This window comes from Antechinus flavipes, chromosome 2 (assembly GCF_016432865.1).
Source record: "Antechinus flavipes isolate AdamAnt ecotype Samford, QLD, Australia chromosome 2, AdamAnt_v2, whole genome shotgun sequence".
NCBI classification, from domain to species: Eukaryota; Metazoa; Chordata; class Mammalia; order Dasyuromorphia; family Dasyuridae; genus Antechinus; species Antechinus flavipes.
This window is the reverse complement of record NC_067399.1, coordinates 348,600,662-348,807,249: the sequence shown is the minus strand read 5'-3', so window position 1 is coordinate 348,807,249 and position 206,588 is coordinate 348,600,662. Positions and strand designations below refer to the sequence as shown.

The 206,588-nt window shown below is 35.7% G+C and overlaps 3 protein-coding genes across 5 annotated transcripts; 1 reads left to right on the top strand and 2 right to left on the bottom strand.

Annotated features, from left to right (window-relative positions):
- Positions 1-10,350: 10,350 nt before the first annotated feature.
- LOC127546687 (serine palmitoyltransferase small subunit A-like) lies at positions 10,351-74,154 on the top strand. Its single transcript, XM_051973674.1, has 3 exons — positions 10,351-10,462; positions 41,544-41,655; positions 74,145-74,154. The coding sequence occupies exons 1-3, from the start codon at positions 10,351-10,353 to the stop codon at positions 74,152-74,154; spliced, it is 234 nt and encodes a 77-aa protein (XP_051829634.1).
- Positions 74,155-93,557: 19,403 nt separating this feature from the next.
- On the bottom strand, positions 93,558-116,233 carry EAPP (E2F associated phosphoprotein). Of its 3 annotated transcripts, XM_051978021.1 has the most exons (6): positions 115,956-116,159; positions 111,845-112,026; positions 111,072-111,164; positions 106,971-107,088; positions 103,139-103,249; positions 93,558-94,082 (listed from the first exon to the last, which is right to left on the bottom strand). In XM_051978021.1, exons 1-6 carry the CDS (start codon positions 116,027-116,029, stop codon positions 93,809-93,811), a joined length of 852 nt encoding a protein of 283 aa, XP_051833981.1. In that variant the 5' UTR covers positions 116,030-116,159; the 3' UTR covers positions 93,558-93,808. The 3 variants fall into 3 exon arrangements, with proteins under 3 accessions (XP_051833981.1, XP_051833982.1, XP_051833983.1); XM_051978022.1 differs by lacking the exon at positions 103,139-103,249 and having other exon boundaries at positions 115,956-116,164; XM_051978023.1 differs by lacking the exons at positions 93,558-94,082; positions 106,971-107,088 and having other exon boundaries at positions 103,182-103,249; positions 111,066-111,164; positions 115,956-116,233.
- A 54,590-nt stretch (positions 116,234-170,823) lies between these two features.
- SPTSSA (serine palmitoyltransferase small subunit A) lies at positions 170,824-193,965 on the bottom strand. The gene is made up of 2 exons (XM_051978028.1): positions 193,572-193,965; positions 170,824-171,574 (listed from the first exon to the last, which is right to left on the bottom strand). The coding sequence occupies exons 1-2, from the start codon at positions 193,681-193,683 to the stop codon at positions 171,471-171,473; spliced, it is 216 nt and encodes a 71-aa protein (XP_051833988.1). The 5' UTR covers positions 193,684-193,965; the 3' UTR covers positions 170,824-171,470.
- Between the last annotated feature and the right edge of the window lie 12,623 nt (positions 193,966-206,588).

Sequence of the window (206,588 nt, the reverse complement as noted above, 5' to 3'; positions counted from 1 at the left end):
AATTCAAAATGGAAGGTACTTTTTTAATTGATGATTTTTTTTTTGTAAATAATTTCACCTCTTGACAGAGAAAGAATAAACTAAAATGCAGAAGACTACAAGCCTAATTAGACTGGCTCAATACATTAAGCATGAAGAAATGGAGTTCAAGGAGTTCAAAAACAATGTAATGAAAGATGAGGGAATCTCATCTTTGATTGAGAACAAGTGGAACAAGTATGGAACAAGTAAAAAGTGTTCTGCTGATAGGGGAAAATGACAGCCCATAGCTGGGAATGCGGTAGCTAGAGGGTACTAACTCTATTATCTTATAGTCTGGAATACAAATCTTTCTGAATACAAATATTTTCTCAAACACTATTAGCACTTAATGTTTGTCTCGTTCCTCATCTGTAAAATTAGTTGGAAAAGGAAGTGGCAAACCACTCCAGTATCTTTGCCAAGAAAACCCCAAATGACATCTTGAAGTCAGACACAACTGAAAGCAATTGAACAAAAATTAATTATATATTGCTTTGGTATTGATATTGATATCTAGTATACATTTAACATTGTTGGTGGAATTGTGAATGTATCCAGCCATTCTGCAGAGCAATTTGGAACTATGCTCAAAAAGTTATTAAATTGTGCATGCCCTTTGATCTAGCAGTATTTCTACTGGGCTTATATCCCAAAGAGATCTTAAAGAAGGGAAAGAGACCTGTATGTGCACGAATGTCTGTGGCAGGTCTCTTTGTAGTGTCCAGAAACTGGAAACTGAGTGGATGCCCATCAATTGGAGAATGGCTAAATAAATTGTGGTATGTGAATGTTATGGAATATTATTGTTCGGTAAGAAATGACCAGCAGGATGATTTCAAAAAGGCCTGGAAAGACTTACATGAACTGATACTGAGTGAAATGAGCAGGACCAGGAGATCATTATATACTTGAACAACAATACTATATGATGATCAGCTCTGATGGACCTGGCCATCTCCAGCAATGAAATGAACCAAATCATTCCAATAGAGCAGTAATGAATTGAACCAGCTATACCCAGTGAAAGAACTCTGGGAGTTGACTATGAACCACTACATAGAATTCCCAATCCCTTTTTCCTTCACAGGTTAATGGTACACTATTTCAAAGTCTGATTCTTTTTGTACAGCAAAATAATTGTTAGGACATGTATACTTATATTGTATTTAGTTTATATTTTAACATATTTAACATGTGTTGGTCAACCTGCCATTGTGGTGAGGGGATGGGGGGAAGGAGGGGAAAAATTGAAACAAAAAGTTTGGCAATTGTCAATGCTGTAAAATTGCCCATGCATATAATTTGTAAATAAAAAAGCTATAATAAAAAAAGTAACATATGTAGTATACATTTAAGCATAATATAATTTTCTTTTTTTATCTTGTTAAACTCTGAAAATAAATGACTTAAGAGCTCACAAAGATTATAGGCAAAAAGCTGTTTTTATTCTGTTGGAGAAAGGAAACTAGATCTGAGTGTTGGAATCTGCTCTAAAACTGAGGAAACCCAAAATAGTGACATGAACTTTTATACACATAGTAAATGGCTAGACAAAGAAACAGATAGTAAGCCATGGCAATGAGGGGTTCAAAGCAATGTGTAGAAAAGTGATTCATAGCAAAGTTTCATATCTGGAATGTGATTCCTTCAGTGCTTGTCTGAACTTAGGGATTACTTTGAACTTCTGTGCAGCAAGTTTGGGATTTTACTGCAGTCGAGTTCATCCAGAAGTTGAGTGCAAAGGATTGTTGATATGACAAATTCAAGGCATAGCTTGTTTGCTGTGTCTTAGCTCTGGAAACACAGTATTTCTAACAGTAAAAAGAGAGAAGTGAAAAGAGAAGGGTGGTCTTCACATAAGGAGTCTGACAGTATTTATATTTTCTATAGCCTTGTTGAAATAATGACTGCTACCTCTACTTTTTAAAAATTCAGTTGAAAGGAAGGGTGGAGCCAAGATAGTGGAAAAGGCACATGTGACTTTTTAAGTTCCTCTCATAATTTCATACCAATTATTAAATTCAGCCTCAAAAATAGCGCTTGATTGGTAAAAACCCACAAGAATTAGAAGTACAACAACTCACCAGGCGAAGACAATCTGGAAGATCTCTAGGAAAGGTTTGTCCTGAGGGCCGGGAACAGACCCGTGCAAACAGGGAAAGAGGAGAGGCTAGCAAACAGAGCTGACAGGAAAGGAGGTGGCCTCTGTGGTTAGAAAACTACAGAGGCAACTCTAGCATAGGCTGATTGCTCTGCCTTGGTTGCAAAACAGCAGATAAGCAGAGAAATTAAAGCCAAAGGCAGAAAGTACCCTAAAAAATACCAGAACCTAACAGGATCTGGCTACACCCACCCAAAACTGGAAGTAAGGGACTCAACACAGACTGTAACACAATTCTGCAGCCACATTCCACAGTATGGGGCTTGCTCGGGGCAGTAACAAATCTGCACTGCAGGTGGGCACAGTCTGGGGCAGCCTCTAATCTGCACAGTGCGGGGCTTGGCCTGGAGCAATAGAACTTCCGCAGCATGACTGTGACTGTGCTTCCCTGGTCAGAGACACTTCTGTTCTCTGGGGAACTACTTGCTGGTCAGCTGCTAATACCCACAGCTCCCTGGTAGGCTTTGGCCTGGGGTACTGACATTTTCACTGCTCAGCATCTAACCTCAGGACAGCTGCTATCCGCACAGCAGGGGTACTTCATTGGGCACTTCTACAGCTGGGCCCATGCAAACTAGGTCTGAATCACTTCTGGTGAGGGGGAAGGGGAACTTTTTTCCCAGAGCACTCCTGTACCTCGCTGCTCTTTGCAACCCATTTATACCTATCCCTACTTTGCAGAGGAAGCTGGTAACCTCCTTGCCCTGAAGGCAGAACCTAAAGGCTTTTAAAAAATGAGTAAAAAAATCAAAAGGATAATCAATAGCTTCTATATAGAAAGAGAGGAGGTTTGCAACCCTAAGGAGACTAATAGCAAACAGTTTCCAGACAATACTCCAAAGGGGAATGTTACCTAGCCCCCATCACATAATGCTCTCCTAGAAGAGACCATTAAAAGTCTTAAAAGAGAGTTAGAAGAAAAATGGGGAAAGGAAAGAGAAGCTTTGCAAGAAAGTAACAACTCCCTGAAATGTGAATTGAAAAAGGTAAAGAATTCCCAGATAGAGTAGGAAAACAGAATTTGTGAATTGGAAAAGGTAAAAAAAAAATCCCAGAAAAGTGGGATTTGTGAATTGGAAAAAAAAAAAAAATAACTCACTTAAAAAAAAAAATAGTGAAATGTAAAACTCATTTAAAAACTCAATTGAACATATACACAAAGAAGTAAAAAAAGCTAATGAAGAAAATAACTCATTAAAAATCAGAACTGAACAAATAGAAACCAATGATTATTGGTTTCTATTTGTTCAGTTCTGATTTTTAATGAGTTATTTAATGATGTCATTGAGACATCAAGAATTAGTCAAGCAAAACCAAAAAAAATAAAAATGATAAATTAGAAAAAAGCATTAAATATTTACTTGGGAAAATGATAGACCTGGAAACTAAATCTAGGAGAGATAATCTGAGGATTATTGGACTTCCCAAAAATTATGATGAAAAAAAGAGCCTAGATACTATTTTACAGGAAATCATCAAAGAGAACTGTCCAGATATAATAGAATCAGAAGGTAAAATAGGCATTGAAAGAATTCATCAAACACCTTCTGAAAAAGACCCTAAAATAAAACCTCCAAGTAATATTGTGGCCAAATTTCAGAACTATCAGATTAGGAAAAAATATTACAAGCAGTCAGAAAAAAACAATTCAAATACCGAGATGCCACAATAAGGATTATCCAAGATCTGACTGCCTCCACATTAAAGGATTGAAGGGCCTGGAATCTGATATTCCAAAAGACAAAAGAACTTGGAATGCAGCCAAGAATAAATTACCCAGCCAAGCTGAGCATTTTCTTTCAGGGAAGGAGATGGACGTTTAATGAAACAAATGAATTCCATTTGTTTCTAAGGAAAAAACCAGAACTAAACAAAAAATTTGATCTCCAACCATAGGACTCAAGAGAAACAGAAAAGGTAAAAGGAACTCTTGAGAACTGTATTTCTGCTGTGGATATACATAAAGACTATCTGTATAATTTGATTTTACTGATATAATATAAAAAATGGAAGTAGACATGGAAAGGGGATAGTATCAGAAAAAGGGGAAAGGGGGGATAAAAAGAAGGAAACTACATCACACGAAGAGGCAAAGAAAACCTATCATATCTGAGGGAATTTAGTGAGGAGGAGGAACATTGTGTGAATCTTAGTCTCATAAGAGTTGGCTCAAAGAGAAAATAATTGACATATTTTTTTTACAGAGAATCTTCTCTCACCTCATTAAAAAGGGTGAGAGGAAAAAGGAAAAGGAAAAGAGTAATAAGGGAAGGATACAAGAAAGGGGAAGAGATTCAAAGGGGGGAGGGAGGGATTTTAAAGAGGGTGAGTGGCATGATACAAGTGGAGCTCATAAATTTAAAATTGGGAAAGAGGGTTGGGGGAGGGGGAGGCAAGAAAAAAAATTCAGTTGAAGCAAAGATTTTACCTTAGTCCCTCATTTTCATTCCAAGTGATTTTTTTCAAATGTTTATTGTAAACATATACACATGTGTATACACACACACACACACACACACACACACACACATATTTGGATTGTGCTTTCTAATCCACTGTTATGTTCTTTTTCTTTTAATAAGTGAAGGTATCAGGTATATGTAGTGTTCAAGAAGAACTAGCACTTCTGGAAGGAGAGCTTCTCAGGCTTTTTCAGGACTTTTCATTCACCTTTGGTGTTCACCTGGCACTCAGCTATTACCGTAGCTACAAGAATCTATACCATACACAGGAGATAAAGCCTTAGCAATCATATATAGGTTCCCTTACTGAATGTTCCATCTTATAAAAATGTCTTTTGGCATGAGAACAGAGGAAGAGCTTTCTGTTAAATAGGCACTCCCTTAGAGCAGAGCCAAAATGTAAGGACAGAGACTTACCCAATCTCTCCTAAATTATCCTCTAAACAACTTTTTTCAAATGTCTCAAAATGATGGGATGAAACAGTACTTCATTCCAAACATTCCAAAAAAAAACTCAGTAAATCTATAGGAAAGGTCAATCTCATCAGAGTGAGAGTAGAGAGCAGTGGAGTACAATACAAGCCACTCTTGTCAAGGCAGCAAGAGAACTTGCAAGCAAATGAATTAGTGGTGGTAGGGTGGCTTCTAGATCTTCCAGGTCACAGAGAGTAAGGAAGTGGACACTATTGTTAGGGGAATTCCTCTCTCCAAGATATGCCATGTAGCCTATATGCCACATCAGCTTGGGCAGGGTGGGACTCAGGGAAATAAAAGGGGCATGGTCCTGAGGTGGGAGATTGTACTTTGAAGGAGTTATAGGAACTTTATAAGTTTCTTGAGGTGGTGAGGGGCATGTCCTCTTGCTAGATCTCCTCCTTGGGTGCAATGTCAACTTCACACATCTCCTTCCTCTGGCTCCACCTATGACAGTGTTGAATGGGCTGGGCACAGATAATTTGGGAGGAGAGAAAACATAAATAGACAGCTCTGAGAGGAACTCACTCTGTTGCTTCCTGCTTGCTACCCCTACTGATATGATGACTGAATAAAGACAGACTGCATCTCCCAATTGGCTCCTTTCTATGTTTATCTGGATAGGCTCTGAAGACTGGGATGTGTGGCCCTGGCAAAGCATGCTCCATTAGGGAGAAATGTGCTCAGATAGTCCGGCACACATCATGTCCGAAAAAGATTGCAAGGGTCCCTTTACCGTCACTAGATGCAAGACTCTGTTGCATTGTTCATAAGTGTTTTCAGGTTGCAATAGTAGTACAAGAAGAAGCTTTTATAGTAGCAAGGACTGTGATCACAGTTTCAGGGTAGAAAAGAATGCTTGTGATTGTTATAAACCAGAACAGAGACCAGAAGAGTAATGACCACACTTCTCCATAGACCATACCTCCTTAGAAGAACCAAAAATATACAGACCCCCAAAGCTACCTCTGAAAACAGTAGGACAAAAAACCCTGAAGCTTGGGACACTGTTCTGCTCTACCTTGAAAGCAGAACCTAGTCATGAAAAAGACTGGGAAAATTGAGCAAACAACAAAAAAAAGAATCTGATTATGGATTATTAAGCTAAACAAAAACTCATAAGGAGACCACAATTTCAAAACATATATCCAAAGTCTTAAAGAGAAATGTGAATTGGTCTCAGGGACAAAAAAGAACTCCTAGAAGAGCTCAGAAAAGATTTTATGAATCAAATAAGAGAGATAGGGGGAGAAGTTGGGGAAAGAATGAAAGGGGTGCAAGAAAATCATGAAAAAGAGTAAAAAAACTTGATAAATGAGGTACCCCAAAATACTGAAGAAAACATCCTAAAAATCAGAATTCTCCAAATGGAAAAAGAGGCACAAACGCTTACTGAAGAAAATAATTCCTTTAAATTTTTAAAAATTTTTCTTGTTCATTGAAACAATTTTTTTACATTTGTTTTTAAAACTTCAAGATCTAAATTCTTGTCCCCAGTTCCAGCCACCTTTAAGAAAGCACATGTGAAATTATGCAAGACATTTCCATAAAAGTCAAGTTGTGAAAGAAAACTTCTGGTATGCTGGTTTCCCAGTGCCCTCTCTTCCTGCTGACAAATTTTCCTGCTGAACTTCCAAGACAACTTTGATTTCTCTGGGCTGAAAAGTCTAGAAATCTCCAGTGCTGCTGCTGATTCATAGGTCCATAGGCCATTCCTGCTTTGCTAGCAATGAGGTCAGGACTACACTGGTACTACTTGTATTGGAACTGAGTGCTGGACTCCCACCTTGATTCCACAGATTTTTTATGCTGATCTTCCAAGTCATCCCTGGTGTCTGGGCTCAGAGGTGTGGAAGCCACTAATTAGTATTGCCACTAATTCAGGGGTCTTTAGACCTTGTTCCTTCTTTGCTGGTGCTGGGGCTAGGGCAGGACTGTGCTGTGCTGGTGTAGCCTGCACTAAAATTGCACTATGGAGTCTGACCTTGATGCCACAGACCTTTCATGTTGATTTTCTAAGTTGTCTTTGGCTGAAAAATGTTCTATTTTGTATTTTTTGATGTCCTGATGCTCTAAAACTTGTTTAGATTCATTATTTGAAGCAATTTGGAGCAGTCTGGGAGAGGTTGGTATATGCCTGCTTTTACTCTGCCATCTTAGCTCTATCTCCAAAACAAAAATTTCATAAAAATTATAATTGGGCAAATGGAAGCTAATGACTTCATGAGACATGAAGAACAACATAAGCAAATCAAAAGAATTGGAGAAAAAATTATCTGGAAAATAGATCAAAAAAGGATTAACTTAAGAATTATTGTTTTGGGGATGTGGAAAAACTGGGACACTAATGCATTGTTGGTGGACAGATTCAGCCATTCTGGAGAGCATTTTGGAACTATGTTCAAAAAGTTATAAAATTGTGCATACCCTTTGACCCAGTAGTGTTTCTATTGGGCCTATATCCCAAAAAAATCTTAAAGGAAGGAAAAGGACCAACATGTGCAAAAATTTTTGTGGCAGCTCTTTTCATAGTGGTAAGAAACTGGAAACTGAGTGAATGCCCATCAATTGGAGAATGGCTGAATAAGTTATGATATATGAATGTTATGGAATATTATTGTTCTATAAGAAATGCAGGAGGATGATTTTAGAGAGGCCTGGAGAGACTTACATGAACTGATGCTAAGTGAAATGAGCTGAACCAGGAGATCATTGTACATGGCAATATCAATATTATACGATGATCAATTCTGATGAATGTGACTCTTTTCAACAATGAGATGATTAATGACAGTTCCATCTTGTGATGAAGAGAACTATCTATACCCAGAGAGAGGATTGTGGGAACTGAATGTGGATCACAACATAACATTCTCACTCTTTTTGTTGTTCACTTGCATTTTGTTTTCTTACTCATTTACTTTATTTTTTTTGATCTGACTTTTCTTGTATAGAAAGAAAATTGTATAAATATGTTTATACATATTAGATTTAACATATATTTTAACATATTTAACATATATTGGATTGCTTGTCATCCAGGGAAGGGGATAGAGGGAAGGAGAAAATCTGAAACAAAAGGCTTTGCAAGGGTCAATGTTGTCGAATTATCCTTGCATATGTTTTGAAAATAAAAAGCTTTATAAAAAATAAATAGAATTATTGTTTTACTTGATGTCCATGATTCAAAAAGAACTTAGCACATTTCAAGAATAGTGAAGGAAAACTCTTCTTATATACTAGAATCAAAGGTTAAAATAAAAAGAAAAAACTGATCACCTCCTAAAAGAGATTCCAAAATAAAAACTCCTAAAAGTATTATAGTCAAATTCCAGAGCCTCTACTTCAAGGAGAAAATAGTACAAGCATCCAGAAAATAATTGAAATACTGCAGAACTATAGTCAGGATAATACAAAATTCAGCAGCTTCTACATTAAAGGATCTGAAAGCTTGCAATGTGATATTTAGGAAGAAAAAGAGTTAGGATTATAATCAAGCATTACCTACCCAGAAAAACAGTATAATTCTTCAAGGAAAAAAATAGATATTTGATAAAATTAAGGATTTTCAAGTGTTCTTGATGAAAAGACCTGAGATGAATAGAAAATTTGATTTTTTTAAGAAAAATAATTTTCCCCAATTTATATGTAAAAACATTTTAGCATACATTTACATTTTTTAAGTTTCAAATTTGAAGCAAGGTACAAGGTACAATGGATAGAATGCTGGGGTGTAAGATGTTACTCAATATGCTATATGATCCTGGGCAAATTTCTTGACCTTGTTTGCTTCAGTTTCCTTCTGTAGAAGGAACTGGTAAACCACTCCAGGATCTTGTTGAGAAAATCCTAAATGGCCTCAGGAAGGATCAGAAAATACTAAACTGACTTAACAGATAAGAGGGTTATAGGCCTATACTGCAAGTCATAGTGCTTCTGTACCTGTGTCAGGAGCAGAAATAAGATTTACAGCAGAGTTCAAAGAAAGCCTATTATTTTTTTTTTTGTCATTATAACTTTTTATTTACAAGTTATATGCCTGGGTAATTTTACAGCATTGACAATTGCCAAACATTTTGTTCCAATTTTTCCCTTCCTTCCCCCCATCCCCTTGCCACAATGGCAGGTTGACCAATACATGTTAAATATGTCAAAGTATAAATTAAATACAATACATACCCAAACAGTTATTTTGCTGTATAAAAAGACTCGGACTCTGAAATAGTGTATAATTAGCTTGTGAAGGAAATCAAAAATGCAGGCGGACAAAAATAGAGGGATTGGGAATTCTATGTAGTGCTTCGTAGTCATCTCCCAGAGTTTTTTCGCTGAGTGTAGCTGGTTCAATTCATTACTGCTCTATTGGAACTGATTTGGTTCATCTCATTGCTGAAGATGGCCCCGTCCATAAGAGCTGATCCTCATATACTATTGTTGTTGAGGTATATAATGATCTCCTGGTTCTGCTCATTTCACTCAGCATCAGTTCATGTAAGTCTCTCCAGGCCTTTCTGAAATCATTCTTTTGGTCATTTTTTACAGAACAATAATGTTCCATAACATTCATATACCATAATTTATTCAGCCATTCTCCAATTGATGGGCATCCACTCAGTTTCCAGTTTCTGGCCACTACAAAGAGGGCTGCACAAACGTTCTTGCACATACAATCCCTTTCCCTTCTATATGATCTCTTTGGGGTATAAGCCCAGTAGAAACACTGCTGGATCAAAGGGTATGCAGAGTTTGGTAACTTTTTGAGCATAGTTCCAAATTGCTCTCCAAAATGGAAAGCCTACTATTTTAACAGGGAAATCTCAGGAGCGAATTCCCACATTTTCTCCCTTGGTTATCCTTGACCATGACTTTAGTCACCTCCTAAGTTTTTCCACCACAAGATTTTCTGCCATTATGTTCCTCTCTAGCTACAATGCCCTTCGAGCTGTTGCTTAATCAGGTCAAATGCTGCAAGAAAAAAGCTCAGACGCAGCTAGTTCAGTGGTTGAAGCTTTAGCTACACGCGGAGGAACAAGTGGTGTTAACCCAACCGCAATTTGGCCAATCCAGAACCACAAGGAACGCAAGGCTGGCGGCAGCTCCCCTGCGAAGTTTAGCGTGCCGGGTGACGTACACGTTTTGTCCCGCTGAATAGGATGAACGCTGCCTTAACTGGAAGTGGATGTAGACCGCGAAGGAGGCTCCCGGAAGACTCCTTTCTTGGTAGAAGTTCTAATGGCTGGCATGACGCTGGGAAGGGCGTGGCAACAGATGTCTTGGTTCTATTACCAGTATCTGCTCGTTGCCGCTCTCTACATGCTGGAACCCTGGGAGAGAACTGTCTTCAGTATCCTGCTCAATTGGCTGCGGGAGAGGGCAGTGAGGGGCTTGGAGATAGGTAGGTGGGCGCGGGGCTAAGAGCGAGATTTGCGGAGGGAAGGAGGTAAGAGAAATTGTGACGAGGTCAGGTTCTCGGTGCCGGATGGCGAGAGTTCCTGATAGTCTGAGGGAGAAGCCTAGACTAGAAAGCGAGTGTGGACCTGTAAGTGCCTGGAAAATTCTTAGGGGTACCTGTGAAAGAGAGCCTGGAGAACGAGTGGTAGGAAAGGGGGAGTTGAGAGATATGTCAGCGCTGGTGTGCATCCTAGTGGTACAAGGGAGGCGAGGAGATGAACAAAGTGAGGATGACCTCTGAGAAAAATGTCTAAGCAAATAAAGATGCTAAGATTTGTATGATGGGGTTGAAGGTATCTTGCGTTCTGGCTGTTGCGTGAGAGAAAGGCAGAGATTTGTGTGCAACACCGTATAAATCCACTGTATCAGTCTTTTCCTCAAGTTTCTAAATAATTGGTCCAAGAAAAACAATTTAGATGTCTCTTTGTGCTGGATCCGTTTTAAGACCCAGATTTTATTAACATTTAACTATTTATGCAGTAGACAATTTATAAATGGTAAAGAAAGGAATCCTTAGTTATATTTAGATTAGAATTAGCAACTAATAATACAGCTTGTACAGCCCTTACTGAAGGGACTATTTTTGTTGATTTTCCAAAGGAAAGAATATGACAGATTTATTGCTTTGACCACTTTACATAGTTATTTTGTGTTTTGTCTTAAAGTGGCAAATACACATTCATTTCTACATACCATTGTTTCCAATATCTTTTTTTCTGGAGGTGGCTTAGTTTTTAAAAGGAATATGTAACTTTAATATATTTAACATGTATAAGACTGCTTGCCATTTAGAGGAGGGGAGTGGAGGGAAAGAAGGGAAAAGTTAGATCAGAAGTGTTTGCAAGGGTCAATGTTGAAAAATTACCAATGCATATGTTCTGTAATAAAAAGCTATAATAAAAAAAGAGATACCAAAAAGAAAAAAGATAAAAGGAATATGGAAAAAGTAAAATAAGTGAAATAATTTTATTATTTATCTAATTCACTTAAAAGTAGATGCTGAAGTGTTACTACTGGGCTTATATCCCAAAGAGTCTTAAAAAAGGGAAAGGAACCTGTATGTGCAAGAATGTTTGTGGCAGCCTTCTTTGTAGTGGCCAGAAACTGGACACTGAGTAGATGCCCATCAATTGGAGAATGGCTGAATAAATTGTGGTATACGAATATTATGGAATATTATTGTTCAGTAAGAAATGACCAACAGGACGATTTCAGAAAGGCCCAGAGAGACTTACACAAACTGATGCTGAGTGAAATGAGCAGAGCCAGGAGATCATTATATACTTCAACAACAATACTATATGATAATCAATTCTGATGGACCTGGCCATCCTCAGCAATGAGATGAACCAAATCAGTTCCAATGGAGCAGTAATGAACTGAACCAGCTACATCCAGCAAAAGAACTCTGGGAGATGACTAAGAACCATTACATTGAATTCCCAATCCCTATATTTTTGCCTGCCTGCATTTTTATTTCCTTCACAGGTTAATTGTACAATATTTCAGAGTCCGATTCTTTTTGTACACAAAATAATGATTTGGTCATGTATACTTATTTTGTATTTAATTTATACTTTAATATATTTAACATGTATTGATCATCCTGCCATCTAGGGGAGGGGATGGGGGGAAGGAAGGTAAAAAAAAATGGAACAAAAGGTTTGACAATTGTCAATGCTGTAAAATTACCCATACATATAATTTGTAAATAAAAAGCTATTAAAAATTAAAACAAAAAAAAGTAGATGCTGATGGGATTAATAGAGTAGTTTTAAAAAGAAAAACATTGATATCAAATCAGTCTTAAAGAAAGAATGTAACTAACGCTATTTTTTGACCTTTCTATGTACCCTCACCTTACTCTGAACTCCTCCTTTTAGGCATCCTATAAAAAATTTTAGAGGATAGATCAAATTAGTCTAGTGCTTTGGAAGGTGAGAATGCTATTCAAATGTCCTAATTGGATTGCTAGTTCTTTGTGACTTAGGTAATATTATTATAGCTTGATGTTATAAAGAAAAAAAACTAAGAAAGTACTTTGAGATTTAATCTTACTTTGAAGTACAAGTAACCTTTTAGTTATACATGCTTGAGCACCATTCTGTTAGCATGACGAATTTGAAAAATACTTTGGTTTAGTTATTTTAATTGGCTACATAAAAGTTATTCTCTTAATTGATTAATTAATATCCCTTTTTTATAAAACTTTCAAAGTAACCATAAGTCACAGATCAAAACTTGTCACTGCTCTGATCACAGACCTTAAAAAATTTCTTTTTTTTTTATTATAGCTTTTTTTTTTTACAAGATATATGCATGAGTAATTTTTCAGCATTGACAATTGCAAAACCTTTTGTTCCAATTTTTCCCCTCCTTTCCTCTACCCTCTCCCCCAGATGGCAGGTAGACCAATACATGTTAAATATGTTAAAGTATATGTTAAATACAATATATGTATACATATCCATACAGTTATTTTGCTGCATAAGAAGAATCAGACTCTGAAATAATGTACACTTAATCTGTGAAGGAAAGCAAAAATGCAGGCGGACAAAAATAGAGGGATTAGAAATGCTATGTAGTGGTTCACACTCATTTCCCAGAGTTTTTTTTGCTGGGTGTAGCTGGTTCTATTCATTATCAAATAAATGGAACTGATTTGGTTCATTTCATTGTTGAAGAGAGCCATGTCCATCAGAATTGATCATCATATAGTATTGTTGTTGCAGTATATAATGATCTCCTGGTCTTACTCATTTCACTCGCCAGTCTCTCCAGGCCTTGATGATTTCAGAATCATCCTGCTGGTCATTTCTTACAGAACAATAATATTCCATAACATTCATATACCACAATTTACCCAACCATTCTCCAGTAGATGGGCATCCACTCAGTTTCCAGTTTCTGGCCACTACAAAGAGGGTTGCCACAAACATTCTTGCACATACAATCCCTTTCCCTTCTTTAAGATCTCTTTAGGATATAAACCCAGGAGTAACATTGCTGGATCAAAGGGTATGCACAGTTTGATAACTTTTTGAGCATAGTTCCAAATTGCTCTCCAGAATGGCTGGATATATTCACAATCTCACCAACAATGTATCAGTGTCCCAGTTTTCCCACATCCCCTCCAACATTCAGCATTATCTTTTCCTGTCATCCTAGCCAATCTGACAGCTATTTCAGAGTGGTATCTCAGAGTTGTTTTAATTTGCATTTCTCTGATTAATAATGTCTTGGGGCATCTTTTCATAAGGCTAGAAATAGTTTCAATTTCTTCATCTAAAAATTGTCTATTCATATCCTTTGACCATTTATCAATTGGAGAATGGTTTGAATTCTTATAAATTAGAGTCAATTCTCTATACTGGAAATGAGGCCTTTATCAAAACCTTTGACTATAAAAAAAATATTTCCCAGTTTATTGTTGTTGTTGCATTAGTTTTGTTTGTACAAAAGCTTTTCAATTTGATATAATCAAAATTTTCTATTTTGTGGTCAATAGTGATCTCTAGTTCTTCTTTGGTCACAGATTTCTTACTCCTCCACAGGTCTGAGAGATAAACTATCCTATGTTCTAATATATTTATAATCTCATTCTTTATACTTAGATCATGAACCCATTTTGACTTTATCTTGGTGTACAGTGTTAAGTGTGGATCAATGTCTAGTTTCTACCATATTAATTTCCAATTTTCCCAGCAGTTTTTGTCAAACAGTGAATTCTTATCCCAAAAGCTGGGGTCTTTGGGTTTGTCAAATACTAGATTATTAAAGTTATTGACTATTTTGTCCTTTGAACCTAACCTATTGCACTGATCAGCTAGTCTATTTCTTAGCCAATACCAAGTGGTTTTGGTAACTGCTACTCTATAATATAGTTTTAGATCTGGTACAGCTAGGCCACCTTCATTTGATTTTTTTTTTCTTTCATTAGTTCCCTTGAAAGTCTTGACCTTTTGTTTTTTCAGATGAATTTTGTTGTTATTTTTCCCACATCATTAAAAGAGTTTTTTGGGAGCCTGATTGGTATAGCACTAAATAAATAGATTAGGTAGTATTCTCATCTTTATTATATTTGCTCCCCCTATCTAAGAGCACTTAATATTTTTTCCAATTGGTTAGATCTGACTTTATTTGTGTAGAAAATGTTTTGTAGTTTTGCTCATATAGTTCCTGACTTTCCCTTGGCAGATAGATTCCCAAATATTTTATATTATCAGCAGTTACTTTAAATGGAATTTCTCTTTGTAACTCTATCTGTTCGATTTTGTTAGTGATATATAAGAATGCTGATGACGTGTGGGTTTATTTTGTATCTTGCAACTTTGCTAAAGGTGTGGATTATTTCTAATACCTTTTTAGTAGAATATCTGGGGTTCTCTATGTATATCATCATATCATCTGCAGAGAGGGTTAATTTGGTTTCCTTATTACCTACTTTAATTCCTTTAATCTCTTTCTCAACTCTTATTGCCGAAAATAGCATTTCTAATACAATATTGAATAGTAATGGTGATGGTGGGCAACCTTGTTTCACTCATGATCTTATTGGGAATGATTCCAGTTTATCCCCATTACATATGATGCTTACTGATAGTTTTAAATAGATGCTACTGATTGTTTTAAGGAAAAGTCCATTTATTCCTATATTCTCAAATATTTTTAATAATAATGATGTTGGATTTTATCAAATGCTTTTTCTGCATCTAATGAGATGATCATATGGTTTTTGTTAATTTGATTATTAATATGGCCAATTATACTAATAGTTTTCCTAATATTGAACTAAGCCTGCATTCCTGTATAAATCCTACTTGGTCATGGTGTATTATCCTGGGGATGATTTTCTGTAATCTTTTTGCTAATATTTTATTTAATATATTAACATCAATATTCATTAGGGATATTGGTCTATAATTTTCTTTCTCTGTTTTCAGCCTACCTGGTTTAGGTATCAGTACCATGTCTATGTCATAAAAGGAGTTTGGTAGGACTCCTTCAATCCCTATTTTTTCAAATAGTTTATTTAGCATTGGAGTTAATTGTTCTTTAAATGTTTGGTAGAATTCACATGTAAATCCATCTGGTCCTGGGGATTTTTTCTTAGGGAGTTGATTAATAGCTTGTTCTATTTCTTTTTCTAAATAGGACTATTTAAGCAATTTGCTTAATCTAATTTTTGTTAATCTAGGAAGGCTATATTTTTGAAGGTAGTCATCCATTTCATTTAGGTTTTCAAATTTATTGGCATAAAGATGAGCAAAGTAATCCTAATTATTGCTCTATTGATGGAAAGTTCTCCCTTTTCATTTTTAAGACTAACAATTTGAATTTCCTCTTTCCTTTTTCTAATCAGATTTACCAAAGGTTTATCTTTTTTTTTTTTAATAAAACCAACTCTTAGTTTTATTTATTAATTCAATATTTTTTTACTTTCAATTTTATTAATTTCTCCTTTTAATTTTAGAATTTCAAGTTTAGTATTTGATTGGGGGTTTTTAATTCGGTCTTTTTCTAGCTTTTTAAGTTGCAAGCCCAATTCATTGATCTTCTCTTTCTTTATCTTTTTCAAGTAAGTGTCTGCTGCATCCCACAAATTTTGGTATGTTGTCTCATTATTATCATTCTCTTGGGTGAAATAAGTATGTCTATCATTTGCTGTTTCACCCAATCATTCTTTAGGATGAGATTATTTAGTTTCCAATTACTTTTTGGTCTATTTACCCTAGCTTTTTGTTGAATGTAGTTTTTATATCATCATGATCTGAAAAGAATGCATTTCTGCCTTTCCGCATTTAATTTTGAGGTCTTTATGGTCAATTTTTGTATAGGTTCCATGAACTGCTGAGAAGAAAGTGTACTCCTTTCTGTCTCCATTTAGTTTTCTCCAAAGATCTATCATACTTAACTTTTCTAATATTCTATTTATCTCTTTAACTTCTTTCTTATTTATTTTGTGGTTTGATTTATCTCATTCTGAGAGTGCGAGGTTGAGGTCTCCCACTATTATAGTTTTGCTGTCTCTTTTTTCTTGCAACTCTCTTAACTTCTCCTTTAGGAAATTAGATGCTATACCACTTGGTGATATTGCTGCATTGTCTATGCTACCCTTTAGCAAGATATAGTTTCCTTCCTTATCTCTTTTAATTAAATCAATTTTTGCTTTTGCTTGATCTGAGATAAGGATGGTTATCCCTGCTTATTTGATTTCACCTGAAGCATAGTAGATTCTGCTCCAGCCTTTTACCTTTACTCTCTGTTTTATGTACATATCTCCCTGTTTTAAATGTGTTTCCTGTAAACAGCCAAGGTTCTGGCTTTTGATCCAGTCTGCTATCCACCTCCACTTTATGGGAGAGTTCATCCCATTCACATTTTTTTTGACTGAAGCAATTGGGATTAAGTGACTTGCCCAGGGTCACACAGCTAGGAACCTTTAAGTGTCTGAGACCAGATTTGAACTTGGGTCATCCTGACTTCAGGGCTGGTGCTCTATTTACTGCACCACCTAGCTGTCCCCATCCCATTCACATTTATGGTTAAAATTATTAATTCTGTATTTCATGCCATCTTGTTATTTTCAGATTACGCATTTCTTTTTCTTACCCCTCTTACCCCCCTCCCCTCTATTAAACTCATGGGCACCACTTGCCTCACACAGCTCTCCCTCTTTAGAATTCTTCGCATCCCTTTTGAATCCTTTCCCTTCTCTTATATCTTTCCCTTATTACTCTTTTCCTTTTCCCTTTTCCTCTCCCACTTTTTAATGAGGTGAGAGAAGTTTCTCTGTAAACCAAATATGTCAGTTATTTTTAGTTTGATCCAGATCTGATGAGAGTAAGATTCACACGATGTTCCTCCCCCTCCCCAAATTCCCTCACATGCAATAGATTTCCTTTACCTCTTTATGGGATGTAGTTTCCCTCTTTTTATCTCCCCTTTTCCCTTTTTCTGACACTATCCCCTTTCCATTTCTACTTCCCTTTTTAATATTATATCAGTAAAATCAAATTATACATGCACTCTTCGTGTATGTCCATAACAGAAATACAGTTCTCAAGAGTTCTTTTTACCTTTTTTCTGCTTCTCTTGAGTCCTATAGTTGGAGGTCAGATTTTTTGTTTAGCTCTGGGTTTTTTATTAGAAACAAATGGAATTCACATGTTTCATTAAATGTTCATCTTCTTCCCTGGAAAAAAATGCTCAGCTTAACTGGGTAGTTTATTCTTAGCTTCATTCCAAATTCTTTTGCCTTTCGAAATATCAGCTTCCAGGCCCTTTGATCTTTTAATGTGGAAGCAGTTAGATCCCAAGTGATCCTTATTGTGGCTCCTTGGTATTTGAATTGATTTTTTCTGGCTGCTTGTAAAATTTTTTCCTTAGTTTGGTAATTCTTACATTTAGCCACAATATTCCTTGGAGTTTTTATTTTAGTGTCTTTTTCATAAGGTGTTCGATGAATTCTTTCAATACCTATTTTACCTTCTGATTCTATTATATCTGAGCAGTTCTCTCTGATGATTTCCTGTAAAATAGTGTCTAGGCGTTTTTTTTTTCCATCATAATTTTTAGGAAATCCAATAATCCTCAGATTATCTCTCCTAGATCTATTATCCAGGTCTGTTGTTTTTCCAAGTAGATATTTGACATTTTTTTCTGTTTTTTTTTCACATTTTTGATATTGTTTGACTGATTCTTGATGTCTCAACGAATCATTCATTTCTCTTTGTTCAGTTATGATTTTTAATGAGTTATTTTCTTCATTAGCTTTTTTACTTCTTTCTCTATATGTCCAATTGAGTTTTTAAATGAGTTGTTTTGCTCTATGGAATTTTTTCCCATTGCACAATTTTTTTTTTTTAACTGAGTTTTCTTTTTCCAATTCAGAAATCCTACTTTCCTGGAAGTTCTTTATCTTTTCCAATTAACAAATTCTGTTTCCCTGTACTCCCTGAGAGTTCTTTATCTTTTCCAGTTCACATTTCAGGAAGTTGTTACTCTCTTGCATAGCTTCTCTTTTCCCCTTTTTCTTCTAGCTCTCTTTGAAGATCTTTTATAGTTTCTTTTAGGAGAGCCTTGTGTGATGGGGACCAGATTACACCCCCTTTGGGGGTTTTGTCTGGAGACTGTCTGCTATTAGTCTCCTCAGGGTTGAAAACCTGCTCTCTTTCTGTATAGAAGCTATCGATGGTTAGTGTATGCTTGGCTTTTTTACTCTTTTTTTTTTTTTTTTTAAAGCTCTTAGGGTCTGCCTTCAGGACAAGGAAGTTAACCAGCTTCCTCTGTAGAGCAGGGATAGATATATGGACATTAACTGTCTTGCAAAAGGGCTGGTAAGAGTGGCTGAGCTGCAGAAATGCCTTGGGAAGAGCCCTGCATGGAAGTGTTTCTGCCTTGGGAAGTGCAGCTGGCTGAGGAAGTTCTGTTGCCCCAGGCAGAGCCCTCCTGCTGTGCAAATTTGTGACTGCCCCTGGCAAAAGCCCCACTCTGCAGAATGCATTTCACAGCTCTGTTGTGGTCTGTGCTGAGTCACTTCTGGTGCTAGATAGGTGTAGCCAGATCCTGTTAGATTCTGACGTTTTTTGGAGTACACTCTACCTTTGGCCTTTTTGTAACTTCTCTGCTGACCTACTGCTTTGCAACCAAAGCAGAGTAGCCAACCTGTAGTAGAGAATTCCCTGCAAAATTTCTACCTGTAGAGACCGCCCCCGCCCTCATCTGCTCAGTGTATTAGCCTCTGCATTCTACTTCCCTGCCTGTGCTGGCCTGCTCCCACCAATCAAGACAAACTTTTTCTGGTGATTTTCCAGATTATTTTTGGTTGATAATTTGTTGTATCCCCAATATTCATGGATTTTACCAGTCAAGCACTATTTCTTCTTCTTTTTTTTTTCCCTTATATAAATTCCAAATTTATTAAATAAAATATGTAGTCTTCAGAATATAAATTATCAATAATTGTCTAAAAGAATGCTCCAAATAACTAACCAAAAAAAAAAAAAAAAAAAAAAAAAAAAAGGCAAGTTGTGGGAGCAGCTAGGTGGCACAGTGGATAGAGCACAAGCCCTGAAGTCAGGAGGACCTGAGTTCAAATATGACCTCAGACATGTAACACTTCCCAGCTGTGTGACCTTAGGCAAGTCACTTAATCCCAATTTAAGCACTATTTCTGAGGCTGAATTTAGTACTGAGGGTAGAAGAGGAGCTTAGAATGATGGGTGTGTGGTGTGTCTTCTCTGCCATCTTGGCTCTGCCCTCCCTCAAAAAATTTCTTACAGGAAAATGTTTAAACTCTGCTTTAACATTTATAGCTCTTTACAATCAAGTTATTTTTACTTTTTCAATATTTTTAAAAATTACTTTTTTTCACAATTTTACATATAAACTGGGCTCTATTTTTTTTTCTAAATTTGACACTCCCATCATACCTATAGAATTGGATAATATCTAAATTTGGCAAGAAGTAAGGATGAGTTGTGCTTCCTTGGTATAGAGATCCTGGAAGGGTTGCTCTAATTGATATTTTCTACCTTTATCAGACCCATTCCTGTGGGCTCAACACTATCTTTAACTGATTTTCCCAAAATAATGCAGACAGGGTTTTTTGTGAAGACTTTGAACTAGAGTCTCTTTTCTACCTCTTCTATTTCTTGCTGTGTTATATTACATAATTATAATCAGCACTGCACATCTCGTCTCCCATCTTCAAAATCTCCTCCATGTTTCATACTCTTCCACAACCACTTCTTTTCTTTATAGGCTTTAACCTTTTCTATTATAAAGATTCTCTCTCCCACACTGCCACAGATTCTAAAATATATGCCTACAACTGTAATAATCAGGGGTCTTGGGACATGAGACAAGAGAATGAGCAGCAATGAGAGTGTTTGCTTTGCCAGTACTTCTTCCCACTCTTGGATCAAAAACCCTTTTGATAACTGCTAAGGGTTTGTCTCTGAAAATCAGTGACTAAAATGCCAGTAGGCAGAGGTATTGTTTGGCATAACCTCTTATTTCAGTACCTCCAATATTTGTCATTTTCCTTTTTATTCAAATAGCTTTTTGTTTTAATTTGCAGTTCTCTAGTGTTTTGATGCATTTTTTATATAGTTATATCAAAAGCTATATATAATATTTTTTCCTTAGAAAACTACCTTCTTTTAATCTTAGATATTATTTTTTCAATTGGGGAGTGGCTCTTTAAATTAAATTATTAAAATTTAGTCATTAAAATTAGTCAACAAGTATAAATATGTATACATATATTGGATTTAACATATTTTAACATATTTAACATATATTAAATTACTAGGGAAAGAAGTGGGGGGAAAGAGAGGAAAATTTGGAACACAAGGTTTTGCAAGGGTCAATGTTGAAAATTTACCCATGCATATGTTTTGTAAATAAAAAGCTTTAATAAAAACAATTAATTAATTTATTTTTTGAAAACAAACAAAAAATAAATTAGTCTACAAGCATCTGTGCTAAGGATTGAGGTCCTGAGAAAGGAAAAACAGTCCTTGCTCCCAAGGATCTCATAGTCTAATGTCCCCCATTAGTATCTAATGGAGGACACAACATAGAAATAACTATGAATAAATAATGTATACCAGGTAATCTGAATGTAATCTTAGAGGGAATATAATTTTTTCTTAAATATTTCCTAACTACATGTTTAAAAAAGCTAACATTCTTTTTTTTTTAAAAGCTTTTTATTTTTCAAAACATTATGCATAGACAATACCCTCCCCGAGATGGCAAGTAGTCTAATATATGTTAAATATGGTAGAAATATATGTTTAATCCAATATATGCATACATATTTATATAATTATCGTACTTCACAAGAAAAATCAAATCAAACCACTAAAAGAAAAAAAAGAGAGAAGTAAAATAAAATGCAAGCAAACAATAATAAAAAGAAATTTGAGTTCCAAATTCTCTCCCTTTTTCCTGTTCTTCTCCCACCCATTGGGAAGGCAAGCAATATGATAATCATACATGTGAAGTCATGCAAAACATTTTCTTATTAGCCATGCTGCAAAATACATAAGTAAAAGAAAGTAAAACAATGTATACTATAGTACTCACTTTACACAAATATTATTTGAGGTATACAAGCAATAAGACCTCAACTGGACTGTGGCTCTGATTACTAGCAGGGTGCTAGGGTGGCAGCAGTGACAGCAATATTGATACAGCACTACACCAGGGGTCCTCTACTTCAGGTGCTGAAACTGCTCTATTTGAGAGGGTGGAATTGTGGTCATTTTTGTACTCAGAATATATCAGTTCTCTCTGGAATTGGGATAGCATTTCTCATGAGTCCCTTGGAATTTTTGTGATCAGAGTACTTAAGTCATTCACAATTGATCATCCTTATAGTATTGCTATTACTGTGTACAGTAGTCTACTGGTTCTTTTCACTTCACTTTGTGTCAATTCATTTATATCTTCACAGGTTTTTCTGAAACCATCCTGCTTGTTATTTTTTATAGCCCAATACTATTCCATCACAATCATGTACAACAATTTGTTCAACCATTCCCCAGTCAATAAACATCTCCTTAATTTCTAGTTCTCTGACACCACGAAAAGAACTGTTACAAATATTTTTGTACTAATTGTTTCTTTTTCCTAGAAAAGTCCTGTCAATATAGCTCTGTGACCCTAGCATTAAGTATTTGAAGGAAGGCAAGGAAGATAGAAATGAGTGCAAGCAATCTAGGAGTGCAAATTAAAATAAATAAATAAAGCATAGAGAATAAGAATATCTTGTCCAGGGAATATTCAATGCCAGTGTCACTAGGTGGCAGAGAATATGAGAGAAAGTAAAGTATAAGAAGACTGGAAAACTAGAATGGGAGCAGGTTATGAAGGGTTTTAAAAGTCAAATAGGCTTATACACTTGATCTTGTAGTTAACAGTAAGTCATTGGAATTCACTGGGGGAAAGTTGATGATATTGTTAGATCTTTAGTACTTAGTACTTTAGGAAAATCACTTGGCAGCAGAGTAGAGGATGGACTGGAGTTGTGAAAGACTTGAAGCATGGTTATCAATTAGAAGATTAGATTAGTTAAAATGTGAAATGATTGGAACCTATAATCATAGTGGTGGTAGTATTTAAGAATTTAGGAAGATGATAGGAAAGAGGATTCAAAGATAAAATTGACAGGATTTGACAACTGATTAATTGGAAATGGTGATGTTAGAAGTTAGAAGTCAAGGATTTCATCCAGTTTTTCTGTTTTCTTTCTAATTTTAGCTGAATTGGTTTTACTTGCATAAAATCTTTTTAATTTTATTTGATCAAATTGATCAAATTGTGGTCTCTTTATCTTTGTTTGGTCATGAAGTGTTCACTTTTCCATAGGTTTGAAAGGTGATTTCTTTCTTGTTCCTCTAATTTGTTTAAGATATCACTGGTTATATCTAGATTATGTGTCCACTTGGAGCTTATCTAGTGTGAGATGTTAATATAATCTTTTAAAAACTATTTTCCAGTTCCCCAAGCAATTTTTGTCCAGTAATAGTCAGTTCATCATATATTAAACTACTATTCATTAGCTTCTATATATTCCTAATCTGTTATATTAGTCAACCTCTTTGTTTTTTAAATTAGTAGCAAATTGTTTCAAAGCTGCTGGTTTGTAATACAGTTTGAAATGGTACTGCTAGGCTTCCTTCCACCTCATTCTTTTCCATTATTTCTTGACCTTTTGCTCTTGTAGATGAATTTTTCTAACTCTACATAACACCACCTTGGTAGTTTGATTGCTGTGGCACTAAATAAATTGATGTAAGTATTATTCTCATTAGTATTATAGTGGCTCAGAGTATTAATTTTTTTTAAATAACTTTTTATTGATAGAACCCATACCAGGGTAATTTTTTACAGCATTATCCCTTGCATTCACTTCTGTTCTGATTTTTCCCCTTCTTCCCTCCACCCCCTCCCCTAGATGGCAAGCAGTCATTTACATGTTGAATAGGTTACAGTATATCCTAGATACAACATATGTGTGCAGAACTGAACAGTTTTCTTGTTGCACAGGGAGAATTGAATTCAGAAGGTATAAATAACCTGGGAAGAAAAACAAAATGCAAGCAGTTTATATTCATTTCCCAGTGTTCTTTCTTTGGGTGTAGCTGCTTCTGTCCATCTTTGATCAATTAAAGCTCTCTTTATCGAAGAGATCCACTTCCATCAGAATACATCCTCAAACAGTATCATTGTTGAGGTATATAATGATCTCCTGGTTCTGCTCGTTTCGCTTAGCATCAGTTCATGTAAGTCTCGCCAGTCCTCTCTGTATTCATCCTGCTAGTCATTCCTTACAGAACAATAATATTCCATAACGTTCATATACCACAATTTACTCAACCATTCTCCAATTGATGGGCATCCTTTCATTTTCCAGCTTCTAGCCACTATAAACAGGGCTGCCACAAACATTTTGGCACATACAGGTCCCTTTCCTTTCTTTAGTATCTCTTTGGGGTATAAGCCCTGTAGAAACACTGCTGGGTCAAAGGGTATGCACAGTTTGATAACTTTTTGAGCATAGTTCCAAATTGCTCTCCAGAATGACTGGATGTGTTCACAATTCCACCAACAATGTATCAATGTCCCTGTTTTCCCACATCCCCTCCAACATTCCCCATTATCTTTCCCTGTCATTCTAGCCAATCTGACAGGTGTGTAGTGGTATCTCAGAGTTGTCTTAATTTGCATTTCCCTGATTGATAATGATTTGGAGAATATTTTCATATGTCTATAAATGGTTTCAATTTCTTCGTCTGAGAATTGTCTGTTCATATCCTTTGACCATTTATCAATTGGAGAATGGTTTGATTTCTTATAAATTAGAGTCAATTCTCTATATATTTTGGAAATGCGTCCTTTATCAGAACCTTTGATTGTAAAAATGTTTTCCCAGTTTATTGTTTCCCTTCTAATCTTGTCTGCATTTGTTTTGTTTGTACAAAAACTTTTCAATTTGATATAATCAAAATTTTCTATTTTGTGGTCAATAGTGATCTCTAGTTCTTCTTTGGTCATAAATTCCTCCCTCTTCCACAGGTCTTCAAAGTAAACTATCCTATGCTCTTCCAATTTATTTATAATCTCATTCTTTATGCCTAGGTCATGAACCCATTTTGACCTTATCTTGGTGTACGGTGTTAAGTGTGGGTCAATGCCTAGTTTCTGCCATACTAATTTCCAATTTTCCCAGCAATTTTTGTCAAATAATGCATTCTTATCCCAGAAACTGGTGTCTTTGGGTTTGTCAAACACTATATTATTAAAGTTATTGGCTGTTTTGTCCTATTCCATTGATCAACTAGTCTATTTCTTAGCCAATACCAGTTAATTTTTCTATTATGCCAGTCTATTTTCATAATGAATGGCTAAGTTTTACTAATTTAGTTCCTTTGAGTGTTTTATATATTCTGTGGCTATCTTAAATGAGATTTCTACTGCATTTTGTTGATAATATATAGAAATGGTGACTTTTTTTATATCTAACAATTTTGCTGAAATTACTAATTTTTTAGTTGATTCTAAGGTTCTTTCAGTAAACTATCATCTGCAGAAAATAATCACTTTATTTCCTCTTTGCCTGTGATTATTTTATCTATTTCTTTGTTTTATTGCTACAGCTAGCATTTTTATGATGGTAATCATAGACATTCTTGCTTTATTCATACTTTTATTGGAAAGACTTGTACTTTATTCTTATTACATACAGTGAAGGTTCTTAGTTTTAGATATTATTTATCATTTAAGGAAAGAAATTTATTTCTACCTTTTTAGTTTTTTTGTGTGTTTTAACAAGAATGGCTATTATGTCTTGTTGGGAGCTTTTTTCTATTATAGTGATATATTATTTTTGTTCCAGTTATTAATGCAATCTCTTCAATTTATAGTTTTCCTAATATTGAAACAACCTTGCATTACCAGTATAATTGCAAGCTGGTCATAGTATATGTTGTATATGTTGCTATAGAGCTGCTAAAACAGTTTTATAAGTGTTTCAATAGATAGAATGTAGGGTATGGAGTCAAGACCTCAGTGTAGAAGATTCCAAAAACTGAATCTAGCTTTGTGACCCAGGGCAAGTCACTTAACCTCTGTCAGCTTCAGTTTCCTCATCTACAAAATGAAAAGAATAAAACCTACCTCACAGGGATCAAAGGAGATAATATAAATGTAAAATGCTATGTAAGTGATAGCTATTAAAAGAACAATTATTGTCAATGTTCTTCTGATTCTGCTTATTTCATTTTCTATCTTTTCATATACATCTTCACAGGTTTTTCTGAAACCATCTTCTTCATCAATTCTTAAAGGCACAATAGTATTCCATCACAATTATATACCATAACTGGTTTAACTATTCCCAGTTGATGAGCATTCCCTTATTTTCCACTTCTTTGCTACTACAAGAAGAACTGTTGTAAATATTTATACATATAGGTCCTTTTTCTTTTTATTTGATCTTTGGAGAATGGAACTGTTAGAAGTATTGCTGAATCAAAAGGTATGCACCATTTTATAGCACTTTAGGCAGTTTCAAGTTGTTCTCCAGAATGGTTGGACCAATTCACAACTCCAACAGTACTTTAGTGTCCCAATTTTTCTATATTCCCTTTAGCCTTTGTTATTTTCCCTTTTTTTTTTTCCCCCTTGGGGGGGAGGTTAGTTAGCTAATCTGATAGATACTTCAGAATTGTTTTAATTTGCATTTTCTCATCATTAGTGATATAGTGATTTTTTTTCTTGTGACTATTAAAGGCTTTTATGTTTTTTAGAAATCTGCATGTTTATATCCTTTGGCCATTTATCCATTGTTAAATGTCTTTTTTTTTTTAATTTGATTCAATCAATGAATTTGAGAAATGAGAGCTTTATCAGAAAATATTCTTGAGTCCATTAGCTTTCTATTAGAAGATGGATGGCATTTTTCATGATAAAGTCCTTTGAAATTATCTTAGAACATTGTCTTAGAGTGATTAAGTCTATCACAGTTGGTCATCATTTCAGTAATGCTGTTCATTGTATATATTTGAATTGGTTCCCTTGTTAGTCTTTTATTCTTCCAGATGAAATTTGTTTTTGTTTTTTCTAGTTCTACAAAGTAATTTTTTGATAGTTTGATTAATATGGTGCAGAATAAGCAAATCAGTATAGAGAGAATTTTATGATATTGGCTCAGCCTAGCCATGAACAGTTAATATTTCTCCTTTTGTTAAGTCTGTCATTTGTTTATTTGAACATGAAATTGTGTTCATGTAGATCCCATGTATGCCTTGGCAAGTAGACTCCCAAGTACTTTATGCTGTTTGCATTTATTTTTAAAGAGCAGTTAGGTGGTGCATTAGATAGGGCACTGGACTTGAAAATCAGAAAGCCTCATCTTCATGAGTTCAAATACAATCTCAAACATTTATCTTTGCTGCGGAGCAAGCCATTTACCCTTTTTGCTTCAATTTTCTATCTGTAAAATGAGCTGAAGAAGGTAATGGCAAACCCTTCCAGTCTCTTTGCCAAGAAAATCCCAAATGTAATCACAGAGTCAGACATGGCTGAAATCGAGAGCAATTAGGTAGTTCAGTGGATAGAGTGCAGGCTCTGGAGACAGGAAGACTCAACTGAGTTCAAGTCTGGTCTCAGACACCTAATTGTGTAACAGTAGAAAAGTAACAATCCTGTTTGCCTCAGTTTCCTCATTTGTACAATGAGCTGGAAAAGGAAGTGGCAAGCCACTACAGTATCTTTGCCAAGAAAACCTTAAATGGGGTCACAAAGAATTGGATAAATATAAAAAATGACTGGACAAGTTATTTTTAATGGAATTCTCTATTATATGATACTTACTTGTACTTTTAGATAAATTGTTATTTTAAGAAATGTTCCATTCCCATATGTTGTAGTGTTTTGTTTATTTTTTTAAAAATCCTTCAAGAATTTGTATGCTATGCCATTTTGTGCATATTATTATATCAATTCATTGTCTATGGTATCTTTTAGCAAAATGAATCTCTCTTTTAGTTGTGTCTAATTTTCTTTTTGCTTTGTTTGATATCAGGATTTCTACCCTTTTCTTTCTTACTTCAGTTGAAGCATAATAGATATTTCTCTAGCCCTTTATTTTAACTCTGTGTATCTTTCTGTTTCAAATGTGTCTCTTATAAACATATTGTTGGATTCTGGTTTCTGATCTATCCTGCTTATCTTTTCCATTTTATGGGTGAGTTAACCATTCACATTCACTAGCTATTTTCCCCTCCATTGTTTTCTGATCTTTTTTTTTTTTTTTAAGTTTTTTGTCTCCACCTAAGAAGTCTGTTTTGCTTTTGACCACTGCTTCCCTGATTTACCTCACCTCTTAGGACCTTCCCCTCTTACTTCCTTGTTGGTTAAGATGAATTTTTCTACTCACTTGCATGTTTATATATACTTCTGTCTCCCTGAACCAATTTAAAAACTCTTTTATACCTCTTAATTATGTTAGATAATCTTTTCTCATTCATATTTTTCTTCATTTCCTCTAAATCCTTCCCCCAATGCATCTTTCTTTGTCACCCTTCCATTTTTCATTTGAAATATTTCAATGTAATTAACTCATATCCATGCCCTATATAGCTAAGCAGACTTCTTATAACTGATATAATGAAAAAAAAATTCTTAGGGATTACAGATATCATCTTCCCATATGAGAATGTAGAGCATAATCATTTGACAGAGTAAAGGAAAAATTACAGCTGAGTTCTCACAGTATTCTCCTCAAACTTTAAAATGTTATTTTATATTTTGGAGCATTCTGGAACAGCACAGCCAGCTAACAATTAGAGTGAGACATATTTTCCAGATCAAGACGTTTTAGGAGGTTGGAAGGAAAGTTCAGTGATACTGGCATGGGAGATGGCTGGGAGTACTGTATGGTGATAACATCCATATTGGATGCAGTGGTAAGTGATGTTGGATAACTCCCTTGCCCATTATGCAGTTCTGAGTTCCAGTTCCAGGGTAGAGAGGAATGTTTGGGGTCATATGGGAGTAGGGACTCTAGTTTCAGTTCAAGGTAGAAGAGAAGTATTAGAACTTGCAACTGCAAGGTCCACAATACAAACTAGATCAGTGACCACATTTCTTCCAGGTCAGACCTCCTTGAAAACATCAAAAACACTGTAGAACTGCTGTCAGAGTGGCAGATTAGAAAAACCTGAAGCTTTCAACAGCTTCATACTGCCTCCTACTCCAGGTAATTGTGTGGCTCAAATTGATGAATAGTCACCATTTAATAAAAAAAAGCTGGCAAGCTCTCTAGGAGCAAAGCAAAAGTTTATTGTACATTCTCACGAGAATTGGGTGTCTCTCCCATAGAGCATGCAATCAAAAGGAGGAGGCACCTTTTAGGACAGGTTTGACACTTTAGGACAGGTTTTAAATAGTCCGGAACGCAGATACCCCTCCCATCACTTATCATCATCCTCATTGGTTGAGGGGCTTACATTCTAAACACAGGAACTACCCAAGAAATTGAACTTGACCAATAAGTACATAGTTGCCCATATTTGATCAAAATAGAGAGAAAATGATGTCATGGGAATATAGCAGGAAGGGGACTTGAGTATGCCCTTGAGTCAGTGCTCAAAGACTTTCAGGCCTACTCAACTCTGAAGTAGATGAAGCTTTACTGAATTTTCACAACTGTGTTGAGAGATCTCACCTCATCTCATTCATAAGGAAAGTCCTTTTTAACTTAACTTTAACTTTAACACAGTCAAGAAATGGGTTAGGAAAGTGAACAAACTGTAACCTCCCACCGAGACTACTGATTGCCAGGGCGATACATACCAATCTTCCCTGGATACACATGAAGATGAGCTGATGTTAAGATGCTAAATAGCCTTTCTTTATTGGTAATCTCAGCAGGGGTTAGCAGGAAGCAAGAGCAAGTGTATGTATGTTTCTGTGGCTCTCTTTCTGCATCTCTGAATCTCTCTACATCTCTACCTCTACTTTTCTCTGCATCCTAAACCTGTAGACTCAAATCTGGTTATTTATATTTACTCTCCTCTGCAATTACCCTGTGCCTAGCCCACTTAGCACTGCCGAGGTGAACCTGCATAAGGGAAAAACCTGGAGTTGGTGCTGTGTCCTAAGATCTAGCAAGAGGACACACCCCTCACCATCTCAAGGAACCTTTAACATCAGTAAGACACAACCTCCTGCCTCAGAGGCCAAGCCCCTTTTTACCTTTTGGGTCTACTCTACCAGCTTACATAGCATACATGGCAATTCTCAAAAGGAAAGTCCCTAACAACAAACAAAAAGAACTCAATCATGACAAAGCTATTATGGTGACAGGAAAAGCAGTGATGTGAAAGTAGCTTCAAAGCTACTTCTAAAACATCAAAGAAAACTGCAGATTGCACACAAGCCCAAAGAGAATTCCTAGAACACCTAAGCAGGGCAAAAAAAAAAATGATTTTAAAAATAAAAAATTGGGAAAAGAAGGGGCAGGTAGATGGCTCAATGGATAAAGCACTGGCCCTGGAGACTTGAATCCAAATCTGCTCTCAAACACTTAATACTTCTTAAGTATGACTCTGGGCAATTCACTTAATTCTGATTGTCTCATAAGAAAACAAAAAAATTTTAAAGTGGGAAAAGAAATAAGAATGATTTAAGAAAATTATGAGGAGACAGTTGACAGTTTGACATAATAAAGGCAAACAAAAAATCAGGTCTTAAAAAACAAAACTGGTATAAAACATCACTGACAAAAAGGATTCCTTAAAAAACAGAATTGGTCAAGTGGGAATAGAAGTAAAAAAATTCATTGAAGAAAATCATTCCTTAAAAATTAGAACTGGACAAGTAGAATGACTTTATGAAATATTAAGAAACAATAAGAAAAGAAAATGCTTCTCTTGAGTCTTAATGTTTGACAGTTTCTATTCAGTTCTGATTTTTTCATCAGAAATCCTTGATAATACTCTGTTTCAATAAATAGTCATTTCTTCCCTGGGAGATTATATTCAGCTCTCCTTAATAAAGTTATGCTTGGTTATAATACTACTTCCTTTGCCTTCTACAATATCATATTCTAAATCCTCTCGTCCTCTTGAATGTGTTCACTTTTAACTTTAATGTGTTTAACTTTTGTTAATTGAATTATTTATGAATGCTTGTATTTTCTTTTTAGTTTGGGAGCTCTGGATTTGGGCTTTAATCTTTCAATTACTTTTTGTATCTTTTGGCATGGAGGGGCTTTTGCTCACTCTAGAAGAGTGTAGGACATAGAAAAGTAACCTTGAAAGTTAGAGACTGGGCATGGCTTCCATGAATACTTATTCAAATACAGATTCAAGATGAAATTTTTGATTTTATTTTCTCCAATTATTTTTGGTCCTCTTTTTACAAGTTTTTAATTTTCTTTTCATAATTTTGTATAGTTCTCATTTTTTCTTCTATCTTATTTTATTTTAAAAATCATTTTTTTCTCTTTTATTTAGTTAGCTCTTCTAGGAATTCTTTTGAGGGTTATGTCCAATCTGCGTTTTTTCTTGGGTAGATATATGTACTTATTTTTCCAGGCTATTTTTTGATTTTGGACTTTATGTTAAAGTTGGGCTCTGCCTACCTTGAGATGGGGGCACCGTTCACCTCTTAGTGATGAGTTGGATGGCTGGTCTGAATTTCTCTTGCTTAATCTAGGGGGCCTATCAGTTTTTGATGCTTCCAAACTAGTGTGATCTGGGTCTGGTTACTGTCCACCTGATCTGCCTCTTGTCCTGATCTGCCTCTTGTCTTTCTTTCTGATAATGTTTTCCATGCCTTTACCATTTTTGTGCATCTACAGCTGCTGTCACTTTTGTTGTGCCCACTATGTTGGCTGCGTGCTGAGCCAACCCCATCCCTATTGTCCACAGGCCTCACTTTCTATTTTAAGCTGCTTTGAGAAGAAAAAATTAAACACTTCAGTTTTTGTTGGCTTTTCTGTTCAGAAGACATTTTGGCATTTCCTATAGTCATTTTGCAGGAAAGGTTTTAGGGGAAGTTTGGCCGTTGTAATCTTTTATTCTTCCATCTTGATTTTACCCTGAACTATCCAGATGTATTAAAACTCTGAACTCAAATTTCCTGACTTCTCACTAGTTGCTGTACTGATACCTTCTACCTTTCCCTAGAGATTCAAAGTCTAAGGCTTTCTTATGGTAGTTCTCTTGTTTTCCTCTATAAATATATCCTTGTAGAGTGTACATGTTCACTTTCTAGCCACTCTAGCACATGCTTTTCTGTGGGACCCCTTTTCCTATTGCCTCTAGGCTTCTGGATAATTTTTTGTGCAATTCTTGGAGAGAAGTCACTTGCCTAGTTTCTTCTTGGATTTCTTGATCATTATTCAAGACTTTGCTGTAGTTGCTATTTGCTATAGCACTAAATATGTAAATTGACTTAATTAATAGTGATTCAGTCTTCATAGTTTTCTTTATTCTTATAAAGAATATATTAGAGGAGTATCTAGATGGCCCAGTTGATAGGGTATTGTCCCTGAAGTCAGTAGGACCCAAATTCAAATGCAGTCTCAGACATCAAACACTTATTAGCTGTTTGACCTTAGGCAAGTTACATAATCCTAGTTGCCTTCCCACCCTCCTCTCCAAAAAAGATGTAATATTATAAATCTTGGGTGTATCTTTTAGGCTGATTCCCAGATATTTTGTACATTTTGTGTTTATTTCTGAGAAATTCTTTTAAATATTGCTTTCTTATTGCAATAATATATTGAAATGCTAATGATTTTGTAGCTTTATCCTATTTTAGGTACCCTGTTGATAGCATCCGTTTTGAAGATGAATGTTCTATTAAAGCTGCACTTTGGATATGATGTAATATAACTCACCTTAAACATTAACTGTTAATATTTTGTAAGAAGAGGCAAAAATTACAAGCCAACCTTCTAGTTAGGAAAGCCTGACTGTGTTCAAACCTTGTCTCTCACACATACTTGTTATATGATTCTAGGCAAGTTACTTAATTTCTCAGTGCTCCAGAGTAGCCTCAAAGTTGCACAGCTGGTATACCTACCAGATTAACATTGGTAGATTAGTTTCCTCAAGGAGGTCTACATACCCATGAATATGAATCTACCCAAAGCAAAAAACAATGTGAGACACAAAAAGATAATGGAACAGGGTATATATAGCAGTGTCAAGATTATATTTGTTTTGCTGCCAACCACCCTGAATTGATGCAAATCCAGTATGAGGTGTTCCTTGTCAGTATATCTATTGAAAAAAAATTAAAAATAACTTTTAAATTTGAATTTGGAGCATGATAAAACAACATGCTTATAATTGAGTTGTCGAATAAATATGAATCAGATGTGAATTTGGTGAACTAGTTTTGAGGTCATTAAAAAAAATCTTAATAGTTTATATAGATTCCTATCTATAGGATATAACTTGATCCTATTCAACTAAATATATTAACCAAATTCTCTTAGAGACTTATCTTGTTTAATTTGCTTGTTTGACATGACTGTCCAGAAACTGTAGTTTACTCAGTTCTACAGATGATGCAAAACCAGAATTCAAATCCAACATTCCTGATTCTCCACTTTAGTATTCTTTTTTCTATCTCTCCAAGTTTTCAGAATTTTTTCAATACTACATAGTATTTAATTTGTGTTACATTGAATATCTGAAGGATACAGATTTTTCTTTAAGGCAACTAAGACATAAAAATATATTTTGCCATTTCTCTTTTGATAGTGTGTTATTCATGAAAGGTGTAGCCTAATATAATGGAAAGAATATAATGAACTAGCAACTAGAAGTCCAGACTTTGTAATATTGGGACCTTGTCCAAGTCAGTCACTTCATATCAGTCTTACTTTTTTCATTTATAAAATGCAGAATTAGACAAACATCACATTAGAGCAAACCCTCCCGTACCTTATACTCTGTGAATCTTTTACTATCAAAAGTTATCCTGGCTAGGTTTTGCTAATTTCTTTGGCAAATGTTGTTTATAATTAAAAGACCCTGTGCTAGTGGCAGTTATGGTACAAAGAAAGAATGAAAAATAATCTCTTATCTTTTATGAGTTAGTTTACTGAGGGATACAACATGTAAACAGATAAATAAGTACAATGTACTTGAAAAAAGAGAGAACATTAACTAGGGATATCAAGACTTCCAGTAGAACTGAGCCTTGGAGGAAACCAAAGAAATAGAGATAAAGAGAGACTGTGCCTTCCAGGAATGGGTCCAACAACTTATTTAAAGATATAGAGGCAGAAGATGGAATGCTGAGTTTCAGGAATGGCAAGTAGTATATGTCTGGGATTTGAAGTATATAAAGTGAGTATTGTGCAATGTTCGAAATGGTAGGTTGGTAACATATTGTATGTGAATAGCTTTAAATGCCAGCTGAAGAGTTTGTGTTTTATCTTTGAATCAGTAAAACGTCAATACAATTTCTTCATTGACATGATCAGAACTCAAGAAAACTATTCTGACAGCTGTTTGGAAGATGTATTCAAAGCAGAGAGACCAATTAACAGTTTAGGAAGCTGTCATATTAGTGAGATGAGAAGTGATGAGAACCAGACATACAGTAACAAGGTCAAAGTAGAGTTGAGTTGGCAGCTGATTGGACCAGGAAGATAAGGGTCAAGGAGTCAAAACTCTGAAGTTATTTATCTGCGTGCCTAGAAGCAAGTTGGTGTACTCTCAAATAGAAACTAGAAATTTTCCCAAAGCAGATTTTGAGAGATGATATGGAATCCTCTTTTATATAAATTTCTTCTGAGTGAAATGAGCAGAACGAAGAGAACATTGTATACAATAACTATATGATGAGCAACTTGGGATGGAAAATGCCAATCATATCCAGGGAAAGAGCTGTGGAGACTTAATATGAATAGTATTTTCATCTTTTTGTTTGCTTGTTTTTTTAGTTTTCTCATGTTTTTTCCCCATTTTGGTCTGATTTTTCTTGCACTATATGACACACATGGAAATATATTTAAAAGAATTGCACATATTTAACCCAAATCAGATTGCTTGCTGTAATTGCAGAGGGAGAAAGTAAGGGAGGGAGGAAGAAAAATGTAAAACATTAAGTTTTACAAAAAATGAATGACAGGCTTATGAAATAGCAGGTGGGCATACACAGCAAACATTTGACATGTGACTGGAGGATAAGAAAAAGATAAGTAAAGATTCAGGAGTCATCTGGACAATAATTTGCTTATTTGAATTAATTGAAACTCAAGAAAACAGAAGGTTTTTAGAGCAAGATTCAAAAAGTCTGTGGGTAGATTTCAGAAGGTCTATGAACTTTCCTGGGGATGCTTTCATATGTCTGAAATCCATCTGAAAAATCTTAACAATTTGCTATCTTCCTCTGATAATATAATATCTGCCATCTTTCGTGGTGTCTTACTTTTGTCCTTCTGTTCTCCACAGGTATTTAATCCAACATCCTAGGGTCCTTCTTCTGCAAGTCTTGATATGACCAGTTCACTTTCCTTTCATTTGCATCACTCTACAGTCTGCCTCCTCACAATTTTCATGTATGTCTCCATTTTTCCTATTAGATAGTTTGATTTAGGGCAGTGCTAGCAAACTCAAAAAGAAATCAAGGCCACTAAAATGAACATAAGGATCCCTGGCCAACATTTTAATTTCGATAAGCACAAGTTACTATTGTATTTTTTATTTGGTATGTTTTATTGTATTTTTATTTTAGTAAATACTTCTCAATGCCACTTTAATCTGGTTTGGGCCACACTCAGTGGGCTTGTGGAACAAATGCATGTTTAACACCTAACTTAGTGGACAGAGCAGTGGATTTGGTATCAGAAAGATCTCATTTTGAATATGTCCTTAGACATATTCACTTGAATAAGTGAATAAATCACTTGACCTCTTTCAACTTAAGTTTCTCTTCTATGAAATGGAGAAAATAAGGATCAAATGAGATGTAAAGCATTTTGCCACACTTGGATCGTGTTATATAAATGTCATCTGTTGGGTGAACCTCAAATTAAATTTAGTAGATTATGTATTATTACATGACATACAGCTATATAGCACTGGAGTCATTCATAAGTACTTTTTAGTTTCCTATAAACAATTCTCTTCACCTTACTTTAGCTGATTGTCCATGTTAGCGTTACTAGTGCACTATTGTTGTGTGTTGTCTATTCACTGTAAATCATATTCTAGATGAAAGGCATTCTTCATCTAGTTGTTTTTCTTGTAGTTAAACTAAAAATATTTTTCATGTCATTTGCTGATGGCAGCTTTTTCCATGATTGAGTTAACAGATGTGTTATTGTCAAAGACTCCATGATCTGGAATTACTTATTACTTATAGTTCCTTCAGCAGTTTATGTTTAAAGCTGAAATTCTCAAATATTTTAGTCACTTTATTTTAGCCACTGTGTCACGTAGCTGCCCCACCTTTGTCTTTATAAATCTAATTTATACTTCTTTATTTAGTGCACTGGGGACTGTGATGTTGAGTCCAAATATCTACTATCATTGATAGTGAAAAGAGTGTGTTATAAACATCTGAATCTATCTTTCATCTATTTATTACCCTCCAGTTTTATTCTTAAATACCCTAACAGTGATTTTGCTTATTTGGGTCTCTTAATCCAATTTAGTTAGCTTATTTCTCCTTTTATTGCTGGTACTTGTTTTATTATATGATACTGTTCATAATATCCTCTTGTCTTTTTTTATTTTGTCTTATAAATTTTTTTGTCTTGTCTTATAAATAAGTTTATATTTTAAGATCAGCATCAGTGTTGGATGCCGTAACTCAGGCAAGGAAACTTTTTGATGGCTTAGGTAGTTCCTAGGACTTTAATTTCATTATGAAAATTCATTAAATATACTTAGAAAACAGAGATAGTTTGTGTTGACATCTATTTCCCATTTTGAGGCCCAGTAATAGAATGTAATTCCTTTAATTGTATTTTATATCTTCTCATTTTTATTTTCATTTTTATCTTTGATTTAAGAAAATGATGCTTTACCTTGGCTAATTTGAAAATTAACCCTACGTGAAAAATCCTTTTCCTATCAGGGCAGAAGGCTAGCATATATAAGAGGAAATAGTTCTATTTTGTGATCTTGGGGGGAAAGTTGAATAGATGATTTCATGACCTTTATAGAGTAGGTCTTTTATTTAGCTCCACCCATTTCCTTAGGCCATTTTTGTTAGATTATTTTAGTAATAGGACTAATCAGTCAGCAGTTTTTAGGCACTAAATGAATGAGAGATTTGACCTATATTGAAAGATTAATTCATTCAGCAAAGTTACTATTCAGTAGTGTTGGGGGAAATGGTATAGATAATATTGGATTTTAGTTTAGGATTATAACACTAAGTGTTATATAAAGTATGACTATTATTATCATTGGGGTTAGCTAGTATGGGTATAAATTTTGCAGAAAAATATGGATAAGATAAGAATGACACAAAAGGAAAAGGAATGATTGGATTTCAGTTTTCCCTGAAAAAGTGAATGCTCACATTAGTGAGTGAGAAAGAGTTTTAAACTATCATAGAACTATTAAAATTCAAGAAATGGATAAGTGTTCTAGAGGTGAAGTTGGGAAAGCATTGCATTAAAAACAGAAAGTAGTCTAAGAAAATGCAGATAGTGGTAAGTGGTAGTCAAACTCAATGACTTGGATAAAGTCCAAGTGGTGTTTTTTATCAAATTTATGGACAGTCTGATGCTTGGAAGAACAGTTAACACACTGAATGACAGAGTAAAATTCTTAACTTGTTTGTACTTTCTTTTCAAAGAGTACTGATACTATCATGGGGTGATGTCTTGATTTGTGAATGAATTGGATTTAAGTGAAACAGAATTACCCAGAACTATTAGCCCCATTCTGTCTTCCAGAGTCATAGAAAAAAACTAGTGGCAGGACAAAACTCAAGACTATGGATGATGGCCTCGGATAACCAAGGATGACTGTGGCATCTTCTATGTCTGACCAAGCACTTCACAAAGCATGCCTCAACTGCTTTCATAACCATTGGAACAAATTGTCCTTATCTGCTCATTTTGCCATAGGATGTCTACATGATTGGGATAGGTATCTTCCTACCTCAGTGACAGGTTGGAGTCCCACCAATTACCCTCAACCTAGTTTAACCTATCTGCTAAGACAGTTTACTTGAGTGAAGCTACTGTGAATGGAGAGAGTTGAGGGCCAAGTAGACACCAAAGGTGAGTGAGCAGTCCAGAAAAGGGTTTGACAAGTCTTCACACCAGAGGTGCTGGTTTTCTTTGGACACCTTATGTACACCCCAAATGATGTTAACAGACTACTAGAACATATGGCCAAATCTAGTAAGATGTAATTGAATAGGGATACCTGTGAAGCCTTGCATTTAGATTCAAAATAACAACTTTACAGATAAAAAGTTAAGCTCAGTATGTCAAGAACATATGAAAGCTAAGAAAGCAAATATAAGTACTCTTAGGCTGCATTAAGAGAAAACTAGAGCCTCCCTAATTCCATTGTATTCTCTACTCTTTTAAGATCATATCTGAAGTATTATGTTTTAATTCAGGGCACTATTAAGTAAAGACCTTGTTAAGGCAGAAAGCACTTAGGAGAAGACCAGGATAGCAAAAGGCTTTGAGGTCATGCTGCTCAATTGGAGGAACTGAAATACCTGGGCAAGAGAAAGTACAGGACAACCAAAATAATGTAAATTTAAGAGCGTTTATTGCTAGCTAGCCAGAGACTGAGTCCTACAGAATAGGGGAGTCCTCACTGAGTAGTTTCAGGGACACATATTTATAGGAAAAAAACCACAAAAATGTTCCGAAACATTTATCACACTAAAAATTCCATTCCTAGATAGGTGGTAAAAGTTAACAAAGAGAAATTTTTCTTTAAATTTTATGCTTATCAAGTTATCATGGTCTTTGGTGATAGATAAGATTTAAGACAGCACATCTGGGGGTTAAGTGTGCCCAAAATTGGAAAAAGAAAATACCACTTGCATTAGGGAGGGAAAAGCTGGTGACATAGTTCTGACTACAGACTGACAAAGATAATATTCTCTTGGTCTCAGGAATAAGGGACACGGATTGGTGTCCCTCCATTTCAGAATTAGGAATCTCTATCCTGGATGAGAAAAGACTCAAGGAGTATGGAAGGATATTGAAATTATATTTATATGTAATATTTGAAGAATTTGTCATGTTAAAGAGAGAATAAATAGATTCTGCTTGGGCCTAGAGGGCAAAATTAAGAACAGTGAGTGCAAAGAAATAGAGCTATCTGCAAATTGTGATGGTGGGATAAAGAATAAGCTGTTTTAACAAGAAGTAGATTCTCTCATTGGAGGTGTCCAAGTAAATACTAAATAAATATCTGCTTACTCATTTTGTGATCATTGTTTAAATGTTTTCTTCCATTTATATTTTCATCCTGTGAGCTCTTGTCTATAGTATGTCTTCTCTCTACCCCATCTCCATGGGGTACCTTGGTAAGAGGACCTATGGTCCTCAGGGTCAGTGAAATTTTATTTTTACTCACCTCCAACTGAAATTCGGCATTTCCTTTCATGATGAATATAGACAATAACATTTTTAAAAGGGAGCCATAAGTTTCACCAGACTGACAAACCAAAGGGGTTTGATATAAAAATGGTTAAGAACCTCAGCTCTAACACTAGATTCTCAGGAACACTTTTTTCCCTTTCCCTTGCCCCACTGATTCCTTCTTCCTCATTTTTTCTCATGAACACCCCCTTTTTTGTATCTTTTCATTATTTTTATAGAATTTTTTATTTTCAAATAAAGAGTTAATACTAAAAAAAAAAAAAAAAACAAACCAAAAAACAAAAACCCACTATACAAGAGGAAGGACCACAGTATTTAGGTTAAGGCCTCTGGGAGGACTTTTCATCTAAAGTCTTTTACTTTGATACGGGATAGAAGCTCCTCTCTTTAACTTCAAATGTAGAGACAGCTCCTTGCAGGTTCCCCATTGTGAGCTTCTTTTAGTTCCAAGGCTTCATCAGTTCCCCAAATAGCTTACAGCACAGTGGCAATCTCAGATCTAGAGGGTGAATATTCTCTGTCCATTAGCTGTTTCTTAACTTTGGAGGTCTTGGCAGGAGTTGTGGGCAATGTACACTTATTGCTCTCAGAATGGCTATGGGTTGTAACCTCCTTTCTCACGGAAATTTTCCTCCTCAGTATGCTGGTCTCTTCCAAGGAAGACACATACATGTATTTCAAAGCTCCAACTTCTTAATAACTGACCACTGGAGTCTTCCAGGGAAGGATCAGGTACAGGTTCATGCCCCCCATGCAGGAACTGTAGCACATATAGTTGATTATAATAGTCCATTACTATATTACAATCATAGCTGACTTCTGGGGACTCATAAGGAACAGACATACTCTGTTGCATTGTGTGCCATCACTGAGGTATTCAGCCCATAGGTATCCTTCTACCTGGATCAGGTGCCAGGGCATTTCTGTACTTGGTACATCTTTCATGATGGGGATAACACCCCGGTCATGAGTTCTAAGTCTTATAAATAGCCATGATATGCACTTGGGCACCAGGAGGTAATGGTGAGGTGACTCAGAGTTGTGACAGACTTGGCCATTCTGGATTGTAGACAGCCAAAACTGCTCAGGATAGTCTTTTTGGATGCAACAGTAGATGGTATGGGCAGGTTAACTAGGGGTACAGATACCTGAAACCCAGGGCTTTTTCCCAGTCAGCTCATATTGTTTGATGAGGCAAACTGTGTATCATAAGTCCTTCAAGAGTAGTCATGGATAATTGTACTGCTGAGAATAGCAAAGTCATTCATAACTGATCATCCCAGAAACATTGCCATTATTTTATGTATAGTACATTGCATTTTGTTTGAATTTATGGAGAACTTTCCAATTTTGTTTTTTTTTTCTGAGAATATATTATTCATTATAGAAAAGCAGTTTTGATATGTATAATTTTAGAAACTAATTAGAGATATTAAAAAGCTGCAAAATTACTGTCCACTTGACAAGTTTTTCTAGAGCCCAGCCATTCAGTTTGTCTGCAGGTTTAATAATTAGAGGTAAAAATCATACTTTTTGCAATCTATGAGCCATTGATCTATTCTTAAAATGTGGTTTTGAATTTCAAGTTTTCCCCTAATAGTAATAGAACATCAGTTATCTAATATATATTAGTCTCATGCCCCATTGCTACTTTCTTTGCCAAGATTTGGCTAAAACAAGGTGAAAGTTTCAAGTAGTTGGAAGATAATGATTGATAGCTAAATACCTAGATTTATGGAGAGCACTGTTTGGCAATGTGATACAAAGATAAAAATTAAAGAGATTCTAACCTGGAGGATTGTAATATATACCAAGTACAGTATGCAGAAAATTGAGGTAGGAGGGAATAGGATAGGTTTTCTTTCTGTCCTCTAATTTATTGAAAACATACTTTACTCTTATTCTAGTTAGTTATATTTTGCAGTTTGCTCACATTTGCTTTACAGCTCTCCAGGCCCTTAGTGTGATATATCATTTTTACTTCTTTATAGGCAGTGGTATTACAAATTTTGCTGCCATATAGCAATACTTGTGAAATGTATTAAAAAATATTGAGAATTGAAGTAACTTAGCATAAATTGAAGGTGTGTTTATGGTTTAAATTCTTATAATTTTAATTTTAATTACATCCTGTATTGGTTTATGATGCTTTCCCACTTGTGATTATTTCAGTATGAAATGCTAGGTTACAAAAGAAAACATTCCTCATTTTAAAATTTTGAGTTTCCATTTTTAGACTGTATATTTTTATATAATATATTTTAAATTGCCTTTGTTAAAATTCTTGATTGTATTACGAGAAATAATCTGATAGTTTTCCTTAATTACAACTCAGATTCCATGTTGATTTCCATTGTTGGAATGGCATTATACACTGGATATATCTTCATGCCTCAACATATCTTGGCAATATTACATTACTTTGAAATAATACAGTGGGACTTCCGGTTAAGATGGCGGAGAGGAGGCACACAGTTGTGTAAGCTCCACGCTTTCTCTCACTATCCATGTCATTACAAGCCTCTGAATTAATGCTTGACTGAAAAAAAAACCCACAAATAGTTACCAAGAGAAGCCATCCTTGAGATTCGCCAAGAAAGTCTGTCTTTACTGGAGGGCTGGGACGGTTTTAGATCGGGCGCAGGCGGCGGGCAGCGGCAGTGAGAGCACGGGAGCAGACTGGAGAGGGGGTGGGGAGTGATCGCAGCCGTCTCTGCGGGGAGAGCTTCGCTACAGGTTTGGATACTTTGCCCTGGCAGCAAGTCAGCAGCCCAGCAGAGAAGCTAAAAACACCGGGGTTGAAGAATACAACCCCAAACAGCTGGAGTCTCTCGGGACCTGGCCACCCCCCCTCTCCCCCGCCACAGTGACTCAGCACGCTCTGGGATCTCAGAGCGCAGGCACAGCACAGTCCTGCTAGTGCCTCACTGCTGCCCCCTGCAGTCTGTAGAGGAAGCTCGATAACACACCCAGCCCCTCCCCCAAAGAAAGAATCCATTTTTTTCTTTTTTTCTTTGCTAGTCTGTCTTTGATTATTAGACAGAATGAGCAAGAAACTGAAGAGGACTTTAACCCTTGACAGCTTCTACACAGATAGAGAGCAGACTCTAAATCCTGAGGAGACTAAAAAGAGACAGTCTCCAGGTGAATCCCCAAAGGAGGAGATCATCTGTTCCTCAGCACAGATGAACCTCATAGAAGTAATTAAAAAGGCTCTCACAAGGGAGCTAGAAGAAAAATGGGAGGCTTGGCAAAAGAGCCTGGAGAAGTCAGTTAAAGAGAGAGTGGATAAAGAAATAAAATCCTTGAAAAATAGGATTGGTGAACTGGAAACAGAAAATAGCTCTCTAAAAAGCAAAATTGGCGAAATGGAAAAAAAATTCCACAGAACAAAAGAACTCAATGGGACAATTAGAAAAAGAGTTTTAAAAAGTGAGTGAAGAAAATACTTCACTGAAAATCAGAATTGAACAATTGGAATTGAATGACTCGAGGAGACAAGAAGAATCAGTCAAGCAAATCCAAAAAAATCAAACAATTGAGAAAAATGTGAAATACCTTCTGGGGAAGACAACAGACCTGGAAAATAGATCCAGGAGAGACAATCTGAGAATCATTGGACTCCCAGAAAAACATGATGAAAAAAAGAGCCTGGACACTATTTTCCAGGAAATTATCAAAGAGAACTGCCCAGAAGTCATAGGAACAGAGGAAAAAATAAACATTGAAAGGATTCATCGATCACCCACTGAAAGGGATCCTAAAATCAAAACACAAAGGAATATAGTGGCCAAATGCCAGAACCCTCAGACGAAGGAAAAAATATTGCAAGCGGCTAGAAAAATCCAATTCAAGTATCAAGAAGCCACAATAAGGATCACCGAGGATCTGGCAGCATCCACATTAAAGGATCGAAGGGCCTGGAATATGATATTCCGAAAGGCTAAGGAACTTGGTATGCAACCAAAAATAACTTACCCAGCGAGAATGAGCATCTTTTTCCAGGGAAGAAGATGGACATTCAACGAAGTAAGCGAATTTCACCTATTTTTGGTGAAAAAGCCAGAACTTAACAAAAAGTTTGATCTACAAATATAGAACTCAAGAGAAATCTAAAAAGGTAAAGATTAATCTTGGGAACTATATTTCTGATATAAAGATGTATAAAGAATACATGTATACCTTGTTCTAGAAACTGATGTGGAAAGGACATTGTACCAGAAAAAGGGTAAAGTGGGGGTAGTACATCTCATGAAGAGGCAAAGGAAACCTATTATATCTGAGAGAAAGAATGGAGGGGGAAGAATATAGTGGGTATCTTACTGCCTTCAGAATTGGCTTTAAGTGAAAAATCTTAAGACATATTCAATCTATGGTGAAACTTCTCCCACCTCATTGAAAAGTGAGAAGGGAAAAGTGAAAAGGGAAGGAATAAGCTAAGCGGAAGGGAATACGGAAACTGGGAGGGAAAGGGGTAAGATAGGGGGAGGAACTCTAAGGCGGGGGGAGGGATACTAAAAAGGGAGAGCTGTGAGAAGCAAGTGGTGCTCACAAGCTTAATACTGGGAAGGGGGGAAAGGGGAAAGAAGGGAGAAAAGCATAAACCAGGGTTAACAAGATGGCAAGTAATACAGAATTGGTCATTCTAACCATAAATGTGAACGGGGTAAACTCCCCCATAAAGAGGAAGCGGTTAGCAGAATGGATTAAAAGCCAGAATCCTACAATATGTTGTTTACAGGAAACCCACCTGAAGTGGGGAGATACATGCAGGTTAAAGGTAAAAGGTTGGAGGAAAATCTACTATGCTTCAGGTGAAGTAAAAAAAGCAGGGGTAGCCATCCTGATCTCAGATCAAGCTAAAGCAAAAATTGATCTAATTAAAAGAGATAAGGAAGGGCACTATATCTTGCTAAAGGGTAGCATGGATAATGAAGCACTATCTATATTAAACATATATGCACCAAGTGGGGTAGCATCTAAATTCTTAAAAGAGAAATTAAGAGAGCTGCAAGAAGAAATAGTAAAACTATAATAGTGGGAGATCTTAACCTTGCACTCTCAGAATTAGATAAATCAAACCACAAAATAAATAAGAAAGAAGTCAAAGAGGTAAATAGAATACTAGAAAAGTTAGATATGATAGATCTCTGGAGAAAATGTAATGGGGACAGAAAGGAGTACACTTTCTTTTCAGCAGTTCATGGAACCTATACAAAAATTGATCATATATTAGGACATAAAAACCTCAAACTCAAATGCAGTAAGGCAGAAATAGTAAACGCATCCTTTTCAGACCATGATGCAATGAAAATTACATTCAACAAAAAGCCATGGGGGAGTAGACCAAAAAATAATTGGAAACTAAATAATCTCATACTAAAGAATGATTGGGTGAAACAGCAAATCATAGACATAATTAATAACTTCACTCAAGAAAACGATAATAATGAGACATCATACCAAAATGTATGGGATGCAGCCAAAGCGGTAATAAGGGGAAATTTCATATCTCTAGAGGCCTATTTGTATAAAATAAAGAGAAGGTCAATGAATTGGGCTTGCAACTAAAAATGCTAGAAAAGGAACAAATTAAAAAACCCCAGTCAAACACTAAACTTGAAATTCTAAAAATAAAAGGAGAGATCAATAAAATTGAAAGTAAAAAAACTATTGAATTAATTAATAAAACTAAGAGTTGTTTCTATGAAAAAACCAACAAAATAGACAAACCCTTAGTAAATCTGATTAAAAAAAGGAAAGAGGAAAATCAAATTGTTAGTCTTAAAAATGAAAAGGGAGAACTCGCCACTAACGAAGAGGAAATTAGAGCAATAATTAGGAGTTACTTTGCCCAACTTTATGCCAATAAATTCGACAACTTAAATGAGATAGAAAAATACCTCCAAAAATATAGCTTGCCCAAACTAACAGAGGAAGAAGTAAATATCCTAAACAGTCCCATCTCAGAAAAAGAAATAGAACAAACTATCAATCAACTCCCTAAGAAAAAATCCCCAGGACCAGATGGATTTACATGTGAATTCTACCAAACATTTAAAGAACAATTAACTCCAATGCTAAATAAACTATTTGAAAAAATAGGGATTGAAGGAGTCCTACCAAACTCCTTTTATGACACAGACATGGTACTGATACCTAAACCAGGTAGGCTGAAAACAGAGAAAGAAAATTATAGACCAATCTCCCTAATGAATATTGATGCTAAAATCTTAAATAAAATATTAGCAAAAAGATTACAGAAAATCACCCCCAGGATAATACATTATGATCAAGTAGGATTTATACCAGGAATGCAGGGCTGGTTCAATATTAGGAAAACTATTAGCATAATTGACTATATCAATAACCAAACAAACAAAAACCATATGATCATCTCAATAGATGCAGAAAAAGCATTTGATAAAATCCAACATCCATTCCTAATAAAAACACTTGAGAGCATAGGAATAAATGGACTTTTCCTTAAAATAGTCAGAAGCATATATTTAAAACCATCAGTAAGCATCATATGCAATGGGGAAAAACTGGAACCTTTCCCAGTAAGATCTGGAGTGAAGCAAGTTTGCCCACTATCACCATTATTATTTAATATCATATTAGAAACACTAGCCTCGGCAATAAGAGTCGAGAAAGATATTAAAGGAATTAGAGTAGGCAATGAGGAAACCAAACTATCACTCTTTGCAGATGATATGATGGTATACCTAGAGAACCCCAGAGATTCTACTAAAAAGCTATTAGAAATAATTCATAATTTTAGCAAAGTAGCTGACTACAAAATAAATCCCCATAAATCCTCAGCATTTTTATACATCACCAACAAAACCCAACAGGAAGAGATACAAAGAGAAATTCCATTCAGAATAACTGTTGATAGCATAAAATATTTGGGAATCTATCTACCAAAGGAAAGTCAGGAATTATATGAGTAAAATTATAAAAAAGTCTCCACACAAATAAAGTCAGACTTAAATAATTGGAAAAATATTAAGTGCTCTTGGATCGGCCGAGCGAACATAATAAAGATGACAATACTCCCTAAACTAATCTATTTATTTAGTGCTATATCAATCAGACTTCCAAGAAAATATTTTAATGATCTAGAAAAATAACAACAAAATTCATATGGAACAATAAAAAGTCAAGAATCTCAAGGGAATTAATGAAAAAAAAATCAAATGAAGGTGGCCTAGCTGTACCTGATCTAAAATTATATTATAAAGCAACAGTCACCAAAACCATTTGGTATTGGCTAAGAAATAGATTAGTGGATCAATGGAAAAGGTTAGGTTCACAAGACAGAATAGTCAACTATAGCAATCTAGTGTTTGACAAACCCAAAGACCCTAACTTCTGGGATAAGAATTCATTATTTGATAAAAACTGCTGGGATAATTGGAAATTAGTATGGCAGAAATTAGGCATGGACCCACACTTAACACCATATACCAAGATAAGATCAAAATGGGTCCATGACCTAGGCATAAAGAACGAGATTATAAATAAATTAGAGGAACATAGAATAGTTTATCTCTCAGACTTGTGGAGGAGAAAGAAATTTGTGACCAAAGATGAACTAGAGACCATTACTGATCACAAAATAGAAAATTTTGATTACTTCAAATTAAAAAGCCTTTGTACAAACAAAACTAATGCAAACAAGATTAGAAAGGAAGCAACAAACTGGGAAAACATCTTCACAGTTAAAGGTTCTGATAAAGGCCTCATTTCCAAAATATATAGAGAACTGACTCAAATTTATAAGAAATCTAGCCATTCTCCAATTGATAAATGGTCAAAGGATATGAACAGACAATTTTAAGAGGACGAAATTGAAACTATTACCACTCATATGAAAGAGTGTTCCAAATCATTATTGATCAGAGAAATGCAAATTAAGACAACTCTGAGATACCACTACATACCTGTCAGATTGGCTAAGATGACAGGAAAAAATAATGATGAATGTTGGAGGGGATGCGGGAAAACTGGGACACTAATGCATTGTTGGTGGAGTTGTGAACGAATCCAACCATTCTGGAGAGCAATCTGGAATTATGCCCAAAAAGTTACCAAATTGTGCATACCCTTTGACCCAGCAGTGTTTCTATTGGGCTTATATCCCAAAGAAATACTAAAGAAGGGAAAGGGACCTGCATGTGCCAAAATGTTTGTAGCAGCCCTATTTGTAGTGGCTAGAAACTGGAAAATGAATGGATGCCCATCAATTGGAGAATGGCTGGGTAAATTGTGGTATATGAATGTTATGGAATATTATTGTTCTGTAAGAAATGACCAGCAGGATGAATACAGAGAGGACTGGCGAGACTTACATGAACTGATGCTAAGTGAAATGAGCAGAACCAGGAGATCATTATACACTTCGACAACGATATTGTATGAGGACATATTTTGATGGAAGTGGATTTCTTTGACAAAGAGACCTGAGTTTCAATTGATAAATGACGGACAGAAGCAGCTACACCCAAAGAAAGAACACTGGGAAACGAATGTGAACTATCTGCATTTTTGTTTTTCTTCCCGGGTTATTTATATTTTCTGAATCCAATTCTCTCTGTGCAACAAGAGAACTGTTCGGTTCTGCAAACATATATTGTATCTAGGATATACTGCAACATATCCAACATATATAGGACTGCTTGCCATCTAGGGGAGGGGGTGGAGGGAGGGAGGGGAAAAATCGGAACAGAAATGAGTGCAAGGGATAATGTTGTAAAAAAAATTACCCTGACATGGATTCTGTCAATATAAAGTAATTATTAAATAAAAATTAAAAAAAAAAAAAAGAAATAATACAGTGAATACAATGTGCTCAAGAAGCAACAAACCAGAGATCCATTGATAGGAAGAAGCAATCTCTCTTGGTTAAAATGAGACTTCAGCAGATTCCAGACATATGTTATTAATATAAAGACTAAATTGCATATTAGTAAGACAAAGAAGCGATTTTGACTCATGTGTTGTATTCATTATTCAAATATTCCCTTCTATGGGAATTCTATGATGGTTTTGTCTTTTTTGACATTGTGTTGTTTGTATTCTAAATATCAGTATTTTCTTAACCTTTGAAACTTGTTTCACTCTTGTTCTGTGAAAGTGTTTCTTAATGTAACATTGAATAATTTTGATTGCCTTCTATTTTTTTAATCTGAGTTCATTAGTTAGGCTTCTTGCTTCAGCAATTGTCTGGTACAAAAATCTACCTGCCTATATTTATAGTATCGAATAAAATTTTGTAGAAATAATAACAAGATGAAGTAGGAATATTTTAATTGAGCATAAGAGACTTCTTTGTAAGTTTACACTCAAGAGTAGTTTCATCTATGTAAACTGTGCTCATTGTAGAATATTTATTTTGCCTTAGTGTTATTAAAAAAATATTTCTTATTAGTGAAAGAGCAAAGAAGATCCTACTAGAGTTAAAGTAAAGGAATATCTATCCTTTTAATAGTTTAATCCTATTTTGTAGATTTTTCATTGACAAAATATTTTATGATAAAGTGCTTGGAGAAGTAATTAACCTATTTAGCATTATTTATGAAATTTAGACTTCATATGGTAATTTTATTAAGTACACAGTAAAGAGATCCCTATAAAACTGAATTTCAGGATTATAGCTGGTGCTTTAAAATAGAGTATATGACTCACAGTGAATAATTAATAAAACTATAATCCAAGGAACTTTACAATCTTGTTTTAAAAAAATAGCATTTCACATTTTATGATGTGTATATGTTATGTGTTTTGTAAAAAATTATATTTCCAGGGGCAGCTAGGTGGCTTAGTGGATAGAGCACCAGCCCTGAAGTCAGAAGGACCTGAGTTCAAATCTAGTCTCAGACACTTAACACATCCTAGCTGTGTGACCCTGGGCAAGTCACTTAACCCCAAATGCCTCAGGAAAAAAATATATATATATTTTTCAAAACATAATTTTTCTGTGGTGAAGACTGGTGATCAGAATTAAAAATCAGTTGATGGGAAAACTTCTTTATTTAAAATTAATCTTCTTAATTTTAATCTCATGCTATATATTTTTTCTATATTATATTCTATATATATTATTGCTACTAACTGATTAATTTTCAGTCTCCCCACATTATATTATTGATAAATTTTAGGAAGTAATTCATCAGCAGACATTTATTAAAGCCAATTTTTTAAAGTCAAAGTACTGGGCTACATGCAAAGACAAAAAGGCCAATTTCATAGAATTTGAAATATAATCTAAATTTTATTTTGCAAATGAAGAAAGGGCTAAGATACAGAATATTGGGATTCTAATTCTCAGGCTAGCATTTGGGGAGTAACACTTAGAATTGTGTAGCAATAATAACAAGATGAAGAGGGAATATTAAACTTTTGTATATGTTTAGTCTTTGCTCATTATGAAATATTTATTTTGGATCATAGAATTTAAAACTCTAAGGAATCTTAGAGATAGACTATTATAGATAGATTAAACCAATAATTAAATGACTTGCCAAAGGTCAGAAGTGTTTTAATCCTGTATTTATTTGAGGTAGACCAAGAAATCTGAAGTAGTCAGAAAAACAAAAGAAAACAATTCATAAGCAGACTATCTCCAACAGTTCCTTAAATAGATTTAAGGGAATCCATGAACTTAGATGAGAAAAAAGAATTTATTTTCATTAACCTCTAACTGAAATTTCACATTTCCTTCAATTATTCATATAAAAAACTAAACTTACTCCAAGAAGAGTTTCCTTGGCTTCAGCAAGCTGTCCAAAGGATCTCTGACACAAGTAATTTATAGTTAACTTTTTATTAGATGGCATTCTGGCATGGCAAAATGTGAGGTGGGATCTTCATTAAGGAGAATCTGGGTTCAGTTTCTGACCTGACATGCTGGCTCTGTCCAGTGAAGGGACAGTGGACAAGGCACCTTTCAGTACCCCAGCAGGTGTTTAAAGACATAATAGAGAACGTCCATGAACATCAGCAACTCATATGAATCATGTAGTTATTTAAGGTACTGGGAAAGTGACTTGTCTATGGTTACACAGCTTTGACAGTCAGTTCTTGAATTATGGTCTTTCTTGCTCCAAGACTGACACTCTATCCACCATTAAACACTGCCTCTTGCTTGCTTTTTTAAATATTATTTGATTTACTAGACTTGTAATGATATTTATATTAATATATTGGATGCCAAAAATGCACTTAACATATTTTTGAAATACAAATATGTCTACTTGTCTCCTTGCTTTTAAGAAATCATCTTATAATAAGAAAGCTCACAAAGCAAACTTCTACCTCTACATACTTAGTATTATCTAATCTGAAGTTCATCACTTTTCCTTTCAGTCCCATGTTTAGTACCATACTTAATGTAATCTGGTTCTTGCAGCTTAATGTAAATGTTATTAAGCATTTTGGAGTAAGTAAGGGGAACTACCTGCATAATGTTGGCCCCTGTTCCCTTCCATTATTGTTATGAATCATGGTATCATTGCTTTCATTTCTCTTTGCTTAATTTAATTTAATTTAGTCTGGAAAAAAGGGCTTTTTTAGGAGTCAGTCCTCCCTTTTGTCAGGAATACCTGGATTTGATCTCATCTATGACACATACTGTCTATGACTGTGGGAAATCACTTCACTTCTAAGTACCCCAACCAACTTTCTGTGACTAAATTATACACTATTGTAATTGGAGTCAAATGGTTTTATACTTTTACTAAGCAAAATTAAATTTATGTGAATCAAAATAATAGAGTTTAGACTAATAATTTTTAAAAACATTAATAAATTGAGTGCTTACTATTTCAAATGTTAAAAAACTTGAAAATTATTCCAGGCATAGTGTGAATGATATAAATGTAAGAAAGCAAGTTTTCAAAGAGCATACATTTTAATGGGGGGAACAACACCAAAAAAAAAAAAAAGTCACTTAATTCTTCCATCCCTGCTGTTTCTCCTTCTTTATCTCTTTTGTCCTTTTGACTAAACTCTAAAAGATTAGATAATCTTTTGAAAAAGAAATCTTTAAAAATATGTATATCTTTTTAAAAAGTGGCACCATTTTCTGTCCTCTCACTTTCTCCTTACAGTTTGGCTTGCAATGTTATCATTGCACCAAATGTATTGTTTCCAAAGATGCTAATAATTTCCTAGTTGCCAAATGCAGTGGCATTTTTTTAATTGACCTCTTTATAGCCTTGTCACAGTGTTGATCACTTTCTCTCCCTTGATAATCTGTTTTCTTTAGCTTTTCAGGACACTGCTCTCTTTTGGATTTCCTACATATCTCTACATATTTCCCTACATATTTTACCTGTTTAAACATTGTGAAAATAAAATCTGGCCTCATTATAGGAAAAGTGTTATTTTGGGTGCTTTATTTTAAAGGTGAGGGAGAGGTGAACATGTTTGTAGGCAGTGGGGGAGGATCCTGTAGACAAGGAAAAACTAAAAATCAATGATAAGAGCAGAGGTGACATAATGGACAGTAGAGGATAGACAGCTTGAGATTACAGGTGCAGGTAGAAGGATTAACTCCAGATAAGGAGTAAATCTACCTTTTCATTTGAAGTATAGATTAAGGAGGGAATAAGTGGCAGATGGTATATGAGTAATATGAGGAGCTTATGAAGAACAGCTTCAATGTTTTTCTGAACAATATCAGCTGAGAATCGGGACAGAAGTGACAGGCATGGGTGGAAGGGAAAAGCTATGGAAGATTTGAGAAGGATAAAAAAAAGTTTGGGAGAGCCAGAAGATAATAGGATTGTCTAGTGAAAATGAGGTCCCGGTTGATATTATATGCTATTAATTTATAATGGATCTATTCAGAACAATTGTATGACTAACCAACATTCAATAGTATGTGTCTACATAAAGATGCCAAATGGAGTCATACAAAACTGAGGGTTGGCAGGGTACAATTAATGATAAAATGGAGATAGGGATTCAAATGAAGAGGATAATGTAAAGAACTGGTTCACTAAAGGGTCAAAATAGGGAAAAGAAAGAGTAGCTAGTACAGGGGAAATGGACTGGTAGAAAAGGGAGAGGACAAGGAATTGGGAGTTCAAGGTTGTGGGTGAAGAATAGCCTTTGATAAAGGAAGGAAGAGGTGGAATGCCAGTAAATTATGGTCAGATAAGAGGATTTGGGAATACTTGAATATAGATATGGTATATTTGTAGCTAATAGAAGGATTAGAAATATAATCATCTGTACATGGCTGAGATGAGGTGGAGGAATAAATCATGGAAAGTGAGTAGATTAAAGAAATAGGTTTAAGTCAAAGGATGTCTGTGTATTTTGAAGTCCTCAAGTGTGAAGGCAGGAATTAGAGAGGAAAGAAAAATTGTGAGTGGGGTAAAAGACACATTGAGGAAGCAAAGGAGTAACCTGAAGATTTGTAGACAACAGCTGCTAGGATTTTGATTTGGTGATATGAATTGCATGAACCTCACAGGAGGAAAAGTGTAACTGAGTGATGGAAGTAAGGAGAGAACTTGGAAGTGGCAGTATTGGGCAAAGAGTATTCCAGATTCTTTTTCTCAACTAGTGAGCCAGTGGGGGTACAGCCAATACTAGAAAGGGTGGGCAGAGAAGTTGAGTTGAGAATAGGAGTAGGAGAGGAAAAGCTTTAGGGGACAGGGAAGTTTATTGCCATTCCAAAGGCATTCCAAACACCACAGTAGAAGTGTATGGAGGGGACAGCTAGATGTGCATGGTGCACTGATCCTGAAATCAAGAGGACCTGAGATCAAATCTAATTTCAGACATTTAACATGTCCTGGCTGTGTGACTGTGGACAGTATTGTTCAGACTAGCTCTCTGAAAGATCTGGTACCAGCCAAAGTCCTTGGTCTTAGAAGAGGAGTGAAGAGGCAGGGACCCATGTGAATGGCCAAATATGGAATCCCTTTATATCAAGTTCTGTCAGTGTTAAGTACCTTAGTACAATTACATCACTACAGCATACTGCACATGTGCTAACTATAAGCATCTTGCTATTATTATGTAGATGCCTCTTTACTGCAAGTATCTCTGCTTCAAATAGAACACAGGTTGTCATGCCCCCAGACTTCTCAGGAAGGCTGAGATGTCCCTAAGGGGAGATGAAAGCCGAACCAGACATTGTCAGCAGGTTCCCTCTGGGCTGAAGGGTCTTATACCTGACCCAGAGTTCCCCCACTGTGGCCCTCTGAACTGGGCAAGTCACTTAACCCCAATTACTTCAAAAGAAAAAAAAATTTAAAAGAAAAAAACAGGTAACCAAAGAAGTGAATGGTATTTTAGGTGGAGTGTTTAAAGAAAATAAAGAATGGTGGGAGGTGGGGAATAATTACCCTCAGTGGTTCAGAATCACTAAGAATTGTAGGATATGATCAGGTGTGAGAATTTTCATCATTAATTGGAAGACAAATGCAGCATGAAAGGGAAGGCAGACAGTCAGATGGAAGGACCTATTTCACTACCCCTCTACTTTCCAGAGACTGGAAAATAAGCACAAAGTAGCACAACTGGAGATGGAAGTTGAATCTACAGAAGAAATTTTCTGTTTTCTCTTCAGTGGAATGATGAGTTGAGAAGCCAAATTATTGAGAAAGTTGAGAATATTAAGAAATGTTAAGAGAAAATAGAACCATTCATTGATAGACCATAGCATTTTCAAAAAGTTTAGTGGACAGAAGACAGAAATTTTCTGTTTTCCTCTCCCCCCCAAGGATGGACACAGCAGATGCAAGACCTGAGATCAAAGGGAAGGTTAACCTTGTTCCTCTTCTCTGTAGCAGGCCTGTGGCAGCCTCTCCTAAGGGATCTCTCAGGAAGCAGGAAACAAGGCTCCTGGTTAGTAGAAAGTCTCCCAAGTACAGGGAGAAATCAGTTCATAATATTCTGAGTTTTCCCTATCCACCATATTCCCAAAAACTTAATAGGCTGGACCCTGGACTTTCTTAGACTTGATTGCCCAGTCAAGACTGATTTGAGCCAGGCTATCTGCCTATCTGGGACTTCAATGATTGTGGCTAAGGCCACAATGGTACAAGCAGCATTGGCAGTATGATGGCATACATCAAGATCCTTGTGAAGGGAAACCTCCCACTTTAATGTATCAATAAGAGTCACAATTCCAAGTTGTCCTGTGGAAGGATGGCTAAATTATACTGGACTCTTCCAGGTCAAAGCAAAATACTCTGGACTTCTCAGCTGCAGAAATGAAGAAAAAAGCACTGATTTAGTTTGTGATCACCTATCACTTACTCTAGACTTGAACTAGTTGGTCAATGACATTGAAGAGGTCACAACTATTAGTTGTGATAGGCATGACTTTGTTCCATTCCCTGTGGCAAGGTGCCATTTTTGCCTTCCTCTATGGACCACACAAAATTGTGTGTGGAAAATTTAGAGGGGCTTCTGCTTTCTTTATATCCATCACTAAAAAAGAAATATATTTCACAACAACCTTTCTCCTTCTCCCCATGGGTATCCAGTGTTGCTTGGTTAATTATATGGGAGAATTCAGATAACACCAAGTGTTTCCCTATGTTTGACACAAAATAATCTACATGATGTTCCCCAAAGGGGCTCAGTACAGATGCTGACTCCCTACCAGATGGCAGCGATGAAACTGAAGGGCCCCTAATGTCATAGTGTTATATTTCCTCATACAGTTGTATTGATATTTCCATGGCTTGTCATCAATTATGTTATCAGCCTTGTGTTTTAGGAATTACATACCCAAAGCTCCGTCCCAAAAAAGTTATCATTATTCTTTGCAGTGTGGTGTTTATGCTCAGAGTGCCTATTTAAATAGACTCTGCTGCCATGATATCTGCTTCAGATTTTACTGGTTTATCAGACTACTTCTGCATAGTTGTACAATAAAACCTATAGCTAAAGCCTGCAGTTTTCTGAGTACTGTAAGAAAGTACTTTTAAGAAGGCAGTAACTAAATGCCCCTGAGTTAAACTAGCTATAAGTTATAGCAGGCCATATTAGAGCTTTGCATAAATCTAATTTATCAAACCCATTATTGTTAGGAACTCAGCCTCTTCCTTTGGAGACCCTCATTAATAAGCATGTTATAGTGGCAACTTATCATTATGGGATCAGTTGAATGTAAAAGGGGACAAAGGGTAACTTCCAACCTCCTCAGTTGTGTTGTCATCATTGTCATTGTCATCCCTCATCATCACTTTTTTAGGTTTCCAAAGCATTTAATATATATATTACTTGATTCTCAACATTGCTGTGAAGCAGGTACTATTCTTATCCCCAACTTACAGATATGGAAACAGAAGTTGAGATGGGTTAAGTGGCTTGTCCAGAGTGACATAGTAATTTCATGTTTATGCTTGTGATAGGATTTGAACTGAATGGTGAAATTCTACTCATGCCCTGGGTGGAAGAAGTCATCCTTGAATAAACAGTATTAGGATGTTCCAGGAATTTTGTTATCACATTTCTCAAATCTCTGCCTCACCCTTATTCTTAACTCTAATGCCTTATATTTCTGATCTCAGTTCAGTGCAGTGAAATTTCTCAGACTGGAAACTGTACTTTGCCAATCTCAGTCCATAGAATGCTGTTGTATTTCCTGGCATTGGTCTCTACCTTTCTCGAAAGAACCCCTTTTATTTGTGCTGTTACAGTTCCTATTAGCTTCCCTTTCACTTTTGGGGACTGTCAAAAGCCAAGGGCTCTCTTTCCAGTTGTTGAATGCATTGAACCAACTTAACTTGTAGTCTTATTATGATCATTCAACATTATTATAAGAAAGAGATATCATCTGGAATAAAATGTCAAGAATATAAAGGGAAATGAAAAAAATTATGAAGAAAAGTGGCCTAGTCACATTAGATCTTAAACTTTTATAAGGTGGTGATTATATTATAAAGTGGTAATTATTAAAAGAGTCTGATACTGGCTAAGAAATTGGTTGAACCCAATTTAACAAGAAAGATAAATCATCTGGAAGAACAAAAAGTGAGAAATATAAAGGAAAATGAAAAAAAAAGTGAAGAAAAGTAGCCTAGCTATATTAATAGACCTTGAACTGTAAGTGGTAATTATATTATAAAGTGGTGATTATTAAAATAGTCTGGTACTGGTTAAGAAAAGTTGTTAGAAATAGTGGTGGATCAGTGGAATAGATTAATCAAACAGTATACTACAATAAATGACCATATTAATGTGGTGTTTAATAAAGCCAAAGATTAAAGTTTTGGGAGGGAAAAAACTCATTTGACTAAAATTTGTTGCAGAATTGGAATGTTGTTTGGCAGAAACTGGACAGAAAGCAACATCTCACACTTATTTACCAAGAAGGTCAAAATGATTATATAGGTATTTAGATATTAGATATTAGACATATTGCTATTTTTATAGCAAATTGAGCAGCATAAGAAATGAATCTGTCATATATATGGATAAGGAAAAGGTTTATGACCCAACAAGAGAGTGAGTGTGTGAATGTATATGAGAGAGGCAGAGGATAACAGAAATCAAAATAGGTAACTTTGATTACATGAAATTTTAAAAGGGTTTTCAGAAATAAAACCAACGCAACTAAAATTCTAAGGAAATTGGAGTAAAAATTTTTACAATAAGTGTCTCTGATAAAGTGTCTTTCTCTAATAGATACTGAAGTGAATCAAATTTATTAAAATAAGAGCAGTATCCCAATTGCTAAATAATCAAGATTTTTCAAAAGAAATCCAAGCTATCAGTAGTCATGAAACAATACTCTAAATCATTTATCATAAGCAGATTGTAAATCACAACAACTCATACTTTTTAAATTGACTAACATGACAGAAAAGGAAAAGGACAAATGTTGGATCAAATGTGGAAATATTGAGACACTGATGCACTATGGGTAGAATTGTAAACTGGTCCAACCCTTCTGGAGATTCATTTGGAACAGTGTTTAAACTGCATGCCTTTTTATAAGCAATACCACTGTTATGTATGTATCCCAAAAGGATAAGAGGAAAATAACCCATATGTACAGAAATATTTATACTAGCTCTTTCTGTGTCAGGAAAAAATTGTAAATTGAGGGGATGCCCAGCAGTTGGGAAATGGCTCAACAAGTTGTGATCTGTGATTGTGATGGAAGAAATTGTGCTATAAAATGATGAGCAGGATGCGTTCAGAAAAATGTGACAAGACTTATATGAACTTGTGTGAAAAACCCATCCTTCAGCTCCTCGATGGCTTGCCAGTTGTCAAGATAAAAATCTACAATAAAGAAAAATTGATTCAAAATGTTCTGAGACTGTAATTGCCAATAAAAAGCCTCTCAGTAGCCTATGATACATCTGAGACATCAACTTACTGAACATCAAAGACTTCATTCTGGAAAGGAACTTTATGAAGGTACAGAATGTGGAAAATGAGATATGTTGCTAATGTTTGGGACAGAAAGACCTACCCAAATTGACTACTACAGAGATCACTCATAGAAAGCAGAATTATTTATTAGAATCTTGAGAAGCGGACCCCATCCTGGTGTGTGAGCTAAATTTCACAGCAGGATAGGACCAGAGCTTTGAAGATGCTTACAGCTTTTAAACATTTCAAACAAAGAACCCTCAAAATCCCATCCTCTATATATGTTGTAATTGGTCACATAAGTCTGTATTCCCCTATTTGGTCAGTGGAATGCAGTAGATAAGGTGATGTATAGCTTCTTCGGCCACACAATCCCTTCTTTGGACAATGGAATGTAGTACAGACCTTATCTAAAATCATGTGACTCTGGAGAAGCTGAAACTGAGGCCTATAGGCTTGATCTACTTTAGCTAACAGTCTCTGATTAATATGTGCTTAATCTGTAAGTTCTTCACCTTTTCCCATACAATCCCCCATCTCTACACATTGCTTGTTAATCTCCTCATCTGGATCATCCCCTGATACTGCCTCCCATCCCTCTTTCTTTAAAATCATCATTTTAATGGCATCCTCTGTATGAAAGATTCTTGACAGTGATCTTTGAACTATTCTTGTTACCAATGTAATTATATAGGGTAAACATAATGGCAACAGAATAATACCATTGATTGCAATAAGTCCATACCATAAGAGCTGTTCCCACCACCCTCAAACCAAGACCATCAGCTATTTGTGAAGGGAGATTTCCAAACTTGTACAGACATATGAACTATCCTATGAATGCCCTTAATAATTTCTTTTACTACTTGTCTGTTTTCACCAATTTGCATACAACAAGTAGACAGGTTTAGTTTCTCACAGACCCTTCCTTCCTCTGCTAACAGATAATGTTATAAAATCACTTCTCTTGTCTGGGTGGCTTGATCAGCTAATAGATTAAGGGCATTTTGGTTAGTTGTTACCTCTAAGACTCCTTTCAGTTGAATTAATCGGTTTAATATATTTATTGGTGTCCAATATCTCCAACCACCATCTTGGGCCCATGTCACTGGTCCATATTCCTTTATAATTTGTGCTGGGGGCCAGGCATCTCTCCACCCATTAGCATCACCAATTTGTCCTCATTACCCTCTGATGAATGCTGGTGGATACAATTAAGCACTGACCCATCATCACAAACAATATTTGACTTGCTCCATCTGTTTCTATGCTCACCACAATCTATAATATCTATCCTCTCTGGTCAACAGGTACAAGTCCATTCACACTTACTCTCTCCCATCCATGGCCCTGTATCTGTTTGATTTAGGCAATACCCCAATAAGGTACCCCATATCAATACTATTATTAAGATTTTACATGCACAGTTCATCAGTTCCTTTTCAATGTTTGTCTCAGCTTATTCTCAGGATTCAGTTTGGAAATCCACACCCTTGGAGTGTCCACTGGTCCTTTAATTCTGATATGCTGAGTCCACCCTCTTTCCTGTGTACGCTCTGCTATATCTGATGTCAAGAGGATCTGGAATGATCCTTCTCAGCTCAAGGTCAGCTTGTCCTCCTTCCACATCTGAACCAGGACTCAGTCTCCAAGCTAGAACTTATGCACTGTGAATCTTAAGCAAAGAGAATGAGCAATAAGCCCTTTTAGTTGTAAAGTTTTCAGATGTTGCAGTAAAGACCTGACATTTCCTTAAAAACAAATCCTTGGTCTCAAATATTGGATCAAAGAAAGAATTTTGAATTCCTTTTGGATAAGGGTGACCATACAATAATTCATAAGGTGATAATCCCACATCCCTTCGGGATTTTGTTCTAATTCTTAATAAGGCAAGGGGAAGGCACTTGGTCCAAGGCAACTGTGTCTCTAATGCCAATTTAGTCAGTTGCTGTTTAATTTCCTTATCCATCTTTTTCACTTAACCGGATGAGGAGAGATGCCATGGTGTAGGTAAGTCCCATGATATTTCTAGAGCTTGGGCCACAGATAAGAAGATCTTAACTGTGAAATGGGTGCCTTGGTCCCAATCTACCTGCTCCACCAACCCATACCCTGGAATGATATACTCAAGGAGTACTTTTACAACTGCCAAGGCAGTTGCCCAGGCAAGGAGGAAAGCTTCCACCCATGAGATCAGATGGTCCACTATGACCAACAGGTATTTGAGATGCCCCACTAATGGCAGTTCAGTAAAGTCCACCTGTATGTTTTGGAAAGGCCTGATACCAGGGGGCCCTCTTGCTTTTTGGGCTTGTTATTGGGCCATCCTATTCATCCTTTGACAAATAGGACGCCGCTGACAAGTTGCCTGCTATTGTGTACAAGCCTGGTGCCACAAACTTAGTCAGCACCACATCACACAGGTCTTAGACACCCCAATGACTGCCCTGATGTAAATGTTGGAGTACATGTTTCATACTGGCTATGGTCAGTACCTCTCTGCCATCAGGGAGGAACCAGTGCCCTTCTTTATCCTCCTGAGCGCCAAGGCTTTTGATTTCCTGCTTCTCTTCTGCGGTAAAGGAAGGTGGACCCAGTTGAGGTGGATATGCCAGAATTAGCACCATCATTTCCTCTGTACTTACAGATTCCTCTTCTCCAGCCCATTTTGCCTCCTTATCCATAAAGCAGTTTCCCCTTGTCTCAAATGAATCTCCTTTTTGGTGCCCCTGCACATGAATCACTGCAAATGTTCTTAGGTAACATAAGTTATGGTTAAAATTTCAGTGACCAATGCGCTGTGTGCTAATCCCTTAACTTTACTGTTTCCATTTTTTCCCTCAAGTAATTTACAGGATCTGATTGCTTTTTCCTTTCACTTATACAATGACCTAAATATTTTATCTCACATTTCATAAATTTCAATTTGTCTTGAGAAATTCGCAGTCCCTGTGCTCATAAATAATTTAACAAACTGATAGTCACTTAGACAAGGACACTCTTTTTTCTCCCTGCCGCAAGAGAATCATCTACATATTGTAAGACTTTTAACTGTAAGAAATTTATCCCAAAATGTTCACACAATTCTTATATACCCAAGTAGATGTTCCATAAATTGAATATTATACCAATCATTTTGCTTTTGAAATACTCAATACACAGAAAAATTCCAAACTACATATTGTCCATAACAAAAACATTTTTTAAAGGACAAAGGCAAAAACTATTGTTCTTGGAGTCCCTTTAAATAATTGACATCAATATAGTTAATTAAAACTTCCTATTTTCACATAAAAGAATCTGAAAAGTTCTTAAAAACATCAACTAAACTTTCTGAATACCCCTTTCAAACTATAGGTCACATTTCTGATCATATTCTTTAAACAAGAAAACCATTATGTTTCAAAGAAACAAATATTCAGTCAATTAACACCTTGTAAGAGCAGCCTGTCTCTTTAAAAGACTAGACTGCTTTCTTCAGCAGTTTGGCTGCAGCGGGAACAAAGACCCCTTTCCGCTGCTACCCTTCTCCCATTCAATTTCCTACACAAGAATCCTTCTCAAGATTTAGGCAATCAATTTATTTACTTTCTCCCAATATCAAGTTTCTTCCCAAGTCTACCATGGCTTCCCAACTTTCTCTTTCTTTCTTGCTACACGTCTTAAACAATCTCCAACAACTTTCCTTACTAGATGCTCCATTGCTAAAGTAGCAGAAAGCAGTGGGGGAGGGGAGGATGTGAGTTGAATCTCTGAAGACAAAGGATCCTCTTCTCGTTTCTCTCTCCCCCACCTCTTCTTCCTACTCCCGAATACCTTCCCAGTACCTTCTCCTGTTCCCTAACATCATCCAAACTTTTAATTGCTCTTACAAATCAATCCTTCATAAATCACCTGCATTCTTCTTTCCAGTTTCCTTCAAAACTTTTAAGCTTCACAATATAGTGAATAGCTTAAAAAAAAATTCCATAAAGCATAACTTTTGTTAACAAATTACCCAATATGTTTCAGAAGGTAACCTACTGAATCAAACTAAATACAAACTAAATGTTTTTAAAAGTTTTTTTTTTCTCTGCCAGATTTCTTCTCACAGCAATTAGCATTTTATCTCCAGAGCTTTTTATTGCCCAGGCCAGGCTAAGCTTGACTTTTATTGCTTTTTCCCTCTCCTCTAACTAGAGCAGGCTTTTTTTTTTTTTCCCATTCTTAAAATAGACAATTTTTTTTTCTTTTTCCTCTTTAGTAATAAAGGCATCAATATTCAAACAAATTCCAAGAACTTATACTCAGAATAAACAAATCTAGCATGTAAAGGCAATAGCAAAATTATTTCCTATTAATTTCAGAATCATCCCAAAGGCCCTAATCAAATAGTTTTCTCCCATCTGAGTTTCAATCAGATAAGGTTTTATTGCCCTTTACTCTAGCAAGCTCTGAAAAACTCTTCAGCCTAGTTTTTTCTTACTTACAAATTAGTACATCAGGTTAAAAAGTTTAAAATCACAAGCAAATTTTCAAATAACCAAGTCCCAAATTTCTTAACCACTATTCTTAAAACTTAACAGAGCTTTTAAATCAACAAAACAGACTAGGGGCTTTTCTCAGGACTTCCCCCCTCCCCCTGGAGAGAAGTTTGAAATTCTTCCCTTCCAGAATCCAAATGGAGCTTCTTCTAAACTTCCAAGCCCGTTTAGTGCAGTTCTCTGCCTTCACAGAGAATGCCTAGATATTCCATTCAAGATTTTTTTCTTTACATGTTGACATACTGCTCTTCAATTTTTTTTAAACTTTCCAAACTTTAAAATCCCTTTCAATCTATGTTTTTATTTTTCTCCTTCTCTCCCCCTTTTCCTGCCTTTGCTGCTGCTTGCTGCCACTGCAGTCAGCCAAAGACAGAAGGAGAGACAAGACCAAATTAGTTCCCAAATTACCTTTCCATGATTTAAGACTAATGCAGTCTGAGCTACTCTGAAAGAATTACTACTCTGAATGAATTACAACTCCCAACTCTCTACTTTCTTCAGTCTTCAATTCTACTTTCCACTGAGTATCTCTGCCTCAGATCGTTGGCTAAAGGGAAGGGAGGCTGCACACCCAGAGCCAGAGACCATGAAGAAAACTGCTCCATGGGCACCTGTCCCTGTTCAAGATGCACAGCCGTCCCCCCAAAGACCCCATCCTGGTCGAGCCCCCAACTGTTTGGGACAGAAAAACCTACCCAAATCTACTACAGAGATCACTCATAGAAAGCAGAATTATTTATTAGAATCTTGAGAAGCGGACCCCATCCTGGTCTGGAGCCAAATTTCACAGCAGGATAGGGCCAGAGCCTTGAAAATACTTACAGCTTTTATACATTTCAGACAAAGAACCCTCAAAATCCCACTCTCTATATGTTGTGATTGGTCACCTAAATCTGTATTCTCCTATTTGGTTAGTGGAATGCAGTAGATAAGGTGATGTACAGCTTCTTCAGCCAGTAATCCCTTCTTTGGACAATGGAATGTAGTGCAGGCTTTATCTAAAATCCTGTGAGTCCAGAGAAGCTGAAACTGAGGCCTGTAGGCTTGATCTACTTTAGCTAACAATCTCTGATCAATATGTGCTTAATCTGTAAGTCCTTCACCTTTTCCCACACACTAACATTTGAAAATTCATAGCGAAGAACACTATAAATGTAATATATGTGAAAAAGGCTTTAATCAGAAGGGAGAAAATTAATAAACAATTTTATAGAAACAGATTTTGACCATTTCTCACATTGTACACCTCTTGAGTTCATCCTAGATTGCCACCTTAAATATTATGTAAAATGAACTATCCTAATGAACAAAAGTGGAAATTTGTATTTGTTTTAGTTTTTGAAAGTATGTGTTCCATTATAAAAATAGGAGTCATTAGGAACATGCTACATATGCTCCATGGCATGGAAATATAAATATATTTACAACAAAATTAATAAAAAACATATCAGGAAAACTTTGAAAACCCATAATAGGTAAATTTGACATATTACTTACAAAATAAAGAATTATTTAAAACTTACAAAGGCAATTCCCAGTTTATTTTAGAGTAGTGGTCAAGGAATTGAACATGATTTTCAAGTGAGGAAAAGTTAATCACATGAGAAAATGTTTTTTTTTTTTTTTGAAAATTTAATTTTATTTAATAATAACTTTGTATTGACAGAATCCATGCCAGGATAATTTTTACACAGCATTATCCCTTGCAATCACTTATGTTTCGTTTTTTCCACTCCCTCTCTCCCCCCCCCCAAGATGGCAAGCAGTCCTATATATGTTAAATATGTTGCAGTATATCCTAGATACAATACATATTTGCAGAACCGAACAGTTCTCCCGCTGCACAGGGAGAATTGGATTCAGAAGGTAAAAATAACTCAGGAAGAAAATCAAAAATCAAATAGTTCACATTCATTTCCCAGTGTTCCTTCTTTGGGTGTAGCTGTTTCTGTCCATCATTTATCCAATGAAACTCAGTTAAGTCTCTTTGTCAGAGAAATCCACCTCCATCAGAATACATCCTCATACAATATCGTTGTCGAAGTGTATAATGATCTCCTGGTTCTGCTCATCTCACTTAGCATCAGTCCGTGTAGGTCTCTCCAAGCCTCTCTGTATTCATCCTGCTGGTCATTCCTTACAGAGCAATAATATTCCATAACATTCATATACCACAATTTACCCAGCCATTCTCCAATTGATGGGCATCCATTCATTTTCCAGTTTCTAGCCACTCATGAGAAAATGTTTAATTCCCATATAAATCAAAGAGTGACAAAGAAAAATGTCATTGAGGTACTTTTAAAATTAGCACCCAAAGAAAGCATTTACATTGTTGTAGAGTCAGGGGAGAAATGGGTGTGTTCATTAAGGGGGAAAAGTTCAACATCTTTTTGTAACTCAATCTTGGAATCAGCAAGTATCAGAAAAAGAAAAAGAGAGAAAGCTTTGGGGTTAAAATACACATTAAGAACAATATAACCAGTTTTAAAAAGAAGTTCATTAAGAGCTTTCTTTCTAAAAGTGTACAGAAAAATGGAAAAGTCAAACTTAAATAACAGTGATGGTGGAGGAACAGACCTGAAATACTGTGAACTGAATCTCACAACATCTACAGGTGAATGGTGGTGGTATTGGTGGTGGTGATTTGTGGGACCAAACTGCATAATGGGAGGGCACATAAAAGAAGAGAGGAGAGGAAGCAGGAAAGGAAGATATATGGTGTACTCCAATCAAATCAATAATTTGTAAATAAGGGACCTTAGAATGTGTCTAATCTGCAGTAGATTTAGTGCTTAGACAGATTTATACCTCTGAAAAGGGTGTGCCTCCATCGGCAGCATCCTGCCATAGGAGAAGAAGAAACAAAGCTGCTTGTGGCTACTGACATCTAGAAGGATGAGCCTAAAGAGATTTCTTGGCAAATTAGGGGAAACATTTTCATGATGAGAGCAAAGGTTAGTAATGTGAAAAGGAAAATTCTATGTTTAGGCTTTCACCTGATTCAAAGGAGAAAACTAAGGAAGTAAAAGTTAAAAGGAGTTATTAACAGTAGGGTAGGAAGCATTTTTGGTCCAGTAGACCTAGTTCCAGTTATGTCCTGCTTTTCTTGACAGGAATAAGAAGCCTCTTGATAAAGGTAAAAGAGGAGAGTACAAGGAGCAACTAGGTGACGCAGTGGATAAAGCATTGGCACTTGGAGTCAGGAGGATTCAGTTCAAATCTATCCTCAAAAAATTTAATACTTCCTAGCTGTGTGACCCTGAGCAAATCACCGCAATTGCCTCAGAAAAGGGAAAAAGAAGATTAAAAATTAAAGAGAGTATAAAAGTTTACCCAAAACTTTACATCAGAAAACCTAAGATCATGGCAATTGGTCCATCACTTTCTGGCAAATAGAGTAAAAGTAGAAGCAGTATCCAATTTTTTTATAATCTTGGGTTGAAAGAGCATTGTAAAAGGTAACTATGCCATAAAATTAAAAGAAATGTGCTCCTATACCCAATTTCTGCCAAATTACTTTCTAGTGTTCCCAGCAATTTTGACAATATAGTGAATTCTTATCCCACTAACTTAAAACTTTATATTTGTCAGATACAAGATTACTGTCACTTACTAGTATATATTGTATATCTACTCTATTCCACTGATTCACCTTTCTATTTCTTAAGCATATCAGATAGTTTTGATCATTATTGCCTTCTAATACAGTTTAAGGTCTGATACTACAATCCTTCCTTTACATGTTTTTCATTAATTCCTTACATATTCTTGACTTTTTCTTTCAAATGAGTTTTGTTCTTTAGTTCAATAAAATAATTTTTTGGTAATTTAATTGGGATGGCATTGAATTAGTAGAATAATCATTTTTATGAAAGGGGCTCTGCCTACCCATGAACAATTAATATTTCTTGAATTTAAATTTGACTTGATTGACATGATAAAAGTTCTATAATTATGACTATGTAGTTCCTAAGTTATCCTGGCAGGTATAATCTCAGGTATTTAATGCCATGACCCATAAAGGTTATTTTAAATGGAGTATCTCTTAACTATATTTTCTTGCAATGTATGGTTGAGGATATATTAAAATGATGATATGTGGGCTTTTTGGGAAAAATTGTTGTTTCAATTAAGTTTTCAGTTGAATCCCTAGGGTTTTTCAAGTATATCTTCATATCATTTGCAAAAAAAGTGATAGTTTTGTTACCTCATTGCCTATTCTGATTCCTTCAATTGTTTCTTCTTATTATTACTGTATTTCTAGTATGATATTGAATGATATTGGCAACAATACGCATCCTTGTTTCACTCCTGATCTTGTTGTGAAGGTTTCCAGCTTATCCCCATTACCAAAAAAAAAAAAATGCTAACAGTTTTGGTAGGTATTTCTTAATATTTTTTGCTTTCAAGTTTTTTTTTTTTTAATAGGAACAAGTGCTATTTTATTAAAAGCTTTTTCTGTATCTTTTAAAGGAATAATCATGATTTTTGTTACTCTTGTTATCAATATAGCCAATTATGTTTATAGTTTCTTTTATGTTAAACCATATCTGCATTTTTGTGATATATTGTTGTAGTCTCTTGGCTAGTAATTTATTTAGGAATTTTGCATCCATATTCGTTTTTAAATTTCCTTTCTGTTTTTGCTCTTTCTAATTTAGGTATCAGCATTATATTTATTTCATAAAAAGAGTTTGGTGGGCCATCCTTTTTTGATGTTTAAACGTTTCACTTGCAAATCCATATGGTCCTGATGCTTTTTTTCCCAGGAAGCTGATTTATGGCCTGTTTAGCTTATTTTCCTAAAATAGCTTTATTTTGACAACTTAGTTCCACTTCTTTTGATCTAGGCAGTTCATATTTTTCCCTAGGAATTGTTCCATTTCACTTAAATTATTAAATTCATTGGCATATAATTGGACCAAATAACTGCTGATAATTGCTTTGATTTCCTCTTCATTATCATGAATTCTTTTTATGTTCTTCTTGAAGCCTAGTAAGCAAAAACTGAATTTGATGTTCTTTAGCTCTATCTTTCATAGAATTAGCTTCATAATGTAGGTTTGAGATAGATTCATTAGTTTTGGTTTTGGAAAACCAAATTTAGAAGGAATTGTGCTTTGTTACTGACAGATTTTAGGAGAAATAACAAGGGAATTTCTGCAAGTGACTTGGAAACAGAGAAGCAGATCTGCCAACAGGAAGCTCTTTACAGGAGTGCCCTGAGAAAGAACTATTCCAGAATTTCCAAGAGATGCATGTAACATCTGGTTCACAAGATAAAATATGCTGGTTAAATGGATGCTGGGGATGGGTTACCTGGAAGAGGAAGACTTCCTATTATTTTTTTCATTTAGTAGTATTTTATTTTTTGTAATTATATGTAAAGATAGTTTTTAATATTCACTTTTGTAAGACTTTCAGTTAAATTTTTTTTCTCCATCTTTCCCTTACCTTTTCCCACCCCAAGACAATAACTAATCTGATATAAATACATATTTTCATATTAGTCATGTTGTAAAAGAATCAAAACAAAAGGGGAAACCACAAGGAAGAAAAAACAAACAAACCAAGATGAGACTTGATATTTTTTTAATATTGATGATCATTATTATATTACTTTGGCTTTAATGTTTTGTGCATTTATGTTTGCCTGAAAGAGAAGTATGGATCAGGGATCAGGATCATTCTTCCTCAACTTTTGGTCAGCTGAAAGCTGTTTTCTGTATAAGTTAAATTTACCTTACCAAAACTTGGTTTATGGGCAAGTCATTCAACCCTAATTGCCTCACCAAAAAACACAACCAAACAGAACTGTGGGTAGGAGAGGTATTCATAACCAAATAAGGTATAGGGAAAATTACAAACAATAAAATGGATAAAATTTCTCATTTAAGGATTTGCTATCTAAACTACAGACAACTAAGAGACATACACAAATGTGTGTGTGTACAATGTGTGTAAAAGCCATATGTATTTTTTATTCAACATATCTTGGATAGCATCTTTTCTCCCTTCATGCAGTGGCTATTTTAGTTCAGGCCTTCACCTCTCACCTAAGCTGTTGTGACCTCTTTAGTCTTAGATGCCCTCCTATTTAGCCTTTTCACTGTAATTCACTCTGCACACAAATATCAAAGTGATTTTTCTAAAATTCAAATTTAACAATGTGACTTCCTTACTCCAGTAACTATCTGCTACCTTTAGTATCTAATATAAATTCCTCTGTTTGGCATTTAAAATTCTTCATAACCTGATTTCTTATCATTCTAGTTTTCTTATATGTTATTCTTCTCTACAAATTTTGTAGCTTAAACATATTGTTCTCTTTCCTTTTCTGCACACATGATACTGTCTCCCCAAACTGTCCCCATGCCTGGAGTCAACTTCTTCTTACCTTTAGGGAGAGGAAGATAACTTCTACTCTTAATTATTCTTTGATGTCCTTGTGGATTTCAATTTTCTAATTTAAGTTTCATTTCTTCAGTTTAATTAAGTCTATTAACCTTGCACAGATGGATAAGTAATCCCTGAATTCTCTGCTAATTCTTCTGATAGTTTTGTTTCTTATACAGCCCTATCTCCTATTGTAACATATTTCCTCCTTTTTGCCAGTAGCCTTTCTAGTCATTCATTTTCTCATGAGATTCTGCTTCTATTCTAACTGCTCTACCTACTATGCTATGCTCTACCTACTATGAAGGGAACTTCACTGCTTTTCTGTTTAACTTATCCAATAATATTTACTCACCAGGATAGGAATGACCCAAATCAAAACTAGATCACTAGCCTTGAAATCAGTCACTATCCTTGACTTAATTCTTCATGATTCAATTTTTCTTTATTGAATGCCAAGGTGAATTGGATCAATGCACAGGTGCCCACTCAATTCCCAGGCAAAGTACATTTGAAAGTGCGGCCTCCACAATACCACCCAAAGTTTGCTTGGGGTATGCTCATGCCTGAGAAATTGCCAGAGTTACCCTCAGTTACATTCCAGACTTACATATGTTGTGCCACAATTCCCTTTTAATGTCCTGACCCAGTTTCCCTAATTGTCCTACCTTAGTTACTCTACCCCAAGACCCCAGGCTATAATCATTCCCTCTTAATGTTTGATGGGATAAAGGTCTTTAACTATTTTAGACATTATTAGAATATCAGGAGCTTCTCTGGTATTTCCCTCCATTATGTCATCGTTCTTGTTACCCTATAAAAGAATCTTGTATCCGACATTCGCTGCTGGATTCTTAGAGATGAAAGTCTCATTCAGCCCTGGGACCAAACCATGGATCCATTTGGTCCCAGTACATCTCTCCCTTTTAAATAAAATATTAAGTTGTTCTCTAATCTCTATCCTCTCTCAGTTTCTCTGACATTACAGTACATGCTACTGTAGTCCCTGAATTTTGGAATCTTTCACTCTGTCATGAGAGGCAAACATTGATTTTCAGAACTAAGGGTTAATATAGCCTGAATTATTCCCTTACACAAGGGAAAGGGAGAAAAAACATTGCAATGTTATTTTGGAAACGGGGAATTCACTCTCATATTTTTCCATGTCTAAAGGGAATGGTACTATCTGGGATGTGGAGCAACCTATAGCACAAACATAGAAATTGCTTTTTGTTCAGACTCTTTACAGAGTATTTTAACCAATTCTATTCGGGCATTGCTGTCTGTAACTTGCCTTTAATCCTTGAGTTGATTCCAAATCTTTGTAAGAGAGCTATACCTATTACATCTATTCCCAACTTACTTTTTGATCTGCATTTCCTAAATGTCCAGCCGTTGTAGCAAACCAAACATTATTCCAAATTGGAAAAGCAGTTCTACAATATCCTCTCTTTATCAGGACACAAATATTTATTGTAACTATGTGTCTATGGCAAGTCAAGCCACTATAATTCTATAATTTGACAAGTATTAAACTGAATTGTTTGTAGATTATCTTTCTCAGTAATAACCCAAATCTTAACCTGATATCCTCATCCTAAGTACCAAATATTATTGCAGCACTCAGAGCAGGGGGAAAAGCAGAAACCCTCTTACCAGGGTCTGTTGTAGGGTGATCTAGGAGAGGCCAATATAGATTGACCAGCAGCTTTTCATATCAAATAAGTTATTCAAATTAAAACATATTTGTGCCATAGGAAGCACCACATAAACATTATTCCCACATTAGTAACAAACTTAAATAAAATTAATTTTCCCAATGATGTTAACAATAGTTCATAAGTTATATCCTTCTAAGAAAACTTGAATATACTAAAATCCTCTTCTTTAAATCATACTAAAGATGTTTCAGCTTTAGTTTTAATAATCAGTAAAGTAACAGGTTCTACGGACAGTTGCATTAATTATTCTTCCATTATTTTGAAATCTTTAAAGACCTTATTTTATACATATACATCTAGCACTAGATAGATGACTAGACCAAATATCATGTACCTAATGAGTACATATTTTCAGATTGAAAACAGCAAAATATTACATATTTGAATTGTGCTTATAGCTGCTATGGACCACTTATTCCAATTATAAAACTTTGCTATGAGAGAAAAAAGCAAGAACATGATTATACTAGCTAACAATCCCACCTTTAGCCAACTCAGGAATCCATTTGAATATCAGTGGTATTTCTCTCAAATGATGGGTTACTAGCTTAATTCAGATAATCTTTCCCAAATTAAATTATAAATTAAATTCTATACATATTTCCAAAAACATCCTGCACAATAAAAATCAGATCAAAAAGGGGGGAAAAATGACTAAGAAAACACAATGCAAGCAAACAACAAAAAAGATTGAAAATACTATGTTATAATCCATACTCAATTACCATACTCCTCTCTGAGTGCAGATAGCCATCTTCATCACAAGATTAATGGAACTAGCCTGAATCATCTCATTCATTATTTTTTTTTATTATAACCTTTTATTTATAAGATGTATGCATGAGTAATTTTTTAGCATTGACAGTTGCAAAACCTTTTGTTCCAATTTTTCCCCTTCCTCCCACCCCCTCCCTTATATGGCGGGTAGACATCTTAATAAATTTTAAATATGTTAAAGTATATGAATCATCTCATTATTGAAGAGAGCCACATGCATCAGAATTGATCATCGCATAATCTAGCTGTTGCCATGTATAATGATCTCCTGTTTCCACTCATTTCACTTATGAGTCATCAGTTCATGTAAGTCTCTCCAGGCCTCTCTGAAATCATCCTGCTGATTGTTTCTTAGAGAACAAGAATATTTCAGAACATTAATGTACGATAATTTATTCAACCATTCTCCAATTGAGCATCCACTCAGTTTCCAGTTTCTTGACACTACAAAAGGGGCTGCCACAAACATTTTTTGCAATGTGGGTCTCTTTCCCTCTTTTATGATCTCTTTGAGATATAAGCCCAGAAGAAACACTCCTAGACCAAAGGGTATACATAGTTTGATATCCCTTTGGGCGTAGTTCCAAATTGCTCTCTAGAATAGTATCAACTGACAACTCTACCTGCAATGTATTAGTGTCCCAATTTTCTCACATCTCCAACATTCATCGTTATCTTTTCTTGTTATCTTAGCCAATCTGAGAGAAATGTAGTGATACCTCAGAATTGTCTTAATTTGCATTGGGTGTAAACTATTTGGGACCTGAGATGGAGACACAGGCCTCTAGAAGCAAAATGAGAATGGCTTCTATCTCCTCTCCTAAATTTTGTTCTCTTCCTTAAAACCTATGTGGACTACTATGTAGAGAAGGTGGAAAGATTTTAACATGTAAAGTGGATTTCCCTAGATGTCCCCAAGCTTCATGGAAATAGATCATACCTTTTAGAGTCCAGAGTCCCCAGAGAATTTTGGGACTCTACAGGGTTGGGGGACATAAGGACCCATGTGAGATTGCCTCCAGACTGGGGCAGAGGTTTTGGGGTACCTACCATTCTTTGAAGAAGCTGGAGTGAACAAAAGTTCATATGCATCGGTCCTGGTCATTTCCCTCAAAGAGAAAACCTTGAAAGCTTAAGAAAAATTAAGGTTTGTTTCAAGATGCCTGACAAGCACACAGAGACTTAAAATGGCTTTTAAACAAGTGCTTTTAAATCCTAAAATTTTTTAGCTAAAATGTAGGGGCCAATTTTTTTTTTTTTACTTTGTAATAGAGGACAAAACACACACATATACATACAAACACAAACAGCTTTTTAAAATTCCTTTTCTGTCTAGTGCAGAGTTGTCCTTCCCTACTTCCTAAAGAAGAACCTCTTCTGTGATCCAACTTCTTTACTGCTTCTTTCCTAGAGTTTTTTGTAAATTTATCTTGTGTAAATTCTTCCTTTACCCCAGCATAAAAATCTCCACACTCCAGTGGTCTGGAATCACTAATGTGTCATGGGAGCCACCTGCTAGTAGCTGCTGGTGATCTAATTCTGTCCAGCAAAACAGATCCCTTCGTGTGAGAAAATGATAATGATATAAGGAGACCGAGAGGCAGTTGTATTCTCTTACTTCTCTCCTTTTCCCTCTTCTAATTTATTTCATTCCCAATTCACAAGCAACATCTGTGTCAGTAAAGGCTAATTTCCAATTCTTTCAAGTGTGTTATGATTCACAGCTGTGGGGGCTTTTGGAGAATCAACCTGCCCTTCACACTTAGATTTCCTGACATTCCCTCTCTTTCAGGAGTATATGTCCCAGAGGTTCCCACTTCCTGCCACCATTAAACAACCATTTTACCAATATGTCTGACACTTTAGACCCTGCAAGATGGTCCCAGCCACCAATGGCGATAATAAATAGTTTGCGTTTTTACCCTTGGTCTGCAGACAGAGTTGCTGGGCTGTGACAGAATGTCTATTTCCCTTCCTGTTTTCCTGGATTCATCAGTGACCTTACTAACCAACATGGTCCTAGGATCTAGGACAGTCTAGGAGTGGAAGACCCAGAACTGATCCATGAGGCCATTGAAATCAACAATCAATGGCTTGCATCTCCTCCTGCTTTGCCAGAAGCCACCAACTCATAATGTCTGGATCTTGGACAGGCCCCCATTTATAAGAAACAAAATAACTTAACTTGAATTCCACTGACTCAGTGATGAATGCAGGAAAGATTTATTTTACATTCTTGCAAGGATGAGTGCCTAAGTTAGTAGACACACCTTTCTTGTGTCTTCACTTCAAAGGCAGCATTTTATTTCCTATCCTGAAGCACAAGTCCCTCCCCTGATCCCCCATTAATTGGAAGTTACAGAAATTATATGACATGAATCTCTACCCCTTATTACATAATCAGTCCCTGCCCCCAAAGAGCTTACATTCTTACATTCTTTTAAGGGAAGATAACCTATATCTTTGATTATTCTTTGATACCCTTATAGGTTTCAGTTTTCTAATTTAAGTTTCATTTCTCCAATTTAATTTCCATAACTGGAAACCAGATATATTTCTCACATTGCACCATTCTCCCATAATTACTCCCAATGTCTCCCAAATCCAATGTTTAGAAAACTCTGTGCTCCAATGAGATCTGCACCTATTAACATAAGACTTAAGTTAAACAGATGTTTAGATTATCCTTTGCCAACTCTCAATCCAGTCTAGGATATAATCACAAGTTATTAAATTAACTGCAAAAAAAAAAAAAATGATGCTACATCAGGCATTTCCTTTATCAAGAGTAAACTCTTCTCTGATAGATTTAAGGGAAAGAATCTCAGTGTCTTAGTGTAACCAGAGCTTTGCTTTGTGTATGCTCAAATCACTCAAATTGGAGGCAGTCATTTAGGAAATACACAGGGACCTGCTTCTAGAAGACATTCTGCATTCCCCTACCAAATGGCCGCTTTCCACTGGCTGTATTAAAAAAAAACAGGCTGTCTTTAAAACTATGACACTAAACATAGGGTCTTTCTTGTATATCCAGATAGAATGGAGGGCACATTACTTCCAGTGCAAGTGCTAAGAACTTGTTAGAGTACTCTCCTGTTTTACTCTGAAAAATTGTCTTGAGGTTATGTTTTCATTTGTTTTTCTTGTCTTTTTTAGATCTACATAAAAGGAGTGATATATCTACTGGAGCCAGAATTGGGTTGCAGCCACAGCCAGCCAGTTCATCAGGGAAGCTCTGAAAAGACAAGGGAAACTGGGATTTTAGCTCAAGGGAGAGTTTGGACTTGGAACTTGATGGAACACTGCAATATAGGAACTAAACTGAACTGTGAATCTAATCGCCCTCTCATACCATGAAGTATACCAAAGACTTATTATGTTCCTTTTTGGGGGGAGCATGGAGGATAAGGGACATGTTTTTGTATGTTTGTTCTTCCTATAAATTTGATGTAAATATTTCTTTGTAAATGCTAATATCACTATTAAGTACTTATATGAACCTGGGGCAGACGAGACCCCCTACCACAGGAAGGAACACATCAATGGAAGCTGGAGCCAATGGGAGAGAATCTAAACACCCCATCCAATGGTCCCCTTAATGTACTGGGAACCATAATGATGAGGTTGTGAGAATTGAGTGTAAGAGATCTCCTAAAAGCAATGGGATCCCCCTTGGCCAGTTGCACAGGCTTTGCAAAAGAATTTGCAAAGCCCAATGAATACCGGCTTGAGGTTTGTGACAAGAGTGAATTTATTTATGCTAAGAAGACAGCTTTCTTAGTGGGCAAACTCCTGATTAGGAATTTAGCAAGATGGGTTGATAAACTCTTGGTTATATTGAGTTAATCTTGGCCTAGAGCTGGGGAGCAGTTTGAGCAACTCAAGAGAGGATGTTGACTATGCCCCAGGCCAAGATTTCCAATTGAATGAAATTACTTATCTGGGAGTTGTCTGGGAAGGGTATAGTCCCCTACACATACCCTTCCCCACCCCTCAGAGGCTGAGAGGGTTTGAGAGTCAGGCATACCCTTCCCCCTTCCTTTCCAATCCCTCTCCACAAAAGGGGGCACACACAGTTTACATCAGGGCCCCTCCAAAGATTAAAGGGAATACAATTTACATCATTTGCCCCCCTCAAGTAGTCCCCCCAAATTCATTTGGAGCAAAGGAACAAAGTCTCATTTTCTGTAGCTGCTTCTAGCTGACAAGGGTCATAGAGTTGTCCCTGTGCTCAATAGAGGTTCAGGCCAAGAGGGGAAGTACAAGATCTGAAGATAGCAGCAGTAGCATCTAGGAGATATGGAGTGTCCCATGATCTTCAGGCTGAAGGAATAGTTAGAGAAGTACCTTGGAGCCTAAAGGAAACAGAGCTCACTAACAAATTAAAAGTGTGTGGTATCCAGGGTGAAGATATTGATGTTTGGGAATGATGCCTTTGCAAATGATGCATCAGGTCCCATCTCTGGGCTGCTTTAAGGATGCTGATTGCCCACCCAACAATCCTGAATGTCCCACTGCCCACATTGCTCCCTAGCTGAACAGTTAAGAAAAAGTTAACTACTGGCAGGGGTCATAGAATGATATCAATAATAGGGGAATAAAATGTAACCATAACTGGCCTTCAGATATTATGTGAAAAAACAAATTAGTCACATCCCACAGGACTTGAAATAGCTGGACTCTGGAGAATTAGAGACATGACAACTCAGGAATGAAGGAGGAGCAACTCAACTATAGAAGACACTACTTTATGTATCAGGAAGTACAGATATAGATTCCAGATGAACATGGATTTGGAAAGATAACCAGAAAGAGGAAGTAACTGGCAGCACAGAAAAGAACTGGTCATAGAGAGATATAGCCCTAGGAAACCCAGATGGGTAATCCTTTCAGGAGTGACACTGTGCTCAATGGGAGCTTCATAAAGCCTCTATTAATAAAAGGACTGTGGGGCAGCTAGGTGGCACAATGGATAGAGCACCAGCCTTGAAGTCAGGAGGAACAATCTGAGTTCAAATGTGGTCTCAGACACTTAACACTTCCTAGTTGTGTGACTCTGGGCAAGTCACTTAACCCCAATTGCCTCAACAAAAAAAAAAAAAAGAAAGAAAGAAAGAAAGGGCCTTAAGCCTCTGCAGTTATGAATTGTCTTTGTCATATATGCATCTTTAACAGGTTTCTCATTACCATTATACTCTAAATTTGAGCTCACTCTTCCCATAAATATGTTGTGCATTTGTAAGAGTATGCCCCAAATTTGGTGGGGGAGTAGGAGAGGAGATATTTTGTAGAATGATACATTCTTACTACTGTTAAAAAAACAAGCTGACTCTGAAAGTCAGGTAACAAAGAAATTTTATTAGAAACTCCAGAGGAAATGGACATTTTTGTCCAGAAGCAGGCTCTATATCTCTAGGTACAGAAGCAGAAAAGCTTTATGCTCTTAGTACAGCATAATTCCCTTCCCTCAAAGAATGGATTGGTTATTTGCCCTTAAGATTACACCATTCCTTTCATGCTACTGCTAAACATGTTTCTTCTTCCTCTTCATATATTCCATGTTTTATTAATGAGGTTCTAATTCTGTTTGAGGGTGTGTCAGCTTATATGCATGAGGCTTTATTAAGCAAGCTCAGTAAAGAAAAGCCTTTTCCCCTCCTAACTTTAAACATCTTACTCAAAAGTTTGCAGCCAAATGAGTCTCTTCTTCGGAAAGCTTATTGGTCAGAGATACTTATCTTACCTTACTTACCTTCTAATTCAATCTGAACTAGTGAGATAGGGGGTGGGGCAGAAGTACCTAAGGCAAAGTGAACAGGGATCTAGGGATTCCTCTTCTTCCAGTTTCCCTAATTTCCTGTCTCTTCTTCCCTCCCTTTTTCTCTCAGGCAAATGGAATCATCCAAAAAAGCATATAAATTGTCAAATAACCATCTTACATATAAATCCCAAGAGTGAATTCCTATACATATCACAGTAGGGTTTCCTAAAAATCATTCAAATATAACAGCAAGAGTTACACAACAGACAAGTCACAAACACAAAACAAAAATCACACAGACATAGGGGGCACAATTATAACATTAAACAAAATATTTAACATATCCAGAGTAGGGACTATTCAGAAACCTTAGAATAGTCCTGAGGGAAGTTGTTGCAGCTGGAAAGTCTTTCCTCCCAGAATCCAAAAGGAGCTTTTTAGGCTTCTGAGCCTCAGTTTGGTGCATTTCTCTGCCTTCACAGAGAATGCCCAGAGAATCAGATAGTGCAAAAAGGCACGGGGAACCAGAGTCGTGCCACTAGCACACAGAATCAGATAGACACAAGTACACTTAAATACAAAGAGACAGTAGACAATTCCGGAACACAATAGACAACCAACCAGCCAGGGCACTCCTACAGCATCCTGTGGAAGCCAGTAGGTGTTACTATTGCTGCATCCAGCGAAACCACCTACTATTGTTGAGTACTCACACAGAACTGAACGCTCCCAGAACGCTCGAAGCCAATTGAGTCAAATTTATGTCTCCTCACCTGGTTCACAAAAGTTGGTTTCTGTTAGCCACCCTCTAGAGATGGTAATCCCCTTTGCCCTCCAGGGAAAGGGACTGGCTGTCAAAACAGAACCAAAGGCTATCTCGCTGGGAAGCCTTCAAATGAAGTACTCAGGCAAGAGAAAACAGAGGGCCGCCAAAATAATGAAAATTAAAAGCATTTATTGCTAGCTAGCAACTAAATCCCATCAGAATAGGGGAGTCAGCAAATGAGTGGTCTCAGGGCCACATATTTATAGAAAGAAGAGAGAGACGTCAAAATGTTTCTTGATACATTTGTCATAATAAAAGGAATTTCTATTCTAGTGCCATTTCCAGACAGGCAATAAGAGAGTATTTCTTTGTTTATCAAGTTGTCAAGGTCTTAGATTTTCTAGGGCAGTGCATCTGGGGGTGTTAAAATACCATCTACTTTAGGACATGAAGAGCTAGTAAACTTTTAACTAAAGCGTTTCAAGATTATTTTTCTCACGGTCCCATCTGGGGTGCTTTTCCACTTCAGTACCTTATTTCAAGTTCTGGCCCATCTCCTTGTAGGATTAAATCAATCATACTGAACCATGCTAAATTAGATAACTATTGTCTCTATTAATTCCACTGACTTAATACCTTGTAAGAATCCTTTGTTTCAAGTTCAGAGTTCTGGCCCATAACAGATTATAATCTAAAGAATATGTAAGAACATATGTAAATATGTAAGGCAAAGCATTTATTTAGTAGACTATTTTAAACTGCTAATCAAGATGTTAAATAATACTGTGACTATAGATAGCTATGACTATTATTTTTCAAGTCACATCTGATTTGTCACATTCCCTTTTAGTGTATAATCAAAGTTTTCCATTGTTTCTTCCATAAAGAATGAGTTTTCTAGAATTGAAGCAGAGGTCTTATTTTTTTTATGAGCTAGAGAACTTATATTAAAGCTGATTTTTATTTTATTTTATGAAACAGTTGGAGTATGTGATTTGGGATAAGTAAAAAGTGATGTGTCTGAGGCCAAATTTGTACTCAGATCCTCCTGACTCCAGAATTGGTGCTCTATCCACTGCACCATCTAACTGTTCCTAACACTAATTTTAAGAGATTTTTTTTTTTTTTTTTGATTAAAGGGGTAAAGTTTTAAAGGCTCAAGTAAATGAATTGTGATATATTGAACAATGAATGGCACAGCTACTTTTAATTTACAAAAGTAAGATGAATTCAAAGCACTTTTAGAAGATGTAACAATTCTGGTGACACTTTAAAAGTAAATAGGTAGATTATTATCTCCATTTTAACAGATGCTGATATAGAGCTATGGATGAAGCAGTGTAGTGATGAATGAGTCAGCAATCTGTCTAGTAAAATATTCTGCAGATTGTGAAACAGTGGTCTCTTTTATTTACTGGGACAAATGTATTGCAGTGGATGACACAGACATTGCATAAGTATTACAAATGCATTGTTGTTACCCAGATTCTGCACATTAATCAGACTATTTCTGCCTCAGAGAACAATTGGAAAATGAATGAGTCAGAATTCTGTTGAGTTCTACATTCAGCCTTGTTATTCCTTTATCCTTGGCTTAGAAGTGTTACTGACAGCTTGAATCTCTTATATGAAATGTCTGGAATTCAAATATGCCTCTAGACAGAGCATATTCTCAGTTCAATTTGTCAGATGTTCATTCGAAGCTGTATATATGATCACAGACATGTTCCACCATGCTAAGTCTTGGTGATACAAAAAGAGACAAAATATAGCCCTTTCCCTCAAGGAGCTTACAGTGTTTTGTCAGCAACAATAATCAAATAAATGTAGAAAAAGCAAGCTACATACAGGATTAATTAATAGAAAGAAGGAACTAGAATTAAGAGGGGTTAAAGAAGCCTTAGTAAAAATGGGTTTTAGTTGGAACTTAAAAGAAATCAGGGAGATCAGCAGGTGAAGTCAAGATATGTTCCTGTTTTTATATAAAACAGGCAGAGAAAATGCCCAGAGAGGAGTGTCTTATTAATGGAATAGCCAGGATTCCAGTGTCATGGAATGAAGAGTACATGTCAGGAAATAAAGTATAAGAGGATAGGAAAAGTAAGAGAGCTAGGTTATGAAAGGCATTTTTTTATTTGATCATAAAAACAAAAGGTAGCCATTGGAGCATACTGAGAAGTGGGGTGACATGATCACAGCTGTGCTTCAGGAAAATCACTGTAGTAACTGAGTAGATTGGAGTAAGATAAGACTTTAGAAGTAGGCAAATCCGCCAGCAGTCTATTACAGTCATCCAGGCATAAGGAAATGAAGGCCTTGTGCTAGAATGGTAGAACCTTGAAAAGAGGGAAAGGGATCTATTTGAGAAATTATGCAAAGGTGAAATCTACAAGACATGGCAAGAGATTGGACATGAGAGTGTGAAACAAGTGTCCAGGACAATTCCTAGATTGTGAGTCTGAGAGATTGGGAGGATGGTATTAGCCTTTGAAGTAATAGGGAAGGCAGGAGGGCAATGAAGGAGAAAATTAATGTAACAGTGATGTGGTTGTTATAGACACCAAATAATGTGATTTAGGAGAATGCCAAATGTTGAGATTTGGTTATGTGAAGAATTCACAATGGCCATTGTCTTTGGGGAAACAGGTTTATTTAAAAGCGATTACAGACAAAATGAAGTACAATAGCTAGCAGGAGTGGTAAATATGAAATAGAATTGGGAGAACATGCAGTTGGCAAGGAAAGGGGTTTTTAACAATTAATGATGGAAAAAGACAAGTTCCCTAATAGACACAAGAAGGAGAAAGGTTGGATCATGAGGTTGGATCATAACCCCTAGCTGTCAGACTAAATTTTTAGAGGAGTTTAATACCCTAAAAAGAGTTAGTTCGCTGTAAGTAAAAAGATACCATGACCTGTGGTGGGGATTGAGAGGAGAGACACCATGTCATATGAGGGAAGAATAAGGGGAAAGACACCATAAGGCAGAGTGCTGTGGTGAACCATAATACCTAAGAGGGATTCAGCAAGGTAGTGTTCTCTCAGCTGCCATCTCTAGAATTGCACTTGACATTTCCATTGGATGTGACTTGTGAACACTTTACTAACACATTTTCATTTCTAGATTACTAAGAATTCAGTTACTCCAAAAAAAAAAAAAAGTAGCTAATCATATGATTTGCTTTATTTTTTTTAATCATAAGTTACAGCATAAATGATCAATTGCAGTAGTCATGACAGGAGAAGATAAAACATTCATACTAAGATTCCTCAGCGGGCATGGACTTTGGCAAACACAGACTCATCCTACTTTTTTAAGAGGATTGTGTTAAAATGAAGTGTTATATTAAAGCCCAGCAATTACTAGAGTAAGTTGACAATCTTCCTTGTGTCATATGAGAAAAGGATCCAAGGCATTAAATAATACAGGACAGCCTTTTAACTTAGGTAAACTGGATGATGCCTGTAGGTGGAAAGATTGTGTAGAAGAAACAAGAACCATGAGTAATAATGATTCAAGGAAGTTAACTTGGGTTTAAGTTGGGAAAAATTAATTTTCTAGTTGCATAAAATAAATTATCACTCTGGGCAGTAACTAGGTGTTTTAAATATTTTTTTAAAAATTAGGTGTAGGAGTGTGTGTGTATTAATGCACACAATACATACATCCTAATAACAGAATTTTTAAGAAATGTCAAATTTCAAATAAGTTAATATTGTATTTTTTTTAAACTACTAGTATTTACTTTTCTAAAATTATTTGATAACTACTCTGGGAACCAACTAAATTTGTGGAAAAATACAGATATGCTCTCATGGGATACAGAAATATCTGATAATTTTTATAGTATCTAAATAATATCATCTTGTTTTAAAAAAAAAATGATACCACATTATCCCATGAGGCTCCAGATCACATGCTACCCTACCACATACAATTTAGGAAACATCCCTTAAAAAATCATGGTGAAAATCATTTCCTCTTTCAACATTCATGAAATCTTACTTTTCCAGAGCTAAAACAACAACAAAAAAGATGAACTGAAGTCAAAGTCTGGTGATCCCACAGAGGTACAAAATTGGTTACCAGAGTACAATAGCAGGAAAGAAGAATCTTAGTTGTGCTTTGGTTCTATACACTAGGGAGGGAAAGGAAAGGGACAGGAGAAGGGGAGTGTTTGTGGCTCAGGATTCTGATTTTATGGATTTCATTTTGGAAACTCCACCATTGATGACTTGCAAACTCATTTTCACCATGAAATCTTAGAAAGTTTCAAGGGAAATAATAGAAGGTCATTGTTATATACCTAAGGTTACATTTTAATAATAGAATATTGCTGTGATACAAAATATAAAACCCAAGAGCAGAGCCAAGATGGCCATATAGAGACAGGGACTTCATTTGACCACTCCAAAATTCCTTTCAAACAACTTTAAAATAAGACCTCAAAACAAATTCTGGAGCAGGAAAAATAACAAAAGGACAGGGTAAAACAATATTTTAACTCAACAACATTTAGAAGCCTGGATTGTCTTGATTCCTCATGTCCCACTCCACATTCCTCACAATCTTATTCCCAATTGAATTTTCTCATCTATACACCAGCAATAACAAAAAATTAAGCCAATCAGATACACAAAATAACTCTAAAAGTACACAAAAAGATCAGGTTGCAAGTGGAATTTAAATAGAAGGTAATTGTAGAAACACTGACCTAAAAACATGATATGGCTTGAAACTCACAATATTGTCCCAACTACAGATGAATCAGAAAAAACAAAACAAAACAAAACAAAACAAAAAAACCACTTTTGTTTATTTGGGGAAAAGGGGTGGTAAGAGGGTAAGACAAAAGTGTACAGTGAGATGATGCACAAAAGCAAAAAGGGGACATGGAATATAATGCCCAAGGAAACAGTAAGAAATTACAAGAAAACAACTTCTATATTTTCTTAGCAAGAAGACATACTGTAGAAAAATATGTGCCACCTAACAAAGGTAGGTGAAACTACTGAAACAGGGCAGAATGGAAGAAAGAAGTCTTGATTAAGGGGTAAAAGAGGAGGTCTTAATGGGAAGAAAAAAAAAAAAACCTTAAAGAAAGATGTTGAGAGATTCTGTAACAAGAAATGAGGAGATTTTAATGGGTATGATCATCAAGAATTTGGTGCTTAAAAAACTTCTGAAAATGTTGGGCCTCAAGAATAACATTTTTCCTCAGGAGAAGAGTAATCAGAGCTTCTAGAGGGAAACTGACAACAGCAAAGTTAGGAAGACAGGTGAGAAAAAAAGATTTAATGATAAGTGGGGGAAAAATATCATGATGAGAGTAAGAGTTAAGAATGGACTAAATTGGAGGAACAGGAAAATGTTAACTATTCTACAATTCTTTTGTCTCTCTTGTAGGAATTGATACTTCTAAGATTGAGGCAGAACAGAAGAAAGGGAAGAAAGAATAAAATCTACAAGGTAGTAACTTAGGATTTGCTTAGAAGAGGAAACTCAAAATAGATACCCTAAAAGTTCAAATTTTATGAAGAATTTAGAAACTAATAAGTAAGAAAATGAATCAAATAATAAAAGTCTAAAATAGAAAGGGACAAAAATTGAGAGAAAGGGAAAGAAATTTGCTTAGGAAAAGCTAAAGAAAATCGGGAGGGGAAAGTATAACAAACAAAAGAAGTTGAAGCAGAAGTTTACTTAATTACTTAACTGAGAAAAAAGAAGGAATTAGGTAACAAGATAAATGGAAACCCCCCCAAAAAGAAATAATAAGTTCCATAAAACTCCAAAACCATAAAAAGAGATGACAAATGAGAATGGTGATGAAGTCCTGAGTAAAGAGGTAAGGTTGGCAGAGAAAGACTTGAAGTACTGATAAAATTACTCCCTGAGGCAAGCAGGAAAGGGCACTGATGAGGATCAATTTAACCTCATAGTCCCACCCTCGGTGAAGGTCAAGGGTAGCCCCATCTTGCTATGTCTAGTCAAAAATCTGAGTAATGTCAAACTGGCGGTTAAATTTCTCTTATAAATCTATCCGTGGCCCATGCCATCTTTGCTGAATCACTTTTGGGGTTTAGCCTACCTAAAAATCACAATGAAAAAAAAAAGCCTAGAAAGCAACTAGGTGGTGCAGTGATTAGAGCACCAAACCTAAAGTCAGAAAGACCTGAGTCCAAATCTGTTCTCACTTAACACTTTCTAGCTGTGTGATCCTGATCAAGTCATTTAACCCCAATTGCCTCAGCAAAAAAAAAAAAAAAATCCAAAATAATGAAAGATTACCTAAGAAAACAAAAACATACATAACTATTATATAGAAAAGAAAACTATAAAAAAACTAAACAAAAACAAACTATACACAACGGTTACTTTAAAAAAATGTACTTACAAAGCAAAAAAAAAAAAAAAATCCAACAATAATAAAGGACTGGAATAAAATCTTTTTGGCATTAGATGCATCTGGGGAAAAAAAATTAAGGTAAAATTTGGCTCTCAAACATAGCAAAAAACAAAAATACAAAATACAAAAAGAGATCAATAGAGAAACTACACTGTGGTATAAGGAACCATAGACAATAAACTCACTATTTCTATTAAACTTACATGCTCCAAATACCTTAGTGTATTAATTCTGAATACTGAAATACAAGATGTCAACAGTAACATAATAGCAGATTTTAATATTGTCCTCTCGTTTTTGAATAAATATAACAGATTAGACATAGAAAACAAAATTGAACTAATTTCTCAAGAAATTATAGCTAAAGAATTATTAAAATGGTAATGCCGGTGAAACTGAGCAAGACAGAGATTAGAGAACAATTTAATAGTTTATTAAATGGAGAGATTTTCTGGGACCAAATGATCCATGTTTGGTCCCAGGGCTGAATGAGACTATCGTCTCAAAGAATCCAGCCCTGAGTATCAGGACAGCAAGATTTTTTATAGGATGACAAGAACAATGACATAATGGGAGAGGTCCCTGGATGGGGATAACCTAATGCGGGGAGGCACCTAGGATGACACAATGGAGGGAGGTACTGGAGAAGTTACTGATATTCTAATGATGTCTAAAATGGATAGACCTTTATCCTGTCAAACATTAAGAAGGAATGACTATAGCCTAAAGATATAAAACCTTTATCTCATCAAACATTAAGAGGGAAAGGTTATAACCTGAGGCAGAGTAACTAAATAGGACAATTGGAGAAACTGGGTCAGGACATTAAAAGGGAACTGTGGCATAACAAAATATTAGAATCACAAGAAACTTTTATGATCTTTTATAATCACCTATTAGTGCACAGACATTGAAAATAAAAATTAAAAGCCAAAAGCAGTATTAAAAAATTAAAAGAAGATAACATGTTATAATTTATCCAAAATTATTTCATGTAATTCTTTAGTCCTCTGATTTTTAGGGGCCTTCTGCTCTAGCAGTGGGGCCAGGAAATCCTAAATCTTCTGGGTTGAAGTCCGTCTCAGGAAATTCTCCTGATTCTGACTACTCCTTAGTCAGATAGCTTCTAGCCTTAGGAAACTCATAGGATATTCAAAATTTCAGAGACCACCCTTAATTCACTTGGAGATTAGTTACTCCCTAGCCTTGGGTCATATATTCAACATGTATTCTTTAACTTTAGGTTATAGAAGACTGGATAAAGCTGTTCTCATTCTTTCAGTGCTTTGCTATTTCTAATCTGAAATTTAGCCTGCTGCATTTTCAGCAAATAAGTCCTTTTTTTTTTTTTTTTTTTTTTTTTTTAAACCAACTTAACTTGGAGACTGGGACTGCAAATTCTTTCCCAATACCTGTCACACTATCTGGGGACCCCTAAATGTTGTTAGGGTGTCTTATCCCTTAACAGTTGGTGGCCCACATGTGGATCCTCAAAATTTTACATCCTCCTTATTAAGGTAAATCTCTTTTTTTGCTCTTTTTCTAAAGCTAGGACAACCCAAGCACCTAGGAAGACTTGGGATTGTCAGGAGCTTCACACTCAGAAGACCTCTTTTGATGTAAATTGTGTCCCCTTTGGGTGAAGAGTGTTCTTGACTCTCAAAACCCCCCAGGCACTCTTTCCAGACAACTCCCAAATAAGTAATCTCATTCAATTAGAAATCTCTGCCTGGGGCATAGTTAACATCCTCTATGGAGTGGCTCAAACTGCTCCCCAGCCCGAGGCCAATATTAACCGGATATAATCAAGAGTTTGTTAACCCATCTTTGTAGAAGTTCTAACAGGATTTTGTCCACTGATGGAAGATATTTTCTTCTCAGTGTAAACCTATCTTTGCTGAATTCCTAAACAGGATTTTGCCCGCTTAGTGTACTACTTTCTTAGCATAAATAATATATATTTTTTATTTTTGCCACAAACCTTATGCTTGTATTTATTGGGATTTGCGAATTCTTTTGCAAAACCTGTGCAACCGGGAAAAGGGGATCCCATTGCTGTTAGGGGAATCTCTTACCCTCAATTTTCATATCTCATCACCTTGATTAGGGACGCCTAGACTTGAAAGTTCTTGTGCTTCTCAGCAGAAGTGCCCTTAATCAAGGAACATCTGCCACTGTCATCCTCTCTGGGATGCCTAACAATGACAGGTGCTATAGAATTAGAAAAATCTAAGGCTTGTGGCAAAAATGGGACAATCCACCTCTGTCTCTATCACTGATTCTCCCTTAAATTGTCTCTTAAAAAACAAGAGACAAATGTGGTCTGAAAGATCTCAAAACTAAGAAATTTATTTTCTTTTGCAATACTGCCTGGCCTTAATATATTTTAGGGAACTAGGAAAAGTGGCCCATTAATAGATTAACTACAATACCATCCAGCAGTTTGACTTGTTTTGCCATAGACAAGGCAAGAACAAGAAGTTCTCTATGTCCAAATCTTTATGGGCTTGTCTCAAAATCTTAAATTAAGGCAGCATTGCAGGATGCTGCTGGTAAAATTTACTGAAGAGGAATTGGAAATAAATACTGACCTTCTAGATGACCTCATCCTTTCCCCTCCTCCAGGGACACAGGATTCCTCCTCTGCACCCTGAAGCAGTCCTTATCAGGAGACCTGTAAATCCTTTCCAGAACTACCCCTTTATCAAAGTCAAGACTTTATGACAATATTTCAACTCAATCCTCCTTACTTCCTGAATCAGATCCTGAGACTGTTGTACCAAAGTTCCCTTTTAATGTTGTGACCCAGTTTCTTTTAATGTCGTGACCCAGTTTTCCAATTGTTCTATTTAGTTACTCTGCCTCAGGTTATAACCTTTTCCTCTTAATGTTTGATGAGATAAAGGTCTACCTCAGTTGCTCTGCCCCAAAACCCCAGGCTATAATCATTCCCTCTTAAATGGTTGATGAGATGAAGGTTTTATATCTTTAGGTTATAGACAGTCCTTCTTAATGTTTGACAAGATAAAGGTTTATCCATTTTGGACATCATTATAATATTAGTAATCTCCCTCCATTGTGTCATCCTAGGGGCCTCCCCCACCATTAGGTTATCCCCACCTAGGTACCTCCCCCATTATGTCACTGTTCTTGTTATCCTATAAAAAAAGCTTGCTATCCCTTGCTATCACTGCTGGATTCTTCCAGTATCTCTCTCCATTTAATAAACTACTGAATTGGTCTCTAACCTCTGTCTTGCTCAGTTTCTTTGGCATTACAAGACTTTCCAGCCCCCACTCCTCAGTCTCTCTTGTTCAAGGAGTAGGACCTCTTTTTCTCCTCAGGATCCTGATTCAGCCATCACTTCTAATCTCTGCCCACTGAGAGAAGCAGCAGATTCTTAGAGGGGACATTCAGGGTACAGGTACCTTTTTCAATGTCAGACTTTTCCCAGATTAAGGAAAAACTTGGCTGTTACTCTGAGGACCCCACTAAATACACTGAGGAGTGTTTGATCTTTCCTGGGGAGATGTTAATAACATTATCACCTTTTGTTGTATCAGAGGAAAAAAAGAGAATCCAGGATCTGGCCCAAAAGTTTGGGGATGACATTACTTCAATCGCCTCTTCTGACAGATACCTTCCAAGGGGCTATTGCTGTCCATTTCCTGGAATAACCAAGAGGGAAGTAGTGATAGAGAGGGTGTTGTGCCACAGTTCTTTTATGTCCTGACCTAGTTTCTCTAATTGTCCTATTCAGACACTCTGCCTCAGGTTTCCCCTTAATGGTGATAAAGGTCTTAAATCTTAGACCTTAGGTATAATCATTCCCTCTTAATGTTTGATGGGATAAAGGTCTTTTATCCATTTTAGACATCATTAGAATATCCGGAGTCTCTCCAGTACCTCCTCCATTATGTCATCCTCATCCTAGGTTCCTCCCCACCATTAGGTCATCCCCATCCAGATACCTCCCTCATTATGTCATTGTTCTTGTAAATCTATAAAAGAATCTTGTATCTGACATTCACAGCTGGATTCTTTTGAGATGAATCTCATTCAGCCTTGGGACCAAACCATGGATCCATTTGGTCCCAGTAAATCTCTCCCATTTAATAAATTATTAAATACTCTCTAATCTCTATCTTGCTCAGTTTCTCTGGCATCACAAGGGAAGAGATCACCTTCTAATCTGCCTTTTAAGTTCCTCCACTTTGTGAGAGATTCTAATGTCTAAACTTGCATTACTTTAGAATTTTGCAACATACAAATAGTATGATCTTATATCATCCAAATATAAAATTCTCCAAGCTTTATCCACTTTAAAGCAAAATATATTCAAAGACTTAATAATTTTCCAGTGTTGTAAACACATTCCTTAACAGCTCATTTTATATTCTAAAACCAGATTAAAAGAAGCTTCTCCCCCCCCCCCCAATGATACAATTGCAATATTTCCAGGGTATAATTTTTCAGGTTAATAATTCTTATACAATAACACCCCCCCACTACAAGAAAAATCAGAATTCTAACAATAATATAAACAATATTATAAAATTTTCAAACATAACATAAATCTTTTTGCCAGTCAAGCAATATATATATTCATTTGAATAAATTTCCATATGCTCTCATATAGAAAATAATCACGTTATCAATTTAGGATTCTATACCAATCATATTCAAAAACCAATATAGGGGCAGTTAGGTGGTGCAGTGCATAGAGCACCAGCCCTGAAGTCAGGAGGACCTGAGTTCAAATATGATCTCAAACACTTCCTAACTTATGGCTCTGGGTAAGTCACTTAACCCCAATTGCCTCAACAAAATATATATATGTATAAATATATATATATTTATGCTAACATTTATGGAGCACTTACCATGTGCAAAGAACTGTACTAAACACTTTAAAGTTATTCTCATGTTATCCTTACTACATATAACCATGGGAGATAGGTGTGGTTATTATCCCATTTTATAGAAGAAGAAACTGCCACAAAAAGGTAGTGACTTACATAACTTCTCATTTTTCTGAGAGTAGATTTGAAGTAGGTTCTAAGCATTTCAACTTCGTATCAGATATCAAATGTACTCTGCATTAAATTCTGAGTTACCACTATTAACCTTACCTTAGTACATACCTTATTTTAAAATTTTATTTAGTTTATGCATATATATATATTTTTTTACATATTTCCATATGTTACATTGATTCAGAAATATCAGAACAAAAGAGAAAAATCACACACACACACACACACACACACACACACACACACAGAAGGAAAAAAAAAAGTGAAAAAGTGTTATGTTTCAATCTGCAGTCCAGTCACCATAGTTCTCTTTCTGGATGCAGATGGCATTTTCTAACTAAAATTAATTGGAATTGTCTTCAACACTGAATTGCTGAGAACTAAGTCCCCTGCTGTATACAATATGTTCCTTGTTCTAGTGCCTAACTTAGCATCAGTTCATGTAGTAAATCTTTCCAGGCTTTTCTGAAATCAGTTTAATCATCATTCCTAATAGAAAAATAATATTTCCATACATATACCATATCTTATTCAACCATTCACCAATAGTTGTGAACGAATCCAACCATTCTGGAGAGCAATCTGGAATTATGCCCAAAAAATTATCAAAATGTGCATATCCTTTGATCCAGCAGTGTTTCTATTGGGCTTATATCCCAAAGAAATACTAAAGAAGGGAAAGGGACCTGTATGTGCCAAAATGTTTGTAGCAGCCCTGTTTGTAGTGGCTAGAAACTGGAAAATGAATGGATGCCCATCAATTGGAGAATGGCTGGGTAAATTGTGGTATATGAATGTTATGGAATATTATTGTTCTGTAAGAAATGACCAGCAGGATGAATACAGAGAGGCTTGGAGAGACCTACATGAACTGATGCTAAGTGAAATGAGCAGAACCAGGAGATCATTATACACTTCGACAACGATATTGTATGAGGACATATTTTGATGGAAGTGGATTTCTTTGACAAAGAGACCTGAGTTTCAATTGATAAATGACGGACAAAAGCAGCTACACCCAAAGAAAGAACACTGGGAAACGAATGTGAACTATCTGCATTTTTGTTTCTCTTCCCGGATTATTTATACCTTCTGAATCCAATTCTCCCTATGCAACAAGAGAACTGTTCGGTTCTGCAAACATATATTGTATCTAGGATATACTGCAACATATCCAACATATAAAGGACTGCTTGCCATCTAGGGGAGGGGGTGGAGGGAGGGAGGGGAAAAAAAATCGGAACAGAAATGAGTGTAAATATAATGTAATTATTAAATAAAAAAATTTAAAAAAAAAAAAAAACACTTCATCTAAAAAAAAAAAAAAAAAAAAAAAAAAAACAAAAAAAAACATTCACCAATGGTTGGGCATCCACTCATTTTTCAATTCTCTGCCATCACAAATAAAAGCACATGTAGTTCCTTGGTAGACTTCAGTAGTAGCACTGCTAGATCAAAGGATATGTAGTTTTACCGATCTTTGGATATAGTTCCAAATTGTTCTCCAGAATGGTTGGAGTAGTTCACTACTCTACCAACAATGCATTAGGGTCGTTTTTCCCACACCCCCTCAAACATTTATCATTATCTTTTCCTGTCATCTTAGCCAATCTGAGAGGTGTAAGGTGGTACCTCAGAGTTGTTTTAATTTGCATTTCTCTAATAGTGATTTAGAACATTTTTTCCATATGAATATAGATGGCTTTATATTTCATTTGAAAATTGTTTATATTGTTTGAATATTTATCAATTGGGGAATGACATGTTCTTATAAATGACTCAGTTCTCTACATATTTTAGATATGAGGCCTTTATCAGAAAAACTGGGTATAAAAATTATTTTTCGTATTCTGTATCCCTTCTAATCTTAGCCACATTGGTCTTTGTGCAAAGACTTTTCAAATTAATGTAATCAAAATTATCTATTTTGCATTTCAAAATGTTCTCTATCTTGTTTGATCAGATTTCCAAAGATCTGACAGGTAATCTATGCCTTGCTCTCCTAATTTGCTTATAATATCACCCTTTACACCTAAATTACCTATTTCAACCTTATCTTGGCATAGGGTTTGAGATGTTAAGTCTTTGCTTTGTTTCTGTCACACTCTTTTCCAATGGTCCTAACAATTTTTATCAAATAGTGAGTCCTTATTCCAAAAGCTGAAGTCTTTGGGTTTATCAAATAGTAGATTCTTATAATCATTATTTATTATACCTTGTGTACTTAATGTGTTTCACTGATTTACCACTCTTGTTTCTGAGCCAGTACCAGATAGTTTTGATGATTGCTGCTTTACATACCGTTTTAGATATGGTACTGCTAGGTTACCTTCCTTTGCTTTTTTTATTCATTAATTCTTTTGATAGTCTTGATGAACATCTCATTTTAAATGAGACCACATTTTAAATTAATTTCGGAACAAACTTTAACCATATAAAATCTGGACTGAACATCACTAATGATACGTTCAAAACCCTAATTTTACCAAGAGCTGCAACCTCAAATTATGGTGGCAGTCTCACATTCCCATCCCCATTTTTTGGGAACCCACCAGGCTCTATAAACCCTTCTAATAGTTCTTCAAAGACAGAATTTTAATATATTGTACTCGAATGATTCTGTCCTGCAAATTTATTTCTTTGGTTTCCATAACTTGATAGAATATTGTAACTGAAACTGCTAACTTATTTCTCCTAAAAGTTTCTCTATTCCTTCTTTTTCTTCTTCTTCTTCTTCTTTTCTTTTTTGAGGCAATTGGGGTTAAGTGACTTGCCCAGGATCAGTTAGGAAGTGGTAAGTGCCTGAGGTCACATTTGAACTGGGTCTTCCTGACTTCAGGGCTGGTGCTCTATCCACTGCATCATCTAGCTGCTCCTCTAACCCTTCTTTAATCAATTAAATATAAAAACTCCTCAAATCTCTTTCTAAAATTCCAAATCTTTAACTTTCAAACCCTCTATTTATGTCAGTGCAGACTACTTCCTTTGACTTTTTATTCATTCTCTTTTTGTTTCTATTTGCTTAAACCTTCTCCCTTGCAAACTTTTTTCCTACTTCAGTAAATCTGTGTCATAGAAGATAAGACTATTTTCTTTTTTGAAATAATTTATGAAATATGAGCTATAAAATGGCAACAACCATTTTAGAAAGCAATTTGGAATTATTAAAGTGATTAAAATGTCTATATTTTTTGAACCAGACTCCATTATTGGGATTATACACTGAGGAAGTCATTAATTAAAAAAATACCAAAATTCTCCAAAATTTATAGGAACACATTTTGTGATACCTAAGAATCACAGGGTAGATAGCTATCATTTGGGGAATAGCTAACCAAACTGTAGTAGAGAAATGAAATAAAATATGGCTATGCTATAAGAAATAATGTATGTGACAAATATAGAGAAGCATGGAAAGAAGTACATGAACTGATGAGTTTAGTGAGCAGAAACAAGATAGCAATATGCACAATAACTATAATAACATAAGGGAAAGAACTTCCTCACATCAAAATATTAAAAATGAATATAACATAATTATAAAGATCAAGTAGATTATGAGAAGAAATTCTTAATTCAATCATTCATGAAGGTGGAAGTCAATAGGTATTATATATTGTACATGCTTTTGGACTTTTTCAATGTATTCATCAGTTGTGCTAATTTTTTTTCCTATCTAAAATAAAAAATACTATTTATTATATAGGATGGCTCTCTGGAATGGACTGGGATAACTATGATGATATAATAAATAGAAATTTCAACAGAAACTTTTTTAAAGCCCCAATTATGCCTGTTTGCCCAGCACAAACTTATTTCTGTCATAGAAGAATCAAACTTTTTCTATCTTCAAGCATCCTAGTATAGTGTACCACATAGTTCTAGTGCTTGAAGAAAGTATGACTTCTTCAGGGAAGATGGTCTTCACATACACTCCTAGCTAGCTGTGGATGGGCTGAAGATTAAAGTGAGGAAGAATTCCAATGGATCTAATGGCCTCCATATTCTCACACACTTTGGCAAATAAACAGCAGTCATCCTCCCCCCCAATACCTACATGGGTAATATTCCCCACTCCTTGCCACACTTCCAGTCCATGACTTTTGAGGCCTTTTATTATTCTAAAGTCCTTCATTCTTGTTACCATCATCTTGTAGAACAGAAGGTATGAAGAGTTTTCAAGGTAATGTATGCTTTATAAAAACTATTTTGATGTCCAATCAGTAAATTCCAAAAAGCTAATTTATAACTTCAACTGAAGAATATAATAGAAAAACCTTGTGGTAATCCACAAGGTAGACAAAGATCTATTAGGTGTTAGGGTTCATTTGAATGAACTTGTTAGCAAACAAACAGATTAAATTTAAAACCCTGATAAGCAGATTCTCCCTCAAGTCAATCATATAGTTTCAAAATCAAATTTACTACTACTTTCAGATACTATACTTGTTATTGATCTACTGATAATTCAGCTGAAGTTTTCTAAGAAAGCACAGGTTATGAAAGATTCTATAAAGTGACACATTACTTTAGCAAAACCTACAAAACTAGTAACATAAAGGGCATGGGAAAAATAATTTTGTAGAGGACAAGAACTACTATAATTTCAAGAAAATGTTTATTCCAGAAAGCTGTAATAAACATAAAGCTATTCGCTAAAAACATTGTGACATCCAAATAAATTAGCTTTCAATCAAACAGGTCTGAAAGTTACTAATCACTTATCAAGATTAAAAATGTTTTCTCAAATGATAATAAGATTTTCTTAAATGTACAAAGTTGCAAGAGGACTGCATACTCCATATTTCTATTTTATAAAGCAGTAAGTGTACAAATTGTCAACTGTGTTTCTATGTGTGGCTTGCCAAAACATTGAAGAAATGGAAGATTTCATTCTTATCAAATACTGCTACTTCAGTTGAACATTCAGTACATTTTACTGGGTGATACACTTCTACATTCTCTGGTTGAACTGTGGAATCATCTTCATCATCAGACTTCATTTTCTTATGGCCCCACCTTTTCTTCTTATTCATTGGACTTTTATATCTTAGAACCTCCTCTCTGTTGACAGAGCAATTCATCACAAACATTGCTCTATACTGAGTTTTGTAGTATTCATGCCTAAGAGAAAGAGGAAAAGAAATTAAATGTCACAAACATGTTTATCTAAAAAAGGTGAAATCTGGAGTAGTATCAACTTCTCACCAAAGCTCCTACTGACACTTTGCAAATTATCTTACCAACATTATGTCATTTGACTATTGCAACCATCCTATAAGATAAATAATACAACTATTACAGATGGGCAGGGACCATAACATGGTCTTATCTCCAAATAGACCTACATTGAAATCCTTTCTTAAATACGAGCTGTATAAGACGAAGCAAAGTACTTAACTTCTCAGAGCCTGAGTTTTCACATTTGTAAAATGGGAATTAAAAACAGTATCCACCTAAAGGAAAAGATGCTTAATGAGTATGAAGTTATATAATGTTTTACTCCAAAAAAATACATTATTTGCTGAGTTTTTTCAAAGCCATTGGCCTTTTAAAGTCCAAATAGGTCTACCTTTCTCACTACCTCATCAGTAAATGTCTCTGCTTGCTGTCTGTCCCTCTCCCCGTCATTCTCTCTCTCTCCCCCCATTACTTCCAGTTAGATTCTCCCAGCCAATCATGCTTTGCTCCCTACCTCCCCCTCAGTCTCTAACTCCCTTCCAGTTAGTCTATTGCTTTTTTAGTCAGTCTCAGTATCTCCCTTTCTTCTGCTTCATTAGTCTTTTTCTCCCAGTTGTTCCCACTATTCCACTTCTCTCTCCCTACTATCTATCTCTCCTCTGTCTCTCTCCCTACTTCCTCTTAAAAAAAAGGCTAGAGACCCCTTAAGAGTTTGGACTGCTGGTGTCCTCCTCCACCCTTGCAGAAATGAAAATGTTTTGAAAAAGGTGATAGAACACATGTTCCAGCCAACTCTTTGCTTTCTTTCTTTTCCTGATATACAGGCAGACAACCATGTGAGGTACATTCTTAGCAAATGGTGGTAGCTTGTCATTTTCAGACATCAGTAGCTCCTGAGTCACTCAACAGGGCTAACTGAGAGCAGAAGAGAATACCAATATCAGATTCTATGAACAAGGACTGCAGGAAGAACTCAAGCTCTGGGACTACTTCTGACCTTTTCAACACAGTATACTGGCCAGAAACAATAACATTCTTACTTGTGATACTTGTAGCAAGTAGCACAACCCTAGTAATTTGGGGGTGGAAAAAGTGGGGGAAGAGGGAAGGAAGAGGTATATGACCTAAGTGTATAAGAGGGTCCCAGATTGGGAGAGAGCTAATGCTCCATCAGTGACAACACTTGTAGCAATACTGCTGCTTCAGCATAGTGGAACACTGAAGCAGTATTCAGTCCTCTGGCAATGCTTAATCCTAGCATAGCAGGTGGGTAACAAAATGTCCTGGGTGTCTATGAAGAGAGAGTGGACTAACAGGCAGTTTCTAGATTACATCAGCTTGAGCACTGGTATGAATGAGCACTGGAACAAAACTGAAGGGAAAAAAAGAATTGAAAGGCCTTTTTACATTGCTCTGAGTACAGTATGATGTGATCACTTTCACTTCTTTTCAGGAAAGGTTTGGAGGACCAAAACAGATGAGTTTCTGTATCAGACCATTCTGGGAACCCTGAAAACTTGTAAGACTCTAGCATGAGCTGTCCTTGAGATCCCAGAGTAATACAACACACTGTGGCTCAAGAATGAAGCAAAAGTACCAGTCCAGACTTTCTTTCCAGAAGTATGAAGACCCTTGTTCTAATATATCAAATCTGAATTAAGGAAGCAAGATGAAAAAATGAGCAAACAAAAAAAGGATCCCATTATAAAAAGTTATTATGATGGTGAGGTTACTAAAAAGACAGATGAGATGGAGGCAATGATTCTAAAACATCCTCAAGCAAAGCTTTTAAAGTAAAACACAGTTTGGGCACAGATTCAATTCTAATTCTAAGAAGAGTTATGAAACAAGGGGTTTGGTTTTTATTTTTTAAGTTAAAATGTTTTTTTATAAATGCAACTAAAACACTGGAGGAAAAACAAAGAAAAAGAAAATCAATGAGAGCTATGAAAGAAAACAACTGGGAAAGGAATCAATCAACAGCTTACAAAAACCATACCCAAACAACAAACTTCCTGAACATCTGAATGGATCAAAGAGAAGCAATGATTTCATAAGAGAAGAACAAAGAAACTTTTTATTGCTCAGTCTAGTAGAGACAGTTACCTAAAGGTCATAAACAACTTTGGCAGAACTTTCACCTCAAACCCAAAGGGCTTTGGCCTAGGCAACCATAAGCCTACATGGATAGCCATAGTACAACTATGCAAACAAATGGATCAAAATGGAGAAGTTTGTACTAGAGATGGACGGAGATGGGCTAATGCATATTATAGGCAGTTCATCAAAGAAAATTTTATCCTACCTTACAGATGTACAGCTCACTGACTAAGGCTCCCACACCATGACCAGACAGATAATCAGGTCACTACTGATTCAGTAACATAATATAGTCATAGCACTAATATCATGCCAGATGATGTCTATCTGGAAGAATTCAAGCTACAGATAGTGTAGAAAAACCTCAATAGGACTATTAAGAATATATGAGTATTCAGAGAACCTATCATATGTATGAAGATAAATTCCCTTCCCCATCTAATCTAATTCCTGATTGAACCAAACATAACAAAGTTGCTATGGATATCAACTTTACTGTAGATAAAAAGGACACTTTCAATCTGGTGTTTGCTCCAAAGGATGGCAATGATGTAAAGAAATGTGGATCATACAAATTCCCCACTGAAGATGCAGGCATAGACATGCACAACACTGATGAGTCTATTTCAGATTTTGTGCACAGTTGCTTTAATTATGCCATTCAGAAGTGGCCTTCTATATATAAACACTAATTTCCAAGACCTAGAATGATCACTTCAAAAACATCTTTTGAGGAAAATTTTAACAAGCTTTATAAGAACGATTTTTGATAAGAAAAATATTTGATATTAACACTGTCTCACTGATAACTGGATAGCCTAATTTTGTCTGGACCCATAAGAATTATGATTTACTATATGATGGTGATGTGCAATCTGATAGATTAATCCAGGACTTTGGTTCCTTTGGCCTAATGACTCCAGTGCTAATCTGCCCAGATAGAAAGACCATTGAAGAGACTACCAATGGAATTGGTACCCTCACCATTACTGAGAACACCAGAGAGGCCATCTCATCAGCTCTAATCCTACTGACAACAACTTTGCTTGGACAAGATCATCTTTCTCGGTCTGAAGGAGGGGGCTTATAATCCCTTCATTTAGAAATATGGATCAGCACATATGTACTAAGGTTTTTTTTTAATATCTATTTTTTTCTAACAGATTGAGAGGTATGTTACAGGGGGAAAGATGAATGTCACTGTTATCTGAAATATGTAAATGTTGAAACACAGAGTTTGATATGGAAATGTATTATATTCCACAGGGAAATCCCTCCTGCCTCTTTTCATATCTTTTTTTCTTTCCTTTTTTTCTATTCTCTCTCAATTTCCTTTCCACTTGTTTTCCTGTTGAGAGAGGAATCTATGGAGATGCTGATCAATTAAGGAATGATTGAACAAACTGTTTTATGTGAATGAATTAGAATATCATTAAGCTGCAAGAAATGAGAAAAGATGTGATTTCAGAAAACCTTAAGTAATGCAGGATAAACAAAACCAACAAAAGTTTCTGTAACAACAACACTTAAAGAAAAACATCATTGCTAGATGCCGCAGTGAACAGAGGGCTGGTCCTAGGGGGACCAGAGTTCAAATCCAGCCTCAGATATATCACTGGCTATGTGATCCTGGGCAAGTCACTTAAACCCCAACTGCCTTGCCAAACAAACAAAGGAAAACTTTTAAAAGACATTAGAATTTTGAACAAAGCAATACAATGACTAACCCCTATCTCCAGGGTATTTATGATGAACATATTACCTACTTCTTCAAGAGGGAGTTACACATTTTTGATTGGGTCACTGTGTGGATGTTACCCTTGGTTATATCTGTTATAAGATTTTATTTAATTTTTCTATTTCTAATTAAAGATGTATGGGAGACAGACTCAGGGTTAGCAATTGTAATCCTTCTTCCCCCCCCCCCCCAAAAAAAAAAAAAAGAGAACCACTAAAACATTTTTTAAATGCACAGAACAGAAAGGAATTTAAGGAGGAAGCACAGACAGCAAGGACAATTTTGAAAGTAACATGTAGAATTTATTATATGCTTTTTTAAAAAGCAGGCAATGGGGCAGCTAGGTGGCACAGTGGATAGAACACCAGTGCTGAAGTCAGGACCTAAGTTCAAATCTGATCTCAGACACTTAATAAGTCCTAGCTATGTGACCCTGGGCAAGTCACTTAACTCCAATTACCTAGGGGGAAAAAAAGCAGACTATGTGCAAATGCCTTCTTTTGATGTTTAAGTTCGGAATTTAAAACAAACGTCATAGCTGAGATCTGTCACAGGATCTACACAGGAATGGAGGGAAACAGTATAATACAATGGAAAGAGTACCAGATCTAAAATAATTTCATTAGAGTTCAAATCCCATCTCATTTAATTAAATAATACCAACCAATTAAGCAATTTTAAGCATAATTATTTACTAAAATAAGACCCTAAATTTTAACCAATTATCAACTAAATTTTGACAAAAAATTGAATTTTTTTAAAATTTTAACAAAATTTTGTAATAAACAATAAAAAGATAATTGTAAAATATGTTAATTTTGATTACAGTAGTTGAAAAGCTTTTCCATGAACAAAGTACATACTATTAGAATAAGAGTGGAAGCAAGTCAAATGGGAAAAGTATTTATATTAGACGATATTTTTGGCAACTAACAAATATGTTGGACCAAAAGTCATTCTGGAAAGCGAGTAGTCCAAGAATTACTCAAGTACATAAGAGAATAATTCTCTAAAGAAGAGCTACAAATTATCAAAAAAAAGTATGACAAGCTCCAAATCACTAGCTATAAAGGAAATGGAAATGGAAAAAACCCTGAGGTTTCTATAAGAAAAGTAGAAAAAACAACTAAAGAGGGAAAGGGTCAAGGTAAGAGGGACTACAGAAAAAAAGGACCCATTGTTAGTAGAGCTTTGTATTTTGGAGAGCGACTTGGAATTATGCTATGCAAAGCTCCTTTAATCCAGAGCTATCAGTGCAAATCAAATGACAAAAAATTAATGACAAAAAGAAAAGCCCCATATACACCAAATTTTTTATAGAAACAACTTTTGTAGTATCAAAGAACTGAAAACAAAATAGATGTTATAAGATTGAGGACTGCTGATTCAACTGCAACATCATTTTCAAAAGACTTCAGAAATCCAAAAAATTCATACAATTGATTCCCTTAAAAAAAGAGCCTTTTTCTAGAAGGCCTTCTTCAAATGTGAAAATGACCATTAGAATCCATTTTGGGATAGATTTGCTTTTGGAGGCATCCATTCCCAACAAAACTTGAGTGCAACTGTTGTTCCGAGTCATTACACTCAGTTGTGACTTTTCATGAATCCATTTGCAGTTTTCTCAACAAAGACTCTGTGTGGCTTGCCATTTCTTCAGCTCATTTTGTATATAAGAAACTAAAGCAAATAAGATTAAGTGCCTTGCATAAGATCATGAACAGCTAGTAAATATTTGAGGCCAGAATCAAACTCATGAAGATGAATTTTCCTGATTCTAGGTCAGGCATTCTATCCACTGGACCCTACCTAGTTGCCGCCAGAATACTAGTTCTTCTGAATTTGAATTTTTCTACTGAGGAAAATATTTCTTTCTCCATCCCCCAAAACTGCATCTCTCCAAGGTAAATACAGTTCTTAAGGTATTTCCTAGCAGAACTTGGAAGAGATTTATAGACTTGTAAGTCTCCACAAAGTTGGAAAGCCTAAAACAGTTTACAGCAATTATCTTCAGGGTATAATTCTTTTTTTTCTTCCTTTATTAAAACTTTTCATTTTTCAAAACATATGAGTGGACAATTATTCAATATTAGCTCTTGCAAAACCTTATGTTCCCCCCTTCCCCTTCCCCTTCCATTAGATGGCAAGTAATCCAATATATGTTAAACATAGTAGAAATAAATCAAATTAAACCAGAAAAAAAGATGAGAAGCCAAATAAAATGCAAGCAAACAACAACAAAAAAAGTGAAATGCTATGTTGTGAACCAAACTCAGTTCCCACAGTCCTCTCTCTGACTGTAGATGGCTCTCTTCATCACTAAACAATTGGAACTGATCTGAATCATCTCATTGTTGAAGAGAGCCATGTTGATCAAAATTAATCATCATATAATCTTGTTGCTGTGTATAACAATCTCCTGGTTCTGCTCATTTCACTTAGCATCAATTCATGTAAGTCTCTCCAAGTCTTTCTGAAATCATCCTGGTGGTCATTTCTTACAGAATAATAATATTCCATAACATTCATATACCATAACTTATTCAGCCATTTTCCAATTGATAGGCATCCATTCATTCAGTTTCTAGTTTCTTGCCATCACAAAAAAGGGCTGCCACAAACATTTTTGCACATATGGGTCCCTTTTCCTCTTATGATCTCTTTGGTTATAGCCCAGTCACAGTTTGATAGCGCTTTGGGCATAGTTCCAAACTCCTTCCAGAATGGTTGAATCAGTTCACAGTTCTACCAACAATATTTTTTGTTTTCCCACATTCCCTCCAACATTCATCATTATCTTTTCCTGTAATTTTAGCCAATCTGAGAGGTGTGTAGTGGTATCTCAGTTGTCTTAATTTGCATTTCTCTGATCAATAGTGATTTAGAGCACCTTTTCATATGACTAGAAAGTTTCAATTTCTTAATTGTTCATATCCTTTGACCATTTATCAATTGGAGAATGGCTTAAATTCTTATAACTTTGAATCAATTTTCTATATATTTTAGAAATGAGGCCTTTATCAGAACCTTTGAATGTAAAAATGTTTTCTCAGTTTGCTTCCCTTCTAATCTTGTCTTCATTAGTTTTGTTTGTCCAAAACCTTTTTAACTTAATATAAATCAAAATTATCTATTTTGTGATCAATAATGATCTCCAGTTTTTCTTTGGTCACAAATCCCTTCCTCCTCTACAGATCGGAGAGGTAAATTATCCTATGTTCTTTTAATTTGTTTATAATATTCTTTATGTCTAGATCATGAAACAATTTCAACCTTATCTTGGTATAGGGTGTTAGGTGTGGGTCAATGCCTAGTTTCTGCCATACTAGTTTCCAATTTTCCCAACAGTTTTTGTCAAATAGTGAATTTTTTTTTTTTTTTGATGATGCCATTGGGGTTAAGTAACTTGCCCCAGGGTCAGTCAGAAGTGTTAAGTATCTGAGACCAAGTTTGAACTCAGGTCCTCCTGACTTCAGGACTCATGCTCTATCCACTGGCCGCCTAGCTGCCCCCAAATAGTGAATTCTTATCCCAAAAGCTGGGATCTCTGGCTTTGTCAAACACTAAATTACTATAGTAATTGACTATTTTATCCTGCAGGGTATAGTTCTTAAGGATATAGAACATACTCATATAGTTCTCTTCTTACTGAATGGCCACAGACAGTTTACTATCTAGTTCCTAGGAGTGGGAATGCCTAACAAACTGCTTTTTCACATTACCAAAAACTGCACTTGTGAGCCCATTGCCCGCTCAAGAGTTCAATTTATGTTCCAATCCAAGATTATTCCAACTAACATATGTTGGGTCTGTCTCAGGTAAGCCTCCTTATACTTAGGTTCAATTGAAACAGAATGAGTAACTTAAGAGTGAGTCATTTAACAGTTAACAAAGGGAGACTGACTTAGTTATAGCAGGAAAAAGACATTCAAACACAGACAGTATTGAAGAAACCTTGAGTTGATTAAGCTAATAAAGCTCTCTTGTCTGTACCCAGTTTGATACATTGGTCAAATCTCTAAGGCTCTCTCTTCCTGAAGTCAACTGACTGTTTTATCCTCATAACATAAAGTGACATCAATATTCTGAGCCAACCAAATCTTTTTTTTTTTTTTTACAAGATGCCATCAAAACCTTTATTCAAACCTTTTATATACAGTTAAATAATTGAGCCAAGCACAGATTTTTGGATTTTGGATTTCATTCCTTTTAAGGAAAAACTAGTCCCACCTGAATAGAGGAAGGAGTAAAGGCACTACTCCTAAACAAATGGGGAAAGAATAAGCAAGTTGTGTTACATCAAGATAATAGAATTGGAATGTAATAGAATACTGTTATCCTGTAAGAAACAATGTGATCAATTCAGAAAAGCATGGAAAGATTTATGTAAACTGATGCAAAGCAAAGTAGGCAGAATCAGGAAAACAAAATATATAGGGCATAAATGGAAAATAAATAACAAAACTGAATTGAATGCAACAAAATTAAGATAAAGCTTGACGCCTCCCCTAAATACTGAGAAGATATTTATCCTGGCTTCTTTTGCAGAGATAGGAAACACTACATATGTTAAGACTTTTTTGAAATGGTGATTAATTTTGTTGAATTGTTTTTTTTTTTCTGTCCCTTGAATTTACTTTTTGTTATAAGGGATTTTAAGAGAGGAACACATTAAAAATATTTCAGTCTATTATTTTCTCATTCATTAATAAATTTACTTAAATCTTACATTTAAATTTTATTTATCATCCATGAAATATTATTAAATATTCATCTAATATTTATTTATTATTTAATTTTTTAAAGAAGTTTGCATAAAATGTCTCTGTCCTCAAGGAATTTTTGAAAATTCAAATCGAATTTACTTAAATATAAAGCTCTTTTGTTATTCAGTAATTTCAACTGTATCTGACTCTTTATAACACCATCTGGGGTTTTCTTGGCAAAGATACTAAAATGGTTTGCCACTTTCTTCTCTATCTCATTATACAGAAAAAGAAACTGAGGCAAACAAGATTAAATGATTTGACCAGAGTCACACAACTAGTAAGAGTCTGAAGCCAAATTTGAAGTTAGGTCTTTCTAACTCCAGGTAAGACACAAAGTTTAATTCAGCTTAAAAATAAAATCCACCAACATTTTCAAACCCTTTATTTATTACCGTTGGCAGTCAAGGCACAGTGTAGTCATGCAGGCAGGACAATTCAAGACAGCATCACTATTCGGAACAGCCTGTTGTTGATGAGAGAGTTGCGTTCCCAAACAATGGTATCTATTGCAGAGTAAAGTTTTTAAAAATGTATTATAACATTAAAAATATACTGTTACAAACCAAATTTATATTAAATGAAAACATACAGGATATAATGACTTCCCTCATGGAAGCTCTAACTTATCTTTTATCACTTGCTCCTCCTTTATTGGTTTCACATGAGGAAATGGACTTACTCCTCACCAAGGCTAATCTCTCTTTATTCAAAGTATCACACAAAGTATCATCCCTTTTCTGTCTTTTTTGTCCACTCTTTCATTTTTTTTCTATTTATTTTCAATCTCTCCCTCTCTAGTGGTTTGTTTCCTATTGCCTACAAATATGCCCATATCCTGAAAAAATCATCACTGGATCTTTCTATCTCTGCTATTACTCTATCTCTTTTGCCCTAGGAAGTCATCCTGGATTACTCATTTTCCCTCACATTCCATAACTTAGCTGTTGTCAAAGCTTGTCAATCTCACCTTTATAACATTTCTCAAACACAAACCCTTCTCTTTTCTGACAAGGCCACTATTCAGCTGCAGACCCTCATTACCTCAGGCTTTGATTATTATAATAGCCTGTTACTGGGTCTAAGTGGCTTCAAATGCATGCTCAACCACTTCCTATTTAGCCAGTGAAGTCATTCACTATTGCCTCCAGGAGGAAATACAAACTGTGATTTAAAATGAAATACCTTACTATACAATATCTTATGTCTATGAAACATTTATGAAACTAACATATACTAGTGCAGCATAAACTCCAGAAAGTTGAAAATGTTAGCCAGTAATGTTCCTGCAATTTTTCACAAAAATTATCCCAAATTTTAAAGAATCTGTAATCTTATTAACGTGACTCTTCACCTGTAAAGTTCACAATCTCTCTAAGTGTTCTCATCTTAAATACTTCTCATCATGTTCTGGGAAATTCTAAACGGAATCGAGGATCACTTTGCATTGATGAGAGCTATCTATTATGCTAACATTAACATTTCTTTAAGACACTGGTTAGTCCCACCGTGTTATCCTACTCAATTTTCAAGTAGATCATTCAATATTTTGACTTCTTAAAAATCATAGTGTTGCATCTTACTATGAATAAATGATATCACAAAGTTATGTCAATCTCAGAATCCTTAGGCTCTGATTTTTAAGATGACAAATTGCAGAACAACTGATTTTCATTAATAGAAGAGTCTCCTTACTAGAAGTTTCCTTCACTGATGAAACCATAAACACAATGCCCTTAACTCAATAAGAAAAGGGGTTGAAGGAAGGGAGAAAATATCTTGAGAAAAATAGAAAACACAAAGCAATTCTTCAAACACTATCCAATCTACTACGCGTCATATTTAATGTTAGTCCCAAGACAGATTTAATCAATTATTATCATTTAAGATGAGGATGATGATGAGAGCAAGCACTGACATAGTACTTTAGAATTTGCCAAGTACTTTACATATGCTATCTGCATTTGATCCTCACAACAATCTTGTGAGGTAAGTGCTATTATTATTCTTATTTAACAGATGAGGCTAAGAGAGAGTTAAGGGACTTGCTCAGGTTCAGATAGTTAAGAAACTTAGATATTATTTGAACTCAGCTCTTCCAGATTCTAAGTCCTATATTCCATTCATTGTGTTTTCTTGCTCATATGTGTCTGACTCTATGGACTTTGTTCACGGGGTTTTCTTGGCAAAGACACTGGAATGGTTTACCACTGTCTTCTCCAGAGTGATCCCATTTTATAAATGAGGCAAATAAGAGTTAAATGATTTGGATCACACAAATAACAAGTATTTAAAGCTGGTTTTTAATTCAGATCTTCCTATCTCCAGGGCTGGTATTTTATCCACTATATCACTTAACTGCCCCACTGTGCCTACTAGCTTTAATTGATTATCCAATTGTATGTCATAATTTGGGCAATATAAATTCTTCATGTATTTATTTTCTTCAATGAATTATTAAACCAAATTCTGGAATAACAATAGGTAGTGCTGTGGTATTCTAGAGCTTGATGAAAGCAGCACCATGCTGCTATAAGCAGGAACACCTAGAGGATTTATTGTAAAAATGGAATCTCTCTTCCATTTGGACTCTGTTCAGAAAATCTTTTATGACAAAGGTGTAGCATATATCTCCTTAATTTCTCCCTTTCACTACTGCATCTCAGTAGTTAGCATAGTCCCTAGCACTTCGTATATTTTAGTAGGCAGAAATAGTTGGGAAGGGTAAAAGAATTTTTTTAAGTCAACTTAACTAAAAATTCATTAAGCTTCTATTATGTGCTAGGCACTGTACTAAGTAATGAGAATTCAAAGAAAGGTCAAAAAAAGGCATTGTTCTCAAGAAGTCATAGTCTATTGAAGGAGATAACATATAAACAGCTTTATACAAACAAAATACATAGACAAGGATAAACTAGAATTAGTCTCAGAGGGAAAACACTAAGAATAAGGAGGAATGGAAAAGGCTTCTTATATAATTTGAAACTTTAAGTGACACTTGAAGAATGTCATGAAAGCTAAGAGGCAAAGACGAGGATGGAGAGAATACCAGGCATTAAGGGACAGCAACTGAGAATGTTTAAGAGTAGGGAGATGAAGTATGTCAAAAACAGCAAGAAGAGCAGCGTCATTTAAACTGAAAAGTGATTGGAAAGAAGATGTTAAGAAGACAGAAAGGAGCCAGACATAGGAAAGTTTAGGAAAGGATAGATATGAAAGTAAGCAGTGTGAGCTAAGGCTCGAAAAACACATAGGGGTTAGATTGTGAAAGTCCAGTCAATGTCATATAATAAACATTTATTAGGTGTTTAGCGTGTGTCCAGGCACTATGCTAAGTGCTGGGAATACAAAAAAAGGCAAAAGAGATCCTGTTCTCAAGAAGCTCCCAATCTAATGAGGAAAGACAACACATAAAAAAGTTGAACAGTGAGGTGAAAAAGGGAAAAAAAAATACCTAGCTTGGGGAAACTAAGATAGGAAATAAAGAGATGGCTGAGCTGGGCAACCTCCCTAAGCAAAAGGTCTGGGAGGAGCTTCCTGATCTCTATCCTCCACACTCCAATCAGAAGGAGTGTCAAGATTGTTTTTTTGCAAAAAGATGAAACAGAAGGTGAATGTTAGAATAAGAGAGAATGTGAAAAGGGAGCCACTAAAGAGTACTGAAGAGAGTAATAACATGATCAGAGTTGTAAACAAAAAATGTGTACATTTTGTGAATGACAAATCAAAGGAAAAGATTAGATGACCACAGCTGAGGCAAAAGGAACTAGACTGAATTATAAAAATGATGAGGAAAAGATAAATTTAAGAAATGTTGGGGACACAGAGTTAGTATAATTTGACAAATGACAATATATTGGGGGTTGAGAAAGAAGAGTCATAAATCAGAGGGCACACAGCGAGGAAATTTGGACAACCAATGGGGAGCATAAAGAAATTAGGAAATAAAAAACCAAAACTAGAAAACAACAATTTGCCTAATATAAGTGATTAAGTCTAAATTAATTTAAGGTTGTATATTACATATGTGATATAAATAACCTATTATGAATCACATTGGACTAAATTCAGTAACTTCAACCATTTATTTTAAAAACAAATTTCATTCAAACAGCATAAAAATGCACTTTTAATTTCCAATGATCTTAAGGCATTTAGCTGAAGTAATTATTTTGAATTTCTCCTTCAGTGTTCTAGCACAATATCTTTTTTGCTTAAAATTCTTACCCTCTTCTTTGTGCATCCACCCAGGCCTGATCTCTATTGTCTTTTTCAGGATCATATAATAATTCATCATTTGTTGGAATCCGATACTGTTTTTTCTTCTTCTTCACTTGTGATATTTCTGAAAGTGTAAAGGAAGTATCTTAATACCATTTAAAACAGTCATGTCTTTTTAACATAGAATGAAGGATTTTCTATGATGATTAAAAAAAGTTTTTCCCTGTTAATGGGAAAATTTTCCTTAAAAATGAACAAAAAGGGGAAGCTAGTGGTGTAATGGATAGAGCATCAGCCCTGAAGTCAGGAGGATCTGAGTTCAAATATGGCCGCAGACATTTAACACTTTCTAGCTATGTGACCCTGGAAAAATCACTCAACCCTAATTGCCTCAGCCCCCCCCCAAAAAAAAACAAAAAAAAGGAAAAAAGACATCTTTCCTCTGAGTCCAGCACAGCATCAAGTGCTTAATTCAGCTAATAAAGATATTTAAAATCATATGGTACAGGCATATAAATCCACATGCCAACATAAAAACTTTCCCCAAAAAAGTAACCAATGTTTTAAATGCTGAGTTACTCATCCAATATGACATTTTAGGCAAATTTCTTTATTTCTCTGGACCCAGAGTTTCCTTAAGTTGTTATGTATTTTGAAATGTAAAATAAAATTTTATCCGGTTAATTTCACTATTAAACCAGAAATATAATTTAAAAAACCATAATGGTTCTATCTGTATAAAAATATTCACTACTGCTTTAACTATAATAACAAAATACTAAAAATAGACTCTATGCCTAATAACTGAGAGAATGACTGAATTGTACAGTGAAAAAGAAAATTACGGTATCATAAAAATGATAAATGTGAAATATATGAGGAAAAACAGAATATGAGGTGGTATTGAGTAAAAGAAAGAAAGAAAGAAAACAGGGCCAAAGGCTAAGGTAAACAAAGAAGTAAAGTTACTTCTTTGCTTGTCTGTTGTTACTTTTGTTGACAAGTTTGTAATGGAAATAATTTTAGAATATAAAACTGAAAATTTTTGCCTTGATCTGTAAATAATAATAAAATTGGAATTAATTCAACCATTTTCCTTTAAAATAATGTATCTAAATATACCTAAGATAGTAAACACTTATATAATTAATTAGACCATTCAATTTTATTTTTTCATCATATGAATTCTTCAGATATTTATTTTAAAGTAATTACCTAAATGTCTTTAAAAATTGAGATTAGACATGACAAATGTGGAAATATGTTTAGAAGAAATACACATGTTTAAACAACAATGGATTACTTGCTATCTAGGGTAGGAGGCAGATAGTGAGGGAGAAAAATTTAGAAAACAAGATTTTACAAGGATGAACATTTAAAATTATCTTTGCATGTATTCTGAATAATAAGAAGCTATTATTTTTAAAAACTGAGGTTAGATATGGAAATGTTTTATATAATTGCATTATTCAAGACCTATATTACATTGTTTACCATCTCAGGGAGGGAAAGGGAAGGAGAAAAGGAAGGAAGGATGGATAGAATGAGGAACTTTAAAAAAGTATTTTAAATTATTTTTACATGTAATTGGAGGGGGGGGAAGACTAAAATTAGAGTACTTCATCATGCTTTCCTCTCAATTATCTACCATAAAAACCTAGTTAAGAGAAAAAGAAGCTGGTAAGCGAAGTTGATGGCTATAAAATCTGACCAAGTAGAAAAGATAAAGACTATAAAATTTGACCAAATAGAAATGATTAAACTATAATATTGAAACAATATAAATACTTTTTATCTCCTTTATCTTAAAAAAAAAAACTATTTGAAAAAACAAAGAAAAAAAAAAAGAAAAACAAAGGAATACAAAACAAAAGAGAACATTGTCATATGCCCAGCAGAACATCAGGAAGGATTCAAAATACATAATAATAAATTACCAGATCAAGAAAGTATCTAAATTAGTAGAAGAAATTATATTCATGGATATCCATTTTTTCTTTACTTTCTTATAAACTGTTCTTTGGTTCTCTGCTGTGCATTTTATTTACTTTATTCTTTTTTCCCCCTTTCACGACCCCAAGCAAACTACCATTAAGAAAAGATAAATGTATCTATACATACATACACACACTACATACATCCTTCCTATCCCTGCTAACTCTTTAATTAAATTCTGCTCCATAACTTGCCTTGCGGTTACTTAACCTTCCCCCACCCAAGGATCCCACCCCACCTTATCTTCTTCCTTTATTCTTTGCTTTCCCATAACATGACTGCTATTTTTACCTTGACTCTGCCAATCTTTCTTTTAAGTTACTTACTGTTGAAGTCAATCTTAAAAATATAACATACATTTTCCCATGTAAAAAAAAATTTGTCCATGTTTAAACAGTTTTTTCCATGTTAAACTAATATGAAAGTAACCTTTCATGTTGACTCTTATATATTAAATTTTCAGTTAAGTTCATGTTTGATTAAAAGTCCTAAAAATCTGCAAGTTCATTAAATATTCCATTTTTTTTTCCTCATTCAAAATTATAGAAAATTCTGCTGTGTATGATAATTTTTGCCCGCAGGCCTAGTTCTTTTGATTGTCAGTTGATTCCATTCCAGGACTTTTTTTGTAGTCCTTTTTTTGTGGTCTTTTATTATAACTGCTATAAATCTCATACAATTTTAATTGTAGCTCCAGAATATTTTAAATGTTTTTTTCTTGTTTCTTGCAAAATGTTCTCTTTGATCTGAAGGCTTTGAAATTTGGGAATAATGTTCCTATGTTTTCCTCAAAGGATCTCTCTGAGGTGGTGATTGGTAGATTTTCTCTATTTGTACTTTTCCCTCATGTTCTATCATTCCAGGACAATATCCTGCATCATTTTGTCAAGGTTCTCTTTTTGGTCACAACTTTCTGGCAATGCCAATTATTATGTTTTCTCTTCTTGCTCTATCTTCCTGATTTGTCATTTTTTTTTCTTATGTTTTACATTGTGTTCTATTTTCTCATTCTTTATAATGTTTTGTTACTTCTTGGTCTCTCATAGCTTTACAGTCTTTCCCTTGCTCTATTCTAATTTTCAAAGAATTATTTTGATCTTTGTGACTCTGTACCTTCTTTTCTAGTTGGTTAAATTTTTTTAAATTTATTTTTGAGTTCTATAAATTCTCTCTGGGCAGGGAGCCATTTTCCATTACTCTTTGGGGTACAAGTTTTTTTGTTGTTGTTGTTGTTGTCTTTTACTAAAATGTTCTCTTCTGAACATGAACCCTAGTCTTCCCTGTTCCCACAGTAAGTTTCTATGATGAGGCTCTTTCTTCTTTGTGGATTCAGTTTTTTTTTTTTTTAAATAAGAGAGATTAGTGTAAGCACCTTTAATCATGGGGTGGGGGGATGGTTCCTCAAGCTTCCCTTCAGCTCTCCACTCTGATCAGGAACCCAAAACCAAGAGCTCTATCCTCTCGCAAGTGCCCACAACCAGCAGTGTCCCTGCCCTACTCTCTTTCCACTCACCAGGTGCTGATTCCTTTTTGCTCAGGTTAATCCTCAGCCCAGGGGATTTGTTCAACTCTTCTCAGATTGTATCAGGAGGACTCCACTTCTGCCTCGTCTTCTAGATTTTTCATCAGTCTATGTTCACCCTGAGTTGCAAATCTGTTCTCTTTGTGGGGGAAATCAGGAAAGTTTGAAATTTACTAACCTACTCCAACATCTTCCCAGAATCCTCCATATCGCCTTTATCTTTGCAAATGTCTTTTGTTGTCATTTTTAGCGGTAGTCAATTCTTCTTGACCCTATTTGGGATTTGGGATTTTCTTGGCAAAGATACTAAAGTAGTTTGCCATTTCCTTCTCCAGATCATTTCACAATTGAAAAAAACTAAAGCAAAAAGGGTGAAGCTCAAAGTCACTAAGTTATCTGTGGCCAGATTTGAAAAGTGTTCTTGACTCCAAGTCAGGCACTCTATTCACTGTGCCAACTAGTTGCCCTAAATGCAAATTTATTGCAGCTTACTTAAAATCAGCTAGATCAAGACAATACTAATTGGCTAACCTTTTTTTTTTTTTAAAGAAAAAAATAAACCTTGTTGAAGAGTACTATAGAACCCTTACCTGTATCTTCATCTTCAGAATCAGACTCAAAATATATGTCATTATAATAATTTGGCAGAACCGTTGAAATTTTTCCAGTTCCTAGGGAAGAACCTGTTTTTAAAAATAATGAAAAGCCAAATGACAAAAAACACCCATATACACATTGCAACAGATGGATTTATCCAACATTCAAAGAATAATCCCATTACATAACTTGTAAAAAATAGGAAGAGAAGGCATCCTATAAACTCTTCCTCTAGAACAAATAAGATCTTGATACCTAATGAACTTGATACCTGTCTGGGAATATAATCACACTTTATCCAAGAATTTAGTAACAACATGATAACCCCATGGTCCAATTTGGGTCAATGTTACAAAGTAACTATCAGAATTCACAAGACTATTTACTGTTATTAATTCAAAAAAGAAAAGAAAAATGTCCTTGTTTTTCAAGGACGATGTAAAATGGAGAACAAATTTCAATGAAGGGAACAAGAAAGAAATCAAATACAATAAATCTTCAAATCTTCCTTATGCAACTGTCTAATCCTAAAGGTATTTCTTTTTCCTTCTTCACAATATCATCTCATTCCTCTTCCAACACAAAATCTAGCAAATAAATAATATCATAAAAGTAAATTCTACTTGTATCCTAGCAATAAGACAAGTACAACTTCTGTGGTAATGATACAACCTCAGCTAAAACCCTGGGGAAAAAAATATTTCTCTGTTCTTTAAAGTAAGTGTTTAGAATAAACTAAGCTTAAAATACTGAGTTGCAGATTTACCTGTTTCTAGTGATGACAATTTATCTTCCATTGTTTTTATAGTGGAATTTAATTCGGCTTCCATTTCTTTTTCAAATTCATCTTCACTGGATGATTCACTTTCACCAGTAAGACATTCTCTGATAAGTTTTCGTTTCTGGTCAGGAGTGCCATGTAAAAGTACATCTACTTCATCTTCAGAACTAAAATTTAAAGATAATCAATTAGCAGACCTTGGTATACAGTTTTATAGTAGATTTATAGTTTTTAAAGGCATAGTGGCAAGGAAACAAGGCATTCAGCCAATAAGCATTTATTAAGTACCTAGTCCGTAGTAATAAAAAGAAAGGTATAGAATAGTTCTTGCTTTCAAGAAGCTCACAAACAAATGGTAAAAAAAAAAAAAAAAAAAAATTAGTTATATACAGAATACATAAGAAATAATCAACAAAGAGAAGATACTAGAATTAAGAAGAGTTAAGAAAGGCTTCCTGTAAAAGTCAGGATTCTAGCCAAGACCTGAAGGAAACCAAGGGGTGGAGATGAAGAAGAAGAGCATATGGGACACCAGTGAAAATGCAAAAAAATGTGAGAAACAATAAAGAGGTCAGTGTCACTGGACTGAAGAATATACCCAGGAGAGTGTAAGGTATAAGATGATTGGAAAAATAGGAAAGGGCATTATGTTTTTACTTTTTAACAACAAACACTTTTTATATTGAATACTGAAGGTGATTTGAAGCCACTGAAATTTAATGGGATAAAATGGTCAGACTAGCACTTTGGGAAAATCACTTTGGTGGCTGAATGGAGGATGGACTGGAATGAGAAAGATTTGTAGTAGGCATGCCAGTCAGTAAGCTACTTCAAAGTGCAGGTATGAGAAGATAAGGGTACATATTGAGTGGCAGCCATCTCAAGAGAGTTTTCAAACAATGTAAAAGTGAAACAGGAAGGCTTTGGCAAAAGATTGAATATGACTCAAGTTGTTCGCCTATGGGAGTTGAAGAATAGTGGTATTCGCAATCCAAAAGGGAACTTTGGAAAGAGTGAATTTAATTTTGACCATGTTGAGTTTAAGGTGTTCATAAAATATCCAATTAGAGATATCCAAAAGGCAGAGACTGGAGATTAGTAGAGAAGTTAAGAGATGGATAAGTGGATTTTGAAAAACATCAGCATAGAGATCCCATGTTCACTCCATGGGAACTGATGAGATCATCAAATGAAGTTGTAGAGAAAGAAAAAGAGAAGAGGGCCCAAAATTGAGTGACTTGGACATGACCTGGAGAAAGATCCAATAAAGAAGACTGAGGAATATAGGAGAACTAAGAGAAAATTGGAATTAAAAGAATTTAATTCTATGCAGAATCTCAATTAGCATTTTCAATCAAGTTACTTTTTCCTTTGCTTGCTCTTACCCACTGAGCCTCATAAACTTAAAAGATATGTTAAAGTAAAATAAATCAATTTTCAAGAAGAAATTAAATGTAAAGATTCTTTTCTACAAAATTTTGTTAATAATTAAATCAATTCTTAGAAGATATTTAATCACTATATGGATATCCAGGTACTTTATTTCTATATTCAACAGTATAGAATTTTTAGTCTACAAATTTTGGTGGTGAAAGCTGAAAGAATAGAAGAAGTGGGCCTTGAAATTTCTAATACATTTATTTTTTATTATTTTTCCCTTACATTTATTTATATAGGAGTTCAATTTTCAAAGCATTTCTGCAAACATATTTAAGTTCATCAATGTAAGCTCCCTGAGCTGGGATTATTTCATCATTGTGTTTGTACACTTAGGCCCCAACATAATATACATGTTAGTGACTTGTTAATTGAGCCTCCTAAGAGTCTGGCTAGGTAGTAAGTACAGCGTCATTTCTTTTACAGAGTACTGCTTTAGATCCAGAGGAGGTTAAGAATAAGTGAGGGTAAACAATGATGTGCCAGTAATGAAATACTTACATTTAAATCCATATGATCTGGTTCTAAGTACAGTATAATTTCTACTATACAAATCAATCTTTTTTTAAAAACCTGTTTCTGAAGTCTTTTATATTTATATCAGCTAAATGGCACAATGATCAAGTACTGGACTTAGAGTAAGAAAGGTAAGAGTTCAAATTCTGCCTCGTACATTTAATAGTTGGGTGACCCTAAGTACGTGGCTCAACTTCTCTTAGTCTTAGTTTCCTCATTTGTAAAACACAGATAATGAGACTTTGATGAGAACTGAGTAAGATAAAATATAAAAAAGTGGTCTGCATATATAAATGCTAGTTTACACACACACACACACACACACACACAAATATCCTTTCAGTATTACCTAATCGGTGAATCAGCTTTTGTAACAAAAATATTGAAAGAAGTGGGGAAAGTAGTTCCACAAAACTAACAGTTGCATCCATTGGTTCTGGAAATATGTGCAACACTCCACATTCTTAAGCCCCCATCATTTGACCACACTGCCCTTTGTTAGCTCCTTAAATAAAAGTCTGGTTGAATTTTTGGATACTATGAGATTTGGAGGGTTATTTATAAATTTGATTCAATCAGGCTCAACTAGTTTTCTTCACCTCAACTTACTGACATTGCAGTTACCCTAACACCCAAAGACACATATAAAGGAACAAGATGTTACAAGAGGATTGATGAGATAATATTTGTAAGCTACTTGGCATATATTATGAGTCATATAAATGTTATTCCCCCAAGCACCTCATGCCTGAACTCCAGCAAAAATCACAAGTTACTCCCCCACTAATTCATCCTAGACTCAGCTGAGAAATATCTTTGTAAAATCACAAATCTGATCATGATAGCACCTTACCTGTTTCCCATTTCTTCCTTGCCTCTCTTTGCTTCCCACTTTTCAATAAACTCCAGTGGATTCCAATGACCTTCAAGGTCAAATATAAAATCCTCTAATTTGGCATTCAAGTCTTTATAACCTGGTCTACCTTTCCAGTTGCCATCATGATCTTTCACAATTCAACACAAGCCTCCTTTATTGTTTCACTCACAAGGCACTTCGTTTTCCAATTCTGTGCATTTTCACTGACTGTCCCCTGTGTCTAATATTCTCTTTCCTCATCTCTGCTTCTTGCTTTCTTTCTAGCTCTAGCTAAAATTCTATCCTCTGCAAGAAGACTTTTCTAAAACCTGGAAAGATGTATATGAATTGATGCTAAGTGAAGTGAGCAGAACCAGAACATTGTACACAGCAAAAGCAATATTGTGCAACTTTCTCCACAATTTAATGATCCAAAACAATTCCAAAAGACTTGTGGGTGAAAAATGCTATCCATATTCAAAGAAATAATTATCGAAGCAAACTATTTTCACTTCTTGGGGGGTTTTTGTGTGTGTGTGTGTGTGTTTTTTTCCTTCTGTTCTGTCTCTTTTTCACAACATGACTAATTAGGAAATATATTTAACATGATTGCACACACATAATATATCATACTGCATATTATTTTGGGGAAGAGGGAAAAGAAAGAGAAAAATTTGGAACTCAAAATCATATTAAAAATAAATTAAAAGACTTTACATGTAATTAGGAAAAAATACTATTCAAGAGTAAAAGAACACACAAAAATAAGACTTTTCTAGTGTCTCTTAATACTAGCGCCTTCCTTCCAACATTATCTCCAAGTTCATGTTGTATATAACTTATTTGTATAGCACTGTTTCATTCTCATCAGACCCTGAGAGCAGGAACTCTTTTGCTCTTTCGCCTCCGGCGCTTAGCATGGCGACAGGCACACAGTAGGTGCTTGATGACATGGCGCCTTGCAAACTGTCTCCCAACTATCCTCTAATTTTGTTTTGTTTTTCGAGAAGTTCCAAGCTCAGCAGGCTACTCCCATTTGTTTGCGTGAGTTCAGTGGCAATGCACCAGGAAGCATACCAAGATCTCAATTTCGTTCAGCTTATTCCCAGTCTCTGCCTCAAGACTTCAGGGAGGGGGGAATTCATTCTCCCTTCCGAGGCTCCATTTCTTTTTGGAACTGCTTTAACCGTAATAGTTTCCCGACATCAAGCCTACGTCTGCCTTTGTGCTTTATCTCGGGGCCACTCCGGGAACAGAGATCCTGAGGAGTGCCCGCGCCAGGCCTACCTGCTCAGAGCCGGTTCCTCATCACTGGGCTCTTCAACTATATAAGGGTCATCATCTTCACAAGGCCTGTTCATGGTGAGCGGATACCATAGCACAAACAGTACTTGTAGACAAAACCACGGAAATACCGGGCTGCAATTGTATTTTCTAATGGCTGCAGATAGATGCACTTCCGCCGTTGTCGCCTTGCTATTGCGCCTGCGCAAATAGCGCTCAGGAAGGGGCGGGGAGGAAAGGGAGTACTGGAACAGAGAGAAGCAAGGGTACAGAGACTAGTACTCTGGGCTAGGCAGTTTGGGGCGGGGGAAGTGACACAAAATGGCGCATGGGGGTGTGGTAATAATCAGTAGTAGTTGAGCTCCAGCTTCAGCACCTTAAGAGGGTGTGTGTGTGTGTATGTGTGTGTGTGTGTGTGTGTGTGTGTTTTCTTTTTCCTGATTACATGTGAAAACAATTTTAACGTTCTTTTTTAAAATTTTTGAATTACAGATTTTCTTCCTTTCTCCTCATTAATATAGATCATACATATGCAGACATGCAAAACATATTTCCATGCCAGTCATGTTGTTAAATAAAACAGAGATCACCCCACCAAAAAATACGGAAAAAGTATGCTTCCATCTGCAGCTAGACTCTTAGCAGTATTTCTCTGGGAGTGGATAGTATTTTACCTAAGTCACTCACAGGAGATCATTACATATAATTACTGTCATTGTACCCAATGTTCTCTAGTTCTGCTCATTTCATTCTAAATTAGTTCATAGAAGTCTTTCCAGGTTTTTTTCTGAAATCTGCCTGTTCATCATTTCTTACAGCAGAATACTATTCCATTACATACATGTAGCACAACTTGTTCAGCCATTCCCCATGGATGGGACCTGTTCAATTTCCAATTCTTTACCACCATAAACAGAGCTGTTATCAATATTATTGTACAAATAGATCCTTTTTCTTTCCTTTTCTTTTCTTTTCTTTTTCTTTTTTTTGATCTTAGGAGACAGACTTACTTTTGGGCATAGTTCCAAATTACTTTCCAAAATGGTTGCACCACTTTCACAACTCTACCAACAAGGCATTAGTCTCTCACTTTTTCCCACATCCCCTCTAACATTTATCATTCTCCTTTTCTGTCATATTAACCAATCTAATATGTGTGAGGTGATAGCTCAGAGTTGTTTTTATTTGAATTTTTCTCATGGAGTGCTTCAGAACATTTTTTTCCATATGATTATGATAGCTTTGTTTACTTCATTTGAAAACTGTTCATATCCTTGGACCATTTCTCAATTGAGGTATGATAGTATAACTCTTACCTCCCAGTTCTTCATATATTTTAAATTTTTTTTCATGATCAGAACAAGTCTCTATTTTTTTATTTTTGTATTTTCAAAATATTTATATGAATAATTTTCAACATTCACCCTTATAAAACCCTATACTCCAATTTTTCTCCCTCCCTTCTCCCCACCCCTATCCCCAAACAGCAAATGATCCAATATATATTAAACATATACAATTCTTCTACATATATTTTCACAAATAACATGTTGCACAAGAAAAACTAGATCAAAAAGGGGGAAAAATGAGAAAGAAAACAAAAGTCAGGCAAACAACCACAAAAAGAGTGAAAATACTATGTTGTGGTCCACATTGGCTCTACTTATCACAAGACCATTGGAATTGGCCTGAATCATCTCAATTGCTGATGAGAGCCATGTCCATTAGAATTGATCATCTTATAGTTTAAATCTCCTGGTTCTGCTCATTTCACTTAGCATCAGTTCATGTAAGTCTCTCCATCTGAAATCATCTTGTTGATCAATTTCTTATAGAAGAATAATATTCCATAACATTCATATACCTTAACTTATTCAGCCATTCTCCAATTGATGGGCATCCATCTAGTTTCCAGTTTCTTGCTACTACAAAAAGTGCTGCCACAAACATTTTTGCACATGTGGGTCCCTTTTCCTCTTTTATAATCTCTTTGGGATATAAGCCCAGTAGAAACACTGCTGGATCAAAAGGTATGCACAGTTTGATAGCCCTTTGGCCATAGTTCCAAATTCCTCTCCAGAATGGTTGAATCAGTTCACAATTCTACCAACAATTTTTTGTTTTCCCACATTCCCTCCAACATTCATCATTATCTTTTCCTGTCATTTTAGCCAATTTCTCTGATCAATAGTGATTTAGAGCACCTTTTCATATGACTAGAAATAGTTTCAACTTCTTTATCTGAAAATTGTTCATATCCTTTGACCATTTATCAATTGGAGAATGGCTTGAATTCTTATAAAATTGAGTCAATTCTCATGTATTTTAGAAATGAGGTCTTTTTCAGAACCCTTGAATGTAAAAATTTTCCCCCAATTTATTGCTTCCCTTCTAACCTAGTTTTGTTTGTACAAAAACTTTTTAGCAATATAATAAAAAATATCTATTTGGTGTTCAATAATGTACTCCATTTCTTCTTTGGCCACAAATTCCTTCCTTCTCCACAGATCTGAGAGTTAAACTATCCTTTGTTCTTTGCTTATACTATCACTCTTTTTGTCTAAATCATGTACCCATTTCAATCTCATCTTGGTATATGGTTAGGTGTGGGCCAATGCCTAGTTTCTGCCATATTAATTTCCAATTTTCCCAGCAGTTTCTGTCAAACAGTGAGTTTTTCTATGCCCAAAAGGTTATCAACTTGTGCATACCCTTTGATCCAGCAGTGTGCCTACTGGGCTTATATCTGAAAGAGGTCTTAAAGGAGGGGAAAGAACCCACATGTTCAAAAATGTATGTGGCAGCCCTTTTTGTAGTGGAAAGAAACTAGAAACTGAGTGGATGCCTATCAGTTGAAGAATGGCTAAATAAATTGTGTTATATGAATGTTTTGGAATATTATTGTTCTATAAGAAATGACCAACAGGATGATTTCAGAGAAGCCTAGAGAGGCTTACATGAATTGATGCCAACTGAAATGAGCAAAAACAGGTGATCATTGTAGACAGCAACAAGATTATACGATGATCAATTCTGATAGTCATGGCTCTTTTCAACAATGAGATGATTCAGTCCAGTTCCAATGATCTTGTGATGATGAGAGCCTTCTACACCCAGAGAGAGGACTATGCGAACTGAGGGTGGATCACAACATAGCATTTTCATTCTTTCATCATTTTTGGTGGTTTGCTTGAATTTTATTTTCTTTCTGATTATTTTTCCATTTTTGATCTGATTTTTCTTATGCAGCAAGATAATTAGATAAATATGTATGTCTCTATTGGATTTTGCATATATTTTTTACCATGTTTAACATATATTGGACTACTTGCCATGTAGGAGAGAGGGGTGGGAGGAAGGAGGGGAAAATTGGAACACAAGTTTTTCCAAGGGTAAATTGAAAATTTATCCTTGCATATGTTTTGAAAATAAAAAACTTCAATAAAAATATGAGTTATTTTCCCAAAAACTGGATTTATCAAACATTAGATTACCATAGTCATTGACTATTTTGCCCTGTGAACCTAACCTATTCCACTGATTGACTACTCTGTTGCTTAGCCAGTACTCAATGGTTTTGATGACTGCTTCTATATAGTATAGTTTTAGTTCTCATACAAGTTTTCTATATATTTAAAAAATGAAGTCTCTAATCAGAGAAACTTGTTGAATTCCTTTTTCACAGTTACGATTACTATGCATTTCCTGTCATATTTTCTGTAATTTATCCAACTTTCTCTCTGTGTGTCTTTGTGTGTCTGTTTCTGTCTCTCTCTGTCTCTGTCTCTTTCTCGATTCTTTCACCCTATTCATTCTAAAAAAAGTTTTGCATCTGACTTTTACTTCCTCTAGTCTGTCCTTTCTTCTATCAACCACCCCTCTCTTTTATCCCTCTCCCATCTTACTCTCATGTATGGTAAGACAGATTTTTATATACAACTGAGTGTATGTGTATTGTTTTTTCTTTGAGCCAATTTTGATGAGAGTAAGGTTCACACACTACCCTAAACTCCTATTTTAATCTCTTTTATGTCAGATAACTTACCCAGTTTTATCTCTTCCTTTCCCCTTCTCCCAGCGCATGCTTCTCTCATCTCGTATTTTCATTTTTTAAAGATAATCATCTCATCATATTTAACTCACATCCATGTACTCTACATATATTCCTTCTAACTGCTCTAATAACATGAAAGTTTTTAGGAGTAACATATCATTTTCAAGAATGTAAACAGTTTAAGCTTATTGAATCCCTTTCCTGTTTACCTTTTTATGCTTGAGTCTTCTATTTGAAAGTCAATTTTTAAAAAATTCACTGCTTGTGTCTTTTTATCAAGAACACCTGAAAGTCCTCTGTTTCATTGAATTTCCATTTTTCCCCCTGAAGGATTACATCCAGTTTTGCTGGACAAGTGATTCTTGCTTGTAATCTTGGTTCTTTTTTCTTCTGGAATATCATATTCCAATTCAATCCTTTATTGTAAAAACTGCTAAATCTTGTGTTATTCTAACTGATTTTTATAGTTTTTAAATTGTTTCATTTGGCTGCTTGCAATATTTTCTCTTTCACCAGACAGTTCTGGAATTTGGCTGGAATATTCCTGGGAATTTTCATTTTGGGATCTCTTTCAGGAAGTGATTGGTAGATTCTTTTAATTTGTATTTTATTCCCTGTTTTTTGGTACCTTCTTTACTTCTTTTTAGTTTGTGTTTTGATCTTCTCTGTTTGACTTTCTATAGTCAGGATTCAGCTGTTTGTTTGCTTTTCCAATCTATTTCTTGTCTTTTTACTATGGTTTAAAGTAGGACTCTGCCTCCAGAGTGGAGGGGGCCCCATTACAACTTTTAGGTAATTCTGGGGATCTGTAAGTTTTTGGTTCTTCCAAACATTTGGTTCTTCTGGAGAAGGTATGTTTACTGTTCTCTTGGTCTTTGAGTAGCTAAGACCATACTCTTTTCCACCCTGGAACTGTAATTCAGTTACCCAGTGGCCACAAGCTCTGGTGTGCTAGTCTTCTCCTTACCCTGGGATTGAGATCAAGGATTGACACCCAGATGCAAGTATGGGCAATGCAAGAGAGTCCTGCCCTGGGACCAGAAAAGGGAGCCCTTTTGATTAATCATTGGCTCTCTTACATTCTGTGGGCTGAGAGATTTTGAAGCCCCCATTGCTGCCACTGATTCAGTCATCCCCAAGGCCTGTTCTTGGTTTGGTGCCGCCTGATCTGTGCAGGAGCAGTTATGCACTGAACTGCACTCCGCTTACACTCCAATGCAATAGACCTTTCCAGCCCTCTAAGTTATGTTGGACTGGAAAATTATTTTACTTCCTGGGCTCTGTCATTCTAGAATTTGTTTTGAGGCATTATTTAAAGAAGTTTAGAGGGCATTTGGGTAGAGTTCAGGTTAGCTTCTGTCCTTTCTTTGTCATCTTGGCTTTCACCTTCCCAAAGAGTACTGTTGTTCATTCTTAATCACACCTCACCTTAACTCTGAGTGAAACAGGAAACTGAGGACTTCTAAGAATAGTAGCTGGGGGAAATTCAAGACTCAGCACCAAGCACTTTTAATCATTAAGGCTCTGGAAAGACACTCTTCTAGAGAAATACGGAGATAACTTCCTGGACCTTTACTTAACTGATTAGAGAAAAACATGACTAATTATTTAATGGCTTGGAAATATTCAAGAAGTCTCCAAACTAGCTGTCTCTATTTGTTGATTGAGGAAGCCTGAGATAAATTAAGTCCCCTTGGTTATTCTAGAAACCTTCTAACTCCTCTGCCTTAATGGATTACTTACCTCTAAATAAATCTCCTTATTGTGAGGGATTATGTGGTTTCTCATAAAATTGTTAATTAAAATAGATTGAACCTATAACCTAATTTAGTCTATGAAGGTCTGATGGGTTTGGAAAATGAAATTCTTTGTACAAACCTTATAATAGAATGCTCATACTAGCTCAAGTAAGTATTTGTAAACTTTGTAAAACTGACCACCATCATAAACTTAGGCAAACACACCTGCAAACATTCATAATTGACCATCATAAACTTAGGTAAACACATCTGTAATAAGTCAACTAGAATTTAGTAAACCCGTGCTACTTCTACTTGAGCAAACATTGAGCAAAGTAGTGAAAATTAACTAGATAAGGGGAAGGGGTCATGGATTCTTGTGGTTTATGACTATATAATCGCCCTTAATTTCTGTGAAAGCCATCTCCTCTCTCTGAAGAACTCAGTGAGCAGACTGCCTGCTTCTCTGAGATTCTAATAAAGCTTCTGTCTTTCACTTTGAGAAATCTCTTAGTCATCATTTTGAGATAGGACTTGCTGTACCACACAACTTTAATGTAGTGTGACATATTTCTGCCCCAACATCCATTTCCTAAATTATCATTAAACCCCCAAAATATTTGGAATCAAGAAGTTGAGCAAAGATCCAATATGCCTGCATATAAGCTTTGTTGTGTGAAATTCAGGTAAGAGATAGTAGGGGAAAAATGGATTAGAAGCCAGGAGACCTAGATTTTAGTACTGACTTTTCCACTAATTAGATATATGACATGTATTTCTTACCTTAATTTCTTCATATGTAAAATAAGAGAAGGTTGTACTGAGGTTCCCTCAAGCTTTAAAACTTCCTAATTCAGTGACAAAGTTTGGAGGCTGAGGCACTTCTATCTGCATCTCAAACTATGGAGCTAGATGTTCAGGATCACATAGCTAGTAAGTGTCAGAGGCCATAATCCTTCTTGACTCCAGAGCTGGCACTGTATCTATTGAACCATCCAGCTGTCCCAATAAAAAAGAATTTCTGGGAGATCTCAGAAAGGATTTGAAAAATAAAATGAGAGGTGTAGAGGAGAAAATGGGAAAAGAGAGTGATGCTAGAAAACTATAAAAAGAGAATCAGGGGTGGCTAAGTGGTGCTGTTGTAATAGTGTCAATAGCCTTGAGTTCAAATGCTTTCAGGAACTTCACTTAATCTATTGATTTACAACAGATCTTAATTTGTTATAGGAGCTGGCAATGGCTTTCCTAGAACTATTACTCACTTCTTTTACTTACTTCCAATGTTCCCTGAACTTGTACTGACTTCCTGCTGATCTTTTTAGTTTCTTCTAAACTAGATGAAACTTCTGTTTCTTTTCTGTCTTCTTTATCATTGGTTTTATGTTGGGTTCCTCAGCTAGTGCAGACCTGCTGACACCAGTTGGAGTCTGAGCACTTACCCACAATTATTATCGCCTCTACGACCTTCAGACGTCTCTGGATACGACAGAGCAGTTTGACACCACTTATGCAGTTAGAGAAGCTTTATTGCTTGGTTACATCATCTTATCCTTTTTTCTGCTTCCTCTCTCTCCCTCTGCTGTCCTGTACTTAAACCTCTCTCATCTGCCCTTGCCAACATGCCCTAGCAACAAGTATGTGCTTTGCTTGTGTATCCAGGAGCTCAATTCCTGAGACAATGGGAACGATCTCGATTTGGTGCGTGCTTGATGCCTGTCCTGATGTGCCTACAGGGTGTGTATCCCGGACCGTTAGACAGTCACACAGAACATACACCCAAGGCCTCAACATCGTTCCCAAGAACGAGATCCAACCAGCCAAAGATCATAAGGGTCAGATAGCACAAGATTTGTCTTTGCACAGACTTGTTGCCTCTGCAAATTGGGCATTGTGTGCAAGGTACCGGATGAAAGGTCTCAAGATTAATGCAGACTCTTGTTATTCTGTTCTCTAGCATTCTTGTTGCTAGATTCCCTAGCAGTTTTATATGGGATCTTTTGTAGATATTTGCTGGGCTTCACATGTGAAGGCTTGGTGTTCCTTATAATATTTCACCTCATCATTTTAACCTGGAAGTCTTCATGTTAAAAGAAAATAGCAAATAAGCCATATTTAAGTGGTGATTGACTATTTTTGCCTGGTTTACATAAGCACAATTAAACAACCAGGAAACTCCCACAATTGTTAAAGTGTTATTTCAAAGTGTATGGAATCCTTACTAAAATCTATGTCAATAAATCATAGTCTGAGGACCCACAATATACAAAGCAGCATGTTAAGTATTCAAAGGGTGTTGAAAGAAGGAAGAATAGTAGTACATATGTACATCATTTTACAATTTATAAACATCAATTTGAGGCTCATAGAACCTCAGTAAAATTGGATAGTGCAAACCTTAGTGTCCCGCTTTTACAGATAAAGAAGCTGGGAATCAGACAGACTTTCCTCATGTTGATATGGTGAAAAGTTTCTCAAAGAAATGCCGTTATAGGCATATTGGCCTAAGCCTAGAGCTATAGCTTATTACTATTCTCAAGGAGAACCACTGAAATGACTGAATAACAACCAATCTTTTTTTTTTTTTTTTGAGACTTTGAGACTTTACTTTGTCCATTTTTCTTTGATTACCTAAATTTAGGATGAAAGGAAATTATCATTCAAAACTAAAATCATTTAACAGTGTTGATATTTTTTTAAACTAAATTTGGTAGAAGATTTAGTACTAAATCTACCATATACATGTAATTATAATTTATTTTTCAGATTTGGGGGGTACACATATTATTGCCTAAATATACTACTGAAGTGCTTATCTTAATACTGAGAAACAGTTTTAGTAACTGTTGTAGACCAGGACATCAGAGTGCACTTAAGATACAGGAATTCTAAGGAAAGATGTACACAAAATCAGGATGATCAGTTCATTTTTGTTTTTCTTCCCGGGTTATTTATACCTTCTGAATCCAATTCTCCCTGTGCAACAAGAGAACTGTTCGGTTCTGCAAACATATATTGTATCTAGCATATACTGCAACATATCCAACATATATAGGACTGCTTGCCATCTAGGGGAGGGGGTGGAGGGAGGGAGGGGAAAAATCGGAACAGAAATGAGTGCAAGGGATAATGTAAAAAAATTACCCTGGCATGGATTCTGTCAATATAAAGTAATTATTAAATAAAAATTTAAAAAAAAAAAGAAATGGATAGCAAGCAAACAAAAGATACTGGTAAAATATATATCCATGTTGTACTGAAACAGTTCAAACAGGAAGTAAATCAAAACTTTCAAGACATGAAAAATAAATAAATGTTCAACCAGATTGGATGTGGCTGCTAGCCATACATAATTGTTTTCTATTAATTTTTTCATGTTTTTCATTACTTACATCATCATAGCACCCCATTTCCCTTCCTTATCTTCCTCTCAGAGAACCATTCCTATGAAATACTATAATTGATACAATGAAGAAGTCCCAAAAATATGTATAATGTGAAATATCTGTGAAGCTCTCTCTCCCCCACAAAGGGAGAAGTTAGAGGGGGAATCTCTTCTCATATCTATTCATTCATACCTATTTATTCAAATCCTACTTGACCTTTACAATTTGTAAACATTTAATTTTGGGGTGTTGGTTTTTTCTCCTATTTACTAATGTAAATTATTACACATGAGTATTGTTTTCTTGACTCTACTTATTTCACACTACCTCAATTCATATATATGTTTTCATACATTACTGTATCTATTACACATCACTTCTTATAGTATAATAATATTACATTAAATTTGTGCATCATAGTTTGTTTTCCTTTGATGGGCATCTTTTTTATTTCTGATTTATATCTATCACAAAAATACTAGCATTAGTATTTTGGATAACATGAGGATTTTTATCAGTAGCTTTTTCTTTTCTTTTCTTTTTTTTCTTTCCTGAGGCAATTGGGATTAAATGATTTGCCCAGGGTCATACATCTAGGAAGTGTTAAGTGTTTGAGATCATATTTGAACTCAGGTCCATCTAGCTGCTCCCTCAGTAACTTTTTCTATAAGCCAAATGCTGGAGTCTCTAATTCAAAAGATATGGATATTTTAGTCACTTTGTATAATTCTTAATTGCTTTCCAAAATGGGTGTATAATTTCACAGCTCCACCAATAAAAATATTATATTGACTATTGCCAATTTTGTCATTTTTGTGAATTTCCAGTGAGATAAAACCTCAGATTTGCTTTGATTCACATTTCTCCTAAAATTAGTGATTTGAGCATTTTAAAAAATTGGTTGTGAATATTTTGCATTTTATGCAAACTTTTTTTCATATCCTTTGACCATTTATCTATTGAGGAATAGTTATTAGCTACATTTATACACATATGTATGTATATATGTATATTTAGGATATCAAATTCTTATAAGAGAAATTTGATAACATTTTTTTTTTGATCTGGAGGTATTAACATTGTCTTTTCAGTTCCAAGTAATTAAAATTATCTTTTTTCTTTTATCATTGATGGCTGAGCACCTAGTCCAAGCCCAGGACTACCTGGTAGTAGTAGAGAAAGTGGTAGAGCTGATAGTGAAACTCATGATATTGGTAGAAGAAAGCCGAATGTAATCTGAATAGTCAGAAGGGCAAGTGATTAGGTAGATAGATAGATAGATAGATAGATAAATGTAGATATAGATATGTACAGGGTTATTGAATGTATTATTTTTGAATCTTTCTTTTTCTAACCTATTCTGCTGACATATCTCTCTATTCTTTTATCAATAAGATAGTTTTGATGATTCCTGCTTTATAATATAGTTTGAAGTCTGGAAATATTTTTATCTCTTCATTCTTTTCATCATTTTCCATGCTATTTTAAATCTTTTGTTTTTCAGAAACAGTAACAAGAAAAAGGAATTAAAGGAATAAATACAGATAAAGAGGAGTTAAATTATCCCTGTTTGCTGATATGAATCTTGTTATTATTTTATCAAGTTCTGTTTGCCTTGATAATTTGATTGGAATATCATTAAAATGTGTAATTTAATTTTGGTAGTATTGTAATTTTTAACATATTGGCTTGGCCTAGCCACAGAACTGAATTTAGCTGTCTGCCTATTTATATTATTCTTTATTTCTTTAAGGAGTGCTTTGTAATTGAATAAATACAACTTTTTAATGTACTATGGAAGTTGATCCCAAATAGATTATGTATTTTATAATTACTTGGAATAGAATTTCATTATTATTGCTTCTTGTATTTGTTATTGTAAACAAATGCTATTGATTTTTGAGATTTCATTTTGTACTTGCAACTTTGCAGAAATGGTTTTCTCAAATAATACCTGTGCTGATTCCCTTGGGTTTTCTAAGTAAACAATCACATCAAAATCAAACCAGGATAGTTTACCTGTCTTTATTCCCTTAATTCCATTCTTTTGTCTTATTGTTATTATTAGCATTCCCAGAACAATATCAAATAATAGTGGGGAAAATGGGCATCTTTATTCTCCCAGTACTACTTATTGTATATGTTGTTGAATTTGGTTATTTATAGTTATTGTTTATGGTCACTCTGTGCTTATACTTTGTAGGGGAAGAGAGGCTGGTTTATTTTTTAGCATAAAAGGCTTTTCCTGCATTTATTAAGATCATATAGTTTGGGGTATTTTGGTTTTTAAGATGGTTAGTTTTCCTAATTTTAAACCATCTTTGCAGCATTGGAATAAATCCCACTTGATGATAATGAATGAATTCTTGCATAAATCACTGTGTTGTGTTTGACAAAACTTTGTTTACAATTTTTATTAAATATTTATGATTTAGAACGAATCCAGCCATTCTGGAGAGCAATCTGGAATTATGCCCAAAAAGTTATCAAACTGTGCATACCCTTTGATCCAGCAGTGTTTCTATTGGGCTTATACCCCAAAGAGATACTAAAAAAGGGAAAGGGACCTGTATGTGCCAAAATGTTTGTAGCAGCCCTGTTTGTAGTGGCTAGAAACTGGAAAATGAATGGATGTCCATCAATTGGAGAATGGCTGGGTAAATTGTGGTATATGAATGTTATGGAATATTATTACTCTGTAAGGAATGACCAGCAGGATGAATACAGAGAGGCTTGGAGAGACCTACATGGACTGATGCTAAGTGAGATGAGCAGAACCAGGAGATCATTATACACTTCGACAACGATATTGTATGAGGATGTATTCTGATGGAAGTGGATTTCTATGACAAAGAGACTTAACTGAGTTTCAATGGATAAATGATGGACAGAAACAGCTACACCCAAAGAAGGAATACTGGGAAATGAATATGAACTATTTGCATTTTTTATTTTCTTCCCGAGTTATTTTTACCTTATGAATCCAATTCTCCCTGTGCAGCGGGAGAACTGTTCGGTTCTGCAAATATGTATTGTATCTAGGATATACTGCAACATATTTAACATATATAGTACTGCTTGCCATCTGGGGGGGGGGGTGGAGGGAGGGAGGGGAAAAAACGAAACATAAGCGATTGCAGGGGATAATGTTGTATAAAAATTATCCTGGCATGGATTCTGTCAATACAAAGTTATTATTAAATAAAATAAAATTAAAAAAAATATTTATGATTTATACATATATTTGTGCATATAATTTAAATATACATTAACATGCATATTTATGCATATTATTTAAATATGCATATTGTTCTATGATTTTCTTTCAACCATTTTATCTTTCGAAGAGAAATTGATCCATATGCGCAAATAATTTTTTAGTGGTAAGGAAGTGGAAATTGAGTAGATGCCCATCAGTTGGAGAATGGCTGAATAAATTATGATATATGAATGTAATGGAATATTATTGTTTTATAAGAAATAACGATGTAAGCACATTCAACAGGCACAGACTTAAGGGAAGTGAGTACAAGTTTTTTACTGCTCAGAACATTGGTTCAAATAAGATATAAGAGGAAACATAAAAAAAATACATAATCAGTAAACACAGTCATCACTTCAACAATAAAGACAATATAAAAAACAAACAAATAAACAACATGCAATATCATTCCTGGGGTAAGTACCAACACCTGAATTGGCTGAGGAATCCCAAGTCATAGCCATCCAGGATCCTTGAGTGGGAAGATCCTAGGCAAGGCGACCCTTCCTGAATGAGATTCCAAAGTTTTCTTGAAGGTGCTATCCCAAATATTCTCATTTTGATATGTGGCCCTCCAATAGCTTTCCAGATGTGAAGGGCTTCTGCTTTGAGGGAGGCCAAGGAGAATAGTTTATTCATTCCCTTAGATTGACTGTTTTTATTCAAGGAACAGACCAGGTTTCCAGAGCAAAACACAAGTCAGCAATAAAGGAAGATCTTTAATCAACAACAGAGAGTGGTTTTCCCTTCCTGTGAATCCCATCAGATAACTGCAAGCACATTCTCATGTTCTCAGCAAAAAGTTACACAAAGGACATGGCCAAGACTCACTAGGAATCTGATTTCAGAGCATATGAGCAGGCTGATTTCAGAAAAGCCTAGAAAGATTATATGAACTGAGGCTAAATGAAGAGCAAAGCCAAGAGAACATTGTGCATAGTAACAAGATTATATGATGATCAACTGTGTTGGCTCTTTTCAACAATGAGGTGATTGAAGGCAATTGCCCTTTTTGTTGTTTGTTTGCTTTTTTTTTTTCTTTTGTTTTGATCTGATTTTCTTGTGCAGCATGATCAATGTGGAAATATATTTAGAAGAATTGCACATATTTAACCTATACCTATATCAGATTGCTTGCCATTTTGGGGAGAAAAGGGGAAATAGGGAGAAAAATTTGGAATACAAAATTTTACAAAAGTGAATGCTGAAAAATTTTTTTGCATATATTTGGGAAAATTAAATACTATTTAAAAATATTTTTCTTTCCCTGGTTTGATGTATTAGAGCTATATTTTTCTCATGAAAGAACTCTTATGTTCTTTCACAATTTTTGAAAAATGATTTGTTAAATATGGATACTGTTTTAAAATTTTGATAGAATTTTCCTCTGAATCATAGAACACTATGAGTATTTTTTTCTTTTGCAGTTTCTTAGTAGTTACATCTATTCTTTAACTATGAGGAGCTGGCACTAATCTACAGGTGATAAAGCCACATTCCTAAGACTACTCTAACCTTGAACAAACAGACATCTAGACGCCTCCTGGAGCTTCCTACATCATCAAAGGCCCCTGATCAATTCGTCTTTCAGCGGGAAACAAATCCTTTGTCTAGGGTCCCCTCTGTACTGAGTTCCCACGACCCCTACTCCCTTACAACCCACCATAAATACTTGTACTTTTGCCCACAATAAGCGAGACTTGATCAGAAAGCCTGTCTAGTCTCCATTCTACGCGTCTCCTGTCCTGCCCTTTCTCTTCTTTTTCAGGGTCTACACACTTTCTGTCCTGCAGGCCAGGGCAATTGGCGCCCAAACGTGGGGCCTGAAAGATTTTGGAGTAAGGAGTAGCCACTGCTGGATCGAACCTCTGAACAAAAAAGATTGCGCAGTCCTGGAGAATAAAGAGAATAAGGTTGCCACATTTTCTTTCTAAAAATGTTTTAAAATACTATTGTTCTGTAAGAAACTATCAGCAGGATAATTTCAGAAAGGTTTGGAGGGACCTACGTGAACTGATGCAAAGTGAAATGAGCAGAACCAGAAGATTATTATACACAGCAACAAGATGATTATATGATGATCAATTCTGATAGACATGGCTCTCTTCAACATTGGGATGATCTGGACCAGTTCCATTTATGTAGTGATGAAATGAAGAGAACCATCTACACACTGAGAGAGAACCATGGGAACAGAGGGTAGAACACAGCATAGCATTCTCATTCTGTTATTATTTGCTTGCATTTTATTTCTTTTTTGTTTTTGTTTTTCTTCCTTCTTTATCTGATTTTTCTTGCATAACCAGATGGCTGTGTGAATATGTATACACATATTGGATCTGGCATGTATTTTGGCATATTTGACATGTACTGGACTGCCTGCCGGGAGGGAGAGGGGATGGGGGGGAATAGAAACTGGGTGAGTGAGGTTTTGATACCATGAGATAGGACATAATAGGTTTGTTGAGGGTCTCAAAGACTCATTAAGGACACGTAGAGTAAGGGTTAAGAAAAAAAAAAACTTGTAAAAATTTTTAAGTTTTTAGAAGATGTTTGTCCATGGTTCCCGCAGGAAGGAACCATTGATATGAAAAGGTGGAAAAGAGTTGGAGATTACCTTAATGATTTTTATAGAACTTTCAGACCCGAAAGGTCCCTATCACAGCTTTCAATTATTGGAATTGCATAAGCGGCCTACTTGCTGCCCATCAACATGATGAGGATGTTAACAAATATTAACAAAGTTATTCAGGACAGTTCTTCTTTCTTAAAAGATGCACTTAAGTGCACCAATTCTAGGCTGGAATTAAGTTCCCATAACAATGAAAAGGAGATAACAGACGGGGAAAAAATCTACCCCCTCAACAGCTTTTTCTTTAACTTCCCCAAACAACAAGCCTTTAGACCCTGCATCTAGTGTACTTTGGACTGACATGAGGGACTTTGGTAATGATTGATGACTGACTGTTAAACCTTGCCTGGATCATCTATTACTGTGTGTTTAAGACTTGGGATGGGATTTGTTAAAACTGTGTAATTATTGTTGTTTTGTTTGAGGGCTTTTTAGAAATGCTACTGTACAAGTCTGTTATGTATAGGGATTTTGATTCACTCTTGGGGTTTAAATATGGGGAACAGTCATTTGATAATTCCTTTCCGTGAGAAAATAAATAAATAAATAAATAATAAAAAGGGAAGGAAGAGATAGAACATTAGAGAAACTGGTGTATTTTTTTTCAAAATACTTGAAAGAATGGGAACCGGTAGCTCCTATTCACTTTGCCTTAAGCACTTCTGCCCCACCCCCTATCTCACTAGTTCAAATTGAATTTGGATGCTTTGGTTTTGGAACCCCTAGTTTTGTTAAAATTGCCATGGTAGACTCAGTTTTGGGGATTATTTTTTTAGAAAAGTTTTAGAAATCAAACACCTGTCCTGAGACTGGCAGTCTCTCTGATCTGTTTTTCCAGTCCTGTAATCCCAGTTCATTAATTAGTACCTCAGCATTTCAAAGGACCTTGTTTGGTATCAGGCATTTAAAAAGTTTGGAGTTTGCCTGCCTTGATGGTCTAACTGTGCATAATCTGCTCAGAAATCTGTATTCCAGTAGCAGCAGCTCTGGGCAGAGACAGGTGAAGCTACTCCAAGCCTTACCCTTCTCCCCTGGAGTGGGTTGAGCCCTTGGAACCTGCTGTTAGTTAAGTGCACAAATGACTAACTGTCCATCTCAAACTGGATTCTCTGGCTGAGATGGTGCTCCAGAATTGTAGAGGACCTGACATGCTTGCAACAAGGGAGCCTTTATACAGCTGTTAACTCTGAGGTTATCAGGGGGAGACTTGCTCTTCCATATGAGTCCTTACATTTTTCTAGTTTTGTTTTGGGTTGGTCAAAATTATGGTGCTAAGACCTCCTGGGTGTCTAGAGGAAGATGCTAATATTCAAAGATTTGAATATTTAGGAGAGAGTATGGAATGTTATGCCACAGTTTTCTTTAACTGTCCTGACTCAGTTTCCCTGCACTAGTTTCCCTTGTCTCAGTTTCCTTAACTGTTCTGTTTCAATCCCCTAAGCTGTAAAATCCCCCTTTGGTCTGACTGAGGACTATTTGCTCTAAGGTTATAAATTGTTAGCAAGATAAACAAGAGAGTAGACCTCTTGATTCTTTTCTGGTTCTGGTCTGGTCTGTTTGCTAGCAATCTGTGGTCTCAGAATAAATATGGACGGGTTTAAAAATTCTGAGATGGGTATTTTCTGGGACGCTGGAAAATATCCTCTGGGTATGTGTTATATGTTTGTTTGATGTTGTAACTGTGTAAGTCTGTGTGATGTGTGTTCTATGTTCTGTGTGATTTGTCTGTCTGTTATGTTGTTAGTTGGAAAAATTTTAAGAACAACGTTACAACTGTGCTTAGTAAAATGGAGCTTCGAGTGTGTCTGTGTTAAAAGTTAGCAATCTAGTAAGAGATAAGAATTCAGCCTCTTTGTGGCAGGCTTAGAAAATATCAAGAAGTTTTAAAAATCTTTCTTTCTCCCTCTCTCTGTCTCTAGCTGACTGCAGCAGCCTGTGAGAAAAAGGGAGAAAAGGGAGAGAAAGGAAGAAAAAAAAAAGAAATGAATAAAAAAAATAGATTGAAAGGGATTTGAAGGTTCGGAAAGTTAAAATATATATATAGAAGAGCAGTGTTCTAACATTTAAAGGAAAAAAGTTTGAATGGAATATCTAGGCATTCTCTGTGAAGGCAGAGAAAAGCACTAAACGGGCTTGGAAGTTCACAGAAGCCCTTTTGGATTCTGGAAGGAAAAAAGGTAATTCAAGATGAAACAAACTTCTCTTCCGGGGTGGATGTCCTGGAAAAAGCCCCTAGTCTGTTTGCTGATTTAAGAGCCTTGTTAAGTTTTAAGAATAATGATTAAGGAAAATTTGCTTGTGATTTTAAACTTTTTAAAGGAAAAGCTTACTAGAGTAAAGAGCAATAAAATTCAAGCTTAGCCTGGCCTGGGCAATAAAAATCTCTGGAGATAAGATGATAATAGCTATTAGAAGAAATGTGCCAGAAAAGAAAAGCAAAAAAAAAAAAAAAACTTTTAAAAAACAGCTGTATTAGTTTGATTCAGTTTATTACTTCTGAAATATATTGAGTTATTTGTTAACGTAAGTTATACTTTAAATCCAGCTCTGCCAGACAAGTGTGGGTTTTGTGGAGTTTTGAGTTATTCACTATATAGTGTGAATCTTACAGGTTTTTGAAGGAAAGAGAAAGTTTGGAACTTGGTAGATCTGGAAAGAAAGTAAATAAACTGATGGGCTAAATCTTGAAAAAGATTTCCATGTAGGAATTTGAATGGGAACCTGAGGGAAGTTTTTTTTTTCATAAGGGGCAAGGAGTGGGGGAAGGGTGGCCACGTGGAATCCTCTCCTCCCCTCACCCCACTTGAGTATGTTCCTGCTGTTTTTTTTTCTTATCTGATTACAGCCAGGGCAGCAAACTGATTTTTGAAGGACATACTTACTTTTAGGTTAATTGATTGAATATTTGTTTCTTGATACATAAAAGTTTTCTTGTTTAAGGAATATGGTCATAAATGTGATCCATACTTTGGTAGGAATATTTCTAAAAGTTTAATTGCTATTTTTAAGAAACTTCTTGAATTCTTTTATGTGGAATTGGGTCTTTTGTATAAGTTTACATTGGTTGTATTGGGTCATCCTGAAGTTATTTAAAGGGCTCTGAAAATAATAGTTTTTTTCTTTGTCCTTTTGAAAATGTTTCTGTTATGGGCAATATGCAATTTGGGATATTTTTCTATGTATTGGGTATTTTAAAAGCAAAATGATTTGTATGTATAATGTTCACTTATGTAACATCTACCTAGATATGATAATTGTTCTAAGTTGTGAATTTACTGAGGCAAAATTTCTTTCTGTTATTACTGTAAAGTTATGATAAATCTTTGTTTAAGAGTTATCAGAAATTTGATTAATGGCATCTGTTATTGGAGGTAAAAGTTCTTGGGCTTAGAGTTAATTAGTTAATGCTATTTGGGAGTTTTAAAGTTCCATCCTCTGACAGTTACTGAGACAATTGACTGGAATAAAAAAGGGTATTTTATTTTTATTTTTTATTATTTGGCTATTTTATTCTGTATGTGCTGAAGGTTGAGTTTTAACTGCTTATGTTATGTTATAATTATGTTCTTGCATTTTTCCTTCTGTAATTGATCTCTCTGATCAGAGCAATGGTCAATAGAAACTGTTAATGCAATTCAATTATGTCATGCCTTGCTATTTTCAGTCTGGTTATATGTAATCATTGTATCCTAAATGCTTGGGCAACTAAGTATTTCGCCTGGTCATCTGTCTGTTTCTGGATATTTGTGTTTTGTTTCTTTAAGGTTTCTACATGGTCTGTAATACTGCACCGGTTTGCCTGGCCTGTAAAACAAACTCATTTCTTCACATAGGGAACAATTTATTTTGGCCTACTCATCTTTTGCAGCAGTCTGGTGAACTGAGTCTTTCTATCTGAGACTGATCTAATCTTTCTTTGTTAGATTTGTGTTTTTGTTCTAGATTTTGGTCAAATTACAGATATTGGCTTGCTTTTGGAACCTGGATCAGCTTTTGATCAGCTTTGACTGTCAGCATGGCACACCCACATTTCACAGCCTGGAGCAGCAGTTTTTAAAATGAGACCATGGACTGGCACCTGCGTCCAGGCCCTCTCCAGTACTATAAATGATCTTCAGGATCAGATCGATAGTTTAGCTGAGGTTGTCTTGCAAAACAGCCGAGGCCTGGACCTCCTCGATGCAGAACAAGGAGGGATATGTTTAGCTCTCCAAAAACGCTATTGCTTCTATGCTAACAAATCTGGAATTGTAAAAGAAAAAATTAGGAAGCTCCAGGAAGACCTGGTTAAGCAGCGCAAGGAACTCTTTGACAATGCTCTTTGGAGTGGGCTCCATGGGATCCTCCCTTATATCCTTCCCTTAATTGGCTTTCTGGTACTTTTGTCCTTTGGACCCTGGGCCTTCCGGAAAATCACGTCCTTTGTAAAATCCCAGATAGATAGTGTACTGGCAAAACCCATTCACATATACTATCACCAACTTGAGACTGGTGATGACCCCCTTGATGCTCATATGAGCAACAAAAATTTTCAAAAAACATCAAGACCTGGTTAGCCAATGATGGGTAAGATTCCTCAAGGACTAGCCAACCTAAGCCAGGAAGAGATGTTTCTGTACATCCTTCCTATGACGGGTAAAGCTTCTCCCCATAGGGACAACCTAAGCCAGGCACAGGTTGGGAAATGAAAAATTCTATATTTGATTCTTTATATAAATACTAAAAGGGGGACCTGTGGGGAGCCGGCACTAATCTACAGGTGATAAAACCACATTCCTAAGATTACTCTAACCTTGAACAAATAGATGTCTAGACGCCTCCTGGAGCTTCCTACATCATCAAAGGCCCCTGATCAATTCGTTTTTCAGCGGGAAACAAATCCGTTGTCTAAGGTCCTCTCTATACTGAGTTCGCATGACCCCCACTCCCTTACAATCCACCATAAATACTTGTACTTTTGCCCACAATAAGCAAGACTTGATCAGAAAGCCTGTCTTGTCTCCGTTCTACACGTCTCCTGTCCTGCCCTTTCTCTTCTTTTTCAGGGCCTACATACTCTCTGTCCTGCAGGTCAGGGTATTTAACCATGAGATTCGGTTATTTAAAATTTTTATTTGGTCTTCTGATTGTTCTAATATTTTATATGTTTTGAAGATACTCCTCAACTTCTTTTATGTTCTCTGTTTTGTTAGCATTTAACTATATAAAGTGATTTTTCTTTTGCTAATTCACCTTGTTGATTTGCAATATTATTAATTTTTCTTTGTAATTAGTTAAATGTTTGTAAATTTTATTAGTCTTTTCAAAGAATCAGCTTTTAATTTCAATTTATCATTTCCATGTGGTTTATTTTTCCATTTAATCTAATATTTTTTCCTTTTATTTTTCTACTTAAAATATACTTCCATTTTTCTACTTTTCTTCTGAAAGATTGTAAGGATATGAATTTTCTCCTGAGGACTTTCAGTAATTTTGGGATGTTGTTTCACCATTATCATTTTCTTTTGGACAATTACTAATTATTTAAGATTTCATTGTTAAATTGGGTAAACATCTTCACAGTTTAAAGTTCTGATAAAAGCCTCATTTCCAAAATATATAGAGAATTGACTCTAATTTATAAGAAATCAAGCCATTCTCCAATTGATAAATGGTCAAAAGATATGAACAGACAATTTTCAGATGATGAAATTGAAACTATTACCACTCATATGAAAGAGTGTTCCAAATCACTATTGATCAGAGAAATGCAAATTAAGGCAATTCTGAGATACCACTACACACCTGTCAGATTGGCTAAAATCACAGGAAAAAATAATGATGAATGTTGGAGGGAATGCGGGAAAACTGGGACATTGATGCATTGTTGGTGGAGTTGTGAACACATCCAACCATTCTGGAGAGCAATTTGGAACTATGCCCCAAAAGTTATCAAACTGTGCGTACCCTTTGATCCAGCAATGCTACTACTGGGCTTATACCCCAAAGAGATACTAAAGAAGGAAAAAGGACCCGTATGTGCCAAAATGTTTGTGGCAGCCCTGTTTATAGTGGCTAGAAACTGGAAAATGAATGGATGCCCATCAATTGGAGAATGGCTGAGTAAATTGTGGTACATGAATGTTATGGAATATTATTGTTCTGTAAGAAATGACCAGCAGGATGAATACAGAGAGGCTTGGAGAGACTTAGATGAACTGATTCTAAGTGAAATGAGCAGAACCAGGAGATCATTATATACTTCAACAACGATACTGTATGAGCATGTATTCTGATGGAAGTGGATTTCTTTGACAAAGAGAAGATCTAACTCAGTTTCAATTGGTCAATGATGGACAGAAGCAGCTACACCCAAAGAAAGAACACAGGGAAATGAATGTAAACTGCATTTTTGTTTTTCTTCCTGGGTTATTTCTATCTTCTGAATCCAATTCTCCTTGTGCAACAAGAGAACTGTTTGGTTCTGCACACATATATTGTATCTAGGATATACTGTGACATATTTAACATGTACAGGACTGCTTGCCCTAATCTAGGGAGGTGGTGGAGGAAGAGAGGGGAAAAATCGGAACAGAAGTGAGTTCGAGTGATAATGTTGTAAAAAATTACCCTGGCATGGGTTCTGTCAATAAAAAGTTATTATAATTAAAAAAATGCTTTATTTTGAAAAAAAAAAGATTTTATTGTTAATTCTCCATCTGAATCTGAATCTGTTTTTTGTTCACTAATCAATTTTATTCTTCTTGTATTTTGGATTGTAAAAGATATACTAATTATTTCTGCCTCTTTAATAATTTCTGTCCCTTAGTGTACTAGGTCAATTTTTGTAAAAGATCCTTGTGGGGCAGAGAAATATGTATATTCGTTTGCTGGCTCATTTAGAATACAGCCTAAGTCTCTAGCTTCTTCAGAAATTTGTTAAGTTCCACATTTTTGTTTATCTTTTTGTTAGACTTATTAGAAACTGATAGAGGAATATGGAAATTTATCATATTGTATTACTATCTATGTCTTCTTGAAGCTTAATGTTTTCTTTATTCTAGAGCATTTAGAATGTATGTTTTTTACTGATATTTGTTTTCTCTACTTCCTTTCATCATAATGTAGCTTTCTTTTTTCTCTCTCTCTCTCTCTTAAAAATGTTTTTGCTTTGTCAAATAACATGGATGCAACTCCTCCTTTTTTGGATTTTCATGATCTATAGTAAAATTTCTCCCTCCACACCCTCCAGTTTCATTTTAGGTATGGCTTAAAAAAAGTTTCTTCTCAGCAACAGATAGTGTTCATTTTAAATATTTATCCAATTACATTTAAAAACCAATTTTAACCTTCATTCTTTTATAATTTTAAATTCTACATTCTCTCCCACCCTCTCTTCACTTTCTTTTATTGAGATTTGATAAAGGTTTAGATTATTTGGAATAGTGGAAAATGTATTTCCATTTCAGTCATGTTGTAACATTCCCACCCCCAAAAAACAAGAAAAGTAAAGTGATTTTAAAAAACAGTATTTTTTATCTTTATTCTGTTCTTTCTCTAGAGGTGGAGAGTACTTTTCACACTAAGTTTTTCAGAAGTGAGATCTTTGAATGTTGAGAATAGCTAATTCATTCAATGTGCACGATTATTATAGTGTATATTGTTCTCCTGCTTCTGTTCACTTCACTTTTCCAAGTTTCTCTAAAATTATCCTATTCATCACTTCTTACAGCACAATAGTATTTCATCACATACCATAGCTTCTTCAAACATTTCCCAATTAATGGGCATTCCCTAAATTTCCAATTTTTTGTCATCATAAAGAGTTGCTATATACATTTTTGTATTTATAAGTCTTTTCTTTTATGTCTTTGGAATACAGATGTAGTAATATTATTGCTGAGATGTATGAAATTTTATAGCTCTTTGAGCATAGTTCTAAATTGTTTTTGAGAATCGTTGCATCACCGCTTCAGCAATAACGCATGTGTCCCCTGATGCATTGTTGGTGGAGTGTGAACGAATCCAACCATTCTGAAGAGCAATCTGGAATTATGCCCCAAAAGTTATCAAACTGTGCATACTCTTTGATCCAGCATAGTAGTAACACTGGATTTATACCCCAAAGAGATACTAAAGAAGGGAAAGGGACCTGTATGTGCCAAAATGTTTGTGGCAGCCTTATTTGTAGTGGCTAGAAACTGGAAAATGAATGGATGCCCATCAACTGGAGAATGGTTGGGTAAATTGTAGTATATGAATGTTATGGAATGTTATTGTTCTGTAAGAAATGACCAGAGGATGAATAAAGAGAGGCTTGGAGAGACTTAGATGAATTGATGCTAAGTGAAATGAGCAGAACCAAGAGATCATTATATACTTCAACAATACTGTATGAGCATGTATTCTGATGGAAGTGGATTTCTTTGACAAAGAGAAGATCTAACTCAGTTTCAATTGATCAATGATGGACAGAAGCAGCTACACCCAAAGAAAGGACACTGGGAAATGAATGTAAACTGTTTGCATTTCTGTTTTTCTTCCTGGTTATTTTTATCTTCTGAATCCAATTCATCCTGTGCAACAAGAGAATTGTTCGGTTCTGCACACATATGGTGTATCTAGGATATACTGTGACATATTTAACATGTATAGGATTGCTTGCCATCTGGGGAAAGGAGTAGAGGGAGGAAAGAGAAAAATCGGAACAGAAGTGAATGCAAGGGATAATTTTGTAAAAAATTACCCTGGCATGGGTTCTGTCAATAAAAAGTTATAATTATTAAAAAATATATATAATGCATGTGTCCCAAATTTTCCACATCCCTTCCAACATTTTTTATTTTCCTCATATTAGCTAATCTGATAAATGTGGGCTCGTGCCTAAGAGCTGTTTTAATTTGCATTTCTCTAATTAATAGAGATTTAAAGAAATTTTCATATTTGATTTCTTCTGAAAACTCCCTGTTCATATCCTTTGACTATTTGTCAATTGAGACATGATTTATATTCTTATAAATTTGGTTCAGTTCTTTATATGTTTGAGAGAGAAGGTTTCCATCAGAAACACTTGCTGCAAAACTTTCCCCAATTTTCTGCTTTTCTTCTAATTTTGGTTATATTGTGGGTTTTTATGCAAAAATTTGAAGTCACATAATTGAAGTTATCTATTTTATATTTTGTAATGTAATTTCAGAAATAGAAGAGAAATAATAATTTTCCTGGGTGCTTTGCTTTGTAACCATTTATCAGCTGTAATTATCTTTTTTATTTAAAATTTTTTAAAATAATAGCTTATTTTCTATGTATAGAAGAATTGCACATGTTTAACATGTATCGGATTGCTTGCTGACTAGGGGAGGAAATGGGGGGAAGGAAGGAAAAAAATTGGAACACAAGATTTTGCAGGGGTGAATGTTGAAAATTATCTATATATCTGTTTTTGAAAATAAAAAGTTTTAATAATAAAAAAATCAAACAATAGCTTCTTTTCTTTTCTTTTCTTTCTTTCTTTCTTTCTTTCTTTCTTTCTTTCTTTCTTTCTTTCTTTCTTTCTTTCTTTCTTTCTTTCTTTCTTTCTTTCTTTCTTTCTTTCTTTCTTTCTTTCTTTCTTTCTTTCTTTCTTTCTTTCTTTCTTTCTTTCTTTCTTTTTTTAATATCTTTTTATTGATAGAACGCATGCCAGGGTAATTTTTTACAGCATTATCCCTTGCATTCATTTCTGTTCCGATTTTTCCCCTCCCTCCCTCCACCCCTTCCCCCAGATGGCAAGCAGTCCTTTACACGTTGAATGGGTTGCAGTATATCCTAGATACAATATATGTGTGCAGAACCAAACAGTTTTCTTGTTGCACAGGGAGAATTGAATTCAGAAGGTATAAATAACCCGGGAAGAAAAACAAAAATGCAAGCAGTTTATATTCATTTCCCAGTGTTCTTTCTCTGGGTGTAGCTGCTTCTGTCCATCTTTGATCAATTAAGGCTCTCTTTATCGAAGAGATCCACTTCTATCAGAATACATCCTCAAACAGTATCGTTGTTGAGGTATATAATGATCTCCTGGTTCTGCTCATTTCACTCAGCATCAGTTCATGTAAGTCTCGCCAGTCCTCTCTGTATTCATCCTGCTGGTCATTCCTTACAGAACAATAATATTCCATAACATTCATATGCCACAATTTACTCAACCATTCTCCAATTGATGGACATCCTTTCATTTTCCAGCTTCTAGCCACTACAAACAGGGCTGCCACAAACATTTTGGCACATACAGGTCCCTTTCCCTTCTTTAGTATTTCTTTGGGGTATAAGCCCAGCAGAAACACTGCTGGATCAAAGGGCATGCACAGTTTGATAACTTTTTGAGCATAGTTCCAAATTGCTCTCCAGAATGGCTGGATGTGTTCACAATTCCACCAACAATGTATCAGTGTCCCTGTTTTCCCACATCCCCTCCAACATTCCCCATTATCTTTCCCTGTCATTCTAGCCAGTCTGACAGGTGTGTAGTGGTATCTCAGAGTTGTCTTAATTTGCATTTCTCTGATTAATAATGATTTGGAGCATATTTTCATATGTCTATAAATAGTTTCAATTTCTTCACCTGAGAATTGTCTGTTCATATCCTTTGACCAATTATCAATTGGAGAATGGTTTGATTTCTTATAGATTAGAGTCAATTCTCTATATATTTTGGAAATGAGGCCTTTATCAGAACCTTTGATTGTAAAAATTTTTTCCCAGTTTACAATAGCTTATTTTCAAAATATATGCAAAGATAGTTTTTAACATTCATCCTTGCAAAATCTTGTGTTTCAAATTTTTTCTCCCTTCCTTCCTCCCACCCCTTCCTCTAGAAAGCAAGTAATCCAATATATTTTAAACATGTGCAGTAATTATCTTTCTTAAAAAATTATTTAAAATAGAACACAAAATGAGAAAAAAAATTTAAAAAGAAAGATAGAAAAAGAAAAAAAATAAAACAAGATACTATCATGTGCCTAGCAGAACATCAGGGAAGATTCAAAATATGTAACAGTAAATTTCCATTTCAAGAAAGCATATATAATAATAGGTGACATTATATTCATGACTGTGCATCTTTGTAGATTATTCTTTTATTCTCTGCTTGAATTTTTTACTTTATGCTTTTTTCTCCTTTTCACACCCCCAAGAAAGCTACAATTAAGCAAAGATATATTTATGTATACATACAGATATACACCTTCACACACACATACATATGCCTATATGCATACTTACACACACATTTGTACATACAAATCTAAACATTTAAAACATATTAATACGGATTACATATAATGTAGATTTCTCTTTGTTGAATCTTTGTCTGACTTTTGTTTTTGCTTTCTCTGAGATCATAATTGCTATCTCTGCCTGTTTTATCTCAGCTAAAACATAACAGATTGTGCTCCAGACCCTTACCTTTATTCATGAAGGTGTCATTTTGCTTCTAATGTGTTTCTTGTAAACAACATGTTGTGAGATTCTGGTTTTTCCTCTAATCTGCTATCCATTTCCAATTTATGAGTGAGTTTATTCTGTTCCCATTCATAATTTTGTTATTCTGTATTTACCTTCATCTTATTTCCCCCAAGATACTATCTGTCTGTCTTTTTGATTCTCTCTCTCGTTCTCTCTTCTGCTGTGTTTTTGTCTCTCTTCCTCTTTCATGCTGTCCTTACTCAAAAGTGTTTTATTTTGACATCGCCTCTCCTATTTTACTTACCCTTCTTTCATTTGCCCTCCCCTATTTTTCTATAATAAGAATAGATCAACTGAGGGCAGATATTATTCCAGCTTTGAGCCACTTCCAATGAGAGTAAGATTCAAGTGCTCCACTTACTTCCCCCATCTTCCATTCCACTACAAAAGCTCTTTCAGGTATCTTTTATGTGAGATACCTTATTCCATTCTACATTTTCCTTTCTCCTTCTCCCAGTGCATTCCTCTTTCTTACCACTTATTTTTTAAAATATATTTTTGGCATCATTGCATCACATTCAACTCATACCCTCTTTTTATGTATATTCCTTCTAATTGTAATAAAGTTCTTTTTTAAAATCAATAGTATTTTATTTTTTGAATTAAATGTAAAGATGGTTTTCAACATTCATTTTTGTAAGATTTTCCTCTCATCCTTACTCCTCTCTCCCCAAGATAGTAAGCAATCTGATATAGGTTATACATGTACAATAATTTTATTTTATTTTATTTTAATTTTGAAGAATGGAAATCTTTTTTTTTTATATGAGCAAACCATTATTTTCAAAAAGAATCAGACTCTGAAATATTGTAAAATTTGCCTGTGAAGGAAATCCAAAATGCAGGCAAGCAAAAATATAGGGATTGGGAATTCAATGTAATGGTTCTTAGTCATCTCCCTGAGTTCTTTCGCTGGGCGTAGCTGGTTCAGTTCATTACTGCTCCATTGGAACTGATTTGGTTCATCTCATTGCTGAAGATGGCCAGATCCATCAGAATTGATCATCATATACTATTGTTGTTGGAGTATATAATGATCTCTTGGCTCTGCTCATTTCACTCAGCATCAGTTCGTGTAAGTCTCTCCAGGCCTTTCTGAAATCATCCTGTTGGTCATTTCTTACCAAACAATAGTATTCCATAATATTCATATGCCACAATTTATTCAGACATTCTCCAATTCATGGGCATCTACTCAGTTTCCAGTTTCTGGCTACTACAAAGAGGGCTGCCACAAACATTCGTGTACATACAGGTCCCTTTCCCTTCTTTATGATCTCTTTGAGATATAAGCTCAGTAGTAGCACTGCTAGATCAAAGGGTATGCACAGTTTGATAACTTTTTGAGCATAGTTCCAAATTGCTCTCCAGAATGGTTGGATCCGTTCACAGTTCCACCAACAATGTATCAGTGTCCCTGTTTTCCCACATCCCCTCCAACATTCCGCATTATCTTTTCCTGTCATTCTAGCCAGTCTGATAGGTGTGTAGTGGTATCTCAGAGTTGTCTTAATTTGCATTTCTCTGATTAATAATGACTTGGACCATCTTTTCATATGGCTAGAAATAGTTTCAATTTCTTTGTCTGAGAATTGTCTGTTCATATCCTTTGACCATTTATCAATTGGAGAATGGCTTGATTTCTTATAAATTATCACTTCTCTATATATTTTGGAAATGAGTCCTTTATCATAACTTTTGACTGTAAAAATATTTTCCCAGTTTATTGCTTCCCTTCTAATCTTGTCTGCATTAGTTTTGTTTGATGTACAATAATTTTAAACATATTTTCATATTTGTCACATTGTGAAAGATAATTCAAAACAAAAAGGAAAAATACTGCAAGAAAGAAAAAGCAAACAAACAAAAATAAGGGTGAAAATAATATGCTTCAATCCTCATTTTGTCTCCATAGTTCTCCCTCTGGATACAGATGGTATTTTCCATTCCAAGTCTATTAGTACTGAAAAGAGCTAAGTCGATCATAATTGATGATCAAATAATCTTGCTGTGTACAATGTTCTCCTGGTTTTACTCACTTCACTCAGCATCATTCATGTAAATGTTTCTAAGCTTTTCTGAAATCAGTCTGATCATCATTTCTTATAGGCCAATAATATTTCATTATGTTTATATACCATACATTTTTGGACGCGGGTCATTTTTCCTCATTTGTAATCTCTTGTGTTACAGATCCAGTAATGACACTGCTGGATTAAAGGGTATGCATAGTTTATGAATATGCTCTTTGGGCATAGTTCCAATTTGGTCTCCAGAATGGCTGTGTTGCGATAAAGTTCTTAAAAATTACAAGTATCATTTTCTCACATGGAATGGAAACAATTTAATCACATTGAATTATCTGTGATTTTTCTTTCCTGAGGCTGGGCGTTCTAGTATACTAGTACTTCATCTTTCCCTGTGCCCTATAATTTCCTCTATTAGTTGTCTAATCTTCTTACTGTTGTTGGCTGACAGTTCTGGAAGTTATTGCTGCACATTCAGCATTGGATATGGCCTGTAGCTGGATGCTTTGCACAGGTACTTAACACCCCAACACTAGCGTTCACTGGAGCTTGGAACCTCTTAATTGGCTTACTGGGTGCAACATGGATTGGACTGTGACAATCCAGGTTTCTAAGTGTTGTTGAGTTGAAATATTGTTTTACCCTGTCCTTTTGTTATTTTTCCTGCTCCAGAATTTGTTTTGAGGTCTTATTTTAAAGTTGTTTGGAAGGAATTTTGGACTGGTCAAATGAGTCCCTTATCTCTACTCAGCCATCTTGGCTCTGCTCTTGGGTTTTATATTTTGTATCACAGCAACATTCTGTTATTAAAATGTAACTTTGGGCATATAACCCTGACCTTCTATTATTTCCCTTGGCAACTTTCTAAGATCTCATCGTGAAAATGAGTTTGCAAGTCATCAATGGTGGAGTTTCCAAAATGAAATCCATGAAATCAGAATCCTCAGTCACATACACTCCCCTTTTCCTGTCCTTTTCCTTCCCCTCCCTAGTGTATAGAACCAAAGCACAACTAAGATTCTTCTTTCCTGCTATTGTACCCTGGTAACCAATTTTGTACCTCTGTGGTATCACCAGACTTTGACTCCAGTTCATCTTTTTTTTGTTATTTTAGCTCTGGAAAAGTAAGATTTCATGAATGTTGAAAGATGAAATGATTTTCACCATAATTTCTTAAGGGATGTTTCCTAAATTACATGGTAGGATAGCATGTGGTCTGGAGCCTCATGGGATAATGTGGTATCTTTTTTTTTTTTTAAATAAGATGATATTATTTAGATATTAAAAGAATTATCAGATATTTCTGTATCCCATGAGAGTATATCTGTATTTTTCCACAAATTTAGTTGGTTCCCAGAGTAGTTATCAAATAATTTTAGAAAAGTAAGTATTGGTAGGTTTTTTTTTTAAATCACACAATATAAACTTATTTGAAATTTGACAGTTCTTAAAAATTCTCTTATTAAGATATATGTATTGTGTGTGCATATATATATATATATAATACATACACACACACACACACACACACACTCTTACACCTGATTTTTAAAAAAGATTTAAAACACCTAGTTACTGCCCAGAGTGATAATTTATTTTATGCAACTAGAAAATTAATTTTTCCCAACTTAAACCCAAGTTAACTTCCTTGAATCATTATTACTCATGGTTCTTGTTTCTTCTACACAATCTTTCCACCTACAGGCATCATCCAGTTTACCTAAGTTAAAAGGCTGTCCTATATTATTTAATGCCTTGGATCTTTTTCTCATATGACACAAGGAAGATTGTCAACTTACTCTAGTAATTGCTGGGCTTCAATATAACACTTCATTTTAACACAATCCTCTTAAAAAAGTAGGATGAGTCTGTGTTTGCCAAAGTCCATGCCCGCTGAGGAATCTTAGTATGAATGTTTTATCTTCTCCTGTCATGACTACTGCAATTGATCATTTATGCTGTAACTTATGATTAAAAAAATAAAGCAAATCATATGATTAGCTACCTTTTTTTTTTTTTTTTTTGGAGTAACTGAATTCTTAGTAATCTAGAAATGAAAATGTGTTAGTAAAGTGTTCACAAGTCACATCCAATGGAAATGTCAAGTGCAGTTCTAGAGATGGCAGCTGAGAGAACACTACCTTGCTGAATCCCTCTTAGGTGTTATAGTTCACCACAGCACTCTGCCTTATGGTGTCTTTCCCCTTATTCTTCCCTCATATGACATGGTGTCTCTCCTCTCAATCCCCACCACAGGTCATGGTATCTTTTTACTTACAGCGAACTAACTCTTTTTAGGGTATTAAACTCCTCTAAAAATTTAGTCTGACAGTTAGGGGTTATGATCCAACCTCATGATCCAACCTTTCTCCTTCTTGTGTCTATTAGGGAACTTGTCTTTTTCCATCATTAATTGTTAAAAACCCCTTTCCTTGCCAACTGTATGTTCTCCCAATTCTATTTCATATTTACCACTCCTGCTAGCTATTGTACTTCATTTTGTCTGTAATCGCTTTTAAATAAACCTGTTTCCCCAAAGACAATGGCCATTGTGAATTCTTCACATAACCAAATCTCAACATTTGGCGTTCTCCTAAATCACATTATTTGGTGTCTATAACAACCACATCACTGTTACATTAATTTTCTCCTTCATTGCCCTCCTGCCTTCCCTATTACTTCAAAGGCTAATACCATCCTCCCAATCTCTCAGACTCACAATCTAGGAATTGTCCTGGACACTTGTTTCACACTCTCATGTCCAATCTCTTGCCATGTCTTGTAGATTTCACCTTTGCATAATTTCTCAAATAGATCCCTTTCCCTCTTTTCAAGGTTCTACCATTCTAGCACAAGGCCTTCATTTCCTTATGCCTGGATGACTGTAATAGACTGCTGGCGGATTTGCCTACTTCTTAAGTCTTATCTTACTCCAATCTACTCAGTTACTACAGTGATTTTCCTGAAGCACAGCTGTGATCATGTCACCCCACTTCTCAGTATGCTCCAATGGCTACCTTTTGTTTTTATGATCAAATAAAAAAATGCCTTTCATAACCTAGCTCTCTTACTTTTCCTGTCCTCTTATACTTTATTTCCTGACATGTACTCTTCATTCCATGACACTGGAATCCTGGCTATTCCATTAATAAGACACTCCTCTCTGGGCATTTTCTCTGCCTGTTTTATATAAAAACAGGAACATATCTTGACTTCACCTGCTGATCTCCCTGATTTCTTTTAAGTTCCAACTAAAACCCATTTTTACTAAGGCTTCTTTAACCCCTCTTAATTCTAGTTCCTTCTTTCTATTAATTAATCCTGTATGTAGCTTGCTTTTTCTACATTTATTTGATTATTGTTGCTGACAAAACACTGTAAGCTCCTTGAGGGAAAGGGCTATATTTTGTCTCTTTTTGTATCACCAAGACTTAGCATGGTGGAACATGTCTGTGATCATATATACAGCTTCGAATGAACATCTGACAAATTGAACTGAGAATATGCTCTGTCTAGAGGCATATTTGAATTCCAGACATTTCATATAAGAGATTCAAGCTGTCAGTATCACTTCTAAGCCAAGGATAAAGGAATAACAAGGCTGAATGTAGAACTCAACAGAATTCTGACTCATTCATTTTCCAATTGTTCTCTGAGGCAGAAATAGTCTGATTAATGTGCAGAATCTGGGTAACAACAATGCATTTGTAATACTTATGCAATGTCTGTGTCATCCACTGCAATACATTTGTCCCAGTAAATAAAAGAGACCACTGTTTCACAATCTGCAGAATATTTTACTAGACAGATTGCTGACTCATTCATCACTACACTGCTTCATCCATAGCTCTATATCAGCATCTGTTAAAATGGAGATAATAATCTACCTATTTACTTTTAAAGTGTCACCAGAATTGTTACATCTTCTAAAAGTGCTTTGAATTCATCTTACTTTTGTAAATCAAAAGTAGCTGTGCCATTCATTGTTCAATATATCACAATTCATTTACTTGAGCCTTTAAAACTTTACCCCTTTAATCAAAAAAAATCTCTTAAAATTAGTGTTAGGAGCAGTTAGATGGTGCAGTGGATAGAGCACCAATTCTGGAGTCAGGAGGATCTGAGTACAAATTTGGCCTCAGACACATCACTTTTTACTTATCCCAAATCACATACTCCAACTGTTTCATAAAATAAAATAAAAATCAGCTTTAATATAAGTTTTCTAGCTCATAAAAAAAATAAGACCTCTGCTTCAATTCTAGAAAACTCATTCTTTACAGAAGAAACAATGGAAAACTTTGATTATACACTAAAAAAGAATGTGACAAATCAGATGTGACTTGAAAAATAATAGTCATAGCTATCTATAGTCACAGTATTATTTAACATCTTGATTAGCAGTTTAAAATAGTCTACTAAATAAATGCTTTGCCTTACATATTTACATATGTTCTTACATATTCTTTAGATTATAATCTGTTATGGGCCAGAACTCTGAACTTGAAACAAAAGGATTCTTACAAGGTACTAAGTCAGTGGAATTGATAGAGACAATAGTTATCTAATTTAGCATGGTTCAGTATGATTGATTTAATCCTACAAGGAGTTGTTACGGGCCACAACTTGAAACTCTCTTGTGTTTCTAATACTAAGTGGAATTGAGGAGACAATGGTTAAATTTAATTTAGCACTGATTTAATCCTACAACAAATAATGGTTTCCTAGTAATATAATAATTGGTTTATACTCAGTATGGGGCATATAATCTAGAAGCTCTCAGGGCCAGAAAAGACAAGAGAATTAGAAGCTCTTGGAGGCTGAGACAGATTCATTCCATCTTCCACCTTTGTTGTGGCTGGAAGCCGAAGCACAAATCCTTGGAATTCGGGGAGATTTGGAAACCAGAGAAGGAGGCAGGAGCTCAAGCTCTCGGAACCAAGGAAAGAGATAGGCCTCTAAGAAAGCTAACTGGGCCCCAGGAGACAAGGAGACAAGGAGACAAGATTTTGAAGGAGACAATAAAGGATTTGGACTTCAACCCCTGGCTACTCCTATAGTGATTACTGAACTGAAATGAAGACTGCACACAGAGACCCCAAAAAAACCTCAACAGAGAACATTACATTTTAGAGAGAATATTACAATAATCCATTTGCATTACTGCGTCATAAATAGGATTTTCTTTAGAAGATTACATACTGAATATAATTGTTTAAATTTGAATGGTTCTTGTGCTTCTATAGAAATGGCAGCTTTTTGCTTGATTTTGATAACTGCTAATTGGGATAGTTAAATAATGTTGCTTTTCTTATAGACTAGATTATAAAGCATGTGTATTTTCATTAGTAAAGCATTAAAAAACCCTAATGTTAAATTCCAATTTTAAAATACGCATTGCCAAGGCTGGTTACTTCTAACTAAAATTATAAATAATCCTTAGGGATGGGTACAGGAAGTGAAAACCCTTTTTGTATTATCAAGTCCTTCAATCTATTAACTTGATGAATTGAAGATAATATAGTATACAGATAATATAGTATAGTGTACATCTCAAAATATAAAAAATAAATATATACACTTCTGGATACACCTTAGATTTGTGGATTGGATTCCTTGAAGGTAGCTACTCCCTCAGGTTTTAGGGATAAGCTAGTGGGCTTGTACTTATAATATAACTCATAAATTTCCATTAATAATCAATTTTACACAATGAATTTTCATTGAAGTCCTTTAAGGTGATGTAGTGTTAGAAATGAAAACTTCAGACCAAAATTCTTGGAGTGAGTAGAGGGAGTAAGGCTTAATACACTTCTTGCCAGAAGTGGGCACCATCATCCTTGGAGGGAGCATAAATAAATTTATAGAAGCCAAAACCAGCAGTTATATTCCATTATTTCATCCTGCCTCCTCATACCCTCCTCAGAATTTCTCTTCCAAAATTTAATATTTTATGACACTCCTTGATATATACACTCCTTGATATATTTTCATATTTTCCCCTCCCCTTGCCACATCATTATATGTTATGCTAATGAGGGTCTAATTTTATGCAAAGTATGTCAATTTATATTCCTGAGGCTTATTTAAGTATGCTCAATTAAAAATTTTGTTTGCTCAGGGCATAAACCGTCATTTGCACTCAACCAGCACCTGCATTTTCTTAATGTTGACTTAAGACATTCTTTAATTCTCTTCACCCAAGAGGCATAAACTTACATCCTATCTTTTTTAACATGGCAGGAAAGAGGGAGACTATATGACTGTGGAACTTTTCTGTTGTGGCCATCTTAAGAGCTCAAAGTATGTAAGTCCTTTGATCCCAGAGGCAAGATAAATGAGAGGGGAGACTCATAGTGAAAAAGAGCTCCAGTTTATTATGCCATACAGCTTTGCTGATATACATTTTTGCAAGCGTGATCAGTACATGAACAGTAGGCAATCCCCAATCACCATTCAAAGAAGCAAAGAGCTTTGTGTATGTATGCATGGTATCTGCCAATGGGAGGAAAACCAATCCAGCAATTTAGAAACCCACTCACAGGCGAGAGGCCCTATCAAAGGATCCCTGCTTACAAGCAACTAGCTGTGACCCTGAGACTGAAATCTGTTCCCATGGTCACAAATCATTGCTCCTTGCTCAAACAAGAATGTTTTCTGCAACATGGCAGAAAACTTATTGTGCACCAAAGGTCGAGGTGGCCTCTGTACCCCCTCTTGGCAGGGTCCCATATCTTAGTACTTTTAAATGTGGAAACAAAACCTTACAATTTTACTCCTCAAAATTTCCCCCTCTTTTAATAGATTTGGTTTCCACACTTTTCCCTTATGTTCCATCTCCTCAAACTGTTTTAACATCAACTCACATTCCTCATCAATGTTTTGATCTTTTTAAAAAGCGACTATTCTCATTTTAACAATTCCTTTAAACTAGAAGCCTGTAATATAGAATAAGACTAACAAAAGAAATTCAATAAACATGATCCAAACAGAAGGATAATAATAATAATATTTCTTTTTCTATGATTTTAAGTGGGGGAAATTTTTAAACCTCCCCTATTTCTACCATTCATGCTCTACTGGAAGACATGCATTTTAATTACTACCTGATGATTCAACACCTTTAATTCCAATAGCACCCCAGTTGAATAATCAAATCTCTGGTTAACAAATTACTCTTGATATCTTTTCCTTGTTACTCCTGATTAATCTCAATCTTCAAATTTACTAGGAGTTCCAGGCGGGCTCTAAAAAGAAGGAACCCCAAATACTCCTAGTCCTCATTTTCCTCAAAAGTTAAGAGGGTGCCACTTTTTCCTCTATTAATACTAAACAATCCCTCCTGAAGTGTCCATTCTACCCATAATTATAAGAGATGCTTTGACCACTCCACCCTGAGCCACCTCTTCCTACCCCCCATCTCTCCATAAGGGGGAAATTTTAAATATCTTTTTTTGCACTGAATTTCCTCAGTCTATTATGGGCTTCTCCCAATGCTGCTTCACCAATCTTTTTGTTCTACACACAGTAATTACAAACTTTAGGTTTTAACAAATGACAGTAACTTATAATAAATTAGTTAATAATCTTGAAAACTTCAACAGTAATAGCCAAATAGAATTAGCTATAATTTCTTCTTAATTCACAAAGATGGAAATACTTAATTTCCCAAATTGCATTTATTGGAATAACAAGGCTGATAGATTTTAAACACATTTTCCACTTCCATTAGTTTTTAATAATGTTCAATTTTCTGGATAATAAACCATATCTGGGTTCTACAATCTCAGAAAGAACCCTTTTGCTTATCAGTTAGTATTCATAATTCAGTAATGAATTTAAGTGGAAAAATTTTCTTGCCCCAAGCTATTTGTTTAGGGAGTTTTAAGGAGGCTTCCCCACCTGTTACCTTAAATAAGTTTCCCTAGCTCAAAGAGAAAATCCCCCAAATAGGAGTCTCATACAATGAGAAGTTAAGTTCCCAATTTTAACACATGCCAATTAAAAAAGTTATTTAAAAATTAACCAGTACTTCAGTTTGTGAGATTCTCTAAATTCTAATTAGATGTTTCAGTCAAACTCACTTACCTCTTGGTTATTTTCCCAATTCACACAAACCTCTTTTTTTTCTAAGCCAGGAAAGGGCTAAGTGCTAATTTTTGCTTCAAATGGGTTTTTACCTTGAGATTCTTCTTGGTATAGTTTCACAAGTCTTCAGACTTATTATTCTGATAATGAAATGTAGGTTCCTTGTTGACCAGAGTTTTAAAAGTGGTAGCATACTGCTTTTTCTTTTTCCCCAGATTTCCATAACTCTCAAATCCCTTTCAGGTTATGCTCTTTTCATTCCTACATGCTTAAATGTTCTCTATCCTTTAGTGAACTTTGATTACAACCCCTTTAAAACTGCATGTCTCATTTCTTTCTCATTCTGATCTGACACTCCTATTGGGCCATCCTTTCAATAAGTATGGAAGTGGTGGAGCTGAAAGAGACTTTTGTTTCCTTGTTAATCTTCAATCTTATCAATTGCTTTTAAAGCTGTTTTCAAACTTTCCGTAAGATACAATAATTTTTCCCTAGAACTAATAATTCTTAAAATACTTAAAAATAAAAACCAAATTTTTTCCCCTTAAAATAAATTCTACAAGTGGTGCCTTACTAATCATTAAGTCATCCAACTTAATGATTAATCTCAACCACACCCACCAAAAATGTTTTAATAGTTTGTTTTTTTTTTTTCCTTTAAGGTTGAAGTCAGGGATGTTAATAAATATTTCTCAGTGCTTTTCCTATCTGTACCTCTTTGAAGTTTTTTTTCTTTCTGGCTGCATTTAAACTCTTTCAAGATAACAGAATCTTGCTCACAGTACAAACATGACACAGACATTCTGTTAACACAGAAGCACAGACAGAAAAAAGGATTAAAATACTTACAAAGTAACTCCAATTACAAAATGGTATTGATGAAGTGCGAGAATATGAGTAAGAGATCCCTTCTGGTCAATGTTGCAGATTCCTTGTGAAAGAAATTGCAAACCTGAGGTTTTTGGCAAAAGGGGATTTATTTGCACTAAGAAGACAGCTTTTTTAACGGGCAAAGAATCCTGTTACAATGATTTTGCAAAGATAGGTTGACAACCCCATTCTCCCTGAGTTATATTGGGCCAGTATTGGCCTGAAGCTGGGGAGCAGTTTGAGTCACTCAAAAGGATGTTGACTATGACCTAGGCTGAGATTTCCAATTGAATGGGAGTTGTCTGGGAAAGGTGTGCCCTTCCCAGTATTTGAGAGTCAGAAATTCCCCCCAAAGGGAACACAGTTTACATCTGCCCCACAAAGGTTAAAAGGGATACAATTTATATCATTTTCTCTCCCTAAAGTATTCCCTCCAAATTCACTTGGGGTAATGGGACAAAGGTCTCATCTTCTGCGGTTGCTTCAAGCTGACAAGGGTCATAGAGTTGTACCTACATTCACTGGAAGTTCAGGCCAGGAAGAGAAGTGCGAGATCTGAAGACAGCAGAAGCAGCATCTAAGGGATGTTGTGTCATTTATCCTATGATCTCCAGGCTGAAGGAGCAGTTGAAAATTCGTAGTTTGAAGCCTGGAGGAAACAAATCTCATTAAAAATGCAGGGACTGAATATGAGTAAAAAATTACCTTTATTTTTATTTTTTATTTATTTATATTTATTATTATATTTATAATTGGAGTTAGTATTGGGAGATCATAGTAGAGATAACTAAATTCTTGGTATGATATCTTCCCAGAGGAAGACTCGGGGTGTGTGAGTTTTCCATGAATGTCTTGCATCCAGCCAGTTTTCTCTAAGATTCTCTCAGTACGAAGTCCAACCTTTTCTGGGTTATTAATGTACATACAGCAAGAGGTACTGACTAGGGCACAGACACCTCCACTTGAAGAAAGGAGATAATCCAAGGCCATTCAGTTATCTAAAATCATGTTAGCAAGAGTCCAAAGATTCTTGGATCTCCTGGAGAGAGTGTGCAGTTTCTTTGGCCAGCTGGTTGACTGTAGCAGTCAGGTTGGAAAGGATGTTTTCATGTTCTAAGTATCTCAGGGTACTAGCAATGCTGTGACTTTCTTTTCCCCAAATCCCCATTTTTGTTTCCTTGAAGGTATGGGGGCAGTGTTTTGAGGCAGTGGCATTATATACAGTGAAAGGAGCACTTAGGTGGCCTAGAGTGCAAGACCCATAGTGCTTAAAAGGGGTTAAGCATCAAGTAGAGAGAATAATAGTCTGGGGAGGGTTCCAGTCAGAGGCATTCCTTTTTTTTTTTTTTAATTTTTATTTAATGATTACTTCATATTGACAACATTATCCCTTGCACTCGTTTCTTTTCCGATTTTTTTTTCCCCTCCCTCCCTCCACCCCCTCCCCTAGATGGCAAGCAGTCCTTTATGTGTTGGATATGTTGCAGTATATCCTAGATACAATATATGTTTGCAGAACCGAACAGTTCTCCTGTTGCATAAGGAGAATTGGATTCAGAAGATATAAATAACCCGGGAAGAAAAACAAAAATGCAGATAGTTCACATTCGTTTCCCAGTGTTCGTTCTTTGGGTGTAGCTGCTTTTGTCCGTCATTTATCAATTGAAACTTAGGTCTCTTTGTCAAAGAAATCCACTTCCATCAAAATATGTCCTCATACAATATCGTTGTCGAAGTGTATAATGATCTCCTGGTTCTGCTCATTTCACTTAGCATCAGTTCATGTAAGTCTCGTCAATCCTCTCTGTATTCATCCTGCTGGTCATTTCTTACAGAACAATAATATTCCATAACATTCATATACCACAATTTACCCAGCCATTCTCCAATTGATGGGCATCCATTCATTTTCCAGTTTCTAGCCACTACAAATAGGGCTGCTACAAACATTTTGGCACATACAGGTCCCTTTCCCTTCTTTAGTATTTCTTTGGGATATAAGCCCAATAGAAACACTGCTGGATCAAAGGGTATGCACAATTTGATAATTTTTTGGGCATAATTCCAGATTGCTCTCCAGAATGGTTGGATTCGTTCACAACTCCACCAACAATGCATCAGTGTCCCAGTTTTCCCGCATCCCCTCCAACATTCATCATTATTTTTTCCTGTCATCTTAGCCAATCTGACAGGTGTGTAGTGGTATCTCAGAGTTGTCTTAATTTGCATTTCTCTGATCAATAATGATTTGGAACACTCTTTCATATGAGTGGTAATAGTTTCAATTTCATCCTCTGAAAATTGTCTGTTCATATCCTTTGACCATTTATCAATTGGAGAATGGCTTGATTTCTTATAAATTTGAGTCAATTCTCTATATATTTTAGAAATGAGGCCTTTATCAGAACCTTTAACTGTGAAGATGTTTTCCCAGTTTGTTGCTTCCCTTCTAATCTTGTTTGCATTAGTTTTGTTTGTACAAAGGCTTTTTAATTTGATGTAATCAAAATTTTCTATTTTGTGATCAGTAATGGTCTCTAGTTCATCTTTGGTCACAAATTTCTTTCTAGAGGCATTCCTCTTAACAGGCTTCTTAGAAACACTGAAATAAAATGGAGAACTTACTTTACAGAGAAAAGAATATCCCTTAGGTACACAGATGGTACCTGAGGTCAAGTTTTATAGCAGTTTCCTGGTTGTTTGTCCTCAAGGATGATTGTAGTTACCTGACACTTTATCAATTGAAATGTTAGTTTTCAGGAGGTCATGAAGAAGTTTCAAATATTATGGTGCAGAAGCATTATAAGTAAGTTTGCCAGGATAATCTTGAATGGATACCCTACAGTTATTTTCAGGATGGTCCATAGTCATAGGTACATCTAGCCCTTGACCCATCTGTGCAGCTGGTACAGGTTGTTGTGAAATTATGGCAGATTTGAGAGTAGTCAATCACCAACAGTACTGGTGGTACAAGTCAGTGTCCCCACATCAGGGATATAAACATGGCCGTTATGGGCCATGGTGACAACTATTATCTCTGTGTTATGGGGGTGGTGATGTGTAAATATGAGATCTTTCCCAGCAAGAAAATAGGGGTCAGTCAGATCACAGTAGTTTCCCTGGGGGGTAGCTAGTACTAATGGGGTGGCATCCAGGGTGGAGATGGCAACATTTGGGAATGAGACCTGTGCAAAAAATACATTAGGTCGCATCTGTGGGCCACCTTGGGGGTGTTGATGGCACACCCAATAATCCTAAATGCCCCCAATTACCTGAAGAATTCCCTTGTCTGACTAGGAAGTTATCTCCCTACTGGCAAGGGCTCACAGAGTAACACCAAGAAAGCTGGAGAGAAAGTATTAGGAGTAAAGTTCTCATGATGAGAAGATTATAGTGAGAGAAAGACAAACAACTTCATCCTTCTTTCTCCAGAGTTTTTTCAGGGGTCTTGTGGAAGACAAACTTCAGGTCCTCTATGGGCTCACAGGAATATTCTGAGATATCTGAAGGAAATGTAACAGATATAGCATTTTTAATCCTAGAAATGAGTTCAGCTGGGGGCCCTTCCAGTTTGACTGACATTGAAGTAGTCAGAATGACCTTATATGGTCCTTTCCATTTTATACCTAGAGGGTCAATACTATGTCCCTTGGATTTACAGGGAAGGCAGTCTGAGTATGAGCATTTATAAGTTTAGGGAGATACTCATTTGTGTATTCAGAAAGGCCTTCTGGACTGCACCAAGCTGTGTGGCAAACTGAGTGACCATATGCTGTTCTGGATCTACAAAATGTTATGCCACAGTTTTCTTTAACTGTCCTGACTCAGTTTCCTTGTACAAGTTTCCCTTGTCTCAGTCTTCCTAATTACTCTCCTAAGCTGTAAATCTCCCTCTGGTCCATGAAGGCTGAGGACCAATTAGTCTAAGGTTATAAATTGTTAGCCCAAGCAAGATAAACAAGAGAGTAGACCTCCTGCTTATCTTCTGTCCTTGAGAATTTACAACATCCCTCTAAAATATTCCAAGATAGTTCACTAACATCTTTATCTCTGGGTATTCAGACATCCTGTCTCTGGGTTCCTTTTTGATTTCCAGCTGGGCTTTTCCCGCTCTTTTTCCCTCTTCTTTGTTTCTAAAAGGTATATAAAGGTTACAGATTCTCCATTCATTTCTGGAGAATGACGGCTGGCTGTGGATGCTGGACGTTGGATTCTTTGAGATGATAGTCTCCTCCAGACCTGGGACCAACATGAATTCTTTGGTCCCAGTATATCTTTATCTCTGTCTGGCTGGACAATTTGAGACGAGAGTCCTGTCCAGTCAATTTTACTCTCCCATTAATAAAATATTAAAAACTCTCTAATCTCTCTCCTGTCTCAGTTTCTCTGGCATTACAAAAAATGTCAGAGGTTAAAAAAGCTTCCCATACAGAAGTTCAAAGGGGTTCAGCTTAATATTCTTCCCAGGTGCAATGTGGACTTTAAGAAGCCCTAATGAGAGATTCTTGTGTGGAGTGGAATAGAGATAAAGTGAAGAACTTCCAAGGGCGTTTAACTTCCTCTTCTGTATTTTTAGTTTCTCTAGGTCTCTGTGACCTGCAGGTAGAGATAGAAGAAGTAGTACTGCTGTAATTATTACGGATCAGACAAACAATGGTGTTTGATATTGGGATATTGCAGGAGGCTTCATGTTGATAATTGTAATAAAGTTAATAGCCCCTAGGATGGATGAGATTCCTGCTAGATGAAGTGAAAAAATAGCTAGATCTATGGAGGCTCCTGTGTGAGCAAGATTACCTGCTAGAGGTGGATATAAGTATGTTGAGTAGTAGCCAATATGTACTTATCAACGTTTAGACAGTTAGTTGCCTAATGTATGGCTCCTCCCATGAACTAGGGAATCTGTTGTTTTGGGCACGAATAACATCCAATTAAGGGTTGGAGGGGGGGGGGCACCTATCTCAATGTTCCCTAACCCATGATGTAATTCTCTGTGATTAAAACTTATAAAAATTATATATCTTATCCTTTTCTTTAGCCCTTCTACCATGAGCTCTTTCTCTTTCCCTCCTCATGGTGGAACTGCTCATTCTCGTGAGAATTTATTAAATAAACAACTTTTCTGCTTTTTACTTCGAGAGGTCTTTGAGTAGTCATTTTTGGATAGGATTTTCTATCCCTCATATTCACCCAATCCTCTCGAATCTCTAAGCACAGTTTAGTAAGGACTCGGTTGAGGATGTGACTTATTTTCTCCACCTTCCCAGAAGCCTGAGGACACCAGGCAGAGTGGAGGTGATAGGTCATTTTAAGTGCTTTGGCTATTTGAGTTACCTGAAAAGTGAAGGCCGTTCCAATTTTGCTCGGTAAGGAGTTAGGTGCAAAGTGAGGTGTTATGCCACAGTTCTCTTTCTTCTGCAAGGGTTTTTTCCTGTGAGCCTGACTTCACCTTTCACCCACATACAGAGTGAAAGGCTTTTCTAAATTAGGTAGGGTCAAGTCAGGGGCAGAGGTCAGTTTAGCCTTTAGGGTTTTAAAAGCCTTCACTTGATCAGGTCCCCATTCAAGGGGAAGATTATCAGAGCCTTGAATAGAATCCTAGAGATGTTTAGGAATAATCCCAAAATTAGGAATGCAAATTCTGCAGAAACCAGCCATGCCCAGGAAAGTGTATAGCTGTTTCTCTGAGGCAGGATCTGGAAGGCCTAAAATGGTCTATTTCCTCTCCTCGGTTAGAGAGTGAGAAGTAGGGGTAAGATTGTGGTCCAAATATTTGACAGACTGGCAGTCAAGATAGACTTTGGATAAGGAGACTCTTGTAGCCCCTCGAGGATAGAAAATTTAGGGTTTTCATGACTATATTTAGGGACTCCTCTCTGTTGGGATTGCAGATTAAAATGTCATGTACATACTGGATGAGACTGCTGTTATGCAACTTCAATTCCTTTAAATCTTTAGCCAGTGCCTATCAGAATATGTGTGGGCTAATTTTGGAAGCCTTGGGGCAGAGGTGTTCAAGTTAGTTGGTTGGGGTGTTCCCCTGGCTTCACCCATTCAAAAGCCAAGAGAAATTGTAAATCTTTATGCAAAGGTATACAAAAGAAAGCATCTTTAAGGTCTAGGGTGGAGAACCATTTTGTGTTCCCTGGGTAAGAACATATAAGAATTGGGCACAATGGGATGAATTGAAATGACTGCTTCATTAACTGTCCTGAGGTCTTGCACCATGGGAAACTATCCTTTTGGTTTTCTAAGAGAAAAAATTGGCGTGTTGTAGGGAGACTTGCAGGGAACTAGAAGTTCATACTTAAGAAATTTCTCAATCAAATGTTGCTACCCTTCCCTACCCTCCAGCTTTATTGGGTATTGCTATTTATGGGGAAATACACCAGGGTCCCACAGCTTAACTAAGGCTGGGGTGACATGCATAACCCTCCTGGGAATTCCTTGATCGCAGACAGAAGAATCTATTTTCTTCTAGATTTCAGAGGGAATATGGGAGGGTTTGAAAGCAGCACAAAAAGGTCACTTGGAAGTCTGAGAAGAGAAAATTGGGTCCCCAAATCTCCCTTCAATAAGGGAGGACAGGAAGGAATAATAAGAAAGAAGTGTTTAAATAACAGGTCACCAAACTGACAAGGCAGAGGAAAAGTCTCAAAACAGTTCTTAAGTTTCCCTTCAATTCCCATTATCCTTTGGGTGGGAGAGAGGGTCAAGGGGGACCAGAGTGCCAGAGCAGAAATGAAAGAGAAGCCCCTGTATCAAAAAGAAATTCAATGGCTTTACTTGCCACATCCAAAGTAACCCTGGGTCATGATGGAGTAATGGGGGCAGGGGCTGGATGAACCCTGGGCCCGGCATTCCTGCTTCTGAGGAGACCAGAGGGCGAGGCTTGAGGCAGTGGCTCTACCCTTCTCTGGGCAGTCCCTCTTCCAGTGCCCCTTCCTGTTGCATTCAGGGCAAGGTCAGGGGGGAGGGGTTGGTTTCTGAGGGCAGTTGCATGTCCAGTGGCCCTGCCCATTACACCTAAAGCAGGAACCCCTGTGTTTTTCAGAAATAACAGCAGCCAAGATGTGGGCCTGCTCTATTTCTTGCAAAGGCCTTGCGGTCTTCCTCCTCTGCTGCAGCTCGGTCTCTGTTGTTAAAGATTCCAAAAGCTGTTTCTAACAGCTGAGCCTGGGAAGTTTGGGGGCCCAAAGCTAACTTCTGCAGCTTCCTCCATTTATCTGGGGCAGATTGGTTAGTAAAATGCATGCTGAGGACAGTGGTCCCCTCTGAAGAAGTGAGGTCCAGATTAGCATATTTTCTTAGAGCCTCTACAAGGCAGCCCTGAAAGAGGGCAGGATTTTCCTCAGTTCCTTGGGTGATCTCCCTAAGTTTGTCATAATTAACCTGCTTCTTAATTCTCCCCTTCATGTCTTCAGTGAGGCAGGTTAAGAGGTAATCTCTTTTCTCTCTATCACTATTCCCCTCCAGGTAGTTGGATAGTGCTGTAGTTAACTGAGCCATTAATGGGCCATTTTTCCTGGTTCTTTTAGATATATTGAGGCCAGACAGCATTGCAAAAGTAAATGAGTTTCTTAGTTTTGAGATCTTTCAAACCAAATTTGCCTCCGTTTTTTAAGAGAAATCCTAAAGGAGAATCCTTAGGGATAGAGGTGGATTGTCCCAATTTGCCACAAGCCTTAGATTTCCCCAAGGGTACTTTTTGTCAGAATGCAGAAATTCTAGTCTGAGCGTCCCCAGAATTCTGCTGAGCATGGAGCTCCCAACAACCCCAATTTTCCCAGGAATTTGGGTCATCCTAGCTATAGAATAGACAACCAACAAAAAGGGGATTGCCTTGGCCAGGCTGTCAGGGATCCTCATACCAGACCACCAGATGATGAAGTATGAAAATCTTCTCTGGGTAAGAGATCCCCTCTGGTTGATGTCCCAGATTTCTTGTGAAAAAATTCGCAAACCTGAAGTTTGTGGCAAAAGACTTTTTGCACTAAGAAGACAGCTTTCTTAGTGAGCAAAGAATCCTGTTAGGATGATTTTGCAAAGATAGGTTGACAACCTCCTGCCCCCCCATCCTCCTTATATTGGGCCAGTGTTGGCCTGGAGCTGGGAAGCAGTTTGAGCCATTCAAAAAGATGCTGATTAAGATCTAGGCCGAGATTTCCAATTGAATGGGAGTTGTCTGGGAAAGGTGTGCCTCTCCCAGGATTTGAGAGTTAGGAATTCCCCCCCTCCCCTCCCCACACAAAGGAGATATAGTTTACATTTACCCCCCCCCTTCTTTTCCCCCCCTCCCCAAAAAAAAAGTTAAAGGGGGCACAATTTATATCAGCATGATAAGGGTAAAGATCTTACTGCATATATTTTAAATCCCTTATCTTAGGGTTTTCTGGCCATTCATAATAAAAATACATTATCATTTTTCCTCTTATCTTTTCCCTGGAATGAGTCACTGTCTGTATGGTTTAGAACTCCATTCTAATCTTTCTTCTGCTGTTCATCAACTCACTCCTTTTTTTTAGGTTCTCAGGTTCCCTTGCAACTGAGTGAAAACTCTTGGGTCTGGGCACCAAAGCTGCTCAAAAAAAAAGCAGAAGTGTTCTCTCTCTCCAGTCCCTGACCCATTCATCCCTAGAGATTTCTCAGCCAATGCACCATTGTTAGCAACGAACACTCCAATCTCAAATTCTTGGGAGTGAGTGGAGGAAGGCTTAATTATGTTTCTTGCAAGAAACAGGAACCATAGTCTTTTGAGGGGGCATAAATGCAGTTTACAGAAGCCAAAACCAGCAGTTATATGCCATAATCTTGCTCTGTCTCCTCCTTCCTCAGAATTTCCACTGGAAGAGATCCTTCCAAAATCTAATATTTCATGACACTCCCATTACATACATGCCTTGATATATTTCCATATTTCCCCGTACCCTTGCCACATCATCATTTGTTCTATTAATAAGGCTCTAATTTTATGCAAGGTGTGTCAGCTTATATGCATGAGGCTTATTAAGCATGTTCAATTAAAAATTGTTTCCCTGGGGCATAATCAGGTTATTTGAACTCAACCAGCATCTTCATTTCCTTCTGTTGACTTAAGATAGTCTTTAATTCTCTTTAGCTGGGATGTAGTGATACTGAATGGGATAAACTGAATGAAAACCTCTCACAAGAATGTGGCCTCAACCTATATCCTAATTATACCTTGTTATTTGTGCTGTACCCAAAAGCCACATGTATTCACTTATAAAACACATTTCCCTCCTGTTCCCCCTGCTATTTTTGCAACAATTAACATTAAGTTCCTAATATGATAAAGAGTGTATCATTGTGATGAGAAGAATCCTGAGACTTTCCTCTGACTTTGGGAGGGAGAAACTCTCCCAGAGGCCCACCTCAGGGAATCAAGATAAAGTGGTTTCATTCTGTCATCTTGGTGGGACTATTGAGTTGAATCCAGGACTTAGCTCAAACTTGTGGTCTCATTTATCTGGAGATCTGAACCTGATATTTCTATTGAGAACTGCACCCTCTATTGAGCTGAAAATTAGTCCAGGACCACTCCTACTTAGCTCAAACTTAAGTGGTCTTATTCAACTGGAAATCTAGAACTAGGGGCAGCGACAACACTGAAAGTTTCATTCAATTGAAACTCCAGTCTCAGATTTCCTATTAAAGGGCAGTTTTGGGCTCATTTCTTTGCAGAGGCCCAAAAGCAGGATTATCCCTTGTCAAGGAACTTTTTTTCTTGGCATAACTGCCTGTCAGGACCCCTGCCTGCTGAGAAAACATTCTCTGCTCAGTGTTAACACCTCTGTTTATCCCGCTACCAGGATTTCTCTGCTATAACCTTTATCTCTCTGCCAGCACTGACTTCTCGGTGCCAACAAAACTTCCCTTTTGCCATCCAAACTTTTCAGATTCGTGAATTCTTTCATGTTGGATATGTGCCGACAAAGAGAGGTTCCTACAACTCTCTACACTGCCACTAATCGCATCATTTGGTTCCCTAACCGCATCAATTGGCTGGTAGACTTTAATGTCTGGGTAGATTGGCAGGGTTAGGATATAAGCCTGGACTCCCCCAGCCAATGGGAAAAAAAGGTCAGGAGATGATGGCTTTTATATTAGGGTTTATATAATTCTGTGTTTGCATCTTGTGCTTTGTACTCCTCTACTGATGACCCCTTGTCTATTGAGTCACTTTTTCTCATGAGATTGTAATAAATCCTTTTTGCTTTTTACCTAGATCTCTAATTTGGGTAAGGATAGTTATCCCACACAACTTTGGGGTTCATCTGGAACATTTCCTGTTCATGAAGGGTCTCTCCTATAACCAATTCCTTCTGCAGGCACCCTCTAGAGAGCTCCAATGATCCTTGATCTCAGCTTGGGAACTCCCCCTCAATTCAGATAAATTCCCAAAGGAAGACACTCAGAGAAAGCTAAAACGAAAGTGAGATGAGCTCTAGACTGGGCTAGCAGAGATAGAGAATTAATTCAGTTTAGGAGATAAGCCAGTGGAGAAAGGTTTGGAATCAAGTCACATAAGTTTTATGTACAACCCAGGTAAGTAAGAAACAGGTGAAAGGGAGGGGCAACTCTAAGTAGTTAAAGACCGTAAGAGTGCTTCTATTTCCCTTTGGTAAGATGGGGGTGAATCCTCCAATAAAGGGAACAAAGTACTATGAACCATGGAAAGGAACAATCTAAAGAGCTGGCTCTAAAACTGTATCTAGTGTACCACAAGGTAGCCCTTTAGGAAATAGGCTTATGAATTAAGAAAAAGTACCAAAATCTTCAGGAAAGGACAAAAATATGATTAAATACTGTTGTTTTGTTTGGTCAGGCTACCACTTGGTATAAATGTCTTTTGGCCAAAGCACAGATCCCTGAGGGCTGAGTGTGCCAACAACTGAATCTATATTTAAATTCAGAGGAGCCTTTAATTGCCCTCCTCCATATCCAATCTGTTGCCTAATCAACTTCTAGGTTTTTATTGGGGTAACAAAGGTAACACTTTTCTAACATCTCTCAAATACGCCCTGTTCTCTTCTATGATACTGTCACTTCTCTGGTGCAGGCTTTCCTCACCTCATACCTGAACAACAGCCTCCTAGTGCATCAGTTTGTCTCATCTCTCCCCACTCTAATTCATCCTCTACTTGACATCCAAAAGGATTTTCTAAAGTGCAGACCTAACCATGTCACCTGGCTATTCAACCTCTTGTCCACTCTGGGCTCCTTGTTGCCTCCAGGATCAAATAGAACTTCTGTTTGGTCTTATACCTTACTCTCTACCCTGCACTCCTCAAAGAATACGCTCAATTCTTCCAATGTGGACATTTCTTTTGGTGGTCCTTCATCCCTGGGATGCTCTTCTTCCTCATCTCCATCTACTGGCTTCCTTTAAGTCCCAACTAATATATCATCTTCTGCAGAAAGCCTTTTCCAATCCTTGTTCATTTTTTAAATTTCCTATTTATCTTGCATATAGCTTGTTTGCACATATTTGTTTCCTGGTTGATTCCTCAAATAAATTGTGAACTCCTTCAGGGTAGAGACTATCCTTTTTCCCCCTTTTTGTATCCCTAGCACTTAGCACAGGACCTGGCACACAGCAAGTGCCTAATTAGTGTTGAGTCAGGAATGAGCAACTGACACCTGCTTTCCCATAATCTAATTAGGAAACTGGTATTTTGGATGTATATTGGATGAAATTGCTTTCTTCCAATAGTTTCCTAAGTAAGTATGCTCTAATTCCCTGCCTGTAGTGTTCTACAGGCTCATTAAGACATGCACATTTCCCTTCTTTCAGGAAAGAATGAGCAAAAAGGCATTGAATCCAGGGAGGATGTGTATATACAATACTACAAAATGAGACTGATTTTGTTAACTGGCTAATATAGTATTTTTGAAGACATTTCAAAATGGAAGTTCAAAAGTGTTTAGAGGAATGTCAAGAATGCCAAGATTTTGCAAAGCAAAACTTAAAAGTAGTTTACAAATGTGTTACTTTTCATATCAGGGACTATCTTTTTTTGTTGTGTTCTTTATTTCCAGGGCTTAGTACAGTGCCCAGCACATAGAATCTGGACAAATGTTTAGTATCTTTCTAGTCCCAGTCTCTTATCTGAGTTCTAGTCCTGATTCACTGACTGCCATCTGGCTCTCCCAAAATGAACATTTCCTGACCAAGTCAGGAAACCCTATTCTCCTGTGCCTTTGCATTGGCTTTCTAGTTTCCCTAACTTTTTTGAAAATTTAGCTAAAATAAACCACCCAAAACAATACTGTCTTTTTTTCTAAGAGTGTGGGGCTAGGTTTTATGGTAAGCCTGTGATAAACATTTTACAAACTTTAAGAAACAGGTTTATATCATAATGTATATATTAACAAGAGTCAATAAGACTCTATACTAAGAGTCAATAAGGCCCTATACTAAGAGCTGGGGATACACAAAGAATGGCAAAAACCTTCCCTACATACAGGGAACTCATTCTAAGGGAGAGAAAACGTCCAATCTCTAGCAATGAGAGCAATGTCACCAAATTGTAGTTTGTTATGAGGAGAAAGGGATAAAAATTGGAAAAGCAGGCAGGGACCAAGGTATGAAGGACTTCAGAAGTGAAAGAAAATTTATGCTTGATCCTGGAAGTAACAGGGAGCCATGGGAGCAGCTGAGTATACCAAATAATGGGTAAGGGGTGGGATGATATGGTCAGATTAGCTCTTTAGGAAGGTTACTTCTAAGAGGAGGCTTCACTATGGACAAATAAGGTCAATTTATGAATGGTTGCCACCAGTTCCGTTAACCTAATATTCTGAATGCTTTATGTTTTCTGTATGTAAAAGAGAACTCTTTTTATCCATCATTAATTCCAGAAGAATGACTTTCTATGAAAATTAACAAGTCATCTACAATCTATAAGGACAGGTGCTGTTTTATTAGGTGTCAGTGTATAGCATGATGTATTTGAAGCTAAGAAGACTTGTTCTAAGTCTGCCTCAGGAACTAAATGTGACCTATACAAGTTATTGAATCACTTTCAACCTCAGTTTCCTTATCTGTAAAGTGAGTGTAATAAACAATAGTTATCTTATAGGATTGTTGGATCTACAGGAAAGATAGATTTCTGAAACATCTGCAGGGTGAGGGTAACTCTCTCCATAGGAGATAATGAGATCATCAAGGGAAATAGGATAGAAGGAAAAGACCCAGGACAAAACTCTGAGGGACATTTATGGTTATAGAGTGTGATCTGGAGGAAGACCTAGCTGAAAAACAACAGAAAAGGAATGGAGATAAGTAAGAGATCCAGGAGAGAGAAGTGTCCTGAAAACCTAGAGAAAAGAGATTATCAATGAGGAAAAAGTGATCAACGCTGTGAAAAGTTATACAGAGATCAAGAACAATGAGGCAGTCATTTGAGAAAAGACCACTGCATTTGACAACTAGGAGATCATTAGTAACTTTGGAAACAATACATTTGGCGAAATAACACTGGAAGCCAAATTGTAAGAAAGTGAGAGTATAGAAAATGGCAACACTTTTTATATACATACATACATACATACATACATACATATATATATATATATATATATATATTTTTTTTTTTTTGCTGAGGCAATTGGGGTTAAGTGATTTGCCCAGTGTCCCACAGCAAGGAAGTATTAAGTATCTGAGGTTAGATTTGAACTAAGATCCTTCTGACTTCAGGGCTGGTGCTCTATTCACTGTGCCACCTAGCTGCCCCTATAGATAATCTTTTAGAGTTTAGTCATAAAGGGCTGATTGGTATAGCACTAAATAAATAGATTAGTTTAGGGAGTATTGTCATCTTTATTATATTCGCTCGGCTGATCCAAGAGCACTTAATATTTTTCCAATTATTTAAGTCTGACTTTATTTGTGTGGAGACTTTTTTATAATTTTGCTCATATAATTCCTGACTTTCCTTTGGTAGATAGATTCCCAAATATTTTATGGTATCAACAGTTATTCTGAATGGAATTTCTCTTTGTATCTCTTGCTGTTGGGTTTTGTTGGTGATGTATAAAAATGCTGAGGATTTATGGGGATTTATTTTGTAGCCAGCTACTTTGCTAAAATTATGAATTATTTCCAATAGCTTTTTGGTAGAATCTCTGGGGTTCTCTAGGTATACCATCATATCATCTGCAAAGAGTGATAGTTTGGTTTCCTCATTGCCTACTCTAATTCCTTTTATATCTTTCTCGACTCTTATTGCCGAGGCTAGTGTTTCTAATACGATATTAAATAATAATGGTGATAGTGGGCAACCTTGCTTCACTCCAGATCTTACTGGGAAAGATTCCAGTTTTTCCCCATTGCATATGATGCTTACTGATGGTTTTAAATATATGCTCCTGACTATTTTAAGGAAAAGTCCATTTATTCCTATGCTCTCAAGTGTTTTTATTAGGAATGGATGTTGGATTTTATCAAATGCTTTTTCTGCATCTATTGAGATGATCATGTGGTTTTTGTTTGTTTGGTTATTGATATAGTCAATTATGTTAATAGTTTTCCTAATATTGAACCAGCCCTGCATTCCTGGTATAAATCCTACTTGGTCATAGTGTATTATCCTGGTGACAATTTTCTGTAATCTTTTTGCTAATATTTTATTTAAGATTTTAGCATCAATATTCATTAGGGAGATTGGTCTATAATTTTCTTTCTCTGTTTTCAGCCTACCTGGTTTAGGTATCAGTACCATATCTGTGTCATAAAAGGAGTTTGGTAGGACTCCTTCAATCCCTATTTTTTCAAATAGTTTATATAACATTGGAGTTAATTGTTCTTTAAATGTTTGGTAGAATTCACATGTAAATCCATCTGGTCCTGGGGATTTTTTCTTAGGGAGTTGATTGATAGTTTGTTCTATTTCTTTTTCTGAGATGGGACTGTTTAGGATATTTATTTCTTCCTCTGTTAGTTTGGGCAAGCTGTATTTTTGGGCTTGTTTGCAGACAGTGGGAAATGAGCAATAGCAATAGCAATTTTAAATTTCCTACCGTCATTCTAGAAAAGTTCCTGATTCTGGTCATCATCCTATTTCCTCCCCCATAGGAGTTTTAGGCTTGACCCTTGGAATCAACTAGAGCTCCATCGTATGAGTTTTTGTCCTGACTAGGCTAAAATGCTGCTTTTTGGCAATTTCCATATACCACCATTTTCCCTCTTTCAGATCTTATTTGTGTTGTTTCTCCCATTAGAATGTATGCTCTTTGAAAACTTGATTTCTTACATTTGTATCACTCATACTATGCCTGAAATAGGGAGCACTCAATTTATTAACGTTTTTGAAAATTACTTGGAAAGTTAGTCTGAACTCATTCTATTATTTTGATTCACATAACATTTGGTTTTGCTTAGTAAAAGTATAAAGCTAACTCTATTTGACTCCAGTTACACTAGTGTGTAATTTAGTCCTAGAAAGTTGATTGGGGCATTTAACGGTTAAGTGATTTCCCAGGATCATATAAGCAATATGAGTCACAGATGAGATTAAATGCAGGCATTCCTGACTACAAGGGTGAACTCCTAAATATTGTCTGGAATAAATATTACTGGAAGCCCTTTATCCAAATTGCAAATTGAATTAAGCATGATACCAAGATTCATAACAATAGTGAAATGGAGCGGGGGCCAACATTATGCATGTAATTCCCCTTACTCCAAAATGCTTAATGATATTTACAGTAAACTACAAGAACCAGATTATATTAAGAATAGTACTAAGCATGGCACTGAAAAAAAAAAGTGATGAACTTCAGATTAAATATTACTATTTCATACTGAGCATGTACAAAGATAGAAGTTAAATGCTTTATGGGCTTGTTCTGTTATAATAAAATGATTTTTTAAAAAAAGCATGGAGAAAAAGTAGATACATTTGTATTTCAAAAATATGTTAAAGTGCATTGTTGGCATCTAATATATATATATGTATATATATATATTATCTTAAGTCTAATAAATCAAGAAACATTTAAGCAAGCAAGAGGCAGTGTTAGATGGTTGATCGACTGTCATTCTGACAATACTGTGTTACCATGGGTCCCAGGTAACTACATGATTCATATGAGTTGCTGATGGGCATGGACCTCTGTTATAACTTAAAGATCTGCTGGGCTACTGAGAAGTACCCCACTCAGTGTCACTTAGCTGGGCAGGGCCAGCATGTTAATAGAAATTGAACATAGATTTTTCTTGATGTAAACCCCACCTCTCATTCCACCATGCCAGAATGCCATCTAATAAAGAGTTAACTATAAATTATTTGTGTCATAGATACTTTGGACAGCCTGCTGAAGCCTAGGTTTTTTTTATATTCATAACTGAAGGAAATGTATAAGTTTTCCCCAACAGAGTTCATAGAACAGTTGTAGATAGTCTTTTCTAGCTCCACTGTAACAAACTCCTTTCCATAGTCTTAAACATTTTAAAGTTTACAAAGGTCTTTTCCTCTGAAGTAAGGGAAAAGTATTATTCTAATTAGTCATTTTAGAATGAAGACATTTAAGTTCAGAGAAGTTTAGCAACTTGTCCATTTCCAAACAACTAATATCATTCTTATAGAATGCTTCCTTATGTTTTTCTGACTATACCTCAGATTTCTTGGTCTACCCCAAATATGGGATTAGAAACCTCTAAAAAGTCACTTAATTACAGTTTCAGCTATACAGTGAAGGAATCGAGTAGTCTATTTCTGAGTAGGTCCCTTCCAGCTTTTAATTCTGTGATCCAAAGTAAATATTTTATAATGAATAAAGACTAAACTTACATAGAAGTTTACTTAAAATATTCCCTGTTCATCTTGTTATTATCAACATGCAACTTTAAGTGTATTCCTACTGCGCCACCTAAATGCTCCCTGAATTACTTCTTAAAGTTAATCAATTCTACAATGTGGAGAAACTGAAAATTAATCCGTTAAAATGATTCCTCTTTAATAGCAATAAATATAAAAGAGAAAAAAATATAGCAAGAGATTAAAGATTAATTTTAAACATTTTAGAAATATTATTTTTTACAACACATGTAACACACACATCACAAAGTGTGAAATGCTATTTTTTTAAACAAGTTTATAAAGCTTCTTGGATTATAGTTTTGCTAATTATGCACTCTGAACAGTAATATGCTCTTTTTTTTTTTTTTTAAACTACCAAAGACAACATTGAAATTCAATTTTACAGGATTACAATGTTTAGCAGTATCTTTTAGGGTGACCTTTTACTACTTTAATAAAACGACTACTTAGATGTCAGCATTCCATAAATAATGATTTGACTAAGTTAATTACTTTTCCAAGCTTTTATTAAATCAGGTATTCTTTTATTAACTCTAGAAGGGATCTTTGCTCTTCTACTGTTAAGGGAGAAAAAAAATTTTTTAAAAGCACTAAAGCAAAATAAAAGTTTTTTATTAAACACAATCTAGACAGCTGAAACTACTCATGAACACAAACTTACAAAGAAGTTTCTTAATTAAAATATTCTCATTTTATCTTGTTGTTACTTTTACAAAATTTTGGACTTATAAATATATTCAGATAGATTTTTGTGCCAGACAACTGCCGAAGCAAGAGGCCTAACTCATGATTTCAGATTAAAAAATAGAAAGCAATTAAAATTTACTCAATGTTACATTAAGAAAAGCTTTCACAGAACAATAGTCAAACAGTTTCAAAAGTTAAGAAAATACTGATATTTAGAGTACAAAGAACCACAATGTCAAAGTAGACAAAACTATTGTAGGAAGGGAATACTTGAATAATTAATTAATACAACACGTTAATCAGGATCACTTCTTTGTCCTAGTAATATGAAATTTAGTCTTTATATTAATAATATGTCTGGAATCTGCTGAAGTCTCATTTTAACCAAGGGAGGTTGTTTCTTCCTTGCAATGAATCTCTGGTCCGTTGCTTCTTGAACACACTGTATTCACTGTACAATTTCAAAGTAATGTAATATTGCCAAGATATGTTGAGGCATGAAGATGTATCCAGTGTATAATGCCATTCCAACAATGGAAATCAACATGGAATCTGAGTTGTAATTAAGGAAAACTATTAGATTATTTCTCTTAGTACAATCGAGAATTTTAACAAAGATAATTTAAAATATATAAAAGTGTGCAATGTAAAAAAGTAAACTCAAAATTTTAAAACAAGGAATGTTTTTTCTTTGTAAACTGCAGCATTTTATACTAAAATAATCACAAGTGGCAAAGCATCATAAACCAATACAGGATGTAATTTTAAGTAATGTTAAGAATTTAGACCATAAACACGCCTTCAGTTTACTTCAATATGGCAGCAAATCTGTAATACCACTACCTGTAAAGCACTAAAAATGAATATCACACTGAGGGCCACCATGGAGAATTGTAACCTGAATGTGAGCATACTGCAAAATATATCCAAATAGAACAAGAGTAAAGCATGTTATCATTAAATTGGAAGACAAGAAGAAAAGATAGGGTAGGCAATAGAAAGATGGCAAATAGCCAGAACAACCTCATGATGTTAGGAGATGGTATGAAGAAAGGTCTTCAATAAAACAGGTAATCTCTCTGTGGTGAACTTTAGGGAGAACACGAATAAATAAAAAATCATTGAGCAAAAACTGAATAAAAAGCTGCCCTAAATAATAACTATTCATTATTTCCCAAATCTACCCCCAACAAACTAAAAAAAAGTTAAATCTGAACTACAGCTAAAATTTTTTTATTATTTTGTTTGTTATTTTATTATTTCTTTCCTGGATGATATAATAAGGGTGAATCAGGGAGTACTTCAAGGCCATTATCTAAGGATCATAAATTAATCTATAACTAGAAGAGACTGTTAGAATTCTTACAAGATGCTAAGTTAATCCCTGGCTGCATTTGAGGTGATTATTGCACAGAACTGAAACGAAGCCTGCTCCCAGAAGCCTCCCGAAAAATCTGCTCCCAGAGAACTATTATATTTTAGAGAAGAGAATATTTTAGAGAAGAGAACATTACATTTTGCCACCCGAACATGGGACAGACACGATCCTAATCCAGTGGAAGTCTCCTCGACCTAGAAATTAGGATGAGTACAAGGAAACTTTGTTAAAAAGCTAAAAGTAGAATTTCAGCTGAAATGGGACAGATGTTTAGAAAACAACCTACTTTTCCTCTTTAAGGAAAATGTTTAGACTTGTCATTGCCAGACTTATAAAAAAATCAAGGTTTAACTATAACTTGGGAGTAGATCATTGATCTTTCAAAAACTGTACAGTACACAACTCCTTGGTTATCTATCGAAAAAGAATTGGATCCAGACGAGTAGAAATTAGTAGGAGAGCAATTAGGTGAATATTACAATTCCAATCCAAACTCAATTTCCAAAAATACATTTAATACATATAATTTAATACAACTGGTTTTAAGAAATTATATGTGTTAAAATAAGGAAAAAGAAGAAAGAGCAGGAGGGGGGTGGTGCCAACTAAACTAAGTGAAAAGGATGAAGAATCAGATAAAAATTCACAGCAGGAGAAATTACATGATTCCCAATCCCCTGACTTACTTCCCTCAAATAACCCTTCATGGGTGAAGGGAGAAGGAGGAGGGGGAGAGGCAGAACACAAACAGAAGCACCTATAAGGTAGCCTATGACAAGACTAGAAAAAGCACTAGTTAAAGCAAAAAAAATGAAGGACAGAATATCTGATTTAAAAATAAATGCATATCCTGTGATTGAAGAGCTTCACTCTTCAGGCCAAATAAGGAGAAGATACATTCCTTTTGATCTGGAAAAAATTAAGGATTTGAAAAAGGGTTGCACTCTTTATGGGGCTACATCCTCTTATGTTAAGATGTTACTAGATAATTTGTCTTATGAAATCCATAGCAACAACATGTTTAGAACCTAGACAAAACTTGTGGCTTTCAGAGTATCATGAATTACGTAGGTAGGATTCAAGTCAGACGCAATAGGCAAACAGGAGTTAATATACAAATCACTTTTGACTAACTAGTAGGTGAAGGTCAGTATAGAGAGAATTCAGAACAGATTAATTACCCCAAAACAGTTTATGAAGTCGCCACTACTGCCAACAAAAGTTTGGGGTTCCCTCCCCAGACAAAAAGATTGAAGGGAAGCCTTCACAAAAAAAGAGCAAGATACCAATGAACCTTTTACTGATTTTGTGCGACATTTGCAAACAGGTGTCACAACCATTGGAGAAAATGCAAATAACAGAAATAATGACCAGAATAACCAGACATCTAGCTAAATAAAATGCTAATGAGATTTGCAAAAGAATTATATGGGGACTATACAAAGATTCTCCTTTAGAGGAGATCATAAGACGCTGTGCCACAGTGGACACAAATGCTTATTATACCCAGACTATGATGAACATGGAAAGACAGGCCCCCCCTCTTGGCAAGGAACTTCTAGAGAAAATCATTGATGTTGTCAATGTGGAGTAACTGGACATCTGAGAGTCCAATGCAGATATGGAGATAGAATGAGAGGACAGGGTGAGAGAATAAAACCCAAAACCCTATGTCCAAAATGCAACTGAGGCTTCCACTGGGTTTCAGAATGTAGATTGACTCAGGGTAATGAGAGGCAGAACCCAGCTCCTAGATATAATACAAAAGACAGTTGGGGTATTATGGCAGTTGAGTTTATACCCAGAGAGTCTTTGGAAGGTCAGGACTCTGATATGATCAATCAGCCTAAAAGCAATTACATGGCAGAAAGGGATAACATGATCAAAAGTCAGATAGCAGAAAGGGATTACAATTGGGGAAAATACAGGCTTTTTAAACCAACAGGGCAGTGTCCAGTGCAAATAGCTCCAATGTAATTGCCAGATGATGAGGAGAGATCTAGAAAGTGGTAAATAGACGGGAATTAGATAGGTTACTGCTTGGGAGAAAGGGTTTGCTTGAATTCCTAGTTGGAAAAGGAAACAGATGGGTGGCAATGAGCATCTGGAGAGAGACAGTAAAAGAGAAAAAACTCAAAACAAAAGAGAAGACCTAAAAAGCATCTGACACTGAAGGAGCATGGTTGATAATGAGACTATTAAAGAACTTTAAAACCAGCAGGAATCATTGGATTCCCTGAGATGAAAAACTGTTGCTAAAGACTGTTGCAGGACTTCAAAACTTGCAGCAATTATTGGATTCCTGGCACATGAACTAATGGACAAATAGATTCCTTATAGACTATTTCTAGGACTTATGGACATGTATAAATTCTCATGTTAATTCATGTTACTTGTTACATCACTACTAGCCTGTATTATGTTACTATGTGCTCATGTAATTTATGTAAATTATGTGTAAAACCTCCCATATTGATGGATTTATGCATACCTGTTTCAAATGAGCCCCTTCAGAAACCCGCTAATCTGATTTGATTTCCCATTTCCTTTGGTGTTTTCATCTCCCTTCCTGACATGTCAGGGAAGGCATGATCACCTTCTTTTTTGGGGTTCTCACCTCCTTGAGAAGTCAGGGAGGTCATGTTCTAAAATCAAAAGAAAGCAGGAGATGTTAGAATTCTTACAAGATGCTAAGTCACTGGAATTGATAGGCACTCAGGGAGATTCAAAAGTCAGAAGCCCACAGTCCCACTCTTGGAGGAGGAGTCAGATTCATTCCAATTTCAACCTTTGTGCTGGCTGGAGACATTGGGAGCAAGAGGTTGAAGCTGGCAGAGGCAAAGGACTAGCAGCAAGGGCTCTTGGAACCAAGGAGAGAGATAGACCTCTAAGAAAGATAACCGAGCTATTTTGAAGGACACAATAAAGGAGCTGGACTTTAACAGCTGGCTGCATTTGAGGCAATTATTACTCAGAACTGAAATGAAGGCTGCTTCCAGAAGCTCCTCAAGAAACCTGCTCCCAGAGAACAATGTATTTTAGAGAAGAGAACATTACAAGCAACTACATAACCCAAACATAGCAATTTTCAGATTTGCAAGTTTAAATAACATATTCAAGGTCTTTAAATAAACAAACCTGAAAATTGCTTTATAGCTGGTGTCCTTTTTAATACTATGTATTTATTTTATGTACGTATGAATTTATTAAAGCTTTTTATTTTCAAAACATATGTATGGATAATTTTTCAACATTGACCCTTGCAAATCTTGTGTTCCAAATTTTCCCCTTCCCCTAAATGGCAAGTAATCCAATATATGTTAAAGGTGTTAAAATATGTTAATATATTGGATTTAACATATATTGGACTACCTGCCATCTGGGGGGGGGGGGAGGAGGAAGGGGAGGTAGGTGAATGTTGAAAAATTACCCATGCATGTTTTGTAAATAAAAAGCTTTAATTAAAAAAAAGTTAAATCGACTATATATGTACATATGTTTATACAATTATCACGCTGCACAAGAAAAATCACATAAAAAAGGAAAAAAATGAGAAAAAACAAAATTAAGCAAACAACAAAAAGAGTGAAAATGCTATGTTGTGATCCATACTCAGTTCCCATTTTAGAACATGTGGGTCCCTTTCCCTCCTTTATGATCTCTTTGGCTATACGTTCAGTAGAAACACTGCTGGATCTAAGGGTATGCACAGTTTGATAACTCTTTGAATATAGTTCCAAACTGCTCTCCAGAATATTTGAATCTGTTCACAACTCTGTTGGAATCCTTACTAACTGCTAACTAATTAGAGTTGATCTAATCTTACAAGAAGATTTTGGCCAGAACCTGAAACAAGGTACTAAGTAGAACTAATTAATACAAGGCTTGTGTTCACACCTTTACTCATTGGAGTTCACAAGTATGCCAGCTTCACAAAGTAAACTTTCTAACTTCAAGGGAGTTCACACCTCCCTTAAAGCTCTTTGGGCCAGAGAGCACTATGGGAGAAAACCCATAATCCCATTCTCTCAGAAGAGTCAGATAAAAGGCCAGCGATGAGGGATCTAAGACAGAATACATTTTTTCCTCTTGGCTGGTTGGTTGCAGAAGAGAGTTCAGCTGGACTCGAGAGGAGCGACTCTGGTGCAGAGAGCACTTTGATGGATTTCAGCGGAATCACGCCAGAAGCCCTCTTTCCGAGGCAAGGCAGAATATATTCCACTTGGCTGGCTGGTGGCAGACGAAGAGTTTTCAGAGGATAAAGCTACGAGTGGAGAATTCAGTGGACAACCAGATTCATCTTCATCTCACACCACTGTAGCTGGTGGCTGGGCTCCTGCACGCCCCCCACTGAGACCAAGCTGGTCTGAAAGACTCACCAGAAAGCTAGCCGAGCTCCCCAGAAGGAGACAAGAGAGACATTCCATCTCTGTGTTGGTTGGAGGCTAAAGAAAGCAGAGGCAGAGGCTAACGGACAGAACCTCTGGATTGGGAGATATTCGGAGGGCCCTAAGCTAAACCGGCTGTGCTTTGAGAAGAACAAGAACTCCAACATTTGAACTCATAATGCAACTCCACCAATAGGGTATTAGTGTCTCAGCCCTTCCCTCTTTCTTATACCTTTCCCCCTGTACTTCTGTTGTCCCTTCTATTAGTTAACCTCCCTCTTTCCTCTCCTACTTCCCTATAGGATGAGACAAGCTTCTCTGTGAAACTAAATGTATCTGATATTCTCTCTGGGCCAAATCTGATGAGAATTAAGATTCACACAATGTTCAAACCTTCCCTCCTCCCCCCCATTTCTTCTTTCCCTCTATTGTAATAGGTCTTTTTTTGCTTCTTCACAAGACGTAATTTACCCCATTTTAATTCCATTTAACTCTTCTTCCAGCAAGTTTCCTCCTTCTAGTTTCTTTTTTATATCATCATAATAAAATCAAATTACGCCTGCACCCAAAACAGAGATACAGATCTCAAGACTTAAACATAACAGGGATATAAGTTTTTCAACTTTTAAAAAAAAGTTGTTTTTCTCTTTTCTTTTTACCTTTTTATGCTTCTCTTGAGTTCTGTTTTTGAAGATTAAGTTTTCTACCTCTGGTCTTTTCATCAGAAATGAATGAAATTCCCTGAAAGATGATGCTCAATTTTGTTGATTCTTGGCTGCAATCCAAATTCCTTTGCCTTTTAGAATATCAGATTCCATGCTCGTCAGTACTTTAAAATGGAAGCTGCTAGGTCCTGGGTAATTCTGATTGTGGCGCCTCGATATCTGAATTGTTTCTTTCTGGCTGCTAGCAATATTTTCTCCTTGATTTGATAATTCTGGAATTTGACTACCATGTTCCTTGGAGTTTTCATTTTGGGAACTCTTTCAAGAGGTGGGTGAATTCTTTCAATGGCTATTTTACCTTCTGGCAATTTTTCTTGATGATTTCTTGAAAGATGATGTCTAGGCTCCTTTTTTTTCCATCATGGTTTTTAGGAAATTCGATAATTCTTAGAATGTCTCTTCTAGATCTACTTTCCAAGTCAGTTGTTTTTCCAATGAGGTATTTCACATTTTCTTCTATTTTTTTTTTTTTTTTTAAATTTTGGGGGTTTTGTTTGATTGATTCTTGAAGTCTCATTGGGTCATTCACTTCCACATATTCAATTCTAATTTTTATTTAATTATTTTCTTCAGTTAGCTTTTTAAAAATCTCCTTTTGTATTTGGTCAACTGAACTTTTAAATGAGGTATTTTGTTTATTGCATTTTTTTCCATTTCACAAATTCTGTTTTTCAGTGAATTGGTTTCTTTTTCATATATATTTTGTAATGAGTTATAATAAGCTTTTCCCATTTCATCAAATCTATTTTTTTAAAGAGTTTTCTTTAGATAATTTGTTTTTCCTTTTCCAAACTTTCTTGCAAAGTTCTCATTTCCTTTCCCCATTTTTCTTCTCTCTTTTAAGATCCTTTTTGAATGTTTCCAAGAGAGCCTTGTGAGATGAGGACCAATTCATATTACCCTTTGGGCCTTCATCTGGAGATTATTTGCCTTTAGGATCCTCAGGGTTTGAGGTCTGTTCTTCTTTTTCTCCATAAATGTTATCTATGGTCAGAATTCTTTTTGCTTCTTTTTTTTCAAGATTGAAGTCGATTCTTAGGGCAAAGAGGCTACAGTCACTTTAGGTTGTCCTGGGGCTGATACTACTGACTTCCTGTGCTGGGTTGGTGTGGCCAGGTCGCATGTTTTTCTGGGGTTCAGAGGCTCACCATTTGCTTTGGTTGTCTCACAGCTAATCTGCTGATCCACTGGCTTGTAACCAAGACAGAGTAGCCTAAGAGCCTTCCAGGAGGTATGTGGACATGGCAATGCCCTGGCTCACTGCACTATGTCTGTGTTCAACCTCCTCCTTCCCGTCTGATTGAAACAGAACTTTTTTGAAGCTGTTCCAAAGTATCATCTGCTGGAAATTTATTGCCCACCAAATATTTGTGGGTTCTGTCATTCCAAAACCAGTTCAGAGGCTTGATCTAGTGCTGATCTGAGGGACACTAGGAGGAGATCAGATAAAGACATGTCTAATCTTCACTACCTTGGCTCCCCTACCCAATTTATGTATTTAAAACAATAGAGGAGGTTTATAGGCTTCAGTTTGCCAAAGTGACACAAAACATAAAAAAGATGAAGAGGAAAAAAAAAAAACAGAAAAAAAGAAACCCCATTCTAGAATAAGCCAATGTTCTTTCAACTGCTTTACGTAATCTTCCCAGATAAAAGTTCTAATCTGATATGCTGCTCAGGCAAGACCTTATTGTTACTAATTGAAGTCAGTTCCCAGTTTTTTTTTGCTATACATACTGAAAGACATGTTTCCCCTCAGAGAACTCTAACTCCTTCATAAGTAAACACAATGAAAATTCCTCATCCCTAGACCACATGAATGGAAAGGATCTACCAGAGTTATACTGATGCCTAACAATAAGGCTGGAGGTTCCCAATCCACATAATCTGCCTGCTCATCATTTCTTATAGAAAAATAGTATTCCATTACTTTCACATACTACAATTTGTTTAGCCATTCTCCAATTGATGGACATCCCCTCAATGTCCAATTCTTTGCCATCATAAAGAGACCTGGTTTAAACATTTTTGTCCATGTTGTTCCTTTCCCCTCATTTAAAATATCTCTTTATATGTTCATTTAAGATCTCTTTATGTCCTAAAGATAGCAAGGAATAGTTTACTTGCCAGATCTATGAAGAAGGAAAAAAAAATTGTGACCAAACAGGAGATAGACAATATTATGAAATGCAAAATGGATCATTTTGATTACATTAAATTTAACAAGTTATGTACAAAATCCCCCAATGTAACCAAGATTAGAAGGGAAACAGAAAAAGCTGGGAAACAATTTTTACAGCCAGTATTTCTGATAAAAGCCTCATTTCTAAAATACACAGAGAACTGAATCAAATTTATAAGAACACAAGTCATTCCTCAATTGATTAAGTGGTCAAAGGATGTAAACAGGCAGTTTGCTGATGAAAAAATTAAAGTATCCATAGTCATATGAAAAAGTGCTCTAAATTACTATTAAAGAAATGCAAATTAAAACAACTCTGAGGCAGCACCTCACACCTATCAAATTGACTAATATAACAGAAAATGAAAATAATAAATGTTGGAGAGAAGGTGGAAAAAACGGAACACTTCTGGTGTATTGTGAACTGATCCAACCATTTGGACTTATGCCCAAAGAGAATATCCTCTTATCTAGAGACACCATTTAATAATATATCCCAAAGTCTGTATCTTAATAAGTTATCCAATGAAAATAGAAAGAGGGAAGAGAAGCAGTCAGGAATTATTGCAAAGAACAACCTATCTCAGTTTCAAGACTACTGCTACTTCCAGTTATCCTTCATTCCTGTCTGTTCATTTGTATCATTCTATCTTGGTTCTTCTCTTGGGTTTCTTTATGCAAAGGCACCTACTATCTATGGCCCATGTCTGGGAGGGAATGTCAGTAATAGATCATGAACAAACATGAAAACCTATAGGTTTTATGAAAGATATTTACAAATCATATAATTCTGAAGATACTCTTAAAAGGGAAAATACAATTAGAACATATATCCTGGAAATTAAAAAAAAAAATGTTTATCAGGAAGCTTTAGTTAACTACTTAAACCTCATATGCTTTAGAAAATGCATGAAGAGGACCCATGATCAACTCTCAGGAGGCATCTACCATAACAGGTCAAAGTGATGACTCAGCAATATATTTTATAGTTATTATAGGAAGGCAAGAGTATACTTTTTCATTATATATTTTATTTTTACCCTATTTTCATCTCTTGTAAAACTATACACATATTACACAAATCATTTATACTCCCTTCCAAGACTGGAAATAGCATGAGAGCATAGTAACTTTCAGTGATGATTAAACTTGGGATTGTCAAATTTTACTCAAATAAGCATAATTAATTATGAAATAGTTCTTCAAGAACTATATACTACTACTGATGAAGTGCGAGAATTGGGATGGAAGATCCCCTCTGGTCAGAGTCACAGGTCCTTTGCGAAAGAATTCGCAAACCCAAAATCTGTGGCAAAAGCAATTTCATTTCTCCTAAGACAGCTTGCTAGGAAGTCAGCCTTCTCAGTGGGCAGGGAATATAGCAAAGATAGGGGACACAAAGAGGTCCCATCTGTGGGCCTACTTAAGGATGCTGATGGCCCACCCACCCATGGAGCTCCTTAGCTGAAAAGCTAAGGAGGAGTTAACTGTGGGCAGGGGCCATTGTCGCTCTGTAAAGAGTTAGGTAGACCAAAGAGAGCCTTGATACCGCCTGAACTTTCTCAGTCCTGCAGGGAAAAGCTTCCACTTAATTAGTAAAGGTGTTAACAAAAACTTGAAACCAATCTCCCCTGAGTATGTGCCCCTTCTATGAACAGGCTTCAGGAGAGGAGGAAGGTTTAATGGCTTAAAGTTGGCTTAAAGGTGTTTATTCTGGTGGGCTATAAGGAGGAGAGTTAAGAATCAGGGAGCTGGATGATCAAAACCAGGGGTGACGTGCAGCAACCCCAGCAGCTAGATCTGCAAACCTATTTCCAAGAAAGCTCAACCCATCTATAAACTATTCACCATTTGGGTTGTCAAGAGGAATGTCCCTTAAGTTAGGTTGGCTGGAGTAGACAGAATCTAAAGCTTCCTCACAATTATGAATGATATCTCCGACTGGGTGGTGTCAGAGAGCAGGGTGGCAGGATTAAGAGTGTGACACACCTGGAGAGTCAGGTCAGATAGGAGAGCCTGATATCTAGCAAGCTTCCCACCAGCAAATCACTGATACCCTTTGGCTTTTAAAATGCTCTGAATCTGGTGGAGGGTTAAAATCTCTAATGGATGTCCCAAGGTTAGTTTTGAGGCTTCTTCAATTAAAGGAGCAGTGGCAGCCACTGCTCTAAGGCAGGAGGGGCCATTCTATGGAAACAGAATCCAGTTTCTTTGAGAAATGGGGATGGGTCTGGAATTGCCCAGGGCGTGGCCCTGCCTTTCAGGACTGTAGATCAAGATAAGAATGTAGTTAAGTGGCTCTGTTTGTGCTTAAGAAATACCTCAATCTAAGGCTATTTTTCCCCCAGATTTCAGAGGAAATATGGGAGAGCTTTGAGAGCTGCACAAAAAGGTCATCTGGAGGTCTGAGAAGAGAAAATTGAGTCTCCAATTTCACCATTAAATCAGTTATAGGTCAGTAAGCAAAGAAGATAGAGAAGAAAGTTAAACAAAAGGAAAAAATAGAAGTGTGGCATTTCAAAAGTCTAAAGAGGCCAGAGAATCCAGAAAAAGAGGGATATTAAATGTCAAATGCAGCAAACAATCTGACATGGATGGACACAGAGAAAAAAAGAATCTGGTTTGGCAATTAAGAGACTACCTTTGGAAAAACATGTTTCTTTCAGTTGAATGTCTGAAGCTAGAATGCAAGAGGTTAAGGAGTAGCTGAAAGGAGAAAAACAGAAAATGTAGGTAGTTTTTTCTAGGAATTTGACTGAGAAAGGATAAAGATGTAAGATAATAGCTTGAGGACATGGTAGATCTAGAAAAGGTTTTTTAATGGTGAGAGAGAGTTGGACTTAGGGGAAGGATAGTAGACAGTGAAAAATGGGAATCTAGGAAAGAAAATGATTTAAGTTATATTCTATTGGAATTCATGGTAAATGCCTTCTATTCGCAGTAAATTTAACAGGTAATATGCTGGGAGGGGAAAAGGGAAAGAGAGAAGAGAGAAGGCTTGAGAAGAGAAAATATTTTGGTCTAATTTCTATGAGGAAAAGAAATCCCATCCATCAATCAGAAAGGAAAGAGAGATGATGACAATGATAAAGACATCAACGACAGCTAAAATTTAAATAGTACCTCAGCATGTGGAGCACTCTATTTAAATAGTGCCTAACGGTGCTGAGCACTTTAATCAACACTTAACAAATATCTCATTTATCCCTGCAATTATTACCCATCTGCTGGATGATATGAACTATTATTGTTCCCAATTTGCAGTGGAGAAAACTGGGGCAAATAGACATTAAATGGCTTGCCCAAAGTCATAAGCTAGTAAATGTTTGAGGCTATATGTAAATTCAGGTATTTTTGCTTCCAGGCCCAGTGCCTTAAACACCAACAGCACTATAGACAAGTGGTCAATCTGTCCTGCGAAGAAAGGATTTCCTTATCAAGGATTCCCTGTACCTCTGTGTGACCCTAGGCAAGTCACTTAACCCCAACTGCCTCAGCAAAAAAAAAAAAAAAAAAAAAAAAAAGAAAGAAAGAAAGAAGCCCCAAAACAGCCTTGTTGGCAAGAAATAGGTCAAAGAACCTATGTAATGAAGCCTATTGAGTAGCTCATGTTTTTTCAGAGATAAGGAAGCCCAGTCCTAAAACATTAGTGAATTGAATAGATGTTAACAAATTAATTATTTCTATTCATTCATGAAACTTTGGCTCATCTAGAATATGCAGAAAATTTAACAACAAAAATGGAAGTAGTAGTTTTCATAAATACTAGGATATGTAAATTTTTTTTTTTTGATCTAGGTCTGTGATTTCATTGGTATAAGGAAATCCTTCCACCCATTTACATGGGTAACTCATGTATAATTTTTAACTTAAAGTGAGTTCCCTAATCAGTTAATTGACAATAAATTCAATAAAGAAACATTTTGATACATCAAGACATAAATACTCTCAATGAAGATAAATATAAAATTATGTTTCATTAAAAGATCAATAAGGAGACATATAATGGAGTTAGTCAATAACTTACACAGAAGCAGCAAGATAAATAGATGTACTGATACCCACATAAAAAATTAGGAAACCTCAAAGGATGCATACGATTTAGATCCAATCTTGCTTCTCATTGCTTATTACTTTTGGGAGTCTCTTAATCTCTCTTAATTTTAATTTTAATTTCAACTGTAAAATAAGGGGGTTGGATTAAAAAAACACCTGAGATACTTTCTAGATCTAAATTTATGATCCTAAATTGCCTGCAGAAAATTTATGGTAGGATATGGCCAAGAATGGCACAATTTCTAAGAATGGAGTATCAACACAGATCTACAGGGATCCACAGATCCACTAAGTACAGACATTAAGGAGAAATAAAATAAAAGGAGAAATGGTTAATAAACATGGTTATGAGAAGGGGAGCCCTGAAACTCTCATTTCTCTTGGACTTTGTAGGGAAAGATTGAGCCCTTTAGAAGCTGAGGGCTCTCTCTCCCTGAGAGACCTAACCCAGGGAATCAAGATAAAGTGGTTTCATTCTGTTATCTGGGTGGGACTAGTTGAATCCAGGACCACTCCTACTTAGTCAGAGGTAGACATCAGAGATTTCAATCCAACTCCATTGAATTGGAATGTGTCCAGGGACACTCATTCAAGTGGAAAATTTCTATTCAATTCCAAAAATCTCTATCTGATTCCAATTCAAACTGCCCCACAACCTCCAGCCAAAGTTTCAATTATAAAAAGAGGCAACTTGGGGCTCATTCTTCGCAGAGGACCTAATCAAGGAAACTCTCTCTCCCCTTGAAATAGCTGCCACCATCTGCCCACTGAAAAGACATTCTCTTTCAGCATTACTCCCGCTTTATCTCTCTCACCTATTTCCCTAAAAGGACTTTATTCACCTCTCTGTCAGGATTTCTTTGCTAGAAACTTTCTCTAAATCCTTTTTTTTTTTTTTGCTAGATCTTTACTTCTCTGTTGGGGCCTGCCACTAAGAAAGTCAGCCTGCAAAAGTTAATTTCTCAGTTCTAATAATAAACTACTTTTTGCCAGTTTAACTTTTCAGATTCATAAATTCATTTATGAAGGACCTGTACCAAGCCTCATCATTTCTGGCCCCCTGACTGGGAATCGAGGGGAGCCAAACCTCATCATTTGGCTCCCTGACCAGTAATTGAGATGAGCCAAAACTCATCAGTTAGATTTGAACCATATAGTGCATATTTTTGTCCACTTCTACTATATGAAATTATGTCAGGATTTCCTAAAATTATGAACAATTCCAATCCAAATCCCCATTCATATTATAAAATAAAAGCACATAAAGTTAAGTAAATTGAGGGAAATTATTATAAAGGTTACAAAAAATATATAAATTATACTGTAGCAAAATTTAATTACATATGTTATATTATGCTGTATTAAATACTAATTATATTATATTAAATACTAAATTATACTACAAAGCAGTAATTGACAGCCTCATTAATGGGAGTGTCTCCTTCACAGACCCTTCTTAAGCCTGGTGCAACAAGAGGTCAGCCTCTTTGTCCTGGGGAAACTGAGAGGAGGGATAGCTGAGAGGTAAGGAGCCAGATAGTGAGCCTGTGGGTCTTTCGCAGACCTGGTGTCCACAAGAGAATTCAGGGCAATATATGAGCAAATATAATAAAAGACTTTAAATTTGCACATGGCTGTTCTTGAGCACGCTATCAGTTATTAAACTATGGTTTGAGAAATCATAGCCAGAGACCTCTGAAGATCTCAGAAGAGGTAAGCTGAGTTAAAGTTGGTTTATACACAGCAAAGGGCTGTGGTCAGAGGATTCTCTGAAGCCCTAGGAATTACAAGAGACTGACTGTGTAAAGAGCTGCAGAGTAACACTAGGGCATTCACAAACAAAGTGACTGTCTAGAGTCAAGTATTTTGCCCTTTACAGTTATCTAGTTTTTAAATTTAAAATAGAAAAACAGAACCACTGGAAAGATGAACTAAAAATAAGGGTTCATAATAGTGTTTGATTCAATGCCACACACAAAAAAAAATGAAGACAGAAATTCACAGGACTTTTTTTTTTTTTTTTTTTTGATAAAGGAATGATTGGCAAACATAAGAATTAAACCATCTCACATCATGCACTAAATTTAAAGTTCTGAATGGCTCAATCATCTAAAAATTTTAAACATTATAGAAAATCAGAAATATAAAAGTTTATGATAATTGTGAAGTAAAAAGTTATTAGTTCAATAACCAGAAAAAAAAATTAACTTTAAAAATTTTAAAATAAATTTTTTTTTTTTTTTTTTTTGGAATAAGCAATTCTTGTAGGGTGGAGCCAAGATAGAGGATTAAAGGCAGCAACCCAGCCAAACTCTCCCAACATTTCCCTCTAAACAACTTTAAAATAATGACTTGAGATGAAATCTGAAGTAGCAGCTAAAAAAGGATAAGGTGAGACATTTTTCTACCCTAAGACATTAGGTAAGGGAGGTTTGTAACATCAGCCCGGCCTAGAGCACATGTGACTTGGAGGCAGTTGCCACAGCAATACCAGCTGTATCTTCAGATGCTCTCAAGCCAAGAAATGGTTATGGAAGGTGGACAACTGGCTAGAAAGAGATTACAGGGGATCTTTGGTTGGCACAGGTTGTGGCTGGTAATTACTGGCAGCAGCTGCTCACATGCAGTTCTGAGTTGCGGCTCTGAGATGGAGAAAGAAATGTTTATTATTAGTCACAAGGAAAACAGACTCCTAAGTAGTCAAAACGAGAAGAATTGTAGGACTTGCTGCAGCAAGAGAACAGGGGCCCTACTTACAGTTTCAAGGCCAAGTAGAGCAAGAGCACTGGCACTTGCAACTGCAGAGAAGCAGGAAACCTCCCAAGAACAAAGGGCAATAAACCAATGATTACCCTTTCTCCCCAAAACACTCTACCCTGAAAGCATCACAAACTTGCAGATCCTCAGAACCAACTCTGAAAACAATAGTATGAAAAAACTTGAAGTTTGGGATAGTGGGGTAATAGAACATGCAAAAGAAAATGCAAAGTTAAGAAATAAGCTGGAAAAGACAACAAAAACTAAAAAAGGAACCTGACCATAAGAAACTATTAAAGTGGCAAAATCAGAAGAAAACAATAATGTTAAAATAATTGAAACTGAAGCCCAAATAGGGAAAAAAAGTGAAATGGAGAATTCCTGAAAGGGTTAAAGAAAGACTTCAGAGTAGTAGGAAAAAAAACTGAATTAGAAAAAAGACCAGAGATGAAAAAAAAAAATCTAATATTCAAATACAAAATTCAAGAGAAGCCTAAAATGATAATATATGAAGATAATAATGAAATAGAAAACACAATGGACTCAACAAACCTAAAATGTTTACATTTCTACATGGTATCAAGATATTTGGATAGACGTTCTTTCCCAGAGCTAAGGTCCAACAAGCAGGCTGTGCCCTAACCTTGGCATAATAATCCTTTGGGCTCTGGATGACAAAGTGTATTGATTTGAACAGCATCAGATGTTCACTGAGGGATTTATGATTTTCATACCAACTAATATTTGTTGGAGCTCCCCCTATTTCCCAGGAACCTGAGAGTCATTCATCATACATCCTGACATGTACACAATTCCTTTAACTGCTAAATGAACCAAACCAAATTCTGCACACCTGTTCCTGCCAACTCTGATTGTGTATTCCCCTGATGAGCCACATCCCACAGGATGCCAAAATGCCTAAATTGTTCCAAGAAATGTCAACCATGAGAACTCCTACTCAAGATCTAAGAATGACCGTGTTGTGGTCCAATCCACCTGTGATTTTTTATGTGTCTAAGTCTTGTCTTTGCCCCAGCATGTTAAGTCCTCCTTCTCAGAAACTTAAGATATAGACTACATACAGAGGACACAGGCATGAGTGAATTATATTGGGATAATCTCAAAAAAAAAAAAAAAATCAGGGGTAAGAAAGAGGGATGCACTGAGAGAAAGGAGAAGGAGAAGCAGAATGCGGAAAATTATCTTACATAAAAAAGGCACACTCGTAGAGCTTTAGAGTGGAGGAAGAAATGAAGTGGTGATGAGCAATGCTTGAATCTTACTCTCACTGCAACTGAATCAAAGAATCTACATACTCAGCTGTGTATAAAAATCTCTTTTATCCAACAAGATAATTAGGAGCAAAAATGGATAAGAAAAAGAAGCAGATTAAGAAAGGCAGTGGTCAGACATAAATCAGACTTTTGGGGAGGAAAAATATAAAAAGGGAGAGAAGGATAAACAAAAGAAAATATGACAGAGGAAAATGCATAGCTAGTAATAATAACTGAATATAAATGGGAATGTACTTGTCCATAAAATGGAAGCAGATAATCAAATTAGATTAAATTAGAAATCCATTAATATGCTGTTTATGAGAGACACTTGAAACAAAGACACACATATAATTAAAAACGAGATGGAGTAGAATTTAATATGCTTCAAACTGAAATAAGAAAGCCAGAGACAGTAATTATGATTTCAGACAAAGCAAAAGTAGATATTATTGCTAAAAGGCCCTACAGATAATGAAGTAATATCAAAAATTTTAGTGTTCCTCCAATAAAGCCCCTTTCCCTTCCATATAGGAAACTGAGTTAAATTTATAAAAATAAAAGCCATTTCAAAATTACAACTGATAAATTGTCAAAACATATGAATATGGTTTTCAAAAGAAATCAAACTTTACTCATCAAAAATGACAAAAACTGGACTAGATGACAGAAAATAAGTACACTAATGAAGCAGTTGGTAGAGCTGTGAACAGGTCCAACCATTCTGGAGAACAATTTGGAAGTATGCCCAAAGGGTTATAAAACTATGCATACTCTTTGACTACACCTAGGTCTGTACCCCAAAGAGAGCAATGCACATAAGGTACTACATGTACAAAAATTGTATAGTGTATAAAAACTTTATAGAAGGGTTTTTCTTTTTTGTAGTGGCACAAAAAGAAATTGGAAATTGAGGGAATGCCCATTAATTGGAGAAGGGCTAAACAAGTTGTGGCATGTGATTGTGATGGAGGACAATAGTCCTTTAATGCTTTAAAAAATATTGAGGATGATTAGAGAAAAATATGGAAAGATCTATGTAAACTCATATAAAATCAAGTGAATAGAACTAGGGGAACAATGTACAGTGATATTGTATGTAAGAATGATCAACTATGAAGGAGCTCTGATCAAGACTGATCCAAGACAATTCCAAAGTGTAATATTCTCTTCTCTAAAATATAATCGTTCTATGGGAGCAGGTTTCTTGGGGGGCTTCTGGAGGCAGCCTTCCTTTCAGTTCAAATCAATAATCACCTCAAAAACAGCCAGCTGTTAAAGTCCAGTCCTTTATTGTCTCTTCCAAAATAGCCTGGTTAGCTTTCCTTGGTTCTGAGAGCTCTTGTTGCTGGTTCTTTGTCTCTGCCAGCTTCAGCCTCCAGCCTCCAGCTCCCTCTGAATCCAAAGCCTCCAGCCAGCACAATGGTGGAATAGAGAATGGATCTGACTCCTCCTCTGAGAAAGTGAGCTTGTGGGAGCTGTGACTTGTGAATCTCCTCTACTGAATCCTGACTTGTGAATCTCCTGGAGTCTCCTCCTCTTTCTGGAGGCTTCTAGCTTATATAAGCTCTCTAAAGGTGTGAACTCTCTTAAAGGTGTGAACTAAGTACATAAGCACTGTCTCTATCCATTCCAGTGACTTAGCATCTTGTTTCAAGTTCTGGCCCATAACACAAAGGACTCATGAAAAATTCTATCCAGCTCCAGAGAAAGAGCTTATAAAATCTGAATACAGACTGAAGTACATATAGCCAGTTCTCTCTTAATAGGTGGACAGTTCAACATACCTTTCCTTCTCCTGCAATTCCCTACCCCTTACCCAGGGCTCTAGCCTGGAGATAGGACAGCTTCAGTGCCTGGACCAGCCTATTCCCTCAACTAGTGATTTCAGTAGTGCTGCTGATGTTGCCCCACCTGAGCTGAAGCAAAAGCCAGAGCTCTAAGGACTGGGGTCTGGCAGTAGGACTTGGACTTTCTGTATAGGTTTTTTTTTTTTTTTTTTTTTTTAACCTTTATATTTCTTAATTTTGTTTTTTGTAACATGGATAAAATGGAAATATATTTTGTATGACCTCACAACATCAGTTGCAGATAGAAATATTGAGCCCACAAGGGTGGATCTAGCAAAGGTGGAGAAAAGTCTCAAATACACAGGTCTCTCAACACAACACTACACTCTCTACAATTTCTCTATAGCAATGAAGCAACAAACTGTCTTTACTCTTAGACAAATCTAAATATTATCCAACCCCAAAGATTATCAAGTTTGGGGAAATTTTAGTAGTTCAATTTATTTGAAAAGTAAAGGAAGATACTTCACTTGTCTTTTCAATGGGTGAGGGAGACAATTTGAAACTCAAAAATTCCAAAAATGAATGTTAAAAAGTTTTTTTTTTAACATGTAATTGGAAAATATCTTAAAATATATTAAAAAAAAAAAAACCCAGAAACTTTTTCTCCGTTAGACTATCAGGACTCTTCTCCACCATTCAACACCAGGAACCTAGCCTCTTTAGGACTTCTACTTTTTGATACTAAAGCCTTCTCTTTTTACTCAGTTATATATTCTGTTTATACATAGCTATTTGTATGTGCCTACATACAAAAGAGTTTCCCCATTAGACTGTGAGATCCCTGAGGACAAGGACTGTTTTCTTTCCTTTATGCCTCAGAGCCAAGCAGAAATGCTTGTTGACTAATTTAAGAGACACTGCCCACTGAAAAAAAGGTTTAGTTTATGATACACACACACAAACACACACACACACACACACACACACGAAATCTATCAATAGCAATACGAAAAAATGCTCCAAATCACTAATAGAGAATTGAAAATGAAAGAAATTCTGAGTCCATTAGATTTACAAAGCTGACAAATTTTGGAAGTGCTGAAGGAAAAGAAGGTATGGACTTAGCTATTCTTAGCAACAGAGCAATCTAAGATGATCTCTAAAAGATCTCAAAATGAAAAATGTAATCCATCTAGTCTGAATACAGATCAAAGCACATTATTTTCTCTTTCTGCTTGAATTTCCGTCTACAAAGTGACTAATAATATGGAAAAGCACTTTACACAATTGTACATGATAATAGTGATTGTATCACCTATATCAGATTGTTTACTGTCTCAGGGAAGGGCAGGGGGAGGAAGGAACAGAATATGGTATTTGTAACTTAACTTAAAAAAAAGGTTAAAATTATTTGGAGAGGAAAATGAGACATTATTATTATTATTATTATTATTATTATTATTATTATTTTGCTGAGGCAATTGGGGGTTAAGTGACTTGCCCAGGTTACACAAGTAGGAAATGTTAAGTGTCTGAGGCCAATCTGAACTCAGGTTCTCCTGACTTCAGGAGTGGTGCTCTACCCACTGCGCCCCCTAGCTGCCCCATGACATTATTTTTTTTTTAAAAAGGAAAAGAAATTATGTCTAACAATGTTTTGGGCTGCTAGGATTTTAGATAGAATTAATCCCTTAGCTATTTCCTAGGGGATTTGTGATCCAAGAGTTGACAGAGAGGTGTTGCACAGCAAGGTAAGCACTCTCACTCCTGTTAATGCTCTTTTATCTTATAGCCTAAGCCTTTGGACTACTGTAGTTTTAGGCAACAGATTTTGGATATTTTAGGTGAGAAAAGTGGGAAGAGACCCTAGTTCAAAGTCTTCTCAAAACACTTTCATCTTGGGAAATACTTCTTCAAAACCAGTTGATGGGGACCAGTGTATGAAGAAAATCAGTTGCAGATAGAAATATTGAGCCCATAAGGGTAGATCTAGCAAAGGTGGAGAAAAGTCTCAAATACACAGGTCTCTCAATACAACACTACACGCTGTACAATTTCTCTATAGCAATGAAGCAACAAACTGTCTTAGACAAATCTAAATATTATTCAACCCCAAAGATTATCAAGTTTGGGGAAATTTTAGTAGTTCAATTTATTTGAAAAGTAAAGGAAGATAAAGAAAAGTAATTAAAAGAAGTAGAGGAAAAGTAGGGATCACTTGATTGTCAAGTGCTATAAATGCCAAAGTAAAGACTTTTCAATTTTTTCCTATGAAAAATTTTTTTAGATTTGTGATCAGAGCAATGATAAGATTTGATCTGTGATTTAAGGTTACTTTGGAAGTTTTGTGAAAGATAGATTAGAAGGGATTTCTCACAAGTAGAAATATCAATTAGGAACTTATTATGCTCATTGGGTTCAAATAAGTCTCAAAGCTCTAATACAGTTTTGAATTCATTGAAAATATCTTTTCAGTAACTCTAATGAGAAAAACTGCCTATGAATGCAGTTATGTGCTGAAATATATCAACTAGTGATGAAATGCAAGTTTTCAGCAGTGCCTAAACACAGAATACACCAGAGAAACCAATTATTTAGCTGTTGATATCCTCAACCAATTAAAAGCTAACACACCTTTTAGATTAGTCACTCAAATTACTCATGCTAACTACATGGTGCTGGGGCATGAATTTAAAAAAATTGCTTGTTTGAATTTCTAAGTAGTAATAATGTTTTCAAACCTCAAAATTCTATGACACACAGAGATATTTTAAATCAAGCTACAACATCACCTAACTCATAAAAAAACTAGAAATCCAACCTAGGAATTTGAATTGGAAGTTTCACTTTCAAGTTAAGAGACTGATAGCATTATTTTCCAAACCATTATCTTAAAAGAACCAAACTTGACCCATCATCTAAAATTTCTAAGATAACTAAAATGATTTAGGAGTTCAGGTTATGGGGAGGGTTAACAGAAAGGCCTAGAAATGTTAGTGACATATTCTCCCTATAAGACTGATTTGGCATATATGAATTTTTTTAAAAATCATTCTAATGACTCCATCACCATATAGTTTTAAATGAATATAAGTATTTTATATACAATAGTAATAAAACTATTTCTACATTTTACTATAATGTTTTACAAGTTCCTTACAGGTTCCTTTTAAAAACTAAGCCACCTCCAGAAAAACATATTGAAAACAATGGTAAATAAAAAAGAATGCCACTAAGATAGGAAACAAAATAACTACGCGGGGTAGCCAACAACACAAATCTTTCCTATGTAAAATCAACAAAAATGATCCACTTCAAGGCCTGTACAACCTTATTATTAGTTGCTAATTATAATCCAAATATAACTAAGAATTCCTTTTTTTACTATTTATAAATAGTATCCTGCATAGTTAAACGTTAATGAATAAAACCTGGGACTTAATCTGGGATCCAGCACAAAGGTAAATCTAAATTGTTTTTCCTGGACCAACTATTTAGAAACTTGGGAAAAACACTGATAAAGTGCATTTATATGGTGTTGCTCACAAATCCCCCTTCCCTCTCTCTCGCTCGCAATCTCGGTCAGGATTTTCCGAAAGAAATTTTCAATTCCACCACACAAATCTAAACATCTTCACTTCCTTTTTCTCAGAGGTCATCCTCACTTCGTCTCCTCTCCTCCCCAATACTACTACGGTGCACACCAGCGCTAACATACCTTTCAACTCCCCCTTTCTTACCGCCCCTTCTCCAGGCTTTCTCTTCCACAGATACCCATTAGTCTTCTCCAGGCACTTACAGATTCACACTCGTTTCCTAATCTAGGTTTTTCCTTCAGACTATCAGGACTTCTCTCGCCATTCAGCACCGGGATATGACCTCTTTAGGACTTCTCTACAGGTTACCTCCTTCCTTCCGCGAATTTAGCTCTCATCCCGCTCCCACCCACCTCCAAGCCCCTCACTGCCCTCTCCCGCAGCCAATTGAGCAGGATACTGAAGACAGTTCTCTCCCAGGGTTCCAGCATGTAGAGAGCGGTAACGAGCAGATACTGGTAATAGAACCAAGACATCTGTTGCCAAGCCCTTCCGAGCGTCATGCCAGCCATTAGAACTTCTACCAAGAAAGGAGTCTTCCGGGAGCCTCCTTCGCGGTCTACACCCACTTCCAGCTAAGGCAGTCCTCAGCCCATTCAGCGGGACAAAACGTACGTCATCCCGCACGCTGTGCTTCACGCGCGAGTTGACGCCGACTTCGCGTTCCCCGGGGTTCTGGATTGGCCAAATGGCTTGAGGTGGTTGAATTGCACGGCTCATTCCTGCGCGGGCTGCTGAAGCTTAAACCATTGAATTACCTGCGTCCGAGATTCTTTCTCGCAGCATTTGACCTGATTATGCAACGGCTCGAAGCGTAAACACGCACATACGCACGCACACACGCACACACGCAGAGGAACACAGCTATGTCTATGAATCCATGTGAAAGAACAAGAAGCTAGGCTGGGAAAAGGATCAGTCAAAACTATGTCCTTTAATCAGTTTGTTCTTAACAGATCAGTTCTCTTGAAAACTAGATTTAAGAAACTGGACAGGGGAGCCTTGTTTCTTTGCATAGTATCATCGATTTGTTCCAGAAATTAGATATAGTTTTGTAAATGCTGTCCAAACAATAAACAAGAGAAAGAAATTACATGTGTAAATATAGGTAAAGAGAAGACAAAACTATCCCTGTTTCCTGATGGTATAATTGTTTAGAATCAGTAACACCCAGGGTCTGCAACAAAATTGCAGTCTATATAATGTCAAAAGTTAGCTACATTTCTATATAACAGTAACAAAATCCAATCAGCACCAAAAAAAAAAAAAAAAAAAGGAAATCCTATTCCAAATAACTATAAAATACATATTGTATCTAGGAATCAAATCTGTGTGGAGTAGAGAGATAAGATGAAGAACTTACAGGAATGTGTGAATTCTTTTTCTGTATTTTATTTTCATTATTTCTGTGTCTCTGTGACCTGCATAAGTACAATATGTGCAGGCCCATATTTGCTTGAGCCTTGGCCAGCTATAAACATATTTACTTAACCTGAGCTGATGACATTTATCAGTATTTGACATTTATTGATATTTAGACTATTAGTTTAAACACTGTCTGCTTGATTATCTAAAGCCTCTCTCTCGCTGGCAATCTCGGTCAGGACTTTCCGAAAGAAATTTTCAATTCCACCACACAAATCTAAACATCTTCACTTCCTTTTTCTCAGAGGTCATCCTCACTTCGTCTCCTCTCCTCCCCAATACTACTACGGTGCACACCAGCGCTAACATACCTTTCAACTCCCCCTTTCTTACCGCCCCTTCTCCAGGCTTTCTCTTCCACAGATACCCATTAGTCTTCTCCAGGCACTTACAGATTCACACTCGCTTCCTAATCTAGGTTTTTCCTTCAGACTATCAGGACTTCTCTCGCCATTCAGCACCGGGAATATGACCTCTTTAGGACTTCTCTACAGGTTACCTCCTTCCTTCCGAGAATTTAGCTCTCATCCTGCTCCCACCCACCTCCAAGCCCCTCACTGCCCTCTCCCGCAGCTAATTGAGCAGTTTCTGATTGAGCAATTGAGCAATTTTCTCTTTCCCTGAAATCAGGTGATTTCGGGGAAACAGAAACTTTTTATTCCAATCTCTCTGGACACCAACAACCACCAAGTAGATCCCCCTCTCCCCCGCAATGCTCTCTTACTTGTGATGTAATCTCTTATATAAAAGCTGTGTATCTTTACTACTTCTTTAGCCCTCCTACCTCGAGCTTATCTTGTGGTGGGACTGCTCATTCTCATGAGAATTTAAAAATAAATAATCTTTCTGTTTTCTACTTTGAGTGATCTCTGAGTAGTCATTTTGGGTAAGGGTCTTTTTATGTCGCACACAAATCTTTCCAAAAACAGAAAATACTTGGATAGATTCAATCACAAACTGCTCCTTAAAAAATAAAGAACAATAGCTAAAGGAATGTTTAATGATTTTGGCTGGATCTTGCTAACATAATATAAATCACAATATTATGACAAAGAATATGTTAATTCATACTTTTAATGTTATACCAAATTATCAAATGTAAACTTTATAAAACTTGATAAAATAATACTAAAATTCATTTGGGATTTTTAAGGGAAATTATGAAAAAAAGTGAGAATATTAAACTATTTTATGAAGCAGCAGTTATAACCATATAATATTGTTTAAAAATTGATCAATGAAACAGACTGGATGTTATGCCACAGTTCTCTTTTATTGTCCTGACTCAGTTTCCCTAATTATCCTGTTTTGGTTTCCCTAATTGTTCTGCCTCAGTTTATAATTGTTCTGCTCAATCTTGCAAAACCACTCTTCCCTCTTAAACAAGATATTTGATAAGGATAAAACATCTTATATTTTAGAATATCAGAATGCCTCTCCCCATCCCAAGCTATTAGAATATCAGATACCATTTTATCAAGATGTCTCTCCCCATCTCCAGGATGCCTCCCCTCATTATGTCATCCCCATTTCCAGTGACTCACTCTACCCTGTCAGAGTCCCGTTCTGCTCTCAGTACCCTGATTCCGCCCCTGCCTCAGTCTACCCCCTGTGTCTGAGCCATGTGTATATATGTCATTGAGAATTCACATTGTTTACTGGATTTGGGGAGACAATAGTCTCATTCAGCCATGGGACCAAACCATGGATCCATTTGGTCCCAGTAAATCTCTCCCTTTAAAATAAAATATTAAATACTCTCTAATCTCTATCTTGCCTCAGTTTCTCTGGCATTACATGGATAAGGGAGAACTGGAAACAACAGAACTCAATAAATCTGTGCTTAATAAATAAGGAAACAGTCACTTTGAGAACTTTCTATTTGACAAAAAAATGCTTCAAAAGTTGGAAAGAAATCTGGCAAAAATAAATCTTAGACCAAAACTCAAAGGGAAAGAGGGATCGCTAAATCATACATATGGATTCCTGAAAGTAACATTGATTTATAAAAATCACATGCTAACATTATGTTTTATTTTATTTCAATTTATTTTGTTAAATATTTCCCAGTTACATTATAATCTGATTTAAAAAGCAATTAGTAGTATTGTGAGAAACAAGAGATGCACAAACCATGAATCTGACATCTGAGACCAATACCTTACATTATATTCCACAGTACATTCTAAATTGTTACATGATATTAAAATTAATATGAATATAATACCATAAAAACAAATTAGAAGAAAAGATCATCTTGAAGTTGTGGGTAGAAGATATATTCCAACAAATGATAGAGAAAATTATATAAGATGGGAAATTGTAATGTTCTTATTGGTTTTCTGGGGGTTTTGGGTTATTGTCTCCTTGTCTGGAGCTGGGCAGCTTTCTGGAGAGCCTTTCAGACCAGCCTTGTTCTCAGTGGGGGAAGTGCAGGACGCCAGCCACCACAGTGGTGTGAAATGGAGTGAATAAATCTGGCTTTAGTCTGAGGATTTATACTTCTTTCTCCAGTCACCACAAATCTTCTCTCCAAGACTTCGAGAGTTTGAGCTTCCGCCTCCAGTCCTCTTGTCTTCTCTGGCTCCCTGTCTGAGCTTCCTGGTCCCCCAGGAGAGCCCCAAGGAGCCTGACAAAGATGGAATGAATCTGGTCCAGTCCTTGCTGGCTGTTACATACTTTATTCTAATTACATTATCATAGGTGTGAATCTTGTGGAACTATATTAAATACTAAGTACATGTACTGAATTAGAGAAATATTAATCACAATGCTAAACTAGATAATCATTGTCTTTATCAATTCCACTGAGTTAGCACCTTGTAAGAATCTTTGTTTTGAGTACAGAGTTCTGGCCCATAACAGGAAATGAATCATAATATAACCTAATATAACAAGTATTTTCTCAAATTTCTCTGACAAGGGTTTGATATATCGGATTGATACATATTAAACATATATGTATATACCCACATAAATGCCCACACACATGTGAATGTGATAAGACTCTCATTAGTGATGGAGATGAATTCTCTAACCTGATGCAAGGTGGAGTTAACTAGGAGAGCTCTAGCTTTCTTCACAAAGTGATAAAAATCACATGATCACAATAATAGTTGGATAAAAAACTTTTGACAAAATATTACCCAATTTCTATTTTTAAAATATCTATAAAACCTAATGACAAGGGAGGCTTTATTTAATATGCTAAGCAATATCTTTTTAAGAATAAGAGTCAAGATTATATGTAACAGAGAAACTTAATTGCATCTCAGCTTCAGAGGTTGTATTAAATGTACAATCATCCATGAACACAATCATCCACCAACTCTCCCTTTCCTTTGGTCTTGGGTTGTAGCTTTTTCAAGTTAAATAATTAATTTCAGCATAGTAACTGACCTTGATGCCATTTTCTTCCTATTGAAGGCATCTGACAATATAGCTGAAAAAAAAATTGAAAGAACAAACAGAAACCAAGCAGAAAGATCTGATATATATATATATATATATATACCGTCAAAGAAAAGGACAAAAACCAGATAATATTTCAAAACTTTTTTGTAGGATTAGGAACAACAGATATGGACTCCAATCTCAGATAATTACTAGCTCTGTGACTCTGAGCAAGTCACTTTCATTTCTTTCAACCTCATTTTTCTCATCAGTAATAATTGATTATTCCTATTTCAAAAGGTTTTTATGAATATCAAATGCGATAATGTATAAGTCCTTTGTAAAAATTAAAATGTTAGTTATGTAAATGCTACCTATTATTACTATTATTGTGATTTAGAAATGTAGCCAAAGAATTCTTTTTTTTAAAGCTTTTTGTTTTCAAAACATTTGCATAGTTTTCAACATTCACCCTTGAAAAACCTTGTGTTCCAATTTTTTTTCTTCTTCCCAGCTTCTCCCCTAGACAGCAAGCAATCCAATATATGCCAAACATGTACAATTCTTCTATACATATTTCCACAATTATCATGCTGCACCAGAAAAATCAGCTCAAAAAGGAAAAAAAAAAGAGAAAGAAAACAAAATGTAAGCAAACAACAACAAAAAAAGTGAAAATATTATGTTGTGAGCCACACTCAGTCCCCATAGTCCTCTCTCTGGATATAGATGGCTCTCATCACAAGATCAATGGAACTGGCCTGAATCACTTCACTATTGAAAAGAACCACCTCCATCAGAATTGCTCATTGTATAATCTTGTTGCTGTGTACAATGTTCTTTTAGTTCTACTCACTTCACCATCAGTTCATGTAAGTCTCTTTGGGCCAAAGTACTCTTTTGTGAAAAATTCATATCACTAAACATTTTTATAAACAAAAGAGAACATATTAATGAATTATCATTGAAATAAAAAAATTTGGAAAAACAAAAAATTTCAAAACCCATTTAAACAAATTTAGATATGGTAAAAATCAAAGAAGAAATTAACAAAATTTAAAGTAAAAAAAAAACAGCATTAAGTTTATAAAGTTTATTTTAGAGAAAATGAATAAAATAAAAAAAAAATTTGAGAAAAACCAAAAGGTTATATGAAAAAAGGAAGAGGAGAAACCACAGTAAATAAAGATGAAATAGGAAAACTCTCAGAAATTCTTTTTCCAATGACATGGAAACAAAATTGACAAATTAAAGTTAATGGATGAATGTTTGAAAATCAAATTAAAAGATTGCCAAAATAAGAAACAGAGACTTTACCACAAATTCAGAAAAGAAAGCAGAACAAATCACAAGAAACTCCCTTCACTTTCTCCAGGGAAGAAATAATGAGCAGAAATCAGGATCAAATTATCTATTTATATCTACATCTATATCTATTTATATATTAGAAATCTCAAACATTTATCTGAGAGTCTAAAAGTTTGTTCCCATTTGACTGCTACCTTTCCTTAATCTAGTTCCATTGATTTTTGTTTGCTCTTCTTGATTTCATACAATCAAAATAATCTATTTTGTCTCTTGCAATTGACTCTATCCCTCATTTAGTAAAGAATACATTTCTTATGCATACTTGTGAAAGTAAATGATAGGTTTCTGTTATATTTTAATAGTATAATCTTTAATATGAAGGTCACATATCCATTTTGAACATATAATGGAAGATAATACATGTTGGGCCAAATTTAATTTCTGCCAGACTTTTTTCAAGTTTTTCATCTAGTTTCTATTAAATTGGAAATTCTTACTTTAACTAAGGTAATAAGGTAATAAAGTTTGTTGTCCATATTAGTGGATACTAGATTATATCAAAATACTTTATGTAATTTCTGGTTATTTTGAATGAAATTTCCTATTCTATTTTTGCCTCTTGGATTTTTTTATTATATTTTGTAAATTATATTATTTAGAAATGTATAGAATTATATGGAAACACTGATGATTTTATAGGGTCATTTTGTAATCTTCCATGTTGCTAATGCTATCAATTATTTTAATTAGCATTGTTAAATCAGTAAAAAAATTTTTAAGTAAAAATTATGTCATTGAGAAATAGGTATAGTTTCATCTCTTTTAAAATTTGATTTAAACTTTTAATTTCTTTTCATTGCAATTTCTAGCATTTTTAGAACTACATCAAGTAAAAGTGAGGAGAGTAGAATCCTTGTATTACTCCTACATTTATTGCGGAAACTTTTAATGTATCACTACTGCAGATGATGCTCACTTTTGGTTTTAAATAGATATTTTTTATGATATTTAGAAAGTTATTGGTAGGCCTACATATTGTAAATTTTTGGTAGAGCTTCGGAGTTTTTCAAAAGCTTTTTTAAAAAAATTCTATTGAGATAATTACATTTTGAGTGTTTTTCTGTTAGATAAAATTAATTATATTGACTATTATTATTTTTTAGATATTGAAACAGCCTTGAAAAGCCTGGTATATTAACTGGAACATAATGAATGATTTCTTGAAAGAGTTACTATATTCAGATAGAATTTTAAACTTTTTATAATGTTTAAGTCAATATCAATTAATGACATCAGTCTTTAGTTCTCCTTTATTTTAACTTTCCTTTATTTAGGTATTTGAACCACATTCTTTTTTTTTTTTCTTAAAAGGGATCTTTTTGAGAGACTTCTACCTAAATGTTTCGAAAATAATTTGTGAAGTGTTTTTTTTTTTTTAAATTGATTGTTCTTTTAAAAAAAAATGATAGAATTTTCTTGTGAATTCACCAGGAATAGGACTTTTTTTTTTTTTCAATAGTTCCTTTATGTTGGAATCCTTACTAACTGCTAACTAATTAGAGTTGATCTAATCTTACAAGAAGATGTTTTGGCCAGAACCTGAAACAAGGTACTAAGTAGAACTAATTAAGACAAGGCTTGTGTTCACACCTTTACTCATTGGAGTCCACAAGTATGCTAGCTTCACAAAGTACACTTTCTAACTTCAAGGGAGTCCACACCTCCCTTAAAGCTCATTGGCCAGAGAGCACTATGGGAGAAAACCCACAATCCCATTCTCTCAGAAGAGGCAGATAAAAGGCCAGCGATGAGAGATCTATGGCAGAATACATTTTTTCCTCTTGGCTGGCTGATCGCGCTGGACTCGAGAGGAACGACTCTGGTGCAGAGAACACTTTGACGGATTTCAGCAGAATTACGCCAGAAGCCCTCTCTTCAAGGCAAGACAGATTCAACTTGGTACTGGCTCTGGAGGCTGAAGAAAGCAGAGGCAGAAGCAAAGGACAAAGCGGCAAGAGCTCTTGGAACCAAGCAGAGAGATAGGCCTCTAAGCTAACCGGGCTATATTGGAGATAATAAAAGATCTGAACTTTGATCACCTGGCTGCGTTTTGAGAAGAAAAAGCTCACCACATTTTGGCGCCCGAACAGGGACCGATTCAGATCCATCTGAACTAGATCACAACATTTTGGCGCCCTGAACGTGGGGCTAACAGACCCCTCAGTGGATTTCAGTGGAAAAGCTACGATCTTGATCCAGTGGAAAAGCCTCTGATCCTGATCCAGTGGAAAAGCCTCTGATCCTGATCCAGTGGAAAAGTCTTCTTGACCCAAAAATTAGAGTGAGTACAACAAAGAAATTTTGTTAAAAGAGTTAAAGTAGAATTTCATCTAAGATGGGACAGATATTTAGAAAACAGCCTGTTTCTGTTCAAGGAAAATGTTTAGAGAGCATTGTCAAAGTTATGGAAAGCCAAGGTTTAATTATAAGTTTACAGCAAATCACTGAACTTTTACAAACTGTAAAGGACATATGTCCTTGTTTCTCTCTTGATAAGGAATTAGATCTAAATGAATGGAAATTGGTTGGAGAGGATCTTTGTCAATTCTATGATAAAAATGGGCCTAACTCAATAATTAATACATATAATGTAATACAATTGGCTATAAGAAGTTATTTAAGTGATAGAATGATGAAAAGGAAAGTACAGGAGGAAGAAGTGCCAACTTTACTAGGTGAAAAGGAGGATGAATCAGATGAGAATGGAGTTAATTACAATTCTGAGTGTGATACTTCACAGCAGGAGGAATTAGGTGATTCCACATCTCATGACCCTCCCCCCGCAATTAACCCTTCATGAGTGGAACAAGGGGGAGGGAGAGAGACAGAAACACAGTCAGCTTCTCCTGTAAAGCAGAATTTGACAAGATTAGAAAAAGCATTAATTAAAGCAAAAAATGAAGGAGAAGATATATCTGATTTTATAAATGCATATCCTGTGATTGAAGAGCTCAACTCCTCAGGTCAAAAAGAGAGAAAATACACTGTTTTTAATTTGGGAAAAATTAAAGATTTGAAAAAAGGTTGCACTCTTTATGGGGCTACATCATCTTATGTGAAGATGTTACTAGATAATTTGTCTTATGAAATCCTAACCCCGAATGACTGGAAATCCACAACGAAAACTTGTCTAGAACCAGGACAAAATTTATTGTGGCTTTCAGAGTTTCATGAATTATGTAGGATTCAAGCCCAACACAATAGGCAAACAGGACAAATCACTTTTGACCAACTAGCTGGTGAAGGTCAGTATGCAGAGAGTTCAGAACAGATTTATTATCCCATAACAGTGTATGAGCAAATTTCTAAGGCTGCAATAAAAGCTTGGAATTCTCTCCCTGGACAGAAAGATGGAAATAATGCTTTCACAAAAATAGAGCAAGGTCCCAATGAACCTTTTGCAGATTTTGTGGGACGTCTGCAAACAGCTGTAATAAGAACCATTGGAGATAATGCTGCCACAGAAATAATGACTAGACATTTGGCTAAGGAAAATGCCAATGAGGTTTGCAAAAGAATTATATGGAGGCTAGACAAAGATGCTTCTTTAGAGGAGATCATAAGACGCTGTGCCACAGTGGGCACAAATACTTATTATGCCCAGACTATGATGAACATGGAAAGACAAGGTCCTTCTTGGCAGAGGAATTCTAGAGAAACTCGTTGATGTTTTCAATGCGGAAAAGTTGGACATTTGAGAGCTCATTGTAGATATGGAGATAGAGTGAGAAGACAGGGTGAGAGAAAACCTAAAACCCCATGAGGCTTTCATTGGGCCTCTAAATGTATATTGATCCAGAAGAATGAGAGGCAGGGCCCAGCTCCAAAGTATCAATCAAAGGACAGGTGGGGCATGATAGCAGCTGAGGTTACATTTTGGACATGGGGTTTTAGGTTTTCTCTCACCCTGTCTTCTCACTCTATCTCCATATCTACAATGAGCTCTCAAACCTTTACACCTATCTCTATTTTCTTTTCTGATGCTGGATTGTTTAACATCTTCATTTGGTCTTCTGTTAGTTTGGATATTCCATATTTATGAAAGTATTTCTCTATTTCTATTTTCAGTGTTGGTAACATATCATTGTACATAGTAGATTTTGATTGTTATTTATATTTCTTGTTATAATTTCATTTTCTTTGCTATTTTGCTGATTTGATTTTCTTCTCTCTTCTTTTAATCAGATAAAGATTAATTTTGTAAGGTTTTTTTTTTTTTTTTTTTTTTTTTTTTTTGTGTGTGTGTGCGTGCGTATGGCTGTTTATCTTTTTTGTTAGTTTTGTCCAAAACAAAGAGATGGACATGAAATTCTTCAACTTTTATCGTGTTATTATCTGGGTTTTCTTGTTATTCCTTCAATTTTGGTATTACAAATTAGGCATGAAGACTATTTAATATTGGTATTGGTTTGCTATTCCTTTCAGCATTTTCATTTTTACATAATGAGTTTTAATTCTGTTTTGTAGTAATGATAGCAACATCTACTTCTCTTATTCATCTATTGCATGATGAATTTTGCTCTTCCTCTTGTTTTTATTTTGTATATGCATTTCCTTTTAGGTTTTTTTCCCTTATGTATAAGAGATTGGGGAGTGAATGAAGAAAAATGCCAATGAAGGTAGCCTAGCTATAAACTACATTATAAAGCAGCAGTTATCAAAACCATTTGGTACTGATTAAGAAATAGAGTAGTCGATCAATGGAATAGGTTAGGATCACAGGACAAAATAGTCAGTAACTATAGCAATCTAGTTTTGACAAACCCAAAGACCCCAGCTTTTGGGATAAGAACTCACTATTTGACAAAAACCGCTGGGAAAATTAGAAACCAGTATGGCAGAAATTAAGCATTGATTCAAATCTAACCCCTATACCAAGAAAAGGTTGAAATGGATTCATGATTTAGACATAAAGAGTGATATTATAATCAAATTAGAAGAGCATAAAATAGTTTACCTTTTAGATCTGTAGAGAAAGAAGGAATTTGCGTCCAAAGAGGAATTAGAATTCATTATTGAATACCAAATAGGTCATTTTGATCATATTAAGTTAAAAAGTTTTTGTACAAACAAAGATTAGACAAAATTAGAAGAGAAACAATAAATTGGGAACATTTTTTACATTTAAGGGTTCTGATAAAAGCTTCATTTCTAAAATATATAGAGAATTGAGTCAAATTTATAAGAATCCAAGCCATTCTCCAATTGATAAATCAAAGGATATGAACAATTTTCAGATGAAGAAATTAAAACCATTCCTAATCATATGAAAAGATGCTCTAAATCACTATTGATCAGAGACATGTAAATTAAGACACCTCTGAGATATCACTGCACAGCTCTCAGATTGACTAAGATGAAAGGAAAAGATCATGACAAATATTGGAGGGGATGTGGGAAAACTGGGACATTAATATATTGTTGGTGGAACTGTGAATAGATCTGACTATTCTGGACAGCAATTTGGAACTGTGTTCAAAAATTTATCAAACTATGTTTATCCTTTGATCCAGCAATGTTTCTATTGGACTTGTATCCCAAAGAGATCTTGAGTTTAATCTTCTAAAGAATTTGAGCTATTTAGCCTAGAGGAGAAAAGACAGAAATGGGAGAGGATAGAATAGTTATGTTTAAGTGTTTGAAAGATTTTCATGTGGAAGAGATAGTAGAATTGTTCTTTTTCTTCTAAGAGAGTAGATAAGCAACAATATGTGGAAGAGAATTAGGGAATAACCTTCCCAACAGATAATGTTATTCAAAATTACTTACTATGTATATTATAAATGGGATTCTTGGATCAGATGGCTACAAAAGTCTGCCCTAATTGTGAAATTCTACAATTTGTTTTATTTTTGTGCAGAGCAATTTTTATACCATTAGGAAACATCTGTAAGTTTTTTCCTCTTTCTCTTTAATATTTTCATAAATATTATCATTGATATATTCAAAGACCATTTATTGATGGTTTCAAGAAACCTGGTAACTTTATGAATAAGGGAAGTCTACAATATCTTTTTTTTAATGTCTTTTTCAACACAGTAATTTCCTTTTTTGGGGAGGGGGGGGTCTTTTTAAAAAAAATAATTTTTCTAATTCTTACCAAGTCTCACCACTCAGTAATTAACCTGACAGGATTTTTCAAAAAAAAAAAAAAAAAAACCAACAAAAAACATCTATTTGGGTATTCTCAAAAAAGCTTGGACTTGTTGGTATTTTTTTCTTTTTATAGAGTGCAAGCAAGTCAGTTTTTATAATTCAAATTGAACATGATCTATACAACAAATGAGCAAATAATATACAGCAAAATTTTTAATTTTAAGACATACACTAATTTAAAAAGATAGTTTTAAATTCATTCTAAAGGTGGATTGGAGGAAAGAACTTAATTGTGTTAAAACAAATTCTAAAGCACCCCAAGTCATCTTCACTTTTGTTTTGCCACTAGAATTTGATGACTCTGGAAGAGAGCTTGAGACTGACAAGTTCTTGCAACTTTTTTTCATTTAAATCCATTATATGTGTGAATCAAAAGACATCATCCACATCATTTTAACATTTTACTGATCTATTTGTGACAATGGATAAGTGATAAAGCAACACATGTGGATACTCTGGGAGCTTATGGGCACAATCTTTCCCATAAGAGGTCCAGGCTACTGGGCTGAAGTATCAGTAGAATTTGGGAATCCTAAGATATCTGAATAGCCTATTTTAAGGACCGCTTTGCTCACTTCATCGTGTGCAGAAGGGGCTAGAAAATGTCCTGTAACAATAGTTTGTTTCACCTAACCTAATGTGTTTTGCTGTGGCAGACAAAATCCAACCTACCAGTCAAAACACACATAAAGTACAGAAACTTTTGTGAAGATGATTCCACTCACTATTGGTACATGGACTATACATAGGCTTATGGAAAATGTGAAATCTAGTAGACCTGAAACACAAAGAATCTTTGTTGTGAGAGAACTCAGCAGGTATTACATACAAATTATAGCCCTGTGAAAAACCAGGCTGTCAATAAAGGCTAGCTTATTGAAGTCAGATTGGATATGTGTTTTTCAGGATATGTATGAAAGTAGTATGAAACTGTTAAGATTTTACAATTAAATATAATCTAGTTAACAATGCCTCCTCGAAGGAGTGAACATAAACTCATGATAATACAATCACCATTTGCAGGGAAGTACTCTGCTGCCATAATCAGCAGGTATGCTTTAGACATGACAAACCC

Coding starts and splice junctions, on each gene's coding strand:
- EAPP (XM_051978021.1), bottom strand. CDS start 116,029: ATGAACAGGCCTTGTGAAGATGATGACCCTTATATAGTTGAAGAGCCC. Junction 103,250..106,970: donor GTGGATGCACAAAGAAGAGG/GTAAGAATTTTA, acceptor ACTCTGCAATAG/ATACCATTGTTTGGGAACGC. Junction 94,083..103,138: donor CTGTGCCTTGACTGCCAACG/GTAATAAATAAA, acceptor TCTTTCTCTTAG/GCATGAATACTACAAAACTC.
- LOC127546687 (XM_051973674.1), top strand. CDS start 10,351: ATGGCTGGCATGACGCTGGGAAGGGCGTGGCAACAGATGTCTTGGTTC. Junction 10,463..41,543: donor CTGGGAGAGAACTGTCTTCA/GTATCCTGCTCA, acceptor ATTACAACTCAG/ATTCCATGTTGATTTCCATT.
- SPTSSA (XM_051978028.1), bottom strand. CDS start 193,683: ATGGCTGGCATGACGCTCGGAAGGGCTTGGCAACAGATGTCTTGGTTC. Junction 171,575..193,571: donor CTGGGAGAGAACTGTCTTCA/GTATCCTGCTCA, acceptor ATTACAACTCAG/ATTCCATGTTGATTTCCATT.